At 36.0% G+C, this 231,693-nt stretch overlaps 8 protein-coding genes and 1 pseudogene across 15 annotated transcripts; 2 read left to right on the top strand and 7 right to left on the bottom strand.

Annotated features, from left to right (window-relative positions):
• Nucleotides 1-22,784: 22,784 nt before the first annotated feature.
• Nucleotides 22,785-63,425, bottom strand: LOC138333338 (organic anion transporter 3-like). 4 transcript variants are annotated; one of them, XM_069281655.1, is made up of 12 exons: nt 43,987-44,007; nt 39,303-39,412; nt 36,971-37,140; nt 36,536-36,744; nt 35,753-35,983; nt 35,174-35,376; nt 34,380-34,835; nt 33,124-33,258; nt 32,453-32,541; nt 31,242-31,362; nt 28,197-28,269; nt 22,785-23,270 (listed from the first exon to the last, which is right to left on the bottom strand). In XM_069281655.1, exons 3-12 carry the CDS (start codon nt 36,987-36,989, stop codon nt 23,082-23,084), a joined length of 1,725 nt encoding a protein of 574 aa, XP_069137756.1. In that variant the 5' UTR covers nt 36,990-37,140; nt 39,303-39,412; nt 43,987-44,007; the 3' UTR covers nt 22,785-23,081. The 4 variants fall into 4 exon arrangements, with proteins under 4 accessions (XP_069137756.1, XP_069137755.1, XP_069137752.1 ...); XM_069281654.1 differs by lacking the exons at nt 36,971-37,140; nt 39,303-39,412 and adding an exon at nt 62,297-62,431 and having other exon boundaries at nt 43,987-44,020; XM_069281651.1 differs by lacking the exons at nt 36,971-37,140; nt 39,303-39,412; nt 43,987-44,007 and adding an exon at nt 62,297-63,404.
• LOC138333993 (uncharacterized protein C17orf113-like) lies at nt 23,921-25,340 on the bottom strand. Its single transcript, XM_069282720.1, has one exon. It carries the CDS (start codon nt 25,334-25,336, stop codon nt 23,921-23,923), a length of 1,416 nt encoding a protein of 471 aa, XP_069138821.1. The 5' UTR covers nt 25,337-25,340.
• On the bottom strand, nt 45,593-56,521 carry LOC138333992 (uncharacterized; annotated as a pseudogene).
• Nucleotides 63,426-63,703: 278 nt separating the features above from the next.
• LOC138333337 (organic cation transporter protein-like) lies at nt 63,704-96,995 on the bottom strand. 2 transcript variants are annotated; one of them, XM_069281650.1, is made up of 10 exons: nt 96,692-96,995; nt 83,098-83,315; nt 82,293-82,523; nt 81,572-81,774; nt 74,614-74,973; nt 73,974-74,108; nt 72,733-72,818; nt 72,026-72,152; nt 68,933-69,005; nt 63,704-68,605 (listed from the first exon to the last, which is right to left on the bottom strand). In XM_069281650.1, exons 1-10 carry the CDS (start codon nt 96,822-96,824, stop codon nt 68,438-68,440), a joined length of 1,734 nt encoding a protein of 577 aa, XP_069137751.1. In that variant the 5' UTR covers nt 96,825-96,995; the 3' UTR covers nt 63,704-68,437. The 2 variants fall into 2 exon arrangements, with proteins under 2 accessions (XP_069137751.1, XP_069137750.1); XM_069281649.1 differs by lacking the exon at nt 96,692-96,995 and adding an exon at nt 84,214-84,409.
• A 13,378-nt stretch (nt 96,996-110,373) lies between these two features.
• Nucleotides 110,374-116,895, top strand: LOC138333335 (hillarin-like). The gene is given in 10 exon segments (XM_069281647.1): nt 110,374-110,503; nt 110,930-111,021; nt 111,873-111,995; nt 112,305-112,534; nt 112,930-114,052; nt 114,451-114,616; nt 114,837-114,863; nt 114,866-115,116; nt 115,372-115,557; nt 116,585-116,895. Coding segments are annotated over 9 exon segments (2,223 nt in total). The 5' UTR covers nt 110,374-110,503; nt 110,930-110,937; the 3' UTR covers nt 116,618-116,895.
• Nucleotides 116,896-117,354: 459 nt separating this feature from the next.
• LOC138332589 (cotranscriptional regulator ARB2A homolog) lies at nt 117,355-126,593 on the bottom strand. The gene is made up of 7 exons (XM_069280590.1): nt 126,537-126,593; nt 126,020-126,032; nt 125,048-125,259; nt 123,842-123,961; nt 122,857-122,982; nt 121,433-121,523; nt 117,355-121,193 (listed from the first exon to the last, which is right to left on the bottom strand). The coding sequence occupies exons 1-7, from the start codon at nt 126,591-126,593 to the stop codon at nt 120,835-120,837; spliced, it is 978 nt and encodes a 325-aa protein (XP_069136691.1). The 3' UTR covers nt 117,355-120,834.
• Nucleotides 126,594-131,470: 4,877 nt separating this feature from the next.
• On the bottom strand, nt 131,471-150,322 carry LOC138333336 (cotranscriptional regulator ARB2A-like). Its single transcript, XM_069281648.1, has 6 exons — nt 150,198-150,322; nt 147,925-147,954; nt 144,391-144,415; nt 132,979-133,029; nt 132,090-132,190; nt 131,471-131,593 (listed from the first exon to the last, which is right to left on the bottom strand). The coding sequence occupies exons 1-6, from the start codon at nt 150,276-150,278 to the stop codon at nt 131,507-131,509; spliced, it is 375 nt and encodes a 124-aa protein (XP_069137749.1). The 5' UTR covers nt 150,279-150,322; the 3' UTR covers nt 131,471-131,506.
• A 7,857-nt stretch (nt 150,323-158,179) lies between these two features.
• On the top strand, nt 158,180-207,223 carry LOC138333332 (protein Aster-C-like). Of its 4 annotated transcripts, none has more exons than XM_069281640.1 (14): nt 158,180-158,350; nt 175,878-176,451; nt 187,316-187,355; nt 187,650-187,737; nt 195,043-195,146; nt 195,537-195,632; nt 198,209-198,286; nt 199,180-199,227; nt 199,557-199,902; nt 200,448-200,505; nt 200,705-200,746; nt 201,942-202,052; nt 202,217-202,322; nt 202,722-207,223. In XM_069281640.1, the coding sequence occupies exons 2-14, from the start codon at nt 176,321-176,323 to the stop codon at nt 202,806-202,808; spliced, it is 1,335 nt and encodes a 444-aa protein (XP_069137741.1). In that variant the 5' UTR covers nt 158,180-158,350; nt 175,878-176,320; the 3' UTR covers nt 202,809-207,223. The 4 variants fall into 4 exon arrangements, with proteins under 4 accessions (XP_069137741.1, XP_069137743.1, XP_069137742.1 ...); XM_069281642.1 differs by having other exon boundaries at nt 158,180-158,424; XM_069281641.1 differs by lacking the exon at nt 158,180-158,350 and adding an exon at nt 158,492-158,663.
• Nucleotides 207,224-208,336: 1,113 nt separating this feature from the next.
• LOC138333334 (sperm-associated antigen 8-like) lies at nt 208,337-213,851 on the bottom strand. Its single transcript, XM_069281646.1, has 6 exons — nt 213,386-213,851; nt 212,523-212,700; nt 212,011-212,056; nt 211,605-211,725; nt 210,926-210,988; nt 208,337-210,257 (listed from the first exon to the last, which is right to left on the bottom strand). Exons 1-6 carry the CDS (start codon nt 213,467-213,469, stop codon nt 210,135-210,137), a joined length of 615 nt encoding a protein of 204 aa, XP_069137747.1. The 5' UTR covers nt 213,470-213,851; the 3' UTR covers nt 208,337-210,134.
• Nucleotides 213,852-231,693: the final 17,842 nt, after the last annotated feature.

Genomic DNA, 231,693 nt, shown 5'->3' with positions numbered 1-231,693 from the left:
CATCCATCGTCTGGCATAACTAGAACTGCGTTATTTGCTGTCTTGTGATAGGTATCACCTGATAAGAAGGAGATTTGCATGACTGAAACTCATAATCATACAAACAAGTCGCACAGAATTAGTGAGAGATGATTTAACCCGTAAGGGAAGAGATTCGTGTGTCTGTGAAAAAATGCCAAAAATACAGAGAAATAGAGAATTACTGAGTTGAGGAATTCATAAAGAATTAGCATCATCAAATTCGATCATCATGTACGTATCGTATTTACCTTCGTATCTCTCCATGGTTCTTATTGTGTTTTGCTATTGAAATTACTTTTTGGAAATATCAGTCTTTCTTTACATATTATATGTATGGAGGACCTTTCGACATTTCGTGCAGCCATATAATATGAAATTTTAAGTGTCATTATTTGATATGCGTATTGGGTCTTTATGAATTACATATGGCGGCGCAGAATAAAATACATGTAGTAGAATAAGAAAAAGAAAGTGTCTTATAGAACCTTCGAATATTTTGAATGTGTTGAATGGAACAAGTCTGGTTTAACGTGTCCTTCTGTTTGGTGTTAAATTTCATGTGTGTAGATGATTGTGATCTAAACTTACATTAAGTTTTTTTTACATTTTTCAGTCGTTGGACGGGCTTTAAAGAAACTATTGTTGGCTGGTATTGTCAGAAAAGATCAAAGGCAAATAATGGGTGTTGAGTTGAGGATTCGGAGTGGGAATAGGGCTCGGGAGTATCTCACTCAGCCTGAAAAACCTAGGAAGGACCAAGGACTTCCAGCAAAACCACAGTGATAACGACTCTAGCCCCAGAAGTGAGGGCAATCAGTCAGGCTTTCTAGGAAGGAACAAAGATAAAGGCTTTTAAGGAAACTCAGGCAGCAGAGTGATAGCAGTGTAAGATGACACAGACCAGATCCACATTTCATAGACAAATCAAGATCAAGTACTCAAATGACCTGTTGATGCACGAAACTATAAGACGGAAATTGGATGCAAAATCGCAGCGTCAAGGTCGAGTCAAGAGATAAACGTATAGGCTCAACGAGTTCATAGTAAGACGCTAAAGACATAGAATCAAGGTTATAGATAAGGATCTCATAGGTCAAGGCAATGTGTGAATAGCTCACTCTGTGTATCATGTAGGTCAAGGAAATAGAGATAGGAAAAATTTCAAACAGACGATCAGTTAGGTCCAGGTCACGTGAAACAGACAGTTAGAGATGGAAAAGTTGATCTAAGTAAAGCGAATTTCACAGGACCAGTGTGAAGTGATGAAGACATTATGACTAAACACAGGTCAAAGTTGCATAGAGGCCGTCAGAAAATGAATAGAGAATTTGATACAGGGGTAACAAGTTCTTCAGAAGGGATAAAGGAAGTAATGTACACTACCATCTTGGAGGAAAAAAGAATTCATGAAACCGCAAAGCAAGCCTCGGAGTGAGCAGTTCTCATCAAATACGTCCAGTGGTAGGTCCATCTCATAAGAAAAAAGATCTCCATCAGGTATGAATATATTATATTTGATTTATCTTTTGTGACATGAAGGTGCTAGTGTTGTAACCTTATCAAGCTCATTTGGATGGTAGCTAGTGCCATAAGTTACGCTTTCGTATTGTAAGTCCAGCTCCTAGGTAAGGTATCCTTATGATATAATCGGCGTACCAAGAAGTAGACCAATGTCACAGTTAATTGTCTGTGGTATCTTGTTGTAGTGTCAAGCAACCTCCTCGATAGTAGTCTTACCTCCATCAGCAGTCAGCTCTGACGAACCTGTGTAAAGTAGGAGGAAAAAACGCACAGTTACAAACTGTCATCAAACAAGATAATTAAGAATCTATCAGAACAGGTGAATGAACCAGCTGGGGGCCATGTAAACTAGTGAAAAGCAAGAGCCTGATGTGACGAAGGCGAGGCTTATGTAAAAGGATACAGCATGTGTTGAGAGAATTTGTTTGGCCTTGTAGTGTATTGTTGTCTTTTAGATTTCTAGGTTTCAGGTAAACAACTCATTGTTACGTGAAACTATATAGCTACTTTTTAGTTGTCCAGGGATTAAATGTTGTTATAAGGACCTCAGTTTCACGAACAATGGAAATTTGCCACACGAAAACCAATTTTTATTAAAACTAAATGATTACATGTAGCAACATTAATGCAAAGACTCTTGAAATAGTGGTATTAAAAATTCGCAAAAGCGTCCCAGGGAGCCTGTTCGCTGTGGCCAAACTTAATGCTCTGCCCAATAGAGAGTGTATGACAGGGGTTCCCTTTTTGCATCCAAAAAAGGTATTCAAAATAATGTTTGCCACGTATGTCATAAATCTGAAATTATTTTCTGAAGAGCTAGGTAAATAATTACATATTAATGATCACAAATATGTAGCGCAAAATGTGACCAAATTAAAATTTTGGGGCTACATTTAAGGATGTATTCTTCTGTTGGTTTCAGTCCCATAGAAGTCTCGTTTCGACATAGATCCAGAAACATCGTCCCCGTGTTCACGTCTTAGACCGTCCACCGTCCGTTAACACAATTCTGTTACCGCTATTCCTCAGAAAGTGCTGAAAGGATCTTTCTCAAATTTTCATATGTAGGTTCACCTAGGACCCTAGTTGTGCATATTGCATTTTCGGTCAACAAGATGGCCGACAGTCGGCCATCTTGGATTTTGATAGTTAAAGTCTGTTACCGCTATTTCTCAAAATGTTTAAAAGGGATCTTTCTCAAATTTCATATATAGGTTCCCCTAGGGTCCTTGTTTTGCATATTGCATTTTGGGATTGATCGGTCAACAAGATGGCCGACAGTCGGCCATCTTGGATTTTGATAGTTAAAGTTTGTTACCGCTATTTCTCAAAATGTTTAGAAGGGATCTTTCTCAAATTTCATATGTAGGTTCCCCTAGGGTCCTTGTTTTGCATATTGCCATTTTGGGATTGATCGGTCATGTCACAAGATGGCCGACAGTCGGCCATCTTGGATTTTGTTAGTTTGAATTAGTTTGAAGTGTGTTGGCTTACCGCTTATTTCTCAAAAAAGTGCAGAAGGGATCTATTTCTCAAATTTCATATATATCAGGTTTCTCCCTAGGGACCCTATGATGTGCATATTGCATTTTGGGACCAATTCGGTGTGAACAAGATGGCCGATCAGGCGGCCACTTTGGAATTTTGATACTTGAAGTTTGTTTACCGCTATTTATCAAAAAGTGCTACCTTGAAGGGATCTTTCTCAAATTTTCATATATACAGGTTCACTCCCTAGGACCCTAGCTAGTTGTGCAATATTGCATTTTGGGACAAACGGTCAACAAGATGGCCGACAGATCCCTCTGGACGCATCTTGCTATTTGAGATCACACTTTTGATAGATAGTCAAGTTTTTGATACGTGTATTTCTTCAAAAAGTGCTGAAGGATGTGTTCTCAAATTTCATATGTAGGTTCCCCTAAGGACGATAGTAGTTGTGTGTAAGTAATTGCCGACAGGCCGGGGATCTTGGATTTTGGACTTAATGTTTGTTATCCGCTAACGTGGGAACAAGATGGCATGACAGATAGGATGGCAATCTTTTGGCAGGGAATAATAAAATGTTTTGGCTTTCCATTACTTAATGTTTGTTTAGTGGCGTCCATCGCTATGTATTTGGACTAGTCCATTCACTTTAATGGAAGAATTATACATTTGTCAAACCTGGTTAAGTTACAAAACATATTTGGTTCCATTTCAATGTATTTAGCAAATAAGTTACAGTTAGATGTAATGATAACTGTACACGAAATTTTCTGTTTTAGTGGATATTAACCATTTTATGCGTTGGCAGCAAAGATAAAAGCGCAATTCAAACAGCTTCGAAAAACTAAGGCACATTTCACAATACCCAAATAATCAAACTGGCCGGGGAGGAGGAGGAGGGAGTATAAAATTATTTTAAATGTACTATTTAACGAAGGGCTCTCTTATGGATGGGTTGTACGATTGACTCCCTGGGATAGTGGAGCAACCTTTCCCAAGATTGAGCATTTTTCAAACAGAAGCAGAAGGAAATAATGTTTAAAGTCTAGGTCAATGTTCAAAAATGATCTTGATTTTAATAGATTTATACAGTATAATACAATGGACCTCTTTACATAATTAAGGTTGACTTTTATTCATAAATGGTATGTGAACTGTTCGTTATAGGTGGACACTCAGGCAAAGACATTGACACAGCGATACTTGGGGGATGATGATTTTGACTTTAACTGGTAAGTTTTAAAAACAACAGATAATTGAGTTTTGATTCAGTAACTTTGGACAATCTAGGATAGCAGTATAAGGATAGGCTTTCAAATTTTAAAACCATGTTTTAAGATTATCATTTCGCTGGCGACTTTGTTAAACAAAAAGGTCCAGTCTCATACTGTATGTATGTTAAATGAAACTGGCCAAATACGTCTACAGGGAGATTCCAATCTTAGAAATGACTTTTGTGATTCCAAGGGAAATCATTCATGCAATCTTATGGTCTGTTGCTTCAATGCAGAGTATATTTTTGATGCTGTGTTAACAGCAATTCTTAGGTACGCTCGGCAAATTGTGCACATCCAAACAATAAAACCACTCCGCGATTAAAAATAAAAGTTGTATTTGTTCATTTTACATACAATTTGATTGGTATTAATAAATCGAACCTGTCAGTATTAAAAAAAACATAACATTTTATTTGTTACATACATTGATTGTTCAGGTTGTGACTATATGATTTTGGTCTCGCTAACACGTCATTTAACTCCCAAAAATCACGAATAACACCTTCTTCGATGTCTCTCCTCCGCGGCAGACTTTCGGTTGAAAGGATTGTGTATGTTTTTTTCCATTTTAATGTAATTCATGCTGCTGATCGATTAATGTAATTTTGCTAGGAAGGTAATTGCAAACAGAAAGTTCCTACCTATAACGTTTATAAAGCTTTTGTGTTTTGGTTTCATTGACAAACTATATCTGATGATATTATTGCGCAGTATAAGTTAATAGTTTAGAGTACGGGTTTCCTTCCTTGTTCTATCACTGGGAGTTGCGTCTTTTGTTTATCGACAGCAGTGTTATATTGAAAGGGGAAAAAATCAAAATTTATCAACAAAAACTTACAAAATATACTGATAATATAGCTCTATATATGTACGAGCCACTTAAAGTAACAAATGAACTTATATTGCCTTGTAATCTACGGTAGCCTTACGAAGACTTGCTAAAGTCCGATGCATTGCATGAATTTTCTTGATGTTAGCGTTCTTATGAATTCAAAGGAAGTGGAGCGTTATAAGTAACAAAATAATGTACCTTTAATTTGGCAAAAGTATCTGGCCATGATTTATCATTTGTCAAAAGACGACAAAGCAAAAGTCATGATAATATGTTCTTCACGATAATATGTCCACTAACTGTTCGGCTTATGAAGACTTGCTAAAGTCCGATGCATTACATGAAGTACTCTGGTAAGTTTTAACGTTCAACAATTTAAGCGTTTTGTGTCACTACTTAACGGAAATCTAGGACCTTTTATTTTGCAGAGGTATAAGGATAGGCTTTCAAATTTTATCCAAAGATATTTTAGATTAAGTCATATTAAGATACGGATATGTTAACTTATTGTTATTTTTTTGTCTTTTAAGGTCCATTGATAAAAATGTAATGTTTAGTAATTTAAAAAAATCATAAAAAATGATAGGCCTACTCAAATACCGGATTCTACAGGTGTTGAGATTCCAGAAATCTTTAAATGTAAAATTTACTTTGGTTATTTTAGGGAAATCATTCATGCAATTATTGTTCTTGAACCCAGTCTTTAAGCTTCAATGCAGAGTAAATTTTTTATATGCTGTAAATATAACAGCATTCTTAGTTTACGCTCGGCAACACTGTGCACATCCAAACAATATTCCACTCCGCGATGAAAATTAAAAGTTGTTTTTGTTCATTTTACATTCACAACTTTATGATGGTATTAATAAATCGAACCTTAGTATTCAAAAAAATAGCATTTATTTGTACATACAACAAGCCAACCATAGATAATGTATTGAGTGTTCAGTTGTGAAATGATTTTGGTCTCACTACACACGTCAGAAGATTGACTCCCAAAAATCACGAATAACACCTTCTTCGATTCTGCCTCCACGGCAGACTTTCGGTAATTTTGGATTGTGTATGTTTTTTATACCAATTTTATGTAATTCATGCTGTTGCTGATCAATGATAATGTAATCAAATGCTAGGAAGGTGAATTGCAAAAGGGAACCGCAGTTCCTCCTATAACGTTTATAAAAGCTTTTGTGTTTTGTCGTTCATCCGTGACAAACTATATCTGATGATATTATTGCGCAGTATGGTCAGATTTCAATTAATAGTTTAGAGTACGGTTTCCTTCCTTGTTCTGTCACTGGGAGTTGCGTCAAATTTGTTTATCGACAGCAGTGTTTATTGGGCGGGGCCATTGAAAGGGGAAAAAATCAAAATTTATCAACAAAAACTACAAAATATACTGATAATATAGAAGCTATGGGTACGACCCACTTAATGGTAACAAATGAACTTATATTGCCTTGTAATCTACGATGGGCCTTACGAAGGGGCTTGCTAAAGTCCGATGGGTCATTTGGCATTTTCTTGATATTAAACGACTTCTTATGAAAATAAGCAAAAAGAAGCACTCATAATGAATGCGTTATAAGTAACCAAATAATGTACCTTTAATTTGGCAAAAGTATCTGGCCATGATTTTTTATTTGTCAAAAGACGACAAAGCAAAAGTCATGATAATATGTTCTTCACGATAATATGTCCACTAACTGTTAGGCTTATGAAGACTTGCTAAAGTCCGATGCATTACATGAAGTTTTCTCGATGTTAATGGGGTCTAACGTTCTTGTCAATTTAACAGAAAACGACTCTGTCTCTGTTATACTAATGGTAATGTACCTTTTATTTTGCAGAGGTATCTGGCTATGATGTGGGGATAAATTTTTTGCAAATGATATTCTTAGATATTAAGTGGATATTAAGATACGGATATGTTAACTTATTATTTTTTTGTCTTTTAAGAGATATTGATAAAAATGATAATTTTAGTAATTAATAAAAAAAATCATAAAAAATGATAGGTTCTACTCAGATTCTGACCGGATTTATTGGTGTTGAAATCGTTATTTCAGAAATAATTTAAATGTAAAATTTATTTCAGTTATTTTAGGAAAATGAGTTATTCAAGTTATTGTTCTTGAAACAACTTTAAGTATCATAAAATAAATACGGTATACCTTATATATATAATATATATATGTTTAACTCCAAAATTCAACACTGCACACTTAGTATACTAAATTCAATATTTAAATGAAAAACAAATTTCTTTATTCCTTTGTTTGAGTCCTTCATTCACAGCATTTATGAGTGGCCTTGTAATATATTTAAGATTTTGTACATGTAATATGAATAGCTTTAGCTGTTGGTAGGACGATACAACAAGCCAACCATGATAATTTTAAATGTTATTCTGATTACAGGTGAGACGAGAGAAGATGGGTACGGCAGAGGATCAGAACTCGATGTTTGCTAGACTGGCTGGAAGGGTAAATATTTTCATCGTTTGTGTACAATAAGAATGTGCAAAATGAAGTTGCTTATCAATGCCCTCTGGGCCTCATGTAGTCATTAGAATGATGTTTTTAAATGTTTAAAAAATGTTTCGCTACTTTTGCTAATAATCTGATATTGTGCATACCACCCAAACTGAGATTTTTTTTTAACCATTTCTGAAGCCTGTTTGATCTACCGTTTTACAAACCAGAAGAATTGATTAATCATTCTCTCTAAATTTGTTGTTGATTTGTCATCTTTTATTTCGTTCCTTGTAGTAGGTTGAGAAGACAGACCGAATGAAATACCCAGTTAGATTGAATATAGTTCATGTCAACGGAGCATCCTCATAAAACAGTCTGACGCACGTTACCGAAGAAAGGTTGCAGGAATCAATTGCTATCGGAGGTTATATTTTTCTAATTTGGTATTATTGTTAGAATCTATGCACTTTTGGGCACATTGGACATTTGATTTCTTTCTGTTTTTGCTAAAAATTAAATAAGTTATAGTTTTGTATTTAAAGAACTTTTTTTCCCTTGCTCATATGTTTCATTATAGACCCTATTTTGTTTTATGGAATGAAATTGGGGTCATTGGATTTTATGTGTTTTTGGTACTTGCAGGAGTGTACTTGTTAAGGTGGTAATTGTTAGGAGGTCATTCCCTATCTAATTACTAACTTGATATAATGATACATTGACCCTTATAATGTGTTTCATAACAACTTTTAATTAATAAAAAGTACGTAATTCTATATTTTATCTCTGAATTCACTTATAAGGGACATGGTTCTGAATTATCAGCACTTTTATCTTAAGTTACATTGATTTGATATGACAGGAAGAAGATAGATAACAACCTAATATTTCACTGGGTGAAGGTAGGGTTATTTTCCATAATTGAGTTATGGGTAACAAATTTTAATGAATATGAATTTGAAGTTTTTCCAATGTAAAACCATTCATGAATGTTGTACATACTTTACCATAACGTTCAATGGAGTCACCAACGTTCTGTATTCCTCCTCTTACCTCCTCACCAAAGATGCCCCTTGTTGGATTTCATAACAGTTTTTTTAGATAGGGGCCGGTCCACCTCTAATGTACCCTTGTGGAGTACATAGAGGTGAGGTACGGTTAGGGAAGTCGGTGATATTCTTATAAGCTTATGTTTTGATGGGGCTTCAAAAGATGGGTGTAGGTAACTTATTTGACCATTAAGGTGTAGCACCCAAAGAAATGCAGCACAGGGCTCTACACCACAGTAACCCACACCTTGCATTTTGAATGTGATATCAAACTTTTGACCTGCCTCTAGAACAAAATTACAGTTTCAGCTCAAACTTCACTAACTGTGCTTGATACCTTAAGTAATATTTTAAGCATAACGGCCATGTATTTTTTGCGCACCTTAGCCCGAGGGGCCGGTTGAGCTTAATGTCATGGCGCGGCGCTCCCGGCAGTCCCCGTCAGAAAGTCCGGCTTAAGGGCTGTCCTGTCAACATTACTTTAAATTTCAGCTAATAGGTCATAGAGTTTTTTTTTCTAAGCCTGGTATGGTCAACCCAAAATATGGCCAGAAACATCCTTGAAAAGAGGGGCGAACTGAACATTGTATCAAATATTTGGCATCTGACCCCCCTGGGGCAGAGGGGGGGTGGGGCCCCAATAAGGGGACATAGATGAAAAAATCCATTAAACTCGCATACTCGAGTCATAGAAGTACTACATTGAAATTGGATATACCAAATATAGGCCACCAACAGTCCTTCGGCAGAAGGTGGAACAGAACCTTGTTATAACATTTTGGCTCAGGTCCCCCACACGGGCAGGAAGCGGGCGGGGCAATAGGGGAGGAAATAGTCGAGAGGGGTTAATCCCTTTAATCAGCTACTTGAGTCATAGAGTTCTGCAAGGATTGTAACGAAAAATAGCCACAAAATACATCCTATGGGGAGAAAGGGGAACCAGAACTTGTAAAAAATTTTGGCATCTGTGATCCCCCAGGTGGCCTGGACGGAGGGCGTGGCCCCACAAGGGAAAAAAGAGGCTATAAATCCCTGTTATTTAGCTACTAGTCGCAAGAGTTTCAGAATGACAATGTAAACTCAAATAAAGCCACAAACATCCTTGGGGGAAAGCGTAACCAGCCATGTGTATACAAATTCTTGGCACGTGGGCCGCCCCATGGGAAGTATGATGGCGGGGCCCCCCCAATAGAGGTGAAAATAGAGGTGTAATACCATTTAAATGCGGCTTCGTAGTCATAAGTGTTCAGATATGGCAAGGTCTGTAACCAAAATATTTGGCCACCAAATCAACATCCTTGGAGGGAAGGGGAAAAGAACTTCGGATAAACTTTTGGCTCAGGTCCCTCGATGGCAGGAGGGGACGTGGGCCCAAATAGTGGAAAAAGAGGTTAAATCCCTTTAAATCGTACTATGTCATTATGAGATTCTTACATTATCTATGTTTACAACAATCTTGGTCACACACAAACATCCTTGGAGAAAAGGGGAACTCAGATCACTTATAAGTAAATTATTTGGTTATCTGACGCACAAGGCGGGCGGGAGAGGGGCGGTGGGCCCACAAATACGGGATATTTAGAGCGTAAAATCACTGTAAATCGCTGATCTACAGTCAATAGAGTTCTAGCATGGATTGTAATCCACATATGGCCACAAACTTCCTTGGCGGGCAGGAGGAACTGTACATCTGTGATTAAATTTTTGGCTACTGGTCACCCCGACAGGGCACGGATGGGGCGAGGCGCCAACTGGGGAAACATGAAGGTCAAATCTTTAATTCGCTACGTGTCCATAAGAGATTCTGCATGGATTGGTGAACCACAAATAAGGCCACTAAAACACATCCTCTTGGGGGGAAGGGGACCATGTAACTTGTATTAATATTTGGCATTGATACCCCAGGGGCTAGGAGGCGGTGGGGCCTATAGGGGCTTTTAGAGGTTTATATTATTAAACTTACCCTTCTGGAATGATAAAACAAATGAAACCTGCAATCAGAACATTTACTTTGAGATTATACAAACCGGAGGTGCAGCGATACAGGGCTCTTGCACTTGTTTATATAATTTTAATATGTTTTACCCAGAAACCCAGACGAATATGGCGTCTGATTATGGGAGAAAATGGCAGTTTTCTAGTTTTAGCAGTAGTTCGTGTACATTAAACACCTGATCTCAATGGCATTGGAACAAAGGTATATGTAAACGACATATGTCTTGTTAGTCTACTCTTCCTGTATCTGCTTGTTAACTTTTTGCAGTGGGATATAATATTTTAGCGGGAATATTGCGCTACAATCTCAAAAATGTTATATCATACATTAGAAATGTCATATAGACCTTGAAAGCCTGGTGTATGTAGGAAATAAAAAACAAGTTTATAAATCACAAAAAAATTTGAACGTCGTATATAACCAGCTATTGCAAAAAAAAATATTACAAATAAAATAAAAAAAAAAAAAAAAATGTGTATTCACTATAAAATAATTTCTACAGAATAATATTTTTAAAAAAGGCTGTTGAAGTTAGATTTAAATGTAATACCAGGGTACATGTAGATGACATTATCAGAAGTGTTTAAAGATAATTTTGTTGAAACAAATACAAATGTGTCAAATATGTTACCGTCAAACCTGCAAAGATTACCCAAAGAAAAAAGGAAATATTTATAGTCAAGTTGGCTTTATACACAGACCAAAATAGTGTTGAAATTGACCAATTTGGTCACCAATAAATTTGTCTCGATAACCACATTACCATAATATGGAGGTGATCACTAACACAGGTTTAACTAGTTATATTAAAGATATACCTACATTTCCGAACAAATGATCGCTGATAAATGTGTTATTTAAGACGTACCTGCGTTATTTTAATTTTAAGTATACCTATGTAGTATGTGATATTTTATATTTAACCGTAGGTATAACTGTGTAAATTGTTTATTCATGTTATTCCTATTTTAGGTTATACCTGTGTTTGCCTAATCATCGATCACCTCCCCCCCTGACTGGAAGGGTCACTGTTTGGTTGTTCACATGCAACATGTGGACATCAAGTACAGTGATGGATGTAAAGATGTGTGGAATGAAGTACAGGTAATAATGTACACATGCTTGTTTTATCCTGGATCATGTATCCTGGATGTACTTCTTATATATTTACAGTTTGCTCTGACATGGACTCAATAACCATGCTTTCTAGTATTATCATTATCAGTGTATAATGATAGTACAACACGTTTGGAGATTCTATTGTTACGGGAATAGTCGCTGGCGTAGCAACGTGGGGTCATGACCCCATTCTTGATGGGAACATATGAATGACCCGATTACAATCAGCTGTTCAATCGAATTCATTGACGATAGCGGGAGAGGAAAAAATTTGACTTATTTTGATAAAAAGTATGAACATTTTCTGAGAATGTATATCTAATTAATTTGCCTCAAAAAACTGTAAGAATACTATAAGGGAATGTATTTTTTATTTTGTTGATGATTACGAGGATATAATGATAATGGAGGACCGTGTAGTAAATAACCATCAACCAAAATATAAATAGTATATTCCTTAAATCAATACCATGATTTTTAAAATCTTTACACATGTTGTATTATGCAATTAAACTTAAGATACCTGCTTTATATTCATGTGTCAGAAACCCCATGAGTTTCATCACTCTATTCATGGACACAATCAAGCAGTGACTCGTATTGGTTTCCGGACGATGTTGTTACTCATAATGGTAAACCAATTTTTATTTTATACATTTATACATGAAATTGCCTTATCATATACGGTACAGAGAACACAGTCTTTTCATTTACAGTGGAACTTGCTTGGATACAAACTCGGATAATTTGACAATACCCGGCTTAATACGAAGTACTTTGCCGGTACCAGCTCGACGGAATTCCTTCTTTATCTTTGTTTAACAAATTCGGAAAACTCGGATGATATGAAGTCAATTTTTGGTCCGAATGACAAAAATCTTACATGAAATGTTCGTATAACTCGAATTGAGATTTTTTGGACACCAGGATCGCCGAAAATGCTGATTTCTTTTTCATGAATATGCCGTAAAACGGCATTTCAAAAGTTGCTTAAACTACAAAAACATGGAAAAACTGTTTAATGTTTAGCAATGAACCTAAGTTATATTGTATCGACAATTATCAGCTATATTCACGTGTAAAGCCGCAGTACATGTTCGTTACTTACATAAAAACATTTCCCCGACTGAAATGGCGACATGATAAAAAAAACAGGTGCTCTCGTGATCGGCCGCCTGTCACATCAGAAACAAAAAAAAAAAAATATATATATAGAGATTGGCAACTTCGCCATTTTTACGATGGGCAGATGTACCTCTGTATGTCCCTAGGGGCTTTTAGATAAACTCTTAAATAGTTAAATACAGCAGAATAACTTTGATATGTTATAAAAGTTAAGTAATTTTCAGATGGTTTGAGTACGATTTTGGAAAGAAAAAATAATGTTTTAAATGCACTTCCGGTTTTGAATGCCTGATTTTCGAAAAACCAGGTAAAATTGCTCATTTTCATACTTTTGAAAATCATATTATTTAACATCAATAGGGAAAACTGATCACATCAAAGCATGATATAATGTTTAAACTTTGAATTGATGCAAAAATATCACGTTTAAAAGAATACACTTAAAATTAGTTAGCCAAGGGAAAATGCCTATAAACTGGAGGTCCCTCTGCCTGTCAACAAAGACAAAGAAGGAGTTTCCAATCTCTATGTATATATGTTTCTGGTCAAATATATGGTGTGATCACTCGAGCGGAACTAATCTCTAGTCACCTGGCACTGTGTTCCAAATACAATCACGACTTGTAACTGTACACTATCTCTGTTTTTATAGAGCGTTGCTACAATTATTTTGGTGAGAATAATGCTAGTGCTTTGAACTTTTTACTCAGCAAAATAGACTTAATTTATATTGTTCACTTGCCACTATATCGTTTGATCATGAGTTGACATGCGCAGAATTACTTTCTACATAACTTCCTATGAACACATGTGTCTCAGTTACGTAAGTTTTGTCTGTTATTTTTATGTGCGTGAACAAATTGTTGTGACTGCAGTTGATGAATCAATATTTTGGATTTATTTCGGTTTTATTGTTAAAATTTTGCAACCACTATCGACGATTTTGATATCTTTCTTTCTCACATCGTTTTACGACACCAAGCAAGTAGATCAATTACCATGTAAAGAGATCGTCAGTAAACTTAATTGAGAACTCGCTTAATTCGAACACTCGGATAATCGAAGTTTTATCTCGGTCCCTTCGAGTTCGTATTAACCGAGTTCCACTGTTATTATTGGCCATATAACCTTAGTGTCAAAAGAAAATAACTTGTCAATCAGATCTAGGAAATTTGCCATATTTGATCACTGGCCACATAACATTAAAGAAAAAGTCCTGTACCCCGGTATATATAATTGATCCTTTTTATCAGTCATTATGTGTTCGATCTAGATAAGCTGATCACCAGTCTGTGCTTTTGTGGTTTTCAAAATATAGCTCTAGATGTTTATTTTGTTATAGCTGTTTAGAAAGACCTTGACAAAGATGTTTGAGAGTATGGACCTGGATGTGATGTTTATGGAGACGAGTATGGGCTTGAAACATTTCCCTCACATGCACCTGGAATGTGTCCCCATGCCTAGAGAGACGGGGGGACTTAGACTCCTATCTACTTCAAGGTATTGCGAATAGTTAGTCAGAAAGGCTAGGAACTTTGATTGCTATCAATGGGTAGGCTGGAACTTATAGATGGTTATGCTTTGTATTTTGACCGACTATTAGATGATATGTATCTAGCCATGCCTTGTGTTTGCACATGTCTGTGTATCCATTTAATGAGGCCAGACCAAATGTTAGCATACAAAATACATAATGTTTATTACTCATGTAACATCTTCTTATTGTGTTATCTGAGTGTTTAATAAAGTTCTGTTTCTATTGGAAAGTCACCTGTTGTAATCTGGCTGTTTTATTGACGGGCTAGCCAAACATCAATTTACATCATTGGTAAATATAACTGTGTACTATTAGAACAATTATCACAAACCGATGTGTGAAACTTGATTTTGTTGTTTTCCTATACAAAAGAACATTCTGTGTTAAACAGTATAGAAATATAGGTATAAATGATAAAGAATGAATAGTATCAATGGTTCACTTGAAATACTATTGTCTTTTACAGCAAATCATTGGTACACTTCAATCCAGGTCGTTCATATAATTTGATCTTACACAATGCTTGTTGAGTCCGTTTTGATCAGCTGAAAGATTAAATTAAATACATTTCTTGTGCTCATTACAGAAAGCTATCCAGGAATCGGACACTGAATGGTCCCAGAATAAGAAGGTGGTCGACCTGAGTAAGAAGACTATCAGGCACGCTGTAAGTCAAACATTTATACTGTTCAGTTATATTTCAATGGCTTATTCAATTTCTTAGAACTATTTACATTCACTATGAGGGTGCAAATTAACTTTCTTTACTCTGTTACTCTACTTTTAGAACATGTTTTGGATCACTCTTTTTAGACTATGCATGCTAATTGACATTTGCTTAGATGTATGAAAATTTCAAATGCAACAAAACTTGAGAATGTAAAAATAGATTGCATATACAGTATTACAATTACATGTACTTGCAGTGGCATCGCTAGCAGCAAATTAATGTGCACGCAAAGTGGAGTCCGAACGCCGAAGGCGCGAGAAAATCGTTGTTTGGGGGGGTCCGGATAGTCCCCCTCCCCCTCCTTGAAAAAAATAAGATTTAGAATGGCAGAGATGAGTTTTACGATGTATTTTTATGATGTCAAAGCGTTCTGTTCTTAACGTAGTAATTTTGCGAAGAAAAAATAACATTGAAACATATTGATTTATATTGCAGATTGAAAATTACCTATAGTTAGAAATTCTAAATGTATATGTTTCCCAAAGGCCAAGAGGCGCGAGAATTTTTGTGTGACAGCTTCTAGGGGGTCCCAAGTCGAACAATTTTTTTTTTGAGAATTGATTGATGTGCACGCAGTTGCGTTTTTGCGTCAATGGTAGCTACGCCAATTGACTTGTCTATTGATTTGAATGATTACATGTCTATAATCTTTTTAACTTTTATCTTTTGTTCAAATTTTAGGTACCAAAGGGATTTCCCATTTTTTTCAGTGTGGACTTTGGATTGCAGGGCGGGGTTTGCCCATGTTATTGAAGACGAGCACAAGTTTTTCCTCGGTACTTTGGGAAGGTAGGTTTAAGGATAACATGTTTGGTCATCTTTTATATGCTGCATCAATTATCTTTTTGAGTCAGGTACATATACATATATACATGTTTCCTTTTGGAAAGCCAAGGTATTCTTTTTCTCACCTAACTGTGATGTTATCTACCAAATTTGGTCAGAAATATTCATGAGGAAGGAGGCAGAATTTTATGTAAACCGGGCCAAAAAGGGATATTGGAGAAATTAGATTAGAAATTAGATTTAATTTGCTACTAATCATAAAACTTTAAAAGATGATTGTAACCCAAATACTCAAAAACACATTTTAGAGGACAGTGGAACAAGTTTTGTAGGTATGGTGAGTTTGACCCTCGTTGAAGGCAGTAGAAGTAGAGATAGTAGGTTAGGAGAAGAAACCTCACTAAAATCGTCATCCTTGCAAGAATTAAAGGGGAAAGAGGAAACTATGAACTATCGTTTTATCAAAGGTTAAGTCTAGAAAGTGGATCTGGCTCACACTAACACAAAGAATGGCATCCTTATAAGGAAATAAAGTAAATTGTTTTTAAAATCCTTCTAAATTCTCTGTAGAAATTGTCTTTTTATATATGTCCATTTTAAATGAAATATTTAGGCGAGTGATACAACGCTTTCCTTGTTTTGTTTAGAAAATGAGTTTACATCTAGGCGCTATAGTTAATCTAAACAGATAACATCTGGGCCCTAATGGTTAATGTAAACAGATAAATAAAACAATTTTATACAGTCGTCAGATGTCAGATATGTGTGATAGTTATAATCATTTCTTTATGTTTCAGGAGATAATAGGTGGTATGCTGGATGTGGAACCTAGAATATGGAGGAAAGATCAGAAGGAAAACACTTTGGTATGACCAGAGGAAGAAAGTTCTACAGTTCTCCGAGTGGGTGGAAACCGCATGACTGGACACAGGATCTGCATCAGGATTAATAAAATAGGAAAAGATAAAGGATTATGATTCCATACTGTCATTATGAATAAAATGAAAGTATGCTGCCATTCTGTTTCTGTTCATAGGGATAAGAATGCATGTCACATTTTCAGGTCATCTGACCCGAAGGGTCAGCATGACCTATTGTCATCATGCACCGTCCGTTGTGCGCCGTCTGCCAATCACCGCCCTGTAAACTTTTCATTCCAATGTCTTCTTCTCAATAACCAGGATTGCCCAGGGGTAACTCATATTTAGCACTGTAGGTTGCTGGGATGTAGGGCTACCAAATTTGTTCAAATAAATGACCTTGACCTTCATTAAAGGTCACGGGGGTCAAATAGGCTAAAATCTTTAAAACAACTTCTTCTCAAGAACCAGAAGGCCCAGGGTAGTGATTTTGGGCCTGTGACAAGCTAACTGGGGATGAAGGGCTACCAAGTTTGTTCAAATGAATGACCTTAACCTTCATTCAAGGTCACAGGGGTCAAAAAGGCTAAAATCTTTAAAACAACTTCTTTTCAAGAACCAGACGGTCAAGAGTACTGATATTGGGCCTGTAAGATGCTTCGATGAAAAGGCTACCAAGTTTGTTCAAATAAATGACCTTGACCTTCATTCAAGGTCACAGGGGTCAAAAAGGCTATAATCATTTAAACAACATCTTATGAATAATGCAGAGGTTTAGAGACCTGATATTAGGCCTGTGGCATGCTGGGATGAAGGGCTACCAAGTTTGTTCAAATTAATGACCTTGACCTTCATTCAAGGTCACAGGGGTCAAATAGGCTAAAATCTTTAAATGACTTCTTCTCAAGAACTAAGTGGCCCAGGATACTCATATTGGGCCTGCAGCATGCTGGGATGAAGGGCTACCAAGTTTGTTCAAATGAAGGAACTTTACCTTCATTCAAGGTCACAGGGGTCAAATAGGCTAAAATCTTTAAATGACTTCTTCTCAAGAACTAAATGGTCCAGGATACTCATATTGGGCCTGCAGCATGCCTTGGATGAAGGGCTACCAATATTGTTTCAAATGAATGTACCTTTGAACCTAATACTAAGGGTGAACAGGGTGTCAAATAGGCAAAAATCCTTTACTTTGATATGCTTGGGATGAAGGGCTATCATGTTTTATTCAAATGATTGACCTTGATCTTCCATTTAAGGTCTCGTGGTGCAAATCATAGGCATCAAATTTATCAATGTCTCTCAAGAACCCCAGAAGTCCAGGGTACTGATATTGGGCAGTCGTAGCAAAGCTGGAGGATCTAGGGCATACCAAGTCTTTGTTCAAATGAATTAATTTCAGGTCACTGATGGGACAATTAGAAATGACCTATGATCAAGGGAGAGAAAGAGAGAGGGGATGGGTGCGTTCAAACTTGTCTCAGTAACATTTTCAGTCATAAAAAACAGGCTTAAAAAATGCTATTTCCCATTGACTGAGTGACAATATGTTGCTATTGCTACACAGTTGACGTGTACTTTAATGAATGAAATCAAACTCAAAAGAACAAAATTATTTGTATATTTACATATCACATAATTATACATTTCATAAAAATAACATAATAGTCTAACACACATAATTATACATTTCATAAAAATAACATAATGGTCTAACACATTGTAAGCACACCATACATTCTCATCTTCATCATACAAGAGATATTCAAGTTAATCTCAACTAGATTCCATTAACATGTGAAAGAGCTCAAACGTAAACGATAGTATATAAATATATATAGGTTATGTTTTACTTTGATAACACTTGTATAATCCCAGTGTTATCATCTTAACACAATAGTCGTAATTTACACAAGTGTTAAAGCTCTGTGCTAATTACTACACATATCAGTAAAGGTGCAGAAGGTATCTGCCATTTGAGTTGGTCAAAAATCAAGATTTATGTTATACAATTTAATGAACAAATAGAGACCATTCCAGTTAATTAGTACAATGCTAATTACACTATACTGTTTACCTACATATTTTAGTGGGCATTTAACTTCACTTGCTTGTTTCAGTTTCGATTAAATATTGTGTCATGATAGAATATGACCTGTATGTTTTATTATAAGTATAGTTAAAAAGTAGTTAGGAATGGAAATGTCTATATCAAAAACAATTGTTTTCTACATCTGGTATTTCATTTGTAAGACCAGTTTGTATCTAGTACGAATATCCTGTCCTTAGTGTATATATATATATATAAATAAAAAAGAACAATGTCCATGTGATGGTTTCCATATACATAAAAAACACAACTATAAAACAGTTTTTTCTCCCTAGCGCTTTCTCGGCTCATGCCGGTCTTCAGGGGTTTGAATTCTTTTATTTGTAAAAACATGACGTCATAGTACAATGACGTAATAAGTAAGATTACGTTCATGACATGGTACATAAAGATATTGTGAATGGTTCTGGATGAAAAAATAACAAAAAACATTGAGGACGAAACTAAAAACTAATATGAAGTTCACTTTGTTCCCGTTCTGAATTTAGCACAGGTTTCAATAAGTTGAATGAAATACTTTTCTTTATTTTCTCTTTTTAAAAGATCTGAAACGTGGACATTTCGATATATTGGTAAAATAAAAAAAATTATCATTTATGACAATGTTCAGTTTTATGGTAAATATCTGACATGGGTCTGTTTTGGTTTGTTGATCGGCTGTTGTAACTCACTTTCTCAATTCAAATACGTAAAAAAGGTGAAATCACTACTTGACTGTGTTCTTGTAAACAGACGGTTTCGCATAAACTCGTCTTTGATTTTTATTCAAATCATGCAAGGCATGTAAAGCTAAATATTCCCATTTAATTTAGCGTCCACCGTCTTAATCACAATTCGTAAGTGGGATAAAACTATATTTAGTGCCTGAACGCTTAGAGTACTTAGTTTTTATATCTGCGCAAAATCAGCATTTTCCTTGCAAGAAGTTTATAGATTATGGAGCTTGACAAGAAGCAAATAAAAGAAGGACCTATTTCATTTTAAGAAAATCGAATAAAGTGGGAATCCAAAAGCAATCATATAATAAGTCCAGTACTCTTTAATCCAATCAACGACATGTATACTTTTCCAATTGTACAACGGTTGTTGATGATTACATGAAAGATAGCGACAGGAATGAAATTGATTTTTTAATCTATTCAAGAAAATAATATATTGCAAGCGTTACAAACCTGTATTATTATGGTGCGTCAAATTCTTGATTCGAAAATGCAAAAATTCATGTCACTAAACATGCAAAAGCGTTGCCAAAACATAAATAACTTAATATGAAAAAATGTTAATACATTTCATAAATGTTTTTAATTTCCACATTTAAAACTAATATGAATTGTACATGAATGTGCGCGAGCACGCCGCAGACGTGTTGTGAGCAAAATAGCTCAGAAGTTTTTATATTTGAATCAGACAGGATAGGATTTGAGAACGAGAGTTTACATTACACCGCCAGTCACGACAAACAACCAAAAAACAGGACCAATCTCAGATATTTAACGAAGAATCTGAATATGTGAACATTGTTTTTATATAATTGGATCTTTTAAAAATAAAAGGAAAATTTTTTTTTTACCAAAATTAATCATTAAAAAGAGATTGTGTAAGAAGTGCCCTACACATTCATGACAAAGGCATATCCGCTCAACGGGATTAGGGAATGCATATTAATTTCGTCCTCATGTTTTTGTTATTTTCTTCCAGAACCATTCACAATATCTTTATGTACCATGTCATGACGTAATCTTACTATGACGTCATTGTACTATGACGTCATGTTTTACAAATAAAAGAATTCAAACCCCTGAAGACCGGCATGAGCCGAGAAAGCGCTAGGGAGAAAAAACTGTTTTATAGTTGTGTTTTTTTTATGTATATGGAAACCATCACATGGACATTGTTCTTTTTTATTTATATATATATATATATATATACATAATCTCTAGCTTTCAGAAATTAATGATGTGTTACAACAAGAGGCCCATGGGCCTTAACGGTCATCTGACTATTAGTACAATACAACATAGTCGTTTAAAGATTTTAGCCTATTTGACCCCTGTGATCTTGATTAAAGGTCAAGGTAATTCATTTAAACAAACTTGGTAGCCCTTCATCCCAGCATGCCACATGCCCAATATCAGTACCCTGGGCCTTCTGGTTCTTGTGAAGAAGTCATTTAGAGATTTTTGCCTATTTGCCGCCCGTAACCTTGAATGAAGGTCCAGGTCATTTATTTGAACAAACTTGGTAGCCTTTCATCCCAGCATCCTACGGGTCCAATTTCAGTACCCTGGGCCATCTGGTTCTTGAGAAGAAGTCGTTTAAAGATATTTGGCTTTTTGACCCCTGTGACCTTGAATGAAGGTTAAGGTAATTTATTTGAACAAACTTGGTAGCCTTTCATCCCAGCATCCTACAGACCCAATATCAGTACCCTGGGCCGTCTGGTTCTTGAGTAGAAGTCGTTTAAAGATTTTAGCCTTTTTGACCCTTGTGACCTTGAATGAAGGTTAAGGTCATACATTTTAACAAACTTTGTAGCCTTTCATCCAAGCATGTCACAGGCCCAATATCGATACCATGGGCCTTCTTGATATTGAGAAGAAGTTGTTTAAAGATTTTAGCCTATTTGACCCACGTGACCTTGAATGAAGGTCAAGGTCATTTATTTGAACAAACTTGGTAGCCCTTCATCCCAGCATGCCACAGGCCTAATATCAGGTCTCTAGGCCTCTTAGTTATTCACAAGAAATTGTTTAAAGGATTTTAGCTTATTTGACCCCTGTGACCTTGAATGAAGGTCAAGGTCATTTATTTGAAGAAAAAAACTTGCTAGCCCTTCATCCCAGCATCCTACAGGCCAAATATCAGTACCCTGGGCCATCTGGTTCTTGAGAAGAAGTCGTTTAAAGATTCTAGCCTATTTTACCCCCGTGACCTTGAATGAAGGTCAAGGTCATTTATTTGAAGAAACTTGGTAGCCCTTCATCCCAGCATGCCACAGACCTAATATCAGGTCTCTAGGCCTCTTAGTTATTCACAAGAAATTGTTTAAAGGATTTTAGCTTATTTGACCCCTGTGACCTTGAATGAAGGTCAAGGTCATTTATTTGAAAAAAACTTGCTAGCCCTTCATCCCAGCATCCTACAGGCCAAATATCAGTACCCTGGGCCGTCTGGTTCTTGAGAAGAAGTCGTTTAAAGATTTTAGCCTATTTGACCCCCGTGACCTTGAATGAAGGTCAGGGTCATTCATTTGAACAAACTTGGTAGCCCTTCATCCCAGCATGTCACAGGCCCAATATCAGTACCCTGGGCCATCTGGTTCTAGAGAAGAAGTCGTTTAAAGATTCTAGCCTATTTTACCCCCGTGACCTTGAATGAAGGTCAAGGTAATTTATTTGAACAAACTTGGTAGCCCTTCATCCCAGCATGCCACAGGCCTAATATCAGGTCTCTAGGCCTCTTAGTTATTCACAAGAAGTTGTTTAAAGGATTTTAGCCTTTTTGACCCCTGTGACCTTGAATGAAGGTCAAGTTCATTCATTTGAACAAACTTGGTAGCCCTCTATCCCAGCAACCTACAGGCCAAATATGAGTACCCTGGGCCTTCCGGTTATTGAGAAGAAGTCGTTTGAATGAAAAGTTTACGGACGGCGCACAGCGCACGACGACAGACGGTGGATGATGACAATAGGTCATCGGTCATCGGGTCAGCTGACCTAAAAATGTACAGTGCCAAAATGATTTTTTTCAGGATTTCTGCGTTAAATATGTAAAACAATGCAGCTTAAGTCAGTATTATAAAAGAAACAAAACCTTGCAAAGCTACATAAACATAGAACATACAGTACTAAATATCATGAAGGCTATCCTCATTTGATAATGAGTTTTAATCATTGGCAAAGATATTTCGTTGCAATTTATAGCATTGTTCCGATACCAATTCAGCAATAGATTAAAACTACCTATATGTACTTAACAGAGAAAGCAAGTCCATCAAGTACTTAACGAGGATTGTATGCAGCGAGTAAAATACATCATGTTGTGTCATGTTGATATTACACAGAAGTTGATACTGATACAAAAATACACACCTATTTTGAAGTGAAATAACATTAAATATATATTGCTATTATGAGATTGTATAGAACAGTTATCATCATTCTATACTTTGTGTACACATGCATGATTTACATGGCTTTGAATTTTTGTCCTCCCACAACTCAAATTCTTGTAAAGTCTGTGGTAGTTCCTTTCCCTTGGTCTCTGGTAGGAGGAGTAAAGAACACATGGAGAAAATAAAGGTAGCACTTAAAGTCGCTCCTGGTACCCACTCAGCCAGGGAAGCCTGTAAATAAAGTATAAATGGAGAGAATAAACGTGACAATTAAAGTCGCTCCTGGTACCCACTCAGCCAGGGAAGCCTGTAAATAAAGTATAAATGGAGAGAATAAACGTGACAATTAAAGTCGCTCCTGGTACCCACTCAGCCAGGGAAGCCTGTAAATAAAGTATAAATGGAGAGAATAAACGTGACAATTAAAGTCGCTCCTGGTACCACATTCAGCCAGGAAGCCTGTAAATAAATCAGTGTTCCCACTCATTTTTGTAACAAGGGGTTTTTATACCCCCAGCATCCCAAAAGTGAGGGTATGAAGTTAAAAAGTTGAGGGTAAATTGAAGTTAAAAAGTTGGGGTATGAAGTTTGAAAGTTGCAATTGCACAATTATTTAGTCCAAAAATATTATGTGTGTAGACATGTGTAGATACTTTATATTTCAAATGCCTCAGTTTAAGAAAACAAAATACAAAACATACACAAAACAATAATCTTTGTTGCTTTTTATTCAGCCAATGAACCATACCATCACAGTGTTGACAGTCAGTATTGTGTTTGGGAGTCATTTTTAATTAGAAAACTTCACACATGCCCTCTGCACAAGCTCTTCTGAGTCAAAGTCTGTTTTGGTTGAATAGTACCCAATTACCATTCTATTTTCAACCGTTGATGAATTTCTCCTGTTTTGTTGCGGGTGCGTGGTGGCGGTTCTGCAGAGAGAAGCCTCTCTCACAGGGAACTGATGTTAATGGTACAGTCAGAAATATTCCAGCCAACACACAATAGTCAGGAAACTCTTCAGCATAGTCATTACTGACCATGAGACACAAGGCTGTTACTTCCAAATGCCTGTTCCCATTTAAGAAAAATTTGAATTGTAAATAACCATCTCTGGTTCGGCAAGGATCTATCAGGTTGTCTTGTTGAGCTGCAGCACTCCCGTATTTCTCAATAATTCTCTGAAGAGATTCCATCCCATGATTAAGAATGCCTGCTTGTTGCTGTGGTAGTAGTTTTGGATTTAGGATTACATTCAGGTCTTGCATGTCACTCATACCATCCTCTGGAAAACGTTCATTGAATTCTAAAATCAGATTCCTGACAAAAGACCTCTTGATATTTCTGAATATTAAGCGATCTCTGATTGAACAACTGAGAGAAATACCTCTGAATTCTTCAGACTCATCAATCTGGTCCAGCAAATCTTCAACCGTTGGGGGGTTAATGGTATGAAAAGATGCTATGGTATCTCTAGCTGATCTTACCATGGAGTTGACCTGTTGAATGTCAATTATGTCCTTTTGGAAAGTTCTTGATAATTTACACAATATATCCAAAACATCTCTCAACAAACACAGTGTTGCGATGAATTTGAAAGTTTTGATATCTTTCCCGATACCCTTTGCTTTGGCCCCACCCTCAGTTCTTGGTGCATTAGCAACTTCATGTTCCAAACCTAGGATGAGTACAGACCAGCTATCGTAGACTGCAATTACAGCATCTTGTAGTGAAAGCCATCTCACCTGTGTAGGTTTTTTAAATTTTTTCACTTTTTCCCTCATGATTTTTTTTAATTCTTTTATTTTATTGTAACGTGGGGCTGAAAACTCATAAAAGAAATATATTGCTACCAACATTTCTTGTACTCTTCCAAGGTATGGAACCTTTTTTGCTGCCCAATGTGACACCTGCAATGCCAGTCTGTGTGCAGCACACCATATATGGATAATTCGTGGATTTTGTTCTCGTAATTTTACCCCTACACCTGACAGTCTACCAGTCATTACTGATGCTCCGTCACTACCAAAGCCTGAAATGTTTTTGAATGTAATGCCTACAGAATTCATCCAGTTCACAATAGAATTGTATATTGTATCTGCCTTGCCATCTGGTACTGTGACATTCGCACAAAATTCTATTTTTATTTGACCTCCATATACAATTTTGCAAAACATGATAAGTTTTTTATCTGTGGCTATGTCCATCGATTCATCTACCATGATGCCGACAAAAGGGCTTTCTTTCACTCGGACAATAGTCATTTCTCTCAGCACATCTGCTAGTGCTTTCTGCATATCAGCTGGGCTTGATGATTTGTGTATATTCCACGGGATGACATTGAAGTAGTAGCTGAAGATTGTCCTGCTGAGGAAGCTTTCTGAAATACGGTAGACCCATTTGAAATCTGAAAAAGAATTCAAATAAATTTGATTGTAGTCAAATAAAATAATAATGTGGTACAAAATTTCATTAAATTGTGTTTTCCTTTGACCTAATCAAATTTGTTTTGAAGAATACTGTATAACAATTATTTAGTTTTAAGTAAAACTCAAATAAAGTGAAAACGACGGGACCAGCTAAAAAATTCTACTTTGATCCAGACACACAGTACAAGGTCAAATAAGTTTTTTTTGTGGAATGGATTGCTCATTACAAATATCTGATTTTTATAAATTAATTAATTAAGTATTACTGTTAATTATTTAATCTTAAATATCTCTATCCTATTTATAACTGATTATTTATAGATATAATTTGCATTTTTATAAAAACCTGTTAAGTTTCTGTCTGTCCTATCATTCAGGTATTATGGATTGACAATGATTATTGAAACTAATAATTTAATTAATTTATGATTTAAATGTATATAATATGGTGTATAAGATCATACATTTACATATTTTTATTATCAACACAGTACCAAAATGAATTAATTGAATAAACTCACCTGTAAATCAATTAAGCTTAGGAATTTCCTATTAGCAATATTTTCTTTTGCTAAAAAAAGGGCAGTTTTAAGTTGCGCCTCAAGTATAGGTAAGTATTTCTTTTTCACACACGTTTTCGCGGCGTCCATGTAAATTTTGTTGTCGTTTTGCCTGCATGGAAATAATGTGATCCTTTGACATTTGATGTCTGACTAAAGCAGACCGTTGAAAATTTTTACTGCCGACGCTAAATGGCGATGTTTTGCAGTGTGCCATTCCGGTGCAGACCTCGCAGAACATACCACGGCTATCGTCTTTTTTTAGCCATTCAAACTCGAGTAACCATTTTTGCTGAAAGCATTTTGGATATTGTGTCGTAGTTCGTCTTTTTTTAGTTCTTTGTTCTGAGTTGTCTTTATCACTTTCTGTTTCGGTTTCGTCATGATCGCGGGGCCGTTTTGATGTTTTTTTTTCCAGAGCGACTGGAGTGTGACCTGTGCCATGACTCATTACACGTGGTTATAGTGAATTTGAATGATAAATGCAGATGTATTCCGAGGGTTATTCCGACTACAGTTTGACCCGCTCAGCAAGACGCTTAACATGTTATGTAATCTAAGGCCGTTTTCGATTATGCGGTTTGACTGGTTGGACCTAATTGTTCGTTTATAAATTAAAGAAGGGCCTGGTGATTTTATATTGTTTTCTGACGAGCCTTGACAAAGCCCTTACAGGCCTGTATCATAAACTACAGGTCCGTCAGGATTTATACTTGAAATAATGACTTTTACAAACGGTCGAACCGGTTGTTCCGAATAAACGAAAACGGCCCTATAATTGACAAGAGTATTTATGACCTTGACTAAGCTAGTTTCGTTTCCGAGAATTCGTCGGTAGATTGCACTTTCACTTTTTAATTTGACGTAAGTTAAATTTTATAATAACTGATCGAGCTACAAGAAACCTTTTCAGAAATGTTGTGCGTGAATTGTACGTCTACCTTGGTAATTCTGTGCGTGAGAATAAATATTTAAACGTGAATCACGTACAAATGTACGTAAGTGGGAACACTGATAAAGTATAAATGGAGAGAATAAACGTGACAATTAAAGTCGCTCCTGGTACCCACTCAGCCAGGGAAGCCTGTAAATAAAGTATAAATGGAGAAAAATAAACGTGACAATTAAAGTCGCTCCTGGTACCCACTCAGCCAGGGAAGCCTGTAAATAAAGTATAAATGGAGAGAATAAACGTGACAATTAAAGTCGCTCCTGGTACCTACTTAGCCATGGAAAAAACAAAGGAAAGGAATAAAGATGGCACTTAAAGGCCTACTACCTTTCCGAAACGGTTTTAAATTTTTTAAATGGGAATGTAAAACAATATCGATAATTTTGTAGAGTCGCAAAAATTATTAACTTACCGTTAATACTACATTTATCATCACCTTCCGAACGATTTGATTAAAATAAATAAAATGTTTTATTTTCATAACGCGGGTCGTATTATGTTTCCCGCCGTCGTCCTAAATACCGGGCGGTAGTTGACTATCACTGCGCCAGACGGCAAAACAGCGAATTGACTCTCCACTGTTTTCATATATTACGCAGGAAATCTTGCATATGCTTGGTGTCGTAACCTTATTTTAGGTCATCGGTACGCATTTTCTGATGTTATTAATGATTTTAAGAAACCTTTATATTTTGCTCCGGAAAGGTAATGGGCCTTTAAGGTCAAAGAACAATGTACTAGGACTATATAGAATTCAACAATATCGTCAAGACCAATACACTAACATAATTAGAATAATAGATTCAAGGTGAATATAACGTGACAACATCTCAAGGACAATAGAATCTGACATCCTCTAGCATCCCGAAAGTAGCCAACAGATCTAGAGAAATCGAAAACACCACTTCCTTGATAGAAATGACACAATTATGAGGATATAAGAACCAAGAACTCTACGACTTGAGGTTTTGCAGGTGACAATACGTAGACGAACTACAATATGATAAACGTGGGATAAGTCTAAGTATTTTCCCTTTTAGTCTTAATATATTTGTGTCATGGAAAATGAAATATTTTGGAATCTTCGATTATTTCACGGTCTCTTCACATTACCATAATACAAAAAATAGTTTGTTACATATTATCTTATATTGATATTAGGCATTGTAAAGAGAGACTACATTGTACAACACCAGTGTGTATGTTAATTACTTACCGATACTTTGAGAAAAGGAGCCGCCATAGCTCCGAGTCTGCCTGCACATCCCGTTATACCATAACCAATATTCCTGTAATTACATAAAGACATGTAGGCATAGATACAAAAAGATAAAAGAAAATGTATAATTAGGAAAGTTTTGACGTTATAATTAACGATTACAGCTTTTAACTACAGGGCGACGTAAAACAATATGGTTACTAATGAGTAGAAAAGTGCCACTATTTTTAGCATCTGATCTTAGCTATTAGCTTAACGAAGATGTGTGTTACTGTATCAGACGTTTTCTTATGTCAATGATTTGTGGGAACATTTTCTTGTAACGTCTTCAGAGAACACAAGGAATTAGTCTACAAGGCCAACAAACAGCAGGTCGTAACAAGAGTGAGAAAACTGTCGGGATCCATTAAAACGAGCTAATTTCACCAGCGTCGAAATCGCCATCTATACGCATTTGATTTTTAGGATATCAGTATGTTCTCTGTTTTGGAATGAGCGTTTGTCGCTAGAAGTATCAATGACCCTGATTCTTCAATATTATAAGACTACCCTGCTCTCTTCATTTTTGTAAGTGTAACGTACCGAGGCTCAAGGGAGTCATCTAAGAGAAGGTCACGTCCAGGTTGTTACGACACACAGCCACGAAAGCTAGCTAGACTACTGGAATATGCAGCTGAAATGGTCGTGTCTATAAATTGTTACATAAGCCCCTCCATGCCAACTAGCTTTGTTCCGAAACGTTCATATATTGGTACAACTGATCCTCGGTGCACACATCTGTGTTGATGCTGTAGCGATGTTGCCTCTAGACCGACATTGTGCTTCTCATGTTCTCTATAGGTACCATTTAGGTACAAATATCGTAAATGGAAGAGTTCGGGTACACATCGAGTCACCACCCACCTTCAACGTACACAGAAGTAGCTATTAGGCAGCTGAAATATTATGTCCATCGAGTCCCACTCAACCACTCAATACTAACTAACATGTCCCGCAAACCACGTACACACAATTTACGTACACAAAAATACTAGCTATTAGACTATGCAGCTGAAATATTATGTCCATGAATCGTCTCCGTGATCCTCACTTTCACCAGGAAACTCAATACTAACTAACCGATGTCCCGCAAACCACTCGCCACACTTCCACACATTTACAACGGTTGATGCCGATACTAACATAAGCTGTTGGTAGAATGCTACACAAAATAATACAGATACTTTTGAGCTTTACCACCAATCGTACCCGTGAAATCTAGGTAGCTTGGATGATTCTATTTTATGCATTTGTCTGGGAAGGAAACATAAACTTTCTACCGATACAAAAACATCTGAATAAGGACTTGAATAATTTTGCCTACAATGGAAAACTTAAGACCTAACGCATGCAATATCTTAGACTTAAACATTTTCAGCTTTTAGAAGAAGTTGATTTGATGAATTCATTATCTTTTCTTAGGAAGTGACAAAATGTGCAACGGATGGTACTAACCACTCGGATCAACTTAATTTTGACGAAGGCAATGCAAAAGGTGACTAAATTGTGCATTGGACGACATGGAGATGTCATGAAGGCAGATTGTTTTCTCTACACGTCACGAACTTGGGTGTATTCATGGATACGAGGTTGTATTCTTTAACTTCCCTCTGAATCTCATTATACATTTTGTAAAATTGAATGATTTACGTTATCCATACAACAGACGACACTCGCTACGTCTTCACCTTTCACTTATGGAAGGCTGAATGCTGAAGTTGGTCCATAGATTCCAATGACATTGAATTCCGTAAAGAATTGTTCTCCTTTGAGTTATTAAGTGATGGATTAAACACAAGTGCCAAAGAGGAAGCGATAGATAAAATTATTTCCACAATCTCGACAATATAGCGATAACAAACCTTAAAAGTCAATTTCAAAGATGATATATACACAAAGTGGACCAAGGCGTAGACAAAATTTGCACGTATTAGTGAAGTACCGTAACTTAATTACAGTGAAATGTATATAGTTAATAGTGCTTAAAATTAGTAACACAAAACAATCGGAATCGGTGTCACTCTGGTACAACAAAAACCAGTTACGTTTACAAATGAAATATTTTTGACAAGCATATCGAAAGCATTCACCACTATGTAGATGCTCCTCCGCTGGTATTTTTCTCTATCAAAAACAGGAGCAGTTTGAGCTTCTAATTTCACTCTCCAAGATGAAAATATTTAAAACAACTCATTGCATGCCCCCCCCCCCCCAAAAAAAAAAAAACAAAAACAAAAACAAAACAAAACCCCCCCCCCGCATGCACCAAAATTAACAAGGGTCAAAAAAAAGTTTGTTGGTGGAAAAGCCGGAGTACCCGGAGAAAAACCACCGACCAGCGGTCAGTACCTGGCAACTGCATGCACCAAAAGCAAAAATAAAAAATAAAAAAAGAGAGAAGATTTTATGTTATCTTTGTGTCAATTAGATATATATATATACACGATTAAAAACCAATTATTGTTACAATGATGAGTATCGTTTATGCTCTGTCGGCGGTGGAGCATCTTTAAAGAGACGCATATAACTTCCCTATATAACTCACCCGATAACTTGGGTTATTATAAGTGGTACGCCAAACCTCTCACCAACGTGTAACTAATTAACTTATCATTATGTACCATCTAAATTTTGAATCCAGTTCAGTACACAGAAACACATATCAGTTTGTGGTTTTTTTTTGTCACGTCAACATCATATACAATGTGAATATTTCGCTTGAATGTACACTCGATTGGGTGTATACTTTGTACACCTAAGTGGTGAATGATATATAGCTAAAATAAACATGTTGTAGATTTGCGTAAATTATAGTCAAAAACTGTTTAGACATCAGACATTTGTTGCGTACAGTTCTGGTGTAAAGATTTATAATGTGGCCAATGCAAAAAGATTCGTGAGTTATACATAGTTTTTACCTGACATTAGTTGGGTACAGTTCCAGTGCATAAATATATAACATGGCTAATGGCAGATATATTCGTGAGTAATATACAGTTTTACCTGACGTTGGTTGGGTATAGTTCTGGTGTATAGATATACAGCATAGCCATGACTCCGGAGATGGAGAACTTCCCTATATAAATCGTCACAGCTCCTATGACATTAGTCGTCTCGTCACTTCCTAGAAGAAAAAATACCATAAACCAGTTTAATATCAATAGGTACAGGAGAAAAATATATTCCTTTTAACATCTGTTTTATTCTTTTGACAAGGACATTACATTCTACAGTACAATCTAATAATGACATAATACAATTATAAAATCGTATAAACTACCAATAATAATTGGTACCATTGAATATAAAAGCATCTTTATATCAATTGAGGAATTCATTTTAGGACAGCTTATTTTTCCGTGTATAGTATACAATACAAAGTACTTGTAAAGACACAGGGTGATAAGCTTGAGTTGTTTTACGGTAGACAGGCAACAATTACGGGTTACTCTGTTCCCATTACGATACGCAGTCAGGCGTGCTTCATTAGGTTGTCTCCTTGTGATGTTGCTATATCATATTCTAATGTAAAATTGTTGATGACTAGCAGTTGATAGACACAGTTTCATGAACATTCCTTAACTATAGGGAATTTCTTAAACTTGAAATTCCCGATAGGAAAGCATAACTCAAAAGATATGGAAAATCTTAAGTTAAGGAGCCTTTTTTTAAATTTGCAATGCTTCCAATGTAGAACTTTAAGCTAAGGAATTCCCTAAATTTAAGGAATATTTGTGAAATTGGAACACCCGGACCCGGCACCATAAAACTTTCTCATTCAGATTTTTTACTCAAGTCGATGTAAAATCATACACTAGAGTAAAATAATCTGTCTGAGAATCGTTTTATGGTGCCGGGCCCCAGTTCTTTTCTCTGTGTAATATTCAATAGTGTTCTAATTAATATTGACATTGGACACGATTTTGTTGTCTTTTACCCGATATAATTGACAAATGCAAGTTATCCTGACTAATGTGGACAGCGTTGTGTTAAGTATGATATACTGATCATTTACGCGAGTCAAAGTTTTCGCGATTTTCAAATCAATTCTCAGCGGGATTAAATTTTCACGATTTGGTCTTCAGTGTATATATGTTTAACCCTTTCTCAAAATTTTGTGGATCATAGTAATCTCCGCGAAAATGTCATTTCTCAAAAAATACCATCCGAGAAAATAACCGGCTATTACGTCTAAAGCTAATGTATGAACGTACTGGAAGTTAGCAGTAAAATGCTGACCGCTGATACAATGGCAACACCGGCTAGTCCGAAGTAGGACATCGTCAACCACCTCCGGCCCACTCTGGAAATATCCAACTGAAGAGGTTATGTACATAAACATATATATATATATCAATTATTACTAATTTGAATTTCATTAACTGACACCAATATCACGTCTACAATTAAACTTCATTTCCTTTTGAACAGGCAATAACACATGCGATCCAATTACACCGACCGTATAATGTGCGTCTTCATTGCCGATATATTATACCATAATTGATCACCTGTTGTTGAATGAAACAAATCAATACATGTTTGACCAAAGATACGTCACCGCTGACAAATGTTTTTTTTTTCTATCAAAACAGGAGCAGCGAGTATTTTTCTTAAGATACAAAAGTTATTAACCATTGATAAATTTGAGCTTCTAATCATATTTCAAGATAAAAAAAAATAATTGCGTTCATGGCACTAAGTCCTATATCAAACGAATTACTGATTGTCATGCAGCAAAGCAAAATAAATAATTTTTTTTTTTTCGTTAATCAGACATATATACACGATTAAACACCGATTATTGTTCAAATGATGAGTATCGTTTATGCTGTCAATCAATGATACATACAACTACCTGGTGATTTATTTTACAGATACCTACCTGTTAATTAATATCAACATAATAAATAAGCCCGGGAACTCGACAATGGAGTTGATGAAATAGTTGATATAGATGTTGGTGGTAAAGGAGGACGGTACCAGAAATAAACCCATGTAGCCAAAACACGTGGAAAACCTGCAACATCAGACAGTTTGTTTGTCTGTTTGTTTGATTAATTAACGTCCTATTAACAGCTATGGTCATGTAAGGACGGCCTCCCATGTATGTGGTGTGTTGCGTGTATGTTGTGCGAGGTGCATGTTTTGGGAGACTGCGGTATATTCATGTTGTGTCTTGTATAGTGGAACTGTTGCCCTTTTTATAGTGCTATATCACTGAAGTATGCCGCCAAAGACACCAAGCAACACACCCCACCCGGTCACATTATACTGACAACGGGCGATCCAGTCTTCCCACTCCCGGTATGCTGAGCGCTAAGCAGGAGCAGAAACTACCACTTTTATAGACTTTGGTGTGTCTCGGCCAGGGGACAGAACCCAGAGCCTTCCTCACAGGGGCGAACGCTCAACTCAAGGCCAAAAGTGAGGCGGTGCCAAGGGAGGCATTAGGGAAGATAAAGTCAGTTAGGAAGAAGAGAAAATATAAAATCCTAAATTAGTCGCCTTTTACGATCATGCAATAGGGGCAGCAGGTACAATTCTAACGCCCTACCTGCAGGGCTTACATCAGACAGTCAACTCAATTACTGAAGCAACTCAGTGGAGATTTGGGTGTCATTCGTCTCCACAATAAAACGAAATAGGTGTATACAATATCATATAAAACTCATTTTGTGATCCCGAGACTAGAGTTTTCCTATCCTTCATATCAACACATGAAAGAGATTTTTTCTCTCATACCTCGAAGATTGTTTTTGCAATTTTACGACTTTGATATCCTGCCATTTTAAAATAGTTCTAAAAAGATGTGTGTGGAAGTCAATTATCCATACACGAACATTGCGTGATATATTTAATACAATTCCTAATGTTTTCATCTTTTATAATAGTTTCTAAAAATATCTTACAGAGAAAATTTTATTACAATGTTTTAGGTAGCTATAGTATTTGTCGATGAAAGTAGTAGCAGTATTTGCTACTGAACATAGATTTATGAGGAGTTGCCACTCCAGCATGCGAAAGATATCGAAAAAATGCTAATGGAGAAAATCAAGAAATGCTATTAATTTTCGATTTGAAAATTTGGTTTTAATTCAAATACGATACTAAAATATAACAAATTGTATTGATACATACCAACATAAACTGAGGACTGAAGTATTTCGGAGGAGTTTTCTATTTCTGAACATATCTAAGTATGTTATATGCTCGGTTTTAGATTCCTGTTGGTTCTTCTGCTCATTCGTTGTGAGTAAATCTTCTCTTTCCGCAGTACTTTGTTTTTGAATATATAGATTTCCTGTACCTTCGATGTTTCCATTTTTCTGTTTTGAATTAAATTGTCCATTCCTGGTGTCGTTTGCTAGCAAATCGACATTTTGGTCTTCGTGATCTGTTTTCGTTGCGATGACTGTCATTTCTTTGTCCTCTGTTGACTCTATAGTGATTGTAAAACCTTCTAGTACCTTCTCCAACAGGTACACAGCCTTACTCTCTGATACTCTGTTCCATCTAGCCACTTTTCGAACCAAGGTCATGGCTTCACGCCTCCTGTTGTTGGCCACAAGCCATCTTAACGACTCGTCCAAGGTCCTGTACAAAGAAGAATCACTCCTACTCAGAACAGTGTACAGAGTATTAACTGATAAAAAAATGTAGAGCGTTTTTATTGTAATAAGACAGTGAAATACGAACAAAGCTATTTCACTTGTATGAAGTACAACGCTATTGTGGTTCTCAGATTATCCAAATTATCATTCATGGTATTCGACATTCAGGTCCAAACACGTTTTGCCGTTCTGAACCGGGCTGCCATATAGGCACTACTAGATTGTTTTCAACAAGAACAAAAGTGAACTTTATCGTCTGTTAAAAGACGGGGCTGGTAACACAGAGCCCGAATCTCATATATCATAAAGTGTTTGACATACCAGAAGGAGAAAAGGCCCATTACACAAGACAAAGCGGAAACCAATTGTATGTATCGCCAAGATAGGTTTCTCAGAAAATAGCCGAATATGGTAAGAGATAAAACTCCGGTGGACCACATAGTGTTGGTGATAATGCCTGCAGATCCCCTGTACTCGGTCGGGAACAACTCTAGACACATCACGGGAGCTGTGGTATTCAAGCACTGTAAAGTAGAAACATGTAACAAAGATTAGGATGAGATAAACAGAAATATGTTTGTGTAACTCCTTAAAACGGGGCAAAACAGAAATATGTTTGTGTAACTCCTTAAAACGGGGCAAAACAGAAATATGTTTGTGTAACTCCTTAAAACGGGGCAAAACAGAAAGCAAAAGAAAACGAGCAACATTCTCAAGTATATAAAAGCACAAAAATGCTAATGAAAAATATCAAAGCTATGGTGATCATTTTTAAATTTGGAAATTCGGTTCAATTTCATATAATAGAATAGTGAAAAGGCATTAGTATATACAAAACTGAAGCAAAGTGAAGAACAATGAAGGGTTTGTTGGTTTGTTTGATAGATTTGTTATAATTACCTGTATAACAACACCGACAAGGAAACGTAGAACACAAAAGACGGCATAAGTAGGACTGAATGAAGCAGACACACACAGGGCGAAGGCCAGGACCTGTCCAGCTACCAACACTGGCTTACGGCCGTATCTGTCCGGGAGTGGCGATAAGAACACCGCTCCTACTATCTGTCCTACCATTACTAGTGTCTGACTCAGTTCACCAAGGCCGTGACGATCGCACACCATATCCCACTAAAACAGCATAATTCATAGATGCAAAGAACTGAACTGAACTGCAAAGATGAAAAAGATATATCAAACTGCAAAGATGAAATGAAAAAAATATTGCAAATAGGAACAGATATATTGACAAGTGTGTAGTTTAGCATAAATATATTTCAGAACGAAGAGTTAAAGGCAAGTGGGATGATATACGAATTGTTAAGGTTTGCCAGATCTACCTCTTACGTATAAAAGTTGCAATTGTATGATTAGGACATCAGTTGGAAAAATAATAATAAATAGAAGAGTTATAAGGTTACTTTCATGGATGGCATTTTGCTCATTAGGATTACTATAGTTTGTTTCGGTTTTGTTCCCAATGGTGTTTGATGGCTAACTGAATGATTAGGTTTAATGCAACCAAACATTGTGTGGAAGTTTCAAATCTGCTTGTGATAGAAGAACACATTTAACAGTGTATATGACTGAAGGAGTCGAAGTAGCAGAGACTCGGATCAAACGCCTTTCGATCGGTTTATTTATTTGTCACCTGCGTTGATGGTAATTGTTCTATCTACTGACCTCAGTTATAATTGTTGAGCGGCTCTGTTCTGTGCTGTAATGGTACCCGTCAGGACACGAGTACTCCGTCTTCTGTCCGTGTGTGTCGTTCCCTCTAATCTCTATGTGACACTGGCCATACTTGACGCTGTATGAACTGTTTGGTAGTTTAATTCCATACTCTGTCAACGGCCTTGATACATTACGACAATGAAACTCTGGGGTATAACCTGCAACATTCAATGATCATACGCATAATCAAATTTTAGCGCAAAAAAAAATCTCAATTGAAGAGGTTACCTGAACGAGAAATTAAATCACTGTAAATATAATTAGCACAATCTGATTTCAGCAAAGTTTTTTTAACGCTAAGATTTACAGTAAGCAGATCTCCGATGGTCCGGAAAACTCGCAGTCCGGACGTAAATGTCAGGGAACAGATTACTGTAATATTACATATTGACGAAGGCCACATAATCCGGCAGTCAAGGGAATTTCAGATTTGGAATGAAGATGTCCAAATTGTCGAGGGTTCACTGTATATTTGGGTCTGTCAATAATATGCCCGGCTACGCTGGGTGTCTTGCTGGTTGTCTGAGTCTGCTTACTCCGGTATAGCACCATTACTATGGAGATAAAGTGCATAGACAAGTGATAGTGATCAGAGGAACAATACAACAGTGTCCGATAATACATTCTAACACTGCTCGTGTTAATGCAAATGGGTCAAAGATGTAATGTTTAAGGTAACACGAACTTCTTTATTTCATCTTCTATTGTTAATTCTTCATTTATTTTATGTAACCATGATTGTTCAGCGTGTGTCTGATAAAGGAAAAGATTGCCATGGGAATTCAACAATTTTTTGGCCCTGCAGGTAGGGCCTTAGAATTGTATCTGCTGCCCCTATTGCATGATCGAAAAAGACGACTTAATTTAGGTTCTCATCTTTTCTCTTCTTCCTAACTGACTTTATCTTTCCTTACGCCTCCCTTGGTACCGCCTCACTTTTGGTCTTGAATTGAACGTTCGCCCCTGTGAGAAAGACTCTGGTTTCTGTCCCCTGGCCGAGACACGCCAAAATCTATAAAAGTGGTAGTTTCTGCTTAGCGCTCAGCATACAGGGAGTGGGACGACTGGTTCGCCCGTTGTCAGTATAATGTGACCGGGTGGGGTATGTTGCTTGGTGTCTTCGGCGGCATGCTTTAGTGATATAGCACCATATAAAAAGGGTAACAGTTTCGATCGTTCTCACGATAGCCCATATCTTCGGTCAGATTCATTGAGGAATGCTTGGAGCAGCATTCGCAAGGGTAAGCTCAAATGTGCATTATAATTCAATTTTATGTCTGGAGAGTCAAAAGAAGTGTATATCATCCTGAGTAGTTCACTATACAAGAAGACACAATATGAATATACCGCAGTCTCCCAAAACACGCACCTCGCACTTCATACAAACTGCATACATGGGAGGCCGTCCTTACATAAATAGGACGTTAAAATAATAAAACAAATATTACGCAGTTTAAATATTTTCCTTGTCGCATATATATGTGAATGTTATACAAAACAAACTTAAATCAATATTACCATACGGGTGTTACATGCCTAATTGATACCATTTAGTGTATGATAGCTTGTTTATTTTGCGACATGATGATGAACAGAATAGATTATAGCTGTATACAACATGTGAACAAGAGGCCCAGAGGGCCTGTAATGCTCACCTGTTATTGTAATGCAAAGTAAAATAGAAGCGTTTTAAAGGTTTTACCTCATTTCACTGCTCTGTTCCTCTTGCTCCGGAGGTCAGAGCCAAAATTGATACAAAATCTGTTCCTCTTCCCAAAAGGAAATTTCTTGCCAAATTTAGTTACATTTCATGCAGAACTCTATTCACTCAAGGATGCTTCTGGCCAAATTTGGTTACATGCCATGCATACCTCTAAGACTAGTAGCTTAAAGGCTTTACTTCTATTTTCCCCTATTGGGCACCGCGCGTGCCCTACTGCCACCGGATGGTTCAGAGCCAAAATTTATGCAAACTGTTCTTCTGCCAACAAGAATGTTCCTAACCAAATTTGGTTACATTCCATGGAGAACTCTTTGAGAAGTGATTTAAAGGATTTACCTTTATTTTCACTATTGTGCCCCGTCCCACCTGCCTCGGGTGGGCCAAAGCCAAAATTTATAAACTCCTTTCCCCTTCCCTAAAGGAAGTTACTGACCATTTGGTTACATTTCATGGAGACCTCTACGACTAGTAGCTATTTAAAGGATTTACCTCTATTTCCCCTATTGGGCCCCGCACTCCTCCCCCCCCCGGGGGGGGGGGGGGGGTTCAGAGCCAAGGATGTTTCAGGTCAAATTTGGTTACTTGGTTACATTCCATGCAGAACGCAGAACTCTATGATTAGTAGCGGGGGTTCAGATTCAAAATTCATACAAACTATGTTCCCCTTTCCCTAAGGATGTTTCTGGTGAAATTTGGTTATATTCCATGCAGACCTATATGACTAGAAGTGATTTTAAGGATTTACCTCTATTTCTCCTATTCGGCCCGCCCCTCCGTCCCCCGGAGTTTAGATATATAAACTCTGTTCCCCTTCCCCAAAAGAAGTTTCTGGATACCCTGGTTCGCTTCCCGGAAGGATATTTCTGGGCAAATTTGGTTACATTCCATGCAGAACTCTATGACAAGTAGAGATTTAAAGGATTTACCTCTATTTCTCATATTGGGCCTAGCCCCTCCTGCCCCCGGTGAGTCAGATCCAAAATTTATACAAACCATGTTCCTCTTCCCCTAGTAGCCATTTAAAGGAAATGTTGACGGACGGACAGACGGACGAGGGACGCTGTTCCCTGACATAAATTCAGTGGCCCTTCGGACCAGGTTAGCTAAAAATTGAGACAGCGACAAGACAGATATTTCGCATTGAATTTGGATTTCAACTTAAACTTAAACAATATTTGTTTAGGATTGAACACCATGCAATGTCTATATAAGTTATCTCATAGCACTTGCATTTCGTTCGACTACATCGTTTTGGATGTATTCATGTGCCTCAATAATCTGCAGATATTCAGATGTGTGGGTTAAATCATACAGGTCATTTACGCGTAATGTTAATATTTTTGATCTTATTTCCTATAAAAAAAAACCAGAGTAATCTAACATCTAGCATACATAATGTTATAGTAGTTTAATGCCGTGCCAGGTAGAGAGAGCGGAGTGAACATCCGAAGAATAACTAACTGCTTCATGTATGTTGTGTATACAGGTAGAGAGAGCGGAGTGAACATCCGAAGAATAACTAACTGCATCATGTATGTTGTGTATACATTAACACTCTGCAGATAACTAAATAACAGGTTTTTAGTTTGTTTGATTAATTAGCGTCCTATTAACAGCCAGGGTTATGTATGCCACCAAAGACACCAAGCAACACAAACCATCCGGTCACCTATCGACAACGGGCAAACCAGACGTCCTACTACCTGTATGCTGAGCGCTAAACAGGCCTACCACTTTTAAAGGACACTTTTTGTATTTAAGAAGGAAAAAGATAATATCCTAAATTAAGCCGCCTTTTACGATCATGAAGTAGGGGCAGCAGGTAGAATTCTTACGCTGCAGGGTAAAATCTCACGTGTTTATAATTGTCCAAATTTTATTCTTTTATTGCAAATGCCAAAGTCCCGGTGGTGTAAATAATACCTAACCGTGGAAAGTTCATACTAAAAAATGTCTGTTGTAAATTAACGACATTGGACAGGATTAGTACATGTAGATACGCTTTATTTCAGCCAATTGCAACGTGCCACTACACGATCCTTATTGCATCCTCATCGCATAATCCTTGAGTTATTTACATATGCATATATATATATATTGAAAATGAAAATAGCATATGGTGTAAATTTTCACCAGACACGTTCTGGAGTAGGAACAGTTCGTCTCTTATAACGGAGAGCGGGTCATTCACAGTCACGACATTGTCAATGCATTATAAGAAGCATGTACACAAACTTACATCCAGGTAGCTTAACAGCGAATTCAAAAGCTTTAAAAATATTAAGACATAAATATTGTGTATCAATATTGAATCAAGGCTTTATAATTCATACAGTTCAATTTGCATAAAAGTTCTGTACTGTTAGAAGGAGGAGAATCTTATGTAAACATATTAGGTGTCTGAAAAAACATTAAAAAGGCACAAGTTCCGGTAAATATATGCCACGCCTAAAACACCCTGTAACATGTCCCTAATAGATGAACATACCGGTCGTGTAGTTTAACCCTTTTAGATGGAACTAATTTGTCGGTAGATGACAGACCAGACGTGTAATTTGTCCCTTATAGACAGGCTATAATGCATTATGTGGCTTCTCCATTCTGGACAGGCTCAAAAACGTAAAACTTCCTGCTATAAATAGGCGTTGTCAAAATGGACAGAGTAATGCATAGTGTAATTTGACCCTAATTGACAGACCAAACCATAGTGTAATTTGTCCCTATTCTAATGCACAGATCAAAACATGGTGTAATTTGTCTCTAATGGACAGACCAAACCATAGTGCAATTTGTCTGTAATGGACAGACGACCAAACAATAGTGTGATTTGTCTGTAATGGACAAACCAAAGCATAGTGTAATTTGTCTGTAATGGACCGACCAAAGCATGATGTAATTGGTCTGTAATGGACGGACGACCAAAGCATGGTGTAATTGGTCTGTAATGGACGGACGACCAAAGCATGGTGTAATTGGTCTGTAATGGACAGACGACCAAACACACGAAAACATCGTGTGATTTGCCTCCATTAACAGACCAATGCATAGTGCAATTTGGACAGCAGGGATGGGTTAAATTACATAGCAATGTTATTAATTAAATTACACATTACATTTTAAAATGGCATTACCATTACCATTACATGTTTTTTGTAATGTAATTAAAGGGACAATTCAGTCTAAGAGAACATTAAAATTTGTACATATTTCGGAAAAAAACAGTTCTAATGGAAATTAGATTATTCGGTTTTACTGTGATATGCCTGAAAAGCCCATGGTTGTGACATGTATGTAGATGTTCAAACTCGCTCGCTGTCCGCCATTACACATTGTGGTCGAACTTCTTGTATGCCGAACCCTGTCCCTTGCTCGTAGAGTAATGCAACTTTTGTCGAGAACTGCTCAAATCGCTCTGACAGTAGTGTGTTTACCTTATTAGGTGAATTGTCTTGCCTTAAAACCATTTCATCACCTTCTCAGTGGTTATGTAGTTTATTTGCTTAACGTGCGTGACTTTGGCTCATGCATGGGTACAGCGGCCATATTGTACCTACTTAATCGTATTGATCAACGATTTGATATTTCAACGCTATTAATTGAAATACTAAACAATGACGTGGAATTTGTCAATATTTTATGTTATATGTTTCATAAGAAATGTAGAGCAATACATTTATGCCATATTTTGCTTCTTGGTTATGTAAAAGAATTAGCCTGAGCGAATTGTCCCTTTAATTAAATTACCATTACTTTATCAATGTAATGAATTAAATTACACATTACTTTCACTTTTTACTAAAAGAAAAAACTTAAGATTCATGTACAATCATGTTAAGATACATTTAAACTTTGAGATAATATGGATAATTATCAGACTTTCAAAATTGGTGTGACCAGAAATTTACATAGTACGGATACTGAGACGGCCTACATTGGTAGAAGTAACAGAAATAAAAAAAATTATTAGGTAATAATTGTGATATATTATAACTTTGCCACCTTTGAAATTCTATAGATGTGACGGTCAATGTAATGCATTTTACCCCATATTTTTGTCTATATGATTAATGCATATTCTTTATATGATTAATGCATATTCTTTTTCTAATTTGTGCTGTAAACTAAACCTTTTATTAAGCCATATACCTAGTGTCACTTTGAATGTCACATTGGGTGCGATTCTAACATCGTACCTAGCTACTTGCGCAGAAATAGTGAAAGTAACGATCAATTGTTCTCACTTATGCTGTTTGCCCCTAAGGTATGCAAGATTATAATTACAAGTAGCTGGTCTTGACCCTCTGTTCTTCAAATCAAACTTTATTTTTACCAAGTTTAATACAATTAGGGGCATAGGTGGGAAAGACAGTTCTCACTACTCATCATGAATGCTAAATAAAGAACTGTTATCATGCTATATGATAAACAGTAACTATAAATCATAAGTATATTAAAGCTAAAATGAAAAGACAAAAAACTTCAGTGAGAACAGAAATATGGAAAATGTAATCTGACAAATCTATCTATATTCATATCTTTGAAAAAACATCACATGTAATTGAAAAGTGATTGAGCATTACGTGCATTTTTGAAATATATAATTAATTAAATTACCATTACATGTAATTAAAATTTGCTTCAATTACACATTACATTCAATTACTTGAAAATTTTAATGCACTACGATTAATTACCGTTACATTTTTAATTACCCCATGCCTGATGGACAGACGACCAAACCATGGTGTAATTTGTATGTAATGGACAGACCAAAACAGTGCAATTTGACTGTAAAGAACAGACCAAACCATGACGTAAATTGTCTCTAATGAATAGACCAATGTATAATGTAATATGTTCCTTATGATAAGCCTAGTGTATCGTGTAATTTGTCTGTAATTGACAGACCAAAACAAAGTGCAATTTATCTGTAATGAACAGACCAAAGCATAGTGTATTTGTATCTAATGAACAGACTTAAACATAGTGTAATTTGTCCCTTATGGACAGACCAAAACATCGTGTAATTTGTCTCTATTAGACAGACCAAAGCATAGTGTATTTGTATAAAACGAGCAGATCAAAACATAGTGTAATTTGTCCCTAAAGGACGGACCAAAATATAGTGTAATTTGTCCCTAAAGGACAGACCGAAATATAATGTAATTTGTCCCTAAAGGACGGACCAAAATATAGTGTAATTTGGAAAGACCATCAATAAATCTCATGTAACGTGTTCCTTATAAATAGGTCTTGTCCCTTCTTGACAAACGCATAATGTAACTCGTATATTATGGACAGACTCAACATCGTCAATTTTGTCCGTAATGAATAGGCCTTGTCATAACGGACAGACCTTTACATCTTTAACTTTCCACTAATGCACATACCTCAACATCGTGTAACTTGCACCAAATGAAAAGGGCATAGTGCAACTCATGCTATTTCTTTTGTATTGTACATGCATATATGATGACAAGTCTAATCATTTGCTTTTCTTGTTCCATATGGATACACATACAGTAGTATTTTTATCAGCATTTCATTGTATATAATCTACAGTCTGAAATATGGGTCAAGCCTTTTTATGACTCCTTTTTTTTTAACTCGCCTTGACATCTACAAACATGTATATGTACTGTGTGCAGAACTACATAATAAAAGGGCTTAGACTTACCAATGAAAACGTGAATGAGGACGGTTTGTGCCATCTGTAAGAAGCCAATGAATACACAGAAGATTATAAACATTTGGTAGCATCCTACTGGTTTTAGCGCTATTAATACACTATCTATGGTAGTTGTTTCACTCTGTTGGTTCCCAACTGACCCCTCCATGTTTCTCTCATCCTTTGTTACTATCTATCTACACAGTGAATGTTGATGGTATCACGTGGACTCGGTACGTTTATATACCCGAGTGATGGTATTCCATATTTAGCGAGCGTTATATACCAAACATCGCCTGACTGTAAGTGGGCGGTGTGGGCGGTTACCGCCTTGTGTTTGCCATGTCTATCCAATAATCATAAAGCATGTAGGTAAACCATCTGATTTACTGGATGGAAAGGATTGCTTTCAAGCGTAAAATAGGACACTATCGGGAACTGTGTTCATCATCATCATTTCTTTTATTCCTCAAAACTGAGATGCAAAGATTAAATACAAGGTAAATATGTATATACATTTTGAGTTATAGTAACTTATACATGTACAAATGTATAAGTTATCAGGTTTAGTCAAGATATTATAATTTACTAGTTATAACATATATACGTTCTTGAGTATGATATCAAGTTGACTACTATAGCATAGAGACTCAATCATGATTAAAATTCATAACACACAAGAATGTTTTAAATAATCAACAATAGAAAGACAGTACAAGATATCGAATATGACATTAGTTAAAGTATCGGCTCTAAATAGCTCGAATCTTCAAGAGTCAGGAAAAGGTCTGTGAAATCAAACTGAATAGGTTCTATATAATCAAAGAGTAATATAAACTTAAATAGGCATATAGCGGTGATATTAAGCATCAAAGTTAGTTTTCAATCGGATACAATGGCATAGAAAGCGCGTTCCTAACACTTGGAGTTCATGTAGTCGTTACTCCGGAATACCCAGATGTTCATAAATCTTTTTGTTTGATTATTTGAACGTCCTATTAACAGCCAGAGTCGTGAAAAGACGGCCCTCCATGTATGCAGTGTGTAGCATGTATTCAGTGCGAGGTACGTGTTTTCGGAGACTGTGGTATGTTTGTGTTGTGTCTTGTATATAAATAGAGGATTCCTACCTACTAATTTGTGTATCATCTAGTCGTCACTTAAATTTGAGAAGTATGTAGCGAGTTCGTGACAAGTCTCTTGTAAAATACTAAAGTAGGTATCTCTGAATATTTGAGTGGCTGAACATTGCATTACTAGATATACTTGGTGTATGTTATCAGGTGCAATTATTATGTGAAATAAATAAATCATTAATGCAGTATTGTGTTTGCTTCTTTCATGTTGGATATATAGACATGAACTGTACAAATACATGACAAGACAAGAGTTCCAATCTTGGATCACAAATTTACAGATAAACTACTGTACCTAATACTGACCCAGACCCAGACCCATTACACATGTATAGGGATAGTCTAGATTAAATTTCTTAATCCTGTCAATGAAGGCAATTTCTGGAGCAAAATCAGATTTTATATAAATATATATATTTTATATCAAAAAAATAACAACAACAAATTCTTGCTAGCACTTTTGTTGTGTCCTGATTGATTGCTCTTTATATATACCTGGTATATACTTGTTAGCTGTACGGCGGAGTAAATTAAACATGCGTTGATGAATTATTTATGTATACTAATGAACTGGATACTGAAGTTTGAAGCAGATGTGAAATGGAATTCTAATGAGTTATAAAACTTTTTACAACTTATATTTACTATTCACATCATATTTATGGCATTACACAACTCATTCTTCTTGTGAAAACAATAAAATGGTAAATACAGGGTGTCCCAAACGTAACAGTAGCCGTTTCGCCTGCCGTCTCATAGAAAAAAGGTCCAATGACCCCATGTCTGCTTAAAGCTGCCCATACAGTTACCTTGTCACTATGCAGAGGTTTTTCTTCATGAAAGTCTGGTTTGGATGTCCCCCAAAACCTCATGTTCTGCTTGTTAACTTGGGCACTCAATGTGAAGTGAGCCTCATCTGAAAACCACACACTCTCAAAAATGTCGTCGTGTTCCAGCACGTAGTTCGTGAATCTTAATCTCGATGCAATATCGCTTTCTTCCAGGTGTTGCATTACAGATATTTTATATGGTGTCAATTTGAGATCGAATTTCAGAATCCTTTGCACTGATTATTTACTTGGATGTTGGTTCATGTCAGATAGTACCTTTCTGATGGACCTTTGTGGTGTTTCCTCTATAATGGTCTGTACTTGACTGATGTTCTCGTCGCACCTAGCACTCCTTCGTCTACTACTACTTCCTTTCCTGCGATCGGTAACACATCCATGAACTTCAAGTTTTGATACAGTTCTGTAAATCCGCTTCCTGGAGATGGCCTGCATACATGTATACATGTACCTGGGGGACGTTTTCTTAACATTTCATTTACTAAAGTTGGGGATTTTCCGGTCGCATAATAAAGTTCAATTATTTCAGCCTGAATCGTCAAATTGCTGAAAAGTCACTGAATTGTGACATCATCGATGACATCATCATTTCAATCATGACGTCATCACGTAATGATGATGTAATGAGTATATGTGTACCCAATCAAGTTAAATTAGGATACACCTGGTTTCCAAGGTATTTTGAATTTTCAAATAAAGTTTAATATTGGAAAAGTTATTACCTGTCAAAGTCAGGACATGTTTTTTAGGACACCCTGTACATATAGGTGAAATTAAAAAAAATATATTAAAAGACATTTTTTATTAAATTAATTTATTCAACATTCTTACATAATTGTAAGTATGTAAAATAAATGTGAATATTATAACTAAGACCTGTACTTTGTGGTTCTGTTAGTCATGTTAAAAGTGGCAAAATTTATTATTATATATGATTCTCAATGTCCTCTATTTGTATCTGAAAAACAATATATATTTTGAAAAAAAAACTATATACTATTACTATTTGGAAGAATAAAAATATGTTTGCATTGATTTGGATGCACCCAAATGAATACAGTGTATTTAGTAAATCGCCAGGGAGATAACTCTGTTTTTTTTGTTTTTTTTTTGTTTTTTTATTTCTATTTAATTAATTATTGTTCATAATTGAATTTTTTACATGGAAAAAATTTAGATGAAAAAAGTTTAAAATAAGTAGGCATTGACCGATCGCCAGGTGTAATATAGCCACGCCTCGTGCTCACAAACGCACGTGTTTTTATTCAATGTCGGAGCAAACATCGTAGCACACACAATAAAAAATACAAAGTCACGTGCGGTTTGATTTACAGCTGGCGATCCGTCAAATTTTCAAGAAGCTATAGAGAAAAAACAAGTACACCAACATATATATTTTTTATTACATTTTTTGTTTGTCAATAACCCCTCTTTCAACAACAGTTATAAGAAAAAAATGTATTTACAAGAAATGTTTGACCCCTCAGCAGAATACATCCTTAAATCGCCTATTTCTTTAACAATATCACTCGCCAGTTACATTTGTTTCTGTCGTCCGAAAAAGCCATAGTAAATTGAAAGGTTTGTTTGGTTTTCAAATCGTTTAACCTCCTTTCGAAAACTGAAGTCTTTATACACGCAATCTAAATTGCACGCAATGTATGTTGTTGGTGATTAAATATTGGCTGAAACAAGACTTGAAACAGATACTCCTTACCCGATTGCAATGCACATTATATGGGCAACAGGACAGCAGAAGCAGATATGGTTATTTCTTACTATGTCATTAAATTTCTAAGACCGGCTATAGTAATGACGTTTCAAACATAGTTGTGATGTCATCTATTGTAATTTCAGGATTATGGAACCATTACCTGTAACTGTCCTATTTGTTACATTTTTCTGTCTTGTATGTGACTCTAATATAAGACAGTAAAAGGTAACTTATGGGAGAGTTACACAACACACAACCTGCCGGAATATTCCATAATTCTTAAATCCAAATTACGAATAAAATCCCACACAATGAATATGAAGATAATTTAATCCTCTATTGATGCAGAATTAAACACATCCACAGAATTTCTGGTTATATCCCATATCGAGTTTTCCTCATTATGAATTCACCATTTAACACTTATCTACAGCATTAACTCCAATTTCCGCTTTCTGAAAACCTTGTTTTTGTACTTTTGATTTTAAATTTCCAAATCATATACACTGTAGTTTTACAGAATTTCACCTAAATCCCATTGGCTTGTTGAATGAAATTGCACATGGTATAAATAAAGCCAAGATTGTCCCTAGAGAGGTCGAAATTTTCTGGGGGCACGGACTGTTTTGAACTAGCCTGGAAAATTACTATTATATGCGATTATTTTAGCAAGACGCTTTCAAACAAACGCCTAAATTGCAAGTCTAGTTTCATTTGTCATTTCTTGACCATATCAGGCATTGGACAGAAATGTCCTTTCAGCAATAAAAGCCACTAAAGCTACCTTATTATATCGCTTAAATTAATATAAGAAAGTTATCTTATAGACAAAGGCAAAAACCTGGATTATATTAGAAATAAAAGTGTAGTTTATTAACACAAAGACTTGCTATGTTTTAAGTTAGAGATAAGCCTCAAACTGTACAATATGTTGGAGAAAGAACAGATCTCGACCCTGACGGGCCTCGAAACAGTTCTTTCTCCAACACATTGTACAGTTTTCGGCTTATCTCCATAACATATCTATGAATGTAATGTGTTATTATCATGTCTCGCCTAAATTCTGTCACACGATAAAATGCAGCTTTTAGACAAAAAATGACACATTGTACAAAAACAAAGTCTTGCAAATATCAACCTTTTGACATTCACTAAAGTAGCACGACATTATGAATACGCTAATATTAATTATGTTAATATGCAACATCCGGTATGACTGCGACGCATAAATAATATTAATCAACAATACATCTAAGATATTTCTCAAATAAATATGAAATGCATGCAATTACAAAATTAGCATAGTTACAAACGCTACCTCATGGGAGACACAGCCGAATGTGTCTTCTAACTGCCGGCAAACGTGTTCAACTAGCCGATTGGTAGCAAATGCACAACTTTGATGTGGACACATCGCGACACATATATTGCCGAAAGCTTACTCATTATTAATAGATATAACAAGTGTCAGGATCATCAGGAAGATCATAAAAATCATAAAATGCTTTTTATAAAATAACATCTAACCAAAAAGTTACCCGGGCACTTTATTGGTAGGAATTACATTGTAACCATCTAACCATTTAAATGTTATAATTGATTCGTTTGCTCTTTTTATCAATAACACAACCCTGAATAGAAATCCAAATTAATAATTAACAATTGTTTAAATTCGCATACATTTAAATTGCATACTTTTTGTTTTGTCTCCTTGACACCACTCACTTTTTGCCTTCTGTTGAGCGCTTATACCCCTGTGAGGACGGCTTTGGGTTATGTCCCCTTGCCTATATGACACACCTTAGCCTATAAAAGTGGTAGTTTCTGCTTCTGCTTAGCGCTCGGCATTAAGGGAACGGGACGACTGGTTCGCTCGTTTTCAGTATAATGTGACCGGTTGGGGTGTTTCGGTTGTTGTCTTCGGCGGCGTAGCACTAGAATTCCACTTTACAAGCCACCATTCCTTGCAAAAACTACCACTTTTATAGACTTTGGTCTGTCTCGGCCAGGAGACAGACCCAAGAGTCTTCCTCACAGGGGCGAACGTTCATCTCAAGGCCAAAAGTGAGGCGGTACCAACAATCTGATTAAAACACAGATCCTTATAACCACTCCGTTCAAAAGAGGATCTGACAATATCCCATAAGGGTTCACGTCCAGAGATGACCTTTATACCAAGTGTACTTCAGAGCAAATGCAGTTTCTACACCTTACAACATTAATTGTAATCGTCTTTTCGCCCCAGTAAACATATGCGATTAGCTTTGTTGTGCACCTTGGGCGAGATGACTACATACACGAAAATAATTTGGACAGCTTTTTCAAACTCTTTCGTCGCCAGTCAAGAATCTGGCAGTGCAAATTTGATTGGCTATTTCAAAAGGTCATCTTGACGTGACCCCTAATGGGATGTTCTCAGATCCTCTTATCCAACGTAGTGATAATAAGGATCTGTATTTTAAGCAGATTGCGGTACCAAGGGAGGCATTAGGAAAGGGTACCAAGGGAGGCATTAGGAAAGATAAAGTCAGTTAGGAAGAATAGAAAAGATAAGATCCTAAATTTAGCCGCCTTTTACGATCATGCAATAGGGGCAGCAGGTACAATTCTAACGCCCCACCTGCACGGCAGGTGTAAACCCTTTGGTAAGAAAAGAGAAATTTCATTGACCTGAAATTGGCCAGAGTAAAGGAGGAAATACAGATTATGAATAGCGAACTTACACGCTAATTTTATTTATTGTATGGACTGCTTAACCTCCCTGTTGCATATATGACAAGGTATGTAGGAACCAATAATTTAATTGCATATGTTATAAATTTAATTTCGTTAAAAAATAAAATCTTATAATACAACATTTTTCTTTGTGTGTCAATGATTCTATATTGTATTTGGATAGTACTCGGTTGACAAAATAATTTGGTTGAGCTATTTTGCAGTAGCCTCCCCTGACATGATATTAAATTTAGATTACCACCTCCAGTTTCACGTGCTAAAATCATTTATTGTTTGCGTGTTAATGTCATTTATTGTTTGCGATATGCCGAGTGCATTTTTGCGGCATGTTCGCGAGCTTTTATTCAGATGACTACCGCACTGAAGAATACTGCTAATTCGTATCATTCAAAATAAAAAAAATCGCCGAAAAATATTCACTTAAAGTTAATACTACACTTATCATCACCTTCTGAGCAATTGATTTAAAATAAATTTAATAGGAAATTTTCATAACGCGGGTCGTATTTAGGTACCCGCCGTCGTCCTAATTACCGCGTGTTAATTGTCTATCATTGCACCAGATGGCATATCAGTGAAATGAGTCTTCAATGTTAACATATGTTACGATCATTTGCATTTGTTTGGTGTTGTAACTACATCTTAGGCCATCGAAATTTCCTTATGTAATTTTTTAAAGATTTTTTTTATTGTTTTGTCATTTCTAAATCGTTTGTCATATTCATGCGTCGTCAAGCATTGGTTTCAATTTATATATAGGCGACTAACTTAAAGATCTTTCTCATCTTATCTTCCTAACTGACTTTCTTTCTTTTGTCCAACGCTTCTATTGATACAGCCTCAGTTTGGACAAACAAGCCATAGTCTTTAATTAAAACTGATTGTTTCCCTTTCTGCTTATATGGATGATTTTAACGTAATTAGTTTTCTTACTTGTATCTCCGTGTAATAACGAAACTTTTGTCCTTTTCATACAAATGCTATTTCACTGAAGCATGTCGTCACGCACACCCGGCATTTCAATGGGTATATCTAATGGTCCTTTTAAACGTTTTGTATACAAAACATAAAATTGATAATGTACAGTTGATATTATCATTATAATTCAATGACTTGAACTAGTTTTTCCATCTTTACATGGTAAGGTAGGGACATCTTGCATTTTAATTTTACGTCAAGCAGGGTTTTGTGTTCCATACATAGGTTCTTTCTCGGATAAAATGGGGCCCCTTTATATAATTGGAAAGGGCTTGCAGGAAAAATGGGGCCCTTTCCATTTTCTATACTTAACATTAACAAGCGAATTCGTGGAATTTCCATCCCCCGCTTTCAGGACATATTGTAGGTAAACATTATTGAGGTTAGGTTAATCTTGGTTGAAACATGAAAAAATAAACTGAAGTCTTATTCGGAAGTAAGACATTTAACTTTGTTAGAAGTTTGAAGAAAATCGGTTAGTTATTGTACGGAAGTGGCAGAATATGACTTTTTTAAAAATCAAAGGGCCATTACTCACACAGAAACTGCAGAAAATGACATTTGTAGTAAATTAACAGGCCATAACTCGGATAAATAACATCCACTGAAATAGTTGATCGAACCTGGCCAGACACTTAAGGCATTCAACCTTGTTACCAAGTTTGAAGAAAATCGGTTATAATTATTACAGTTATTGTACGGAAGTGGCAGAAACTGACTTTTTATCTAAGCAAAGGGCCATAACTCCGCTAAATAAGGTCCATCAACAGTCGCGATCGAACTTGGCCTAGTCCTAAAGGCATTTAACCTTATCACCAAGTTTGAAGAAAATTGTTTGTTTGTTTGAGTTTTACGGCCCATCGACAACTAAGGTTATTTAGGGCCAAACTACAAGGCATGCTAAACAAAACTGATTCTTAAAAGGTCAGGATAAGAAACAAGAGGCCCATGGGCCTTAACGGTCATCTGACTATTAGCACAACACAATGTAATCGTTTAAAGATTTTAGCATATTTGACCTCTGTAACCTTGAATGAAGATCAAGGTCATTCATTTGAACAAACTTGGTAGCCCTTCATCCCAGCATGTCATAAGCCAAATATCAGGTCTCTAGGCCTCCTAGTTATTCTCAAGAAGTTGATTAAAGATTTTAACCTTTTTGATCCCTGTGACCTTGAATGAAGGTCAAGGTCATTCATTTGAACAAACTTGGTAGCCCTTCATCCCAGCATACTACATGCCCAATATCAGTACCCTGGGGCTACTGGTTCTTGAGAAGAAGTTGTTTGATAGCCCATCCAAGCATGTTACGGGCCCAATATCAGGCCGTACTTAAATTACTATGACTTGATGGAACGTAAATAATGAAACAAATAAAAACCAATTTGAAATGGGAAAATAGCACCTACTGCCTACTACAACAATGATTTTCGTAAAAGGCGACTAAATTTCGGATCGTGTTTTTTGGATTTTCTCCCTTGACGCCGTTTTTGTTGGATTTTGGTAATGTCCTCCTGGCCGAGATAAACAATTGTTCATAACATACAAATTGCACCATGGCGGAAACGCACTGCCTTCCTTTCGATTGTTTTTCTGATCGCCACGTTCCTTTGAAGTAACCGTGAACAAAGTACAAGTATCGGTTTGTTCGTGGTTTTAGTTGAAAGCCCTCCCCGTGCTTTCTGATTGGTCGTTTACCTGGAGTCGGTGAAGGTGTCCGACAGCAGCAGACCCACGTATCTACTCTTTATTTTAATACTACATTGAATTTTCTGCTCATAAGCATGTTTACTTCTGTATTTTATACATTGAAAAAACTTGTAAAATGTTAAGTCAAATAACATCCATACGAATATGGCAAGGGTTTTTACCTAAAGAAATAAAGATATCTGTATTCAAAATAAAGATATCTGTATAATTAAATTAAATATATCATATTAGATGATATTATGTCAGATGTTTGGTCTGTAACTATATATAACAGGCATGCTTCAGGAAGGGTAATTTTAGAAAATATGTAATACAACATTGTCATTGATATGTGATATAGAGTATTAAAAATCAAAAGAAAAGTAATCACCGTGATGAGAAAATGATAATAAAACACAGTATCAGCTATGCAAATTATATCAATATGTAATATGCATTTGTATGTATGTATGTATGTATGTATGTATGTATGTATGTGAGGGTGTATGTACGGACTACGTATGTATGTATGTATGTATGTATGTATGTATGTATGTATATATGTATATGTGTGTGTGTGTGTGTGTGTGTGTGCGGCATGTATGTATGTATGTGTGTATGTATGTATGTGTGTATGTATGTATGTATGTATGTTATGTATGTATGTATGCATGTATGTATGTATGTATGAATGAATTATGTATGTATGTATATACAGTATATAAGTGTACTGTATGCATTAGTTAAAAATGTATAATTGTGTAGGTGTATGTGTTGAAGTAGAATAGATGTATGTATGTATGCATGTATGTATGTATGTATGAATGAATTATGTATGTATGTATATACAGTATATAAGTGTGTACTGTATGCATTAGTTAAAAATGTATAATTGTGTAGGTGTATGTGTTGAAGTAGAATAGATAAAATTCAGTTTTAAAAAAAAGAAAATTTGCTGTTAGCTGGTGGTTAGTTGATTCTCTGCTGCTCTGAGTGAAAAAAAAGATATCTGTATTTCTACATCAATTAGAGATATTTGTATTTAAATTACAGATATCTCTATTTAAAATAGAGATATCTCTAATTAAACACGAAATAGATATATCTCTATTTCAATTAGAGATATATGCATTTTATTGTAAATGAAAATATCTGCATTTAAAATAAAAAATATCTTTAATTCAAATTCAGATATCTCTTATTCAAATACAGATATCTCTTATTCAAATACAGATATCTCTAATTCAATTAAAGATATCTCTGTTCAAATGCAGGTATCTCTATTTATTGTAGAAATAGATATCTTTATTAAACAAACAGATATCTCTATTTGAATTAAAGATTTCTTTATTTGACATGAAATAGAGATATCTGTACATGTATTTAACAATAAAAATAGGGAAAACGACTGCTCCCTTGACTCTCTGTTTTGCGCTTTCAATATTATTCAATTATAGCTGCAACAGTTCGCTCTGTTTTCCGGAGAGCAGTTTCCATATCCTGTTCTTATGAAATCCCCTCCGAATAGCAAGTTTATCAGTTTAATAGACCTACAGTTATACATGCTTGTTTGTTTGTTTGTTTGATTTATTAACGTCCTTTTAACAGCTATGGTCATGTAAGGACGGCCTGCCATGTATGCGTAGTGTTGCGTGTATGTTGTGCGAGGTGCGTGTTTTGGGAGACTGCGGTATATTCGTGTTGTGTCTTCTTGTATAGTGGAGCTATTTCCCTTTTTATAGTGCTATATCACTGAAGCATGCTGCCGAAGACACCAAGCAACACACCCCACCCGGTCACATTATACTGACAACGGGCGAACCAGTCGTCCCACTCCCTGTATGCTGAGCGCTAAGCAGGAGCAGAAACTACCACTTTTATAGACTTTGGTGTGTCTCGGCCAGGGGACAGAACCCAGAGCCTTCCTCACAGGGGCGAACGCTCAACTCAAGGCGAAAAGTTATACATGCATATGGATACCTGAAATCCAATTTAATAAAATACAATCCAAAACAAGCGTTTCATTAACATTGATCAGGATTAGGGAGTAACCATTACTTTCTTTGTGTTTCAAAAATTAACCTTCGTACTGAGCAAACACGTGTAAATACAGATATCTTTAATTCAAATAGAAATATCTCTATTTTAAATAGAGATATCTGTATTGCAAAGTAAATGCAAATATCTCAAATTCAATTAAAGACATCTCTATTTGAAATAGAGATATCTGTATTAGAAATAGAGATATCTGTATTTGTAATGAAGACATCTCTATATAATCAAAATTAAAGATATTTTAATTATAAATTGGGATATCTTTAATTCAAATAGAGATATCTCAATTATAATTAAAGATATTTGTAATTCAAATGGCGATATTTTAATTTGAAATAGAGATATCTGTAATTTAAAAGAAGATATTTCTATTTTCAGTAGAAATAGAGATATCTGTATTTAAATATGACACACCTTTATTCAAATAGAAATATATATTTAAATTACAGATATCTTTAATTAAATAAAGATATCTTCATTTTAAATAGAGATATCTTCATTCCAATTAGTAAAAACCCAAACGGCTTGGCTTGCCATATACGAACACTGACCACATGCTAACCAGACATTCCGGTACATGAACAGTAGTTACATGTATATAGACTTCGAAAATCGATATTCCAGGAATGTTCCCTTCAAAAACGGGGAACCAAAACGCTAGGACATATTATGCCCCTTTTGTATTGATTGTGCTGGATACGAGCCTCACTATTTTTTATAAAAATGAGTCAATACTAGCTTTGCGACAAATTTCATTCCGAAATATTATTATATAAATCCAATTTTTTATTTTTAACAAAAAAAGATAGGGATGTACTCTCTATGTAATTCTTAATTACCTCCGTAAAATATTGTTTTGGTTTACTTATTCAAATACTCAGTTAAATGTACATTGTAACATGCATGCCATGCCATATATATGTACATATATGTACATGTAACTACATGTATGTACTTGTAAATTAATTGATAAATGAATACCATCATATGTATTTGGATAATGTCATCATGCAGCATTATATATCTCTGTCAAGAATTTATTTCTTTTTCTTTTTTCACTTGTTTTTAACATTATGACTTTCTGTAACACATTGTAACAAACAAATTATGAATCTTGGAGTATCGAGGATGTAGGCGCCCATACTCCCATGCATTCTTGCATCCCATTCAGCTTCATTCCCAACGAAGCCTCTCTGTTTCCGCCGTGGTGCAATTCATTGTAAGAGGAGGCTATGATATATGGATCAGCAAGGGACGGAACTCCTAACATTCTTATAGCTCAATGGAGTTGTGCAAGCGTGAAACTTGTTTACTTACGATTGGAATTCTTTCCCTGTGTAAGGTCCGACAGAGCTATAACTATCCACTCCAACCGTCGTTTTAAACATGCTAATATCAGACCAACAAAGCAGTGGAAATTGCAAACAGTACATAGTAGACCAATCTTAACATCACACTACTTTGTCAGTCTTTCTGTCTTATACGTTAATCTCAAAACTAAACTCTTAACAAGATGAACCATTAAGAACAACGCCAATTAAAAGGGTATCAAATTAAAATTTAGGTAAGCACGTGTTTCCGTTAATATCATAACAGTTTCCGAAACGTTTCATGCCTTTTAAAATAAGCACATCCATTGATTTCCTGTGTGTAACGTAAGGAAATGTTATATGGTTACTACAGTGTCCCATATTTCTTTCACTGGTTCTCAATGGTAACCATTATCATGTCATCGATGTCGAAAAGCTGATAGCTGATGCATTATCGGTTTACCACCGTGGTTCTAAATTGCCAACCGTCAATCTGCTCAAAATACAAATCCTTATTACCACTACGCTTGATAAGAGATCCTTTATTGAATGGAATGGTTATAAGGATATGTATTTTAATCAGATTGAAACACCGGATTCAGGAATTTGAAAGCTCTTCCTGTTTCCGACCTAATGATTAACATATATCGTATATGATGTTCCAGACTTTCCTGGCATGATGGAAAAGTTCTCCTTAATTCGTATGAAGCACAATGCATCATTCTTGTGAATCTTCAGTGACCATAGATGACACAGGTGGATTCTTTGACGACATAAATGAGGTCTGCAGTGAAGTTCCACTCTTTGCCAAATTTTGGAGCACTGTAGAACTTTTTTCTGGAGTCTTCAATGGTGTCTCCATGCATACACCAGATGTGAAAAACCAGCACCTTCAAGGGAGTGGGAAAAGTCAGTCCAGTAAAGACTCTACAGAAAATACAATAGTATGCTGCAAGTGCTTTCTATGCTTGGCGAAGAGTAAAACACTTTACATTTAAGACCTCGAGGATATCACCTGTGTCACCTATGGTCGCACGAGGGTTCATAAGTTTGATGAATATTCATGTTGTGTCTTCTTGTATAGTGGAACTGTTGGCCTTTTTATAGTGCTATATCACTGCCGCCGAAGACACCAAGCAACACACCCCACCCGATCACATTATACTGACAACGGGCGAAAGCAGTCGTCCCACTACTTGTACGCTGAGCGCTAAGCAGGAGCAGAAACTACCACTTTCATAGACTTTGGTGTGTCTCGGCCAGGGGACAAACCCAGAGCCTTCCGCACAGGGGCGAACGCTCAACTCAAGGCCAAAAGTGAGAGAAAAAATAATATCCATAATTTAGTCGCCTTTTACGATCATACAATAGGGGCAGCAGGTTCATTTGTTTGTTTTATTAACGTGCTATTAACAGCTATGGTCATGTAAGGACGGCCTCCCATGTATGCGGTGTGTTGCGTGTATGTTGTGCGAGGTGAGTGTACTGGGAGACTGCGGTATGTTCGTGTTGTGTCTTCTTGTATAGTGGAACTATTGCCCTTTTTATAGTGCTATATCACTGAAGCATGCCGCCGAAGACACCAAGCAACACACCCCACCCGGTCACATTATACTGACAACGGGCAAACCAGTCGTCCCACTCCCTGTATGCTGAACGCTAAGCAGGAGCAGAAACTACCACTTTTATAGACTTTGGTGTGTCTCGGCCAGGGGACAGAACCCAGAGCCTTCCTCACAGGGGCGAACGCTCAACTCAAGGCCAAAAGTGAGGCGGTGCCAAGGGAGGCATTAGGAAAGATAAAGTCAGTTAGGAAGAAGAGAAAAGAAAAGATCCTAAATTTAGTCGCCTTTTACGATCATGCAATAGGGGCAGCAGGTACAATTCTAACGCCCTACCTGCAGGGCCACAGCAGGTTCAATTCTAACGCCTTATCTGCAGGGCCAATTTCCTGTCGGAGAAGCTCCCACGTCCCTGAACCCGTTGTTCCTAATTCGAACCCTGGCCATGGATGGGTCATGAAAGATGACAGGCTAGAGCAACACTGGTAATTTACTGTCACATCAGCTCATCGACATCTAAGACGACGCTCTCCCTTTCGACGAATTGGATACTGATATCTCGATTACTCTGATCCGGACTGCATGTACCAGTTACCAGACATGCCAAGTCACTTCAGTGGATAGAGCAGTGAGCGGAGAAAGCACACACGATAATAATTATTATCATTGAGAACTTGGGAAAGAAATGTGTGACACTGTAGCAACAACCTGACATTTTGCTTATGCTATTTATAGGAAATAAACAATGGATATGCTTATTTCCAAAGAACCCAAAATTTTGGAAACTGTTAATGATACTAACGGAAACAGACATAAATTTACATTTGTTACGCTATCAGTTGATGTTGTGCTGTAATGATTATTTTTGAGACGCTGCTAGTCAAACATGAAAATGGATTATGTTAGAAAATTTTGGAAACTGTGACTTGTACCACCTTCTGTCAAATTTACATATATTTTTTCTACTAATAAATTGTCAATAGCCAATGTTCTATTTAAGGAAATTATAATACACCAGGAAACTGCAGTGTCAGCGGTTTGGAGTTTTAAAATTAACAAGCATATGGCCATTATACGCGCCCGGTGATGTTTTGTAAACCTCATGATGGTGTAATAGTGATTCTCTTTTGCATCTCTATATATTTTGTTTTATTGATTGATAGATGCCGGCCAAATAACTTAATTTCTTTTTTTTTATTTTCTGTGTACAATTCACTACTTATATTAATCCTGATATGTATTTGTGGTTATAATAAAATATCATTTGACTATTTCGGTTGAAAAATGTCAATTCTAGCGAAATTCGAGATGGTACCAATCTTAATGACGTCATAATGACGTCCATCCCAACTTATGCAATGTTAACATTTTCATTTAAGATCAGTGGGTCATAAGGGTTCAGAAAATATTGGTTCGGAGGTTCTTTTTTTTAAGTGGGGGTGATGCATGCGAGACCTTCCTAGCCCACTTCCTAAGGTAGGAAGAAGAGAAAGATAATATCCTAAATTTAGTCGCCTTGTACGATGATGCAATATGCAGAAGGAACAATTCTAACGCCCTACCTGCGTCTATCTTGATACCGTTTTTGCCTTGAGTTAAACGATAGCAATATATAAATGGGAAAAGTGCTGATAAAGCCTCCCAAAACATTCAGACCTTACACATGCAATACATTGCATATAAAGGAGTTCGTTCTAAAAACAACAAATCAACTAACTTTAAAGATCGAAACATGACCAAGCCTGTGAATGTGGCTAGTAAAGTGAAGTACACATTCACGTGAGAAAAATTATCAGCATAATACAAAGACACACTTGTTGAAATATGGATTATTTGACGTCTCAATCAAACCTTAGCTAAACCTTATCCCATTGTGTCCAGTGTTTAAGAATTATAAAGAGATTTGCGTAATAATTAAACGTATATAACTAGAAAGTAATTATATGCCATGTGCATGTAATATGCTGTGTGTTGTAGTTCTATCTTTGATGCCGAGATTCAAAAGTTTGTTAACTTGTTGTGCCATAACTTGCCTGTTATCTCAGAATATTTATGTACACGCTTCATGCTCCAGACTTGAAAGCGACATGGTATATTTGTATAATTTCCTATATAAATGAAATCAACCAACAACATATCTTTTAGTCTATAGAAGTTCAAGGGTTCAAAACATTTGATTTCCTCTTCATACTAACTCAGATCCTCCACGGGGTTCTGTTCTAGGGGCAGTACTATACGTGATACGTCTATAGAGAACAGCACAGAACATATTTTACCATAACGATGTAAGCTGATTAAGATGTGAAAAGGATAACAGAAAGGGCAAGGTCATCAAGAAATATATGTAATTATAGGTATAATCCTAGTCCATCATAACATGAGAAGAGATTGTTTGTAACCGTATCATCATAGTTATATATGTACGGACATCAAGTTACATGTTTTCCCCATATAATATTTCACTTTATATATGATTAAATAGTATGGAACACAACGGTATGTTCCGGGTAACACGATATCCGCATAAACGTATGTCTGTAGGATATTGATTATTTCAAAAAGTAAATATGAGGAAAAGACGTCATCCTAACCAAAGTGGCTAGTACTACATTTAACCCATATACAGGGTTGTTCAGTGTTATTGTTCAGTGTTTTATCAATATGATAATATTAGATATGCTCCGATTTTCCACTATGCTCATTGGGTAATACATGACCTGGTGTGATTCGACTTATAGCATATTATGGTTTCGATAGTTACACTAAATTTATTACACACACTAAGTTAAGATTCCTTTTGAGAACTTGCCCCCATGTTGAGTTTATCAGGGTGACGTCCTATGGCCGTCATTTTTCTTGTAATTTACATGCTAATCAGACTGACAATACTTTTGAAATATAGAAATTAATGACCTTTGATTAGATCCATATACACCTAAACAAAGGTCCGTACTGGATAAAATATTGGTGAAGATAATAAGGTATACGATTTTAATAATGATTGTACCCGGTAGTTTTACTTTAAACTTAAAAAATATATTGATTCTCATTCGTAAATGGTTAAACATTGCTTGGAATGTCTATGTCATGGCTATGATCAGAGTTTACTAATACAGCTATTATTAATCATATTCTTCGAAAAAGTCTGAAAGTATTTTTTAAAACCTTAAGCAGTCGAACAACACATCGTTGGTAATGAATAATGCTACAATGTTCTTCTCATCAGGCGTGTCATGTGTATTGCACGTGCTGGACAACAACGTGTTCCCTGGTGCACTTGTACTACTGTATTACACGAAGGCTTCTATAATTATACTAGTACTACTGTACTATGAGAAGTGACGAAGCATGCCAGATGTCCATAACTGATAATCAATAGTCAATAGCCTGTGATACATATCTATAGTCTATCTATATTATGTTTCAGTCGGAATCTTATTGAAACTCATCATAAGTCTCATTTTAAGTTTGCTTTCCAATCATGAGGAGGTCAGTGTGAGTAAATAACAAATACTGAATACATCGGTAGATAAAATCAATATCTCAATATCTCAATACCATATTAAACCATATTATGTAAAAAAAAAACAAACAAACAAACAATGCCTCGATGAGAATTTGATTTTATATGCGGTTCAGATTTATTGCTTAGTAGGTCAGCTATATAAAACAAGTACTATAGAATGCATACAAACGTTTTATAATGATTTGCATAATCATTACTTTGCTCAATTTGAAGTAATAGGCACCAATTGTAGCTCTAAAGACGACACCATTTTCTGTCTAAAAGTCTATTGAGCTACAATATTGCTGCTACAATAGTACATGAATCAGTATTTATACATACAACATATTATAAAACGTACTCAAGTTATTTTATATTAATAAATCGATTTTACAAATCAACAATGCGTTACACAAGGTTACGACTGCATTTGATGGTCACGCATGAATTGATCACAAATTTTATTATTTTCTGGTTCGTTAAATTTTTTAACTATCTAAGAATAAAGACTTTAAATTTACCGACAAGCTTACTTTTAAATAGTACCTAGCCTGTCCTTTGCTCTACACACAAATGTGTTAGGTCAAACAACGCGATTCGATCGTTTTTGTTTCCCACGATCGCAAAGCAAAACACTACACAGACTACAGTTAAACAATATGTCTTACCTATTGTCTTACACTGCATTCACTGTATATATATTTATTGGCAAAGATAAAATTTGTATATTTATTAATAGTATCTCATGAAGAAAGCTGTCTATGGTAATCTATTTACTATACATACCTATAAATACGTGTATCAACATGCCGTACGCGGTCGGGAAGAAAGCCAGCAGGATGATAGGTACTTGGATCAGCTGATAACGACCCCATGGTCGGAGTACCCGCCATACGTCATCAACAATAACACAAGAGGACGATTTAGGGTAGTCTTCCGGTGATTGATCGGTGCTCTCCATTTGTATACACTTCTACATCCTACCAACACCAGGAATACTATGCGTTTATGTGTTGTTACAAACAGTTGGTGTAAACCGGCGTAGGCCGCTTCATATTTTGCTGCGCACGATAGACAGAGCGAAACCGATACGGATCGCCAAGCGTGTATTTTTCATACATAGTAATGAATGATAATGCTGACCATGCAGGTATAGCAAGTAGTTATTTACACACGGAGCATTATCATCCCGGTAGATACCAAAGTTATTTAGGGTATCTGATGAATTATATAAGACAGCGTGTATGTTTAATATACTAGCTAATTATGTCTTATAACAAAAAAACAGGTTTATAAGATATATTCTTTATCATAATTAATAAACACAGTTTTATTAAAAGCATCATCGGCCCTGCAGTAAGGGCGTAATGTACTGTCCCTATTACCGTAAAACGACTAAATTTAGAATCTTGTCTTCTTTCCTAATAACTTCATTCCTAATACGTCTCCCTTGACATCTCCTCATTTTTGGCCTTCGGATGCTCCTGTGAGATAAGCTCTGTATTCTGTCCCATGCCCGAGACACACCTTAGTTTACAAAAGTGGTAGTTTCTGCTCCTGCTTAGAGCTTATCATAAAAGGTATGGTATTTATTGTATGGTTGTGAAGTTTGGGGTTTTACTGATCTCAAAGTAATTGAACGTATACATTTGAAATTTTGCAAATTATTACATGGATCAAAAGCCGGTACTTCTAATTGTATGGTATACGGGGAGTACTTGGTATAACACTAGAATAATTTCATACTGGTCACAGTTGACCCATTCTAAAAGTACAGAAGTAAATTTAATGTCATTTTATACAGACTTCTTTGTTACATTCACCACCTTGAAGATTAGCCTGTTACATATGTATGTTTTGTAAAATTTATGCTCAATAAGTGCGGGATGAGCTACTTGTGAAATAATCAATTTAACTCTGGTTATAATCCATTATGGTTATAACGTATCATCAAATTGAGATTACATGGCCATTGCTTACAGAACTGGGAGAGTGATGTGAATAACTCCTCTAAATCTATATGTCATAGAATTTTTAATAATACACATAATTTTGAAAATTATTTAGATATCTTAGATGATAGAGACAGAATAACATTATGCAAATTTTGTACAACCAACCATAAATTTATTGTTGATGCAGGCCGATGACAACATATTGTATACGATGACAAAAAACGTCAACATTGTAACAGTCAGTAAATTGGCGATGAATTCCATTATTTATTAGAATGTAGTACCTTATCCGCCCTAACAACTATTTTTATTGAGCGATATTTTTTGCTACGACCAAATGCTATAAAGTTTGATGAACTTATGAACTCTACCAACATAAAAACACTGAAGAAATTGTGTACTTTTACTAGGATAATTAACAATATTATTTGTTATCTTTAGCTATGTTATTCATGTAAACAACTTCTGTATACCGTTTTCGAATACTAAAGATTGTATATGATATTGTAAATATGTTTCCTCTCTGTATTTATAATGAAAAAAAATGAGAATTTAATGAGTGGTTCGCTCGTTACTAGTATAATGAGACCGATTGGGGCGGCATGCTTCAGTGTTTAAAAAGTGCAAGATTTCAATTATACAAGAAGACAACACGATTAAACCTTAGTCTCCCAGGACATGCATCTGGCACTTCACACACGCAAGACATCATATGCACGTTGGATCGTCTACGATGTCTCCGACATGTACACTTTGTTACTTGTCGTGAGACATAATCGTATTTTCAATTATCTCAAAGAAATCGGCATTGTAGACATAATATGAACATCTTATCATCTTTAGTTCTTACTTGCCTTTTTCGTATCGTGATCTTTAAGATGCAATTATTGTTTATATCCTGATATTAATGCATGACTTCAATTTGCATTAAGCTGTTTACAAAACACAGTATATAGAGAAACATTTACGACATTCAATAAATGCGACATAGATTTTTTTCTCATATTTTTAATCAATCATATACAATATCAATAATATTACAACATTGATATATCAATACATGTCCAAATCCAAATACTATGTATTCAGCTATTTGCATATATGATTACTACAGTACTGTATTTATGAACTTACAGATTCATACAATCACGTGGAAGTCTTAATTCATGCGGAAAAATATATTGTGCTTAATTTCCTAATATATTCGATCCATAATAAAATCCCATATTTCTAATTGGTTCTTTAGCAATCTTTCCTACATAGGCAGGGTCACAGTAGTTGAAGTCTTAAGCATTGCCAATTTGGATACAAACTTTTACTGTACTTCAAGATCCACCAGGAAATATTTTAAAGAGAAGCTTAAGTGGAGAGGCAAAATTGATACTCGTAGAGTTAATAATAGACTTTATTTAAACTTGATTACATATTGAGCTTAGCAGCTCATGTTAGATATGGTTAAAGTTATATGTACCGTAACTGGGCATTAATTTTGACATGCTATTTTTTCATCATTTATTTATTAAAAACCATAAGGTTTGATGAATAAAGCTGTAAAAACCATTCAAATGGCTTCAGATGACTTATAAACATTAGTTATAACACAGAAATTTTGTACTGAAAAATTGTTGTTTTTATGCCTTAAATATGTTTAAATGAAAACATACCTGCAGAAGTCACTTTATGATTAATAAAAACATTGTAAAAATGTGTAATGAAATTGTAGACCACAATTTGGCTTTATGGTCTCACCGTATGTACTCATTTCACTTCAATATTGATGTAAATAAATGATTTTTGGCAGTACTGCCAAAAATCATTTTCAGCTCTTGTTTGTACATGTAAAATTAAAACCTATGCATTGAAAGCACTGTAATTTTCAAAACGTTGGTAATTTATGGTGATGAATAACATATTAAAAGCTCATCTTGATTTGTGAGTATGAAAAATAGGGCACATATAACTTTAAGAAGTGTTTATTAGTAGCTGAGCGTATTAAAATTGAACAATATTTGACATCTTTTAATTGTACTTATTTATATAATAATCCTGGCTGTTGATACAGTAAGACGTAAATATAGTACTATAAACTAAATCAAAGCTGTGCGAAACCGCTATATTCGATAGGAGGATTTCTTTACTCATACTCATATCTGATTACATCAATATTACATATCCATTATAATTTTCAGTGTGAGGTATCCTTATATGCATATGTTTCATAAAGTATATATTATATATATTATATCAACGTTTACACAAGATATCTTATAAAGTATAATTTGGACGTATTTTGGATAAGCATTGCTTCATGAACAAATAATTAATTTTCATTTGTTTCTCATACTAAATCCGACATTTTGACTGGCAGATTCCTTTTCTTCATATACAATGAAGAAAAAATCCGGGAATGGCGCGAATAGCCGACGTTATCATGAGATCACAATAGAGACGTCGACTTTGTGTATTGATGTAGAAAAAACATGATCGATGGAATCGTACGTTTAAGCGTATTTTATTTTATCAAGTAGTCTAAAATTAATTATAAGCATTTATGTCACCATTTTTTAACTTCATCGGGGTATGAAATAAATTTCGTTTGCAAATTTTTGTGAGAATCCGCTGCGGATTTACTCAGTTTGCAAACAAAATTTATTTCATACCCCGATGAAGCTAAAACATTTCAAGGTTCAATGGTTTTCATTACCTTTGATTTATTAACGTCCTAATTACAGCATGGGTCATATAAGGACGGCCTGCCATGTATGCGGTGTGTATGAAGTGTGTGGTGCGTGTTTTGGAAGACTGCGGTATGTTCGTGTTGTGTCTTCTTGTATATTGAAATTATAGTGCTATATCACTGAAACATGCAACCGAAGACACCAAGCAACACACCCCATCCTGTCACATCATACTGAAAACGGACGAACCAGTCATCCTACTCCCTGAATATTGAGTACTAATTCGCAAGAGCAGAAACTACCACTTTTACAGATTTTGGTGTGTCTCGGCCAGGGGACAGAAACCTTCCTTACAAGGGCGAGAGCTCAACCAAGGGCCAAAAAAGAGGCGGTGTCAAGAGAGACGTTAGGGAGAAGAGGAAAGATAATATCCTAAATATGGTCGCCTTTTGCGATCATGCAATAGGAGAAGAAAGTACAATTCATTTCAGGTGTTAAAAATTACAACACGTCAAGGTATTTGCCATTACATGCTATGGATGACCGGAGGTAGCATGGTTCATTTGAGTAATGGATAGCTCAGGTAAACATTACGTTATACCAGACAAGGGTTCCACTGATTCAAAGCAACTGTGAAATGACTAGGCGACAATATTTAAATAGATGTGTATCCATGGTTACAATAATCAGTTGCTGTTATCTACTCATAAAGTGTTACCATGGATACTAATTATACATAGCGCTTACTTATTTATAGCTGGTGTTAGTAAACAAAGGCTGTTATACATACGTCTAACTGGTCTTTTCATATTAGAATGTGTAAGGATATTTGTTACACAGCCACAATGGATATTTAAGAGCTTTGATGACTAACTGTTAGAACGATGTGTAAACTGTAACGTTCCTCAAACAAATTAACAGACAGCAAAGTACACACAAGTGTTCATTCAAAATGCAAGTCGATGATCCTTAGGTATTAAGTGGTATTTGCTGCTCAGCATAACGGGAGTTTGACTAATGGGTTGCCCGTTGTCAGAACAATGTAATCGAGTGGAGTATGTTGCATGCTGTCTTTGACGGCATGCCTCAGTGATATAGCAATATAAAAGGGCAAGAACTCCACTATACACAACACGAATATACCACAGTCTCCCAAAATCACGCACCTCGCACTTTACACACGCAAGACACTACTTACACGAAAGGCCGTCCTTACATGACCTTGACTGTTAATAGGACGTTATTTTTTCTTTCTGGCCATTTTTCGATGACTGTGCTAGTCATTACTATGTCACACGCACTTGTTGGATAACAATGTCCTTACATAAAAAGGTTGTACTTGTTGGAACCCTGCGCAACAAGAGATTCCCTTTGGTGAGACAATCAACGTATCTCTATAGGGAAATTCATTGAAAATCGTTACTTGTAATCTGGAATACATTTTGATAGACTGTGCTTTAATGTGGATCTATTATCAAAGCACATCTTTACAGATCGTAAATGACAATTTATCTATGCATTCTAAGAATTCAATATATTTATTTTTTGGTCTTAAGGTCTTAAATAATATTAGGCCAAAAATATGTCTGTTTAGGGTTACATTGGCAAAAAATAGGGTCGGTCGGCGGGAGGACTTTTTTTGTCTTTCACTCTAAAATGATTGCCGGAACCGAAGATTGAGATCGAAATCCGGACTTTTTAAAAAAAAATCGTTGAAAAGTGGAAAAGAAATTAGGGTCGAGGGTAAAAAATTAGGGTCGGTCGGGTAACCCTAGACAGACATATTCTTTTTTTTTCCTTATAACAAAAATATTGTCCTGTGTTCAGATTTCTGCATTGACAATGGTGACAATCCAAACCCTCCTATGTGGAATTTTTTAGGGTACTAAATATTTAGAGTTATTACTTCCAATAAGATAAGCATAAATAGTTATTTGAAACGAAGATATTGTGACCGTATATACTGTTTCGGATACCGTGTCCGAAACGCTTTGTTGAATCACCAAGCCTCGCTGATTCCATTGCTATTGAAAACAAATAGAACTGATGACGAAACTTTGATAATGTATATCCTGCCTAAATGTTTACATATTTGGTAAAAGGAGTAACCTTTATGCACATTAAATCTTGTATTGGTAGTTTTGCTGACCTTTTCCTGCATACATCCGGTAACCGGAAGTACTGTGTAGTTTGTGGAATTTCCTCGACATATGTTGCACATCTTGACCCCTCTATCGATATCAGGTTTACAATGCCGGCTGTCAAAGGATAGTCGCCTGACGTATTGGTAAATCCTATAGCTTCCGTGACGACTTTGGTGGCTGTTTAACCCAGTCGTTATAATCCTCTATTGTCTGTGGAAGCTCCTTACCATTCGTTTCTGGTAACAACAATGCGAGGAGGGCGACAACGATACAACAGATCCCAAACACAACACCTGGACCCCAAATCACATAGGACGCCTAAAACACAACAGTAAATGTTACAAGAATACATCTGGTCCCCAAATAGTGTAGGACGCCTGAAACACAACAGTAAATGTTACAACAGAAGAAATAAAATATCCGGTCCCTACATCGCGTAGAACGCTTGAAACACAACGGCACATGTAACAACAAAAAACACATCTGGTCCCCAAATAGCGTAGGATGCCCGAAACACAACAGTAATTTGTTTCTAGGCCGGACTTCTTTTCACTTGCCTCGTAGAGCCCCCGGTGTACAAGGTTTAGGAACTTCGGTGTTCACGTTTAGAGACCCACACAAAAGAATCACTGATGTTTTACTTACGAATATGTTGGAATAAGGTGCTACCATCCCGCCTATACGAGCTGCTGCCGAACATAATCCCAAACCAACATTCCTGTCAATATCAAAAGAGCATTATAGACTGAAATATTCATGATTTTATATGTTTCTGTTTAAATACTCATAACCATCCTTTAGACATTATTTTCTCTTACCCCGGACAAGGATATCCAGTTTTAACAGTGTTAGATTGTTCTTTCTCCCATACTTCACAGGAATATCCCGTGGTTGCTAGGGAAAAGATATCTCTCTCTTACACAGGGGCGTGTAAGACAGCTTACACGCGCTAGACAATAACGTGACGTCATCAATACATGCGGTGTACCTGCGGCGCGCATTGTAGATGACGTCATCAATTTTGACGCATAACGACGTTCCTGCGATCATGGCGCGATGAAAAAGCTGGAAACCAATTTGAATTTCATCATTTTTTCTACTAAGTATGGGAGAAAAAGAATCAAACATGGGTCTATGAATTGGACAGGGATATTTCAACCCTCGTGAAGGATTTTGGCCGTCAACCCTCGGCAAGCCTCGGGTTGACCGGCCAAAATCTTTAACTCGGGTTGAGATATCCCTGTCCACTTCACAGACCCATGTAAGATTCTAATATGACTGAAGGCAAGGCCTTAAGGGATCAACCAACTAAATAAAAAAACCTTCGAAATGGCCCCTGTGTATACAAGATTGAGCCCAGGATAGAATTTTAACCCGGCCGCTGATTGGCTGGCTAATTATGGATTTCAAAAGTAAAAATGTTTTCTGACAGGTAATTATTCCTAGATAACCATAATATCAATTTGGAAATTCGTATTGAGATTTAGGTTCAAAATATCAATTTTGATAATGAATAGGTAAAAACATTAGAATTTCCGGATATTTTAGTGCAAAATGCGCCTGATTTCAATAAAGTTACCCTGGTTGGAGCAGAAGGACCCAAACTTTTTTTTCTATCTAGTGTTATATGAGAACCTAGACTTTAATTATAGAACACAATACCTAACTAATATTTCTTTGTTTTAATAATACAGTACAAAACTTTAACAAAGTTTAACACTGTGGTCTATGTAAAATCATTTAGTTGGTTGCTCTCTATAAGGGCGCCGCCAGATGTTTCAGTAAGCATAGTAAATTATGCAATGTTAAAAACTTCAATTTATGGAAATTAAGGAGCCGAATTTTTGGTTTATTTTTATCCATATATTCACACTCTATCTTTGTCCCAAAACCCCCATTTGAGAAGGAAACCCACATAAGAGAAGAAAGACACTTTTATTTCCATAACAGATATGCCGTTTTTGGTCAGGTGATTATATTGGACGGTAGTTTATCACTTGAACGCTTGCAAATAAAGAGCAACAGTACTGGGCCGTTTTCGCTTATTCGGAACAACCGGTTCGACCGTTTGTAAAAGTCATTATTTCAAGTATAAATCCTGACGGACCTGCAGTTTATGATACAGGCCTGTAGGGCTTTGTCAAGGCTCGTCTGAAAGCAATATAAAATCATCATAAACGAACAACTAGGTTCAACCAGTCAAATCGCATAATCGAAAACGGCCCTGGGCTTCTGCCGGATGAAGATTACGTTCGTCAGATCTTAAAAGCGTTTGAATCGCTTGATTATATAATGATTTGTGGTTTGTTTGTTTGATTAATTTACGTCCTATTAACAGCTATGGTCATGTAAGGACGGCCTCCCATGTATGCGGTGTGTTGCGTGTATGTTGTACGTTCGCCCCTGTGAGGAAGGCTCTGGGTTCTGTTCCCTGGCCGAGACACACCAAAGTCTTTAAAAGTGGTAGTTTCTGCTCCTGCTTAGCATACAGGGAGTGGGACGACTGATTTGCCCGTTGTCAGTATAATGTGACCGGGTGGGGTATGTTGCTTTGTGTCTTCGTCGGCATGCTTCAGTGATATAGCACTATAAAATGGGCAACAGTTCCACTATACAAGAAGACACAACATGAATACACCGCAGTCTCCCACAACACGCATCTCGCACAACATACACGCAACACACCGCATACATTGGAGGCCGTCCTTACATGACCATAGCTGTTAATAGGACGTTAATTAATCAAACAAACAAATTATTTTCATGTATGCGTTACCTTAGAATCTATCTCATCCTAGGGTAAAGACAAGCTACACGAGATTTTACTTTGATTACAACGCTAGCATTTAGATTCGATCTATGAACTTACCATGTTTGGAGGCATCACTAAGACTATAAAGTGTGAATTTTGTCTAGCTCGTCAAACATTTGTATACAGTAATTAATTGGATACTAGTAGTATCCATTATCTGGTTTGGCTTCTGAATAGTCGTATAATAAGATAACATTGTACCGGCTTTGTATCCATATTTGTTAAATGTCAACTTCCATAGCAGGTTAAGTCTCAATATTTATCTTAAGTCAGCAAGCTAGTCCCAAAAATTAAATAACATTTCACTCTGGTAAACTATAGTTTCTGTGATGTTCGCAATTCTTTTGTAAAAGAACATAATGTAATGTAGCCCTTTTTAGCTCGCCTATTCGAAGAATAGGGGGAGCTAATGTTGTCACCCCGGCGTCGGCGTCAGCGTTGGCGTCCCATTTCACGTTAAAGTTTCTGTTTCGTCAATTGTTTAAGCTTAAGTCATCATAAATGTTTATGATTTTATTTTCCTAATGTGTGTGGATGCTGAACGTGATATTACAACCAATTTGGGGTCCTTAAGGTTTTTTTTTTTAAGTCTGTTAATTTGTCATATTTCCATGCTAAAGTTTTTGATCAAGTTTCTATTTTGTCAATTGTTTAGCATACGTCATCATAAATGCTTATGATTTTATTTTCCTAATGTGTATGGATGCTGAACATGATAATACAACCAATTTGGGGCCCTTTAGGGAGTTTTTGAGTCTGTTTTTGTCATATTTCCATGTTTAAATAGTAAATATACTTGAACATCAACTTCTTCTGAATAGGCGAGCTTTGCTGTTCTCCAACAGCTCTTGTTTATCTGTACGAAAATACTTTTACGCGTGGTTATTGCTTCTAGCTTCTGATGCCAACATTATCATATGATGTACCTCACATTTGTAGGGTAGAGTTCCGGTGAGTACAGAAAGATCAGGGCGAAAGACGCGGCGATCCCAAGTTTGCCTACGTAATTCAGCATGGTGGAAAGAATGGACAGTGGACTATTGACGTCATCACCTGCAAAGACCTAGAAATACTAAATGGGCATTTATTTTTTTAAACAAGTACTAATTATAATGTGTGATCATTGCAAAAATCCTACAGACTCCGCAGCAGCGGCACTGATTTCGGCATCCTCAAAACTTCCATTAACCTGTTCTTTTGGAAATGAGCAATACACAGGAAAATGTATACGAGTTCAGACGAATCAGAAGCTTCTGTTTGTCATAATGACAAAAGCTTTTGAAACATGTACCCTTGTGATCATCTTCAAGTACAACTCGCGTGGATCTATTCAACATACTTCTTATTATTTGTTTTATAACTTCTAAATTTTAACCATTCATTAAGCTTTCTTTGTGAATACCCTGCAAAAGGTATTCAAAACTGGTAAAATGTTTGGCATATTTTGAAACCATAACTTAACATTTGTTTTCTAAGTCATAAAATTATATACTTAAATATTGGCCAATAAAAATCAGCAAATGGCCTCCACGTTGTTTACCAGAATGCACAAAATGATCGGGTAGGTTGTGAAAGAACCAGTAATAGTGTTAAAAACGTTAGTGGATGGTTGGTGACCTGACTGCTGTTTTACCTGCCATCTCCAGGAAGACAACAGACAAGATCAATGCCACTCCCGTCACGGAATGGAACAGGATACTACTTCGTTTCCTACCTAATCTGTACAATAGAAAGAAATGGCCTTAAAAGCATCATCTGATCGTCCCTGCAGGTAGGGCGTTAGAATTGTACCTGCTGCCCCTATTGCATGATCGTAAAAGGCGACTAAATTTAGGATCTTATCTTTTCTCTTCTTCCTAACTGACTTTATCTTTCCTAATGCCTCTCTTGGCACCGCCTCACTTTTGGCCTTAAGTTGAGCGTTCGCCCCTGTGAGGAAGGCTCTGGGTTCTGTCCCCTGGCCGAGACACACCAAAGTCTATAAAAGTGGTAGTTTCTGCTCCTGCTTAGCGTTCAGCATACAGGGAGTGGGACGACTGGTTCGCCCGTTGTCAGTATAATGTGACCGGGTGGGGTGTGTTGCTTGGTGTCTTCAGTGATATAGCACTATAAAAAGGGCAACAGTTCCACTATACAAGAAGACACAACACTAACATACCGCAGTCTCCCAAAACACGCACCTCGCACAACATACACGCAACACACTGCATACATGGGAGGCCGTCCTTACATGACCATAGCTGTTAATAGGACGTTAATAAATCAAACAAACAAACAAACAAACAAACAAATCTGGTCGTCCCTAGAGTATTCCACCGTTCCAGAAACCTCACACTTATCCGACCTAATGCCGGTAGAAAACAATTGAAGAACTCGTTTCAATGATTTTTTTACAATTGTAAAATCATATTGACTGCGCTTATTTGCGTTTTGGTATCACGCAAACGCTTGAAACCGTCGGAATCATATTTGGACAAAGGAGACAAAGATATAACACGCAGAAATAGCACTGCAATTCAGATGAAAGATATATGTATTGTTATTTACAGAAGGAAACGAGGCGCCTGTGTTTAAATTCACAGGCGCTTGCTCATTAAAGTATAACGGTACAGGGCTACTGATTAACTATAGAACACATGCAAGTGCCAGTGGTTAAATGGTCAAAGTCTTAAATGGCTTGACATACTTATAATAAAACTTCTATAACGCTCTCTGATGAAGTACAAAATACAGCTTGTTGACGACCCCATCTGGATACCACAGGATTTCCTATTTGTCATCGTACGTTATAGTGCCGATATCTACTCTGTGTAATTGCATAATTACAGAAAAGCGATGATCATGCGACATTAGCGGATTTAACTAACAACGTACCTATTTACAAGCAGGGCGTACAATAAGCCGCCCGGAAGCTCCACTAAACCATTGAGGAAAAAGTTGAGGTGACGGTTTCCGGTGAGCGAGGTGGAGGTAAGATAAAGGCCAAAATACGTTAGACTGTTTATGCACCTACAATACAAAGGACGTACATTTCTATTTTTTGTCAATAAAGCGAGGATTTTCAGATTGGCATTTAAAGAGGGAAAGGCAGAGTGTAGAAAAGAACTTCAGCTCCTCGCCTAAATATAGATTTAAACGATTGCATAATTACCATCATAAGTAATAATGCTATCTAAAGTATTAGTATTAATCTAAAACCAAATTCAACATTAGAGTAGTTGAAACATGAAATAGTTTGCCAGAAATAAGTGATATCTGCATATATACAGATATCGGCTCTGATATATACATAAAATTCATTTGAGTCACGCCTGATCCAACATTGCAGTAATGAGGCATCCAATTTTTACCAGAAGTGTTTTAATGTTGCCTGATCGGATATCCGATCATTACCAGGATACGCCTCCAGAAGCCTTAAAACTTGGTTAACCAATTCGGTAATCAATTAACATAGTTGAGGATTGTAACAGAATGCAAATGTATTCATCATGTGACCCAGAGTGTGAGGACTTACCAAGTAAACCATAGAATGAGGGAATGTTTCAGTAGAAGTTTGTGACGGAGAAGGTCTAAAAAGGTCGGCTTATCTACGTGATTATCGGACAATCTCGTCTCGATAGTGTAGGTATCATCCTGTGTGTCCTCCGAGCCGTCTGGCACTGTTGACACGGCTCCATTGATTGGCTGAGGTCCCTGTGGTCGGTTGTTACAAGTCAATCGATTGGTCAGCTCGTGGTCATCATTAAGCAGTAGCGTCACTTCCGCTAAATCAGATTGGCTCACTTTGTTGAGTCTGGCAACTCTTTGAATTACTTTCAAAGCTTCGTCTTTTCGTCTGTTGGCAATCAGCCATCTTAGTGATTCGTCAATAATCCTACAATTATCAAAGAGAAATTTTAGATATTTCTATTGTAATAACAACCAGACGGATTTCGTGGGTCATATCATTTAATTCCCTTGAAAATGATGTTTTTTACTAGTATAACATTTGCCAAAGGCATGAATTTACTTTTCATTTCTCTGTTTTGGAAATCATTCATTTCCCAGGTTGAATCTAGATGAATCTCCATGTCTCCATATTTAGCATTTATTTTTCTTTATCTACAGTACAATCAGATTTTGTGCAGTCTAATTAGAAAACAGTTCCTTCCTGTCATTCCCTTTGTTAATGGATCTGACAACATCCCATTAGGTCACGTTTCGGTGACCCTTTGAATTAGGTTCCAGAATTTCGTGGATTTCAGGGGACGAAATCGTAAAGTGTAAGAATTGTTTTCGTATATATAGTCATCTTGCCCAAAAGGCACAACAATGCTAACAGTATATGTATACTGGGACGAAATGGCGAGAGGATGTTGTGGTAACAAAAAGTTAATTACTAACAGAAAATTTAAGCGTGACTTCAAGTGTGAGCAATATCTGAAGTGACAAATGGAAAAAAATCCTGGAGGAGCGCGCTCGCCAAATTCCGTTGTGGCACCTATCCTGTACCCTACATCCTGTACACTGCATCCTGTATCAGTATCCCCGTACCCCTGACCCCTACGTTATCACCCTGTAGGATTGTACTTAAACGTATATTTTTCAATTTTGCTTGTTACGAACTTTTTCATTGGCTTAAAAATTTACTTTATTAGCCCATAAAGGAAAAAATGGCGTCGCTGTTTGTAACGTTGCTTCTGATTGGCTGAGATGACGGCGTAATGACTTCATAGACAAAAGAGTCCCAAAATGAATTTTGAATATTGAAGAGATTATCTTTAGTAAATTGAATTATAAGGATTAATTTGAATAGATTGTTTATGCTTCGCGGTTTATTTAGAGTACACTCAGATTTTTGTGTTATATCTACATAACATAAAAAATCTATTCAAGTTAATCCTTAAGTAATATAGAATGTAGCCCTCTATTATCAACAAAAGCAATGTAAATTTACATTTTTATGTGTTCTCTTGACGAGATCACAAATTCAATAAGTCCTTTAACAGTTTAAAATTACAGAAACAACCTAATATAGATTAAAGAGGGAGATTTTTAAAGATGCTACAACTGTACATCGCCGACAGAGCATAAATAATCCTCATCATATGAACAATAATTGGTACCCCATGCGACCCCCTATAAAACAATGATCGACTGATAAAAGTTGATTGAAAAAAGTTGATTGACCGATCTGTCTATAAATAGATAGGGATTTGCAGATTCAGTGCATCAAAGCGTCGAAGTCATTAAAGCGTTTGAATGCGACATGTATTAAAACGTTGATAAATTAAGCATTTCTAAGATGCCGATTTTGTTGGTAACACATTTTCGTCAAACACAGCGAATGATAGATAGACGGGTTTGCCTTTTTGCCGGTAGTCTTTATGAGAAATGCAACATTTTTAACAACGTCGGAGCTACAAATTACGTAAGGGCGGTGCTTTTATTTAGACAGTAATAATATAAGCTATACACGTCATTCATTGGACATTGAGAACTATGAAAACTACAGTAATGGCGAATGCATCATCATACTAAGATGATGCATTCGCCATTACTGTACATGTATCTAGAAATCAGTATTACTGGAAACAGTTTATCTTAATCCTCGTATCATTGGATGATCATTTTGATATTTGTTCATTCAATTTCTGGTAATATATCCTTTAATATTAATACAGATGTATACACTTGATTGTTGTAGGTATCTTTTTATTAGTTTATTTATTGCTTGTAAAGAAAAGCCAATTAAAATAATAAAACAACTTTAGCATTTTGAACTCGGTCGATGCATAGTTTTATTGACCAAAGAAAAATTATCAACTTCGAACTACGTCCTCGGTTGATAATTTTTCTTTGGTTAATGAAAACATGCATTGACCTCATCAAAATGCTATAATTGTATAATGTGTGTCTAATTAACATTTTTGAAGCATGCGCACTATGCGTAGTCAGAAATTCATTCCATATAGAACATAGTGCCACGGAATTTTTGCGTGATGCAATAAATTATTTTTAATATATTTATCTTTAAAGGGACAATTCATTCTAAGAGAACATTAAAATTTGTACATATATCGGAAAAACCCAGTTCTGATGGAATTTAGATCAGTCGGTTTTACTGTGATGTGCCTGAAAAGCCCATGGTGGTGACATGTGTGTGAAATGTTCAAACTCGCTCGCTGTCCGCCATTACACATTGTGGTCGAACTTCTTGTATGCCGAACCCTGTCCCTTGCTCGTAGAGTAATGCAACTTTTGTCTATAACTGCTCAAATCGCTCAGAATATAGTTTGTTTACCTTATTAGGTGAATTATCTTGCCTCAAAATCATTTTATCGCCTTCGCAGTGGTTATGTAGTTCATTTGTTTAACGTGCGTGACTTTGGCTCGGGTATAGGTACAGCGCCCATATTCTACCTGCTTCATCGTATTGATCAACGATTTGATATTTCAACGATATTAATTAAAATACTTAACAATGGCGTGGAATTTGTCAATGTTTAACGTTATTTGTTTCATAAGAAATATAGAACAATACATTTATGCGATATTTCACTTCTTGGTTATGTAAAAGAAAAGCCATACACATGTATATACAAATGTACATAGATGTGCACTATATATGGAAACACCATATTACTCTGTAAGTTATCGGATATATATGTATATATACAGTATGTAAAAAATAAAACTCATTGATCTTCCTTGAATATATGAAAAATAAAACTCGACGACCTTCCTTGAATATATAAAAAATAAAACTCAACGACCTTGAATATATATAAAAAATACATTATATATAGAGAGAGAGAGTGTTTTCGGATCCGTTCGAAATGTCATCAGAAAATTATGGCGAGACTAGTACGCTATAGTTGTACCACATAACTTCTCCATTAAGTAAACAAAAAAATCTATTACTAGGTTCCTATTTTACCTTTGGTGAGTTTCCGGGATAAACAAATGTTTAATTTCTGCCACGATAGAATAGAATTATGACTTTGGTTATACCAAGAATTTATAAGTGAGACTTATTAATCCTTGGTTACACTAATTAGCAAATGTGGTTTGCGATTTCAAGATTACTGAGATTGAGGGGGTGGGGAGGGCGAGGTTTGCGTTATTTCCGAGTCGTGTCGGACACTTTTTGAGTGATGTATGTGGCCCTAAAAAGGGCCCTTTAGGTTTTAGAGTTGGCGATTGTACACATATCGCTACTCTATGGAATCTGTAGACACATCCGAAGCATCATTGTCGTCTGCGATGATTTCGACTGTCTCGCCGAACAGGTCTCGTCGAAGGTTCGCTACCATCTTGGCCTTGCTGTGTGCGTAGTCATAGTAAACATTGCGCATGCCCTCTACCACCGCCAGCTTCAGTCTAAGGTTGTACCGGAAAGCGCGGTTAGAGTTCCTCTTCGCCATGTCGTATCTGGCCTGTAGTTGGTCTAGGCGCTGGTTCAGTAGCACGATCTGCTCACAAGAGCGGCGAAATCTTCGTTCAGCTCCGAGTAATGATGTTCGTCTCTGAATGCTCCTTTCCATGTTGGCTCTACGGTCGGGGTTGGCTCGTGTGTTCATGGTGATGGTTGTTGGAGATAATGGTTCGACTTTGTGTGGTGTCCGCTTATAAAACGATCGAGTATCTGTTGACAGCGATACCATCTGGCAGAACAGAGTTATCAAACCGCTCAAATCTCCAAGACAAGCTTATCTGACAGATGTCTCACTAAGGCGCTATGATAGTACGTAATTTACCTGTTCGACAGGTGAGAGTTGCCTAGCAACGCGCTCGTCTTCGGACACCAATTAATCACTCACAGTGGCGGTACGGACAGTAATTAGCGTTATGACACGCTAATTAGCCAAGGCCACGCCCACTGTCCAAATTGTTTATGTAAACATTGCCGATCCTACACAAAAGGCTTTGGGGAATATAGATGATTTACTTAATGAGTTTACAAGCCATCTTGTTACATTTCCTAGATTAATGCTCATATGATCTTGATGCCATGTGTCTTGTTATTGCTTGATAATTGTATTCAATTAAACGAGAACTACATTTATAATTAAACTACATGTATTTGAATGTTTGTAAATAAACCACCTGCATATGGCGATATACTGGAGCCATACTGGTACTCTATGTATAATTGATACATAATTGATCATGAGTTATAATTAATCCAAATTCAACCGGAGATTAATGTCTTTATAACATATCCATAAAAAAATCTTAAATAAATTTTGTTAAATATTTTATTTAAAATTTAATTAGACTTGAAGTGTCACTTAGTATAATACGACGTGTTTTTGAATGAAGTACTTTTGGTAATACGGTGCCAGAAAGGAATATCCCCAAAATTATATTCAAATTCAGAAAACTTTGAACAAATAAATTATAACATGCGTTATGTCTATCAAAATTGGGGGAAAATACAAACTCCCGCAATAATACAACATTAAAGTATCAAATTGTGTAAATCTGCCATAAGTTACATTTTACTGTCTTTAATATATTAGTGTATAACACAGTAAAATGTAACATATAGAACAGTTACAGGAAATGGTCACATAATCTGGGAGTTAAAATACAGACACAATAGATAACATCACACTGTAAGTTACCGATAATGAATTTTATACACACAATTTGAAAACAGTTTCTTTTGTAGATATTCGTAATGAACTTGAATAAAGAAACAAATATTTTAGTTGAATACTAATAACGGAATACTTTAAATAGAATCTTTATTTTATCGCATCAGTAATAAATTATCATGGAAACAAAATATCACACGTCCGCATCTCCCGAAATCCAACCATACCTATAGGACCAAAGTCGATTTTTATATCAGTTTAATACTTTTAATTAAGCATTATGGATTAATTGTATTAATTATTGCCGTTTTAAACGAATACATGAATGGCCGATTGATTAAATTGATTAATCAACAGATGAATGAACAAATGGACGAATGAATTAAGGAACAAATGAACGCGGACGAATGTAAATAAAGGAGCAAACGACCAGACTAATGTGAATGGATGAACAAATGAACTGACGAATGAATTAACTAATGAGCGAATGGACGAATGAGTGGATAAACAAGCCTGAATAAACAAACTATCCAATGCATAAAATAAATGAACGGACGAATGAATGCATAAACAAACTAACAGACGAACTTGAATGAAAAAAAAAGAAAAAACAAACGAACGGACAAATGAAAATAAAAACGCAAACGATCGGACGAATGAATTGGTAGAAATTGTTTTATTGGTTAAGTACAGGGCTGCTGTGAAAAAATAACGACTGAACTAACGAAGCAAAGGGAAGTAACTCCGATTGATTTTAACGTATATGGTGTAAAGTAAATAATTTTTGTAACTGAAGAATAATATTTCATCGTCTGCTCCTGTTTTTGATAGAGAAAAAATACCATATGTCAGCGGTGGAGCATCTTCAAAAATATACACTATGTGACATAACTGGGCGAAAATTGATTGTTTTTTTCTTCGGTAATCTAATAAAGCATTTAGGTTTAAAGGGACAATTCACTCAGGCTAATTCTTTTACATAACCAAGAAGTGAAATATGGCATAAATGTATTGTTCTATATTTCTTATGAAACAAATAACGTTAAACATTGACAAATTCCGCGTCATTGTTAAGTATTTTAATTAATATCGTTGAAATATCAAATCGTTGATCAATACGATTAAGCAGGTAGAATATGGGCGCTGTACCTATACCCGAGCCAAAGTCACGCACGTTAAACAAATGAACTACATAACACCACTGCGAAGGCGATAAAATGATTTTGAGGCAAGATAATTCACCTAATAAGGTAAACAAACTATATTCTGAGCGATTTGAGCATTGTTGATTTTCTTTAATCGTTAATATATACTCTCTCCCTTTGCTTTTCAACGACAGACCACTGATCAGCGAGACTTAATAAATGTATCAGTTTATCAGTACATTCCCATTATTATTTAGAACGAAATGGGTTCAATCAGCTTATTCAATTTGGTTGCATTTACTAGCGAAAAGTATTTTGATTTCATCACCAAGCAAGATTATATGGATCAATCCATTATGATTGTATTATTTTCTACACATCTTTTGTCGCGGTCACTATTGTAAATGTTATTCTGTTGATGTATAACCTTCCCAAAGAAAGAACTAAGGAGAATAGTCACTGTATATAAGCGTACACCGGATATTGCTACTACCGACGCAGAGGATGAGTTATACGAACACTTGGAACAAGAACGTGATCCTTGTTAGAACGGATATATCATTATTTAAGTAATGGAAGTAATGAGAAGAAGAGATGTTATTTATTTTGATCTGATCAACACAGCAAAGATAGATTTTATTATATTGTGAAAAAATCATATAAAATTCTTTGATATGGAACTTGACCATATTTCGATCTCGGTAGGCGACGATGATGTTCATGTGACGAAAGAATGAACACTTACCAATAGGAGGCTAGGGCGTGAACCGACACAAAAGCTGTGACAAACTGGATGTACCGCCAAGAGAGGTTCCGCATAAAGTATCCAATTCCAGCCAAGATAACGACAAAGCCCGTCCAAGCGAACTGTCCGAGAGCACCCACTATCCCTCTATATTGTTGTGGCACGATCTCCAGTGTCATAATGGACATCGCTAGACCCATCCCCTTTTAACAACGAAAATATGATAGACATCGTGAAACCCATTTTCTGTTAATAACGAAAATATGATTGACATCGCCATGCAGACCTATTCCTTGTTTATGAATATAAATAAAAATATCATTGACATCGTGAAACTAATTCCCTGTTAATACGATTTGATTGCTGTAAATAATGAAAATTTGATTGACATCGTGAAACCCAATCCCTGTAGATAATGAAAATATAATTGATGTTTTCGGTCTCATTTCCTGCAAATAACATAATCACGATTTTGAAATAATACCATCGTCAAAAAGAATGTTACGTTACAAGACCACCGTAGTCCGAGGGCTTTTAAGATAACATTTAAGAGCACATGAATTAGTTACATTATGCCTAACGCTCGAAATTATCAGCACAGAAAATACTTTGCATGCCATTTATAAATCAAGATAAGATTTTTAAGGAAAAAAAACTTTGAACCATTGCATGTGAGGGAGTGTGAGGAACGAAAACTCGGATAATGAAGCTGAAAAATTACCTGTTGTAATGCGCCAATAACGAATCGCATGATGGCAAACACGACAAAAGTAGGAACGAATGTAATGGACAAACTCATTATAAAAAGCAGCAGGTGTGTGCTGACAAACACTGGCTTTCGACCGTACCGGTCAGCCAGGGAGGTAAACAGAGTGGCGCCCACGATTTGGCCAGCCATGACAAGAGTTTGTCCGAGTTCTCCAACCCCAGCTTGGTCGCAAACAAGGTTCCACTGAAAAGACACAAATCAACTGACATTGTGGTGTCTATAGTGGTTTAGATTACATTTTTTACCTCTTTGGACCTTTTTAAACGTCCCTGTCGAGTTGCCCCATTTACAGCACTTCTTACAAAGAATAAATTTATCAATTAAACAAGGCAGGTCAGAATTTGTTTTAACGACAAAATCAATCAAACATCTGCGTTTGTAGCGTTTTTCTATAAAACAATCGCAATTACTCGATTTAATTGGTAAAGCAGTCGCACTTATTGGATGATATACGAACTCTACCGATATCGTTCAAATGTAAGTCTACACCTAAAGTTTTATTAGTGCAAAGGGAAATAACTCTATAAATTACTGTCGAATCAAGCTTATTCTCAAACTCGTCCGATATCTAATCAATGTTAGTCTACATACAAAGTTGCATTAAGCTCGGTTTACATTTACTCAAGTAATAGCGTTCACAAGGAAATGTTAATGGACGACGAACGACGGACGACGCTCAACGGCGACGCACGACGGGCGATAACGGACAAAAAACTATCGCAATAGGTCACCATGGTCAGGTGACCTAAAAAGTTACCTCCGAAATGATTGTGGCTCCTTCGTTTTTATCAAATGAATATCCTTCCTTACAAGATAGGATGGATTTTGATGTACTATTGGTCGAATTCGTAAAAACAGATATCTCGCACTTTCCGTATGTGATGTCACTTTTGGTCCCGTTCTCCTCGGCATGTGGTATTCCGTACTTGGACAGAGGCTCGTGAAGTGGACTGCAGTGGTAATCTGGCACATGGCCTGTGGATAAAGAGGACGTTTTATTAAAACGGTACATTGGACAATCCGTCTGCTTTTAAACACATAATAATTGGTCCTGTTTTACACAAATACTAGAATGTTAGAGTTCTCTCTGACGGAGTGAGATATAACATCAGCGATAGTAACCCCTTGAGTATCGAGGATGGTTTACGGAAAGTACCGAATGCTTTACCAATAAGTGATAATGTGTTCAATTGGTTTAAAGCACGACAATCACGTCCACATAATGTGTATAAATTACACCCAGTACAATATATAAACTAGAGAAAACTAGTTTTTCCGAAAAATAGTTTAATAAATCTTTATCTTCAAACATGAATGTGACATACACATATAGTGACCACACTTACATTACGTGACAATGGGAGCCACGGAGTTTATCTTCATCAGGGATATATCAACAACAATAATGAATCTATACACTTATTTTTATTTATCTTACCAATTACAACAAAATTTAAATCCACATTAGCGAACTGGAAGCTGACCACCAATAGATAGCCTATGATTCGTTTTTGGTATACACCAAACGATCCAAGACCTTCTCAAACATAATCAACAGCAACTTTGCCGTCCATGTTTACCGCGGGTACTGGGGGTACACGAATAGCATGGATATGTATTGGGTGGCAGAGGTATGTCACGGACCCGGTAGGAAAGACGATTAAATCATCGTCTGCTTAAAACTTCAAATACAACCGTCTTAAAACGTACAAGGATGACGGTCAATTTGATCTAACCAAAATATCCCAACTACGTTTGACAATAAGGCCATAGCCTGAAGTTTTGTCGCTGTACCCGTATCGCTGTTATATTAACATCAGAGAAACCATCCTTGGTATACACCTTCTGTACAGTATAGCCTACCGAAACTTACCATATAAAACAAAGTTTAATACGACAACGTTGATTTGGAACATAGCAATGAAGAGAAGGTAAGAAATTTGACATGTTTGGTATGTACCGACTGGATCTAATCCATTCCATATCCTGTCCACATGATGCGAAGAGTCCATCTTGACTGTAAATACCGTTCCACATACAGAACTTCAGTCCTCCCGCCTTGAAGCGTACCATAACAAAGTATTTTCAATGGAAAAATATGATCTTACATATACTATGCATATCTATAAGCATGTATATGAATACATTATATTCCATAAAAATCTTTTACCTTTGTTTTCAGCTTTCCTATAACTGAAAAAATGTAAACCATTGACTAATATTACCTTAATTAGGACTGCTTTTTCGTTAACATGTTCAACATTGGATGATAAAGACTTAGTTTCTGACCGTGACAGTGCATGGATTGTTTGTTTGATTAATTAACGTCCTATTAACAGCAAATGTCCTGTAAGAACGGTCTCCAATGCAGCATGTGGAGTGTAGCGTGTGTGAAGTTTTGGGAGACTACGGTATGTTCGTTTTGTGTGTTCTTGTATAGTGGAACTGTTGCCCTTTTTTATAACGCTATATTACTGAAGCATGCCGCCGAAGACACCATGCAACACACTCCACCCGGTCACATCATACCCACAGGGACTTGTAACGTAGGTTATGAGAAAGTCTGTTGTTTATACATGTGTACTAGGCCTATATACTATATAAAAGAACTCTTAAAGAACCTACGTTACAAGTCCCTGTGAGTATACCGACAACGGGCGAACCAGTCGCCCCACTCCCTGTTTGCTGAGCGCTTATAGACTTTGATGTGTCTCGGCCAGGGGACATAACCCAGAGCCTACCTCACATGGGCGAGCGCCCCACAAAAGGCCAAAAGTGAGGCGGTGTCAAGGGAGACGTTAGGACGAATAAAGTCAGTTAAGAAGAAGAGAAAAGATCCTAATCCCATCTATGTCCTGAGTATATGCACATATGGTCGGGAATACATGTGCATAAACAAAACCAGGACTACGCATAATATGTAGAGTATAACTAATTACCATACGTATATAATGTTCGTTGTAGTAGTATATTTCACATTAGAGGATAATTATACGTACCCGGCCATGTTCTGTCTAAAAGTCTTTCAATGTGAGCTAAGCACAATATTGCAGCTACTTTTATATATTTGGTCTATTTCGTAAGTTAGTAAAGTTAATAGTTAACGCCTGCATGACTTTGCCTATTACTATATGCTTGAAACAACCGCAACAGTGAAGCATGTTAACCATGCGCATTCTGGTCTCTGATTTTCACCAGAACAGAGTTACGCCCCCTGCCTATGCTATACGTGACGGTCAATATAGTCGGCTAACTGACCGCCAATGATACATTGTTGCATGTTGGTGAATATATCATCTGTTCTATAGGGACCTTAGTCACATATTAACCTCTCGTTTTACTTTCACACTCGCCGTTTGTAACGACTATAGATGTGAAAATAAAACTACTGCATCATGCCAGAGCTTTCTGACACGTAATAAACAAAGAGAGAAAACAAGTTGACATTATTCCACCTGAACACACTAATCAAAAACAATAAATGAAAGAAATATAATGTAATGTGTAAGTTTACCAGATTTAATCAAAGATAGTCTGGTAGAATAGATGTAATATATTCCATGTCACAAAGTGAGAGCAATTGACAGATATTTACATGTTAAGACTTAGAAAGGTGGGTGGCGTGTGATAGTAACATACGGAACTTCCGTCCGTTTTGTCACGATGTAAAGATGACGTAAGAGAATGTTGAATTTTAAAGATGCTCCACCGACAGACAGACCATAAATGATACTCATCATTTGAACAACAATTGGTGTTTAATCGTGTATCTATATGTCTAATTAACACAAAAGGTGCAAGCGCAGTCAGAACTTCATTCTATATAGAACATAGTGCCACAGAATTTTTTCGGGATGCAATTAGTTATTTCTAATATTTTAACTTGAAGTAAAATTAGAAGCTCAAACTTTCCAATGGTGGTAACGGTGTAAAGTAAGTAACTTTTTTAACTGAAGAAAAAAACGAAATCGTCTGATCCTGTTTTTGATAGTGAAAAAATACCATTTGTCAGCGGTGGAGCATCTTTAACTTTAGAATTTAATAACGATACGTTGGACTTGACGGAGAGCTATTCTGGAATTCTGAGACAATCTGAAGATGACCAGTGGACTTATATGATAATCCTATTACGTAATATAATGGACAGGGTACGACAAAGAATTGATCAATGTTGACATGTACAGAAAAGCTGGACTTCCGGACTCTAATTATATACATTGATAATATTAACAATAGGAACACTTGCTATTGTGATGTCTTAGAAATATATCTAAATATATTTTAAGAGTCTTATGAGTAAACGTATTTTCAGTTCAAAGTCAATTTTAGCACTACGCTTTTTATTACAAAATATCCTTGTGATAATAGCCCCACTATGGAGGCAATATCCATATGTAGACTGACCCCAAGAAACGTATCCAACTTTCAAATATTTGACTGCAAAATAAAAGCGTTTGCTTAAAAAAACTTTATATAGAAACATGTTTAATACGGAAAATAATATGGGTTGAATTTGTCTAAATTCATTGTTTAAAACTTACATTGTGCGTACGGTATGTCATAATGATCAGTTTAAATAAGGATTAATAAACGGGAAGGATTTGTCACTTTCCCTTTACACTAATAAACACCATGCGAGATGCCTATGAACCGGAAATAAAAACAATTTTTTTTCAACAAATACTTGTCTTATCGAGTCAAAAGAAAATGATTTCACGATGTCTAGTCCTTTAAAAACATAATATAACAGCATGTCTTCGTAATACAATATATATTACTAGGGTTGGCAACTCGGTCATATGACCTACGGCACCCCACTTCACTTTCAGCGATTAAAAAGCACATTTATTCCAACAAACATGGTACATATTGTACAGAACCGTATTTAGGAAATGTTTATCTTTAACTTCATGTATCATTCCATGTCAACACTTATACACAACTGGAGAGATCCGAGAAAACACCGTCAAATTCTGCCTATCTCCTAAATCTTTATTAAAACCAAAATGCGTGCGCCTGTATCGATATATATAGAAAGAAAAAAAGTTTATCCTGGTGAACCCATGTACGTAGCAAAATGTGTACTGGGAGCTTCTGTTTCATAATCTCGCTGCACTCTTAATTAACATTATTATTATAAGTATTGAACAATGGGTCAGTATTATGCTGTATACAGTTGTTATATTGTGGAAGGGACACTTTTATTTATCATATCAATTATACTCTTTATTCGTTTGCGCCGCGTCCGTGCGTAATCGCAATCTGATTAAAACACAGATCCTTATAACCACTCCGTTCAATAGAGGATCTGACAATATCCCATAAGGGGTCACGTCCAGATGACCTTTATACCATGTGTACTTCAGAGCAAATGTAGTTTCTACAACATCAATTGAAAACGCCCCAGTATACATATACAATTAGTTTGTTGTGCACTTCGGGTGAGATGACTACTTACACGAAAATAATTTGGACAGATTTTTCAAACTATTTCGTCCCCAGTCAAGATTCTGGCAGTGCCAATTTGATTGGCCATTTCAAAAGGTCATCTTGACGTGACCCCTAATGGGATGTTCTCAGATTCTCTGATAATAAGGATTTGTATTTTAATCAAATTGTGCGTAATCGCGTCCGCCTGTTTGAATCAGCATCCCTATGTCAGTCTGGAACCACAGGCTTTTGACTCTAAATACATTATTTCTCTATAAATATGTAATACTGTGTAATTTAATACACAATATTACATATATAGAGTATTACATATATATATATAGAGAGAAATGTATATAGAGCCAAACGCCTGTGGTGAAACAAAATCAAATTACACGCACAGTGTTTGAGAAGTTTGCTGTCACACACACGTATCTTTGTCGTCACACCTTATGGTGTTAGCAACCTAATTGGGGTCTCGAGGAACAAGCTTCATTCGAAGTCTAACACTGAGAAGAATTGTATTCCATGATTAAGCCACTTTTAAGTTGACGAATATCAAGAAAGTGATCGCTTGATTATCATTAAATCTGTTGGTAGAGTATTAACCTCATTCAGAGTTAATACTTGTATAATTATCCCCTATTATAATTACCTATCAGGACGAATATCAGAACGGCGCTCACCACTTGGAAGAAGCAAAGACAATGTAGATAAGAGATGACGAGTTTCTGATAAAAACCTTTCGGTCGGAGTCGGCACCAGATTTCGTCAACATCTTCAGAGGTCGCCATTTTCCTCGTCGTTTTAAGAGTAACATCAAACGTGGTACCTCAACAAACTAACATTTGCACGAAATCACATGAAAATATCTCCGAGATCGACAAACCAACGGAAGTCCTGGTATATACGGCTTGATTTGTGACGGCCGTTGTGTAGTACTGAATGACATTATACTAGGTTGTTACGCGGCAGGCATCTGCATATTTTTTATCGTTTGAGTTCCGTCACACGGGCAATTACCTACTTAACAGCACAGAGTAGAAAAAAACCGAAAATTGATAAATGTCGGCGATACATGGTGAATCAAATAAAATGCTCATGCAGCGTACGAGTGTATCTATGAATGACTTTCACATATTTTTCTAAGCGTAACTGAGTATGTTTTTTTTCGCTAGAAGCCAAAACTTATGTATGGGAACAGGTCATATTTAGGTCAAATGACTTGTATTCATAATAAAGTGTGAACAATTCTGCTTTAGGTCTATCTTGTGCTCGGATCAATGAATATATACAATCACAGGGGCTCTGACACAGGGGTCCGAGGATTAGTTCCAGTTTATATATATTTGGACTTTCCAGTGCGTCCATAGACCATTTGTAGACGTTCTGTATTTAAAATGGTACAGTACGCGTCAGGTGGATTTGTTCTGATCCATTCCCGGAGTTACGAGTGCCACACGAGTGTAGTTTTTATAAGGTAAGGGAGATACTCGTATTTGTCCATGCGGACGCTTGAATGAATGCGATTGCCTCTTGATACATGTAATATGCAGAAAAGGGTGTCTCCTTTGAAGTAATGAAAAAGCTGACTAATATATTTTAGAAATAGCAACACATTACACGTATTAGTGTGTTTTATGTCAGATATATTGCGTTTAAACATTGGGTTTTTTTTATTTAAGATTAATTATATTGACATCTAGGTAAATTGATAACAGAAATACAGAAGTGTCAGTATGCCTTAACAAGAGGCCCATGGGCCTTAACGGTCACCTGAGTTAGAATATATAATGAAACAAATAATGAAACAAATTAAAGACATAATAACACTAAATGCTGGGCCTTGAAGTTGGTCAGTGATTTATAAATTTGACTTTTTAGACTATGAAGAGTATTTGCTTCCATCAAATCTGTGAACTTAGAAGTATTTTTTGAAATTTTAATCATTTTGACCCTGTTTGGTCCTGCTCCTCTGGTCCCCCAGGGGGTCATCGAGAACGGATATGGATGTTAAAATGCTATATCTTAGGCTAATAATTCTAATCAAGTTTGACTAATTTCCTATGAAAATTGGGCAAATAATGTTCACAAATATGTTTTTCCTATATAAACTAAAGTAAACTTGACCCCTCCCCAGGGGGTAACGCGAGACCCCAAGGTCATATAATTCACAATTTTTATAAAACACCTTAAGACCTTTCCATCTATAATTATTTGATTCTATTATACCCAGAATTTTAGAAGATTTTTGAAGTTTTAGCCTATTTGACCTTTTTTAGCCCCGCCCCTCTGCCCCCAGGGGTCGGCCAGGACCAATGTGGATATGATATTAAAATGCTATATTAGGCTAATAATTCTAACCAAGTTTGACTCATATCCTATGAAAATTGAGCAAAAAATGCTCATTAATGTGTTTTTCCTATATAAACTATAGTAAACTTGACCCCCTCCCCAAGGGGAAACAGGAGACCCCAGGGTCATATAATTTACAATTTTTATAAACAAACTTTAAGACCTTTTTATCTATAAAGTGTATTTGATTATACCATTTCCAGAATTTTACAAGAATATTATTGAAGTTTTAGGCTATTTGACCTTTTTTGGCCCCGCCCCTCTGCCCCCAGGGGGTCAGCCTGGACCAATATTGATATGATATTAAAATGCTATCTCAGGCTAATAATTCTAACCAAGTTTGACTCGTTTCCTATGAAAATTGAGCAAAAAATGCTCATAAATGTGTTTTCCATATATAAACTATAGTAAACTAAACCCCCTCCCAAGGGGGAAACGTGAGACCCAAGGGTCATATAATTCACAATTTTTGTAAAGGACCTTAAGACCTTTCTATTTATGAAAAGTATTTGTTTCTACCATTTCCAGAATTTCAGAAGAAGATTTTTGAAGTTTTAGCCTATTTGACCCTTTTTTAGCCCCGCCCCTCTGCCCCCAGGGGTCAGCCAGGACCAATGTGGATATGATATTAAAATGCTATCTCAGGCTAATAATTCTAACCAAGTTTGACTCTTTTCCAATGAAAATTGAGCAAAAAATGCTCATAAATGTGTTTTCCCTATATAAACTATAGTAAACTTGACCCCCTTCCCAGGGGGAAACGTGAGACCCCAGGGTCATGTAATTCACAATTTTTGTAAAGGACCTTAAGACCTTTCTATCTATGAAGAGTATTTGATTCTACCACATCTGTGAGTAGAGAAGAAGATTTTTGAAATTTTAGTCAATTTTACCCCTTTTGGCCCCTCCCACAGCCCCCTGGGGGGGGGGGGGGGGGCGGGGACCATATAATTCACAATTTTGATTGGCCTTATGCCTTAGAAGGTTTGTGCAAAATTTCATTGAAATTGCTTCAGCAGTTTTGGAGAAGAAGTCGAAAATGTAAATTGTTTACGGACATACGACGGACGATGCACGACGATGGACAAAAGGCGACTAGAATAGGTCACTTGAGACTTCGTCTCATGTGACCTAAAAACCGCTGCAACAACAATTTTTAATTGCCTCATTTTAAAAGTGCTGAAATTGAATACCGCAAGGCAGGGGGGAGGGAAACTAGGCCTACTCGTACATCGGACAAGTGCTCGGCAAATTTTCTGCAGTTATGGGCCAAAATTCAAAATACAATAAATTGTAACATATATTTTATATTGTATTTTGCAATTTTTCAAGCATTTTGCTGTAGTTACCATGATTTTCACATGCACGAATAAGCGCATAAATTTGACGAATCTTTATCTAAGTAATATTATTACAGTATATTGAAATTGTAAATGAATATTGAATTTAACTTACTAGTGTGGAATTAATTCAATATTCAACAACCACGAGTAGTGTGACCTGTTTCTACCACAGTCATATTCGCTTTTAGCCGATAGAAATATTCGACTTAGATACGGTTACATGTATTTACCGAAATATGCAAATAAGGTGTAGTAATATTTTCACCAACAAAAAGACACTAATTAATATTCAATCGTCATCGTTTGATAAAGAATCCATCGATACCAAATTCTCCTAATTGGGAACATCTAAAACATAATGTCGGAACCTGAATACATGTAAAAGCATTCGCACGACACGGCATCGCCATTTTCCCGCCAGATACTCATCAGGACATATTACCATCAACATCAATTTCGTTTCATTTACGTTAAATCTACATCAGTAAATTTTTTGTTCGTAAATGTCCAGCGGATCACAAAATACATCATTTTAATGTGTATTCTAAGAAGTGGGCGAGGTGTTCCGATTGGTATAGATAGGTCACCATAATAACCAATATATTTATTGTCGCTATGTTCGAATTGACAACTAGAGTGATGGGAATTAACTGTTTCTGTGTTTTCAATACATCGTTGAATGCAACCAAACAGCGGTTGATTCTCCCTTTCAGTGCCATCTCTGTCATTGCGAACGATTCTAAGATGTGTTCCGAAGTGCTCCGAATGCTGCTCGAGGGGGGAATTAGTTTCTGGTTTTAAATGCTACGAAATCTCATTCTATATAAGATATTTTATATGGCAACGAGATTTCAATTATATATCTTAAAGTGAACAGTCGGGCAAGGAAAGTAGTAAAGTTTGTTCTTATGGAAAAGAAAGATAAAATCCCCCGTCAAAACCTCTCTGCATGCGAAGAAATTAATTTATAGTTTAGGAATCCTAAAATGTCCTCCCGACTGACTATAACCGTGGTTACATTTCCACGCAGCCTTGCTTTCAAAGAGTTATTTCAATGGTCAGAACTGGGCAACGCAAGCAGAGCTTGACCGTCGTTCTAATATGTGAGAACATTTGGAAGGCCAATGAATGCACTTAGATTGGTTTTCTTTGCCCGACTATTCGCTTTAAGATATCTTATATACGATATAAGATAACTTATATAGAAAATACTATATGAGATATCTTATATACATATATAAGATCTCTTATTTAATTTTTATATGAGATATCTTATAAACTATATATGATATCTTATATAATTATATATGATATCTTATATAATACATCAGATATATCTTATATACTTTATGATATATCTAATATGCTAAATAAGATATCTTATATGTTATATAAGATATCTTATACACCTTATAAGATATCTCAAAAACTTTATAAGATAGCTCATATACTTTATAAGATATATCATATATATATAAGATATCTTATATAATTCCATTAAATACGGGATAGACCTTTCTCCTTCAATAAATGTTAAATTGGCTTGCCATACGAAAGGTCAATTAAGGATTAACTTGAATAGATTTTTTATGTTATGGTGATATAACACAAAACTCTGAGTGTACTCGAAATAAACCACGAATTTTGTGTTATATCTCCATAACATAAAAAAATCTATTAAAATTAATCCTTATAATTCAATTTACTAAATATAATCTCTTCAATATCTAAAATTCATTTTGGGACTCTTTTGTCTATGAAATCATTATGCCGTCATCTCAGCCAATCAGAAGCAACGTTACAAACGGCGACGCCATTTTTTCCCTTTATGGGCTGATAAAGTAAATTTTTAAGCCAATGAAAATGCTCGTTACAAGCAAAATTGAATTATTTTAACATGTATGAAAACGTCACGTATTTAGACACAACGACCACGACGCATACGCTTTCCAACAGCAGTTTTGGACGTCAAGCGGCGATTACAACCTAAAATGACGTCATTTGCTTATTGATGACGTTAACAATGAAAACGTGACACAGAGAAATAAGTAGTTCGGTCAAAGTTCACCGTGTCAGCCAATCAGAATGCGTACAGAATTTATACCACGTGTGGTATAAACAAATTGTTAATCAATAGCTGCAATGTTTATTCAATGTCCTGGGAGTAGAATAGCACCGCCTATTGTGGTAGAAATAAGTTTAGATATGAGGTTACAGTTATAATTATAAACTTCATAAAAAATCATTTCATAAAATACAAATGCATTACGTAGTATTAAGACAAAAATATAAATTATATACATGTATATATTTACATTTCCGTTTTCACTTTCCTATATAACCTCACTAACCGGGCAATCGTTTGTAAACACTTGCGTTAACGCAGAGGTGCTGCTGCGCAAGAACACAAACCAAAACACTGACTTCCGCCCTTATGTGAATGCGCATCCGGTTAGGCCAAAATAAACATCAGTTTGAATGCAATGGAAAGCATTGTGTTAATATTAAAAATAATCATTGGTTTTACTCGTCGGTTTGACACCAAAAAATCTAGGAAAGCGTGTTTAAAAGAGATAATTTTAACTGGAAATATAACAAAGATAAGCCAGATTTCGTACCAGAAGCAGGATCTATCGTAAAATGCTTTAACACGGAAATCGACTGACTGAAGCGTGAAGGTTGTTTACAATCGCAACCACAGTGATATGAGAATTAGTTACAGCTTATATAATTATCGACCCAACAGAGTGGTCATGGATCATTTTTATACGTTTTATGTGTTTAGATAAAATCGGTAAAAATCCTCTTCTACGTTGTACTACCTGAAACAAAACTCCTACCCAAACTAGTTTAAGCGGCTAAAATCCCATTTCCTTCACATCTTCATCAAAACAGTTACTGCCATTGGGAAGAGCGATAATTTTGTTTTCAGAATGTCACCATATACAAATATACAAAGTGCCACCAATCAGATGTTAGCAACACCGTTTCAACAAAAATAACACGCACATGTCCCCGATGCGTCTGTGGAAATTCATAATGGCACTTCCTAATGCATTATGCACGAGCGAGACATGTGCTGCAATCGCATTGGCGGACTGAAATGAAAAGTTATTATGCTGTTTTGGCGTAACCCACACATCAGAGACACCCGGTAAAAGTATATCATATAAATATATTATCAAAAACCTAACCCGATATGATCGGACGTTCACTAATATGTTATGGCCTTTAGCTGCCACAGTTGTGATCAAAATGTTCAGACTATTTAATTTATACTTGAATAATGTGTGAAAAACGAAGTTGAATGTAGTAGGAAAATATCAGTTACAAAGTAAAGAATCAAAAATGTAAACTGTATTTAATTTACATCGATTGCGAAACAAGTTACACAACTTATTCAAATCACTTTCGATGGCCCGGATGAATGCGCGCGAGAGGTCTTAGAGTGGAGGAAACCGGAGTGCCTGGAGAAAACCAACAGTAATTGGTTTGGTGACTTCTGACCTTTTCACGTCCGTGCCGGGGATCGAACACCGGCCGGCTAGGTGAAAGGAAAATGGCTGGTACCACTACAATCATCCACCGATCACCGTAAGAATCAGGGGAGAACGTTACTATTTCTACATATAACGACGTAAACAAGGATATTTGTATTGCCACAGATAGAGTTTGATAGCCTCATATCCGTAAATTGATATAATAAAAAGAAAGAATTTTATTAAATGAAGCATTGTGAACTGCAATTCAAGTTTGCAACTATAGACGCCGACCTGTCTCTACATAAACGACCTGATCTCTACATAAACGACCTGTCTCTACATAAAACAACCTGTCTCTACATAAACGACCTGTCCTGAATACCTAAAAACACAGTACCCTTCGCCTGTTCGCTGATGATAGTTTCATCTAGAGATATACTCAGCACAGACGACTGCATTAAACTCGATGCTGCAGCAAGATGGGAAGCAGATTGGCCTATGGCTTTCCATCCAGAAAAATGTATATCTATGACAGTTACCCCAAAAAAATTTCCTCAGGAGAAATTTACAAAATATCAAATACCAACTTTAAATGCAAGGCCTATTTAGCTCTAGTAAGACCCAAACTTGAGTACAGCAGCTCTGTATGGAACCCCTACACACAACAAAACATATCCAACATAGAAAAAGTTCAAAGACGAGCAGCAAGGTTTGTCATAAACAACTATAGAAAAACGGACATTGTAACAGACATGATAAAATACTCTGGCCACTTCTGTCACAAAGGCGTCTAAAATCTTTCCTAGTAGTTTTCTGCAAAATCATCCACTGTCACTCAGCAGTTCCTACCATCGACACTCTCGTCCTATCATCAGCAACACACGCAAAGCAAACAACCAAAATTTTCGCCAGATATCTACTTCTACTGACACTATCAAATGGTCTTTCTTTCTGCACACTATAATCCAATGGAACGCCCTTCCTGCTTCCATTGTTGACACTCCTACTGTAGATTCATTCCCAGATCAGCTGACACCAGCTGTTCTCACATCCCTCCAACATTAACTTCCTACCTTGTATATAGTTTTACATATATATTTCATTCAAAAATAACAAAAAGAACAAGTTTTAAATTCTGCCCCCCCCCCACACACACACACATACACACACACCAGGTAATCTTCTTTGTCAAGAAGGTCTGGTGATGTTGAAAGAAGAAGAAGAAGAAGAAGAAGAAGAAGAAAAAAAGAGGAGTGTGAACCTCGCACAACATACACTCAACACACCGCATACATGGGAGGCCGTCCTTACATGACCATAGCTGTTAATAGGATGTTAATTAAAATCAAACAAACAAACAAACAAACAAAAGTGAGCTAATTGGACAACGGCAAATTGAATGGAACGCGCTAGTCCTTTGTCCAGTTGGCAGTTCATGAGCTCAACAAAGCCATTGCAATGAAAATGTGAATATATTGACGTAAATCTGGTCTCAGTTTCATGAACATTCCTTAACTTTTATGAACCCCTTAACTTAAATATCCACATAGGAAAGCATTACATTAAGTTACATTTCCTTAAGTTACGTTAATGCTTTCCTTTGGAGAAATTTAAGTTGAGGAATTCCTTAAAGTTAAGGAATGTTCATGAAACTGGGTCTAGAATACTAAATTAAACAGAGTTTTATAACGCCATACATAAAAAATGAAATGACGTAAATTAGAGTTTGAAAGCGTCATACCTATAATGACGTAAATCAGGATGACGACGACGATCTGACCAAGGCCAAGTAACAAAAACGCTAAACGACTCCTCTGGTAGAATCCCATCGGTCTCAGGATCTGGAATATCTTATCCGTCGAGCTAGTTGGCATGTTGAAGTCTATATCTGGTTATCCTTTTCCTTAGACACGATATTGAGTATTAATTGTCTAAAAGAACTTTTCTGTCAAACATACAATAGATACTTAGTTCTATCCACATGAATGCATGCGATAGCTCATCTAGGACTCATATCAGGTTATAATTTTCGTCAAGAGGTTGGATTTACTAATCATCTGTTATGGATCATACAATATTCAAAGTCATGCTGCTTACTTCAGTCGATATCTTGATGATTTAGTCATGCAACGTCATGAATTGGAAGTGAATCATTAATAATGTATAGATACATAGCGATATTTCGATAACTTGTGAACGACAGCCGTGTCGCGAATGAGATGAAGAGGACATAACTGTTGATTCTACCCTTTAAATATATCATTGAAAGATGTTAAACTTGTTTACCCCTGATGACCTTGAATGAGTCAAGGTCATTCATTTGAACAAACTCATTAGCCCTTCACCCAAGCACTGTAAAGTGACTCCAGGGATATCAATGTCTTAATTGTGCGATCAATTTGTATAGGGGCAAATGCAGATTGCTTTTAGTGATCCATGAAAAATAATTGTCTTGTGAAATGTTGCATGATTGTAAGTCTATTTTTATCCACAAAGACATATTTATAGGGGTCTGCATATCCCACTTTTAGTATTAAAGCTTTAGGTCCAAAGTCAATGCAATATGTCGTCCTTTAGCTGGCATAACTGATATCAAAATGTTTAGATCATTTAATTGTTACAGTGTGTAGCGAAATTGAATGTAGTTAAAAAATATCAGTTATACCGCAAAGAATATGGGAGAACGTTACTTACGGTGGCTGATTTGTGCCATTTCGTCTTTTCGTCTTTTCGTCTTTTCGCCCCGAAAAGACGAGAATTAAGAAACCTTAATTTTCGTCTTTTCGTCTTTTCGCCCCGAAAAGACGAAATTTAACAACTTTAAATTTCGTCTTTTCGCCTCGAAAAGACGAAAAGACGAAAAGTCAAACACGAAAAAGACGAAAGTGATACACGCTAATTAGCGACTTTGATTCTCGTCTTTTCGCCTTCAAAATTCTCGTCTTTTTCGTCTTTTCGTCTTTTCGCCCCGAAAAGACGAAAATTAACAAACCTTAATTTTCGTCTTTTCGTCTTTTCGCCCCGAAAAGACGAAAATTAACAAACCTTAATTTTCGTCTTTTCGTCTTTTCGCCCCGAAAAGACGAAATTTAACAAACCTTAATTTTCGTCTTTTCGTCTTTTCGCCCCGAAAAGACGAAAATTAACAAACCTTAAATTTCGTCTTTTCGTCTTTTCGCCCCGAAAAGACGAAAATTAACAAACCTTAATTTTCGTCTTTTCGTCTTTTCGTCTTTTCGCCCCGAAAAGACGAAATTTAACAAACCTTAATTTTCGTCTTTTCGTCTTTTCGCCCCGAAAAGACGAAAATTAACAAACCTTAATTTTCGTCTTTTCGTCTTTTCGCCTTCCGGTCTGGTGTGGAAGTCATTTTGAAATCTTTTTATCTTAATATTGACTTAATTGTTCAATATAGAAGCATCAAAGTAGTTTATGATAACAATCGATTTATTAAATTGATAGTATTACAAGTATCTTCATCAATAACTAAGATTAGAAGTTTTAAAACAGAAGTCAACATGTTTGTTTACAGCAGTTACGTAGATTTCTCACACGTGGCATATGCCACGTGCCACTAACAGATTCATCATTCCGCAAATCCTTTAGCGTGATTGATACATTTTTTTAAAATTCATTAATATCTTATTTTTTGTGTTCTAATCGCCCTCTTTAGCAATTACGCTTATCAAAACATTGCCGTGTATATGTAAGGACCATAATGAACTTAAGATGCTAAACATAGCACTTACATATGGTGGCTGATTACGGCCATCTCGTGTTGTTGTGTTGTCGCCTTGTCGTGTTGTCGCCTTGTCGAGTTGTCGCGGTCTCCAAACTGCGACAACCCGAGATTTAACAGTTAAAATGTCGACTTGTCGCGTTTTCGAACCGCGACAAGTCGACAAGACGACAAGACGACAAGTCGACAACACGACAAGTCGACATTTCAAACACGCTAATTAGCGCGTACAGAATCTCGTGTAGTCGCGGTAAAATGTCGACTTGTCGTGTTGTAGACTTGTCGTGTTGTCGAGTTGTCGACTTGTCGCCTTCCTGTTACACATGCGCAAATCATATGAAATAGCCACTATCTTTGAATATAGAAAACTGAAGTCAGTGCTTGTACCATAGTATGGTGGCATATTTCTGCCATCGAGTTGCCGACTTACGACTTAATGATGTCGACATAATTAAAGCATTAAGTCGACATCATATCGGAAGATGTCGACATAAACAGAAGAATATGTCGACTGACACCGACTTGTCAGTTATTGATGTCGACATCTAAACTAAAAGATGTCTACATCTGGTCTTGAAAGTAGAATTCAAAGGCCACCCTTTCATAAAGCACTGTGTATATGCACCATGGCACCATACAGCAGAGATCGACGTTGATTTTGTTAATTCAGGTAAGTTTTTATTTATTTGATTTCAAAATTAAAAAAATTGTGATCCTGCACATCCCGGCCATGCAGCTGTAATCTACGTGTACATGTACATTGTAGCTGTTAGTCCGAGCTGAGGAAGTTAAAATGCAAAAGGACTCTGCTTTGTACAACAAATTTCCATCTTCTTGGCCAAAATCATTTATTAATATATATAACCGTGGGTTGAAAATTCGTTTAAAAGCTGTGTTTGTGCTTTGTGGATTAGCATTCGTACCAAGTCCATGTGGTACATACCGTACTATACTATATTACAATGATTTTTTCAAGATTTCATTTTTTTGCGAATCACGAAAAATACCAGTTACGTAATTTAAAAGCCAAAAAGGTCACAGTACAGATACACAATACCCATTTGGAAACCAGCTTTACTTGTTAGTTTGCCCTGTCCATATATACATGTATACATAAATATTTACATCCCTCGATACACTTAAATAAAGGCACAACGAATTTTTGTTACGGTCGTAATGGCCAGATTCAATCTTTGGGCTAAAAATCCTCCCGCGGGACGCGGTTTTAGCTCCAAACTCGGGGTATACATTGTATCTGCATCTATTTTTTGTAGTAAAAACGTAGTAAAAAAAGTCACGTGCTTATACCTCATTCATGCCATTGGCCGGAATATACAATTGTATTATGGGTAACTAGTGATCACGTGATTTTGTATTTACTTCCAAATATGGTGATAGTTTGCTTGCCATTTCTTCGGAGAAATTGATTTATTTGAAAATATTAAGACTCCACAATGTTATTAAGATTGCATGCATATCATTTTGACTTGCACATATGTATTATTTTACTATAAATAATGAACTGAAATGAGTTATAAAACTGTCATTTCCACGTTTTGTAAATAAATGATATAATGCGAATTGACCAATTTAATAGGTCTAACCGTCTAATCTAGGATCAGCGAAGATCGGCTACTCCCGGCTAAATTCGTAGAATTCTAAATTTATATTTATATGTATTATTACCTGCTTTAGGGTTCAGAACATATACATATAACACAGAGAAAATAAGATCTTCTTCAAAAGGCCTAATTACATGTATGTATAAATACCAGGTCAGAGAAATCACTCTATTTGGAAGTAAACACACACTCATGTGATCACTAGTTACCCACTAATACAATTCCATATTTATTTCGGCCAATGGCATGAATGAGGTATAATCACGTGACTTGTTTTACTACGTTTTACTACAAAGAACGCGTGTTTTGTACCATTATGGGGGAAATCCTCCGCGGATCGTGGTTTTATTTCCACCATTTGAAACAGAAGGCTTAGAGTAGACTTTGATTGTGAAACATTGATAAATTGAAGATTACATGTTGTGCCATGGCAGATGTCAAAGTTCATGTATATATACTCGACAATTACTTCATCTAATAAATTTGTGTTAATGTACCAGGCTAAATTTTGGTTGAATAATGCATGGGAAGTGAATTAATCCAGAAATTTAAATAGTAAATCTCTGATTAATCTTAACTTTTCCACTTTGTGGAAAATCCTTCAAAACGGATTTATCTCCCTTGATTAAAACTTGATTTTTTTCATTTTTTTTTTAAATTCAATAATGAATGCAGATCAAATATATTAATCAAATATGTGTATTAATTTAATTTGAAACATGTTTGTTTTGCTGAAAATTTGCAAAAAAAAATTAATATCAATACAAAATATTCATGATTGTAATTTGATTGTTGTTGTTTTTGTACTTGCTGTAAAATGAGAAAAACCGTGTTGTGGAGAAGAAGTTTGTTAAAAGTTGAATTGTTTACAAATGGATGAGAGTTGAGAATGAGCAGAAGGCAATAAGGATATATATGTCTAACAGTCACCTGAATTCCGATATGCACAGTTATAAATAATGTTTTGCTTTTAAACAAACAAATAAATATGTCTCAGCCCTGTGACTTGGCACATAGGTCAAGATCATTGATTTGAACAAACTTTGTATTCCTTCATCCCAGCATGCTATGGCCCAATAACATGTCCATGTATGAGGTTCTTGGTTATTAAGAAGATTGTAAATTTTGTTTACAACAGACACTGGATGTTGCCGGCCAAAAGACAATTGCAATAGGTCACACAGGGGGAGATTAATTCAACACACAACCATATATACTTTATATACTTTTTCTCATAAATCATTACATATAATCCTTGTACACATCCATATCAATGGCGACGCTAAGAGGAAATTAATGAATATGCAAAATAGCGTGCGAGCGTCGAAGGGTCGAGATTTTGGTGTTTGGAGGTCCGGGGGTCTCTCCTGGAAAAAAAATATTACGATTTAGAATGGCTGAGATAATTTTTACGATGTATTTTGATTTGATTTTTGCGAACGCCGAATGCGCGAGATTTTGGTGTTTTGGGGGTCTGGGGATTTCCCCCGGAAAAAATTACGATTTGGAATGGCCAAGATGAGTTTTACGGTGTATTTTGAGGATTTTAATGCGTTCTTAACGTGGTAATTTTTCGATTTACATTGACCTGCATTTAGAAATTATAATTGTGAATGTCGTCATATCATTATGCAACCCTGCTCGATCTGAACATACGACTTCACACCATCAGCACATTGTTGTTTAACTAAAAAAATAATGAATTGATTTAATTGTCTTGCTTAGACATATAAACAATATAATATTTTAAGAAACATTTTTGAAATAGTAGAATCCCTTGATGGACATTTTTAGTCTAGTTCATGTGTATTTAATTTTTATTATTAAAGGTTTGAACATTACGTGCTTGAACTTTTAGGAAATGCGCCGCAAAGCGGCAAAATTTTCTAAAATGAAGTACGAAAAATGTGCAGGAGGACCCTTTTCTTCCTACGCCCCTGCAGTTGCACATTTAAAAAGTTTAATGAACTTGGTACCCACTACTGACCGATGTAAATCATGCCAATAAAAGATGGATCTTTTCTCTATTTCTGTTATTCTTTACCTTTTTCTTTCCTCTAGGAAATGTTTTATAACATGGGAAAACTAAAAATGAAGTCTATATAGCAGGAATAACAAAACACATGGCCACCTGTCAGCCATGCATGTTTTTTTTCTGATTGGTCACCCGAGTTCGGATAAAGAATGAAACAAATACATACACTGTATATAAGCACCATATATTGGCCTATCAGGCCCATGAAATCAGCCAGTGATGATATCCATTTAACCTTTTAATATATGAAGAGTATTTGATTCAATTGCATCTGTTTCCTATGAAAATTGAGCAAACAATGCTCATAAATGTGTTTCCCTATATAAACTATGGTACAGACCCTATCCCCTGGGGAAAATTCCGAGACCCCAGGGCCATGAAATTCACAATATTGGTAGAGGGCCTTGAGACCTTTCAATCTATGAAGAGTTATTCTGACAAACAAAATGATACATTTTCGTACGGAACCTACCGAAGCATATTGAGTTAGGTCCTAGGTCCCAATTTACCAGCCGGGAAGCTGCCATGTAAGCACATAAACCCGTGTTTCTTAGTATATGTGTACATACATGTATGTATTAGATTCCCAAAAAGCTAAGTGGGCTATGCGGAAGCTTATACTATTTGTTTGGAAATAATATGGAAAATAAACTATGATATGATAGTGTTGCTAACAATTTCAAATGGTGGAAATGAAACCACGATCCGCGGAGGATTTCCCCCATAATGGTACAAAACACGCGTTCTTTGTAGTAAAACGTAGTAAAACAAGTCACGTGATTATATCTCATTCATGCCATTGGCTGAAATAAATATGGAATTGTATTAGTGGGTAACTAGTGATCACATGAGTGTGTGTTTACTTCCAAATAGAGTGATTTCTCTGACCTGGTATTTATACATAATTAGGCCTTTTGAAGAAGATCTTATTTTCTCTGTGTTATATGTATATGTTCTGAACCCTAAAGCAGGTAATAATACATATAAATATAAATTTAGAATTCTACGAATTTAGCCGGGAGTAGCCGATCTTCGCTGATTTTAGATTAGACGGTTAGACCTATTGAATTGGTCAATTCGTATTGTATCATTTATTTACAAAACGGGAAAATGGCAGTTTTACAACTCATTTCAGTTCATTATTTATAGTAAAACAGTGCATATGTGCAAGTCAAAATGATATGCATGCAATATTAATAGCATTTTGGAGTCTAAATATTTTCAAATAAATCAATTTCTCCGAAGAAATGGCAAGCAAACTATCACCATATTTGGAAGTAAACACAAAATCACGTGATCACTAGTTACCCATAATACAATTGTATATTCCGGCCAATGGCATGAATGTGGTACAAGCACGTGACTTTTTTTTTTTACTACGTTTGACTACAAAGAATGCATGTTTTTACTACGAAAAATAGATGCAGATGTATCGCGAGTTGGGAGTTTAAAACCGCGTCCCTGGAGGATTTTTAGCCCAAAGGTTGTATCTGACCATTGAGACCGTAACAAAAATTCGTTGTGCCTTTATATAAGTGTATCGACGGATGTAAATATTTATGTATATTATATATATATGGACAGGCCAAGCTAACAAGTAAAGCTGGTTTCCCAATGTGTTATTGTGTACCTGTACTGTGACCTTTATGGCTTTTAAATTACGTAACTGGTATTTTTCGGGATTCACAAGAAAATACAACATAAAAAAATCTTTGTTTTATTTTTTTTTTTCATTCATTCTTTTAATATAGTATAGAACGGTATGTACTACATGGACTTGGTACGAATGGCAATCAACAAAACACACACACAGCTTTGAAACGAATTTTCAACACACGGTTCTTATATATATTAATAATTCGTTGTACTCTTCCTTAGCTCGGGCTAACAGCTACGTACACGCAGGCTACAGTTTCATGGCCGGGATGTGCAGGATCACAATTTTTGTTTTTTTGTTTTGAAATCAAATAAATAAAAACTTTAATTAACAATCAACGTCGATCTCTGCTGTATGGCTTTTGCTGCATATACACAGTGCTTTATGAAAGGGTGGCCTTTGATTTCCACTTTCAAGACCAGATGTCGACATCTTTTAGTTTAGATGTCGACATCAATAACTGACAAGTCGGTGTCACACCCGAGCATAAACACATTAATCGCCGAGTTTACCGACTGTCTACATAAATATCTTGGAATCATTATGTGGGCATGTACATGTGGTAAGTCGACATATTCTTCTGTTTATGTCGACATCTATCGATATGATGTCGACTTAATGCCTTAACGATGTCGACATTATTAAGTCGTAAGTCGGCAAATCGATGGCAGACATATGCCACCATAAAATTGCAATATTTTCTAATTTTCGGATTAACGGGCCTTCGAACTATTAGGCCTTAGCGGTTCAAGTGACCTTAAAATTAACAGATGACGATTACTGCGTACTAATCAGACGGCGTGACCAGACCATTATTACACGATTATAATATAATAAACAAATTATTGAAATTCATAGTTCAGAGAAAAATACTTTGACAACTCTCGGTAAAGAAATTGCTATCAAATATCTTTCATATAGCTACAAACACATGCACACAATTATTTTCATTAGCAATCCAATATGGCGAGTGTTATCCATTGTTTGCGCATGTGTAACAGGAAGGCGACAAGTCGACAACTCGACAACACGACAAGTCGACAACTCAACAAACACGACAAGTCGACATTTTACCGCGACAACACGAGATTCTGTACGCGCTAATTAGCGTGTTTGAAATGTCGACTTGTCGTGTTGTTGACTTGTCGTGTTTGTCGTTGTTGTCGACTTGTCGCGGCTCTAAAACGCGACAAGTCGACATTTTAACTGTTAAATCTCGGGTTGTCGCAGTTTGAGACCGCGACAACTCGACAAGGCGACAACACGACAAGGCGACAACACAACAACACGAGATGGCCGTAATCAGCCACCATACTTACAGGAGTTGCCTCCCCTACACAACTTGGAAAAAAAAAGTTGTCGGCGGGTATTATTTGAAAGCGTTTGAACCACGGATAAACTTGTTAACAAAATAATTTATGAAAGACAACTCGTGAAGACTTTGAGTTTAAAGGAAGGACTTGTACCAAGAAATTGCTCAAATACAGTTAATTATAACAGTCAATCAGTAGGTACAATGTACTGTGTATTATTTGAAAAGACATTTTGACTACATACATGACATGGTCTTCATCATAATTGTACATTAGAAATTACATTATAATCTCCGTCGTATATGATAGATGACAAAGTATATCTGTAATTTGTATTTTTTCGGGGCGAAAAGGCGAAAAGACGAAAAGACGAAAAGACGAAAATTAAGGTTTGTTAATTTTCGTCTTTTCGCCCCGAAAAGACGAAAAGACGAAATTTTAGGTTTGTTAATTTTCGTCTTTTCGGGGCGAAAAGACGAAAAGACGAAATTTAAGGTTTGTTAATTTTCGTCTTTTCGGGGCGAAAAGACGAAAATTAAGGTTTGTTAATTTTCGTCTTTTCGGGGCGAAAAGACGAAAAGACGAAATTTAAGGTTTGTAATTTTCGTCTTTTCGGGGCGAAAAGACGAAAAGACGAGATTTTTGAAGGCGAAAAGACGAAAATTAAAGGCGCTAATTAGCGTGCTTCACTTTCGTCTTTTCGTGTTTGACTTTTCGTCTTTTCGTCTTTTCGCCGCGAAAAGACGAAATTTAAATTTGTTAATTTTCGTCTTTTCGGGGCGAAAAGACGAAAAGACGAGAATTAAGATATTTAATTTTCGTCTTTTCGGGGCGAAAAGACGAAAAGACGAAATGGCATAAATCAGCCACCGTAGATCAGACGAGAATTAAGATATTTAATTTTCGTCTTTTCGGGGCGAAAAGACGAAAAGACGAAATGGCATAAATCAGCCACATGTAGATTCTATTTTTACATATACCGACGTAAATAAAGATATTTTTACAGATAGAGGTTTATAGCATCATATTCGTAAAATGATATAAAAAGAAATTTATTAAATCAAGTATTGTGAACTGCATTCAGTTGGCAATTATAGGAGTAGGAATGCAAACTGGACAGCGGCAAATTGAATGAAGCGTGCTTGTCCTTTATCCAATTGGCATTCATTCTCATATAACTGCCAACTGATCATGAATCCAGTTCAAAGCTTCACTACATTTTTTAGTAAAATTTCAAAATAAAATCTCTGGAGATTTCGTATGCAAATAAATAAACAATCCATTATCTTTAAAGAAGGAAAAACGCCATTGGAACGACAACTGGTGACGTCATAAATGATAATGACGTTAAAATAAGCGGATGGGAAAGAAAATGTAATATATTGACGTAAACCAATGTACGTATCGTAATTTCTAAGTAGGCGTTGTACCTTATATATTTAAAACTCTACATTTGCAAAGACACGAAAGAACCATCAATTATAAATCCAAAAAAGCGACACTTCACTTTACTAGCGAATATTTTTTGAGATTGATAATAACTACATGTCTCCCATGATCAACAAATGTGTACCCAGGCTTGTTGCATTAGAGATGACATTGTTAAGCTTCCTGTTATTTTCCAATGTACTTGATGGGCTTCTATAGACACATCCCAAAATGAGCGTTTCATTGATTTTTAAATTTATAGAGCACCATATACTCTCCTCAAAACCATTATTAGGGAAATCTTCCAAACGTGTTCCATAGAGACACTTCTTTATATAGATGATGACACCTCTTCCTTTTATGGTGGAGTTTATAAATGTGTCGTAATTCTCCATGTTAAATTCACACTCTTGTATTCCCTTGTTATTTTTTGGTAATACCTCAGTTAGTACTATGATGTCTGGATTTTCTTCCTTAATGACCACTTCTAACTCCTTTCTTTTATTTAAAAGACTGTCTACATTACTATATATAACTCTTAAAGGTCGTTCTTCTGTGTTTTCATCTGTGACGTAGTTTAAAACCGGAATAAAAACTGTTCCCCTAATCAACACTATTTTCGTTTGATTCTGTTGATTGTATACCATCCCAGGTATGGTTGGCACTCTCATTTGGTAGTTGTGGTGATGAGAGGGTCTCTTCATTGCTACTATCTAGGTCTAAGTTTTGAGAGATGAATCCAAAAATTCTTTCATTTTGGGCATCGTTTGGAGTACTGGTATAAGATTCCTCATGATGAGTTTTCTCCTCAAACTTCTTGGAATGTTGCCCCTTTTCTGTTGATCTTATTAACCTCTGAACTACTGGGACTTGTTTCTTGTGATCCCCAGCTGGTGGACCTATTTTGGATATATTCACATTTGTTGATGTTCCGGTTACCCCACTCTTTGGTCTTGCACCTTCCACCTGTCTGGAGGAATCATTCGATTGCTCTCTCTGTTTCGTTTGGTTCGGTTGAGGGTTGATTTTACTTTTTCTAACTCTGGTGTCCTTAACTATTTCCCCTCCTCTTATCATAACTTCTTCACCAAGATCTTTCCTCCTCTGTAATTCTTCACGTAAGCCTTGAAATTTATTTCTTTTGCTCATTTGTATAGTCTCTTCCTATTATGACTTTTTCGAGACTTTTATCACTATGCTATTTATTCTTATATTCCGGCAGTTTTCTAAGAGCTTCTTCCTATCTGCTCTTTTCTCCAAGGTCACTTTTGCAGGCCTATGCTTCCCATCTGCTGCCTTTCTCCCTAATCTGATGATTTCCTTGATTTCTATTCCTCCAACTTGCAAATGTCGACAGATTTTCATGATTTTGGCTGAATCCTCATCTTTTCTAATTTGAGAATTATCGCTCTCCGACTCCGGCAAATTGAATATCATGAGGTTCATCTCCCTTCTTCTTCTATCCTCCATTTCTTGTATTCTTTTTTCAATCACCTCATCTATATCTTTTCTCATGTTAGTGACAATATCATCTTTCATTTCTTCAACTGCTTCGGTCACCTTGCCAGGAATTCCCTGTTCAACATTTTCCATCCTGTCTTCAAGTTTATCCAACCTCAGTTTTGTTGTTTCTTTAATCTCTTTCAATGCCTTGTCCATTGAACTGAATTTGGGGAAATTACACTTGCATGTATTGCATGTCCATTTGAAGTTATCAAGAAATCCATTTTTGGCTAACTTATAGAGCTCGGTAGGTATCTTTGCACACGCCAAACAGAACCAGCATTCACACACCTCACATTGTATTCCTTCAGTGTCGTCACCAATCTCTGTCGTACATATGGGACAACAGCATTTATCACTGCTACTTTTCCTTGGTCTCTTGCTAGTGGCTTTACTTGTGCCTTGGGATAGCGATCCCCGCCTACCCCCACGCTTTCCTCCTCTATTACTCATATCTCACGATCGGTATATATAATGTAGTCTAGTACAGGTTATTGTGGATCCTGTTCTACTACTGAAGTCCATAATCTTGACACAATTGGTGTTTTCCCTGTAGTGTGTGAACAGCAAGATAACCCCACTAGTTTCACACTTCAGTCCAGCTATCTATAGGTATAAACCAACTTGTGTTGTTATTTTAATAGCAGTCTCCATACACACGCTCCATTAGGCGCTGGATCCATACCTTCTTTAATGTTGTTATCGGGTGAATTCCATCCCTGTACAACTCTATCGCTAGCTCCTGTTGTGCTGTTTTTCCTTTGGATTTCCTTGTTTTTACAACATCAATATGGAAACAGGGTGATTTAAATTTCTCCTCTTTATTATGTTCATAGATAAAAGAATTTATCTCCTTGATTTGTTTCCAAAGAATTTTATCTTCTTTGTGAAATGTTCCATCAGTATCCTCAAAGCCTTTATATTGGTTCCATGCCTCAATAGAATATGCTGGTATGTACATTAAGCATAGGTTTAGGCGAGAATAGTTTGAGAACAGGCCTAATATTTTCATAACCTGGTTGGTATAGTGCTCCTTACCTTCCGTCACATCTTGAAACCGCAGACTTATTTTACCTGATGTGCTGTCCTTAGTTGTAAGGTCACATGTGCCTGTCCATAAGTAAATCACTGTTTTCTGATTCCTTCTTATGTTCCTTTTCCTTATTTTCTTTTCAATAATACTTATACATTTTTCTGTCGATGCTCCTGCTAAACAATCAAACTCAATACTTGGTTTGTCCTCTTTAATTTCTTTGTAGATGTTTTGGAGTACTAATCCTTTGCTGTCTCCAATAACTAAAGGCCTCCATATTCTGTCTTTGTTTGGAAAACTGAGTGGAGTTTTTTGCAGATATTTTTCTAGCTTCCGTATAGGCTTAGACATCGATGTTTATTTTAGCTCAGAGTATCATAGGGCTTAATTGTCATCAACTCCAAAAACCAAGGTCACAGATGAATACGGAGTATCAATGCATAACGTAGAATAACGTAGATTCTATTATTGTTTTTCTTTCAAATCACCCGCGGTCCGCCATCTTGTTTTGAAGGTACCGATGTCATACCTCACTTTTACCTCATACTGCCGATTTTGGGGGATATTTCGAGAAAAACGACATCACTCCATCTTCTATCTTCCATCCAATGACTTTTTACCCGAATCCTAGACCATAATGGGTCTTACTTGATGATAAATACACAAATTTACACCATAAAATTACAACTGCAGAAAAACACGTCTATACTCTCGCGCATGCGCAAAACCCCTTTTTTATTGTCCACATTAAAATTCCTTAGCTCCAATTTTCTTGGCTTCTATGACCAAGGCGATAATTCCGTGAAAACTTCGAAAGTCCCATCAAAATATTGTAGGTTTGGCCCAGATTGCCTGAAAATGAACATTAGACGAACCCATCGAGTTTAGTCATAGCACCAACCTTTGAAAGCACGGTGGAGAAGCCATGCGATGAAGAGGCCAATTTCAGACAAAAAATAAAGACATAAAGTCCCTAGCGCAATTCATTTTTCTTGTAACAGACATTGGACAACTTGTGCGGAAAGACTGGAGTTTGAGTCCCGAACTCTTGAAAAAAATGTCGCAGACGATTATTTACCTCTACTCTTGCATCACTCTTATTCAGCCAAGTCTCCTTTCGGTAGTTGCATTATGACGTCATAGAAGTCAATTGATATTGTGACGTCATCGTTCAACAATAGATACCAACTTGGCTACTGGGGAAACAAGGCCTACTCTGAGAGGTAAGTTATTATCATTAATGTTTTAACATCTTATTTAATCAATGCTATTTTAATGCAACAAATAGCCTTTGGTTATCGACATTAGGTTGCATGACTAGAAGATACAGCGTAACGGGAAAACACATTTGGTGAATCCGATGGAAATTCTGGCTTCTCCAGTCAGTAAGATGTTATTCGTGCACTTTTCCCTATTCAAAAGGTAGTTGCGTTGTACAGGAAACATTGATGGGGGTGTTACGTACATGCCAAACGAAACCATAGTCGCAGGCGATGCGCTTTAAGTTTCCACATTTGAGTATAACAATGTAAAAGTCAAACTTAATACAGACATAACTAGTACATAAAAGATGATAAAGAAATATTCACAGAGAAAAAAAATCAAGAATATATTCAGAGTCATTTTAATAACCCCTTTACTCTTCTTAGATGTTGACATGTCGAGGGATCACCTAGGACAGAAAAGGAGCTCCAAGGTTCTGAGGCCAGCCATTAGTAGGGAGAGACGAGAGAGTTCTACGGTAGGTCTGGTCATCACTGTTTGTGAGAGTTCTACGGTAGGTCTGGTCATCACTGTTTGTGAGAGTTCTACGGTAGGTCTGGTCATCACTGTTTGTGAGAGTTCTACGGTAGGTCTGGTCATCACTGTTTGTGAGAGTTCTACGGTAGGTCTGGTCATCACTGTTTGTGAGAGTTCTACGGTAGGTCTGGTCATCACTGTTTGTGAGAGTTCTACGGTAGGTCTGGTCATCACTGTTTGTGAGAGTTCTACGGTAGGTCTGGTCATCACTGTTTGTGAGAGTTCTACGGTAGGTCTGGTCATCACTGTTTGTGAGAGTTCTACGGTAGGTCTGGTCATCACTGTTTGTGAGAGTTCTACGGTAGGTCTGGTCATCACTGTTTGTGAGAGTTCTACAATAGGTCTGGTCATCACTGTTTGTGAGAGTTCTAGGGTAGGTCTTGTCATTACTGTTTGTGAGAGTTCTACAATAGGTCTGTTCATCACTGTTTGTGAGAGTTCTAGGGTAGGTCTGGTCATCACTGTTTATGAGAGTTCTACGGTAGGTCTGGTTCATCACTGTTTGTGAGAGTTCTACGGTAGGTCTGGTCATCACTGTTTGTGACACCAACGTATATCATGGTAGTATTATAACCATGACATATCAAAAGGTCAATGTTTGAAACCATACGTTAATTGAATGGTGTTTTTCCATCCCAATTAATCATGTCACAGAAATTTTCTTTAATAGCATATCACTCACCAAAAGATAAAACTTTGCAGAATGGATATTGATAAGTTCTCATTTAGGTTATATTGTTAGAGTTCGTATTGATAAACCACACATTTACCTTGAATTTATCATTTCACCAGAGCGTAAAGCGACTATATGTGGATGTAGAGCCCGGATACCCTGACCCAGCGCCTCCTCATGGCAGGAAAGAAGAAATATTTAACCAGAACGAGTTTACTCACGTGGACACGTACGTGAGAAAGGTAAGTTCTTGTAATTTGCGATGGACATAACTGTGAGCAGTCAGTGGCGTCAACATCTTGTCAGATGACGTCAGTAAAACTATGCCGTGCAATTATTTATAGCCTTTTCTACGATTTGTTGATTGTCACTTGTTATACATTCCTTAGCTGCCTTCGTACAATGAAGTCAATATTGTCGAAAATTCACAGATATATCTACAATATTACTCAGCGTAATGAACTTTGTGTTAGAATGACAAACGATCACGATTTGAATATAGAAGGCACGTGTATAATTGTAATGTATATTGAAGTATTTTTCTCATTAAGGCTCCGTCAGGGATAGGAGAGAGTTATGAGGAGTTGTTGGATTACCTCATACGCGAGTCAGACTCGGATCTGGAGAAGATACGGGCTCTGTTTTACTGGCTGATCCTACAGAAGGTTCCGATGTTACTATGTCAGAAGGACATCCCCTCCCCGGATACCCCTGTCGGATACCTACACCTGGTCCGGGAACGGAAAGGAAGCTACTCCGAACTGTTCACCACACTTTCCAGGTAAGCCCCTGGTCGGCCTTCAATGGCTGGGTTGATATACTGGTTCAACAGTCAACACTAACGTCATTGGCATTAGTGCACCGGTTTGGCGGAGGGTGGACGGCGGACGATTATAGAGCAATGGCTGGGACCACCGATGCTTTTATCCCATCGCGATGTCCCAACCCATTACACTGTAATTATTGGTAGTAGTCTTCTGGAAAGTCAGCGCATACCAAAGGTAGGATAGCTCTGTTTTATTTGAGTAATGCAATTTCTTCGTACTTTGTATACATGATAAGAAGCATCAATACATAATATTGCATTATATAGACTTAAATATCGAGGTGTTACAATATGTCACAAACGTCGATAAATTGTCTTTGAATTACTTCAGTATGATCAATTTATTTCAGAAAAGCTGGAATCCCTTGCGTAACCATATGTGGCGTTGCAAAAGGTGTTGCGTACGAAGTTGGAGAAAAGATCGACAAAAGAAGAATGAAGAATTCCTGGAATGCCGTGTATGTGAAGGGAGGATGGCGCCTGCTCCACCCATACTGGGCGGCCATGTCTGCGCAAGGTTACAACACTGGACGCTGGACAGTGGTCGAATGTCCAGACTTTCACGAGGAATTCATGCCAAAAGGCGGAAGTAAATCCTTCATCGTCCATTCTATGGTCAATGAGTTCTTCTTCCTTACTGATCCGGACCAATTCATCACCAAATGTTTCCCCAATGATGAACGCTGGCAGCTACTGAAGACACCCTTCACGAAAGAAGCCTTTGAATCCACGCCGTTCTTACAGCCATCTTTTTATGAGCTTGGACTTAAACTAACAAGTCATAAGAAATGTGTCGTCCACTCACAGCATGGGAAAGTAAGCATTACTATTGAAATGCCAGAAAGGTCACACAACCGACTTCAGTTCTCCTATAAACTTTATCGTTCGCGAGAGTGCGAGGATGAAGGTGAATATGAATATTTCAAACTAGAAAGGTTTGTGCTACAATACTGCCAAGGCTCGACGGCCTTCACGGAGATTCGCTTTCCTCCCGTGGCTATTGGAGTATATAAACTAGAGCTTCATTGTAGGGACCCAAAACATAGGCTCGTCTCGGAGTGGATCTGCGACTTCAAGGTCGTCTGCTCAGTTGGCATGGAGATTTGTGACCCTCTACCAGTTGTGCCATCCATAGGGTGGGGTGCCGGGCCGGAGCTGAAACGTCACAACATCGTGGCTCGTACCCACACTGACGGAGTTTATAACATAGATGACGATCTGGTGACAGAGGTATGGTTTCAGCACGACCGTGATACAGAAATCTTTACAGAGATTGTCCATAACTCGCTGTCGAAGAGCGAGCTTGTGGAGTGTCTGTCACAGACCTTTATCAACGAGGACTCGGAGACTGTAATCCGGGTCAAACCTACCATAGAAGGAGAGTATGCTCTTCAGATATTCAGCAAAAAGAAGGATGCGCTGAATCTGGAAAATGTTTGTAACTTCCTTCTACAACGGACTCAAGTTGTGGAGGTAAGGTTATCCCAATTGATGTTTAAATAAAATGTTTTATTGTTTCTCACTTCCTGTTTCAAACAGGACGATGTCGGGTTTAAAACCTACCGGTTTTGTCTTTTCTGATAACACCTAATCACCACAAGGCAAGGGTATCTTCGTATACAAAATATAACTTAAGACCAACGAAAATAAAAGAATTCCCAGGTCAAAGTAGTTTCTACTGCTTATTTCCCAAAAAATATGCTTGCCAATCAAATTAAGACTTCATTGTCTTCGATTCGGTACTACGCCTCCAATACAACATATAGCTAATCGGACAGTTAGGTTCCTTCGGACTAATATGCAATTGAAAGCTATCGGTATATATTTGAAGTCATGTAAATCTTATACTTTGTCATTAATTCTAATATTAGAATCCCAGTATGGCTGAACTCCGAGAACAACTAAAAGAGGCAACAGAAGACGGGGATACAAAAGCAATGGCTTCTCTTTTGGATGAATGTTCGAAAAGGGGTCTAGAGGACAGAGGAGACTTTACAAAAGCCAAGCGGAAATTTCATCTAAACCGCCTTAATAACGGTGATATTATTGTACATTATCATGTCGGATTTAGCCGCACGCATAGGCAAATGTATGTAAACGACGTAAATATCGCTAAATACAAGTTTGTGATGGACACCATTTGACACAAATGACATTTTCTATTGTAAAGTCTGAACGCTAGCAATTGTATTGCATGTTTTACTTAAAACTGTTTCCTTGTATATTTGCATCATCACCATAATCATCTACCCAACAGAAATCAGAGAGGCCATGCAGTCTAAAGATCTGACAAGTTGGACGCAGCCATGCATAACTTAAGCGAGACGTCACTGAAGCATGAACTAGGAGGAATCTTGGATGACGCCGAGACTATGCGTAGCCGACTTCGTAAGCTAAAGAGACTTCGGAAAGCCGTTCTAGAGATGGACGCAAAAAGCATTTCCGAGATCAGGAGTTACCCCAAACCTCCCGCCCCTGTACACGCAGTGATGGCGGCCACGTTTCTGCTGCTTGGAAGCAAGGAAGTCGATTTGCGGGTTCGTTCTTCTTATCATTTCAATGATTTGCAACAGACATTTTTTTTCTGTTTAAAATCACATATATTATCTTGGAAACACAAGGTACGCTGGTAATACTATTCATATAAACGCACTTCCACTACCGCAGATAATGAAGGCAGTAAAATATTAGATCCCATAGTATTGTCTTGTATTATTTCTACACCTGCTTCTATAGGTGGTAATTAACCTTTATGTACCATTGTATTGTTTTGTATTTTTTTAATACAACAGAAATGGCCAAAAGTGCAAGGTTTGATTTCCAAGAAAGGAAAAGATGGACTGAAGCGTCGAGTAGCGGCTTTCCAAATGAAGAAGTTGCGTCCGGCTGTAGTACTTCGAGCCAAGGAAATCGTCAGCAAGTATGATATGGAGACCATCCAAATTGCTAGTGCCGGGGCAGCTACTTTCTACCAATGGGTACGTGGTTTGTGTAAAACATTGTTCTCCGTCAGTTGGAATGGGTTTCTGTGATACATATGTACGGTTAAGTTTCTTATAAAAGGCTGGTATATTGCTGTTCCATGAAAATGCGCCACGTTCTTTAAAACACAATTTAGTTTGCTCTGCGAATTCATTCACGATGAAGATACTGCGGTTATATTAACTTTATCAAAATTAGACATAGTGCCGCGAATCGTTGTTCTATCAATGGTGCCGTGAATTGGTGTTTTATAAAAGATGCCATGAGTTGGTGTTCTATAAATGGTGTCGTAAATTCGTGTTCTATAAATGGTTCCGTAAATTGGTGTTCTATAAATGGTGCCATGAATTGGTGTTCAGTAAATGGTGCCATGAATTGGTGTTCTAAAAACAGTGCGGTGTGTAATATAAATCGTGCCATCTTCAATAAATAGTGCTGTGAATTGGTGTTCCGCAAATAGTGTTTGCGTCAATTGTTATTCTGTAAATAGTGCATGCATAAATTGTTATTCTGCAAATAGTGCAGGCATAAATTGTTATTCTGTAAATAGTGCAGGCGTGAATTGTTATTCTGTAAATAGTGCAGGCGTAAATTGCTATTCTGCAAATAGTGCAGGCGTGAAATGCTTTTCTGCAAATAGTGCAGGCGTGAATTGTTAATCTGCAAATAGTGTAGGCATGAATTGTTATTCTGTAAATAGTGCAGGCATGAATTAGTGTTAGATATAAATGGAGGCGTAAATTGGTGTCCATTGATACGTCTGTAGGCTTGACAATTTGACATTGTAAGTACATATATACTTTGATTGATTGACAATCAAATATTAATAAAAAAAAAAAAACGGTAGTCCTCTACTAAACACATAATGGTGAATGGATTCTAAATCAGTACACATTATTATTATGTATCAATTCTGAGATATACTGCGTATGTGTATAATGTTGTACTAATGTCATTTTAAACATTTCTGTCTACATTGATAGATGTGCTCATAATCTAACGTTTTATTGCTTATCATTTCAGGTTATTACAACAATACACGACTATGAAAACTAATGGAATACAGAATGATATGATGGACAAATTTTCATATTTCCTTCCAAAACAACTACAAACATTGAAATCAAATACAAGATAGTTGCACTGCATATTGAGTTAATTCTTCTACATAAATTGGATTAATCTCATCTTGCAGTTGAAACCACACAGAAAAGTACAGCATTTCTGTTTTTCTTTTCTTTTTAAGAATAAATTTTGTAATTAAGATATAATACACTGAAAAATAAATGCTATGTTGGGCTTGTATCTCAATAAAGTTTACTAATTTTATTGCATTGAGATTTTTTTTTCCTTATTAAAAAAACAACACTTTTCCTTACTTATTGAGAGTCAACACCTTTTGGTGATTTTATGTTTTTATGTTAAGTACTTTTTCACAAACAATTGTAAGACTAGCGATTCATAATAATACAATAAAACACATTTATAATGAACACACATAATGAATTCATGTTCATAACGTAGAACATTTCATTCCCCATCAAGGTTCATAAAAGACGTATGTAATATATGTATATAACAAATCAATTGTGTTGGTCCAAAGAGATTCGTTATATGCATGTTTTCTTTCTAAATATGAAAATCATAGTTATTTCTGTTGACATGGTGCTGTTATCTTTATTATGGCCTACAAAAATCCTGACACCGTCATAATCAAATTTTCTGAACAGATAAAATAATGTACAATATTATATCAAAACCAGTCAAAATATTTATAACAAGTCCAGTATATTTGACAAGATAACATGACTTTTAATACATAATAATATATATACATTGTGTCTATAGGTTCTAGTACATGTTTGTGTAACCTTCCTATAATTCCGACCCCAAGATCATAAAGCAGTCTTACATGATGTTATAAACCAATCTAAGTTTCCACTTAGCCAATCACACATGATGTAATAAACCAATCTTAAGTTTGCACTTAGCCAATCACACATGATGTAATAAACCAATCTAAGTTTCCACTTAGCCAATCACACATGATGTAATAAACCAATCTTAAGTTTGCACTTAGCCAATCACACATGATGTAATAAACCAATCTTAAGTTTACACTTAGCCAATCACACATGATGTTATAAACCAATCTTAAAGATGCTCCACCGCTAACAAATGGTAATTTTTCACTATCAAAATCAGGAGCAGACGATTTGTTTTTTTTCTACAGTTACAAAAGTTACTTACTTTACACCATTACCACAATTGAAAAGTTTGAGCTTCTAATTTTACTTCAAGTTCAAAATATGAAAAATAATCAATTGCATCCCAAAAAAATTCCGTGGCACTATATGCTATATGGAACGAAGTTCTGATTGCGCATGCACCAAAAGCAAAATAAATTATTTTATATAATTTTTTGTGTTAATTAGACACATATACACTCGATTAAACCCCAATTATTGTTCAAATGATCAGTATCATTTATGCTCTGTCGGCAGTGGAGCATCTTTAAGTTTACACTTAGCCAATCACACATGATGTTATAAAAAGTCACTGTAAATCAACTTTCTTTTGCGGCTACTAAATTTCATGATTTCCGTTTCAAAGCATTTTCGTAGAATTTAAGTTTCACAGATTTAAAAGTGCATTGCAAAACCTTTGAATTTAATTGTGCAAAAAAAAAGAGGAAGAAATTTATTTGTGGAAGTTTTGATATATTTGTATGTTGACCATGGCCATGGTGAAGTGTGAGTGTATGAGAAAGTGATATTGTAGAATGTTAGTTATTATATAATGTATTGTCGTGCATGTGTACGTGGCTACCGTATCTATATATAAATTCTACTTTCACTTTCATCTCTATCCTGTGTTTCTATTGGTTCTTCCTAAACTGTACTCTCATTGGGCCGGTTAGCTATAAAGGCACGGTTTCACTTCTATTTCATTAGTCTGGAGAAGCTCCTCGAGCTGGTCAGACTCATTCTTCTCTCTTCTGTCCTGCTGTCTACGTGTAGAACGTGTGTGTGTGTTTGTTCTCGTTAGTAGCTATGTATTAGCTGATCGTTGAGATGGTGTGTAGTCCCTGTGTCTTACCTGTAATGTGTCATTTCTGTGTGTGTAAGTTATACAGGCGAAGCCGCTGGCTGACCTGCCGTGTGTGAGCACTGTACATGTGAACCTTGTTATATTTGTTAATAAACTCTTTAACTGTATTAAATGTGTTGTTTCTTTGTCAATACGGAACCCCAAACAGAACCTGGGTATAGGAGTCGGGCGTAGGTTCAGTCCTACTATATATTCACAAGATTATCTTTGGTGAATTTATCTTGTTCGCGAAATTCACGAAAATAAATCACACACAAAAGAAAGTTTGTGTACAGTATGTCATTGTTGATTGGTTATATATAAAAACGTAACTCTGTAAGATAGTTTCATGATACAAAAGCTTGGTAACACTGTAACCTATAATTCTCAACCAAAATGCATAGAAATATGGACATGAATTGAAAATTAACAAAATTGTAAACAAACTAATTTTTGCAATAACTGATCTTGAATTTCGCATTTGTATGACTTTGGATGTTTCAAATAATTTGACTTCTTGGCTGCTATTTTATCATTTTTTGAAACTTTTTTGAAATTTGTTTTTGCGATAACATATTGTCCACGAATCATATGAAATTTGATCACACACAAAAACAAGTTTACAGGAAATATGCCATAAGGGAAACATCTCTGAGTCATTTATGGCTCAACTAATAATACCACTTTAGTTTTCAAACTAACAAGCATTAACAACTTTAAATAATAAATGAATAATGTTTTTAGTAAGCAGAGTTAATAATTAAATGCCTTATAGTTTCAAAGGAAACCAGATCAAAACAGATATATTGTTGAAATAATAATAAAAAGTTTGTAAATCCAATGTACAAAAAGTAAAACTAAAAAATATGGACTTCACTTCTATGACGCAAAAGTTTAATGAAAACAACTTATTAGAATTCTCACAAAACTGTTCACTATTTACACCAATTCCGTCTTTGCATATTACAGATTTAGCTCCCTTGCAGGTAGGTATTGACTGTAACGTCATTATTTTGTGAGCGCAATTCACATCATTTTCTCCGAAAATTATCAGGATACGCTCGCAAACACATGACATCACATGACATCACAATCAATACCTACTCGCAAGGGCAGATAACTCTGCAGTGTGTATACACAGAATTCTAGTCATGTTTTGTTTTAGGCATCTTCTTGCATGCCTATAAACTACTGTATAGCAGTTAATTTTAGTGGTGGTTTATTTTCAATATGATATTTGATGGTGTTCTCATTGCAAAATAAGCAAATTTTAAACACCAGCGAAATATTTAGATATTCACTGAATACCTTACAGTTATAGCATAGTAAAGATTTACTAAACGTTTGCATAGGCAATATTTCTTCACAAATTCCCTTTTTTGCCCCGGTTCACGTAAAATTCATGTGAATTTCATGTGAAGGGATCTTTGAACTGTGATCCTCTGTGAAGATGACCCTTTGAAATATTGACCCTGTAAAATCAAAGCACTATATATACAGTGTCCAGCATTAGTCACTACATACTATTCATGGTTACAGACCAAATACACTGACGTTGCCTAGAAAAATCAATAATTGCTTCATGAACTTTACTGATGCATGTATAACTTTATCTTTTTCAGTACATGTCACTCTTACCAATTGATTAATTAGCAAAGTTAAAATTTTTCACAGTGTATTTGCTAAATCATTCCAATGAGAGAAATTTCTCCACTACCCCTATATACTGGGTGTGTTAATTCCTGCCTGAGAGGGTAAGGAACAAACATGGCTAATGTGGTTTTTTTTTCTAATTTCATCCATTGATCCGTGATAGAATCTATCACCTATAAAACACAAGTTGTATTGTCTGGTTTTAAGATTTCATGTCAACAAGACTACTGAAATGGTGCATCTCATTTTGTTTTTCTTTGTCTTTACCAAATTTTACCAGGGAAGCACTGCAACACTAAAACTGAATGGAATGTCTATATATAATTAATTGAATACCTAAGTAATTAGTACAACCTCTAATTAGTGTAAAGCAGCAGTAAATAAAATTGTCACTAAAAAACCAAATTGTACAGTATCTTCTTTCAGTCACCCAGGAATCAAACATTCCATCCTGGTACAACCTTTTTCTCTGTTTCTCTATATTAAGTCCAATGTCAATGGAAATTACTATCATCCTATATTCCGGGAAACTACAGTTCTGATTTAGGACTTTTAGGTCCCTGAGAGTCCATATCAACATCATTAGCTTGGCTATTTGTATCCTGTGACATTGGTTCTGTATCCTCTTGACTTAACATTTCCTGTGTGTTACTAGCAGCCTCAGTTGTCTCCCCTGACGAACTCTCGGACTTGGCAGCATTAGCGTTACTGTCTGTAGATTTTTTCACATTTTCGTTTGCTTTGTCTTTATCTGCTTTAGGAACTGGATCAACAGAACTAGATTTACTTTCAATGTCCATTTTTTTCTTAGATTCTGTAAATTGCTCTTCAATGAATTTAAATATTGACTTCATGCTACTGTAACTGGTGTAGTCATGGCGATCAGTTCCTGTAAAATGGAAAACAGATTAATGAAGGTATACAGACACATCATCAATGTGATCCTAGAAAGACATGAATAGCCTTCAACTTGTAAGTTAAATTCATACTTGGCTTCGAAAAGAACAATCACTTAAATTGCTCAACTTTTATACAAAATTCCCACCCTTGATGTCCACTGTGGATTTCAAGCTTAAAAGTGTTTCTTTAATACACAGTTCTATATATGTGTTTCTGAAATGTACTTGCCTGCTGATACCGTGGGACAAAAGTCCATTTTGGAGTCAAGAGGACTATCCAGGGGGTCTTGGGGCCCAGCTGACGCCCAGTTTTTGGCTCTCTGTAAAATACACAAGTAGAAAGACTATTTCAAACAGGTCACCTTTATTGTGACAACACATATAGAACATGTCATTCAGAATTTACCTGGCCTAGTTGTCTGTTGGTTAGAAAAAAGTTCATTGTATTGTACTTTTTTTTTTCTTTTTTTTTTTTTTTTTTTTGCACAACCTAATAATATAATCTTTCACAAGGGCATTGAGTTTTATGCTTTTTTGTCTGGTGATATATAGTTGAAAGAGACCATACACCACATGTAGCTTTTCCTTATTGACAAAATGTCATGGGTAAGATATTCTAGTCGCATTTAGTCTATGAAATCAAGCACCAAATAAGATTAAAGTTGAACAAGCAAATTCGTGGAATTTCCATCCCCCGCTTTCAGGACATATTGTAGGTAAACATTATTGAGGTTAGGTTTGACCTTAGTTGAAACATGAAAAAATTAACTTAAGTCTAATTGGGAAGTAAGACATTTAACTTTGTTACCAAGTTTGAAGAAAATCAGTTAATATTTAATACAGTTATTGTACGGAAGAGGCAGAAAATGACTTCTTTAAAAATAAATCAAAGGGCCATAACTCCGCTAAATAAGGTCCGTTGAAAGTCGCGATGGAACTTGGCCGAGTCCTTAGGCATTTAACCTTGTTACTAAGTTTGAAGAAAACCAGTTTACATTTGTTACACTTATTGCAGGGAAATGGCAGAAAATGATGTTTTTAGTAATTCAAAGGGCATTAACTCTGTTAAATAAGGTCCATCGACAGTTGCGATCACACTTTGCCGAGCCCTTAAGGCATTTAACCTTGTCACCAAGTTTAAAGAAAATTGGTTTACATTTGTTACAGTTATTGCACAGAAACGAAGTGTTACAGACAGATGGACTGACAGACAGACAGACAAACCCAAATTAATATCCCACGTTTTGGAGAAAGCGGGGGATAATAAAGTATGTCATGGAGGGAAGAATAGACCAACAAAACACTTCAAAAGAAATAGTTCTCATTCCCTTCCATGGGATGGTGTATGTCTACTTATTGATCTTCACATACTAAGGTGCTGATTGGTCAGTTATCAACTCATTTTATGCCGTGGATAGCAGAATTATCAGTGAAAACAAAAAACATTCCCATCCTATAGATCTAGAATTTCCACAGAGATGCAAAAGCACAATGAATAAATAATCAAGATGAGCCTTCTGAAAATGAATGTTGGAAAAACAAGCAATGAGAAATTACAAATGTCAAATTAAGAATGAGGTGAAAAATATCAATGACTTCTCTCATTGTTTACTTAGCTCTAACTCAGCAGCTAACACCCTCAGTATATATTACCTGCTGGTAGAAGTTGATGAGTCGGTCAGTAGACCTTTGGTGGGAGAACTTATGGACGGAATCGGTCAAGGCCACAGCTACCACAGCTCTTACTCGCTTCTCAAAGTCATCAAGGTGGTTTTCAGCCTGCAGTTTTAAAGAAAAACCAATTTGCTTGTGATTTATCACACCAAATTCTGGTGCAACCTGATTTTGTATTGCCTGAATATTTGAAGGCAAAGCGATCAAGGTCAGGTTAAGATGAACCTGGCCAGTACTGATCAGTGTATTGTCTTTAAAATATTTGGTGTGACTTATCTGAACTTTAGATATGCTGATATACCACAGTCAATGTACTCCGAGACATGACAGCAACAATATCATATTTTTGTTTTTGTCTTTGTTTGCCATTTAGAACTCCTCAAACAATTTTCTCTAAAGCCAAATAAAAGCCTCTTAAAATAGTCCTGCAACTTGATGGGAAAATTAAAATTTCATCTAAAATGTATATTACAAATAAACTAAGGGAACTTCAAATTCTCTAGGATATAATATTTGAGTGACTTAAACATTATGTTTGACTCCTACTTCCCCAAGGAACAAATAGCCCAATGATATATATATAAAGGTTACATAACAGCCACGAGTGGTGTGACCTGTTTCTACCACAATAATATCCGATTTTAGCCGATAGAAATACGACGAGGATAAGTACGCAATCCAACAGCAGTTTTGGTGTCAAGAGGCGATATCACAGCATAGCATGACGTCACTCGATTATTGATGACGCTGACAAAAGGTGATACGACACTGAGAAAGACGTAGTTCGGTCAAAGTTCATCGTGCCAGCCAATCAGAATGCGTACAGAGTTTATACCACGTGTGGTATAAACAAATTGTTAATCAACAGCTGCATCGTTTATTTGATACCCTGAGAGTTGAATAACAGCGCCTATTGTGGTAGAAATATAATTTACGTGACGCCCAATAAGAAGAAGAGTTTTACCAATTCCAGGGTACTGACACCTCCGTAACTATGGGCTACAATAGCGATGTCTTTAGCCTTGGATCTGGCCACAAAGTCTGTCCACAATGTCTCCATGTGTTCTTCAGGGGATGAGCTACCCTACAAAAAATAATACATACATGTTTGATAGGAACATTAATTTGATGTAAGAAAACATTTTTCTGACACTCTTAAACCTTCAAATATTGAAGCATGTGAGCCAAAATTATTCTATAAATATCAATATGCATAGTATATTAATTTTGAAGCGTCACCTACAAAATTGTGCTTTCCATTTTCAAATGCCACACAACATACCGGTAATATACATATTTTAGTATTCATACACTGTAGTAAGACACCAATCCTAATTAAGGAACACTCATCTTTGACCTGTTCAGGTTTGGGTTGGCCATTAAGACACCAATATATACGGTATGTAGTGGTATTGGACTGGGTCAAGGTAGTTCAGCGGTAGAGCATTCGGCTAGTGTTCTGAGGTCTTGGGTTCAAATCCCAGTCTACATTTCTCCTCTTCAGTTACATATATATTAAGACACCTACCCTGATAAAAACACGCTCTCCTTTGGCTCTATTCAGATTGGGGTTGGCCACAATCACACCAATATAATTATATACTAGGACACCTACCCTGATAAAAACACGCTCTCCTTTGGCCCTGTTCAGGTTGGGGTTGGCCACAATCACACCAATATAATTATATACTAGGACACCTACCCTGATAAAAACACGCTCTCCTTTGGCCCTGTTCATGTTGGGGTTGGCCACTATCACACCAATATAATTATATACTAGGACACCTACCCTGATAAAAACACGCTCTCCTTTGGCCCTGTTCAGGTTGGGGTTGGCCACAATCACACCAATATAATTATATACTAGGACACCTACCCTGATAAAAACACGCTCTCCTTTGGCCCTGTTCATGTTGGGGTTGGCCACTATCACACCAATATAATTATATACTAGGACACCTACCCTGATAAAAACACACTCTCCTTTGGCCCTGTTCAGGTTGGGGTTGGCCACTATCACACCAATATAATTATATACTAGGACACCAATCACACCAATATAATTTTATACTAGGACACCTACCCTGATAAAAACACGCTCTCCTTTGGCCCTGTTCAGGTTGGGGTTGGCCACAATCACACCAATATAATTATATACTAGGACACCTACCCTGATAAAAACACGCTCTCCTTTGGCCCTGTTCAGGTTGGGGTTGGCCACAATCACACCAAATCCATGTTCCTGTGCCCACTTTATGAATGGAAGCTGAGTACCACTATCAAGGCAGTCATTGATAATCAGTCTGGTGAAATATGAAAGGACAAACTCAACATTAAAGGGAACACCTCTGAATGTTTTAAGATATTTTTTGGTCTCCGACCCTTGAATTATTCCAAAAAAGGTGATGTAAAAGGTGATATTTGTATACTGCTGATTACAACACTTTGGAAGGTAAAGCCCTGATAAGATTGTTACCAGAACCAAAACAGGCAGCATCAATATTCTACTGGGAGACATGTATATATATACTGTCTTTGCATTTACAGGGTATTTTCCCTTGATAGAAGTTATAGATTGTGACATGATATTGGCTGTCTTTTTTCAGTGAAACTTGCCCTCCTTTCACCGGAATATTATGATGTTGCCCTCGCAAACATACTTCAGAATCAATACCAACAAGGGCAGATACCTCTTTATAAATATGCCAAGACATAATCAACTGGACCCTATCTCATCCTACCTACTAAACTCCTGACCTGTAGATGTCTGCCATCACCTACCAGTCTGTGATGTTATTTTTTTTGCTGTTAGTCATTTGGACAAGTAAACCTCAAGATGTTACTAGTCCGACTATTTAATCACTAGTCCAAATTAATAATATACAGTGTTTTGCTGCAGCAATCTGTTATGATCAGTTTACGATTTTTGACCCAAATTACAAGTTCAAATTCTCACAAATAGATGCATCAGGATGAGATAATCGTATACATTATTATAGTGTACTCAAAATGTGTTGAAAAATGTAATTGAACACAATAATTTTAAATATAGTATTCACTGATGTTAATTGGGTGGGATCGAACCACTAGTCCAATTGGACTAGTTCATTACAATTGGCACTAGTCCGGCCGACTGACCTACCATTCGTGAATCTCTAAAAAGGTTGATATGGTGTTATGTCAACTAAACTGTATACATGGATATTTTCGTGAGTGATTAATTTTGTGATGTTATTTTTGCAATAAATGCATAAATGCAACTGTAACATATTGCAAACATAGATTCATATATAATCAAACATTACGCACTGGGAAAATTTCACGCTAAAATGTCCTTCGTGTGAAACCCTCTCTAGTCCAATGATAAACTTACCGAGTAACCCTCTCTAGTCCAATATAATCTTAAAAGCAAGAAACCTCTCTAGTCAATATCAACTTGTTCCAGTGAACCCTCTCTAAGTCTAAGATAAACTTACCGGAGTGAAACCTCTCTAGTCCAAGATAAACTTACCGGAGTGAAACCCTCTCTAGTCCAAAGATAAACTTACGGGAGTGAAACCCTCTCTAGTCCAATGATAAACTTACCGGAGTGAAACCCTCTCTAGTCCAATGATAAACTTACCCGAGTGAAACCCTCTCTAGTCCAATGATAAACTTACCTGGAGTGAAACCCTCTCTAGTCCAATGATAAACTTACAGTGAAACCTCTCTACCATAACTACGAGTGAAACCCTCTCTAGTCCAATGATAAACTTACTGGGAGTGAAACCCTCTCTAGTCCAAAGATAAACTTACCAGGAGTGAAACCCTCTCTAGTCCAAAGATAAACTTACTGGGAGTGAAACCCTCTCTAGTCCAAAGATAAACTTACTGGGAGTGAAACCCTCTCTAGTCCAATGATAAACTTACCCGAGTGAAACCCTCTCTAGTCCAATGATAAACTTACTGGGAGTGAAACCCTCTCTAGTCCAAAGATAAACTTACTGGGAGTGAAACCCTCTCTAGTCCAATGATAAACTTACTGGGAGTGAAACCCTCTCTAGTCCAAAGATAAACTTACCGGAGTGAAACCCTCTCTAGTCCAAGATAAACTAATACTAAATAAACCTCTCTAGTCCAAGATAAACTTACGGAGTGAAACCCTCTCTAGTCCAATGATAAACTTACCGGAGTGAAACCCTCTCTAGTCCAATGATAAACTTACCGGAGTGAAACCCTCTCTAGTCCAATGATAAACTTACCGGAGTGAAACCCTCTCTAGTCCAATGATAAACTTACCCGAGTGAAACCCTCTCTAGTCCAATGATAAACTTACCCGAGTGAAACCCTCTCTAGTCCAATGATAAACTTGAGTGAAACTCTACTTACCGGAGTGAAACCCTCTCTAGTCCAATGATAAAATTACTGGGAGTGAAACCCTCTCTAGTCCAATGATAAACTTACTGGGAGTGAAACCCTCTCTAGTCCAAAGATAAACTTACCGGGAGTGAAACCCTCTCTAGTCCAATGATAAACTTACCGGGAGTGAAACCCTCTCTAGTCCAATGATAAACTTACTGGGAGTGAAACCCTCTCTAGTCCAAAGATAAACTTACTGGGAGTGAAACCCTCTCTAGTCCAATGATAAACTTACTGGGAGTGAAACCCTCTCTAGTCCAATGATAAACTTACTGGGAGTGAAACCCTCTCTAGTCCAAAGATAAACTTACTGGGAGTGAAACCCTCTCTAGTCCAATGATAAACTTACTGGGAGTGAAACCCTCTCTAGTCCAATGATAAACTTACCAGGAGTGAAACCCTCTCTAGTCCAATGATAAACTTACCAGGAGTGAAACCCTCTCTAGTCCAATGATAAACTTACCAGGAGTGAAACCCTCTCTAGTCCAATGATAAACTTACCCGGAGTGAAACCCTCTCTAGTCCAATGATAAACTTACTGGGAGTGAAACCCTCTCTAGTCCAATGATAAACTTACCAGGAGTGAAACCCTCTCTAGTCCAATGATAAACTTACTGGGAGTGAAAACCCTCTCTAGTCCAATGATAAACTTACTGGAGTGAAACCCTCTCTAGTCCAATGATAAACTTACTGGGAGTGAAACCCTCTCTAGTCCAATGATAAACTTACGGAGTGAAACCCTCTCTAGTCCAATGATAAAACTTACTGGGAGTGAAACCTCTCTAACCTCTCTAGTCCAATGATAAACTTACCAGGAGTGAAACCCTCTCTAGTCCAAAGATAAACTTACCAGGAGTGAAACCCTCTCTAGTCCAATGATAAACTTACCCGAGTGAAACCCTCTCTAGTCCAATGATAAACTTACCCGAGTGAAACCCTCTCTAGTCCAATGATAAACTTACCCGAGTGAAACCCTCTCTAGTCCAAAGATAAACTTACCAGGAGTGAAACCATCTCTAGTCCAATGATAAACTAACTGGGAGTGAAACCCTCTCTAGTCCAATGATAAACTTACTGGGAGTGAAACCCTCTCTAGTCCAATGATAAACTTACCAGGAGTGAAACCCTCTCTAGTCCAAAGATAAACTTACCTGGAGTGAAACCCTCTCTAGTCCAATGATAAACTTACCCGAGTGAAACCCTCTCTAGTCCAATGATAAACTTACCCGGAGTGAAAACCCTCTCTAGTCCAAAGATAAACTTACCAGGAGTGAAACCATCTCTAGTCCAATGATAAACTTACTGGGAGTGAAACCCTCTCTAGTCCAATGATAAACTTACCAGGAGTGAAACCCTCTCTAGTCCAATGATAAACTTACTGGGAGTGAAACCCTCTCTAGTCCAATGATAAACTTACTGGGAGTGAAACCCTCTCTAGTCCAATGATAAACTTACCAGGAGTGAAACCCTCTCTAGTCCAATGATAAACTTACCAGGAGTGAAACCCTCTCTAGTCCAATGATAAACTTACTGGGAGTGAAACCCTCTCTAGTCCAATGATAAACTTACCGGGAGTGAAACCCTCTCTAGTCCAATGATAAACTTACTGGGAGTGAAACCCCCTCTAGTCCAATGATAAACTTACCAGGAGTGAAACCCTCTCTAGTCCAAAGATAAACTTACCAGGAGTGAAACCCTCTCTAGTCCAATGATAAACTTACCCGAGTGAAACCCTCTCTAGTCCAATGATAAACTTACCGAGTGAAACCCTCTCTAGTCCAATGATAAACTTACCGGGAGTGAAACCCTCTCTAGTCCAATGATAAACTTACTGGGAGTGAAACCTCTCTAGTCCAATGATAAACTTACTGGGAGTGAAACCTTCTCTAGTCCAAAGATAAACTTACCCGAGTGAAACCCTCTCTAGTCCAATGATAAACTTACCAGGAGTGAAACCCTCTCTAGTCCAATGATAAACTTACTGGGAGTGAAACCCTCTCTAGTCCAATGATAAAATTACTGGGAGTGAAACCATCTCTAGTCCAATGATATACTTACCAGGAGTGAAACCCTCTCTAGTCCAATGATAAACTTACACGAATGAAACCCTCTCTAGTCCAATGATAAACTTACTGGGAGTGAAAACCTCTCTAGTCCAAAGACAAACTTGCTGGAAGTGACACCCCCTCTTGTCCAAAGATAAACTTATCAAGAGTGAAACCCTCTCTAGTCCAAAGATAAACTTACCGGGAGTGAAACCCTCTCTAGTCCAATGATAAACTTACTTGAGTGAAACCCTCTCTAGTCCAATGATAAACTTACTGGAAGTGAAACCATCTCTAGTCCAATGATAAACTTACTGGGAGTGAAATCCTCTCTAGTCCAATGATAAACTTACTCGAGTGAAACCCTCTCTAGTCCAATGATAAACTTGCTGGGAGTGAAACCATCTCTAGTCCAATGATAAACTTACTGGAGTGAAACCCTCTCTAGTCCAATGATAAACTTACCAGGAGTGAAACCCTCTCTAGTCCAATGATAAACTTACTGGGAGTGAAACCCTCTCTAGTCCAATGATAAACTTACTGGGAGTGAAACCCTCTCTAGTCCAATGATAAACTTACTGGAAGTGAAACCCTCTCTAGTCCAAAGATAAACTTACTGGGAGTGAAACCCTCTCTAGTCCAATGATAAACTTACCAGGAGTGAAACCCTCTCTAGTCCAAAGATAAACTTATCAAGAGTGAAACCCTCTCTAGTCCAAAGATAAACTTACCGGGAGTGAAACCCTCTCTAGTCCAATGATAAACTTACTCGAGTGAAACCCTCTCTAGTCCAATGATAAACTTACTGGAAGTGAAACCCTCTCTAGTCCAAAGATAAACTTACTGGGAGTGAAACCCTCTCTAGTCCAATGATAAACTTACTGGGAGTGAAACCCTCTCTAGTCCAATGATAAACTTACTCGAGTGAAACCCTCTCTAGTCCAATGATAAACTTACTGGGAGTGAAACCCTCTCTAGTCCAATGATAAACTTACTGGGAGTGAAACCCTCTCTAGTCCAATGATAAACTTACTGGGAGTGAAACCCTCTCTAGTCCAATGATAAACTTACTGGGAGTGAAACCCTCTCTAGTCCAAAGATAAACTTACTGGGAGTGAAACCCTCTCTAATCCAAAGATAAACTTGCTGGGAGTGAAACCCTCTCTAGTCCAATGATAAACTTACTGGGAGTGAAACCCTCTCTAGTCCAATGATAAACTTACTGGGAGTGAAACCCTCTCTAGTCCAAAGATAAACTTACTGGGAGTGAAACCCTCTCTAGTCCAATGATAAACTTACCAGGAGTGAAACCCTCTCTAGTCCAATGATAAACTTACTGGGAGTGAAACCCTCTCTAGTCCAATGATAAACTTACTGGGAGTGAAACCCTCTCTAGTCCAATGATAAACTTACCAGGAGTGAAACCCTCTCTAGTCCAATGATAAACTTACCAGGAGTGAAACCCTCTCTAGTCCAATGATAAACTTACTTGAGTGAAACCCTCTCTAGTCCAATGATAAACTTACTGGGAGTGAAACCCTCTCTAGTCCAATGATAAACTTACTGGGAGTGAAACCCTCTCTAGTCCAATGATAAACTTACTGGGAGTGAAACCCTCTCTAGTCCAAAGATAAACTTACTGGGAGTGAAACCCTCTCTAGTCCAAAGATAAACTTACCGGGAGTGAAACCCTCTCTAGTCCAAAGATAAACTTACTGGGAGTGAAACCCTCTCTAGTCCAAGATAAACTTACCTGGGTGAAACCTCTCTAGTCCAATGATAAACTTACCGGGAGTGAAACCCTCTCTAGTCCAATGATAAACTTACTGGGAGTGAAACCCTCTCTAGTCCAAAGATAAACTTACTGGGAGTGAAACCCTCTCTAGTCCAATGATAAACTTACTGGGAGTGAAACCCTCTCTAGTCCAAAGATAAACTTACTGGGAGTGAAACCCTCTCTAGTCCAAAGATAAACTTACTGGGAGTGAAACCCTCTCTAGTCCAAAGATAAACTGACTTGGAGTGAAACCCTCTCTAGTCCAAAGATAAACTTACCGGGAGTGAAACCCTCTCTAGTCCAATGATAAACTTGCCGGGAGTGAAACCCTCTCTAGTCCAAAGATAAACTTACTGGGAGTGAAACCCTCTCCAGTCCAAAGATAAACTTACTGGGAGTGAAACCCTCTCTAATCCAATGATAAACTTACCGGGAGTGAAACCCTCTCTAGTCCAGCGTCCTTTTCCATCATACTGTATACCATATTTGTGATAACCTGGGAAAATAATCATATTATAGTCAAAATAGGTAACCATGAAGACAAAATTTCATGGTTGTATTCAATATACAACTACAATAATTGTCTCATTTTTCAGCCTTGTTTCCAGGACAGTAGTGATACATGTTTCTCCCATACTTCAATATCATATCCCAAAGGTTGCTAGTAAGATAACTCTATCTTACACTTAAGACAGCTCGTATACAATAGACAATTATGTGACAACATTGATAAATGTTGCGTAACTGAGGTCTACATTGTCATTGACATCATCAATTTAGACGCATACTGTATATGTCAAGCAACAGGCTTGTAGAATTTATTTTATTTATTACAAGGGGACATAACTCTTTTGACTTTTTGAAATGGGGATGTTTACACAAGTTATAAAGCAAACATTTTGAAAATGGATAACAGTATAGTGAAACATCAAGTTTAAAAAATAACGTCTGATGAAATATTCAGATGGATTATACACAAACACTATACTGACCTCCCCCAATGCCTCGTAGCGTCTCTGATTGTACTCAAGATCATTTTCACGGACTTGGAACTGGTATGCCTCATCTGTCTCTAGGTGTCGTAACTGTCCCTCTGTAACATATAAGATAAGTTTTATTCTGGTTCAGGATTGTAGTAAACAACATTCCTCTTTACCAGACTCAAAATTGCATAATATTATAAACAGCATATGTCTCTTCCAGTATACAGTAATTTTAAGGTTTGATACTTGCTTTGTAGTTATATAAAAGCTCTTTGTTACACCAATGTTTGTCTAGTTCATTTTTAAACTGATTACTGTTGGATGCTGATACAACATATACCGGCAAGTTGTTCCATATAGATACGCATCTGATTGTGAAAAAGTTCTTAACATTGACCGTTTTGGGTATATATTTTTTTAGAATGTCCCCTGGAGCTGTGTCTATTGGAGGCATCCCTCCATAGTGAGACTACACTGCTGCATTTTTGTCATATAGTCTGTTTATTATTTTATATAACTCCATCATGTCGCCCCCAACGCCTCTGTAGTTTCAACTTTTCTAACCGTTGACTATATGCATGACTGGTTCTTCAATCTTGAAGGCAGTTGGATACTCTCCGTTGCACTCCTTTGATAATATCAATACTTTTCAGAAGGTATGGAGCCCATGTAGGGCTGATATACCTAATACACTGTATACCAAAACAGAAAATTCTGTAATCCTCAATATCCACTGGTCATGGAATTCTTCCTGCATGCATACGATATTTTCACTACATACAGACTTATAGAAAAGAAAGCTTAATTTATTGCATGATTATATATATATAATTAAAAAACCACAATGATTATGAGCATAATAATTTTTTTTTTTTTAAACTAAAATATATGTTCTTACCATCATTGAAACCATATCCAAACTCTGCCAGGGTATCAGGGAAATTATAGTCTGAAAGATGTAAGAGTCATCAAAATTAATCAATTATAATTCAATAAAATGAATGCTGATCAACTCTATTTCCTTGTAAAAAAAGTCTGCTAAAATTGATTATTAAAACTGAATTTTTAGACTTTAATACTGCAAGTATCAAAAAGTTATATTAAATTGGTTAAAATGATTAAAGGCCCACTACCTTTCCGAAACGGCTTTTAATTTTTAAAATGGGAATGTAAAACAAGATCGATAATTTTGTAGAGTCTTAAGAATTATTAACTTACCGTTAATACTACATTTATTATCACCTTCTGAACGATTTGATTAAAATAAATAAAATGTTTATTTTCATAACGCGGGTCGTATTATGTTTCCCGCCTTCGTCCTAAATACCGCGCGGTAGATGACTATCACTGCGCCAGACGGCAAATCAGCGAATTGACTCTCCACTGCTTTCATATATTACGCAGGAAATCTTGCATATGTTTGGTGTCGTAACCTTATTTTAGGTCATCGGTATGCATTTTCTGATGTTATAAATGTTTTTTAAGAAACCTTTATATTTTGTTCCGGAAAGGTAATGGGCCTTTAATATACATGCAGTAACAGAGTGTGACAGAGAATTTGAATGACAGATCTATAAGGGCAGACCAAATTGATATCTAAGCCATTTCGGTTAGCACTATCCAGACATTATTTCATCTCTTCCTAGTATTTTCAATCAATGTAAACTGATGGAATGCTCGAATGTTGAAAATACATGTACACATGTAGCATTTGCCTTCAGTCAGTATAAAGCTTTCTCAATATTCAAGGGGTTACTATCACTGTCGTTTCACCCACTCCTGACAAAGTTCTATGTGAATATCATAGCAAAGCTGAAGGCAGCTCAAGTGAAAACAAGAGGCCCAAATGGCCTGTATCTCTCACCTGGTTTATTTAGTAATTATCATAAAAACTCTTACAATTAGAAATAGCAAACTTGTAAAATGGCCCCATCATTTGTACAATTTTGAATTCCCACTCCATAAGGATGCTATCATTGCAATATGTATGTTATCCAATGCTTAGATTCAGAGAAGAAGTAATTTTATATGGAAATAGCCAAATTGACCCTTTTGGTCCCGCCCCTCAAACCCCCTGGGGGTAAGCCCAACCATTTTGTACAATGTTGAATCCCCACCCATAAGGATGTTACCAATGTAATATTATTGCTATCCAATATTTAAATTCAGAGAAGTCATTTATATGGAAATAGCCAAATTGACCCTTTTGGCCCCAGCATTTCCCACAATTTGTACAACCCATAGGAATATTTATCGTTTAATTCCGACCAGCGGTTATGAATAAGAAGTCGATTGTTGACAGATGGAAGGATGACAGACGCCGCGTTGTTGCATAAGCTCACCTTGCATGGTCCTTTGGACCAGATGAGCTAATAAAACCAAAATTCACTGTTTTTTTTATATAATTTGGTGGTTAATAGAAACCACAAAACAAGGAGCGTGTCCAAACAGAGAATCAATAGATGCTTATATATATATATAGACTTATGTTTTCAGAGAACATATTATTTGCTATATTTCTCACAACACTGACATGGTCATAGGAATTGATCCCTGAAAAGATCAGAAATGGGGTAATTATGCTAAATATAATGGTATTTTTTTCTTTTTAATTTTTCTCATTTTAATGAATGTTCCCTCAACTGCTTACCATCTGTAAATCTATAAATATCAGGCTGTTTTAATGATCCTAAGGTTTTTTTCTCTCCAGATTACTCAAATCATAAGCAATAAACTTGGGGAGTAATTTATTGATGATTACGTTTTCTTCTTTTTAGTTGTTTTTGTTTATTTTTTTTATGATTTTATATTTGAAAAGAGCCTTGAAGACGCTAACATTATCAACATCAAAGATATAAAGCTTATATATTTCTTAAAGACAAAATTGTCATGCCACCATAAGAAATCCTGTACATGAGAATAGGTTACTGACTGCCTATATAGATATACACACCTTCCTTATACACCCCACTCCCCATTGTTCTCCCTCTACCTATTGCGTGAGTACTTTTCAGTACCTGGGTTCTAGGCCCACTTGGACTTACCAATAGCTCTATATATACTTGTGAGTACTTTTCTGTGTTAGTCTGCCATTACCCATCGTAAGAAGCACAAGGATTTTTGTTATGGGAAAAGATAATATGACTGTATGACCCAACTGTTTCCTTATGAAGCTCTGTTCAATGATTGGAAGTGTAAAAGGATCCGGGAGGTAGGTAAGCAAATATGCAAAAAATTGTCAGAAATTTAATTACCACCACCCCACCCTCATTGTCTCCATCCTACCTCCTTCAGTCTATAAAACTTCACCCACCACCTCCGGCATACCAACTGCCCAACTCTCCTTCCCCTGCATCAACATCCCCCTCAGTCATTCTATAGCTATAAGTATTATACAACTTCCTGACCATAATGGGGTAGGGTAGAGGCGGTGACATGGAGTTTTGTTTCAATTCATGTTGACAGTCTTAAAAAACTTCATTAATTTCCAATTGTCATTTGCTGATATATTCCTGAAATATTAAAACATTTCCTTACAATACTTTTAAGTTGCTTTTCATCTGTCATGTGATGTTTTTATCAAATTAACATTAATTAATGAAGCTTTTTTTACTGAAAGTAGGGAGGGGTGGGGAGGATATAATCATTATCGATTGATTGAGTTAATAGACAAATTTAGCTATTGCAATACTAAAATTGCAATTCTTATTGGCCATAAAATCCTGATTGGCCATCAAAGGGGTATTAAACCTTATTCATGGCCACATAACCCAAATTGGCCAGCTTAGACTGCAATTGCAATAGAATTGCATTCAGAATTCTACTAAATTCCAGTCTATGAATTGGACGTCATGTCGTACATCTGGTGCAATGTTCATTTAGAGTTACTTCCCTTAACTGTGTCAGTGACAATTCATCATCAAACACACTGACAATTGCGATAAAGAACAATGTCTGTTTTTGTTTTTGAATGAATATAGCATGGGGGAAAAAGTGACTTTTAATTGATAGTTTGTTTTCGTATCAAACCTCTTCGAGTACTTCATTTTAGTCCAGTCAAGTCTGTTTCCGGTAATCCTGACTGGCATTAGTTCAATGGTAGGATTTATCAATACAATACTTTTTCTATTTCGGGGAAACACTAATTGGGATAGTTTAACTAATGCAGACTGCTATTGCAGTAGTATTGCATTCTGAATTCTACTTGATTCAGACCATGAATTGGACTTCATATCGTACATCTGGAAGAATTTTGGTTTAGAGTTACTTCCCTTTGCTAGTGTCAGTGACAATGAGACTAATTCACATACCACGTGTTACCCGTACACGTTCCATATGATACACCTTAACATTTGTGCAGGACTAGTATCTCTAGTGGTAATTGAACGTGATCTTCTGTTGAAATAACGTCAGCGTGGGATATCATCTTTTGACGTCATTCCATCACCACTAGAAACATAAGTCCCCCACAAACGTTATCAGGTATATATGATCAGGTGGTATGTGAATGTTTGTCCCATTCATGATAAAACAAACTGACATTGAGAACAATGTCAGTATTTGTTTTTGATTGAATAGCATGGGGAAAAAAGTGACTTTTGATAACAACTGTTAGTCTGTTACCGCATCAAACCTCTGAAAGTATTTCATGCAGACTGCAATTGCAATAGTATTGTAATGGTATTGCATTCTGAATTCTACTTGATTCAGACCATGAATAGACTTCATATCGTTCATCTGGAGCAATTTTGGTTTAGAGTTGCTTCCCTTTGCTAGTGTCAGTGACAATGAGACTAATTCACATACCACGTGTTACCCGTTCACGCTCCATATGATACACGCTAACATTTGTGCGGGACTACTAGTGTCTCTAGTAGTAATTGAACATAATCTTCCGCATAAATAACGTCAACGTGGGATATCATCTTTTGACGTCATTCCATCACCACTAGAAACATAAGTCCCCCACAAACGTTATCAGGTATCAGGTGGTATGTGAATATTAGTCCCATTCATGATAAAACAAACTGACATTGAGAACAATGTCAGTATTTGTTTTTGATTGAATAGCATGGGGGAAAAAGTGACTTTTGATAACAACTGTTAGTCTGTTACCGCATCAAACCTCTGAAAGTATTTCATGCAGACTGCAATTGCAATAGTATTGTTATGGTATTGCATTCTGAATTCTACTTGATTCAGACCATGAATTAGACTTCATATCGTTCATCTGGAGCAATTTTGGTTTAGAGTTGCTTCCCTTTGCTAGTTTCAGTGACAATGAGACATATCACATACCACGTGTTACCCATTCACGCTCCATATGATACACGCTAACAATTGTGCAGGACTAGTGTCTCTAGTAGTAATTGAACGTAATCTTCCGCTGAAATAACGTCAGCGTGGGATATCATCTTTTGACGTCATTCCATCACCACTAGAAAAATAAGTCCCCCACAAACGTTATCGAGTATATATCAGGTGGTATGTGAATGTTTGTCCCATTCATGATTAAACACACTGACATTGAGAACAATGTCAGTATTTGTTTTTGATTGAATAGCATGAGGGAAAAAGTGACTTTTGATAACAACTGTTAGTCTGTTACCGCATCAAACCTCTGAAAGTATTTCATGCAGACTGCAATTGCAATAGTATTGTAATATTATTGCATTCTGAATTCTTTTCAATTCAGGATATAATAATTATCGATTGATTGAGTTAATAGACAAATTTAGCTATTGCAATACTAAAATTGCTATTCTTATTGGTCATAAAATCCTGATTAGCCATCAAAGGGGTACTAAACCTTATTCATGGCCACATAATCCAAATTGGCCAGCTTAGACTACAATTGCAATAGTATTGCATTCAGAATTCTACTAAATTCCAGTCTATGAATTGGACGTCATGTCGTACATCTGGTGCAATGTTCATTTAGAGTTACTTCCCTTAACTGTGTCAGTGACAATTCATCATCAAACACACTAAAATTGCGATAAAGAACAATGTCGGTGTTTGTTTTTGAATGAATGTAGCATGGGGGAAAAAGTGACTTTTAATTGATAGTTTGTTTTCGTATCAAACCTCCTCGAGTACTTCATTTTAGTCCAGTCAAGTCTGTTTCCGGTAATCCTGACTGGCATTAGTTCAATGGTAGGATTTACCAATGCAATACTTTTTCTATTTCGGGGAAACACTAATTGGGATAGTTTAACTAATGCAGACTGCTATTGCAGTAGTATTGCATTCTGAATTCTACTTGATTCAGACCATGAATTGGACTTCATATCGTACATCTGGAAGAATTTTGGTTTAGAGTTACTTCCCTTTGCTAGTGTCAGTGACAATGAGACTAATTCACATACCACGTGTTACCCGTACACGTTCCATATGATACACCTTAACATTTGTGCAGGACTAGTATCTCTAGTGGTAATTGAACGTGATCTTCTGTTGAAATAACGTCAGCGTGGGATATCATCTTTTGACGTCATTCCATCACCACTAGAAACATAAGTCCCCCACAAACGTTATCAGGTATATATGATCAGGTGGTATGTGAATGTTTGTCCCATTCATGATAAAACAAACTGACATTGAGAACAATGTCAGTATTTGTTTTTGATTGAATAGCATGGGGAAAAAAGTGACTTTTGATAACAACTGTTAGTCTGTTACCGCATCAAACCTCTGAAAGTATTTCATGCAGACTGCAATTGCAATAGTATTGTAATGGTATTGCATTCTGAATTCTACTTGATTCAGACCATGAATAGACTTCATATCGTTCATCTGGAGCAATTTTGGTTTAGAGTTGCTTCCCTTTGCTAGTGTCAGTGACAATGAGACTAATTCACATACCACGTGTTACCCGTTCACGCTCCATATGATACACGCTAACATTTGTGCGGGACTAGTGTCTCTAGTAGTAATTGAACATAATCTTCCGCATAAATAACGTCAACGTGGGATATCATCTTTTGACGTCATTCCATCACCACTAGAAACATAAGTCCCCCACAAACGTTATCAGGTATCAGGTGGTATGTGAATATTAGTCCCATTCATGATAAAACAAACTGACATTGAGAACAATGTCAGTATTTGTTTTTGATTGAATAGCATGGGGGAAAAAGTGACTTTTGATAACAACTGTTAGTCTGTTACCGCATCAAACCTCTGAAAGTATTTCATGCAGACTGCAATTGCAATAGTATTGTAATGGTATTGCATTCTGAATTCTACTTGATTCAGACCATGAATGAGACTTCATATCGTTCATCTGGAGCAATTTTGGTTTAGAGTTGCTTCCCTTTGCTAGTGTCAGTGACAATGAGACATATCACATACCACGTGTTACCCATTCACGCTCCATATGATACACGCTAACAATTGTGCAGGACTAGTGTCTCTAGTAGTAATTGAACGTAATCTTCCGCTGAAATAACGTCAGCGTGGGATATCATCTTTTGACGTCATTCCATCACCACTAGAAACATAAGTCCCCCACAAACGTTATCGGGTATATATCAGGTGGTATGTGAATGTTTGTCCCATTCATGATTAAACACACTGACATTGAGAACAATGTCAGTATTTGTTTTTGATTGAATAGCATGAGGGAAAAAGTGACTTTTGATAACAACTGTTAGTCTGTTACCGCATCAAACCTCTGAAAGTATTTCATGCAGACTGCAATTGCAATAGTATTGTAATATTATTGCATTCTGAATTCTTTTCAATTCAGGATATAATAATAATCGATTGATTGAGTTAATAGACAAATTTAGCTATTGCAATACTAAAATTGCTATTCTTATTGGTCATAAAATCCTGATTAGCCATCAAAGGGGTACTAAACCTTATTCATGGCCACATAATCCAAATTGGCCAGCTTAGACTACAATTGCAATAGTATTGCATTCAGAATTCTACTAAATTCCAGTCTATGAATTGGACGTCATGTCATACATCTGGTGCAATGTTCATTTAGAGTTACTTCCCTTAACTGTGTCAGTGACAATTCATCATCAAACACACTAAAATTGCGATAAAGAACAATGTCGGTGTTTGTTTTTGAATGAATGTAGCATGGGGGAAAAAGTGACTTAATTGATAGTTTGTTTTCGTATCAAACCTCCTCGAGTACTTCATTTTAGTCCAGTCAAGTCTGTTTCCGGTAATCCTGACTGGCATTAGTTCAATGGTAGGATTTACCAATGCAATACTTTTTCTATTTCGGGGGAAACACTAATTGGGATAGTTTAACTAATGCAGACTGCTATTGCAGTAGTATTGCATTCTGAATTCTACTTGATTCAGACCATGAATTGGATTTCATATCGTACATCTGGAAGAATTTTGGTTTAGAGTTACTTCCCTTTGCTAGTGTCAGTGACAATGAGACTAATTCACATACCACGTGTTACCCGTACACGTTCCATATGATACACCTTAACATTTGTGCAGGACTAGTATCTCTAGTGGTAATTGAACGTGATCTTCTGTTGAAATAACGTCAGCGTGGGATATCATCTTTTGACGTCATTCCATCACCACTAGAAACATAAGTCCCCCACAAACGTTATCAGGTATATATCAGGTGGTATGTGAATATTAGTCCCATTCATGATAAAACAAACTGACATTGAGAACAATGTCAGTATTTGTTTTTGATTGAATAGCATGGGGAAAAAAGTGACTTTTGATAACAACTGTTAGTCTGTTACCGCATCAAACCTCTGAAAGTATTTCATGCAGACTGCAATTGCAATAGTATTGTAATGGTATTGCATTCTGAATTCTACTTGATTCAGACCATGAATTAGACTTCATATCGTTCATCTGGAGCAATTTTGGTTTAGAGTTGCTTCCCTTTGCTAGTGTCAGTGACAATGAGACTAATTCACATACCACGTGTTACCCGTTCATGTTCCATATGATACACATTAACATTTGTGCTGGACTAGTATCTCTATTGGTAATTGAACATAATCTTCTGCTGAAATAATGTCAGCGTGGGATATCATATTTTGACGTCATTCCATCACCACTAGAAACATAAGTCCCCCACAAACATTATCAGGTATCAGGTGGTATGTGAATATTTGTCCCATTCATGATAAAACAAACTGACATTGAGAACAATGTCAGTATTTGCTTTTGATTGAATAGCATGGGGGAAAAAGTGACTTTTGATAACAACTGTTAGTCTGTTACCGTATCAAACCTCTGAAAGTATTTCATGCAGACTGCAATTGCAATAGTATTGTAATGGTATTGCATTCTGAATTCTACTTGATTCAGACCATGAATTAGACTTCATATCGTTCATCTGGAGCAATTTTGGTTTAGAGTTGCTTCCCTTTGCTAGTGTCAGTGACAATGAGACTAATTCACATACCACGTGTTACCCGTTCATGCTCCATATGATACACGCTAACATTTGTTCGGGACTAGTGTCTCTAGCAGTAATTGAACGTAATCTTCCGCTGAAATAACGTCAGCGTGGGATATCATCTTTTGACGTCATTCCATCACCACTAGAAACATAAGTCCCCCACAAACGTTATCAGGTATCAGGTGTATGTGAATATTAGTCCCATTCATGATAAAACAAACTGACATTGACAACAATGTCAGTATATGCTTTTGATTGAATAGCATGGGGGGAAAAAGTGACTTTTGATAACAACTGTTAGTCTGTTATCGCATCAAACCTCTGAAAGTATTTCATGCAGACTGCAATTGCAATAGTATTGTAATATTATTGCATTCTGAATTCTTTTCAATTCAGGATATAATATTTATCGATTGATTGAGTTAATAGACAAATTTAGCTATTGCAATACTAAAATTGCAATTCTTATTGGACATAAAATCCTGATTAGCCATCAAAGGGATATTAAACCTTATTCATGGCCACATAATCCAAATTAGCCAGCTTAGACTACAATTGCAATAGTATTGCATTCAGAATTCTACTAAATTCCAGTCTATGAATTGGACGTCATGTCGTACATCTGGTGCAATGTTCATTTAGAGTTACTTCCCTTAGCTGTGTCAGTGACAATTCATCATCAAACACACTAAAATTGCGATTAAGAACAATGTAGGTGTTTGTTTTTGAATGAATATAGCATGGGGGAAAAAGTGACTTTTAATTGATAGTTTGTTTTCGTATCAAACCTCTTCGAGTACTTCATTTTAGTCCAGTCAAGTCTGTTTCTGGTAATCCTGACTGGCATTCAATGGTAGGATTTACTAATGCAATACTATTTCTATTGGAGAAACACTAATTGAGATAGTTTAACTAATGCAGACTGCTATTGCAGTTGTATTGCATTCTGAATTCTACTTGATTCAGACCATGAATTGGACTTCATATCGTACATCTGGAAGAATTTTGGTTTATAGTTACTTCCCTTTGCTAGTGTCAGTGACAATGAGACATATCACATACCATGTGATACCCATTCACGTTCCATATGATACACGTTAACATTTGTGCGGGACTAGTATCTCTAGTGGTAATTGAACGTAATCTTCCGCTGAAATAATGTCAGAGTGAGATATATCATCTTTTGATGTCATTCCATCACCACTAGAAACATAAGTCCCCCACAAACGTTATCAGGTATATATCAGGTGGTATGTGAATATTAGTCCCATTCATGATAAAACAAACTGACATTGAGAACAATGTCAGTATTTGTTTTTGATTGAATAGCATGGGGGAAAAAGTGACTTTTGATAACAACTGTTAGTCTGTTACCGCATCAAACCTCTGAAAGTATTTCATGCAGATTGCAATTGCAATAGTATTGTAATGGTATTGCATTCTGAATTCTATTCAATTCCAGTGTAAGAATCGGCTGCCATGTTGTAGTTAGTTTAGAGTTCTTCAACGACCACTTATCTTATAGAAGTGTTTATAATTTTCTTGGTATTTGATAGAATGAGATTCTCTACTAAAACTTTGTATGCAGACTTACATTGGCAAGATCTTGGATATATTCGAAATTCAGACTTACAATAACTTATTGCCCTTAGCAATTATAATTGTTATTAGAACTTGTGGACTAAAGTAAATATTTTCTGAACTTTATGAAATTTTGTATTTTGAGTTATTGCCCTCTGCAATAATAACCACTATTGCGCTAATTGTGCTTCGATTGCAATTTGAGTACTATCCCATGCTTAGTTTCAGAGAAACCTTCATGTGGAAAAAGCCAAATTAACCCCTTTTGGCCCTGCCACTCAGGCCTCCAGGGGGTCAGCACGACCATTTGTACAATTTTCAGTCAGTACCAGTCAAATTTGTTAAAATCTGACCAGCGGTTATGGAGAAGGAGTCGATTGTTGATGGACGGACGACAGACAAGGGACGTCATGGTATCGCATAATCTCACCTTGGTCCTACGGACCAGGTGAGCTAAAAATGACCAATCAAAGGTCTGAGGGGATTATTTTTGAAGACTACAGAGAGTGATGACCAACTTCAGAGACCATACAGTGTACATTTATTTTGATGTGCTTCAAAGGAACAATTCAAACTACCTGTTGTCCACACAGTGTACATTGATCCTTCAGATTTACTATGGCATAGTCCAAAAGTGGAAACAAGAGGCCAAGAGGGCCTGTATTGCTCAACTGGATTTTTTTAAGTACTTATCACAAAGACTCTTACAATTAGAAAAATTAGCAAAACTGACCCCATAATTTGTTCAATTTTGAATACTAACCAAATAATGTTGCTATAGATACCATATGAATATGCTATTCAATACTTAGTTTCAGAAAGGAAGTAATTTATATGAAAATAGTAGCCTAATTGACCCTTTTAACCCCAATCCCTCTGGCCCCCGGGTAGTAAGCCCCATCATTTGTACATTTTGGAATCCCCACCCTATAAGAATGCTACCATTGCATTATCAGTGCTCTCCCATGCTTAGTTGCAAAGAAGAAGTTATTTATATGGAAATATAGCCAAATTGGCCCCATTTGACCCCGTCCCTCAGGCCCCAGCAATTTTCAGTCAGTCAACCATAGGGATGCTAAAAGTCAAATTTTATTGAATTCCGACCAGCAGTTATGGAGAAGAAGTCGATTGTTGATGGACAGACGAGCTAATAATGAGTGATATAACCCCTAGGATACAGAGGATGTTGCTATGTGACCATGAGGACAATGGATAACTGGTTGAAGTTTTCCTGTTGGATGTCTAAGGATTTTGCTTCAGTGAAGTAACTTATAATAGGGCTTTAAACATGGAATTAGTTATGGAAGAAAAAGAAAATACACTAACCTTTACCTTTCTTTGTCGACATGCCCTGAAAATAAGAACAAAAATTTAAAACAAAATTTAGTATTTTAATCTTCAGTCATCATACAATTCCTTAATAAAGATATAACTATACAGCTCAACCTCATTTATCTGTGTTTAGTATATGACATTTAAATCCTTACAAGACCCTGCTATCGTCGTTTGTGTCCAGGAAACAAAGGACAAAGCAGAGTGCCATTAATTTAGTTTCCAACAAAGATGGAAGGTAAGGAAGGTATTATTACTTGAATGTAGCAAAGTTTCCCTGTAAATGTTACCTGACTTTTTTAAAGTCTGAAACTGATAACATGCAATACTTTTTCAATGCTAATACTTTTTTTTTTTTTTACATTCTGCATAAATGTAAATTAACGATATTCACTACTTTGAATTAATTATGAAAGAAATATACTGTAAATAAGTTTACAAAAACATGTTTACTATATTACAAACATACTTAGCTATAATATTAATGATTTTCCACAGCCTACACCTGACTCAGAAAGACCATTTAACATCAAACTAAAAGATTTGCAAAGAGCAGTACTCGACATGTATTTAATACATAAATTATACAAATAAAGTTTTAACGAGAAAAATGAAGGATGACAGAAATATGAAAGCTGGTGATTAAATAGCATGCAATTATTTTATTTAGGCTTTTCCAGCATAAAATTTCAACGTGCTGAATTTCTGATTTTTAATGTTTTCCCCCTTTTATTAGGAAAACAGTATGGGTATTAACGTTAGGCCAAACACAAAATATTCTTGTTTCTGATAAAACCTTGCGAAATGGCTTTTAATTTTTTAAATAGGAATGTAAAACGAGATCAATAATTTTGTAGAGTCGCAGAAGTTATTAACTATACGTCTACTAGCAAACTTATCATCACCTTCAGAACTGTTTAATTAGCATAAATAAAATGTTAATTTTCATAACACGGGTCGTTTTATGTTTCCGCGGTCGTCCTAAATGCCGCGCAGTAGTTGACTATCACTGCGCCAGACGACAAAGCAGCGAAATGAATCTCCACTGTTATCGTACATAAGACAGGAAATCTTGCATATTTTTGGTGTTGTAACCTCATCTTAAGCCATCGATATATATTTTCTTTTGTTATTAATGTTTTTTAGAAACCTTTTCTATTTTGCTCCGGAAAAGTAGTGGGCCTTTAAAAATGAAGGTTCAGTAGGGATTTCATTTTTGAAATATTTTTTCTCTTCATCCCAGTTTCTTGCAGTGAAAAACTGAAATAGACTTATATAAACCATGGATTGGTTTCCCAGGGGATTATTGGTGTCTCAAATTTAAAGAATTAATTTGTACAGAAGTTTCTAATTTTGTGCAAAACCAAACGAAATTTAGGTTATTAATTGTTTGCTTGAGGACAAAACTTATAAAATGTTTTTGAGTAGGCACTGATTTTATAGGGTCGGTCAGGTTACCGGATAAACGTTTTTTTGTATGGCCTTATATGTAGCAAATATCTAGGTTTTGACTCAACTACAACTGCTTCCTTCAGTGTTTGCCAGGGTCATTTTAGGACATGTCAGATTTTAGATGTGGAAGAAAGCCTGAGTACACATCGGAAAACCACCAACTAACTTATGGTCAGTACCTAGCTAGCAGCTACCCTACACAGGACACAAATCCAGTCACCGAGGGTTAGTAGCAATATAAGAATGGTTTGTACACAGCATTATCACTCAGCCACCACAATAATATCATCCAATTTACATATTGATCACCCTAGTTTTTACCCGACTTTATATATATACTCAGGAGAACTTTGGCATGCACTTAATTGTTGACTTCATAAACACTGGTGCGCAGAACCCAAATATTCTTTTGAAGAAAGTCTTTGTCACCAGAAGCTGTGATAAGTTTAAGATTGCTGTTTAGATGAAAAAAAAAACAGTTGTTTGATTCATGCTATATCAGTCATCAGTCAAAATGTTTTTCCCTAGGTGTTGGGACCAACCCAATGAACTGTTTCTGGAGGGAAACAGATTTTAGGGCTGGCTCCAACACTATAGCAGGGAAACAACTGCAGGTATACTATATGTTTCAAGAAGTTATGTCCGAGCCAAAAAACCATTTAGTAACACTATGAACTTGTGGATAATTTCACACTATCTAGAGGAGACAAACTAAACATGATGGTAGGATCATAGTGTGATGTACATACATGTATATTAAAGCAAAGTAAATCCAATGAGGAGTGTTATTATAAATATAACTTCAAGCTTCAGAAGCACCGTGAGTTTTAGAACCTTCACCATATGTGATATATGTATAGAAAGCAAGCATTTACTGTCGACACAGGATTACTTCAAAAGGCACAGGTGTAGTACTAACCAGACGGACATAGTTACTTTGATCACTACAGGCACAAATTAAATGTGATAACAGTATGCACGTGGCGATTGGTCGAGTCTGACTTCATAAGCCCCGCCCCATAAACAACACTGATAGTCGTGATCACCGAGATGTGACAGCGTAGTGACATGGCCTCTCAGTTTCGGTGTACAACAAACAACTCAATATTTTTATCAACTTCACATATATACTGTATGGTAATGTCACGGTTAATTTGAACTGACAGATAGTTCAAACACAATTTTTTATCAGGAAAAAAACAATAATTCTTTAGTTAGTGACAGTTTGAACACGTCAAATGATCGAAGTAAAGGTAACACTGGGTATTCAGCTCCAGCCAAAACAATCCACTTGTTGGCAATATCTTAACGATGTAAACGTAAACAATGCATACTTTTCATCAGTTTTAATATATCAACATAGTCTATGGATCTAATTTAGACGTAGACAATCTGCGATCGGGGGTAAGACAATTGCAATCTGACAGTTTGATTGTGACCTAATTTTAAGAACATTTTCAGTAGCAGTTTTGTAAATGCAACCGACTTTATTCATAATTAAAAAATATGTTTAGTTACGAAATATATCAAAGGACTAGCCTAATAGTTAACTAGATTTTCTGTGGTTTACTGCCAGTAAATAATTACGGACGTCGATATAGATTCTAGGTCTCGATCATGAACGGTGCTGTTTTGGGGCCTTGACTACACACATGGCTTCTGTTACACAATTAACATTACATAGATTTCTGATTAAATTTACAAATAAATGTTCACGTTAACGGAGAATTCATCTTTTAGGTAAATCATCAAAATGTGTGTTTTTTCTAGAAATTTTCTTCTTGACGTCGATATGTCAGATATGTATCGGTACTGAAACTGATTTTTATCGATTTCAACCCAGATAGTTTGAACACATGTTTTTTCTGAAGCTTAAATATTTTTGGGGAAATGGGCATGTTTATAGAAATGCGTCGACCAATAAAAACAAGCGCTGCATTACCAGAATAAATTAACCGCACTCGTGTGTATAGATGCACAGGTAACACTTATCGAGGAAGTAATGCAGCTGTGCCTTTCGAAGTAATCCCGCATCGACAGTAATAGGTGATCAAATCTGTGAGTAATGAGAAGTACCTTAAGGAGGTTGCCCATGGAAACACAGCTCTAAACAAAATGGTGTAGACTTTCAATTAACACAGAGCATTGACAGAGTAAACTCTGGAACTAAATATCAACAAAATCATAAAATTAGCATCTTCAAGATCATAAAATATCAACAAAATCATAAAGTTAGCATCTTCAAGATCTTAAAATATCAACAAAAAGTGAATAAAAAGCATGCTTGATAAACAAATTCAACATGCCCTTAGCATAATTATATACAGTTGATGTTTTGAGAAATACAATTGTATCAAAACTTGGTGTCCGTTGTGTATTAGTTTATGAATGATGTTTGAAGTCAGTATGATCAATTAACTATTTCTTACTCCATTTATGAATTAGATAATAACCTAAACTACAATATTGAACCTGCACAAACAACACAGTACATGACAACAGACATCGCGAAATTTGCCGGTCCAACGGACATGTCCGCCAAAATTTGACTGGGACCTCCTATTGTAAAATCCGGTCAATTATTGAGTACCGGAAGTCGGTAGAAATGGTGTCTCTGAAGTATTACACAGGTGCCGAACCTGGCAAAAATGTAAACTGCATAAGATAATCATGAAAACATATACAGCTGCCTGGATTCTAATAGCAGGAAGTTATGTTTACTTGAAAATTCACATTAATGTTCGGTCCGGCGAAATCTTGTTCAGTCTTGCTTACTCACAGGCCTTGCCGGTCCGAATATCCGGCCATTTTTTTCAACTTTCGCGATGTCTGGACAAGATTTTCTAATTTCTCATATATTTCAAATCAATCTGTACATATATATATAAATATATACCTAGTAGTTAATTCATATATATCATTATAAACTTATAGCTAAATATGATATATGGTCTAGATCTGACACTGGAGACTGTCCATTTGATTGACTAAATAAAACAATTTATAGGGTACAGCCTTGTATATTAATTTTGGTTCTCGTTTTGACTAATATACATGTTTCGTCCTCCTGATCACCTTGTCCTTAATCCTCAAACTCCACCACACCTTCTTTATTGATGTAATCAGGTGACTAGTGTCTGCAAATAAGACCTCTCCACCATGTCCACTTTTGACTTTCACCTCTTCATTGGGTGGGGGTTCTTATTTATCGGATTTAAATCACTTTCTTAGGCAATTTTTTTTAAAAACTTATTTTGAGAAATCACGTGGTCAGAACAGACTGTAGGACTGGATGGACAAATGGCATAAGTTCCCCAAGAAAGTGTTAAATAATCATATTAAAACAGAAGGAGGAATCTATTGACCTCTAACAGATAGTCCGGTCACATCTATAGTCCACATACTTAGGGGATATCTATAAAAAACAACCTTATCTCGAGTTAACACATTGAGGCTATCTGTAAGAAAACATTACATTCCACCAACACTTTCATACACTGAATGAATGTTCAGTAACTCAAAGTAAATTATATATATTATGTTGTATAGCAGACAGCCTATGTCTATGGAGTATGATCAACATTTGTTAGCTAGAACAAGTCTTGGTGTTTATATTGGAAAGACAAACTGCAGGTACACCATGGATAGTCTACAGCTAGTAGCTTTTGTGTAAATACAAGTACTGCATGCTCAAGATGTTGTTTGTTTGTTTGGTTTTTTTTTTTTTTTTTTTTTTTTTTTGCTGTCCTGGTATGTCCAGCAGAAATGGGAAGTCTATATATTGTACAAGTTTGTTAATGGCCTCATTGACATCTGACCAGAACAGCACATTTTTATCTTCAAGCTACAACATCAGGCAGGACCAGGGGACATGTATACACAACTATATAGATTTACCGACCAGAACATCTAGGACACAGCTAGCTGGGATAAAAATGAGTAATCAACTGCAGTGAAGACATAGTGATCGCCCTGTCATCTGATACCTTGCACCATGTATAAGATCTGCAAACTTTAAGCCAAAAATTGAAAATGATACTCTAGCTTCCTTACACACATGTAATCAGCAGTTTAGTTTCCATGGTTTTGTAGGTTATTGATTGAACTTAATTACCATCATATATAGCTTTTAGAGGTTTAAAGAACTATCCAAGTTTACAGTTTAAATCATGTCAATGCTGCGCCCTTAGTAGGGATGCAAGGGTACCAGCTAAGCTTCAACTTGCTGATGAAGAGCGAAGTAACTGTTACACTGATACAGTGAAAGACTTACCTGTAATTGTTTCTTTATAAAATAGATATTATAAAATGCTAGTAACACACAGACCTGTATAACAAATAGTACTCACCACACTTTGAGCCTTGACAATAAGTAAACACGCTGTAAAAGCACTAAAATGCAATTTAGACAGCCTACTGATGCAAAACATGGAATTTCCAATAGCTATTTCTAGTGCCGCCTCGTTTTCGAAAACAGGGGACTCCCCTTTTCCGGCAAAGGCAATTTTCTACTTGTGTAAATTTGGTCCGTTCAGAGGCATTTCCGGTTATTTTCATTAGGAAACGTTGAAGACTAAGTCCAAGGCTATCTTATCGATTTGTTTTCCATTGCATTAATAAAAGACAGGACATGTTGTAGGTAAACATTATTGAGGTTAGTTTTAAAACATGAAAAAAAACTAAAGTCTTATTCGGAAGTAAGATGTGAAAAAATTAAAACATTATTGAGGTTAGTTTTAAAACATGAAAAAAAACTAAAGTCTTATTCGGAAGTAAGATGTGAAAAAATGATGTCCGCTGAAAGTGATTATTAAACTTGGCTGAGCTCTCAAGGCATTTAACTTCGATACTAACTTTAAAGGAAATCATATATCAGTTTACAGGAAATGGCAAAAAATGACGTTTTTAGTTCATCAAAGGGCCATACTCAACTACTCGACTCCGCGGCAATCGAACTTGACCAAGCCCTTGGCTTAAGACATTTGACCTTGTAACCAAGTTTGAAGAAAATTGGTTAATATTTATTAGAGTTATTGCAGGAAAATGGCAGAAAATAACTTTTTTTTATTGAATCAAAGGGCCATAACTATAACAATATTAGTTTTAACATTTGTTAGTTATTACACAGAAACTGCAGAAAAATGACATTTGTAGTAAATTAAAGGTTTACGGAAGTGGCAGAAACTTATTTTTTTATTTAAGCAAAGGGTCATAACTCCGCTAAATACATAATGTAAGGTCCGTTGAAAGTCGCAATGGAACGTGGCATTTAAGTTTGAAGAAAATCGGTTTACATTTGTTAGTTATTGCACGGAAACGAAGTGTTACAGACAGACGGACAAACCCAAATTTTAATAGCCCCCGTTTCGGAGAAAGCGGGGGATAACAAAACATCTCTATACTTTGGAAAAAAATTTAATCTAAATATGAAACGAAAATAGTGGAATACGCTTAAATTAAAATGTTGGAGAGACGCGAAAATTGCAAATAACTAAGTTACATTTAATATATATATATATATCTACATGACGTACACATGTGTGAAGTATTTGTAATAATTACTAAAAACATGTCCGGTCGTGTTTCTTACACCTCAGCTATACAAATATTAGTCTGCTAAACCTGCCTACATGTACAATTATTTCTATAATTATGCAAACAAAACCCCTAGTATAATATAGACATGTTTATATAGAGAATACAAGATCAGTGTCTTAAAATATAAGCTGTATTTTGGCGAGGGTTAAAAAAGACAAAAGTGGCGAGCCTCTGGCGAGACACTTTTGTCTTTCTGTTCCGAGCAAAATAAAGCTTATAACTTAAGTATCTGCCGATAGGAGGTCGATGGAATCAGCGCATGTGAAAAAATACAGCTGTTTTCCGTCAGTGCAGAATACAGCAAATATTTATATCTATGTAGTAGGTGTATTCCTAATAAGCAAGTGCTGGTTGCAGGATAAAATAAAGTATCTATGTCTCTGCTGAAACAGACACAATATAAGTTATAAAAAGCTAATTATTTTTTTAGGTTGTAATGAAGTCAAGTCCATACCACAGGGATCTGAGAATTAGTTACAGTTTATAATCACGGACCCGCCACAGTGCCGTAAGACCATTTTTAGACGTTTTAGAGGTCTAGATCATATATAGTACCATGTAGAATATGATTTTTTTTTATCTAGACCTCTAAAACGTCTAAAAATGGTTTTAGGGCACTCTGGTGGGTCCATGATTATATAATCTGTAACTAATTATCAGATCCCTGTGGTCCTTACTAGGTAATTTAAATGTATAAGTTCGGTAGAATCATTTATTTGCCATTAGCAAGCTTATTAGACTGATTTTCATGTACATTTGTATTGCGTACATGATTATCGCACAGGTATTGTAAGTGGTTTCGAGTCCGGAAATATATTTATTTTACAACATTCACCAATGACTATTTTTGGTCGGGTTGGAAGCTCGATCTGTGAGAAATGTTCACTTAATTGGTCGAGTAACTCGCAAAAATAAATTCTGATGAACTGAATTTGGCTTCTAATTTCGACCATGTTAAATCGACAGCGTGTCGCCGACAATGCGAGAAGCGACAGTACTACCAAATCCTGACAAAGACGAAGCATTTTTGTCGCATTGTCGCTCCGCTCACATCCTCGAAACTCCATGGGCTTTAGTATTATCACTGATGCTGTATCCATCCCTGGACGATTTCACCATTCAATAGCAAAACTGAATGCATTTCAAGAGACAGCAAACCTGACCAATCACAGGCCTACAATGACTTCCTTTGATTATGTAAAAGAGAGCATACCACATCATTAACCTGACATCAATTATCGCACAAAGAATCTTCAGCTTTACTACGTAAAATCCATGGGTGACCCATGGAGTATCGAGGATGATAAGCGCCTTGCAAATTAGATATACTCCACCTACATTACAAGTTACCAAACATACACGTGTACACATGTACCTGTATAACGTTATGGAAATAGACATAAATTTAAAATGCGCATGTCGGAACGGTCGGAAACGACAATGTGAAGAACGACAAAATTAATGCAGCGAGCGAAAATGCGAAAAACGACAGTGCGACAATAATACAACACCAATGCGACTAGTCCACTAAACATGCATATATTATTAGTTTTTTATAAATATTAAAAAAACCAATATAGGCTACAATACGACATGACCGAAATCAATCACCATTCAGATGTCATGAAAACTTATAGGCCCATTACCTTTCCGGAGCAAAATATAAAGGTTTCTTAAAAAACATATATTAACACCAGAAAATGCATACTGATGATCTAAAATAAGGTTACGACACCAAACATATGCAAGATTGCCTGCGTTATATATGAAAACAGTGGAGAGTCAATTCGCTGTTTTGCCGTCTGGCGCAGTGATAGTCAACTACCGCGCGGTATTTAGGACGACGGCGGGAAACATAATACGACCCGCGTTATGAAAATAAACATTTTATTTATTTTAATCAAATCGTTCAGAAGGTGATGATAAATGTAGTATTAACGGTAAGTTAATAATTTTTAGGACTCTACAAAATTATCGATCTTGTTTTACATTCCCATTTTAAAAATTAAAAGCCGTTTCGGAAAGGTAGTGGGCCTTTAGACCTCTTTCTTAAATGTCATACATTGTACTTTAATTAATGGATGGAGTTGTGAACGCTATAGAGGTTTCCTCTTATATTTTTTTTGCAAATTTAAACGACAAAAACCAATGTAACTTCTTATTGGGAGATCGCTCCTGTGTGCAACTGCATGAGTATGAATGGGAAAATCTGATGGTGAATATGTCTGTAAATGTCCATGAAATGCTAAAGGAAATGAACACAATTCTGTACTTTTCTGTGTCTTAATGTATTATTTATTATGTAAATATATGTACTGTTATATGTAAATTGGAATATATTGTTTGATTGACAGTCTAAAGAATGTCTGTCTGTCTGCCTGTTTCTGTTCAAGAGATCAAATAAAATATGATACATGCATCGTCACATGTACAGTTTGTGTCATTTCATACATGCGAGGTATCTTTTTTATTCATTTATCTATTTTTTTTTTTCAAATTTGATTTGCTGGGAATTGAACTTACTGAAGAGGTTTTTTCGGCCGCCTATGGAAATTTACTATAAAGACTCTTTAATATATATATATATGTTTCTGCATATACAGACTATAAATCATCATATAAATGATAGATAAATTAAGAAAAATCTAATGAAAAAAAAACAAAAAACAAGTCCTGTTAAACGACACGTAACAAACTACACTTTAGTTTCCGTCTATATAGGGTAACGTATGCCGGCTTTATGATAATTATTCCGGACCTAAATTACGTGTGACATCTTTCCATAAGTACACAAGAATGGCCAATCAGATTCCAGGGTTATCACGTTATGTGAGGACATGACAAACCAATGAACCGTATCGACGCATTTTCTCTTATGTATCTAAGGGAAAGACTGTGTGACGCGAATGGAGAACTGACGTACATGTGACAGGTGACGTGTGTTTGCTGTGCAGCTGCAAATCTCAAGGTGCAGTGGTACCCGGCTAGCAGGTAAGAAGAAAACGCGCGATGCACCTCGACCAATCAGCAGGTGGCACCATGGCCAGATGACCATAGCCTTATAGGTCAGGTTCATAACATAAACTGATAAACGGAAGTTATTGCGAAATAATTAAAAGATATATTTTTGGAGCGTATTTATGATGTTGACTATCCTCCACATTCTGCTGATCATGATTGGGGGAGGTTACGAAATATCAGCTGTTACTAAGACACTGTATGATGTAGGGGTGAAGCACCATAAGTCGGACAGGAATCAAAAGTCGGACAGTTTTGTTATATTTGATTAAAACTAAATATAAAAACCTTGTTGTTGTGTTGTTTGCTTCCTTTTGAGTTTCCGGTTATCAGATGGGCGCGTTCGGTACTGCCTCTAATAGATTATGACTTCCGTTCAAACTAAAATACGACCCGGAATGCGAGCTCTTTGTTACGGACAACGGAAGTTGACACGGCGGTAAATTTAAAGGTCGAAAGAAGGTGGTCACTAAACAAGAGAATTGTTGGTATGTATGATATAAAAAATTATTCAATTAGATATTTTCATAATTTTCATATGTATATTTTACATAAATAACATTGATTTTGTACTATCTTTAGCTTAAATCAATAATATTCTGTATTTATTTAGTGTCCGACTTTTAAGTCCTATTGGTATAAAGGTCACTTTAAGTCGGACAGTTAAACCATAAACTCTTTTAAAAGGCTTATAGAAATATCTTTGATAATATTAATAAACATAACTAAGAAAAAAATGGTTTATTACATAATTATATAATCGCAATTCATTTATATTATGTATTTTCATGCATTTAAACACCTCATTTTATAAATTATATACTTAATAACAGTTAAAATAATTTATTGACAATAAAAATTTTCTTCTCAGATAAAATGGCTGACAAAAAAAGAGGTCCGCTGTTAAAATATGATCGTAATGATCTCGTCAATGCTGTAAACGCAGTGAAGAATGGGTCTATGTCAGTCCGGAGAGCAGCCGCAGAATTCAATGTGCCAAAATCAACCCTTGGGGACAAAGTTTCCGGGAGAAGTGATGTAGAGTCAAAGATGGGAAGGCCACCTGCACTCCCTGAGTCTGTAGAGGGAAATATTGTGGAGAACGTTCTAGAGGCGTCAAAACGGGGAATGGGTATTTCCCGCCGTCAGTTATTTGCCCGTACCGCCATTCTCTGCCGGAAAATGAAAGCAACACCGTTCAAGAAGGCGCTCCCAAGCAGAGGATGGTGGGAAGGTGTAAAACGGCGTCACCCTGAAATAACGATAAGAAAACCAGAGAAGCTAGGGAACTCGCGAGCAAGAATGCTCAATCCCGTTGTGGTAGAGAGATATTTCAATGACCTTACAGAAATAATCACTAATCTCAACTTACAGAATAGCCCCCAAAATATCTGGAATTGTGACGAGACGGGGAAACAATTTCAACATACCCCAGTAAAAATTATTTCGCAGAAAGGTGCCAGAAATGTAGTAAGCAGGGTATCTGAAAATAGGACAAACATCACTATAATGGCGTGCGTTAATGGTGTTGGGGACAAAATGTCCCCAATGGTTGTCGTGAAAGGGGAAAACATCGGCTTCTCTTCAGGGATGAATCATTTATTTGCCATTAGCAAGCTTATTAGACTGATTTTCATGTACATTTGTATTGCGTACATGATTATCGCACAGGTATTGTAAGTGGGTTTCGAGTCCGGAAATATATTTATTTTACAACATTCACCAATGACTATTTTTGGTCGGGTTGGAAGCTCGATCTGTGAGAAATGTTCACTTAATTGGTCGAGTAACTCGCCAAAAATAAATTCTGATGAACTGAATTTGGCTTCTAATTTCGACCATGTTAAATCGACAGCGTGTCGCCGACAATGCGAGAAGCGACAGTACTACCAAATCCTGACAAAGACGAAGCATTTTTGTCGCATTGTCGCTCCGCTCACATCCTCGAAACTCCATGGGCTTTAGTATTATCACTGATGCTGTATCCATCCCTGGACGATTTCACCATTCAATAGCAAAACTGAATGCATTTCAAGAGACAGCAAACCTGACCAATCACAGGCCTACAATGACTTCCTTTGATTATGTAAAAGAGAGCATACCACATCATTAACCTGACATCAATTATCGCACAAAGAATCTTCAGCTTTACTACGTAAAATCCATGGGTGACCCATGGAGTATCGAGGATGATAAGCGCCTTGCAAATTAGATATACTCCACCTACATTACAAGTTACCAAACATACACGTGTACACATGTACCTGTATAACGTTATGGAAATAGACATAAATTTAAAATGCGCATGTCGGAACGGTCGGAAACGACAATGTGAAGAACGACAAAATTAATGCAGCGAGCGAAAATGCGAAAAACGACAGTGCGACAATAATACAACACCAATGCGACTAGTCCACTAAACATGCATATATTATTAGTTTTTTTTATAAATATTAAAAAAACCAATATAGGCTACAATACGACATGACCGAAATCAATCACCATTCAGATGTCATGAAAACTTATAGGCCCATTACCTTTCCGGAGCAAAATATAAAGGTTTCTTAAAAAACATATATTAACACCAGAAAATGCATACTGATGATCTAAAATAAGGTTACGACACCAAACATATGCAAGATTGCCTGCGTTATATATGAAAACAGTGGAGAGTCAATTCGCTGTTTTGCCGTCTGGCGCAGTGATAGTCAACTACCGCGCGGTATTTAGGACGACGGCGGGAAACATAATACGACCCGCGTTATGAAAATAAAACATTTTATTTATTTTAATCAAATCGTTCAGAAGGTGATGATAAATGTAGTATTAACGGTAAGTTAATAATTTTTAGGACTCTACAAAATTATCGATCTTGTTTTACATTCCCATTTTAAAAATTAAAAGCCGTTTCGGAAAGGTAGTGGGCCTTTAGACCTCTTTCTTAAATGTCATACATTGTACTTTAATTAATGGATGGAGTTGTGAACGCTATAGAGGTTTCCTCTTATATTTTTTTTGCAAATTTAAACGACAAAAACCAATGTAACTTCTTATTGGGAGATCGCTCCTGTGTGCAACTGCATGAGTATGAATGGGAAAATCTGATGGTGAATATGTCTGTAAATGTCCATGAAATGCTAAAGGAAATGAACACAATTCTGTACTTTTCTGTGTCTTAATGTATTATTTATTATGTAAATATATGTACTGTTATATGTAAATTGGAATATATTGTTTGATTGACAGTCTAAAGAATGTCTGTCTGTCTGCCTGTTTCTGTTCAAGAGATCAAATAAAATATGATACATGCATCGTCACATGTACAGTTTGTGTCATTTCATACATGCGAGGTATCTTTTTTATTCATTTATCTATTTTTTTTTTTCAAATTTGATTTGCTGGGAATTGAACTTACTGAAGAGGTTTTTTCGGCCGCCTATGGAAATTTACTATAAAGACTCTTTAATATATATATATATATGTTTCTGCATTTACAGACTATAAATCATCATATAAATGATAGATAAATTAAGAAAAATCTAATGAAAAAAAAAACAAAAAACAAGTCCTGTTAAACGACACGTAACAAACTACACTTTAGTTTCCGTCTATATAGGGTAACGTATGCCGGCTTTATGATAATTATTCCGGACCTAAATTACGTGTGACATCTTTCCATAAGTACACAAGAATGGCCAATCAGATTCCAGGGTTATCACGTTATGTGAGGACATGACAAACCAATGAACCGTATCGACGCATTTTCTCTTATGTATCTAAGGGAAAGACTGTGTGACGCGAATGGAGAACTGACGTACATGTGACAGGTGACGTGTGTTTGCTGTGCAGCTGCAAATCTCAAGGTGCAGTGGTACCCGGCTAGCAGGTAAGAAGAAAACGCGCGATGCACCTCGACCAATCAGCAGGTGGCACCATGGCCAGATGACCATAGCCTTATAGGTCAGGTTCATAACATAAACTGATAAACGGAAGTTATTGCGAAATAATTAAAAGATATATTTTTGGAGCGTATTTATGATGTTGACTATCCTCCACATTCTGCTGATCATGATTGGGGGAGGTTACGAAATATCAGCTGTTACTAGACACTGTATGATGTATACACTGTACTGAACAATACTGTCCAATATCAACAAACCAACTTATATATATCTGCAGACCTCTACGACTAAATATAAGTATGCCATTTGTGTTTTTCTATCATACTCAATCTATCTAGTTATGCCATTTGTGTTTTTCTATCATAATCAATCTATCTAGTACACATGCATAACGTTAACGTTGGTGATAACATTTACTCTTACGTTTCAGTCATGCACTCCTAGATTGAAAGTGTTCCTGCTGAAATCAGTCATTTCCCACTCAAATTATAACCTATGACAGGTTTTGTTGAATTTGAGCTTAATAATGTATGGGTTACATGCATCACAAATTTTACGCCAAACTGATATAAAAATTAAATGCTTTATTAATTTAATTAGATTTTTTTTCTACACCAATTAATGTCAGATTATAAAAGGTGACTTAATTAATTTGGGAAAACTTTCAGAGCTTGGTTGTTTATAGTTTCTTGTCTGGCACTATATAGCTCCTGGTTGTTAGGGAGTATGTGCCACAACTGGTTCGTGGTTATTATATAATGCTACAGGTATGTGCTCACTGCACTAGCTACTGTTGTAGCAGAAAAGATATCACCTTCTGACTAAAAATGCTGATAATGAATTGAACAATTTTCTTAAACATTAAACTATATTTTTTTTTATTTTGTTAAAAAAAAATTTAACTTAAAGAATTTGTAGGCCTGCAAGACTTAATGGAAATATCATCACCCCTTATGGGCCTCACAAGTAATGTTCTCGGAGGTTGGCGCATGCGCAGCGATAGTTTACAAAATGTCGGTAGATTTTAGCGGAAAAATTGTCAACAATGGATTCAAATGCATCGGTCTTATTAAATAATGGCAATAAAGTTAAAAACTTGAAATTCAACGTCTACAGCTAGAATAACACCCCTTACTAACATCCAGGTAGGTGTCAAAGCCGTGTTTGATCGGAATAATTTTTGACAAAACATAATCGACGGTCGGTTGTAACTGATTTGGTTTCCCACACCTTTATAGAGGGACCTTGCAGTAGCGGAAAAGTCAGTCAGAAGGTGATATCTTTTCCGCTACAGCAGTAGCTACTCACTGCACATGCTGTTCACTCGGCCTCCTGCATTACTGTACATTATGCTTAGACACTGTGAGGAACATTAATATATTGTAGCACTATAATAAACCCACTATCACAAGGAGACACAATTAACATGTCTTGTAAAACACTCGTGTACCAGGCTGTCAGCACCTGCTTATCAGGTTTCAAAATTCAAATGGACATGTATAGCATTATTTTAAAAGACAACATTGGAAGCAATTCTGCATCTTTATATCCCATAAAGATGACTAGAGCGTGTTCGAGTATATTCGGCCCCCTTACAGAAATATCGTTTTCTCAGAATTTTCTGATCCCAATTCAGGAAACCGTGTGAACGCAGGATACCGACATGTTAAAGCATGTTTGTTTACAAAGAAACCGAAGGTCAAGGCCGCCTGTGCTGTTGGCGATTTCCAACTTTTATAACGTGATGCTGTCTGCCGATTTCAGCCCCCTTCTGGAGTTTTTGGTCATCAAGTCTGAAGTTTTCAGCCACCTTCAATATTTGGAAATATTTCAATTTCTAGTGAAAAATTCATCTCATCAAATAACGAAAATATTTTTGATTTGTAACTAAGGCATTTTAAATATTTTCTCTCTCCTATTAGACTGATTGGACGTTAGAATATACAAATTCAATTTCACCGGTAATTGGCGCCAATTAATTAATCATTATAAGAGTGTGCATGGTTTTATGAACGTAATACCAATATATATTGGATCAATGTTTAAAAGTTACAATGCCGATTTCTTTTTTTATGAAATATTTAATTAACTGCAGCTAGGAATATTCGTTATTAAATTTTTTTTAAAATGTGGCCAGTAAACAAACATTCATTCAAACTCTGAAGTAATTATTAAATAATCAAAATATATTGAATCTGTATGTAAAATATCCCAGGAGCAGTAAAGAAATCAGATCTGCATGATTACAAAGCTAACACTGTCAGTTGATATCATCAGCCATTAAACATGAACACCGATCTCTGCTATGAGATCAAATTTAACTTGATTTTATTCCTACCTTTGCATATCAGTTGTTATATATATATTTATGTATTGTTATTTTGCTGGTCATCGTAAGTGGTAGTCCTCCGTATAAAGCTGGTGACACTGATTTTTAAAAATATCCCTTTTGGGGACCCCAACAGGTGTTATAGGTCACACGAGGTTATTGGAAATTCCCCAAACATTCGGAACTCTATCAGAAGAAAATAAAAGTCGGTGATGTCGCTGATTTAGGGTTTTATTATAAAAAATACAGGAAAAAACACCTATCAGGAGACAATTACCAAAATTGTCTGTGAAATTCGGCCCCTATCGTCCCATTAGCACATGGAGTGTTGCCGCCTGGAACCATCTTCATCCAGAGGCCTTCCATCGAGTATTGTCTAAAAACATAGATTTTTTTTGCAATTTTCATTGATACGATAAATAAAAAACTTTGTTGACAACCTCATCAAATATTGCATATTGCATAAAAATTGCTGAATCTGACCAGGTAAAACATAATTTCGTTTTTGTGTGTCATAAAAAAGCGTTTAAATTTACTACCATTGGTCTGAAAAATAATAACATGAGATATGTTGGTAAATCTGAAAGGGACAATTCAGTGAGGCTAATTCTGTTACATAACCACGAAGCAAAATATGACATAAATGTATTGTTCTACATTCCTAATGAAACATATAACAAGAAATATTGACAAATTTCACGACGTTGTTAAGTATTTTGATTGATCCCGGTGAAATTCCAAATCGTTGATCAATACGATTTAGCATGTACAACATGTACGCTGTACCCATACCCGAGCCAAAGTCACGCATGTTCAACAAATGTGATACATAACCGCTGAGGACTTAATGAAACTATTTTTAGACAAGAACATGTATCTAATAACGTAAACACACTACTGTAAGAGTGATATGAGTAGTTCTAGACAAAAAATTCCTTACTACACTGGCAAGGGCTACGGTTCAGCATACAAGACATCCGACCCCAATGTGTAATGGGGGACAATAAGCAAGTTGAACATGAACACTTCAAATACATTTCACTACAGTGGGCTTTTCTGGCTTATTACAGTAAAACTAACTAATCTAATTTCCATAAGAACTTTTGTTTCCGATATATGTGCAAATTTTAATGTACTCTTAGACTGAATTGTCCCTTTAAGTTTTAACTTTTTTTTATTGACGCCCAATTATTGAGTCAAATTTTTATATTTGGAGGCCGAAAATAGCATTTGGCCAAAATACCCGAAGAGGCTTCACATGTTTATAAAGAAAAAAAACTACACATGTACAGTTGACATTTGTATTTTGTCATCTACAAAAAAATGTAGTTGCACATTCACAAGTTGGGTATTATCTGTGTAATATTTTTTAGAGAAAGTGGGAGGGGTTTTTGTGGAAAAGGGGATGCTAATTTACACAAAACAGAAAAATCAGAATTGTAGTCTCTCTTTTCTGCTATAAATTTACACTGATATCCATGCATGTACTCATCAGAATCCTGGTCAGCACGAGTGTGACATTACATATGTAATATAGTGTATTACAGCTATAGGTCCAGCTATTGAATTATATATTGAATTATAAATGAATGACCTTAGCTAGCTTTGTAATTTTATTTGCCATGACCTTAGTTATGAACTTACGAGAGAGTTTTATTGCTGCCTAGTGGGGTCCATGTTATGATAACTATAAGGCCAAAAAAAAAATTATATGCATGTTTCAGGTTACATGACTAAAAAAAATGGGGTAGGTCGGTCGGAAATTTTTTTTATTTATTTTTTTTTTTTTTTTTTTTGAGGAGGGGTTCAGTTGCTTCATTACTACATTACAAAGTTATGTGTCTTTCAGGCTTTAGGCTGGCTAGAAGTCTTTTATATCTTACTGCTTTAATTAAGCTTTAAATCTGGATATACTTCTGTAAAAATCTTAGCTGAAAACTTCACACACTATATTTTTGTTTTGAAAAAGAGTCATAAAATAGCTAGGGTCAGAGGTAAAAACTAGGGTAGGTAGGGTACCTGAAACCTAGATATGCTTTATTTTTGCCTTACCAGTTGTAGGGAATTAATTCCCACCTGATCACTAGACAGTTTAAGAGGAATCTGTGTTCATCGAGATCACTAGTTCATGCTCCTGGCAATAATCCTAATATTTAATAGAGGTGATGGGAAAATTGAGTGTACTGTATAAGCTGTAATTAGCACCCCTCCCCCTATTACCCACCCATCTTCTGGAGGAGTTGGAGGTATAAATGCTCCTCTTCTGGAGGAGTTGGAGGTATAAATGCTGCTGCCCCCCCCCCCCCCCCCCCCCCCCCCCCCACATAGATACTCATCTTGTCTTTAATTCCCCTACACAAATAGTGTATATATACACATTTCTCATTGAGTCGGCTTAAATGATCAGCTGTATATTTAATATAAAGCTGAGTCAGCTAAAATCTGCAGTGCATTATATATATATAATTATGTAGGATTGTTTGCATAAATTGTGTCTAATTAAGAATTAATTACGAGTGTAGGATTGTTTGCATAAATTGTGTCTAATTAAGAATTAATTATGAGTTTATATGACACAGTTGCTGTCTAAATGTGCATATATATATATAGTACAGTCTAGCCGTCTGGTCCAATTTCAAATGTTTCGTTATATAGGTACAGTGTATCATCTATCTGTCAAAGTGGACATCAATATGTATCAATCAAATCTGCAGATACATGTAATTGATGATTGACATCAATCTTTGCAAAACTTGATGATTGTTAAAATGTTTGAAATCACTTGGATTTTAACGTTTACAACAGGCAATTAATGCAGTTTTACTAATTAACCTCATATTAATTAATTATACTGTTGCGTCACATCCTTGTACATTACCTGTATGTATCCTAGTTTTGTTATATTGACTATGTGAGATATTAATTATAATCAGTTAGAAAATCAACGTCTCAGTCAGTGTATTGAACTATCCTGGATGTTAGGACAGGAAAGTCTTCGAGAGCTGGTGTAAACAAACGGAGGTATGCAGCTGGTTATAGGTTTGGTTTTACTGTATTGGTCTTATAATTGTCTCCTATTGATAGTTTCCATATAGACATTAATGATTAAGTTAACAGAACAGCATATACATAGGAAATCATTCAGGTATAGCTTCCAAGGCAATTAGGCTATAGCAATAAACTTTCATTTAAGAAAAATGCAGCAACAACAGCACAGACCTGCCTGTTTATTGCTTTTCAGTCACATGTACTGAGATTAATAATTTTCTTGAAAATCAATCACTTGCTCCAACTAAGATATTTTGTCAATCAAAAAGACATCTTTAAAGAGTATCTGAACATTCCAGAATAATTCTTAAGTATTACCGTATTACTCTTGTCTGATAAAAGTCCATCAATATGATAATGAGCATCACTGCTATAATATTTTGTTGAACTTATTGGGTTGCATATATAATGTCAACCTCATGTAGTTTTGTGAAATATTTTCATATTGTTGAAATAAATGACTAAATATTTGGCCTACGATCATGTTACAAAACTGATAATAAAATATGATACCGTGGTACTTTTAGGTCATCTGACCCGAAAGGTCAGGATGACCTATAGTCATGTTTCGTCCGACGTCGTCCGCCGTGCGTTAACTTTTCACATCAAACTTCTTCTCAAGTTCAACCAGTGAGATTTAGCTGAAACTCACATGAAATGATCCTGACATGGTCCTGACAAAGTGTTGTTATTTTTCGGGTCGATCCGAAATCCAAGATGGCCGCCACAGCCGCCATCTTGAAAACACACTTTGAACTTCTTCTGAAGTTCTACCGGTGCGATGTGGTTGAAACTTGCATGAAATGATACTGACATGGGCCTGACAAAGTGTTGTTATTTTTTGGATCGATTCGAAATCCAAGATGGCCACCTCAGCCACCATTTGGAAAATACATTTTGAACTTCTCAAGTTCTACAGGTGCGATTTTGCTGAAACTTGCATGAAATGATCCTGACATGATCCCGACAAAGTGTAATTATTCTGAGGGTCGATCTGAAATCAAAGATGGCCGCCACAGCCGCCATCTTGAAAACACACTTTGAACTTCTTCTGAAGTTCTACCGGTGCGATGTGGTTGAAACTTGCATGAAATGATACTGACATGGGCCTGACAAAGTGTTGTTATTTTTTGGATCGATTCGAAATCCAAGATGGCCACCTCAGCCACCATTTGGAAAATACATTTTGAACTTCTCAAGTTCTACAGGTGCGATTTTGCTGAAACTTGCATGAAATGATCCTGACATGATCCCGACAAAGTGTAATTATTCTGAGGGTCGATCTGAAATCAAAGATGGCTGCCACAGCCGCCATCTTGAAAACACAATTTGAATTTCTTCTCAAGTTCTACTGGTGCGATTTGGCTGAAACCGGCATGAAGTGATCCTGACATGGTCCCGACAAAGTGTTGTTACATCTCAGGTTGATCCTAAATCGAAGATGGCTACCATGACACTATATCTAATTAATTTCCTATATGAATAATGCCAAGGTAGTCAGATGACCGTTAAGGCCCTTGGGCCTCTTGTTTGTCGGTTATCATGACGGATATCACATAAGTTAACACCATCTCACACACTATCTTGGTTATCTCCTTCACGTATGTTTGTTTAGTGCTGTATTATCTACAGAAGCTACACAGATCAAACATTCTCAACTCTTTTACAATAAAACTTACCATTGAACAAATACTACCGAGACAGGGTCTCATTATGTTGCATTATGTGACCAGGTATGTAGAACTTGCATTTGTAACTTGTTCAGTGTTAAATACATGTCCATAATGTTAACATTTAAAACGAATGCAAAGATGAAAAGCCAACAGGAATTTAAAAGTGGAATTATTTGCAGTAGGGTTATTTTGGTTTACCTATTTTATTTTCATTATTTCGCCACAAACATATCCACGCACTCTCAAACATTTGCACATGTATGCAAATTTAAACATTTGACTATATGGCACAAAAGTTACCACAAACGAAAAATCCGACATGGGAAATTATCCATATTTACAAGTACCGGTATACGTATAATCTTTCAACCTTTATACATGTATATGATTATTCTATTATTAAACAAATTCATTATGTAGAACTTTTTTAGCCATATACACATGTAGAACTTATTTTAGCATAATCTTATACAACATTTCTAAATTACAAAATCCTGTTGGAAACAGAAATGATATGGATTTTAGGTTATAGACTACAGTAGTTATATGCAGAAGAATCATAAATTAGCAATTTGAGTCTAGAATAGTAATAAATATCAAACTACTTTTGCTTAAAATGTTATCAAACAGTATAAATATGTTTACACATTAGAAAATATATAGAAAGAGTTGAAGTTACAATTTTTGTAGGGTTATGCAACAGCTGATGTTTTTTGAGAATTGAAAACAGTGTCTAATCTTTAGTTGAAATCTTTAAATGTTTTCAGTTCATATACCTTTACATACTTTTATATATTTTTTACATACATGTATGTGTCAATACCTCTTTTAATACAATATATACATATGCTTTAAAACTGTCATAAAACACTTAGATTAGAAAGGTTTTTCGAAAAAATTGATCAATATTTATAGTTCAGATCTTTATCAGTGACGCGGATTTGTATGATCGTATCAATGTTCAAATCAATTTTTTACGATGTTATTAGCGTGCAGCGGTCCACCTTGTCATTTATTATGATTGATAAGCTGTATTTTCTATAAGCATTTGATATTGCGAGTGCTTGCACATTTTAAGACCTTGTAGTATTTAATCTCGGACCACATTCTGTTTACATTGAATATTTACTTAAAATCATTTATAATGGTCTACACCTTACAGCTGGTGGATGACATGTTCTATACACAGGCATATAAACAAGGCACCAGTTGGAAGAAATGAAAAATAAAAATAGATTAAACTTAAAAAATCCTCATTTGAAATGTTCGATATTTATACAAAGTTGGATGAATTACTTTAAGTCAGCGTTTCTTATATGTCTATGAAGCAATTGTTCGCAGTGGGAGAGTGATTAAGATGTCGCGACATAGTACCACAAGCCCTCCACCTCTGGGTCACAAGTTCAAATCCCAAGTGGGGCAGTTGCCAAGCCCTCGGTGGTGGTTTTTCTTCAGGTACTGTGGCTTTCCTCCACCAACAAACCTAGCATGTCCTGACATCACCCTGGCTGTTAATAGAACATTTAGCTCATAAAATCTGAAACCTCATTGAAGAAAAATCTTTCCCTTTATTTGAATTTAGAGATTATTATAACCTTGTCCGGTATGTACATCAGGTTTAATTATTAAAAAATTGGTTGGTAGTGGGTTTTTTCTCTTGGTCTTAAATTATAGGTTTTATCACCTGACAAGTATTAATTTTTTATCATATTTCATTTAAAACTAAACCCTAAAAATTAATCTAAGATTTCCTGAAATCAACTTTTTTTATAATTGATGTCCTGTGTTATCATGCCCTTGTTATTCTCTCGGTCATATGCTACTGGTAGGATACTAAGTAAATATCTTGTGGTCAAAGTTGAGATATTTATCTGCCTAACAGATCATTACACTGATCAGAAGGAGACACTTATTTTGTGCAGGATTTTTCTGACAGCTGTCTCAGAACAAGAATAACTTAAAGTCTTATTCATAGATGGATTATCACAATAAATTGTATTGTATAAACTTGCATGAACATCATGAATCAATAGTAAACATTAAAAACAAGTTCTTTAATTTATAAACTTCCAAATGAATGAATCACTGTAGTGTTGTTCCGGATCTGTAGCTGTTGGTATGAATTTAACACAATGTTTGTTCTAATGAATGACCTTGACCATCATTCAAAAATCACAGAGGTCAAGCTAATTGACAATTAACAATAACAGCTTCTCAATTATGATGATAACTAAAGAAGAAATTATGCAATTGTAAATTCATTCAGCCATTTGGTTTATTCACGAATTGCCTCAACTGTCTCCCTGATTCTCTTATTTAACACTAGAGTTTCATTAGTGATATCATTAGGTGTATTGTTTCAGATGTTTTGGCTGAATTCCAATTTCCTTGTTTTTTGTTTTGTTTTTTTTTCTGTGGGGGAAAGCAAAACCTGAATGTAAATGTCTGAAATTAGACGTCATGTAGACAGTCTATAACCGTTCCACTACAGAATGTCATTTATCATCATATATACAAAAATATATAGTGTATAGAAAATATTATTGAATTCTACCGCTAGGGATGTGGATCGACTAGCATGTTGACCATTGATTGATATTCATGATTGATAATGATGGTATACTCCTTCAAGTCGGCCTGTATAAACATTTACAATGTACACATCTTTTAAGCCTGATATATGGGCACCATATATAGAGCTAATGTTGTCATACTGTGTATTTAATCGTACGGAAATAAAATCTGAAATCGACCAACTGTTTTCAGCCATTACTTGGCCTTGTTTAGAACTTGTTAAAAAATTGATCCAAAATGAAACCCAGCAGCTCTAACTTGTACACAAGGATTTAGAAAATGAATTACATGGAAAAAATGACCTCAGTTCTAATTTTGTACTAGCTAATACAACTGCTAATTAGCTGAAAATGAAACAATTTACAAAATGCTTCTATATGCAAAGTCATTGAATTTCCCTATTGCATTATTGGCATTGGATGTTGAAAGGTTTTGAAAAAGAAGTGTCCATGAGTGATTTTCAAGGTCACTAATCAAATTTATGGAAGCAATATCCCACTTCTGTAAGCCACCCAATCAATGACTTGTATTGCAGGAGATAATGTTGTAAAACTGGGTGGAGTCTAAACCTGATTTCCTTCAGACCATAGACTGTGCATTCTGCCAAATAAATTGTTATAAATGATCAGACATACAATATACCTTATACATTTCTAGTTGCCCATTTATCAAGCCAATCCACTTCTACTTTACATAGGGGTGACCAATTAAGGTTTTTAGAATACGATTATTGAAAACAATAGTCCTTCTCTACCAAAAATGAAAATAAAAAAATACTAGATTAACGAACTCCGTTATTGAAACCATTTCTTACTTCTAAAGCTGCTGAATGATTCTAACGACCAAATAAGATGTCAAAAGTAGGCAAAGAAGTACAAACTCAAGCTCCCCATCTTCCCTACCAAAGATAAATCCTAGATTTACTTCTAGAACTGCTGAGTGCATGCATGATTCCAAAGACCAAATACGATGTTAGTAGAAGGCAATGAAGTACAAACTTGAGCTAAATTGAGTGAAAAAGAGAACAAGACTCATGAAGAAGGTAGAAAAGAGCCATTAGTGAAATAAAAAGTGCCTAATGTACATGTAAGTTCTATGGAGCCACACCTGAGATAAAATGTTTGACGTTCTTCCGCTGTGGATTGATTATGACTATATATAGTTTAGAATATTGATTTGGACTCCATAGCTTTTATATAGGATAATGACTGACATTGATTGTTTGTGTTGTAGAGTTGACAGAAGCGTATCGTGTCTGGTATATTGTACATGCAGGTCTATATTTATTTTGGTAAAAATTGATTGTGCTAGAATCTGACCTTGATAAAATGCTAATTGGTCAAGACATGGTCATATTTACAATACATCATGGTCACATTGGACAGATATTGCTTTCGTAGTTCTTCATCATATCAACAATAATTTTCAGGAGGTCCATAATTTGATAAAATTCATCACCAGTAGGATTATATATAAAGACCTTTCCCTGTCCCTAAAAGACCTTATAAAGAGAGTGTGACAACTGGTTTGTCCATATTCAGTATAACGTGATCGGTTGGGCTGCGCTTGTTCTATGTCCCTGTCAGCATGCTTCAGTGAGATAACACTATAAAATGGGCAAGCTCCATTTTTACAAAAAGGCACAACACAAACATGCTGCAATTTCCCTAAAATGTGCACGCATACACATACACTAGTTGTACGCAACATACTGCATACACAGGTCAGACCAGCTTTTAAAGGACATTGATGCAAAAATCAATCAACACAAACCAAACATTCTGTAAATAGAATGGCGAACATCAAACAACAAAATATTATGCACCAAACAGGTATGTAATAAACATCAGTATATACAGAGTAACCATCGGCCATACATTATTAATAAAGTCAATAATCGTGATGCATAATGACGGGCCCTTGATGAAGGTACACTAAATAAAGCTTTTAAATAAGTAAAATTTCATCACCTTTGTGTTAAGTAACTGGAGAGAAATATTCAAACATTGACAATAAAACCTTGTACTGACAGATGGAGGTATCTAAATCAAGCTGACAGATTCCCCAATGTAAAATCATTTTGATCACTCTCCCACAAAGATCCTTTTCCTCTCTCTGTCTCAGTTGGGATTTTATTCAATCTCTTTCATTGGTCCTTCTCATCTTGATGCAGCTTTTTGTAACATCATCTGTGATTGGCTAAGTCTAACCTTAAGACTAATTTGGTCTGTTTTATAACGGCTCCACCTAAGGTAACAACATCACCTTTTGAGTCTTGACGTGTATCCACACCATTCTTTGATAATGTTTTGTATGGTAGCCACTCTATGGTGTAAAAGTTTGATTTAAAATGCAGTATTCAGTGTGAGGATGGCTGGTCTGTGGTACCAAGTGCCTATAAAGAGGTGTTGACCGTGTTTGGCTGGGGAGTAGGGTACAGCAGCTAGACTGCAGTCACTGCTAGACAGGGTCAATAGGTACAAATTATATACCTACGTGCTTCATTAGTACAATGCTATAGTGAGCATTAATATTTTATGAGTACATGTAGATAGACATAAAATTTGAAATTTGATGTAAATTTTTGGCAACCATTCATTTTATCTATGTTACATCTATTAAAAATAATTTCATAAAAAATGCAAGTTATTTTTGTTGGGAAAATTATATTGTATTGTAAACGCCTAACCTTTTGGGGAAACGTTCATTCACCTTTTGTTCGTAATACATCCCTTGCTGTTATTGTTGCCTGTGGCAAAATTTGCTTCCATTTATCTGAAGAGTTTGTGTTTCTGAACTTTCCTACAATTATATATGTAATTCAATGTTTAGTTTGTTTCTGAATTTGAGGGTTTGTTGTTAGTGCAGTTTGTTGCTGAATTTGATGGCTTGTTGTTCAGTGCAGTTTGTTGCTGAATTGATGCCTTGTGGTCAATGCAGTTTGTTGCTGAATTTGATGGCATGTTGCCAATGCAGTTTGTTGCTGAATTTGATAGCTTGTTGTTCGGCACAGTTTGTTGCTGAATTGATGCCTTGTGGTCAATGTAGTTTGTTGCTGAATTGATGCCCTGTGGTCAATGCAATTTGTACTAAATTGATGGCTTGTGGTCAATGTAGTTTGTTGCTGACTTGATGTCCTGTGGTCAATGCAGTTTGTTGCTGAATTGATGCATTGTGGTCAATGCAGTTTGTTACTGAATTGATGCCTTGTGGTCAATGTAGTTTGTTGCTGAATTGATGCCTTGTGGTCAATGTAGTTTGTTACTGAATTGATGCCTTGTGGTCAATGTAGTTTGTTGCTGAATTGATGCCCTGTGGTCTATGCAGTTTGTTGCTGACTTGATGCCTTGTGGTCAATGCAGTTTGTTACTGAATTGATGCCTTGTGGTCAATGTAGTTTGTTACTGAATTGATGCCTTGTGGTCAATGTAGTTTGTTGCTGACTTGATGTCCTGTGGTCAATGCAGTTTGTTGCTGAATTGATGCATTGTGGTCAATGCAGTTTGTTACTGAATTGATGCCCTGTGGTCTATGCAGTTTGTTGCTGACTTGATGCCTTGTGGTCAATGCAGTTTGTTGCTGAATTGATGCCTTGTGGTCAATGTAGTTTGTTACTGAATTGATGCCCTGTGGTCAATGCAGTTTGTTGCTGAATTGATGCATTGTGGTCAATGCAGTTTGTTACTGAATTGATGCCCTGTGGTCTATGCAGTTTGTTGCTGACTTGATGCCTTGTGGTCAATGCAGTTTGTTGCTGAATTGATGCCTTGTGGTCAATGTAGTTTGTTACTGAATTGATGCCTTGTGGTCAATGTAGTTTGTTGCTGAATTGATGCCTTGTGGCCATTGCAGTTTGTTGCTGACTTGATGCCTTATGGTCAATGTAGTTTGTTGCTGAATTGATGCCTTGTGGTCAATGTAGTTTGTTACTGAATTGATGCCTTGTGGTCAATGTAGTTTGTTGCTGAATTGATGCCTTGTGGCCATTGCAGTTTGTTGCTGACTTGATGCCTTATGGTCAATGTAGTTTGTTGCTGAATTGATGCCTTGTGGCCATTGCAGTTTGTTGCTGAATTTGATGCCTTGTGGCCATTGCAGTTTGTTGCTGATCGAATGTTGATTCTGTGGCATTTTGCAATACATAGATTGTGCCATGACCTTAACCTATTGAAGCCTGCTTCCCCTCGGAAACACCATTAATGAAAAAGCTTTCCCTTAGGATTACTACTGTCCTTTTTCTGTGCTAACAAATATTAATGAGGCGTCGTAGAGTTGATTCTGGTACGTGTAACTAGGAACAATGGCCAATAAATAGAGTGAGACGAGATTGTATCCAGTCTATCTAATTATACAAAATGATAAATAATACAATTGATTTATCACATACTGTTTTTAGGTCACCTATAATATGAGATGAAATCTCTAGTGACCAACATATACATATATATTCTAGTTTTGTTCTTCACTTGCCCTATGTAAGTATTTTAAAACAACTTTTTAAAAACATAAGACCAGTTTCATTTGTGAAGATCTACAATTGAACACTGTCAGTTTAATTACTTATGTGGTATTTGACTTTGGAAGTATCATAAATAATGGTCAAAATGACTAATAATGGTCAAAATGACTGAAATATCATAAATAATGGTCAAAATGACTGAAATATCATAAATAATGGTCAAAATTACTGAAATATCATAAATAATGGTCATTATTACTGAAATATCATAAATAATGGTCAAAATGACTGAAATATCATAAATAATGGTCAAAATTACTGAAATATCATAAATAATGGTCAAAATTACTGAAATTTCAAAAATCTTTTAAATGCTTTGAAGTTAGTTTTCCATGCTGTACTGGTATATATGTGTATGGGATTTGTTATGGAATTCTGTCTCGTGTACGTCACCAATTTTTGTCTGGACATTTTTTCCTATAAATTGGCTAAGGGGAGTAACTACATGGACCCTCACAGATATGCTAATAAGGGGAAAGAATTTGTAATGAACAGTAACTGACTGTCACCGCAACTGATTGGTCAAATTACGTTGTCCAATTTGAGGTGTTTCAATTACATTGTACCATATAATGTCCAAAGTGTTACTATTGCAGGCTTGGAGCATACTATAATACTGCAATGTGATTGAAGGTGTTGTTTCTGTGTGGGAGAATCATAATCTTTAATTTGTTGGTCAGAAACCTAATTTGACCTCACTGTAACGTAGTGTTAAATCATTATATTTACATATGCCCCTATATAGTCAATGGGAGGGGAGTTGCGTTCAAATTAATGTAATCACAATGACGTATGAATACAAACGCAGTGCAGGTTCGGTCTACTTCTAGTTCACAATTCGATAAGATTTTGCGTCATAATTTAACGGATTTCAAAATAACAATAAAGATTTTTTATAAGATCCAATTAAATATGTATTTGACATCAGAACAAAAGATGTTTTTAAGCATTGTAATGGTAATAAACAACAAAATGATTCCCTGGTCATGGCTGCAACTGGAGGGCTTTTCTCGGGAATGTTCGGGGAATTCCATAGTTACGTCAGATGTACATGTGTGTACGGTCACTCATCTCACCTAAATATACAGAACATCTTTTTGTCAGTGAACAATTCTGGGAGCGTCTAAGCGAACAGTAGGTTAACAGATCATATATAGGTTTCCAGACAAAAAACATTACAGGAAGCCTATCCGAAACAGTATCATCAGCTTTACCCCCGTCTTTGCATTCAGAATAGGCCTACACACACGCAAACACTTTTTGCACTTGTCTATCCTCTTGTCTACAATAAAATTAAAGTCATGACTATGAAGAATTTAGTCTATATCGCATTCGCAGACTGATACATACATGACAAACATTCAGCAGCTCAACGGTCATACCATCAGTAGGCTATATCAGATTAACTTTCCTCAGTTGAAAATCAAATATGGCGGTTCGCTTTACTTCGGACCGCATCACTACCCTGACAACGATACCGTACTGGTAGTTGTTCCGCCTCGGTTATCTCAATTTTTATTCGAAATGGACATATTGATATATTATCAAATTGAAAAAATAGTATTTTAAAAATAATTGGAAGGTGTCATTGTTATACATTTATTTCAAAGCAAATTTTAACTGCATTTGCAGATATAACATTCAACAATCGGAACTATATCTTTAGTCATCCTGACTACCGTAGTTACCCAACTTAGCAACCATCACCGTTATAAATTTGACGTAAAAGTAGACTTATTTATGTAAATATATAGATTGAACAGTGTTTTGATTGCGTTAAAGGTGGTATGAATGCAATGGGATACAGACATATTCTATATGTAGCGCTAATGCGCTACATTGAATATGTCTGTATCCCATTGCATTCATACCACTTTTAATGCAACCAAAACACCATTCAATCTCTATATAAAATGTATCAATGACTAAGAAATTGTTCCTAACACTGTTCCAAATGTGGGGCAAAGAAGTAATCCCAATTCAACCAGGTAGACAAAATAAGTATAAATTGTCAAAATTTTAAGGCAGTCCAACATCAAGACACACATAAAACAAACACAGTTACACGAGATAGAATTTATAATATTAGAAAATACAAGAAGACAAAGGCAACAAATATTATAATGATGTTTAATGCAATAAACGCTTCAGTAAGCAAAGGCAGAATTTAGTGAGTTTCATAGCCATGATGTTCAATAGAACTTTTCAATAATGGAAAGCATTAAAATGGTTCACATGAAGAAATTTGGAGAGTTTGAAATGGATTATTTTGATAGGCCTTGACTTACTTTTGATATTATATAGTTGCATGTCTATGGCATTAACCGAAAATTTTTATAATTTTTACGTAATAACTATTGTTACTGACCTTGACATACGGTTTCTGAGTTTTTCCCCTTATTTTGCTATACGACCTTGGTGAATTTTAATTACTGAGCAATAATCGTTGTGCCTATACTTGAGTGAAGGAGATGAATTTTCGTCATAGTAACAGAAGTGTTACTAAGGTCTGGCCCACAGCTCTGAGTCATAGTCTATTCAGATGGCGTCCAATATTGGTGTAATCAGTTCTACAGACACAATAACAGGAGTGCCTTCACTCAAACATCTTCACATGCATTCTTATACCATTTTAGGTTATATTATTGAGTTTACAATTTTCTTTACTCTTTGGCTTGTGATTATAAAATCTTTGCTCCTGCGTAATATCAATCCAAATATTCAATTTGTTCTATTGCTAGCATAAAGATAAACTGTTTTATTTGTCTGGTATTCAGCACAAACTTAAAAAAGGCTAATAAAACAAATCACATTATGTCAGAAATAATGTTTTATGTTATACAAATCCTAACCGTAAAAGTTTTATGAGTCTGTACATACTTGAACCCTTCAACAGACGTCCGCGTAGTTATTTAGGATGCTTCTAGTATTTCTGTTACATATATAGTGATATAAAATTAATAGCTGTACTAAAGGAAGTGGCATTTTATAGCACATAAAGCTTGACAGTACTTTTGTTTAAAATCAACTACATTTTATACCGATAGCTTGTGATTATTGGGTAACCACCTCCCTATGTAGATATAAAATACAGTTATACACATAAGTGGTGGTACCAGCCAGTTGACTCACGTTGTTTCCAGGAAAATAACAAATTTGGAATGAAATTAGATTATGTCTCCATGCGGCAGTGGATTAAATAATGTATTTGAACGGTGGAGAAGATAGGGGCTATATTTTGTAGACTCGTCTATAGGCAGAAAACAGATATTTCTGTCAATGGTTTCACCTCACAACTAGTCCTTATAAATCAATAAACAGGCCAATATTTGATAGTAGGTCTCATGTGACTGTATTATATTTTACAGGCCTTTCAAACGGAGACAACAACGCACCAAGTCACTGCTTCCACACAGCCAGTCTGGTGATTCCAGTCGCGCTGTCATCAGCCGGCACTGGTAGGGATCCAACATTCAATGTTACCTATCAGTGAGACAGATACAAAATATTGGATGTGAATGGGCAAGCCACCAAGCTGACATACATCATTGAAACTGGGGAACCGATCAGCTATCAGCTTTATTGATGTGCTTCAAATCTTCTAAATAGATACTATTCAGAGACCAAGCCTTTGTGTGTACTGCTTATGTAGGTTTCCTGAATGTGTTGCAATGCGGGGAATTCCAGACCTTTGGCATGATCTGACCGAGGGCAAGAAACATAGGCGTGTTTACAGCAAGTGTGTTCACACCTTCTCTACTTGTCAGGATTGTCTTTAACTTATAGTGATGCCTCCTTCTTAATTAGATTGATGATGATGGCCACTGTTAGTCCAGCATGGCCTAGTAATGAGATGACCTCCTCTCCCAGCAGGAAAGACAACAATGTCTTACAGTCTCATTGTGACAGTCCTCAACTCGAGTCGCGCTCCAGCTCTTTCAGGTAAGCTATTATATTTATAATTAAACCATGATTGCATTCTCCTTAACATTTGTTTAGTTTTAATTACTCCCACTAATATTCACACTAATTAGCTTTTACTTTAACTAATATTTTGCCTATCAATGAACAGAATTTCTTTAATTTACTTCATAGCAGTTAAATTGCGCTGGTGTTTTATTTTTTATATTTGCGTTTTCAGTGTGGGAATTGAAAACGCTATACAGTATTTATGAAAGTAAATTATAATTTTCATTTCAACTTTTGATAAAAGGAAAAGAAAAAAAAGCAGCTGCAAACGCACTTATTTTGGCACAATCAAATTTTATCGTATCATTGATTTTGAACTTGTCAGCGAAGTGATGAATTTGCACAGTCTGAATAATTGCTGTGTAAACGTGATACAGAAAATATAATTAATGTAATCATATTTCAATGCGAAATGTCTTGATGCACAGAGCACTTAAATAGGATTTCCGCTTAAGTATCCACATTTACAGCATTTCAGATCCCAAAATAATAGTATTCTGTTGTGGATTTTGGAAACAAGTGTTTTATCACAAAGGGTTACCAGCTTTCATTTTGAAGTTAGATCTTATAAAGATGTAAATATGATTTTACTGGATGGGCTTCTGTATTATACCTATATATTATATGACTCAGGGAAGTAATATCATCGGTTGTTTTCCAGATATCATTGGATCCTTATAAGTATGTCTATATAAATATACAAAATAGTGGATTGTGAGACGCTGAGTTTGGTTTAGCAGAAATCTATATTTACATAATGAGTCCTTGAGGGTGCTATAATCCTAATAACAACACTTTGAGTTTGATTCAGTCTATCACTGTTGGGTATAAAATGTGGATTTTCGTTTGGTGAGTCACTATGACGTAATACGGCACTGTTGTCTTCATCTTGGAACTGGTTCATTGGATTATAATGCAAGTTATGTAACACCATGATGCTATGTGGTGACTTTGGTTCATTGGTCATAATACAAGTTATGTAACACCATGACGCTATATGGTGACTTTGGTTCATTGGTCATAATACATGTTATGTAACACCATGAGGCTATATGGTGACTTTGGTTCATTGGTCATAATACAAGTTATGTAACACCATGACGCTATATGGTGACTTAGGTTCATTGGGTCATAATACAAGTTGTGTAACACCATGACGCTATATGGTGACTTTGGATCATTGGGTCATAATACAAGTTATGTAACACCATGAGGCTATATGGTGACTTTGGTTCATTGGTCATAATACAAGTTGTGTAACACAATGAGGCTATATGGTGACTTTGGTTCATTGGTCATAATACAAGTTGTGTAACACCATGACGCTATATGGTGACTTTGGTTCATTGGTCATAATACAAGTTGTGTAACACCATGAGGCTATATGGTGACTTTGGATCATTGGTCATAATACAAGTTGTGTAACACCATGAGGCTATATGGTGACTTTGGATCATTGGTCATAATACAAGTTGTGTAACACCATGAGGCTATATGGTGACTTTGGATCATTGGTCATAATACAAGTTATGTAACACCATGACGCTATATGGTGACTTTGGATCATTGGTCATAATACAAGTTATGTAACACCATGAGGCTATATGGTGACTTTGGATCATTGGTCATAATACAAGTTATGTAACACCATGAGGCTATATGGTGACTTTGGATCATTGGTCATAATACAAGTTATGTAACACCATGAGGTTATATTGTGACTTTGGATCATTGATCATAATACAAGTTGTGTAACACCATGAGGCTATATGGTGACTTTGGATCATTGGTCATAATACAAATTATGTAACACCATGACGCTATATGGTGACTTTGGATCATTGGTCATAATACAAGTTATGTAACACCATGAGGCTATATGGTGACTTTGGATCATTGGTCATAATACAAGTTATGTAACACCATGAGGCTATATGGTGACTTTGGATCATTGGTCATAATACAAGTTGTGTAACACCATGACGCTATATGGTGACTTTGGATCATTGGGTCATAATACAAGTTATGTAGCACCATGAGGCTATATGGTGACTTTGGATCATTGGTCATAATACAAGTTATGTAACACCATGACGCTATATGGTGACTTTGGATCATTGGTCATAATACAAGTTATGTAACACCATGAGGCTATATGGTGACTTTGGATCATTGGTCATAATACAAGTTATGTAACACCATGAGGCTATATGGTGACTTTGGATCATTGGTCATAATACAAGTTGTGTAACACCATGAGGCTATATGGTGACTTTGGTGACTTTGGATCATTGGGTCATAATACAAGTTATGTAGCACCATGAGGCTATATGGTGACTTTGGATCATTGGTCATAATACAAGTTATGTAACACCATGACGCTATATGGTGACTTTGGATCATTGGTCATAATACAAGTTATGTAACACCATGAGGCTATATGGTGACTTTGGATCATTGGTCATAATACAAGTTATGTAACACCATGAGGCTATATGGTGACTTTGGATCATTGGTCATAATACAAGTTGTGTAACACCATGAGGCTATATGGTGACTTTGGTGACTTTGGATCATTGGGTCATAATACAAGTTATGTAGCACCATGAGGCTATATGGTGACTTTGGATCATTGGTCATAATACAAGTTATGTAACACCATGACGCTATATGGTGACTTTGGATCATTGGTCATAATACAAGTTATGTAACACCATGAAGCTATATGGTGACTTTGGTTCATTGGGTCGTAATTTAAGTTATGTAACACCATGACGCTATATGGTGACTTTGGTTCATTGGGTCATAATGCAAGTTTTGTGAGTTTGGTTTAGTGAATCTTAATTTATAAAAGGCAAAGAGAGTTTGAAAAGAAATCCATGGAAAACATCCAAAAGCATCTACCGGTAGTTTTACCATTCCAGTATCACATATGAGTGTATTATTCCAGTGATTTGCAAACATAAGGCGCAAAGGTTGTGTCAGAAATGGCAGAGTATTCAATTTCTTAGAAACATAATTATGCAGCTTTAGACATCTGTTCCTAATTTAAGTTTCACTTGAATGCTAATACAAGTATAATGTTTTCTCAAAGATGAATATTCATGAAGTCTTCATTGATTCCTAAAGGTGAAGTGTGTATGCAAAGAAGACGTTGCAAGCTGACGGAGTTGGTCGTTCCATCTACTGTAAGGGGTTATATTTAAAACACAGCGACAAGTATGTTCCAGCTCCCAAAAGTTGATCCCCATAATTTTGTCAATAATAATTAGTATTTAAAGACGGCTTCAAATTTTGGAAAATACTGAGAGTACCAGCTGATTCTACAGAATTTAACTTTGATCAGCATTACTATAGATCCACAGTAAATATTGGACACATCATAGAAGTGAAGGATATTATCTAAAGGCCCACTACCTTTCTGAAACGGCTTTTAATTTTTAGATTGGGAAAGTAAAACGAGATCGTTATTTTTGTATAGTCGCTAAAATTATTAACTTACCTTTAATACTACACGTGTCATCACATTCTGAGCAATTTGATAAAAATAAATAAAATGTTAATTTTCTTAACGTGGGTCGTCTTATGTTTCCCGCCGTCATCCTAAATACTATGCAGTATTTGACTATCACTGCGCCAGACGCCAAAACAGCGAAATAACTCTCCACTGTTATCAAACATTACGCAGGAAATCTTGCATATGTTGGTGTTGTAACCTCATCTTAGGCCATTGGTATATATTTTCTGATGTTATTAATGTTTTTAAGAAAACTTTATGTTTTCCTATGGAAAGGTAGTGGGCCTTTAAGGTTTGTGAGTACATTTCACACAGTGCATATAGTCTGCCTGAATGTATCATCCTTTGTTTACAACAACAAATGTGAGCAAAATCTATTTCTGATCAAAGTGAAGAGGACACTAACTCACGACAGAGGTGGAGGGCTTGTGGTAATATGTTATATGTTGGTACCAATCTTATAAGGTGTAAAATAATGGTGTAAATGATGACCACAGAGACATTATTCTGGTGTCATATGTCTTATGATTGTCATTATCCGACATCTTCAGATTGACAAGATTCAGAGGTTTATGGGTAGCACCAGGACTGATGGGCCTCTTGTATTACCATTTAATCCCCAAGTACTCTCACCATAAAATCAATACAAATCTAAGCATGACTTGTCGGCCTAATACTACAGTCAATCAGGATTAACGCATTCTGCCGACCTTGATGATGGATATCTAGATCTGTTCACACCTCACTTTGTATTTAGTTTCTGTTTTCTCCTTACCTCCCTCCTCTCCCTACAAGAAAAAATGATGATTTACCATGGAAACGAAATGGGGGAATAGTTGGTTGTCATGGCCTCGGATAAGGGGAGAGTGGGTTATTAGTTGTCAATGCATTGACTTATTAATTACAGATTTAGTTACAAATAGTGCTGGCCATGGTGTAAAAAATGATATAATTCACTATTTATTTCAAAGTGTTAAATTCATACAGTTCATTAGAATTATGAGAATGATGTTTGTAAGCTTATATTGAATCATGAGATGTAATTTTTTGATGCAGATCTTGATTCATTAGCTTATAATTAGAAGTTCATTTTCAGTTCACACAGCGGCTGTCATACGGTTTGTCACTTGTCAAAAAGGATAAAAAATTTAATTGAAGGTCAAATTGACAGTAGATGTTATCACTGCAGTAACAGATGCTTACATATCTGTTAAAATCCTCTTTTATTCTTTGACAGCTTTAACTCAATAACATCAAACAGTTGTTTAAATATTGATTAGTTTCGTGTGAATTTGTTAGGATCACAGATCTATAGCTTTTAGTGACTTCACACATGGCTCGCTATGATTATGATTCAGATGTTTATGTAATTGTCGTTATTAAGTTATCCGTACATTTTCTTACCAGGGATCGATACCATTCACGACTTTTCTCTCTGGTGCAGAAAGTGGAGTATCATACTAAATCACCCCAGGGAGGCAAACATTGAAGCCTGGTAACAATTTTACAGCGTACATTAAGTTATTCTTTAAGACAGATGTGAGGATCAGATCACCAGAACTTATCACAGGACATGATGGTATTGACTGTGACCATGCAAGATTATTGACGATCAGTTCTAGTGATAATTTGATAAATTATGTAAGTCTTACTTGCTGAATGGTTAGATTTTGCTTTATTTTTAAAGAGGAGAGAAGGAGGCGATACTATTAGTTTGTGTTGTGTCTTTATAATTGTTTTTCCTTCCTTCCTTCTGTCCACACATTATCTTATCTTAGCTTTATCTCCAGAAGGTACAGGACCTTCATACTTGGTATATTTATAGATATAGTCTATCAAGGTATATGGCATTCCAAAACAAGCTTAAAGGTCACTTTGCACTCATCCGCCGTGATCTAAATTTTGACCTTTGGCATCCATTGTTTTTTGTTGTTTTATTTGAAAAAGGCTTCTTGTCTGGATTTTTGCTACTGTATCATGGGTCAACATGTACTTAATGAAGCTGTATGTGTGTCCTGTACCAAGGTCGCGGGTCACTGTTCCTATATTTTGACCTATGACCTACCTAGTATATTGTATTGCATCAATATAACAAATATTCCACTGTTACAAGACACATTGCAAATATATACGGCAGCCTCCGTAAAACCCAGACACAAAGGAACACATCGCACACCTTACATGATCATGACAGCCCCCTCGTACCCAATGGCTGTTAAGGATGTACTCCTCTGAAAAGTCAAAATATACTTGTATTAAACTTTTTTTCTCATATAGAGTTTTTTGGGCCGCGGTGGCCGAGTGGTTAAGATGTCCCGACATATTACCACAAGCCCTCCACATCTGGGATGCGGGTTCGAATCCCATGTGGGGCAGTTGCCAGGTACTGACCGCTGACCGCTGGTTTTTCTCCGGGTACTCCGGCTTTCCTTCACCAACAAACCTGGCACGTCCTTACATGACCCTGGCTGTTAATAGGACGTAAAACTAAACAAACAAACAAATATAGAGTTTTTGAAACAGGAGTTCATACCATAAAAGAAAATTGAAGAAAAATCATATGTCCGTGTGCTCGTTTTTGAGCTATTGTCGCTCATAGAAACCTAGTTGACAAAATATTGGATTTTATGGAAATTTTGCCGTTTTGACCATATACACAAGAGATTAAAGCCATAATTTCCTAATGAGGTGTTAGATATGTATGGATGTTTGTAGAATTTATTTTCCAGTAGTCTTCTTTAAAAATATACCAGTTTTGATTAATTAGACTAATATTTTTCCTCGGAATAACAAAATATGCTACCCCTACCCCTTAGTTTTGAGCTACAAAATGCACCGTTTTTAGCCATTTTTGCCAAATGTAACCCTTTATAGAAACAGTTCTGGTATTAAACTTTTGTTAATATTTTGTATATCAATAGGGAAAGGGTTGTTCTTTCCAAATCAGGAAGAAAAATAGGGGGCCATGTGCTTACTTTGTTGTCCTATTTGAATATTTGTTATTTTTCATTATTTTAGAGTAAAATATAAAAGTGCTAAAATTACCATTAAATGTAAAAATAGAGTGATAAAAGTGTATCATTTCACACATTAATGCTCAATTTTTTAATTACCACGAACCTAGTAAAGATTTATAGCAAAAATTAGCTCGATACAGCTAAAAATGCTGGTGCAGTGATGCTTTAAGTAAAAATAATTTCAGTAAAAAATGGTAAAACTGCGGCTCTACTCAAAGCGAAAAAAAGACACAATTTCAAAATGGCCGCCAGATGGGCCATTTCTTAAAATCCCCGTTTAAAAAATCTACTGAAAATAGAAATGTAATTTTTTGCCAAAATTTTCAACTGGCAACTTGCTACAGATATTGATAAATTGTATTTGAAAATCTCACAAATTCTTTGATTTATGTCGAAACGAGACTTCAAGGGAAACCTCAGAAGAATACAACCTTAATAAGAGGTGAAACCTAGTAAACCAAACCAATTTAACATAAACAAATAATGAATCAAGAAATAGAAATTAAAAAATAGCGTTCACTTTCATCAAAATTGGACAAAACATAAAATTGACCTCCTTATTGAACTCCCCATATTGATTTCATCTTGTATCATTGACCATCTATCCGAGGCCACCTGTGCTAGCTGATAAATAATAAAACTTAATTTTCAGTCATGGCCACCGAATGTCCCTCCTTTTTCATCATCAAAAACACTCACATTAGACATCCATTCGTCCATTGGTGCAGAACTCAAACTCAAAGAGATTTATTTATGTATAATTTACATATTTCACACAAAAGGTAGCTAAACTTGCTGATGGTAGAGATTTTTAGGGGGTTGGGGTTGGGTTGGGTTACCAGGCCATGTGTTTTATTGAATGATTTTGTAAAAGACCATATCAACTGGTTATGATATATTACATATGAATTATTGATGAATTGACATGATGTGAATGTATCCAATGATTGACTATAAAACAGTTACCGATTTTCATCACTAGAGTGGATTCACTCACCAGCCCGGGTGAAGTCGGCCATCAGTACAAGGCTGTTATCTGTGTGAAAGATCAAAAATCAATGTTGTAATGCTGAATGCCCGTCACAAGAAACTAAAAAAAGTCTGCAGTTTTCCAGCTGATGGGAAACACATTGGCGGTGTAATTATTTGGCAATCAATATATATTTATAGAAAGTTTCTGTTAATTAGTTTTATAGTCAGAAGTATTGACAACACTCTAGTGTATGTCTGTTACATATAGATGTATACAAGTTAGATATTGACACACTCGCGATACACACATTTTCTATAGGGACATGTTTTCTGCTTTTTGTATATGTCAAAGTTTTATGTAGACATATTTATAATTTGTACTATAGAGGCATTGAAATTCATGAGTGACATTTTTCATGCTGAATGTGTAACAGAAGTTTTGTGTTAATGCTAATACTTATACTGGTACTTTTAATGTACCTATAAAAGACTTTTTATTGGCATTTTTGAAACAAGATGATTTGACATATTTAGGTCATGTATGGAGTTTATAAATCAGAGAACAATTATCATTGCTATAGAATTGGTATCCATGGAACATTCACTATTCAGAAGGATTGTTGTATCGATGGCAAACCATGGGCATATTTTATGTTAGAGATTTCTTTTCATTCTAAATAAAAGAAATACCATACTTGATCGTGATATAATATAAACAGGATTGGTAATTGTGCATCCATGCTAGTTTGTGAAAATAAATGGTTACTGAATTAAGACGATTTAGCAAGATAGAAACATCATAGTTCAACGGTTTCATGTCAGTGTGTACACATACCATGAACGTTACATTATGAACGCCAATATAATTGTTGTGTACTGTTAGTACCTTTTAATTTGGAAACTACAGGTTGAGTATTTCTATTAAAACTACATGTAGTGTTTGCTGAGTGTTAAAAGCTGTGAAAGGTTCTCGGGCCATATCTCGAGTCAAATTGGTTTGTGAAATAAAGCAGTTGTGTTTGAAATAGTACTTTTGTATTAAACCAATTTTGTATTTCTTTTCACTCTGAATAAGCGCATTGAATGGTGTGGCCATTTAACTTCAAATCTATTGGCTATATGATTTAACAGATAATCTATATTGGTTCTGTATTTTGAATTGCGTTAAGAAACAAAGGTCTGTTCTGCTGAAAGGTTCACCTTTGACCCTTGGTGTATAAGGAGTTGTTAGGTTGTTCTATCCATATACGTATAATCCTGACCCAGTGTCTTTTGTTTGAAGACTGTCTCATTATGTACATATATTGAAGCGATTGTTTGATCAGTCAAGAAGTTGCTGGTGTTAATTTTTGCGGCGTTCAGTCATGCATGGTATTTCTTCTTTGATTTAAACTGTATATATCAAGTTTAAAATTCTCGGAATAGGTTTTGAATATGTATATAAACAAACTTTATTCCAAAATCTCAACATTAATGTCCTCAGTACAATACATTTGATGATTACATTTAAAACAAATATATATTTCAGCTCAAACACATGTGGCTGTATATATATGAGTGCTATATATAGGGTTTACAGCCAATGAGTAGGACACTGGTGAATATAATTGGATACACTAAATAGTATTTAACTATGACATACAAACAGGTGCTTCAGTGGTTTATATAATAGGCCAGGCTTTAATTTAGATAGTTAAAAATTATGTGTGTTATTTTGATTGAGAGTAGATTTCACAATCTTTTAAATCCAAATATTGAAATGTTTTCCGCTAGTTGTCATAGGGCTGTTGATAAACTCTTGAGTTTTAATCAGTGCAATGCTGACTCTGACGAATTATGGATGAAAATAATGTCCGACTTATGTTGTAAGTATATCTTAATCTACATGGATGTCCATATCTGAAGTATGATTATTATCTAGAGGCCGTGAGAGACATGTTAATCAAATTCTTACATAACAGTTCTTATTGAAAGTTAAGTATAAACCTAGCTAGCTATAGAATTTGAACAAAACTTGTCAATTTTTGATAAATAATATCCTCAAAGCGCTTAACTCTTTTTCTAGATCTGCATGATAATGAAATATTTTAGAAGATTTTTTTTTTAAAAAGTACTTTTGGGTGGTATGAAATATACCATTGGAAAGCTTTTGCCGTACACGTCTTCAATAAATTATGTCCCTAAAGTTATAAATGTTCCTTACAAGATCTGATTTGGAAATGTATCAGGACGTTTAAAAGTACTAGCAGTCTATATGTTGGTAAAAGGCTTCCTTTGTAAATAAAGTAGTGAGCTAAGTGTAGGCTATTGATCTCCAGACTTCTGTGACTCTACAAGTCATTCACTGAAAACTTGTAGTTCCTCAAACAGTTCATAGCGGAAATCAGGATGGTGAGGCTTGCTGGATTTACACATCTCTAAAGGTCATTCACCGAAAATCTGTAATACTTAAAACAGTTCATAACGGAAATCAGAATGGTGAGGCGTACTGGATTTACATATCTCTAAAGTCATCTACTACTGAGAACCAGTTAAGTCAGAATATGGTGATCATGAGCTGTGCTGGATTTTAACAGATCTATGAAATCATCTTTGAAATCTAATTGAAATCTGAATGGTGAGGCATGCTGGATTTACCAACCTTTAAAGTTATACTGAAAACCAAAAGTTCATCTCTGATATCGGAATAGTGCTGGATTTATTTTACTGACCTATATTAATTAATATTCATTGTGAACTAATTGTTTACTAATGAAATCAAAATCAGGAGGTGTGCTGGATTTACAGACCTCTAAAATCATCCACTGATACTGTTAGTTCCTCTTTTCACGTTAAGGTGACTTACGTTATTATTAGTCAGAATGATGAGGCTGTGTCAGGCTGAAGTTACAGGTGTTGACTGCACTGAGGATTTATGTTCATTTGGGAATAACAAGTTTTGGTGATGGTAATAGTTTTATTGTTGAGTGAGATATATTGATATTTTGTCTGTATATGTTGTAGTAGGTGAATTTGTATATTTAAATGTTTATTTCTTTGGGACAAGGTCACAGAATCTTATGCCATGATCAGTTAGATGCTGGAATATAGAGAGTTAGGATCTGGTTCATTGTCATGGTAACTAGTCATGGCTATGTGAATTAGTTCTTTTAGAGTATTGTACTTTGGAAAGATGTAGTCAGACACTCTGGTGAACTTCATATACCAGTTCAACCAAAAACAATGTTGGATTAACAAATATTTTACTTGTACCTGTTGAATTCTATTTACAATAATTTTGATTTCTTTTCCTAGTAGAATTATTCTGATTGTTGTCATTTGTGTATTCCAGGTCACAGCCACTAGTGATGAGCAGAAAGGACTCCACAAGAGTAAGTAGTGTCTACTTAAGGAATTTTAGGGTTCTGTTTGACAGCTAGATCCTATTTTATATAGGCCCCAAATAACGATTTTTTTCCTCAGAATTCCTTTTTTATTTATTTCCCGTATCGAGATAAAAGACCCTCTCCCAATTTTGTGAGAAATATCCCAGAATTTCTATTCTTATGAAATGAGGATTCAAATTAAGCAATAAGATGAAGTGTGGACAGCAAGATCTGAAATTTCAAATCATTTTTATTTGATACCAAGACAGAAAAGCTGACATGCTTGTAACTTGTTTGTAGGACTCCTTCCCGACCATCAGCAGGTCCAGAGCAGAGAAGTTCCACAAGCTGTTTAAGTCTGTTCCAGAGACAGAAGACCCTATTGACTGTAAGTGTACTTACATCATCAATCTACAGGATATAAAAAGTACATGTGTCATAACACAAACTTTCCTACACCACCGTTAAAGGGTTTAATTACTGAAATATCGTCATTTCCCAGTGGTTAGTAAGCAGATTCAGATGTCCGAATATCTATTCCAAATAGGTCCTTAAATACATTAATAGACAGCACTAATGTGAAAGAAATGGATGATATTTCACTTTATTTTGTAAGATGATATCTATAATGAAATCAAAAAAATAAGAAGACACTTTTTTTGGACCAAATTTGGACTAACTTCTATCAAAAGTATTGCACAAAGTCGGCCAGAAGTCAAATAAAGAAAGCTTGTTTTGATATTTTGATCTGCATTTAATTGAAGGTCAGTGAAATTCATGCCTTAGAAAGGAGAAGGGACACTTATTGATTAAGTGACCAAGGTGTTTATTGGGTTGAATACAGTAATTGCAAAACAAGTAACATTTATTAATGTTGTTATCTTGGATGGAATTCCACGAATGGTTTTGATATTGAATGAATACAGTGTACTTGTGTGTGGATATCCTGCAGGTAGCCCCTGTACTCTTACATCTAATCGTGGAATGAAATAAAACATTGATTAGTTGTCTGGTTGTCTCATTCTAACGTGTAGCAGCTTTCACAAGCTCATATGCATCAAATGTCAATTATTTCAAATAATTCTGAAATTTCAGAAATTGTCAATCATGGAAAGAGGATTGATGATATTTGCTTGAAAAATGAATCTGTCAAGTTTATCAGATTTCAGCATTGTGGAGTTGTTGTGTATCAAAATAAAATGTTACATATTTTAGCTGTGAAATGTGAGATGATACTGCCAGAGCTTCATTAGAGAAGAATGGTGACTGCAATATATTGCATTGCCAATGTAAAAATATCTTTCCTGGTGATTATATAAGTTGTTTTTCTCACATTAAAACTGTGCATGCTGTTTCCATTTTATTGTGTTTCAATTGACTCTGGTGACATTTTGGTAGGATAACTAATCAGCCCTAGTAGGTAGGTGTAGTAAGACTTTAAATGTCTGGCAGCTGTGATACATCCTGATATAGTTACACAGTATGGTAAGCACTTGTATAGAAGTCATTTTGCTACTTCATAATACAGTCAAACCTACCTTAGCAACCACCTCTGTATAGAGACTGCCTGTTGAATAAGACCACTAAGTAGAGTTGCAAAAAGTCCATTTCCACGCAATGGTCTTTATGGGACTAAATCACCTACCACATGATACCCGATAACATTTGTGTGGGACTATTGTTTCTATTGGTGATGGAATGATGTCAAAAGATGATATCCCCAGCTAACGTCATTTCAGCGGGAAGACTACAAAGAATTACATTCTATCACCACTGGAGAGTATGTCCAGCATGAACGTTATCGGGTATCATGGGGTACATGACTTAGTCTCATTCAACCTGTGTATAAAGACCACATGACCATTTTCCTCTCTCAGTTGTGTGGTATTTACAGACTGTTCTGAGTATTTATTAATTTTTTCTTAATTATATATATATTTTTTTTTACCAAAGGCTCTTGTAAAACAAAACAATGTGTTTTGCATTAGTTAATTGTTGATGTTAGGGGCCAGATCAGGAAAAGTGGTCTGTGTACAAAACAACATGTTTCAGAACAGCATAATGACTCAATTGCCATTGTTGATTGTCTGAATAGGTCATTAAAATATAGCATTTCCTTACCAAAATAAAAGGGGACCAACAAGACGGGTATGGGTTCTTTGATCTTGTACACAAGTAGGTAAATGTGGAGATAGGTGTTGTAATGTATACATTGATTATTCTATCATCTTATTTAAAAACTGTTTAAAGTTGATTGAATTTGGAAAAAAAAAGAGTTTAACTTATAATAAAAATATTTTCAAGATATTTGAAATTTAGATTTAAAAAAATTACAATGGTAATGATATTGTGAGTTGTGCATGGCATTGTGACAATATAATGTAGATTTAATCAATACACGGGCCAAACTAGTGTTGAATAGCTTCAATATGTCAGTTACTCTTTTCACTAGTAAAATCAAATCTGTTGTCTGTTTGAAATGCTTTACAAATCTACCAGATATATTGTGTATTATTGAGGTAAAATCAATCACTCTGGGTGGTTTTCATTATATTTGTGTCATAGGGAAAATAGTCTGGACAATCAGCTAGCAGACAATAGATAGGTATCACTAACAATCAGCTAGCAGACAATAGATAGGTATCACTAACAATCAGCTAGCAGACAATAGATAGGTATCACTAACACTAATCAGCTAGCAGACAATAGATAGGTATCACTAACATAACAGCAGAGACAATAATAGTATAGAAGTATCACTAACATTAGCTAGCAGACAATAGATAGGTATCACTAACACTATCAGCTAGCAGACATTAGATAGGTATCACTAACAATCAGCTAGCAGACAATAGATAGTATCACTAACAATCAGCTAGCAGACAATAGATAGGTATCATAACAATAGCTAGCACATAGCAGACATAGTGGTATCACTAACAAAGCTAGCAGACAATAGATAGGTATCACTAACAATCAGCTAGCAGACAATAGATAGGTATCACTAACAATCAGCTAGCAGACAATAGATAGGTATCACTAACAATCAGCTAGCAGACAATAGATAGGTATCACTAACAATCAGCTAGCAGACAATAGATAGGTATCACTAACAATCAGCTAGCAGCAGACAATAGATAGGTTATCACTAACAATCAGCTAGCAGACAATAGATAGGTATCACTAACAATCAGCTAGCAGACAATAGATAGGTATCACTAACAATCAGCTAGCAGACAATAGATAGGTATCACTAACAATCAGCTAGCAGACAATAGATAGGTATCACTAACAATCAGCTAGCAGACAATAGATAGGTATCACTAACAATCAGCTAGCAGACAATAGATAGGTATCACTAACAGCTGATCACTACAATCAGCTAGCAGACAATAGATAGGTATCACTAACAATCAGCTAGCAGACAATAGATAGGTATCACTAACAATCAGCTAGCAGACAATAGATAGGTATCACTAACAATCAGCTAGCAGACAATAGATAGGTATCACTAACAATCAGCTAGCAGACAATAGATAGGTATCACTAACAATCAGCTAGCAGACAATAGATAGGTATCACTAACAATCAGCTAGCAGACAATAGATAGGTATCACTAACAATCAGCTAGCAGACAATAGATAGGTATCACTAACAATCAGCTAGCAGACAATAGATAGGTATCACTAACAATCAGCTAGCAGACAATAGATAGGTATCACTAACAATCAGCTAGCAGACATAGATAGTTTACAGCTAGCAGACAATAGATAGATAGGTATCACTAACAATCAGCTAGCAGACAATAGATAGGTATCACTAACAATCAGCTAGCAGACAATAGATAGGTATCACTAACAATCAGCTAGCAGACAATAGATAGGTATCACTAACAATCAGCTAGCAGACAATAGATAGGTATCACTAACAATCAGCTAGCAGACGACAATAGATAGGTATCACTAACAATCAGCTAGCAGACAATAGATAGGTATCACTAACACTATCAGCTAGCAGACAATAGATAGGTATCACTAACAATCAGCTAGCAGACAGATAGATAGGTATCACTAACAATCAGCTAGCAGACAATAGATAGGTATCACTAACACTATCAGCTAGCAGACAATAGATAGGTATCACTAACAATCAGCTAGCAGACAATAGATAGGTATCACTAACAATCAGCTAGCAGACAATAGATAGGTATCACTAACAATCAGCTAGCAGACAATAGATAGGTATCACTAACAATCAGCTAGCAGACAATAGATAGGTATCACTAACAATCAGCTAGCAGACAATAGATAGGTATCACTAACAATCAGCTAGCAGACAATAGATAGGTATCACTAACAATCAGCTAGCAGACAATAGATAGGTATCACTAACAATCAGCTAGCAGACAATAGATAGGTATCACTAACAATCAGCTAGCAGACAATAGATAGGTATCACTAACAATCAGCTAGCAGACAATAGATAGGTATCACTAACACTATCAGCAAGCAGACAATAGATAGGTATCACTAACACTATCAGCTAGCAGACAATAGATAGGTATCACAACAATCAGCTAGCAGACAATAGATAGGTATCACTAACAATCAGCTAGCAGACAATAGATAGGTATCACTAACAATCAGCTAGCAGACAATAGATAGGTATCACTAACAATCACTCAGCAGACAATAGCAGCAGACAATAGATAGGTATCACTAACATCAGCTAGCAGACAATAGATAGGTATCACTAACAATCAGCTAGCAGACAATAGATAGGTATCACTAACAATCAGCTAGCAGACAATAGATAGGTATCACTAACACTATCAGCTAGCAGACAATAGATAGGTATCACTAACAATCAGCTAGCAGACAATAGATAGGTATCACTAACACTATCAGCTAGCAGACAATAGATAGGTATCACTAACAATCAGCTAGCAGACAATAGATAGGTATCACTAACAATCAGCTAGCAGACAATAGATAGGTATAGTCTAACAATCAGCTAGCAGACAATAGATAGGTATCACTAACAATCAGCTAGCAGACAATAGATAGGTATCACTAACACTATCAGCTAGCAGACAATAGATAGGTATCACTAACAATCAGCTAGCAGACAATAGATAGGTATCACTAACAATCAGCTAGCAGACAATAGATAGGTATCACTAACACTATCAGCTAGCAGACAATAGATAGGTATCACTAACAATCAGCTAGCAGACAATAGATAGGTATCACTAACAATCAGCTAGCAGACAATAGATAGGTATCACTAACATCAGCTAGCAGACAATAGATAGGTATCACTAACACTCAGCTAGCAGACAATAGATAGGTATCACTAACAATCAGCTAGCAGACAATAGATAGGTATCACTAACAATCAGCTAGCAGACAATAGATAGAATCAAGCAGACAATAGATAGGTATCACTAACAATCAGCTAGCAACAATAGATAGGTATCACTAACACATCAGCTAGCAGACAATAGATAGGTATCACTTACAATCAGCTAGCAGACAATAGATAGGTATCACTAACAATCAGCTAGCAGACAATAGATAGGTATCACTAACAATCAGCTAGCAGACAGTAGATGGGTATCATTAATAATCAGCTAGCAGACAATAAATAGGTATCTCTCACACTATCAGCATCGTTCACAAGGAGATATAACTCGGGAGATTAACTTAAACATCATTACACTCCTTATCAATTAACAAAAAATGCTGTTGAATATGGGGGTTTCGAGATCTCAAAACGACCTGGATAAAGAACAATTTTCTGTTGATTAGTCCCACCTTCTGGTGATTATGACGTCACAAAAATCATGTCAAGTAATGACGTCATAATCACCAGAAGGTGGGGACTAATCGATGGTAAATAATACTTTACCAACTTCGTTTTGGGGTCTCAAAACCCCTGTATTGTCTGGAGGTCAGAGGTCAGAATAGGTAAATTAACGATTATTGTAAATTATGGCTCACTGATTGTTTAAAATTGCTGACAACTATATATCAGCCTTAATGGTTTTGCTGAAATGTTAAATTGAACCAGTTGTATATACCAATTCGGAATTTTTAGTCCACCATCATCAGATGTAGGTCCCTCTAGACCCCTAGTTGTGCATATTGCATGTTGGGACTTGGATTTTGATAGTTGAAGTTTATTACCACTAATTTTCTGAAAGTGCTGAAGTGATCTGTCTCAAATTTCATATGCAGTTTGTAGTTAAAGTTTGAAAAGCAGAGAAAAGTTAACACATATGGCTGGTAATTATATAATTTATGGTTCAATTTGGGAATCATTAGGCTTGAATCTGGTATCAGATCGGATTGTCACTTGCTTAATTACTGTTATGTGTAGGGTGTGACTATATATCCTCAGTAAGTGAAGAAATGAGTCCAATACATACTTATATGTCATAATTGATGAGACACAGATTTTGATCTATATCCATATTCAATCTTCTTTACATCCCCAACAACTTACACCAAATTATGATTGATGTGGTAGGTGTAGGTTGGAATCAATAACGAACGGTTTTATGTATTGTCTGTCAGTGTGTGATAATGTTTCTTCTTATCAATTCATTTTGTCCAAAAAAAAAATTCTGATTTTCAAATATTGAAATTCACTTTCCTGTCATTAAAATTCACATTTCCTGTCAGTTAAATTGACTTACTCTGTCATATAGGAATTCATATTTTTCCTGTTCATGAAATTCACTTTTCCATTTGTATTTTTCTGTACTCACCTATTTACTTACCATTGTGTGATAAATATACATGTATGTTTTTTGGATTCCTTCCTATTTACCCATGGCTATTAGATATTGTTCTTTAATTGGAAACTGTCAGTTTGTTTACTCGGGAAAATCAGGTTTATTCAAGCATTGCTTGTATAGAGTATTGTTACAAACTCAGGAATGTCTATTTCAAGATATCTTAACTAATGTGTACATAGGATAGATAGATCTAAAGCATGTTCAATATACATGGCCGTTTATTCCTCAAAGTCTAAAAATTAGCTGTCACAAAGAAACATCAATTTGCTAGTGAAAACATTTATATAGATTCATTAAATGGTTTGAAGAAAGAGTTACATCCAATTTGTTCTTGAGACATCATTTCACTTCACTCAAGATGATCAAGTGTTTGTTTTTTCATGCATTACTGGGCTCAGTTTTATGAACATTCCTTAATTTTACATTATGTATAAATCAAAACAGCAAAGGTCATATCGGCAATTGACCACTTCATTAAAAAAAAAAAAAAACAAGAAATAAGCTTTTCAGAAATATGTTCACACCATCACAGGACTGATGAGATATAACAACAATTCGCAGATTATTGAGGTTTATATTTACACTGTGATTACACAACATCAATGCGTGTCCTTGTGAATGAGATATTTGAACTTTTGGTCAAGGTGAAATAATACCTGAGGAAGTTGAATTTCTCATAAAATTGGAAATGTCGCTCCTATCACTGAGTTCACCTTTCAAGTTTGTTGACCTGTTTAAAATAACCTTTTGTACTTAATCACCGTTATAGCCTGGAGTTTTGATTCTCCCATCGGGCACCATTCATTTTTATACAAACATGTATAATAAAGTATAAGAATAATGAAATAAGTGTAATTATATGTTATGTAACACTATGATTGTATTTTGTAGATTTCTCGTGTGCCTTCCTCGGAGACATCCTACTACAGGGAAATCTGTATGTGTCACAGAACTGGTTCTGTTTCTACTCCAGGATTAGAGGCAGGGGCAGGCTGGTAAGTTACTACCGTATAGGTGGTAATTAGCACCCGTGCCCTAACATGAATTTCATGTACATGTATATGGGATACAATATCAATATCACACAGTTGTAAAACGTTGTTTGATTCCGGGGATGGGGGATGTTAATACAGTACATGTATTTTTATAAGGATGTAATATAATCAGGGTTATATAACGGACCTCTTTTCACTGATATTTTTGGATGGATTTTGGGCCAGAAAAAAACGCAGTCAATATATTTATATATATATCTTAAGGAAGAAAAATATGTTTTCCGAATTTAAAAGGTGTGCCTCCCTGAGAATATTGAAATTAAAACTACTGCTTGTTGCCAGATAAGGTAGTAAGTAAGGTATTAAGGAGATGTGTGATTTGTTTTACAGCAAGAGATTCCTATGGAGAAAGTGATCAGTATCACTCGTGAGAAGACAGCCCTGATCATCCCTAATGCCATTGGTCTACAGACAGCTCAGGAAAAGGTCAGTTTTCATCATGAAAATCAAGGTATTCTCATCAGACATAATCAATAGGAAAAGAGAGAGTTAATGAATAGACATAATACTGATTACAAAGCTAGGTCACCTATCTCAGGTTAAATGACGACAGGTATGACAGTGGTATCAATGGAGTGGTGTCAAATTCTCCCTGATACACCTTTATTACCGGAGAATTCTTGGACTAATTACAACATTATGGCATTGTTCGGTAAAAGACTGTCAGGATCGTTGTATCAGCTAGTCATGTTTTCTTTCTGGAGGTAACTGACCTACATTTCTCTCATCAGAACTGGTGTACCATGGTGTTAATGTCAGGTGCCCTTTGGTGCTTCAACAGCAGTGGCAATTTGGCTTCATTCATATATAGACAAACATGTATCAAATATTCATATTATGAAGCAGTTTTTGATGATCATGCAGCCAGAAAAAGGATGGTCGTCCCTAAACGAAATGCTCTGAAGAGTGTCTAGCTGCAATATTAATGCTCAGCTGGTTTTTCACACGGACAAAGTTCTCACAAGACGTTACTCAAAGTAAATCAATGAATCAATTGTTGATGGTGTTCACTGACCAAGGCTGCTAAAAGCTATTGAACAGTCAGAGTTCCTGACTATGCAGACTTTGGATCAGTTAGGATCACAAATCCAATATTAGGTTAACTTGTCTTAAGTATCTTGGGCATTTAGGTGTTTGAGCATTGACCAACAACCAAGAAATCAAGGAAACTATTGTTTTAGACATTCATCAAGGTCTATCGGCCTCTTGGAACAATCCTTACATGACCCTAGTGGTTGATTGGATCAGAAACATATATACATAGAGATTGGCAACTTCGCCATTTTTACGATAGGCAGATTGCCTCTCTATGTCCCTAGGGGCTTTTAGATAAACTCTTAAATAGTTAAATAAAGCAGAATAACTTTGATATGTTATAAAAGTTCAGTAATTTTCAGATGGTTTGAGTAAGATTTTGGAAAGAAAAAATAATATTTTAACTTATATATTAATAAAACAAATTGCACTCCCGGTTTTGAATGCCTGATTTTCGAAAAATCAGGTAAAATTGCTCATTTTAATACTTTCAAAAATCATATTAAATAACATCAATTGGGAAAACTGATCACATCAAACCATGATATAATATTTAAACTTTGTGTTGATGCAAAAATATCATGTTTAAAGGAATACACTAAAAAGAAGTTAGCCAAGGGAAAATACCGATAAACTGGAGGTCCCTCTGCCTGTCAACATAGACAAAGAAGGAGTTTCCAATCTCTATGTATACCGTATTTTCCCTAATGAGGGCGCCGGGCGCGGGTAAATGGCCTAGGGGGGCGCCGTTATTTGAGACCATTTTTAGATGTTTTTTTCTGAAACAGACTATAGTCATCTTGCTTTTAGTTTCGTATTTTTCTGAAACTTACTATAGCCAAATTACGTTTTGAAGTCAAGTAAGTATTGAAATTACATAATTATGAAGAAATGTTTGCACCAGAAGTATTAAACATTGGTTAAATATGTATGTTTCACGGAATTTTGGCATTTTATGCTAGCCTGTTTGTTTACCATGCGTACACAAAATGGCGGACGGTGCTTTCGATCGCTACTTTCGTTTTGTGGCAGATGGGAAATACCGACAAGAGCACACAATTAAATGCTTAGAAATGATAACATGCCTGTTATTTAGTAACCTTTATCATAGACATACAGTAAGTATTCATAAAACCTGTATAGACATCGCTAAAATGTTGTTGCCAGTTAGTCTTCATCCATACACGTGTGTGGGGCATTCAAGTGACACGTTTTGTTTTGAACATGGAATTCTCGCTGTTTCTATGTGTAAACACTTGGCAAAGATGTCCTAAGTTGCCCAGTGCAATACATTTATAGCTGATCGGATATCTGTTAAGCATCAGATTGATGTGAAACAGTATTTTATTAGCGTCTGCAAAGACAAATCGTCACAATCTGGCACAAAAATTGTATGAAATTAGCTGATTTTTTCAGCAAAAAACGTGGGGGCGCCCTTATTAGAGGAGGCGCTCTTAATAGGGAAAATACGGTATATGTTTCTGATTGGATGTTAAAACAATCGAACCAAACCAAATCTTACTAGAAAGTCATGTGAACTTTCCACTCCCCAATACATATGTGTATTGATGCCTTAATATTGACTGATGTTACCTGGAGGTTTCTATATGTGACTGCGACGTTTTTTAAGTGGCCTTGATAATTGTAAACGTTTATTACCTGTGAGGTTTCTATATGTGACCTTGACCTTTTTTAAGTGGCCATGATGTAAACATTTATGACCTGTGAGGTTTCTATATGTGACCTTGACGTTTTTTAAGTGGCGTTGAAGTAAAAGTTTATGACCTGTGAGGTTTCTATATGTGACCTTGACGTTTTTTAAGTGGCCTTGATGTAAACGTTTATGACCTGTGAGGTTTCTTTATGTGACCTTGACGTTTTTTAAGAGGCCTTGAGGTTTCTATATGTGACCTGGTTTTTGACCTTGAGATTTCTGTGTCTAAATGTGACATGTTTCCATATTTCAGTATGTTTTTGGCTCCTTCATCTCTAGAGACAACACCTACAAGTTTTTGTATAGCCTCTGGAAAAAGACACAACAACAGGTGAGCCTCTTATCAAAAGTAACAATAGTAACTTCTCACAAGAATTTTAGCTCAAGTTGGAATTTGACTTTCTGTTCAAAGATGTCATTATGGTGTAATAGTTGGGATGGAGTATACTGTATAGATACTGATTTTTGCGGGTGTAAAATTCCATGAATTACTGTTTGGAAATTCTTATCTCAAATTACCTTTGTAGCCTTTCATTCAGTGTCATTTATATATATTTACATTCTTAGTGTTTCGTCACTATATAAATCAACCAACTGAAGAAAACAAACATTTGCCTATGAAAACACTATGAATACACTATGAATACAACGATTCTCGTGCATCAATCAGCTGATTTCAAACAATGTGCCAGTTTCATATCAATTGAAAAAAAATAGTCCCCCACAATATTTTAATGTATAATATCTAATGTGTTGTTTCTTGATATAGAATCAACTAAGGTTTACTGTAATCAGTAAGTCAATCAAATCTTATTTTAACTATATTTCTTATTTATTGTTTGTCATTTGCTAAAAATGGTCGACCGGAAGGCGGAAGCTTGAAAACGCGACGTTGTGGAACGATTTTGTCATCTAGCTGTTCCATTAATCTCGTTTCTCGTCGTATATGGATGTCATAATATTAAATATGATATAAAAACCTTTCAATAATTTTTATTTTCATAAATTATTTTAATATAAATATATAGATTGAATGTATTTTTCTAATTTTCATAGTGGCTATGAATAGTAGAAGCTATCTAGGTTTCTTCCGAAGAGCGCTAACTCGCTCCGTGGGATATGTAGATAGCTTCTGCTATTCATAGCCGCTATGAAAATTAGAAAAATGCATTCAATCCCTATGTATAAGCATGATTGTGATAAGTTTTGAATGTTTTGTTTCAGAATGACATGCTGGTTCATATACGAAGTGATTCAAATACCTCAAATGAAGTAAGTACCTCTGTCATTATTTTTGTTCACATATAAGAGTTTGGCTGTTTTGTGATAATTTCAACAAAAATTTCTAACAATGATCTGAGGATGATTAATCTTTTCTGGAAATGGAAATACAGAATTTGTTTAAGTTTTGTGTGTGTAAACTGCAGATTCTTCTTTTGAAACAAATTCAAGTTATACTGAATGGAAACTTACGAGATAATACAGGAAAATACTGACAGTTGTAAATATTAACATGTGCTGTTTTGACTGTAGCTGATTAACAATAATTAAAATGACCTAAAAACTTGTAAGGGACAGTTGTCATACTTTCATTGCCACAGATATCCTTCACCCTGTCTCTAGACCAAACTGTACCGGACGACCCTGATAGAAAGTATGAACTACGAACCAGTAAATCATTTACAGTGCCTAGTCCTGACTATAGTATCAATAACAATGTTATCGGTGTGCCAGGCGAGTCCGGTAAAAACAACTCTTGTGAGTCGGACTCCAGTGTGTGTCCAGAATGTGGTGTCATTGACAACAGTGATGTCAGCTGTAATAAGGAGGTTGCTACGGAGTCTGAGAACACGATGCAACGCAATGCGTTTGTTCAAGCAGAGGTGATAGTTCAGAAGGACAATGTTACAGAAAGTTCAAAATTCAGCATTCCCTATTTTTTCCAATGTAAGTACTACAATGTATTTCAAACTGGGCATGACTTATTGTGTTGACATATAATGTATTTGTTTTTCAGATTTCTTACTGTATTAGTGAAACCTGTCTATAAAGACTACCAATCCAACGACAGGGGGAAAATAGTCTTTATAGCTAGGTGGCCTTTATATGCAGGTTGAATTGTTGAGTTTTGGGACCTTAGAAATGTGGTCTGATTAAGCAGATGGTCCTTATACAGAGATGGTTTTTATCGTACATCTTAGAGTGATAAGATAATTTAATAAAAGACTGTTCAGGAGGGGGGGGGGGGGGAATAAAACAAAGTCATATAATGTCTGTCTTTTTTATCTAAGTAATCTGCAAATCATTGATAAATTGCATATCGAAGTCTGTATTATCAAGATATTTCTGATTTTAATATAGCCTGTAACTGATGTATCCTATTGTCTATATTGATATTGGGATGAAATGTCTGACAGCAGTCAGAAAGTCTTTCTGAGGTGTCATTTTACAATAGGAATCAATATATCATAAAAGTATCTTTTTTGTTTCAGGTTTTGATTGTCGTAAAATGTATGCAGCATTTTCACAGCTGGCTGTGAAATTTCAAAAGTAAGTACATTTATCTTCCATGCTGCAAAACAAACAAGGTAAACTTAGCTGTGACAATTACTTCATATTTTTGACTGAATGACCCAAAACTTTTTGTAAAAATATTCTAGGACATGGACTGAAAATTAGGAGGGCTTTTTCAGAGAATTCAAAACATGGATTAAAATTTTGATACTAACCAATTCTGTTGTCTTTTTAGGGTTCCTCGAACGAACTTGCTGTTGGCTATATGTTCAATAATGTGAGTATTCGGTATCAGTCATACCTAGTATTGACTTTTTAGCCTCTTTATATCATCATGAATCCTACAACTTTAAGATAAGCTTGCTTAGGTTGAGGTTTCCAAGCGCTTCACCGCTGAGTCACGAGTTTGAATCCCATGTGAGGCAGTTTTATAATCACTGACTATAGATAGGTGGTTTTTCTTGGGATTGTATGACTTTCTGTCACCTTCTAAACCTGGCTTATTCTTTAATTCAAATCAAATAAAAAGTTTAGCCTTTCAATTAAAATAAACTCTCAGAAGTAGGGCACCAATAGGCATCCCATTTTAGTTCTATACTTGTTAGGTCATCTGACCTGAAGGGTCAGGATGACCTATAGTCGTCATGTTTCGTCCGTCGTCGTCCGCCGTGCGCCATGCATTAACTTTTCACATTTTAAACTTATTCTCAAACTCTACTGGTGCGATTTGGCTGAAACTTGCATGAAATGATCCTGACATGTTCGATCCTGACATGTTCATGACAAAGCGTTATTATTTTTCGGGTCGATCCGAAATCCAAGATGGCCGTCACAGCCGCCATCTTGAAAACATATTTTTAACTTCTTTTCAAGTTCTACTGATGTGATTTGGCTGAAACTTGCATGAAATGATCCCGACATTGTCCCAACAAAGTGTTGTTATTTTTCGGGTCAATTTGAAACCCAAGATGGCTGGCACAGACGCCATCTTGAAAAAGTATTTTGAACATCTTCTCAAGTTCTACCTGTGTGATTTGGCTGAAACTTGCATGAAATGATCCTGGTATGGTCCCAACAAAGTGTTGTTATTTTTCGAGTCGATCCAAAATCCAAGATGGCCACCACAGCAGCCATCTTGAAAACACATTTTGAACCACTTCTTAAGTTCTATTTGGCTGAAACTTGGATGAAATTATTCTGACATGGTCCCGAAAAAGTTTTGTAACATCTCTGGGTGATCACAAATCGAATATGGCTACCATAACACTATATCTAATCAATTTCTTACACAATTATTATTAGATGACCGTTAAGGTCCTTGGGCCTCTTGTATGTAACTTCATTCTTTGAACTTATGTTGGCCATTTAAATCTAGAACATTGACTTATATAGATATATTTCTGTGTTATGTTACAAAATTGTCACCCAAATTCCCTTCATTCTATTGATGATATGTTTTATGTTGTTTCCAGGGTGTTGTTCCTGCTGCTATCGGCGGTGGGATTGACCTACAAAATCCTACTTCTTCAGGCCAAACTCGACGCCAAAGATATCTGGTCCCCAGTCTCTCAGACATCCTGGAGGTAGGTTTTACTTACAGTTTCTCTTCCTATTTTGTTGTCAAATTCTTAGAATTTTATTTTCTTACAGTATTTTGGAAGTGAAAATAATACAATTATTTAACAGTTGGCCGCTGAACCCGATAATTTAAGTTTATATCACAGTAGTATTATAATTTTTTTAACAGAGAAAAGCTGTACCAGACCATTTACTCTATGCAGTCTGACTCTCATCTAGCGACAGTAAAACAACTACATTCTGTCCTTCAGACCAATATAGAAATCCTTGAGGAGGTAAGTCACCTATTCTGAAAACCCAAGTAAAAGCAGCTGAATCCATCATATGACTGGATATTGTCATATGTTTATTATAAATTATTCATAGACAAAGTGTAGGTTTTAATGGAATGATAGCATCTTCAGCCCATTTGATCTTTTGTATAATATTTTATCCAAAAAGTTCTTTCATTGTTTTAGACTTCTACTGTGTTGTTATATACAGTAGCAATAGTCAGATGACCATATTAAAGGCCCATGGGCCTCTTGTTTTCAAATGAAAGTCAATAATGTAAACAAATACTAGATGTATCTTGTCCCTTGAATTCTGCAGTGATCACCTTATTTTGGGGTTATCAAAGTACTCTCACTGATATCTTGTGTATTATTTCTAATCTTCCACAATTATATTTACAGATAAACCTGAGCTTAAAAAACCTACATACCCAGAGGGACGGAAAAGGAACATGTGAAAATGACAGCAGCGACGACTCCTGTAGTTAGCCGGAGGTCAAGGGGAGGTTACTCCGGCAGTCTCTCCGTTAGAGCCACAACAGACATAATATATTTGTTAAAATAATTGTTGACACTTTTGCCTTTTTGGCTTGCAATGTTTTCTGTGATATTTCTTAGACCACAATTTAATGAACCACTGATATCAACTCCATTGTGATTAATATTTGTTTGGAAAATGAGAATTTTGTAAACAACTGCCATGTTATCGGAGTTCCAATGTGATTTTTGAATTTTTTATTGTGTTTTGTGTTGAAATGGTGTTATCTATTTTGAGTATGTGTGTGTGTGTGTGTATGAGAGAGAATAGACAGAGATTTACCATCCATTGTGTAAATGACTTATAAGATTGGCATAATCTTATTGACAAACATTTGTTATCATTTAATAATTTCAAAAATTTATCTTGGTTGTTATTTTTGTTGTTGATGAAATATTCATAGGGTCAATCACATATCTATTTTTTTCATATTTAATTTATTTTAAGTATAAAGTTATAGATGATATTTGTAATCAGGTTACATTTATTCCACCTAACAAAGATTTTATTTATTTTACCTGACAAATCAATTCAGGTCTAATTTAGTTCAGGTGATTAACAATCATGTTTAAATTATCATGTTTCATAAATTTTAACTAACAAATCACCTGCATTCCATATTTGTGTGTTTTATTTTTCTGTATAGATGTGTCACTTTTCATGAGAATGCATTCTTTAAAAAACCTTGTGTTGGATTTAATTCTATTTCTCTTACTTTATTATTTTAGCCCACAATCATCAGAGGTTAGTTGAAGTATTTTTTTTTGTTAGAAAGTTTATTGCATCCTTTTTTTTTACTGATGGTCCAAATAATATGTACGGTAAAGCTCACTCCATTTTTTCTCCTTGCATTCTGGCTACATATTTGGTCAAATACAGTTATAAATTTTGAATATGAAAAAATTCTGTCACCTATTCACCAAAACTCAAAAATTGAATACTGCATGCTGAACATCTAAGCTCAGATTGGAAATGATTTATTCTCAGAGTCTATTTTAAGCAAAAGTGCTGTGTTTTGCTTGTAATATTTATGAATATTTTTTTACATACAATGTACATTGTAAAACCTTATATCTTGGTGATCAAAGAAAGCTTTGTGGTTTTACTATTGGTTCTTGTTTAAAGACTTCAAATGATGATTGGAGGCAAAATTCTCTCATTTCTTACAAAATAGATGTGATAATAATGTTTCAGAATTGTCTCTCTTCCTCTAGATCACACAGATTTCTCTCCATTCCTTCGAGAATTATCTCCCTTCCTGTAGATGTCTGGGTTATCTCTCTGCCTGTAGGACATTGCAAAATCTCCCATCATGAAGTACATTCCTTCCCAGTTCATTTCCATTTTTGTATAGAAGTTACATAATTATCTCCTTTAAAATATCACAGAATTATATTTTGGATTTTTTCAATTTCTGTACATGTCAAAAAAAAATTCTTCCTTTCTGTAGATATCACAGAATTGGATATCTTAAATTAGAAAAAATAAGACATGCTGTCCCTTTGTAAAAGTACGAAATTGTGCTGTTGTATAAAGGTATTGATTGATTACTCTGGTTTATTGTTTTCAATGAAATTCATTAAACTATGCTGAGATCTAATTCATACGATGGGAGATAACTGGATTAATTCTTGTTACCAGGAATGCATGCAGACGCTATCTGTATATCTTTCTCTGTGTGTTTTGTGTTTTCACTAAACGGGTATACATCATTACAAGAGGATGTATGTATTCAAACTTTTTTGCATAATTCATTCCATATATTATTGACCAAATCACAATACTGTTTTTTTTTAATTAATTGTGTAAGATATGTTTTAAGTGTTACTACATGTAAAAACTTTGCTGTGTTCTACACCTTGAGATATACAATCAGATTTAAACCTTTGTTCAGCTGTGTGATACTGATAAGGACTTTTTGATATCACTGTTTTAAATCAAAACTTCTTGTGTTGATCAGATTTATTACTTTGGCTTTGTTTGATATTGATACCTAGTTAGCAAACGAGGTCATGCATTTAAACATATCTACCTGTATCTATATTTGTTGTTCTTGTTTTAAAATATTATTTTGCTTGACAAGGACATTCCATTTAGTTTTCCTGTAGCATTCCACTTAGTTTACACTGGACATATCCACAAATTTACCTGGACATTTCACTCAAATTACAGTTAACAAAATCTTCAATTTTCATTAAAGCATTTTTCAGAGAATATAATTTATACATATTGAAAACAATTCTTAAACAACAAAATCTATAATGTCTTAAATATTTCAGTGTTTACAAAGATTGTCACTGTTTCCATACAATATCAGGATTTTACACACAAATACTGGTAACTCATCTTTATACAGTATATTACGCTTCTTCATACAAAATATTACACTTCTTTATACAGAATATTACACTTCTTCTTACAAAATATTACACTTCTTTATACAGAATATTACACTTCTTCTTACAAAATATTACACATCTTCATACAAAATATTACTCTTCTTTATACAGAATATTACACTTCTTCTTACAAAATATTACACTTCTTCATACAAAATATTACACTTCTTTATACAGAATATTACACTTCTTCTTACAAAATATTACACTTCTTCATACAAAATATTACTCTTCTTTATACAGAATATTACACTTCTTAAAAAATATTACACTTCTTCATACAAAATATTACACTTTATACAGAATATTACACTTCTTCTTACAAAATATTACACTTCTTCATACAAAATATTACACTTCTTTATACAGAATATTACACTTCTTCATACAAAATATTACACTTCTTTATACAGAATATTACACTTCTTCATACAAAATATTACACTTCTTTATACAGAATATTACACTTAGATATAGACTTTCCTGGTTTAAATACTGTAACTTCAGAGAGAACATTAAGAACTAGCACAGAACATAACAGGAGACCTTAAAACAAATGTTTGAAAAGTTGAATGAGATTAAAGTTCATTTTGAAAAGAATATTTGTATTTCTGAAGTCTCTGGATAAAATATTTGGTGCTTTTTCCATGCAAAAAGTTCCAGTTTACCTTCACTATTTACCCATTATACATCAATGTCTGACTTAACTGTGTATAGTTCTGATAAACTACTGAATGATGAAATTTGTTTAATGTAACCTGGTAACCACAGCATATCAGGTTTTTTTTTTTTTTTTATATATATTTATTTATTTTTTTGTTACTAAATAGACATACCTTTCTGTAGTATTTACGACGTGTACACACAAAATCTCTACTTAATGCCTACAGGTACTGTTAGGTGACCAATTCTCGCCATCGCATATTATAAGACTCTTTCATATGTGGATATGAAGGATAGGGATATTCTACCCGAGGGTCACAAAATGTAGTAAAACCCGAGGCTTGCCGAGGGTTTTGCAACATTTTGTGATCCCGAGGGTAGAATATCCCTATCCTTCATATCCACTGATGAAAGAGTATTTTTCTTTCATACCACGATGTTTTACTGCAATTTTACAACTATAATATCCCGCCATTTTGAAATAAATTCGAAGAAATCCACGACTGGAAGTCAATTTCCATACATGAAAAATTACGTGATATTTTCAACACAAATTCCGTTGCTTGCATCTTTTATAGTAAAACCAGTCAATTTTGTGAAAAAAAATGTTAAAATTTTACCGAGGAAATAGAGATTTTGTTGACGCCGTGACGTCACGAGGCTTTATTGCATGGGTAGCCATGCAATACAGCCTCAGGCGACATGAGTGTATTGCCCTAGACCAGCCAGTATTACACGTGTAGGTATGAAAGAAATATTTGTATGGTCACACATAATTTTTTATAAATAAAGTCATTATCTGATATAAGACGCTACCATGCAGGTTTCCACAAAATATGGCTTGAAAATATGAGTGTAATCATACAACTACACATGCGATGGCAAGAATTTGTACTTTGCGAGAATGGGTCGCTGACCAGTACCACTATAACAGATATCAGTATTAGAGGACTCCAACCCACAGATAAATAATGACCCACATAACCGAGAATTTAACACGGTGTATAAACACATGACAATACATGTATTTTGTTGATTTACCACTGTTATACATATTGTATGGATAATGTTTTAGCATTTAATGAATGTAGCATTTAATCAGATTTAATTTCGTTTGATTGTCAGCATTGAGTAGTTGTGTAGTTGACAGCTTGTCTTTATTTAAATGTTTAATTTAAGAAATCGTACTTAAGTCCTACTAATCAGGAATTTTCACTATTCTGCAGAAGATTCATAATCAAATGTCTGCTATCTGTTGAGAACTTCAATAAAATGAATGCTTTATTTGAAGCTCATCTTAAAAAGTCTTTGTGTTTTCTTTAAGGAAAGACTAAGCTTTAGATATACAAAAAAAACCATCAAAGTGAATATCCTGCAACTTGAATTAATTATCACACAGAAGCAAAGTCCTCTTTATGGTAACAGTGTCTGTAATCTTTCAGCATAATTTGACCTGAATAATAATCCTACGTTGGGTTAACCTACAGAAACTTAAGTTACTGCATGGAAATGTAGCAATAACTCATCGTTAACTCATCGTTGTTGACTTCATACCATTAGTCTGAGACTACTATTGACGTATCTTCTTCAACTACTGGTTGTACCAGTATGACTGCTCAGATGGTTCCTGCATTGTTGCAAAATGGGCTGAATTTTGAAGGGTGTTGTTTCCAGGCTGTATTCAGACGTGATTTGAAAGAGTTCAGGGTTTTGGCAGTTACAACTGTTGCTGGTAATTTGTTCCAGTTGTCTGTGACATGGTTTGAGAAGGAGTTTTCACGAAGCTTCGTTCTTCATGTAGTTTACTCCTGTGCCCTCTAGTAGTTTGGTCGTTTTGACCTATTATGATAGTGAGTTTATCTGGTGTAGTGTCAACTGATCCATTACAGATCTTGTATAGATTTATTGTGTCAGCTCTATTACATCTGTACTCCAAAGATGGTAAACGGAGGCTTTTGAGACGTTCCTCATATGTCTTATCTCTTAGTTTAGGTACTAGTCCTGTGGCGCGGAGTTGTGCGTTTTCGAGGGTTATTCTGTCTTTCTTGAACATTGGAAACCAGACTGTTGAAGCACAGTATTCCAGATGTGGTCTTACTAGAATGATGATCTTGATCTTTGGACCAGAACAGTACATTCAATGTAATGCTAAATAATCAAGGACGTTGTGTATGAATTAACAGTTTGATAGGGAACTTTATTTATTGCAAAGAACCCTTAATTGTAAGAACATTGTCCCCAATATAAAGTCTACATTATTGGAGCAGTAGTAGATCAGATAGAACTAAAAATATCCGTCTTTTGTAGGGGATGCAAAAATTGCATGTTTGAAGTTTATGTGTTATACATGCATACAAAAACTAAGGTTTTGTTTTCTGTTACATGAACGAATAACAGAAATGAGAAACCAGCAACTATAAATTCAGAACACAATTTAATTATATATACAATATTATGCAGAGATGGTTTACAATATCTAAAATAATTGGTTGTGGTACAAGAGTAATACGATGATTTAAAGTGTTACTTATCTGTATGTGAATGTCCTGGTCTAATCCTTGATCCTTCCAGGTTTCAAATTAACAATAATCACAAATGAATATCCACAGATGATTCACAGGGCCTCGTTACTAATGATGATATATATAAGATAGGTCACGTGTAATGTATGTAAATAGACGTGACCTATCTTATATATATCATCATTAGTAACGAGGCCCTGTGGCTGTAGTATATATAGCTAAACCCTAATTCAAGAATATCGGAGAACCTTCTACTTCTAGAAATATCTAACTAAAAACTGTAAACAAATAAACACACAGAACTTTCTGGAAATAGATCATTCTAGATCCCTACTTATAATCAACATGTTTACAAACATATTTGTTTATACATGATAATATTCTAGAAAGTTCTATAACCTAAATCAATGATATGACCTTTATAGGATGTATTGATAATAAAGCTATAGGAGTTATCTCCCTTATCTAATAACTACATGTATTTAGTGTCATACATAACACCTCTGGATTAAATTTGGACACTCTGATCCGAAATGTATACTAATTAAGAGTATATTGAACTAGTTACTATGGCAACCTATTAGTATATGACAATACTAAGATCATCAGATGAAAAAAAAAATATGGACATCTTCTATTATCATCCTTATTAATCCCATGAAATTGACATTTTGTGTGAAATTTGTGTTATATTTTTCCATGTTTCCATTTAAGGTCGCATAATTGCAATTAAAACCTGTGATTTTTTACTTGGTAACCATGGCAGCTAAACATTCTTCTTATTAAACCTTCAAATTATAATACATGTAATTAGAATTCAAAAGGTTCAAAGAACTACCTGAATACAAGTATATAAGCGGAGCATAACAGTTGAGGAATCAACTGTGACTACAGGGGTTATCTTCATTGATATGATATGTCTTTCTCTGAGTAAAAACAACTACAACCGTACAATTTATGCTACATATAATATTTTATTGCATATTCAAACTTCAGCTCAATTTGTGATTCTTGCAAATACATAACAATCACACATGTTGTGAACATGTTAACTTGATTTTCAATATTTCTATGTACACTACATTTACTAAAATAATTTACAGTAACAATTCAATATAAAAATGGAATATTTTAATAGTATACATGATAACATGTAATAATAACAATATCTTCTGTATAGACCATTTAAAACACAACTTTTTACTTGGTACATTGTTGTATTTTATTTTTAAGTTATCTGTCAGGATACATTTTCCATGCAGCGACATTCAAGTTGTTATATAAATATTTTACATGAATACTATCCTATACATCGTGAAGCATATTTTAACTACTTGAACAAATCTGCCGCATATATTTCACATGTTATGGCAGTAGCAGGAGTTTGTTGGATAAATGATAAGTTTTTGTTCTACTGCATCAACTTAAAATATTTTATTCCTTTTGACGAAAATGTACATTTAACAAATTCTATACATAAATAAATATTTTCAAGAACTTTCAATGTACACACATGTGCATGATGCATGTACAAAATGCCATATTTCAGATTGGCAAAACAGTTGGTTAGCATCAATGCAGATCTAGATTGTTAATACTTTGAAACTGTTTTTTCTGAAAGTTAAATATTATTTTCTCAGACTCGCACCTCCATCCATACACACACACATGCAGCTTTAGAGACAAAGCCTAACTACATTTTAGGATAGTTCTCAAGTTCATATGGACCAGTTTCATCCCAGTATTCGTCAATGGGTTTGGAGAAGGCATCGTTTTTCCTGAATGGTGTGTCACGAGTTTTTACCTGGGAGACGCCCTGCAAAGAAAAAAATCATTTCATATTTATTAGCTCTTGATTATTCTAAATGGTGATGTAAATTTCATTTTTCTTTAATTTTTGCCATAACTGTTATATTTAACAGTATCAAATTAAGCAAAAGGGCCAATGGGACTTATTCTTGACATTTGAACATTATTTAAGAAGAATTTAGTCTATTTGATACCTGGTACATTGAATGAGAGTTAAGGACATTCTTTTGAGCATACTTTGATCTTTACTCCAGTATAAGACTACTGGTCGAATTTCACTCAAGTTTCTCCTTTTTTAGGAAAAATAAGATTTAATTGGGAATGCTTGACCCTGTGACTTTGAAAAATTTTAATCAAGATCATTCCAATGTTTTGGAACAAAGTATAGGCTTTGCCTGTTACCCAATCCAATTGCTAATACAATGTACTTTATTATATTTATGTTCTATACTATAATTATGTTTATATTTATTGTATTACCAATAAAATATTTTTAAATGGAATTCAAATATTACAGTCATGAACACTATCACACTATAACACCAATATGAAAATATATAATCTTTGTAATTATCAGAAGAAATAATATTGCTTATTGGAAACACCTGCACTAGAAAAGTTATTACTCTCACAGTCTTAGAAGATTTTCCTACAGTCAGATGAGTTTATACTTACTGTGATTCTATCTTTGTGTTCTGACCAGAAACTGACAGGTTGGTCCTTCCTGTAGTCATGTGGCTACAAAAGATAAAACATGTTTATCTGGACCAGTAATGTCAATAAAATCACAAGAATCATTAACAGGTGGTTCTTCTATGGTCACTTGTCTTTACAAACACTTGTGTTCTTGTTCAAGCAATTAAACAGTTATCAGTGTGTATATATTACTCTATAATCATGGTTCTCGTTCAAAGACAGTTGCTGGCAAAAACAGACATCTATTTCTTTGTTTACCACCAGCTATTTTTGTCAAAAATAAGTATTGGCCAACACAGGGACCTGTGGCCCCCAACCACCTATTATTAATTTTCAACAACCTAATAAAAAACTAGGCCAGAACCCTGATAATAGCTTCTACTGGGTAGATATTTATGACACGGTTCATGTACGAAGATACCCAGTTGAGCACAAAAACAGAAGTTTAATGCCTTTGAATATTTTCACTTACCTATACTGACCTATTTGTAGTTTGTGTAGTTCTTATTTGAAATGTTGAAAATAAATAAATGTGAATGCACAAAAATCTAGCATTTCATTACCAAGTATGTTTCTCAATATTTCTATCAAGTATCATTGACATTGGTTCATAATTCAGTAGATTGAGTTATCTGTGGGGATAGTAGTGGTGACTTACTCGTGTAGGAGCTGGCTTTACATGTTGAAATTCTTCTTTGTTAAAATCTTTCATTGTTACTGATCGGAAATCTGTAGTTTCAGGTTCAGGGGGGTTAATATCATCCTTGAAAACTTCTTGGCTGATAACAGAAACGTATTGAAATACACTGACCAATATGTTGGACCAGCTTTATAACACTCGTGTGATGACAGAGTGCATACTTATGCAAACCATAGGATAACAAACAAATTTATAATTAAAACTTCAAAAGTTAATTATAACTACATGTATGATATACAAAAATATGCCTCCAGAAGTCAGAAGGACTTAAATTGGTGTTTTAATTACATGATTACTTGATTACATAATTCATATAAAGTCAATTAAAAATATTACAGGGAAATCTTGCCATCAAGAGTATTACCTGACTTTTTCTAGTAGCATCTGTTTCATGAGTTCTTCTTTTTTCCCTGAAAAGGTAAATCAAGCAATGTATTTTACAATTCATCAAATTATAATACATTAGAATCAAAGGAGCAATATTGTTACATTGTATGTTCAGAACCATGTATAGAAGCCCAAGCTTTCACATGTGACTTAAAGCTAAAAAGTCTGGATGAGTGCATTTTCATTCAAACATACATCCACCATCTTGCAAAATGTAATATGACATCATAGGTATGTGTCTTGTAGTCCTATATACAATGTATTTTATTTGCATACAGAATTAAAAATTAGAATTAAATCAACAGTATTTTCCTCAGTTATCCAGCCAGTAAATATGTTGAGTAATGACTTACAGGAATAACCTGATTAATCATACATCCACAGTTAATGTAATTGGTACATGTAAAATTGTGTGCACTGTTTTTAAAGGAACCAATAGATTTAAAACTATGGGTGATGAATGGGTTCGACATGACAGAAAATGATTACCAACTAATCTCACTCCACATGGCTCTGGTCTTTTGTAAGATGCCCGGACAGTGGTCAGTTTCTCTGCATTAGCATCAAAATCTGTAGTCAGTACTCCCAAATGGCCATCTCTAAATTTCTGGGCACTACTTGTTATATTTGTATCATCTTCAACTTCATCAAATTGTTTTACAGCTCTCTGTCAACAAAAACAATCATTAGGATTGACCAGATATGAATGTGATATTTCCGATAATTTTCTTTCAATTTTTTTTTTCATTTTTACAATAAGAAATATTTTTCATGTTGTGTTTATTGAAGCAAAGTCCAATGATATATACTATAGTAAATATGCAGTACATAAAATGTACATGTTACAGTAGCCTGTAAAGCATGTTCATGAACATTGTTAGCCTACATATTCCCTAACTAGAGATTTAAATAGTATTAATTACTATTTAAATCTCTGCCCTAGCGTACAATCCAATATTTATGTACGTTGTAAATGTATAGTTAATATGCAGCAGATGTTGTCCTAGTAACCTATTTAACATTTGACATCATTAGGCCTACAGACAGTAGAAGTTAAATATGTTTCATATTATAGCGGTAAAGTTTACATATCCCAGGTACTGTACAACGTACATGATTGATCGGCGTTAAATGCAAATTATACCAAATGCAGCTCATTGCGATTGGTTTTTTTCTTTAACGTATCATAGGCCTACAATATATATTTTGGTATCTAATTTTATATAATCTTTATTTCATTTCACGATCACCTACACCCGTAACATGAAAAGCCACTGTCAACCTAACGTTTTGCTGTGACACGACCGAGAGTTTCGTCGTGCTAAATATCTTACAGTAGCATGTCTACTTACCTCTTCAACCCAGTTTTCTATTAAACATTGGCTGTTTGAGTTGTTGAACCTTATTTCATTCCTTCCTTGGTTCAGGAGACTCATTTTAAAGCAGTATAATATGCCACTGGCTGCACGAACTGTACTGACAGAACTTCAGTTTCTATGGAGATCATAAACAGTTGAAGAGTTACTCAAGGGAAACAACTCGTGTATATGGGCTACAGCAGATTTGAAGAAAAAAAAAATTGAAAAAAAGGCGCATGCTTTCGAAAAAAAAAAAAAAAAAAAAAACACACAAACGCACACGAGAATAAATTTATACAATAAGTAATAATTGTGCACAACTTTCGACATTAATGTTAAAATCACGGTAACCATATATATATAGCAAACTAACCAAAATGTAAAATAGATCTATCATGATTTTTGCCACATAATAAAAACAAGGAAAAAAACAACCTAGGGCCGTTTTCGATGTTGTTCGTTTTATATTGTTTTCAGACGAGCCTTGGCAAAGCCCTCACAGGCCTGTATCATAAACTGCAGGTCCGTCAGGATTTATACTTGAAATAATGACTTTAACCAACGGTCGAACCGGTTGTTCCGAATAAACGAAAACGGCCTAGATCTACCATTTCATCAATAACAGAATTTGCAAAATTTTAAGTTAACTTGTTTGAATCCGCGTCTTTGTCTTTTTTCCTGTCCAGACGCACTCCCAGATGATCTAATATAACCAACTATGTTAGTCATATTAGTTATACAATGTAGGACTACCAATCAACTGAATTTTATATGTAGAACACACACGTTACCTCTTAGTTTATCTACAAATTATATAGTTTCTAATTTAGGGTAGTGCTACATATATAGACCAAAATAGATCTATCCCATTAGGGTAGTGCTACATATATAGACCAAAATAGATCTATCCAATTAATTAGGGAAGTGCTACATATATAGACCAAAATATAGACCTATCCCATTAATTAGGGAAGTGCTACATATATAGACCAAGATATAGATCTATCCCATTAATTAGGGTAGTGCTACATATATAGACCAAAATATAGATCTATCCCATTAGGGTAGTGCTACATATATAGACCAAAATAGATCTATCCCATTAGGGTAGTGCTACATATATAGACCAAAATAGATCTATCCCATTAGGGTAGTGCTACATATATAGACCAAAAATAGATCTATCCAATTAATTAGGGTAGTGCTACATATATAGACCAAAATAGATCTATCCCATTAATTAGGGTAGTGCTACATATATAGACCAAGATATAGATCTATCCCATTAGGGTAGTGCTACATATATATATATAGTACAAAATAGATCTATCCCATTAGGGTAGTGCTACATATATAGATCAAAAATAGATCTATCCAATTAATTAGGGTAGTGCTACATATATAGACCAAAATAGATCTATCCCATTAGGGTAGTGCTACATATATAGACAAAAATAGATCTATCCCATTAATTAGGATAGTGCTACATATAAAGACAAAAATATACATCTATCCCATTAGGGTATGTGCTACATATATAGACCAAAATAGATCTATCCCATTAATTAGGGTAGTGCTACATATATAGACCAAAATATACATCTATCCCATTAGGGTAGTGCTACATATATAGACCAAAATAGATCTATCCCATAAATTAGGGTAGTGCTACATATATAGACCAAAATATACATCTATCCCATTAGGGTAGTGCTACATATATAGTACAAAATAGATCTATCCCATTAATAAGGATAGTGCTACATATATAGACCAAAATAGATCTATCCCATTAGGGTATTGCTACATATATAGACCAAAATAGATCTATCCCATTAATTAGGGTAGTAGTGCTACATATATAGACCAAAATAGATCTATCCCATTAGGGTATAGTGCTACATATATAGACCAAAATATAGATCTATCCCATTAATTAGGGTAGTGCTACATATATAGACCAAAATATAGATCTATCCCATTAATTAGGGTAGTGCTACATATATAGACCAAAATAGATCTATCCCATTAAATAGGGTAGTGCTACATATATAAACCAAAATATAGATCTATCCCATCAATTAGGGTAGTGCTACATATATAGACCAAAATAGATCTATCCCATTAATTAGGGTAGTGCTACATATATAAACCAAAATAGATCTATCCAATTAATTAGGGTAGTGTTACATATATAGACCAAAATGTAGATCTATCCCATTAGGGTAGTGCTACATATATAGACCAAAATAGATCTATCCCATTAGGGTAGTGCTACATATATAGATCAAAATAGATCTATCCAATTAATTAGGGTAGTGCTACATATATAGACCAAAATAGATCTATCCCATTAATTAGGGTAGTGCTACATATATAGACCAAAATAGATCTATCCCATTAATTAGGGTAGTGCTACATATATAGACCAAGATATAGATCTATCCCATTAGGGTAGTGCTACATATATATATAGTACAAAATAGATCTATCCCATTAGGGTAGTGCTACATATATAGATCAAAATAGATCTATCCAATTAATTAGGGTAGTGCTACATATATAGACCAAAATAGATCTATCCCATTAGGGTAGTGCTACATATATAGACAAAAATAGATCTATCCCATTAATTAGGATAGTGCTACATATAAAGACAAAAATATAGATCTATCCCATTAGGGTAGTGCTACATATATAGACCAAAATAGATCTATCCCATTAATTAGGGTAGTGCTACATATATAGACCAAAATATACATCTATCCCATTAGGGTAGTGCTACATATATAGACCAAAATAGATCTATCCCATTAATTAGGGTAGTGCTACATATATAGACCAAAATATACATCTATCCCATTAGGGTAGTGCTACATATATAGTACAAAATAGATCTATCCCATTAATAAGGATAGTGCTACATATATAGACCAAAATAGATCTATCCCATTAGGGTATTGCTACATATATAGACCAAAATAGATCTATCCCATTAATTAGGGTAGTGCTACATATATAGACCAAAATAGATCTATCCCATTAGGGTAGTGCTACATATATAGACCAAAATAGATCTATCCCATCATTTAGGGTAGTGCTACATATATAGATCAAAATAGATCTATCCCATCAATTAGGGTAGTGCTACATATATAGACCAAAATAGATCTATCCCATTAAATAGGGTAGTGCTACATATATAAACCAAAATATAGATCTATCCCATCAATTAGGGTAGTGCTACATATATAGACCAAAATAGATCTATCCCATTAATTAGGGTAGTGCTACATATATAGACCAAAATAGATCTATCCCATTAATTAGGGTAGTGCTACATATATAGACCAAGATATAGATCTATCCCATTAGGGTAGTGCTACATATATCTATCCCATAGGGTAGTGCTACATATATAGACCAAAATAGATCTATCCCATTAGGGTAGTGCTACATATATAGACCAAATAGATCTATCCCATTAGGGTATATAGTGCTACATATATAGACCAAAATATAGATCTATCCCATTAATTAGGGTAGTGCTACATATATAAACCAAAATATAGATCTATCCCATTAATTAGGGTAGTGCTACATATATAGACCAAAATATAGATCTATCCCATTAATTAGGGTAGTGCTACATATATAGACCAAAATATAGATCTATCCCATTAATTATGGTAGTGCTACATATATAGACCAAAATAATCTATCCCATTAATTAGGGTAGTGCTACATATATAGACCAAAATAGATCTATCCCATTAATTAGGGTAGTGCTACATATATAACCAAAATAGATCTATCCCATTAATTAGGGTAGTGCTACATATATAACAAAATATAGATCTATCCCATTAGGGTAGTGCTACATATATAGACCAAAATATAGATCTATCCCATTAATTAGGGTAGTGCTACATATATAGACCAAAATATAGATCTATCCCATTAATTAGGGTAGTGCTACATATATAGACCAAAATATAGATCTATCCCATTAATTAGGGTAGTGCTACATATATAGACCAAAATATAGATCTATCCCATTAGGGTAGTGCTACATATATAGACCAAAATAGACCTATCCCATTAATTAGGGTAGTGCTACATATATAGACCAAAATAGATCTATCCCATTAATTAGGGTAGTGCTACATATATAGAACAAAATAGATCTATCCCATTAATTAGGGTAGTGCTACATATATAGACCAAAATAGATCTATCCCATTAGGGTAGTGCTACATATATAGACAAAAATAGATCTATCCCATTAATTAGGATAGTGCTACATATAAAGACAAAAATATAGATCTGTCCCATTAGGGTAGTGCTACATATATAGACCAAAATAGATCTATCCCATTAATTAGGGTAGTGCTACATATATAGACCAAAATATAGATCTATCCCATTAATTAGGGTAGTGCTACATATATAGACCAAAATAGATCTATCCCATAATTAGGGTAGTGCTACATATATAGACCAAAATATAGATCTATCCCATTAGGGTAGTGCTACATATATAGACCAAAATAGATCTATCCCATTAATTAGGGTAGTGCTACATATATAGACCAAAATATAGATCTATCCCATTAGGGTAGTGCTACATATATAGTACAAAATAGATCTATCCCATTAATTAGGATAGTGCTACATATATACATAGACCTGTAGCGGGATTGGACTAGATCTATCATCGGTGACCAGGTAGCACAGTCAGAAGAACACTCGGCTAGTGTTCGGAGAGTCCTGAGTTTGATCTCTGGCCGCTACATTTTCTCCTCTCCTGTTACAGACCAAGATAGATTTATCCCATTAGGGTAGTGATACATGTATAGACCAAAATAGATCTATCCCATTAGGATAGTGCTACTAGCCTACTATATATATATATATATATAGACCAAAATATGCCTGTCCCATTGAAAAAGTGCAACACATGCCAAAAGCAGATCGTCTGTCCCATTGAGAAAGTGCTACACGGACCAAAGTGATCGTTTGTCCCATTGAGAAAGTGCTACACGGGCCAAAATAGATTTCTGTCCCATTGCGAAAGTTGTACACGGGCCAAAATCAATTGTTTTGTCCCATTGAGGTAGTACTACACGGGCCAAAATTGATCGTCTATCTCATTGATGTAATGCTACACGTGCCAATACAGACAATCTGCCCCACTAAAGTAATGCTACATGGGCCAAAATATACATTCTGTCGCATTGATGTGATGCTAGACGGGCCAAAATAAGACCCTCTGTCCAATTGTGACCCTGGCTGTTAATAGGACGTTAAACTAATCAAACCAAATCAAACCAACTGAGGTAATGCTGCACGGGCCAAAATAGACCTTCTGTCCTATTGATGTAATGCTACATGGGCCAAAATATACATTCTGTCGCATTGATGTGATGCTAGACGGGCCAAAATAAGACCTTCTGTCCTATTGATGTAATGCTAAACGGACCAAAATAGACTCTGTCCAATTGAGGTAATGTTACACGGGCCAAAATAGCCATTCTGTCTCATTGAGGTAATACACGGTGGGGAATCACGTGGTCTGTAGTTAACAACTACATATTCGTGTGTTACACGAATCAAAATGGCGGCCGCCAGCAGTTTTGCCAGAAAAGGAGGTAAGTCACTGAAAATACCCTTTGTATCGGCATTTTATAGTGACGAGCATATGCTATACATAATTCTAGACAAACCGATACCTTAGTTGTGTTGCAACGCTCTGTACTTTTCTGTAACATTCTGACCAAAGTTTTGAATCGGAGCAATTTTGCTCATAGTAGAATTGGTAGTATACACGAACATACACTTTTCGTACGTTTTCTGAATTTAGACTGGGCCATTCGCTGTAAATGTGATATTGTCTAAATGTTATAGTCTTCATTCAATTGCACATCTAACCTTTCTGGCTCAAAACATCATGTTCGTTGTTAATTCTTTGGTTTTGTAAAAGGATGAGTAAACACGTTCCGTTTTGGCTGATGAGTTGACACGAACTGATACATATTTCCGTCTGTTTGACTAATCTGGCAAACATTGATAGTGTATGTTCAAGTATGTAAGATAAAATTATACCAGTTAAAAGTAAGAATAGTATACTTATTTAATTGATTAAACTTTAACACATAACATTGGAAGGTGAGAGGATATACCCGTTTGAAGTTCCGGAAGTGGACGTCGTTTGCAGCTTCAGTCAAAATGGCAAATATGTACGTTGCTCTTTTTGTGACAAAAATGCCATACAAAACAACACGAATCTGTAAAATATGCCGTACAGTCATTATTGGCTTACATCATGTTGATCTCCAGTGACTGCAGTCCAAGGGAATTTAAGCACTATCGTTGGTAAATATATTGATGAATTACTTTTACTTTTGAGAGTGTTGAATATAACAAATTAGTGATTAATTTCTTAATTGTCTTTGAAATACAAGGGATCCCTGGTGTTATTCCACATATATGTGTTTGACTATACAACTTCGGAATTTTTAGTGAGAGATTTTAAAGTCTTATTTCTGAAGGAAACAGTCATGACATTGGGTCTTTCCTTATTTCACAATCTGTTTTTCTTTATGCAAAATGACGAGACTAGTTCCCTTTGTTTTAAACGTAATGCTAATAAAAACAAGAGGCCCAGAGGGCCTGTATCGCTCACCTGGTTTTGTTTTTGTTTTTTGTAATTATCACAAAGACTCTTAAAATTAGAAAAATTAGTAAAATTGACTCCAAAATTTGTTTAATTTTGAAACACAACCATATAATGATGCTATAGATACCATACAAATATGCTATCCAATACAAAGGTTCAGAGAGGAAGTAATTTATATGAAAATAGTAGCCTAATTGACCTTTTTGGCCCCGCGTCAAAGGCCCCAGGGAGTCAGCCCTATACTTTTCCATACCGTTTAATTTTAAATCCCCATCCTATAAGGATGTTACTATTGCATTATGAGAGCTCTTCCATGCTGAGTTGCAGAGAAGAAGTCGTTCATATGATAACAGCAAAAATTGCTTCCTTTCGACCCCGCTCCTCAGCCCCCGGGGGGATCAGTCCCATCATTTGTACAATTTTGAATCCCCACCCTATAAGGATGCTACCATTGCATTATGAGTGCTCTTCCATGCTTAGTTGCAGAGAAGAGGTCGTTTAAATGGAAATAGCCAAATTAATCCCTTTTGACCATGCCCCTCAGCCCATGGGGGGGGGGGTAAGTCCTACCATTTGTACAATTTTGAATCCTCATTCTATAAGGATGATACCATTGCATTATGAGCGTAATGCAATGTTTAGTTGCAGAGAAAAAGTTGTTTATATGGAAATAGTCATATTGACCACTTTTAACCCCACCCCTCAGCCCCCCCCCCCCCCCGGGGGGGGGGGGGGGGTCAGCCCTATCATTTGCACAATTTTGAATCCTCACCCTACAAGGATGCTACCATTCATTACATTATGGGTGCTTTATTTATATATCACATGCTTAGTTGCAGAGAAGAAGTCATTTATATGGAAATAGCCAAATTGACCCCTTTTGACCTCGCCCCTCCGGCCCCTAGGGGGTCAGCCCCATCATTTGTACATTTTGAATCCCCATCCTATAACGATGCTACCATTGCATTATGAGTGCTATCCCATGCTTAGTTTCAGAGAAGAAGTCGTTTATATGGAAAAGCCAAATTGACCCCTTTGGACCCCGCCCCTCAGGCCCCCGGGGGGTCAGCCCAATCATTTGTACAATTTTGAATCCCCACCTTATAAAGATGCTACAATTGCTAAAAAAAACCAGACACGGTGCTCACAAGCGTGTCCATGTCCAAATAAAGACGTTCCCTACAAGTTTCGCGAATTTGAAATACACTGTGTGTGGTGTAGCCCATATTCCCTTAAAAGCCATTTTACAAATTTTGTATATTATCTGGCCTTTTAATACAGCATATCAACGTATAACGATATGATACAAAGAATCACTACGGAACCGACTCTAATTAATGTTTGGAAGATCTTATGATTGATAACTACAAATGTAGTATAATTTACGTATATTGTACTTGTTTATTTATACATTTGTATTTTAAATGTTAAGACTACTGTTTTTAAAATACTCAATAAATACATATTGAAGCATGGGTTTTGTTCATTAGTTTTATTTATACTCTTCTGTACAGTCCTATTTTAATCCGGTAGCATTCTTGATTCATTGCAAGGAGACTTGACCCATCTGACACACAGGAATCGTTTTGTATGGCAACACGTTAAACGTTCCTTCTTTCCGTCGTTCTGACAGGCGTTTTCTTCCGGTCTCTGAAAAATACCAAATGTGTGTTATTGATGTTGTACAAATTACTTGTTTGTTGTTTATAAACTTGTTTGCGATTTTCCCTTTGGATGAATAAAGTTATGGTAAGTATATTATGTCAGCCTAAATTGGTTACGAGAAACAATCAATGTCTTTCTGTGACTAAGTTGTAGGTTCATTCTATAGCATATTCATATATAAAACTGATTAACAAACAAATCTCAACATTACCAACACTTAAAAACATGAAACGTGTGTGTTGGATACCGTATATATCTATATTGATCTTATAGAAATGGACGGACACAGACAAAAAGTGTTATGACATTCCCCAATCTACCCGTTTGTTTCCTTAACCAGATGATATGCAGTCATGGCTTTGGTGCAGTAGGTTGTGAATGTCCTGTATATTATAACAGTTGTCATAGATATTGAACGATATTCCTTTTAACGATAGCTTGTTAACATATATTCCGTTAAATTTTAACCGCCCACATACTATATCATGCGGTTGACTTTAACTGGTATAAGTTAATCTTGTAAGCATACTTGAACATTATCATAATTATTACAATATCATTGTTTGCCAGCTTAGTTAAAGTAACGGACATATGTAGCAGTTCGTGCCAACTCATCAATCCAAAACGGTACGTCACTCATTCTTTCGTAAAACCAAAGAATTAACAATGAAAATGATGTTTTCTGCCAGAAAGGTTAGATGTGCAATTGAATGTAGACTATAACATTTAGACAATATCACATTTACAGCGAATGCCCCGTCTAAACACAGAAAACTTACGAAAAGTGTATGTTCGTGTATACTACCAATTCTACTACGAGCAAAATCGTTCCGATTCAAAACTTTGGTCAGAATGTTACAGAAAACTAGAGCGTTGCAACACAACTAAGGTATCGGTTTATCTAGAATTATGTATAGCATACATTTTTGTATGCTCGTCACTATAAAATGCCGATACAAAGGGTATTTTCAGTGACTTACCTCCTTTTCTGGCAAAACTGATGGCGGCCGCCATTTTTATTCGTGTAACACACCAACTACAAACCACGTGATTCCCCACCGTGTAATACTACACGGGCCAACACGAATCTTCTGTCCCATTGAGGAAGCGCTACACGGGCCAAAAAAGACCTTCTGTCCCATTGAGGAAGTGCTACACTGGCCAACACGAATCTTCTGTCCCATTGAGGAAGTGCTACACGGGCCACCATGAATCTTCTGTCCCATTGAGGAAGTGCTACACGGGCCAACATGAATCTTCTGTCCCATTGAGGAAGTGCTACATGGGCCAACACGAATCTTCTGTCCATTGAGGAAGTGCTACACGGGCCAACATGAATCTTCTGTCCTATTGAGGAAGTGCTACACTGGCCAACACGAATCTTCTGTCCCATTGAGGAAGTGCTACACGGGCCACCATGAATCTTCTGTCCCATTGAGGAAGTGCTACACGGGCCAACACGAATCTTCTGTCCCATTGAGGAAGTGCTACACGGGCCACCGTGAATCTTCTGTCCCATTGAGGAAGTGCTACACGGGTCAACACGAATCTTCTGTCCCATTGAGGAAGTGCTACACGGGCCACCATGAATCTTCTGTCCCATTGAGGAAGTGCTACACGGGCCACCATGAATCTTCTGTCCCATTGAGGAAGTGCTACAAGGGCCACCATGAATCTTCTGTCCCATTGAGGAAGTGCTACACGGGCCACCATGAATCTTCTGTCCCATTGAGGAAGTGCTACACGGGTCAACACGAATCTTCTGTCCCATTGAGGAAGCGCTACACGGGCCAAAAAAGACATTCTGTCTCCTTGAGGTAATGCTACACGGGCCAAAAAAGACCTTCTGTCTCATTGATGTTATGCTGTATGGGCCACAATAGACCAGCTAGTCTCATTGAGGTAGTACTACACGGGCCAAAACAGATCTTCTGTCTCATTGAGGAAGTGCTACACGGGTCAAAAAAATCTTCTGTCCCATTGAAGTACACGTGGCAGCTAGTTGCCATTCTCTACCTGGATTATATTGACGTTAACTAGGTGTATTTAACACTTCTTAACATTTTAAAATACCCCCCTGTCGGTGATACCAAAGTGGACTATAAAATCTATCTGAAGTTTTTGTATGTCAGTTTTCTGGCTTCATTCCTTAATAAAACTTTGAATTCAATGTTATTGGGTCCAAGGTCAAGATCACCATTATAAAGTTATATATAATAAATATCAATATATTATGGTCAAGGTCACTAAATATTTTTAGAAAATCAATGTCAACACCCTCACTGGTATTTATGCATGGATTATCACTTACCTTCACATCTTAATTAGTCAATTTTCAGGGTGATTTGATCAAGGTCGTGTGGTCTTCCCACCTCCCCCCACACGTTTTTTTTATAAATATAAAACATTGTCAGCTAGCTTTCACACCTTCATTTCGATCTTCATGGATTATCACCAAATTTCACGTATATATAGAGAATCTAAATATCTTGTGACAGGTTTGAGTTTTAGGGTTATCAGATCAAGGTCACGGTCAATTTTACTATTTCCTCAACAGTTGTCAGAACTCTGTTGGTTTCTTATGTATAAAAACTGTCTTCCTTCAAATCATTTGATCAATCACTACATCTTAAAGTATTGTGTATTTCTTGCTTCATCAATACTCGATATGCTTGAACTAATCCTTTTTCCTAATGTCTTCAAAATATTAATCTGTGGAATTCGACCTTCATAGCTGAATGGCAACTGCAGCTGCTTTGATCCCTGTCTAATCAAAGTTAACATCATAGAGGTTCATGCTTTAATCCGAGATAATAAAAATACATTAGAACTAGAATATACTCTTGATGATTTACAGCAGTGCTAGTGCTACCCCAACTGAGAACGACGCGTGAATATAAACCCCTACCGCTCTATCGCTGACTTGTATTGGTTGAATGGCAACATTAGCTGTACCAAACACAATATAAATTGTTACAAATACCGTAAAAACTTGTGTTACTTACACACCAGTGTACTTTGCACATGTATTTTTTTTTAGGGCTGAACATGCTGAAACAAATCTATTTCGCGCATTCAAATTTTTGGGAAAACCAGAGATTTTAAAACTCTGGGAAAACGATGTCCGGGGAACCACAATCTGATTAAAACACAGATCCTTATAACCACTCCGTTAAATAGAGGATCTGACAATATCCCATAAGGGGTCACGTCCAGATGACCTTTATAACACGTGTACTTCAGAGCAATTGCAGTTTCTCCACCTTACAACATCAATTGAAATCGTCTTTTCGCCCCAGTATACATATGCAATTAGCTTTGTTGTGCACTTCGGGCGAGATGACTACATACACGAAAATAATTTGGACAGCATTTCAAACTCTTTCGTCCCCGGTCAAGATTCTGGCAGTGCCAATTTGATTGGCCATTTCAAAAGGTCATCTTGACGTGACCCCTAATGGGATGTTCTATGATCCTCTTATCCAACGTAGTGATAATAAGGATCTGTATTTTAATCAGATTGAGGGAACCACAAATTCAATGTTATAAAGGGGGTAATTTCATTGCAAAACATTCACAATAAATGCTTGACAACTTGCACAAACAAAAACAACTGTCTTTATCGTATTTTGTTCCATGCTACACCCAAACATGTTCACTCCGCTGATACTTGTGGTTTTACTGGCTGTGATTAGTGACAATGTTACAAACAACAAATCATGGACACAACAACAAATAAACACATGCGCGCTAAACAACAAAATGACATCAGCAGGAAGACGTCCACTCTGTCTCCCGATAGCCAAAAAACACCAGAAACCGAACATTGATTATGCTCATTTTGTTACTGTCAGCCGACATAGAACAAAATCCAGGCCCGACTACCAGACAAGCTAATATATTCCCTTGTGGATTTCACCAAGACCCTGTCACCTGGTCATGCAAAGGAGTATGCTGTGATGATTGCTATATCTGGCACCATAAGTCATGTATCGAAATGTGTAAGCAGGACTTCAGTTTATTAGAAAGATCCAGTGTTCAATGATTATGCTGCAAGTGTGACAATATAAATGTTAGCTCTTTTACGTTCCACACTTTTGAAATCGAAACCACCAATTTTTATGACCCAATTTCGGATGAAAATATCACACATTGTTCAGATACAAGTTCAAATTTCAACCCTCTCTGGACAAGCAGCCCAAAGTCAAACCTAAGAACAGAGCCAAAATCATCATCAACATCATTGAAATCACCATCAAAAAGGAGAATGAACAGATCGGAAAGTTCACAAGTGTATGATTTACCATCAAAACAAAATCTGAGAATCCTGTCGCTAAACTGCAGGAGTATAAAAGATAAAAAGGCGGAATTTACAGTTGCAGTGGAATACACCAAGCCAGACATCATCTGTGGAACTGAGTCCTGGCTAAGAGGAAAGAAACCAGGACAGAACCCGACACAAAACGCAATAAAATCAAGCGAAATTTTCCCAACTGGTTACACAGCATACAGAAATGATAGGAGTACAAAAGGAGGAGGAGTGTTTTACTTGTACATAACAGCTTAGTGTCTGAGGAGGCTGTAGAATTCGTCACGGACTGTGAAATAGTATGGGCTAAAATAAAACTGAAAAAGAACAAACCTTTATTGATTGGATCCTTCTACATGCCCCACCGGAAAAATCGCGACATAAAAGAATTGGAGAAATCACTACATCAAATGTCTCATTCTAAAATCAATAATATTATTCTTTGTGGAGACTTTAACTGTCCAGATATCAACTGGGACTTACTAACGATCAATCAAACGGCACAAGATAAAGATGTACAAACAACTAAGAAATAACCACATCGGCACATTTTACACAAGTGCATGAAGAACCAACTAGGGAAAACAACCTCCTAGACCTTATATTCACCACCAATCCAACTTTAATCAAATCTTCAACAAACCAGGCAATGATTGTCACTGACTCGGACACTAAACCTCATTATCAACACCAAAAGCCACGCAAAAGGTATCTGTATGGGAAAGCAGACTGGACAAACTTACATAAAGCACTAGAAGACCTATCGCGGAAAATCCAAGACCAATTCCAAAACGGGACCCAAACACAAGAACTATGGGACATTTTTAAAACAGAGCTAAACGATAGCATCAACAAATTTATACCATCGAAGACAATACGCGGAAAAACAGTAATCCCTGGATAAATCACAACACAAAAAAATGGCTAAAACGTAAACAACGATTATACACCAAGGCCAGAAAAACAAATAAATGGGACAACTACAGACATGTTCAAAAAGAATGCAAGAGGCAACTTCGGAAAGCAGAGTGGAATTACATCAACCAAACTATAATAGAAGGCCTGGAAAACAATAACAACAAACCATTCTGGAAATACATAAAATCAAAGAAGCAAGACAACATCGGTGTTTCACCACTCAAACACAAAGGCACACTTACAACTGACAGCAGGGGCAAGGCCGAAATTTTGTTGAATCAATTCAAATCCGTGTTCACCAAAGAAGATCAAGGACACACCATGCCATCAACAACCAAAACAGCAAAATCTCATATTGGAAATATAACAATCAGAACAGACGGCCTTACCAAGCTATTACGCAAAGTGAATCCAGCAAAAGCACCTGGACCCGACAACATCCCAAATAGAATACTTAAGGAATGTGCTGTACAAATTTCACCCGGACTATCAGCAATATTTCAAAGCTCCCTAAATACTGGACTATTACCGACAGATTGGTTGTGCGCAAACATATCAGCCATTTTTAAAAAGGGAGAACGACATGCAGCAGAAAATTATAGACCAATATCACTAACATCGGTACCATGCAAGCTGCTAGAGCACATTATATGTAAACACATGCTTAACCATCTAGAACATCATAACATCTTAACATCGCTCAACCATGGATTTCGTTCTGGATTTTCCTGTGAAACACAACTTGCAGTCACAATGGACGACCTCATGAAATCATACGATAAAAACAAACAAGTCGATCTAGCCATCCTTGACTTTTCAAAAGCATTTGACACTGTACCACACCAAATACTCCTACACAAGTTGAACCAATATGGCATCAAAGGAAATCTACACAAGTGGCTCTCAACCTTCCTGACACAGCGTCAGATAAGAGTAGCCCTTGAAAAAGAATTTTCTCGAGAAGCCTCTTTAGATTCAGGAGTCCCTCAGGGAACAGTACTCGGACCGCTATTGTTTCTCTGTCACATCAATGATCTACCTGACTGTGTTAGTTCAAAAGTACGACTCTTTGCAGATGACTGTCTACTATACCGAGAAATCAACAAATACCAAGACCATCAATTATTACAGGATGACCTACACAATTTGGAACAATGGGCAAACAATTGGGGAATGAAATTTAATGCAAAAAAGTGCTATATCATGAACATAAAAGGAAAAAGTCACAAATTCTACACCTTAAACGGACATATCCTGGAGCAAGTAAAAACAATCCTTATCTTGGTCTTATAGTTTCGGACGATTTGAAATGGGACACTTATATAACAAAAATAGCAAAAAAGCTAGCTCCACATTAGGCTTTCTAAAACGGAACCTGAAACACTGCCCAACTACGTGCAACAAAATAGCTTATATTTCACTGGTGCGCTCCATCCTTGAGTATGGTGCAATAATTTGGGACCCTTATATCAAAAAAGACATTGACAAACTTGAAAGAATACAAAGACTAGCAGCCAGATTCATTTCCAACGACTACAAGACCAGGGAGGAAGGATGCGTTACGAGAATGCTAGAGGATCTGAAACTACCATCACTTCAGATCAGACGTGAACAACAGAGACTGACCTTCCTATATAAAGTGGTGGAGAGGATGCTACCATCAATACCCCCAGATCAGTACTTAACAAAACAAAGACCCAAAAGAAACATCAAAGCTAAGTATTACGAAAATCACATCACCACAAATGTTGTTGAAAAAAATGTCACCAGAAATTAAAAACCCCTCACGGTACCGACACACAACTGTGAGCAATACAGGAATTCCTTCTTTGTGCGTACAGTCATTGACTGGAACCACTTAGAGGAAAAGGTAGTACATATGTGCCCCAACATTGGAGGCTTTTACACATGCCCTGTAAGATCCTCTCTACCGTTGTGTTAAAACCCCGGAAACGGGTTCTACAACGTATCATATATAGATATAGAAGTGTTGCATTTAGAAGAAATAACATAATATAATTGCATTGTGTTTGTTTTCTTTTATTGGCCACCGTAACAGAAACAGTGAAATATATCTTGCAGAACATGTCAAAAACATTGATTGGCAGTCCGCCGTACTCCGTTGAGAGGATTATATGTTATACTTGATCATGTATGTGTCCATGTATGCGTCAGCATGTCACCAATTATTATTGTCTAGATCTAATTTACTTTGTGTGTCTTTTCAGACCGTGTTCATTGCTGAATAAACAACTTATGAAGTAAACGGACTTGAGTCCCATTTAAGAACACGGTGAGATCTCTACACTTCATCCTACAACATCGCCACAATGCCAGATGTTGCCTGCCTTATCCCCGACTGCGACTTTGTCACGGAGGACCTGAACGCCACTATAGTTGCGGCACTCATCACGGCTCACTCCGCTGTACATAACTCGGGACAAGCAGCAAAAAAAATGAGAAAGTCAAACGACCAACGCTCAGCGCCGCAGGAACTAGTGAAGAGTGGGCCTACTTTGAATCCCGCTGGTCTGATTACTTTAGTGCCACGAAAATAACGGGACGCGATAAAGTAGTTCAGCTACTTGAATGTTGTGACGAACCACTCCGCAAGGATTTAACTCGATCTGCTGGTGGTAGTCTCGCGTACAAACCTGTTGAAGAGGTTTTAACCGCCATTAAAAAGCTAGCAGTGCGCGAGGAAAACATAATGGTCGCAAGAGTAGCGTTACATAATATGCGACAGGATCGCGACGAAACCGTCCGAAGCTATGGTGCCCGTCTTAAAGGACAAGCCGGTGTCTGCAAGTTTGTAATGAAATGCCATGGATGTGCGAACGACGTCAATTACACTGATGCTATCATGCGCGATGTCCTAACACGCGGAATTCCTGACCCGGAAATACAGCTTGATCTGCTCGGACACAAGAATCAGGACATGACTCTCGAGGAAGTATTCCGATTCGAGGAGGCAAAGGAAGCCGGTAAACGTTCTGCTTCTAGACTATCCGACTCCCACCCGGTTGAGGCTGCCAACAGTTCATACAGGAGAGGAAAGTTTGACAGATCACCACCAAAGGATACTTCTAACAAGACAGATCCATGCGCGTATTGTGGAAAGAAGGGTCTTGGCAAATCGGCCCCTGCTCGAATTCGCAAAACCGAGTGTACAGCGTATGGACACACGTGTGAGCATTGTCATCGACAACATCATTTTGAAATTGTGTGCAGAAGTAAGGATAATCCAAAACCATCTGATCGAGGCGCGATTTCTGGAAGTGCATTATTTGACGCTCTGTGTACTGCTTAAGACTACCATTGTACCGTCAGCGAGTCCGGCATGGAACGTTCTATCCGTATTGATCATCACATCTACGATGAACTGACAAATTCCTGGGTGAAAAAACGATCACAACCACAACCATTTGTGAATGTAAAGGCTCGTGTTACACGTGAAGACTATGCGGCTTTAGGCTTCAAGCTACAACGTGATACCCGCACCATGCCATTACAGGTTATGGCCGACACTGGATGCCAGAGTTGCCTAGCTGGCCTCAAAGTTATCCGCCGTCTTGGTCTACGCGAATCTGAACTCATACCGGTAACAATGCAGATGCACACTGCTAGATACAGTGGCATCAAAATTCTTGGAGCAACAATTCTTCGTTTTGCGTCCGAAGACAAGGCAAGCAATATCAAGGAGACGAGACAAATGACTTACGTTACAGACTCAACAGACAAGCTCTTCCTCAGTCGCGAAGCCTGTGCTATCTTAGGTATCATTCCAGAATCCTTTCCGCATGTTGGCACTGAAGACACCTCTGCATAAATCAATGCTACTTCGTCTCCCGTTAACCGCCAGGATGCACCATGCGATTGTCCTACACGTGAACAACCTCCACCGCCTCCGACGAAACTTCCTTTCCCAGCTACAACGGACACTGTCGGCCGGCTAAAAGATTACCTCCTCAAGTATTACAAGTCAAGCACATTCAATACGTGTGAACATCAGACCTTACCTCTAATGAACGAACCACCCATGAAACTCATGGTAGATCCCGACGCGAAACCGGTTGCCCATCACACACCTGTACCCGTTCCGATTCACTGGCAAGATGCAGTGAAGGCTGGATTAGATCAGGACGTCCGTCTTGGGGTTCTCGAACCCGTACCGATCGGTGAACCTGTCACTTGGTGCCATAGAATGGTAGTTTGTGCGAAAAAGAACGGCACACCTCGGCGCACTGTAGATTTCCAACCCTTGAACACGCACGCCACTCGCGAGACTCACCACACTTCTTCACCATTCCACCAAGCGCGATCTATTCCACACGGAAAGAAGAAGACATTATTTGATGCTTGGAACGGTTATCACAGTGTACCAATTCGCGAGGAGGACAGACACCTGACTACATTCATCACACCTTGGGGAAGATACCGCTACAGAACTGCGCCCCAAGGCTACATCGCTTCAGGCGACGGGTATACTAGACGTTATGACGAACTTGTCTCGGATATTCCTAACAAAACCAAGTGTGTCGACGATGTGCTCTTTTGGTCAGACACTGTTGAGGAGAGCTTCTTTAAGGCTGTACAGTGGCTTGACATATGCGGCCGTAACGGGATAACCCTCAATCCTGAGAAGTTCCTATTCGCAGAAGACACTGTAGAATTTGCGGGATTTGAAATCACCAGCGATAGTGTTCGACCATCACAGAAATATTAACGTGC

This window comes from Argopecten irradians, chromosome 10 (genome assembly GCF_041381155.1).
Source record: "Argopecten irradians isolate NY chromosome 10, Ai_NY, whole genome shotgun sequence".
Taxonomy (NCBI): domain Eukaryota; kingdom Metazoa; phylum Mollusca; class Bivalvia; order Pectinida; family Pectinidae; genus Argopecten; species Argopecten irradians.
The sequence above is the reverse complement of the archived record's forward strand: the minus strand, read 5'-3'. Positions and strand labels throughout refer to the sequence as shown.

Excerpts from the sequence above, each read along its gene's own strand:
- LOC138333993 (XM_069282720.1), bottom strand. The coding sequence starts at position 25,336 with ATGCAGAAAGCACTAGCAGATGTGCTGAGAGAAATGACTATTGTCCGA.
- LOC138333338 (XM_069281651.1), bottom strand. The coding sequence starts at position 62,471 with ATGGAGAGCACCGATCAATCACCGGAAGACTACCCTAAATCGTCCTCT. Across the intron at positions 35,984-36,535 it reads GCTCAACAATTATAACTGAG|TGGGATATGGTGTGCGATCG; the intron begins GTCAGTAGATAG and ends ATGCTGTTTTAG. Across the intron at positions 31,363-32,452 it reads CATTTTACTGCTAACTTCCA|GAAGTGACGAGACGACTAAT; the intron begins GTACGTTCATAC and ends TTTTTCTTCTAG.
- LOC138333337 (XM_069281649.1), bottom strand. The coding sequence starts at position 84,352 with ATGGACTCTTCGCATCATGTGGACAGGATATGGAATGGATTAGATCCA. Across the intron at positions 74,974-81,571 it reads CACGCCCTAGCCTCCTATTG|GATTATTGACGAATCACTAA; the intron begins GTAAGTGTTCAT and ends TGATAATTGTAG. Across the intron at positions 69,006-72,025 it reads CTCTACCCTACAAATGTGAG|GAATGTTGGTTTGGGATTAT; the intron begins GTACATCATATG and ends TGATATTGACAG.
- LOC138332589 (XM_069280590.1), bottom strand. The coding sequence starts at position 126,593 with ATGGTAGAGAGGTTTCACTGTAAGTTTATCATTGGACTAGAGAGGGTT. Across the intron at positions 122,983-123,841 it reads GTGTCAGTACCCTGGAATTG|GCTGAAAACCACCTTGATGA; the intron begins GTAAAACTCTTC and ends TTAAAACTGCAG. Across the intron at positions 121,194-121,432 it reads TTGTCCCACGGTATCAGCAG|GAACTGATCGCCATGACTAC; the intron begins GCAAGTACATTT and ends TCCATTTTACAG.
- LOC138333336 (XM_069281648.1), bottom strand. The coding sequence starts at position 150,278 with ATGTTTTGCATCAGTAGGCTGTCTAAATTGCATTTTAGTGCTTTTACA. Across the intron at positions 132,191-132,978 it reads TGGATATGGTTTCAATGATG|AGGGACAGTTACGACACCTA; the intron begins GTAAGAACATAT and ends TATATGTTACAG. Across the intron at positions 131,594-132,089 it reads GCTACGAGGCATTGGGGGAG|GTTATCACAAATATGGTATA; the intron begins GTCAGTATAGTG and ends TTATTTTCCCAG.
- LOC138333332 (XM_069281640.1), top strand. The coding sequence starts at position 176,321 with ATGATGATGGCCACTGTTAGTCCAGCATGGCCTAGTAATGAGATGACC. Across the intron at positions 195,147-195,536 it reads TTAGAGGCAGGGGCAGGCTG|CAAGAGATTCCTATGGAGAA; the intron begins GTAAGTTACTAC and ends TTTGTTTTACAG. Across the intron at positions 198,287-199,179 it reads GGAAAAAGACACAACAACAG|AATGACATGCTGGTTCATAT; the intron begins GTGAGCCTCTTA and ends GTTTTGTTTCAG.
- LOC138333334 (XM_069281646.1), bottom strand. The coding sequence starts at position 213,469 with ATGAGTCTCCTGAACCAAGGAAGGAATGAAATAAGGTTCAACAACTCA. Across the intron at positions 212,057-212,522 it reads ATGTGGAGTGAGATTAGTTG|GGAAAAAAGAAGAACTCATG; the intron begins GTAATCATTTTC and ends TTACCTTTTCAG. Across the intron at positions 211,726-212,010 it reads ATGCTACTAGAAAAAGTCAG|CCAAGAAGTTTTCAAGGATG; the intron begins GTAATACTCTTG and ends TTCTGTTATCAG.